General features: G+C 39.4%; 4 protein-coding genes across 5 annotated transcripts; 3 read left to right on the forward strand and 1 right to left on the reverse strand.

Moving 5' to 3' along the window:
* Positions 1–18,299: 18,299 nt before the first annotated feature.
* fam184ab (family with sequence similarity 184 member Ab) lies at positions 18,300–148,733 on the forward strand. Its single transcript, XM_054618767.1, is given in 23 exon segments — positions 18,300–18,454; positions 67,071–67,190; positions 68,858–69,016; positions 71,284–71,523; positions 71,775–71,858; positions 72,820–73,071; positions 77,534–77,669; positions 79,215–79,396; positions 82,925–83,110; positions 92,807–92,929; positions 95,412–95,573; positions 96,236–96,357; positions 104,058–104,208; positions 107,049–107,261; positions 116,537–116,690; positions 119,776–119,903; positions 126,751–126,935; positions 130,159–130,305; positions 140,714–140,831; positions 140,947–141,051; positions 142,399–142,531; positions 142,534–142,654; positions 148,652–148,733. Coding segments are annotated over 23 exon segments (3,387 nt in total). The 5' UTR covers positions 18,300–18,370.
* Positions 148,734–151,505: 2,772 nt separating this feature from the next.
* Positions 151,506–154,276, forward strand: ptrhd1 (peptidyl-tRNA hydrolase domain containing 1). The gene is made up of 2 exons (XM_054618878.1): positions 151,506–151,733; positions 152,944–154,276. The coding sequence occupies exons 1-2, from the start codon at positions 151,524–151,526 to the stop codon at positions 153,112–153,114; spliced, it is 381 nt and encodes a 126-aa protein (XP_054474853.1). The 5' UTR covers positions 151,506–151,523; the 3' UTR covers positions 153,115–154,276.
* A 4,139-nt stretch (positions 154,277–158,415) lies between these two features.
* On the forward strand, positions 158,416–203,592 carry ncoa1 (nuclear receptor coactivator 1). The gene is made up of 22 exons (XM_054618447.1): positions 158,416–159,101; positions 175,328–175,571; positions 185,812–185,917; positions 188,151–188,317; positions 188,782–188,888; positions 188,989–189,166; positions 190,855–191,034; positions 191,569–191,661; positions 192,057–192,197; positions 193,513–193,660; positions 193,752–194,733; positions 195,045–195,272; positions 195,607–195,955; positions 196,398–196,580; positions 196,900–197,020; positions 197,847–198,015; positions 198,530–198,850; positions 200,082–200,183; positions 201,189–201,618; positions 201,976–202,144; positions 202,284–202,473; positions 203,354–203,592. The coding sequence occupies exons 3-22, from the start codon at positions 185,829–185,831 to the stop codon at positions 203,534–203,536; spliced, it is 4,530 nt and encodes a 1,509-aa protein (XP_054474422.1). The 5' UTR covers positions 158,416–159,101; positions 175,328–175,571; positions 185,812–185,828; the 3' UTR covers positions 203,537–203,592.
* An 8,583-nt stretch (positions 203,593–212,175) lies between these two features.
* Positions 212,176–224,949, reverse strand: unc93a (unc-93 homolog A). Of its 2 annotated transcripts, XM_054618650.1 has the most exons (9): positions 224,868–224,949; positions 222,004–222,133; positions 220,579–220,760; positions 218,701–218,930; positions 216,539–216,664; positions 215,954–216,165; positions 214,749–214,884; positions 213,185–213,316; positions 212,176–212,958 (listed from the first exon to the last, which is right to left on the reverse strand). In XM_054618650.1, the coding sequence occupies exons 2-9, from the start codon at positions 222,091–222,093 to the stop codon at positions 212,666–212,668; spliced, it is 1,401 nt and encodes a 466-aa protein (XP_054474625.1). In that variant the 5' UTR covers positions 222,094–222,133; positions 224,868–224,949; the 3' UTR covers positions 212,176–212,665. The 2 variants fall into 2 exon arrangements, with proteins under 2 accessions (XP_054474625.1, XP_054474624.1); XM_054618649.1 differs by lacking the exon at positions 224,868–224,949 and having other exon boundaries at positions 222,004–222,236.
* Positions 224,950–248,880: the final 23,931 nt, after the last annotated feature.

The raw sequence follows: 248,880 nt of genomic DNA on the forward strand, positions 1-248,880 counted from the left end.
CACAGACTAGCTTTCAATGTGAGAGACTTGAGTTTGATAGTATGACTATTTCTACATACACTGTCTACATTTACATTTACTACAGAGACAATGTGAATGTTCGCCGTCAAAGTTTCTAAACTAATTGATTGACAGCTAGAGGAGATTCAAAGAGAGTGTTGGTTTGTTTCAGCACCATGGACAGAAACAGAAAGTTTAAACGTTTTAGACGTAAAGAGGAACTTTCCAAATGCATTGGTGTCTGTATTGTGAACTGGAGCCCAGTTATACACACTGTGACATGTCTTCTGCATGTCTGCATGACCTCACTTGTTGTCATGAATACAACAAAAACAAATATCTTGACCATGTAGACCATCTCACCAGATGTTTTACTGAACTGAGGACCCTCACAGTTGAGAATGAGAAATAACTTCTTTCTGCCGTAGCGTAAACATGTTTTAAATGTAACTGATAAGTTAACTGTTGAGTAAATTTATGTTGCGCTCTCAAAATGACAAATTGTTCCAGTGTCTCAGATTTGTTGAATTGATGGCATAATGTTTGAGGGAAACGTGTCAATAGCTGTGACAAAAACTATGAGTCAGCACAACAGCCGAGAGGCCTCAGGGGACTCGCTCGTCGTTTTTATTATTTCACTAATGATCCAAAGAGATGATGAACGATCTGTCGACTGTAGAGCTGCCAGGTGACACGCAGGGGAGTGTTTAGATCTATTTATGCATAAACAAAGCAGTGAAGAGCTCAGATTGAGCGTGAATCAGCACACGACTGGCTGGTAAGCAGGAAAGCACATCGTTGGACATGAAACCAATCGCTCAGAGAGGCAGTGGTGGAATCAAAGTACATTTAAGTTTATTTCTGGTACATTTAATGCAATGTTATACCCTACTTTTTTAATTTACCTCACAGATTACAATTCTTCATCCCTTCCTCTCCAGTGAAGAGCATTTATCTCCGGGTGTGTTCATTGTGAATTTTGGTGAAAAACTGAAGGATCAAGTTTTCCTTTATGTGTTGTGAGAAATCTCTTACTTCTTGAGCTAAATTAACCATTTGAAAATTCTCCTACTTTTTTACGCTTAATAAACTATTTAAAAATCCTTCTGAATCAGCTGGAAAATGCATCTTCACAAAGCTGACAACTGAGCTGTTCGTATAGAATATGCTGTAGATAAAACTACCCACAGAATATAAATGTATGTAAAGATATAGTATAGTAATGTCTACCTGAGTTTAGAATAAAGTCTCTCTGCACTCGCTCTGCACTGCTCTCATACAAAGGTTGTAGCTGATGACTGTGTCTTTGCAGAAGGATAGCGTCCACCCTTCGGTTTCCTACCTGAACACAGTAGGGTCTAACATTGCGTTCAGTCCTGGTTCTGGTTCTCTCGTGATTTCTTTGATTTTTTTCAGATTTTGCCGGAATCTGAAAAACCAATGACAAGTCTTGCGATTAACTGTATAGAAATAGCCAGTCTTCATGAAGACACATTATTATCTAATTGAGACTGTTTCATAACCAGTCAAAATGATCTGAATACTTATACCACCACTATGCAAAGCTAATAGAGACCCTTTTGTATTGATAGCTACACTAAGCAGCCACTTTATCAGATACACCTGCTGGTTTAATGCAAACATCTTCCTTGAGTCTCTTTGAACTACCCCAGTTTTTCCCTCCTCTCTCCTCCCGTCCTTTCATCTACCCGCAGAACAACAGAAGACTCGGATTATACTCTGTTTAAACAAGAAGAATAGAGCGGAGCTTTAAATAGTAAACAACTTTCATTCAGCAGCAGCCGATTACAGAACAGGAGGACGGAACCTCTGCTTCTGCGTTCCTGAAAATGTGTGTGTGTGTGTGTGTGTGTGTGTGTGTGTGTGTGTGTGTGTGTGTGTGTGTGTGTGTGTGTGTGTGTGTGTGTGTGTGTGTGTGTGTGTGTGTGTGTGTGTGTGTGTGTGTGTGTGTGTGTGTGTGTGTGAGTGTGAGAGAGAGAGAGAGTAAATGTGCTGAGCCACAATAACCCTTAAGGATGAAGGGTCTCTCTTGTGCTCATCTTTTATTGAACAACAGAGACAAGATAGACTGCAGGGTTTTTCCTCATATTTAGGATTTTTTTACTTCCTCGTTTTAATAAGCTCATTGAAAAAGTTATTTTACTTTCTTGTAAACAATTTGATGGGTGTTTTATGCAGCGTATTATTGTGCAGTGTATATGGACAATATGCATGCTGCATTTGCGTCTGAATTTAATCCTCTCACACATAAAATGGATGAAGTATTGTAACATGGTTGTATTCCCGGTGATATATAATCATAGAAAATGCTGTTGTTTCGATTTAGCTGCACTTTCCTCCCTCCACAGCCTCATTACTCTGCTGAATCCAAACCTGGGATCTATTTCCTTTTGAGCCTTTATCTGACATCTTCCCATCTATTCAGACTTCAAAGCCTCCATCACACTTAGCTGCAAGAAAAATCTAATAACTTTGTGTTTTTGCAAACCATCTCTTGTAGCATTTTAGAGGTGAAAGACAAAAGAAGGAAATGCAAAAGACTGACCGACAGAAAGAAAGACAAAGAATAGAAAGACAGAGAGAATACTTTTTAATATTTCAGGTCATGCAAAGATCAGTTGGGACGAGATGTTACCATGAAAACAAAGTTTCCCAAAACACAAGAACACACAGCAACAAACTCCAGTTGCAGCCAACAACAGACACGTCAGATTGATTTTAGAGAAAGGGATAAACCATCCAAAAACACCAGTATGATCTCTGAATATTAAAGATGCACAAGCGCAGAAAGGGATTCTGTGAAGTCACTGTTCAGGAGCCAGATACAGTTATGAACTAATAGGAATGAGTGGAAATGAATGCTCATATGGGATTATTCTTCAGTAGTTTTGAAAATTGCTTAACATATTCAAATCCCCATATTTGTAATTAAGTGCTTTTAGATTCTGTGCATAACATATCTGATTTCACACCTTCAAAGAAATCCACAGTTGCCTTGGCTTTTAAATCCCACATCAGTCTTACTACAGTGTGTGCAGTGTGCATGCGTTGCAGTGTGTTATGTATGTATTTTCAGATTATGATCCATTTCAGAGCTTATTCATTACATAACTGTCATTATTGTCTCCACTGTACAGCACTCTCAGCGACACACAGAGATTATAAAGCCTGATTATGTATATATGCATCTCAGTACGAGTGCATCAGTAAATTAAAATGCATGAACTTACATAGCAGCTGCGTGATTTACAGTCAGTTACCTCACATCAATTTATGAATATTTTAGAAATTCAGTGGCTAGAATTATTTATATATATATAATTATATTTTGACCATTTTGAGCTGAGGAGTAGCAGCACAATCATTATTACTGTCTATCTTATTGTTTAGTTTGCAACCATTACAAACAGCAGGTTAAATTCTATTGATGCAGATTATCTTTTCCTTTTGTTGTCCATTATTTCGACATAATATTATAACAGACATAACTTTACGTGTGTAAAGTTAAAAAACACTGTAAGAGTCATGGGTGTATGAATCAAACACGTTTTCAATCATGCAACAACTACTAATCCTTTCCTGATCTAATTATGCTGTTACTTTAATGTGATGAATAATCAGATGACCTTCCTTTGATGTTATAATGTCTTCCCGGATTGATCTAACACAAAGAGAATGACCTTCACACAAACACTCACACATTAGTGCTAATAAATGAAGGACAGATCAACAATCTTTAGCTTTTGTAGATACATTTGTCTGGAAACCTTCATGAGCAGCTGTTCTCCCATTTCACTCATACTGAATCGCAGACAGCACATAGGTACACGCATAAATAACAGCTTAGATGTTCCTTCTTAACCGTTGGACAGAGCCAGGCTAGCTGTTTCCCCCTGCTTACAGTCTCAATGCTAAGCTAAGCTCACCAGCTGCTGGCCTAAACCTACACATTTAGCATACAGACATGAGAGTGTGTATGCTAAATGAAGTAGGAAAATAGTATTTCCCAAGATGTTGCACTACAAGTATTAATATAAATGTAATCAACCAAACATTCCAGCAGTGTCAACTAAAGTAATGTACTTCCTAATCACAGTAATATTATCTAATGACCCGTTGTTTTTCTTGTTCATTAACGTGATGGTCTAGGAGGACAGGCCTCTGTCATAACACCAACGATCCCTCCTGGTAAATACGACAAATCAGCCAGTTCTCTCTTTGTTATTAGCTGAGAGACTTCTCAAGGTATCTGACAATCACACAGCACATCAATGTTTTATATCACTGAGGCAGTTTGATAGCTAAAGGACCAGTGTGTAGGATTAAGTGGTTGAGCTATGGGGCCCATTTTGTGCCTCAACGTCTTCTCGATTCTCCGGCTTGAGACCCCGAAAAAATATCTCAGCGCCCCATCTGGAAGAACTTCCCAGTTCCTAAGAAGCACCTTGATGAACGAGGAGCTATAAGCATAGGAAACACCGGGGTATCCTTTTGAGGAAGTCTTTTTGGCGTCTGTGACGTAAAAAAGAGGTTTGACATAGGTAATAATATTATAGTCCATTTCTGCTCCCAAAGTTCCCCTGAATGCTACACACCGGCCATTTAAGTAAATACAAACACAGTAAAAATGTTTGGCTTTGGTCCCTAACCAGTTCATACTTTAAAAAGGTTTGATTTTCTGATGCAGGGTAAGTCTTTGTTCATTCATTGTTCATTCATTGTCGCCTTTGATGGCCTTTTCATGTTTTGTAAGAAAAATGTGCTCTGAAGCAACAGAAAATATGCAGAAATATCCACTTCAATCAGATGCAGCCTTAGAACAATAGTCAATAATCTCATTGTGCTTTTTGAATTTTGATTTCTGTCTCCCAGTGATCATTGTCTAAGGACTAACTTATTGTCTATGTTTTCCTCTTCCTCACCTACTGGAGCTCATGCTGTTGGGTCTGAATCACCTCCAGTTCTATCCTGCACCAACACCTCACACTTATAAAAAAAACTGTTCCTGCAGTGACTCCACATTCGGACTGCAGCAGCTTCAGCAGGTACACGACAGTCATAAGGTCAGTGTCCATTAGGCACAGCACAGGCCGCTGCAGCTCAGCACTGTGCCCCAGTATATACAGTATACATAGGTGAACAAGTCTGCCGCTGCCTTTCACCAGTTCCCCTTATCTTCCTCCAGGTAAAACCCCTATATGTTGAAAGCTCCTCTAAATCCCTGAGTCCTCTCGGCATGTGTATCTGGCACTTTGGAGGCGTCATTGTCCTTATTATTCTGGTACTCTTCTTCTAATTGGTAAGTAAAAGAACAAAATGCTGATATTTTTTGACCGAGAAAGTGTTCAATGTGCAGATTCTTTAGTTTTTAAGATTTTCGTCTTAACATTTCCAACGAGGTATCCACAGAGTTCCAGATCTTGGTCAAGCACAAGACCACTGTTACACACTAACTCCAATGAGAACATTATTAAAATGTAAGTTTCTTTCAAAACGTTGAACTAATTCAGCTTTTTCTGTCACTAAATGGAAATGACAAGTTACATAAAAAATGTGAAATGTGAAAGATTCTACAATAATTTTATTTTATTTTCTCACTTCAGCTTTTCTGGCAGAAATACAAATTCAGCAAATTTCTACTAAAAAAAGATTCTTCATTTTTATTTATTCAGTTCATAATTTACTGGAAAGGTTGGACCCCAACTCACTCAATGTAGAAGGATATAATGTTCCACATCTTTAGACCTAATTGTGTTGTACTGATCCCCAACCACATCAGTAGATGGTATGATAACCCAGATCCCCTCCATTTCCTCCTCTAATATCCTGTCAGGAAAGCTGAGTCAAAGCACTTGACGCAGGTTCCTCAATAACAGAACACCATTTTCAGTAAATCTCAAAGTTACTGTCGCCTGGTTTTTCGCAGTCTTAATCAGATATTATCTTTATGGTGTCTTGTCCCAGTTAGGTCAAGCTTTTTCTATTTCAGAGTCCAACAGATGAAGTTCACAACGTAATTTACTCTTTCTCAGGCCAGCTAATCTCACGATCTTGGCTCAGCCTAAAGCATTTCTCCTTCCAACATTTGAAAGATGTTTGGTAGTATGGCAGTTCATTTTGTACACATTTTCTTTGCTGCTTTTGGTTTTTGTCAAGCTGTCATTTCCCATCGTCCATTTGGGAGTTCTAAAAATACTTGCCATTTGGCTACAGCATATAGGAGAAATAAGCCTTAAATAAGACTTTCTGCTCAATCTGTCCCAGACATAAATAACAACCAACACCCTTATGTTTAACCAGATTGGTTTAGGACAATAAGTAGAAGGTTGTTCTGCACTGGTTGCTTCTGCTTGCTCGACAGTTTTTCTCCCTAAATAAAGACAAACTAACTAAGAGATTGTCCTTTCATTATTAATCATGGGGCTGATAATTAGTATGAAAACACCATAGAAATTGTAAATAGGCACCCAAAAAACATTACACTGTAGTAACATGGAACTTGCAAGTTCTCTATGAAGTAAAAAGAAACACATAAATAGCATAAGAACTTGAGTTTTGCCTCTGCTCTTTAGTTGCATGTTAAATCAGTACAGGCGACACTTCTAAGCTGTGAATAATGAATGAACGCTACAGTCTCCTGCACTTTGCGAACAGTGAGGATGCAGAGAAAGAGAGAGTAGCTGTGGATTTACTCCAAAGCGTTCTCCATAAGTTGGCAGGGGAGCAGAGGGATGACAGCAGTGACACAGTGCCTTTGAATTCATTTCCATACACTCACACACACACACACACACACACACACACACACACACACACACACACACACACACACACACACACACACACACACACACACACACACACACACACACACACACACACACATTCACACAAGCACATAGCGGCTGAATCCCTTAACAGGCCATACATACATATGCATGCTTGTTTAGCATTCTGTGTTGTAGAAGGGACTGTCGGTGGACTTCCTCCTGGTACGCCACTGAAGAGAGGAAGAACAAAAGGATTGGAGTAAAACAGGTAGCACACAAAGGTCGCACTTCTCCCACTGTTATTAGTGAAAATGAATGTCTTATTTATTGATTATTTATAATTCTTTACACATTGTTTAGCATATTTTAATTTGACCATTAGGGATGTGATTGTGCAAGTAAATGATTAAATACCGCAAGATTTTGATAACAGTTGATTTTAATTGAATAGAACGCCTTTATTGTCCTTGTACAGAATACAGTGAAATTAAGAGCGCTTACCGCTACTCCAGATTAGTGCAATTAAAATACAGGGAAAACACCACAAAAGTAGACCATCTGTAGCAAAAAAATAAATAAACAACAGCCGGCAAAACAGGTTCCAAACTAATGAGTGAAATAAATGGCCACAGTGTCATTATGACAAGTTTATTTATTGCATTAAATGTCATTATTGCACTGAATTAAATGTAATTATTGCATTAGAATAAAAACAGCTGTTGCTAAAGGATACATGTAATCATTGCACTAAATCAAAAGTAACTATTGCCCTAGAAATACCAAAAATGTGATAAAGTATATCGATTTTAACTTTTTAGGTTTAGCAAAAATCTCATGAATTTATTATGGCATTGGAAAATTGTCTACATTTTACTTTATTTGCTCCAGTGGTATTCATTCTGTCGCCTGCTCTGTTTTATCTGCCACCTACAACCTCTCATGTCATTTAAGATGCAGCTAATCCCTTACTTACCTGATTAGCCCCGCCCACCTACTTACCTGTTTGCTATTTCCCTCACCAGTCTTGCAGTATATATACCGGCCCGTTTCCATGCACTTTGTCTTGACCAGATAGTCTGCATCTGCCCTAACTTTAGAGTGCTTAGAATAATCAGCACTCATTTTACTTAAGCTTTGTTTGTGATTTGTTGATTCAGGTTTCCTTCAATTAGCAACAAGCTAGCCATTATACTAGTTGTCTATGGCTAGGGTGAACATTCTTCCACCGTGTAAGAGGTGACCTCACCGTCAACAATTAAGCAGAATATCAGGACGTAACCTCCTGTTCTCACACACGGTTGATGCTTTCTAACGTGTTACAGCCGAGTTGGTGATGTATCAATCATTTTTCACTGGAGCTGCAGCTATGATCTGACTGATATGCTTTGTATCTAATGCTGCGTTTTTCTCTGTAAAACTCGCTCACACAAAAACCCTCTGCAAAGTTATAAAATGATGTTTCAATCTGATTGTTTGCCCTCCGGTGTTACCACTGTACGCTGTGTCTTTCAGTGAGCAAAGAGAGATTAGATTGTTGTGGTTATTATGTTGTCAACTTTATTACTTTTCGGGTGAGCCACCGGGCTCACCTAATTGGATTGTGGTAGTCAGTATTCCCTCTGCAAGAGGAAGCTTAGACCTCTAAAATATTCCAATTATTAGGCTTGAAGAAGTGAAGCCGAAAGTGTGCCTCAATGTTATATCCGCTAAAAATAGAAACACAGACGGATGACAAACAAGTGTGTGTGTGTGTGTTTGTGTGTGTGTGTGTGTGTTTGCAGTTACCGAATCAATCCCCAGTACACAATGGAAAACAATAGAGAGCAGTCCATCATGTTGCTGTACCAGATGCAATCCATATTCCCGTAGCTCAACCCCGTTTTCATTTTTCTCTAAAATACCAGTGCAATATTTTTTGCCCCAGTCATCCTTAATGTGTTTCATAAAAACAAACACAGCGTGCCGTCTACGCACACATCATATATCTTCATTAGCCTTGCTTTGCTCTGTCATGTTGCGATTAAAGAGCTGATCTCCAGAATCCATTCGGCTAAATCTGAGCCAGCATGTCCCTCTTCATTATTCATTAAGGGCAAGTTAAATGAGGCTCGACCCATTTACAAATCATCACAAACAGTAGTCACTCCTAACATATACGCTGGCATCACACACATAATCATAACTGATTGACAGCCAAAATATAGCATGCAAAGACCAAAGTAGAGGTGGGCATTATGACGTGTCTGCTGATGGAGATTGATTCAACTGAAGTAACTTATTATTTTTCCATTGCAGGCATATCAGTGTGCAGGATTGCTTTAAAGTAATATTTACCTTTCTTTCTTTTTTCTTTTTTTATCATTGTTATGTAATACATTGATTTGTCTGGGATTTAGTTATTCTGGATGAATAAACCTCCATGCACTGCTAAGTATGATAAAGGGGTATTTGTCCTACCTAAATAAGTGCAGCAAAGCTAACGAGAATGATGAAGATATCGGTGAAAATACACACACACACAGTCCTGAGAGCAGGTCTAATCAACCAAAATACGTGTTCGTGTTTAGTGTAGTTGTGCGGGTCCTTTAATTCACTAGAATAGCCAAAACCAACAATCCTATCTGATTACCTTTAACTATTACATTACATTACATTACAGTCATTTAGCAGACGCTTTTATCCAAAGCGACTTACAATCAGTAGTATATTACATATCATTCACCCATTCACACACTGATGACAGGCTACCATGCAAGGTGCCACCATCAGACTCTAACTAACATTCATGCAACATCCAGTCCACACCGATGGCAAGCCTTCGGGAGCAACTTGGGGTTAAGTGTCTTGCCCAAGGACACATCGACTGCCGAAGCCGGGTATCGAACCACCGACCCTCTGATTGGAGAACTACCTTGCTCTCCACTATGCCACAGCCGCCCTATAAACTATAAAACGTTTCTAAAGTGGATCTTTAGAATATGTACTATATCAGGATATAGATTGCAAGATTCATAGGCCACCACTAATTTGAAGAGAGAGCAGTAAAACCTTAACCCCAGTTCTTGCCTGACCATTTTGTGTAGTGAGGTGCTTTAGCAATGCTGCAAAATTACAAACGTCAATTTGTTTAATATACTTGTAACATAAAGCAAAAAAAAAATCGCTTAAACTAAAAGGTGAAATATAGTAAAAAACTAGCAAGCTCACATGAGGTGGCTGAAAAATGTCTCCATGAAAAACATTTTACAGTGCTATCAGTGGGTTAAACAGTCTATTTCAGAGCAGAACTGCATCCATAACACAAACTGTCAACACAAAGATAATAACCCATCACCATCCACAACCGTGTTAGTGCTTCCAAATATAACTCTCAAGCTGGGGTGAGCAGAAATCAAAGTCTATATTGGAATTCTCTCTGCTGCACGGGTAATTGAGCATGAGCTTCTCTGCATTGGTCACACAAACACACACCTTTACTGATACAGCTTCAATGCTTGGAGACGATCAAAAGTGAAACTGTCAAAAGTGACTACGAGTTCAGTTTTTGCACTGTGCAGACTCAATGCAGTGCATAAAAAATAGGTTTTGTAACTGTCTTTCAGCAGTTCAAATCTCAGACCTCAGAAGGATCTACCCCTCTTTCCTCTAACATTAATAATGGTGGAGAAATTTGACTGAGTAGCCTACATTTACTCAGGTACAGTACGTAAGAACAAGTTTGAGGTACTTGTACTTAAGTATTTTCATTTTATGCTATTTTCTACTTCCACTATGTTTTGGAGGCAAATACTGTACAGCTTACTCCATTACATTCATCACATGGCTTTGGTTACTTTGCAGATTCACATTATCACTATAAAATATAAATCAACTAATAAATAATGCCCTGGTCGTCAGCAGTATAAAAAGTAATTAAAGTTAAACCTGATGCGCCCTACTCTTCCTCTTGAAGGCAATACTGCTGCTAACGTTTCCCGAAAAAAACCTCCGTTTCCGTTCCATTTCCCTCCAAACAAACAGTGTAGCAGCTGCAGCTCCTGATTAACCCAGCTGCTGCAGGGTTTGCCTGACGCCCTCTTTCATGGTGCAGGACAGCGGACCTGTGGCTCTGGGGAAACGCTGATGCTCTCCATGTTTGTGTGTTCACTCCGGAATTATTTCAGGTGATTAACGCCAACTCAGAAGGAAAAAGGGAAGTTGTAGGTTTTAACATCCATCTCTGCTTTGGTCCAAACAGAATTAAGACCTATCAACAAGTGTTTCGGGAAAAAAAAATGACACAACTCCTGTGACAACTTGTGGAGTTATGTTGGCCAACAAATACATTATGTGGTTTAATATTTCTGTATTAATATGAAGATTAAAGGCCAATGTTGCTGATTTCTTCTTCTCTAGATTAATAGAGGCCACAGTCCTGCAGGTCCTTTATTTGGCTCAAACTTGTGTTATAATCATTTCAAATCAGTCAAATATATTGCATGCAGGTGTGGAACACTTCACCAGAGGTTACAACTACTAATATATATATATAGGATGCATCCCAAGTCTCTTAAATTGAGTATCCCTCACTTTGGTTTTTTTCCTTGCGTCTTAGTCCCTCTCACAAGGGATGCATGGAGAGAAGAAGAAAACATTGCTCAACAAGAAAATATGTTTTCAGGGAAATAGGAGGTCCTTTTCTCTGAAGCGTCTCGTGAACTGAAGTCTGTTTCTTATGATGGCGACAGCTGATCACAGCTGGATCAGCTGTAGAGACTATTAATAATGTTTGTCTGCACTCATATGCACTGTTCTAATACTAATAAAGGCACACCGTTATCATCACTGCCAAAGCAGCAGTGTTACTGTCTGTAGCCTGTTACCTGTTTATCTAACACCTGCACATTAATAACATACGGCATTCTGTATTTATCTGTAAGGATGTATTTATCTTTTTGTTGTTCGGACCTACAGTTACCATATATTTTAAACTAGATGGTGAATCAGAAAACAATAACTATAAAACTTAGGAGTGATACTCCTGAGTTTAATCTGCTATAAAACTCCAGCGATGTTGTCCGATCAGCTGCAGCTCCCAATCAATAACTGGCTCTGTGTGAAGCAAACTTCTGCGGAGGATCTCCATTGTCAGTTTATTGGCCTCACACTCAGCCTGCTGTGTAGCACCTGAAGGTGTACTCGCTTGTACCAGCTTTAGCAGCCTGCTGTGGAGCCACCTCGTGTGGAGCATCCCTCTGTGCAGCAGCCTGTTGGGGAACATCTTTGTGAGAAGCAACCTTCTGAGGAGGATCCTTTGGCGTAGAGGCCTGCTGGACAGAACCCTCAGGTGCACCAGCTTGCTTTTGAGCACCATCAGATGTTGCAGCCTGCTAAGAAACCAATCCTGCCTGTGAGAGGCTGAGGGAGTTATAAGCAGAGCGAGAAGTTTTAAGTGATTCAAACATTTTTCACCTATATGCCTGTGGATGTGCAGAAGGAACTGTGTAGAATAATGAATCAAACAGCGCTTTTGATGTGCACACACAGGGGTTCTGTTATTTTCCAACAGTAATGCTGGTTGCACAAAATGTAAACAGGTTCTCTGTAAATATACTTATTTTGTGCCCAAGAATTAACCAAAATATGGGAACGTTTGAATTAAAGTTAGGCCAGAAATTAATAAATCATGGGCTCAACTTGTTTAATTTGTCTCTCCATGGCCACTCTCCTTATATATTAGTGAGCATTCAGGGATGCCTTTTATCCATATTCTAACAAAATTCATCCTTGAGTTGGGACACCTAGTTATAAAGGACTTCGTCATACAGCAACTGACATGTTATGCTTACAAGCTACAAAAGACAAAACCAGTAAAGTCACCTTGTAGTGAGATTTTTACTAAAAGTAAGTGCAATTAGACCATCTTTGTTCATTACTTATCTCTCAGTAAATATACCTTGTTGCAGGTGACAGTACTTGTTATCGGTGATAGTCCAGACTTGATGTACAGGGTCAGTTACTGTAATAGGATTTTGTATCCAAAGGCAGGATTTAATAAATAAAGGGACATAGGGTTGGTATTCTGTTCCTGTCTCTGCGAGATGACCGAATTTGTTGAAAAGCATTGAAAGAGAGCCAAGGGTACGGCTCCCTCTGAGTGTATTTTAGTTTTATTGATTTACTGATATGAGGAGAGAGGAACAAATGTCCCCTGGCAGTCCACCTCAATGACATACGCATGAAGCCAAAGGAAAGTGGCATTCAGAGGGCCTGGGCTTACTAAATAATGGTTATTCTCACTATAATAACCTCAGTGTATCAACTGATATGGATAACATAAATTGGTGGAGTTTAATAGCCCAGCCCATTCGCCATTGGACTAAGCACTTTTGGGTATGTAAATATGTGTAATGCGCAATACACAGTCTCATATTACTTATATTATATGTGACAAAATGTGATCTTTTATTATTTCCAGGTAGTTAAAATAGGTTTGCCCAACAATGGCTCACATTCAGCATCTTTCATCGAATGATGCACCAGATTTGGCCTAACTATACACGGCTGTTCCCAGGGGCGGACACTGGCCAAAGGCTGGCAGAAGTTCAGCTAACTGGAGCTGAGTTTCACAAAGTCTGTACTCCCAAAATCTAACCAAATCTGTCAGCCATACATACAGTATGAGCCAGATCCGGGTCACATGTGGTCTTTTGGTGTAAGCACAAAGCTTTGTGTTCTGTGATCAATTCGACTTTGATGGCTACCACAAAGTGGAAGGCAAAGACCAAGCAAATGTATCTTCCTTGGAGGCTGTATCTTTGGGACATATGCTTATTTGCTTTCTTGCCAAAAGTTAGACAAAGAAGATAGACAATCACTCACAACAAATTGTCACAGCCAGTGTTCTAAATACGCCATTGTTTTTGAGGGAGCCCTATTTTTCAATGGGTCGGGGTTGGGAGGCTACACACGCACGGGTCCAACTGAAATTCGCTGTGAAGTATTTTGTTTCTCAAAATATCAAACTGTTTTCCCATGAGGCAATAATAATATTTAAACACACAGTAGAAGTAGAAGTATCCTTTAATAGTCTTGGACAAGTTGAAAGAAACCTTTTTGAGGCTCTAGGTGAAAAATCAGGGGATCAACAAAATTATTTCAGTTCTTCAGCTGGGGACCAATAAATAAAGACATCAGGGAACAGTTAGGAGGAGTCTTGTGTATAACGATAGTTTACAGCAGTATATCATCCTGATAGATAACATCCTGTCAGTCATCAGCTTTTGCTTCACTTTGTCCCTGAATGTTTTATACTCTTTATAGGCTGAGGTTTCGTACGATTTGGTGGTAAATGATTGTAGATGCAGGAGATCATCATCAGAGCTTATTGATGCCCCCTGCCCCTGCGGTGGGTAGATGCACATAAACCAACAACTGAGCCTGTGTGATAACCTTGTATGCTTTAATGAATAATCTTAGCACCTGAGACTCAATCCCTTTATTGAAAGACCTTGAGGCACTTTCATGTTTACCCTCATATTAAATGCGCTCTTTGAATACTTACAACTGCTTTCTCCAATAACTAGACTCATCAAATTTGTGCATCCGTTTGTGTCTGTGTGTAGCACACCTAATAAGTTTTCACTGTCCTCAACAGTTTAAAGACTTATTGAACCACAACAAGACAAAGACGAGACAAAAATGAATTTACCCATTGGCTTCAAGCTTCAGTGAACAACAGTGATTATGAAGTGTGTGTATACAGCGTTTGTGTGCTTGTACTTCTCCTCACATTGTGAATCTTTGAAAAACTGACCTTTACTGTTGCTACTTCTGTCAAGCTTATAGCACATATACAGTTCACAACAGGGCAGATGTATCACTCAAAAGCTTTAGTTATTTTTAAGCAGTGGGCTAAATTACATCCGTTGCTAGCAGATTGTATCAGCTATCGCTAGCTAGCTAATTAAGCCAACGTTCACTCCATTAGTTGATAGAAAACACTGTGCCAGGCTGACTTGTTTTTCAATTTTAAAATTAACATTATGCTCTTGGCAGCTGAATAAATTATCTTGCAATAAAAGAGTAAACCTGTTAAACGCTGGGTTAGGTTACTACTATTCTATAGGACTATTTTGGATAGCCACACATGCTAACACATGCAGCTTGCGTTAGAGCAACACATTCATAAGTCTTTCTTTACACTTTTATCCTGTGTTTTTGGTTCTGAAACGGCATAAACTAAAGAATAAAAAGATTATAATACACCCTGCATTGCCCAATTAGAGTTATCAATATATGGTTAGAAAATTACAATAGGGGTAGGCTTTTTTCACAAATAAGGCTGTGCAGTTTGCCTGGTAATCTCAGCTAATATCTGTGTAAATTCTACACTATAATTGTTCATTTGGATCTCGTAAGAAATCGACTATAGAATAAAACTTAATAGATAGAATACTCTACATGTGGTGTTTTTTTATTATTATTGGCAATTCGATTTGAAAGCCCATAGTCCCAAACTAATATTAATGGATGGAAGGATGTTTAATGTCCTTTTACACACATCTTGTCACACAAACATTGCAATCGACTTTTAATCTGATGATAATGATGACATGGTTATACTGTTAAAGCTGAATTATACTGCACAGGTTGTCTGTTTGTGAACTGTTTCTACATTATGATTGAATCCCAACAAATCAATGTACACGATCATGAATTTGCCACATTTAGAAACATTCATTGGTGAAATTCTAACAGATTTCTGTTAACAAACACAGACACACATGCAGTGAACACCCACAGTGATGCAAAAATCATGTGGAAGTATAAATAGAAACCATCTACACAAAACCATTTGCGTCATCCTTGTGATTATGGGTATGCGTGGTACTGCCTGCAGCTGTCATTCCCGTCGGTTTCATTTTTTTATTTCACTTCAATTTAGCTTTGATAGAGGAAGTGACGTCATTAAAATTCAACTTGGTGCCTTAACGTTCCATGGAAGAACCGTGTACTTCACATGACCTCCCTGCTGGGAGTTTATGTTCACATCTGCTGGTAAACAATATGAGAAAAGAAAATCTGTAAAGGATGTTTTTTTTTTTATTTTTTTTACAAACTTACTTTTATGTTGAAAGCACTAATAAAAGCCTGAACCTTCTATTTCTTTTTAGATATTTTTTAAAAATATTTTTAGGAAACCATTTCAACAATTGGTTGTCATGCTTTATCATCTCTTAACATAAAGTGACACAGTGAAAGTTAAAATTCATTTGAACAGCAGATAGTGAGCGAGGTTTTAATCTTTATGAAAACATGCAATTTCATGCAATCTGAGGAAAACAGCACCAGATTGGATCATATATCATCTTTCCTATATTACATGAAAGGACCCTGACCGCTGATTGCAGAAAAGTTAAGCAAAAACTTCAATTGCAGTTTTTTGCACAGATGTGAAAACATTCCTAAGTGGATGCGTGTATGTCACAGGCAAAAGTATAGTGGTGTCGAATGGTAATGGCTAGTTCAAGTCAGCCATGATACTTTTAGCCAAGGCACAAACAAAAAATGTAGAGCGCTTTAGGAGTCATTGTCCATTATGATGTATTTGTCTTTGTATAACAGATACCTAATGCTTTGTATCCAAATAATATGACACAGATATGTCATGTGCATACTTTTAGCTTAAGCGAATGCAAAATGTGTAGCTGTACTTTTGAGTTTGGTGCAAATGGATTTGGTCATTTGGACTATGAAGGATCATGCTTTATCAACATTGGTAACATTGACAATATTTCATGATTAAAACATTAGCCATTCTGAATATTAAAAAATATAATTAACAGTTTGAAAGCTGGTCTGTAATCGATGACAAAGATGCTCTATTACAATCAAATGTATGTACAATACTACCGGCATGGCACCAACATGAGTTCAGTGACCTAATGGACCTTGCTTTGTTTTTGATGAAACGGTCTATAGTAGTTTCCACTTCATCAGATACAATTTATTTATATATAGTCTACTTATTGTGAAGCTAAGGTTACTCAACTGTGAATATTGGTCATTTCAGATGAAGACATCTTACAGTAAATCCATGTTAAAATGAATCCATAGACAAACTACAATTGTCAAGGTGATAACCAGTATTGATTTAGGGGAATACATTTACAGCCAAATAGTTGCCCGTAAACTGAGCATGAGGAACAGCTTTCATTTTAAGAATTTTACCTATGATACTGGACAAAAACATCTTGTCAACATCACAGCACTTTTAGCTGTAAAAATCTAACTTCCCCTGGTTCATTTTTTACTACAACATGACAGCTGTGACATCTGTGACATCTCTAGAAAGGAAGGGAATAATAGAAAATGTATCTTTGAGAAGTCATTTAAATCCGTCAACTACTTCCTTGATAATTTACAAATTAATTTTAGACCATAACGTTTTCCTAATTGGTTATTCTTTGTGTTGGATGATTGTTTAATTTTTGATTTATTTTTAAGTTTGTTTATTGGGCTTTTCAACACAGATAATTATCCAGTGACTGATGAGCATGTGCACACACAATGAGAATAGTCTGTAACAGTTTAAGTCTCTGCAGAGTGACATTTTATGACAACACAGAAAAAATGGACATCATATTATCTTACTTCATGAGGTATTTTATTTTGAAGCAACGTCAGGTCATTTTGTCATCCCATGTGTGTGCACCTAAAACAACTATTCGCACGAGTTTAGTTTATTAAAAAAAGTGCGATTTAAATTTAAATAACGGTATTGCAAAACAACCACGTCATACACCCCTTGAACGTCACGTCTCGCTGCCACCACATTTAGCTGGATCTTTCGCGTATGCTCTCACGTCCCTTTATTACGAGTTTTCCGACCGCGCCTGAAGGCAGCGCTGCTCCCATCCTACGTGAATGCAGCATAAACTGTTGAGGTGATCCATGGCAACAGAGGAGCAGCAACCAACCGCTGAGCCAGTCCTACACACACACACACACACACACACACATACACACACATACCCACACATATACCCCCCCCCACACACACACGTACCTTCAATCTCTACACACTCTCTCCGTCAATGTAGCCGGAATGCACCGAAGAAGAAACACTCTTAACGGCTCCCGTTGAGAGACCCCGGCATCAAGGTGACCGACCGGGGAGCCTGCCAGCTGATCCCAGAACAGCTCGACATCAGCGGCCAGGTGACAGCCGACCGGACCGCTGAAAACGGACACATTTGTTTGGACCGGACACGATGGTTGAAGCTGAGGTTTCTGGAGCTTAAACACCACAACATCCCTCCTCCGCTGTGCTGCTATCCGGACACGAGCACAATGAAACCCGTGTCTGACAGTGTCCGCGCTAAACAGGCTTCATATAGTTAATTCATTCTGCCCCGCTGGTCGTGTGTCCCCCCCCCCCCCTGTCCCCGTCCCCGTCCCCGTGTAGTTTATCATCACAGCCCGGATCTCTCTTCAGCATCTGGAGCATCCTCGTGAAGATGGCGTCCGGGTCGGGTTGGCAGCAGTACTACTGCCCTGCCGGTCAGGGGAAATTCAGCTCGTCCACGGCCACCAGCATGTCCTTTCAGACCGGCGTCGCCATGGAATATACCCAAGACCTGCACCTGAAGATGAGCAAGAAAATAGCGCAGCTAACAAAGGTAGGGTGCGTTCGTATGAGGCCTACCCTCCACCCTCCACCCTCCTCCACCCTCCTCTCTCCCCCAGCAGAGAGCCGACCCCCCGGGTTAGACCCACCGTCCCTGTGAGCACCGGGCACCAGACCCCGGTTAAGATCTCACCTACTTACTCATTCATATCTTATTGGTGGATGTTTATAGCAGCTGTAACGATATTTTGATTCATTTTTTTTTTTAATTTCAAATGTGTTCATAAAACCCAAATAGCACTCGTTTTCTAGATAAGAACATTGGCACTTTGTAGATGGATTATCACTGCTAACTAAAACCTTTTTTTTTTTGTTTGTTTTTTTGGTGTATGGGAATACTAGGTGACTTGTGGATTTTCATTTAAATGTATGCTGCTTTGTATTTTGATTATACAACAAATCTGAATAGCTTGAGACAGGTGATGAAAGCATGCATTGGAGTGAAACAGCAGAGGAGCCTTTACCTGTGAAATCCCTCAACAGAGTTTGGAGAAGATGCCTGTTCCTACTAGAAAGGACAGGAGCTGCCTGAAGGTCTGTTCGGATGCTGCATCCATCAATATCGGGTCATTAGCCCCGACAACAATCAGATCAGTCATTAATCACCTGTAGCAGCACAGCCTGTGCTGACATTTTGTTTTACATGCCCATGTTAATGTTGTTCTGGGAGGGGAGGGGGTTTATAAATACTTATGCAGCTAAATATGGCACTTCCTCCAAACTTTGATCTTTCATGAAGACAAGCAGTACTTGGAAACGAGACACAAATTTCAAAGTAAGAAGCAGGCTTGCTGGTAACGTGGCATCTGATTGTCCCTCCTTATTTGCTTATTTAGAATATTGTGTTTTATGCCCTGTAGTCCCCTTGTTGTTTTTCCAGCGGGTATGTGTGTTGAATTAGAACTTCCCTGCCTTTCGATGTACGTTACTCTTAAATATGTAGTCACACAGCATGCAGTTCTATGGAAACGTGCACTGCTCATATATATAAGATTCAGGAGCTCATTAACAGGAATTATTTCAGTTAAACATTTGATTTGCTTTGACCCAGCTGACTATAGGATGTTATATATCCACACCGACTCGGCTTTCAAGGGCATTTCAGAAGTTGTTTTTTTTGTTGTAGCCCTGAGGAGCATTGCTTTCATCTCTCAATTGCCAAAATGACAGGGTTTAAACTTCTAACACAGAGCAGCACCCTCTCCACCACATTCACCTGGGGTCAAAGCATGTGTGTGGCTCCAGTGTGTCATTATCATCAAGCTGTAGGTCTAACGGGGCCTCACACATGTTTCCAGCCGGCTCATTGGAGCCGTTGGGCCTCGTCTTTGCTGCTGGAGGCTTTGACACCTCAGCTTGGTTATATACTCCAAGGATTTGCTGCTGAGACTGACATAAGATTTGTGCTCTGCATATATTTATCTTTGTTGCTGAGGTAGTGGAGGCTGAGAGAAAAAGAAAAAATCATACTTCAGCAGCCTCGCAGGCAAGCTGTGTGCCAAGCCTTAGTGCGGTGAGGGCTCTTCAAAGTCACATGGAGATGAAAAAGAAGCCTTTTCACCTTGTTAGCTAATTGTCCACATAATAACATCATGTTAACCTATTTCACAATAATCACTGAGGATATAACACACATTAGAATTTCTCATTAACTTTATTTTACCAGTAGGCACATTTTACATTTCTACCAACAGATTTTTGTACAGTCATGCACACATGCCTTGAACCCCTCCCATTATTTAGCTGTCCATAATCTAGAAATGTCTAAACTCTCACCAATTGTGTTATTGTTACTTCTAATAAGGCTAATCAAATGAACACTTTTTTTTGCAATCATTTTATGGTTGCTCTGCTTGAAATTTTATGATAAATAGTTGTCACTGAGGCTGAATTACATTTATTGTACGAGTTGAATCATAAGAACTTTTATCTTCACAGCTGGAAAAAAAAGGCATTATGGTAAACTGCATTAAAACATGTGAGCGGCACACTAGTTCTGGTTCATCTTTGGCAAACAACAGGCCTGTTGTCGATGTGTGTATTGGAAACAATACCATCTATAAATATGAAACATATCTCTGCTGCTGATTCAGAGTGTGAGTGCTTTGATCGTTACAGTATTTCTTCTAAGAAATAGTGCATATCAGTGATTTATTTTCCTCCACTAATAATCTACCTTTATTAAAAAAATCTAACAGCTGTCTAGTTATTTGTAGTAGTCGCTCTGATAATGATTCATAAATTATAATGGACAGATTGGACGACACTACAGTTTATAGCAAATCAAGTAAGCATTGGTTTGGTAACACAGCGGAAATTTGAAGATGCAGAGGTAACACAATACAGTTGGTTCAACAGCATACTAATTTAGTTAATTTTGTTTTGTTCAAGCCACATTTTATATGTAGATGTATTTTAATCTGCAAATTACCAAAAGGGCACAGAACAATGTCAAACAACAACACTGGAAAAAAAATGGTTACCAAAAAAAAAAACCATGCTTGTTTGGGGAAATATTATGCACAAAGCATTGCCTCATCAGCTGTGCTAAATATATGAATGCATCATCAATTCATTTCTTTCACATTTCAGGTCATTTCTTTGAGGCCAAACATGCGCCGCCGTTTTGTAAACCTCTGCCAAGGATTACTTGTATGACATTGCGAATTATAAAATATTCACGTTGAACGCATCGTCATGCAGTGTTGGGAAGCAGTGCAAAGAGTGTGAGATCTCCGTTCAGGACCAGTTTTAAGGGCATTTTCTGCGGTTGTGCAATTTGTTGGTCAATTGGATGGGTTCATCACAGATTACTGAGTTGCAATTTCACACAGTATATGTTTGATATTTGACTGTTGTATATCAAATAAATCATTGAGTAATTCCATTCAATGGAAAATAAGAATTTCAAGCAATAAAATTGCCTGTGAAAAGTCCACATTTCATCAGCTTTATTTAAAATGAAAATACAATTTAAACCTAGTTCGACTTGATACTAGCAGCTATAGGTTTCACCATATAAAACAATATGGTGTTTTGTCATGTGAGGTCGCATGATTCCAACAGGCATCATAACATGTTGTGTTAAGCCACAACAAAGCCTCAGAACGGGCCGATAGCATGCGGACCATCTGCTCACGCTGACCGCTGATCTCAGTGGGGCCAGAGCTGCATTCAGGAATAAATAGCAAACCTCAAGACCCCTCTGTGCAGCTCTCTGACACATTACCGGCTGACCGATTTCCAGCTTGCTGTGTCTGAAGATGACTCGAGAGTTGTGGGGCATCTGAATTTTTCATCTTTGACTGGCCTACTTTTATCCAGAGTGTCTTTTTATGTTTTTACTTTGAGCATTGTGATTGATTAAGATCAATCACAATGCTTTTTAAGTTTTGTCACTACTACATTCTGAATGTCTTGTTCCTTTCCCTCAAGGACGTACAGTAGGTTTGCACATGGACGGTGGAGATATGTCCCTACCAATATTTTGGGAGGACAGAATTCCTTGTTGAGAAATGGGCTGGTGTGATCACCATGACCTTAACCAGCTTTTTAGTTCATGACCTCGGCACACTGTCTCTCTGCATCAGAATGGTGTGAAACCGCTCGAGATTGACCGCAATCAATCAGACGGCCATCTGTAGGGGGGAGGTGACTGGAGGAGGCGGAGTTTGTGGTGCACCGCGGTGTCTCCAGTCAGGCCCAGTCGTGTTTGCTGCAACGATATACATATTTAAAACTATATGGTGATAACTATATGCTTAGTCTTAGAGGACATCATTGAAAATACTTGATGCTCTGTTGTTCCATTCTTAAATGTTATTTAACGTTATCCTGGATTTCTACAACATTTATAGTTGAGGTATATTATTTTCTGGAAATATTATGACTTTATTCTAGTAAAATTGGGATTTCATTCACGCAATATTACAACCTTTTTTCTTAAAATCTTACGACTAATTTCTCGAGTGAACACATATGCAGGATATGCTTTGAATGTGCAAAAAGTTTTGAACATGAGCGGAAATCTTGCTGAAACACCCATGACTCATTCATTTCTGGGTTCAAGCTTAATACATTCAGTAAAATGAATGTATCATTGAGGTTAATAGGTGTCACATGCTCATTCAAAGAGGGTAAAGACACAAAAGAGGAGGGGAGAGTAGATTATGTGTGTTGACCCATCAGAGATAACGGAAATGAAAATGAAAAAAGTTGATCTATAGGAGATAAATCAATAAATATTTGAAAGCAATACAGAATGTCTGAGAGCTTTACTGCATTATATACCCATTTATTATTATATTTTGAATTGTTACTTGGCACCTGGTCATCTGTATTTTCCTTGACACAAAAAAAAAAATTTCCACCATAAATTGAAGTAGAAAAAATCCCCAGAATGCAGGAAATTAAGTATTTATACCCCAAAGACCTCCCCGTTTTATATGTTCACACCAATATTATAAACCTAACACCTTACCTTTCCTCATTATATTTTTGGGCTTTGTGACTGACCCCTTCCTCTTCAAATCTTCAGATTTCTGATGATTATCTGCTATTTAGTAATGCACTGATACAAAAGTACAGTTCTCTGCTCAGCTGTCAGCTCAGCTTCGACTCAAACACTGGCTCTACACGCTTTTGCAGGGACTTCATGCTCTGTCAGTAAATCAGTCATTGATTGCTATTCTCCTGTGGCAATGAATTTCATGACTTGTGACGCAAGACTTGTTTGCTGCCACTGTCATTTAAGACTTCTTGCGGTAATTTATAATCCCACAAAGCTGCTTTCCAGCCCTTTGTGCGGTTCAGGCTCGGCAAGGATTTTGCTGTCATATTTTTTTGGGAAAGCCGTATTTCCTAAGTTATACCCTCTGATGGCTTTGCCTTTTTATTGTTGTGCCTCTGTCAAAACGAAAGCAATGTAGGGAGTTTTGCTGCTATGGCAACAAGTTTTATATAAATTATAATTCAGCGAAATGGCATGTAAGAAGTTGGCGGGGATTTTTTTTTTAAAGGAATAAACCTGATTTTGTAGCCTGTCCACAGTCAATTAGGACTGAAGCTTCTGGTTGTTGTCAGTGGGAGCGCTGGGAAACGGAGCGGGGGGCATGTCATTTTCCATCGTCAGGAGAATGCCTTTAAACAAATGTATTACTCTCCTTGGGTGTGCGTGTGTGTGCGTGTGTGTGTGTGTGTGTGTGTGTGTCTGTTTATGTGTGTGTGTGTGTGTGTGTGTGTGCAAGTGGGCATGTCATCAGCAATGCCCGACTGACTTCAGTGTCAAAGTGAGTCAGAAATAGCCCTCTGAGCTCTCCGTGTATTTCTGGACGAAGGAATTGGAAGAGACAGAGATAGTGAAATACTGTACTGTGTGTGTGTGTGTGTGTGTGTGTGTGTGTATGTGTGTGTGTGTGTTTACAGTGTTTGCAAGTCATATCCTGTAGTGCTGCAGCACCACAGCATCATACATAAACAATTCTACAAAACTGTATTCAAATGCTGACGGATACATTTGCAAAACTGCGCTTTTTTTTTTACCCACGCTATCATCTGCTAGCATCCTCCTGCCCGCTCCTCAACATTTCTGTATGTCAATTATTTTGTAATATTATGCAGAAGACACCTGGGATTCTGTTATACCAATATGTAGGTGTGCAAAAAATACTGTATGCTAGAGATGTTCAAAAAACTATTTTTCCCGTCCTGATACTGATTTGGATACCCCGAATGAAGTATTGACCGATACAAAGTACCGATCCAATACCAGTGCTTAAAATCAAAAATATATATTATTATTTTTTAACAGCTGTATACTACTAACCTTGTATAGATGTCATATGATTGCTACCATTGTTGTATGGCCTGGCTCAGGTTAAACCTTTTTGTAAAACATGAACAAACACATGCAGGGAATGAATGCCAGAGAACTTTCTTTTAATATGTAGTTGGATGATTGGAGAAATAGGATTGTTATCACAGAAATGTGAGTGTGTCTGTACCAGATCACTCTTAAGAAATGGCTGAAAATACTGCTGAAAACACACACAAATACGCTGTCATCGCTTGGCAGCAAAATTAAATCCAAGATGCCTGGTGTGTGTATGTGTGTGAGTGTGTGTCCGTTGATGCCATAATCCAGGGGTGGTAGTGCAGTGATCTGTGATCTGCTTGGGCAGGGTTAGACAGCAGATGGTCTGAGCAACATGACCCTGGTCTTGGGTATAGAGTACATGCTGATGCTGCTAATTCAAACCCAAAGCTACAGATGTTTAATTCAGATTTTTCTTTCTTTCAAATACACAATTTTACGACAAGCTATCAAAGAAAATTAAATATTAGAATATCCCAAAAAGTGTGATGTGAACTGTACTCCTGGCAGAGTAAAAAAACTACTACAATTGTAACTGTGGCTATTACTACCCTTATTATTATTAGTCCACATAATACATGCTGCTATTGCTACTATCACCTCTCCATCTGCTACAGTTGTTTCAACACAATAGTCTAAATTTAGATCACAAAGGGGAGCCTGGGTTATTAAAACCTTGATAATATCCCCTTAATTAAACAAAAAAATCTAACATATTCCCAAAACAGCGATTAGGAGCAGTTACTGTAAATTAGCTGTGGAGATGTTACTTCCTCTGTAAGGAGAATGACTTGATTTGGTTATCGTTCAGAGAATTCTTCGACCTAGCATATACTTTGTACGTGTGTGTGAGCGGTATCAAAGGTGCAGGGTGTGAGAGAGAGAGACGACCAAACATGGTGAGTGACGTCTCATTATGAGCTTTTACGTACCACAGAAAACAGGAAGTGCGAGGGATAGTGATGTCGCTGTCTCTTAGGCTTTTCTGGAGGTGACAAACTTGGAGAGATTGGCAATCACGGGAGCTGAAGGCCGTGAATTTCCACTTTGTAATCTCTAAATTTAGGAGAATGAAAACAGAGTAGATTGGTGTGTGTGTGTGTGTGTGTGTGTGTGTGTGTGTGTGTGTGTGTGTGTGTGTGTGTGTGTGTGTGTGTGTGTGTGTGTGTGTGTGTGTGTGTGTGTGTGTGTGTGTGTGTGTGTGTGTGTGTGCGCATTGCCGCCTGCTGCTGCTGCTCGGAGTAATGCGTACTAACCTCTACAGGATGCTCCTCTGCTGATTGTCACAATTCACCGTCTGATTTCATTAAGATACACCCACGCGCTCACACACACACACACACACACACACACACACACACACACACACACACACACACTTACACTTACACTTACACTTACACTGAAACACACAGACAGGGAGAGAGATGGGGGGGGGGGGGGGGGACACTCGCCTCAAGCATCATCCAGTACAAATAAAACACTGCCGACATGCCTGTTGACTGCACATGCATAGACGCATAAACAAACACACACACAGCTCACAGATGCACAAGTGTGTGTGGAGGACGATTTGATGAGTCATTCTTAAAGTTTGACCTTGAATGTCTCCTCAGCCTTTTCGGACAGCCAAAAGCCACACTGCTGCTGCTCTTCTCAGTCGGCAGATGCAGCAGCCAACCGTGTCGCAGCAACAGGCGGGACACAGAGCGAAGCCGGAGCAGGATTGGCTCTTTTATTTTTTATTTTTTTTATGCAGCTGATTTATCCGACATATATTTTGTGGTCTTTTTGTGAAAAGTCTCACGAGAGGAGTTCAGCGTCTTCCACCTCCAATATGTGATGGAGGCTTGTCTGCGAATGGAGCCGGGGTGTTTTTTATTATTGTTGTTATGAGATGTGTGACCTGAGAACTCATTCCAGAGTGGTGTGGTGGGATAGTACTCAACAGACTATAAAAGCTGCAATGATATCTGCCTCGCTGATTCACTGAATGACGACTGTGTATGTGAGGTTAGGGGATTTTTAGGGCATGACATTATTATCGTGACAAAATATGGAATGCTAGTGGCTTTAATTTCAAGTTATTGATATTGGCTTTCCATCGAATCTATCACGCTGTCAAATGTATTATTACTGCGTATCAAAACCTTGAACCTAGTATTGATAAGTAATGTATTTATTTTGTAGATGTTCATTTTCTATCTGTGTCTTTCAGCTTATTATGTTAACTGCATTAAATCAAAAATATTAGTGCAGAAAAGACTTCCCTGTTAAAGAACCCTCTGGTCACTGGAATGAAATAGCAGTTTATATAGTGTCAGACACACAGGAAGAGACTAAACGCTGATCTTATCATCATTTTTTTCCTCCAAAAAGAAACCCCTCAGGTGTTTCACACCTCTCTGCTCCTCTTTCCCAACTTCCTCTGTAACACCCCTGCTCTCTGTGTTCGTGGCTGTCCGACAGAGAGGAGGAATCTGTCTTAGCTTGCAGTGAGGTTTCAGCCTGTTCTAAGCTACGGCAAGAGAAACAAAAGCACTTAAAGAACAGGGTTTTTCCTTCACTTAAAGGAGCCAGTAATGGACCAGCAGTGTGTAACACATCATCACTTTGCCTCAAAATCGCCTGCAACAAGCCTCGCTCAGCACAGGATTGTTTAACGGAGGGGGCTTTTTAGGTGATGTAACAGTCCTTCTGGTGGCCATATTGAAAGGCAGTCGCTTGCGGGGCGACAGCAGCTGTGCAGGGCTGCGTTTTGTAGCTGCACAACACATCCACGTTGTTAGAGTTGGAACGGAAACAGTAGAGTGTCGGACCACTTCTGCTTTCTGCATGAGCGCTGCTTGTGAACAAGAAAAGGTTGTTTCATTATAAATCCATGCAACTGATTTTGGGCTAAAAAATGATATTGGTACAGTGTGTTTAGCATTGTATCAATGCTATTTGGATATATAGAGAGAGCATATATAGATGTGATATGGAGCAATTCTTTATTATTTATAAAGCTTGTGATACATTAATTGCTCATATCTTGGTGCCATATTTCTGATATATCTGCAAAACCTTTTAAAATATTCTGTTTCCTAACTCGTACAGATTCAAAAGCCTCTTTCAAGACATATTACTCACTGATTCACTTTGTCACACAATGCATTAGTAAGAAAGTGCTCTAGCCTCCTGCTTTCTGTAGTTAAATACATCAGGGGAATAAAAGAAAAGCCTCAATGTGGTAAAAGGAGAGAAACAGCAGGCATTTTTCACGTGGGTGCATTTAGTCTGCTGAAAAAAATCCATAATCAATCCATCATTAATGACAACTGTGGGCCACGTTTTCTCCCCTCCTCCACCATTTCATTTAACATCAAACTAATCAAACTCCTGCCTTCATTTATTCCTGTTTATTTCAGTCGAAGGAGCATGCCTTGATGTGCCTTAACCCACTATGTAGTAAACAGACACATACATCAGAAAATATGGTCTTAATGCATGTTCTTTTATTACATAAAATGGTGCCATATTGGTTTTTGAATACCCCAAAATAATATGCAGGTGTTACCCGGCAATACCTTCAAAGGTTAAATATGTGAATCAGCCGTCGAGAATCAATTTCGACTGAAAGCCCCTGCAAAGTCTAGACTTACCATCTTCACACCAGCCCACACATTTAACTAGAAAAAAAAAGAAGCTTTTTGGCAGACATTGTCAGTGGCGCACATCAGGATGTTGGAGTCGAAGGTCTGCTTCGACTTTCTTTCCTTAACTTGGCAGCAGTGTGAGTCTCCATGGCCACCAGGGACCCGTCTACTCACTGGGTTCTATTTTCTCCCTCTTGATGGGAGAGACACTTGCAGTTAGCCCTCTTTTTACCATCATCAAGAGTGTCATTCAGATGGGTTGACAAGACTCAAAGGGACAACTGTAGCTAGAGGCAATGGCTTCCACATTAGGCATCAGCTGAGCAAGGTGGAGCACTGTCATTCCATTTTTTGTTGTAAAAACAGTTTTATGCTGGATATTGAACGGACAGTGTTGCCTTTGCTGCGACAAACATAAAGCATTCTAAAGTAGTCTCATTTCTGGCTAACATTCACAGGCTTATTCACAAAGAATGGATTGCGGCCGCAGAAAGCACCAAGACTCGTCTCAAGTACCTAATCACAAAAGATACTGCTAATGATATTATAGCGCGAATACGGCCGTAAAGTTTTGCAGCTGTTGCCCTTTTTTCCCGAATAATTGATATAATCTAAGTGGCAGTGTTTAAATGTTGCTCTAGCTGGAGCCAAGAACACAATAGGCAGAACAATGGCAAAGAGAAAGAGTGGGGGAAAAAAGGACACATTTTTTTTGACAAAAAGTCAGAAGAATTCCTCACAACTTCAGGCAAGGAATTTAAACATGACGGTGATAAACCCCTATCTCCATGATCACTTAAATGACCAACTTTCTGAAGATGCTAATAATTTCACTGTAACTGCATGTGGCCGTTAGCGCTGATCTCTGTGAATCAGATTGTCCTTGCAATGTGGCTCATTTGCATAGAAAGGGGCCAATTTTGCGCCAAATGTCTGCATAATATAAATACTTTTAAAAAAATTGCACAGGAGCAACGAGAGGCTTTTTGCTTGGCATCGCAGTTAGGGGTGCATTTCACCCTCTGTCGTATTCGTGCAGGTTCTGCAGCTGCAAAAGCTGTGCAATCCTTCTGTGAATTCGCCCCTCTGTCTTTTGCTGAGTTGCGGTACTTTCCAATGAACAAAAGAGTGCAAGTAGTAAAATGTTGTGTGATAGAAGGTTCCACTGAATGTCAAAACATGTGCGGTTGTTAACGATTGGTATACGGATGCGTGGAACTGTTGAGCAACATATCGTCTCACAATCTCAGTCTTTGATTGACACATGCTTTCATTACATATGGGATGTATCATTTTTACCTGTGCTCTTCAAGGCTATCTATCTAACTATCCACTTTATGTCTTGATGAATTAGAATTGCAGAAAACGTCAGAATCCAACGTTCATGAATTCCTTTTTTCCAACCGGAGATCTGAAAGTTACTTGTGGATAGTCCGACCCAGTCTGAATTCAACCAGAGGATTATTTGGCCCGATTCAAAATGAGACTCAGGTGAACACCCCCCAAACAGGGAGCGACATCAAACACCGTCAGCATGATGATGCTCCACCGTTTAACAAGCAGCTGTGGTCGAAAAGAGCAACACGTTGTCTCTGCACTTGACGTATCAACACAGTTTTATTGTGACGATTATAATTAGATTCACTTGAGAAATATAGACACACAGGCCAGAGGCTGACAGAAATATAACAGGACCCTACCCTATTAGACTGAATATGATTTGGACAATTTATAGTCAAACTATAATTCCGATTGTACTTTAACCAAATGGCATTGATGCTGACTATTTTGCCTTTTTATGTCTTTCAGTTCTTTCTTGCCTTTTTCTTTCTTCTTTTTACCAAAGACCATTGCCAATCCTGGCTCTTTGTAGAATTGGCAGGCCCTGTTTACCCCTCTCTCTCCTTCACGTCCTCTCTCCATATCTCTGTTCATCTGTCTGTCCTTCCCTCTAGCTAAAGGACATCCAAACAACGGCAGGGCTCGCTACGACTTCACCCAGCCCTTGGTCCGTCTTTTCCATTAAGATAAGATGAAACTGATCCCTAAGGGGGATATTTGGGCCGTTATAACAGCAAACAGTGACAGGACACAACAAAGGCAAAATATAAATAGCTATAGGAGAATAACTGGATACTCGTATTTTAAAATATAGAGGATATTTTGCTTGGACTAAATATTATTCTTCCGACACATTTTAAAATGTTAGAAATTAAAAAGGGGCAATAGAAGAGTCCTACCCCCTCCACTTTATCTCCTGTTACCATGGAGACACAATGGTTTTTGCAATTCATTAGTCAAGGCATAATAATATAAAAATGTTATCTCGCTTATTTAACGTATATTTACTAATCTTCTTAAAAAGAAATAGTCCTCTCTCTGTGTACTATGATCAGAACTACGTTCATAGCATAACAGAGCGTAGAATGCCATAATTGACCAATCAGAAGTATTCAACAAAGCTGTGTAGTAAGAGTCTATAGAAGTTAGTTATTTGTAAAAAAAAAAACAATATATTTTTTATGCTAAAAATAATAATTAAATATTAAAATATTATTAAACAAAAAAAGCATGCCAGGCTGTTTTTAAATCCCAAAGTGTTGGGGGAAATCCCTGAACCTGATTTGACTCCATTAGATGGATGATAATGGAAACCGCATTACTGGGTTGATATAACTCACTGGAGTATTGCAGACCATTACCCAAGATATCTATTTATCCACACATCTCTCTGACCCGTCCTTACCCTGAGCGGCTGACTGCTTGACAACCCCACGACTCAGCACTCCTCCTTTTAGACCGATGGGTTCTCTGAGTGGTGGTTTATGTCCAATCAATAGGGCTCATTCTCCACAAATGCCTACCTTGCTTTCTCTGTGCCTCACAGTAAGTTAGATGATCCTTTAATTCAATTTTTGATCCTCGTTCTATCATTTATTGTTTGGTTTCTACTGCACGTTGGAGCATCCGAGGCAGTCCAGTCTGGCTAGGTGTCCAGTAAAGCATAAAATCTTAATGTCAGTCATCATTTTGAATAGCTGTAAAACCAGTAGAATTGCCGTAGTGGCTCACAAAATTAAAATGCTTGCCCAGAGCTTTTAAAAAACAGGCTTCCAACTTTGAGGTTTAAGCCCATTTATCTATAATTGTGCAGCCCCAGACTCTAATTTCATGTTAAAAACCAGCCTGTCTAATCAGCCTAATCAAATAGCAGGGCTGCAACAAAAGGAGAGCGTCCCAGCTTCAGTAACCGGGGAGCCGTAGATTCACCCTATTTGTCCAAATGAAATTATGGTGTTGATTTGGGCACCACGTCGCCCAGAGGAGCTGACGAACCAAAACCTGAATCGCACAGGGTAGAAAAAATTCTGCTGCCTCACCGCTCTCTGTGTTTTCAAATCACAAAACCTCTGCCTACAGCCCAATCAGCTATGCAGCTGCAGCCAGCTGTGCCATCCGTTGATTATTCTGATGTCAACTGATGTCAGAGGAACTTTGTTTTCGTTTGTTGTCTCGTTTATGGACTGCTTTAAAAACAGTGGTATTTGTGCCGAAGACATTAAGGATTACTAAGAAAAGTCATGACATTCTGAGGAAACATTACTAATGATGGCAAAATCTCATGCTGACATGAGACCAGCGCTGCGAGTTGGGATGATAAAGACACAACAGAAACCAATGGCAACTGATAGTATGTGAGCTGTTTTTTCTAACCAACACAAAAAAAAAAAGTCACGTTTTTGTCGGTTACTGTTGCTGGCCATTTAACCTCCTCTTCATTCCTTTTTATTTATTTCTATTAAAAATACCTATATAACATGCCAAGTATTTCTATTGAAAAAAGTATAAATTATAAAAAAAAACATACTTTTACATTCATCCACATCATAATATTATACCCTCCGATATCATAGGATTTTCTTTGCAATGTACTACTCCAAATTTCATGGTATACAGATAACTTCCATGATGCTACCAATAACGTTGTGCTCAGCTTGAAGGATAGCATACAGAGTTTGTATTCAAGAAATGGAAGTTCAGCAGAGTTCATAATCAGGAACGGAACCTGGGAAATGAAAGATAAACACCTTCACACAGCTCTCAGATTCAGTGAATTAATTTAATGAATGTGCAATAATTTTAAATCCAAAAGCAAACTATCTGCATCACACGGCCGTCGCTGAGTATAGCTTTTTTCATTTTTCTCCCCCATGCTGAAATCTTTGCTGGCGGTGGTTATTACACTTTGCTCAAAGCAGCTTCAGACTGAAAGTTCAATTTAATTACAAGCAGGCATCGCAGTGGAAAAGCTCTTGTTCTTTGCAAAAAGTCAGTCAATCAGTGCTCAGTAAGAATGTAAAGAACGAAGAGGATGGTTTGATAAGGTTTAAACACATCTTGGTTTTTAAGTGGCGTGAAGGGTGGACAGAGGAGGGTGGAAGAAAAGTAAGATGAAAGACGAGGCGACTCATCTGCAAGATGGTGTGGTTTTTCCAGGATGTAGCAGTGCACGCTTCATCGAGATCCAAGTGCACATTCATAAGTTCTGCTAGTTTTGTGCTTTCTTTATAGGTTTCGGTTATGCTAGCTTATCGGAAAACTGACGAGGCGTCCCATTGACCGTGAACGAGAAGCCGCAGGACTAAAGGTACCGCCCCCAGGTGAAATACCTTTTTTGGGGGAATCCTGAGAGACTACAGGGTTGTAAACAATATCAGCAGAATAAGATTAGACATATTTGATATATCGTTTCTTCTGGTAGAAAATGGATTCTCATAATCACCCACCAAAGAATATGTGTTTTCATGCACCAGCCGTCACGTAAAAAATCTAGATTGATACTTTTACCATCCAATACGGGAAATAAACGAAAGAATATATAAATAATATTAACAAGCATTGTTGACATTTTCTCGAATTTCATTTCGAAAATAATAGGTCAAACAACTCTAAACCTTTAGTTGCTGCAATTATATATTTACATTTTGATCTGAAGCCCCAAGGAAACATGGTTTAAGGGGGGGTGGTAAGTCAAACCAATCCATGTTGCTATCCAACATGGATTTGCCAAAATTCAGCTTGTGCCTCTGTGCGAGCCTTCTTGGTGTTAATACTGCTACCTTTTCAGTCTCCATAGTATGTGGACTCGCAGCTCATTACCTCTCCAGCAGAATGTTCGACTGGCTCATGTGAACAGCACTGCTTTTTTATTTTTTTTATTTTTAATCTGTGCACTTGTTTGTATGACAGCTCTGCCGGTAAGCTATGACATTCTGCCCTTGTCTTTTTTGGCATCCCATTAAAGAGACAAGCTCGCTCACCGTCTCGGCCTTTAGTTTTTTATTTCATTTTTTTTCATCCGTCTTTGCCATGATGGAGCGATTACGAACACACGCATACAAAATGGGCCAGTTCCCTCTCAGGCATGACGTTTTATGCACTGTTAAAGTAGGGTTCACTCATTCCCATTAAGTCTAAGATACAACAAATGATGAGATCACACGGACGCACACGGCCGCCCACGCACGTGAAAAAACAGAAAGGCTGCGGGCTACAAGTGCTACAGACACTGATGCCACCGCTAATGGAATTCAGTGTGCTGTGAGTGTGAGCAAAACAGAGAGGAAAAGACAGGGAGAGACAGACAGGGAGAGAGAGAGCCATGCTGATCCCAGAGGGGCCCTGTGCTATTCTTAACACCTTCTCCATAATGATCGTCCCATTCATACATCACATCTTGTGCCACGCAGACTCGTAACAGTCTTTCCTGTGATGATCGCTATAAACTAGCATCCATATTAGAAAATATCCAGAGTCAGAACAGAGGCGTAGCATTGTACCCGAGGTATGCTACGTGCATTTTAATTGAGGACATATGAGACAGAAGGCCCTGTAGTTGTAGAGAATGACCTTTACGTACGTAGCTGTGAGCTACAGCATGACTCAACAGAAAGTGATCACACCTTTTAAATGATTTTCACGCTCCAGCACACGACGTGGTGCCGGCAAAAGGACAAGGAAAAGGCTGTAAATGAGAAAACACAGTATGGGAGAGATCACCCACTGAACCAGTTAATTCTGGCTTCTGCCTCATCTCTGTGGCCTATGGTAGTGGTGCACTCTGTACTGTGTTCTTTATGGATGTGTTCCATATCATGTTTTACAATTAACCATAATGAGTATCAACGGGATGCATGAAAAAATCAACTGTACTGTAAAATTAATGTAGACAAAAAAATGTCTCCGTTAATAATTCTATTTAATACTGAATAGTTTCCAATTCCAATGTTTACAGTGCTATTTGCATCACAGTTTCTCTTGATATTGTACTTTTTCTGGTTAAATCAATGGAGAGATAGTTAGTGGAGACTAAAACAGGTAAGAATATCAGATTTTTTGTCTGTTGTGGGCCCGTGCACTTTTCAGCAAGTTAAACATTAGCAACATTGCCCAAAATGGCCAAATATTTCATAGAAATATTAAAGGAATAGCTACCCTGGTATGAAGTCAAAATACCCAACAGTTGACAAATGTACATCATCTCACCTTGACGTAATCACATTCAGTTAAGACGGGAAATGTTGACATTGTTAGTGTGCCAGAACAAGGGGATTCTTCTAACAAGCCTTGAAATGTTTGTGTATTGGACATCAAAGTCTTTCATGAAACCTGACCAGAACCCCTGGTAATCGAGCAGAGTCGTGAGATAATGTATGCATAACCGTAGCAATGGTGGACAGCGAGGGTCAATTAAAAAAATTGAGATACAGTTGTGATGGTCATACATTGCCACCAGTGTGAAGAGTCTAAGCAAAAAAAACAAAACAGAAACAGACTTAATTTATTTTATTCGCCAACTTGGACATCAAAGTCTTTCATGAGAATGGGCAGTGCACTTTGCCGTATGCTTTTACATTTTTTATATGTTTTATAAACTATATATTATCATGTATATTATACAAACCATCATTAAAAGTTTTTGGGTAAATTCTCAATTTGTGAAAAATGACTAAAATGCTCCAAATAGCCTCCAGAATTGTCCTCTATGGGACACTGAAATGTTAAGAGTGTATTTGTGTCTTAATAATACTGTTTGTAGTCCAATGTAACGACAATTAATTAGCAGCGCAGGTAACGTCAGATAATTAAAATCGGAATAAAAGTAAAAATAAAAGTCTATTAATTTGGTTCAAATAGACATGGCTTTATTGACATGAAAGGCAAAAAAAAGTTTTGTCAAAGCATCAATATGCAAAGGTAAAATGTGCTTCAGTCTTACTTTGCAAAGTAGAGTATGTGTGAGGAAAAGAAGCTTCCAGTACTGTGTTAAATGTTCCACTGCCGTCGTTCTACTGAGACAGCACATCCTGCACACACTTTTCAGGCAAGAGGGAGACATTAGGGACACAGAGAGGGACAGGGAGAGAAAGATTAAGACAGCATACAGATGAAATACGGCGAGGCATGAGTAAGCAGCCCAATCCAGACTCTATTTCACAGGAGACCGAATAGGCAGCAGGTGATGGAGTACGCCTCATCATTCTCCAGCTGTGGACATCCATCCACACACACAAACACCTAAACCCAGGCATCTGAGGCTGAGGTCAGATTAGATCAAGCTGTCTTTGCCAGAACCAACCAGCGTGTTTGTGTGCGTGTTTGTGTGCGCAGTGCTGGATGTATCTGAAACTGCTGCGTTGTGTTTAGCCTCTGGGCAGGGTCGGTGTCAGTCAGGGTTAGCCCATGCAGCAAGGGAGACAGCTGCAGAGAGATGGTCGACCGGACAAGCCAGCCACCACCTGGCAACACACACACACACCCACACACACACACACAAAAACAAAAACACAGAAAAAGAAAGATGGTGAAACAGGAACAAAGAGTCATTAACAGAGAGTGTCACGGAGAGTTTTGCCAACAACAGACAATGCTACTGTTCATCTCAAATTTAAATATTACTCTAGATGGTAGGGTAGGAGGTGAGGAGCTGAAGGGTGGGAGGATACAACTTAGAATGAGATCAGATCATTACTAATCTACTGTGGGCTGGGAATTGGCAATGCAAATTCTATTATTGCAAACAATTGGCGCAAGCAGCCTAGTGTCCCCAGGTATAACCTATTATACCAGTGTTTGCAGTCTGAGAGGAGGTGTTCCCAGAAATGAAGTGTGTGGAGGTTGAGTTGGTAGATGAGCATGTAGCGCGTCCAACTTTCATGTGGAAGACAATAGTTTGCTTCCATTCACAGACTTGCAACTATAGCGTTCACTGAGTGTTTAAGTTGCTTAGCCCTAACCTTACCACATTTTATTAACCATAACACCAATCTATTTGCCATAACCACCAATCTTTCCCTAACTATAGTTTTCTTTGTTAAAAAAATGTATAACAAAGAAAACTAAGTACTAAGTCTTTTTTAATGCACTGAACATTAGAAACATTGGAACTAAGTTTTTTCAAACATTTCAATGCCTCTGGCACCTTTCACCTTCTTAGAGGGGAGGCGATCAACAATTGTTGCCTTTGTCAATTAGTCCTCTTATCTTTTTGAATATTCAATTAATCAAATGCTTTTTTTTGGCTCACACATAAAATAAAGATATTTATCTAACAATCATACGTATGTGAGAAATAAAAGCAAATCATCACAATTGAGAAGCTTGAAATGGCTTAAAAGATTCATTATCAACAAAGTTGCTGATTCTTATTCTGTTGATCTATTGTTCGACTAATTGTTTGGCCTCTACTCCATTTATCTCTACAGTATTTGGAGGACAGCAAAAGATATCGCATGTTTTGATTTTTTTTACCCATGAGGCTTATCAATGTACATCTTGAAATACTGAAATTATTCATGGAATAGAAAATATGGTAAGATTTAAAAGAGACAAGACTTAACCGAAGTCCATCTGCAATAGGCGCAGATGTCTCTTAATTTGACAGGATAGATTCTGTTTCTGTTCATAAAAGAGTTAGCCCGCCGACATGAATGCTCTTCCAGAAGCTTCAGTCATTTAATTTTGGCAGGAAAATGGACAAGGCTAGTCACATTAAATACTGACTAAAGGAAGCTCACATCCCACAATGACGACAACCTTCGCAAACCTGCATTGGTCGAACAAATGGCCGCGCAGCAGACAAACGCACACACTGTGAGACGAGCTGAATAAGATCACATTATCACATCAGGCTGAGAGTGGATTAGAGAGAGCCAGAGATTGTAGCTCCGGGTCTGTGCTGCTGGTGACTCATCTGACCTGATTCTGAACAGCGGAGGCAGAGGCAGAGAATTTCAATGAACACACACATCTATCACCTACCTGGCTGTCACCCATATGTGGGATGCTGTGCTTTCACATATGCCTCGCTTTGTTAACACTGATTAACATTAAATCCAAAGCTCTTTTCTTGACTTCTTACTGTTTACATAATGCGGATCATAGCACTGTTAAATATAGCACTGGTTAACATGTTTAGCATAAGTAAATGTATTGGAAACTACATTCAGTGCAACAGTTCACAGCGGGGGTAGCTCGCTGCAAATGCAGAAGTGAGTATATAGCTACATAGTTTATGTCTGCTAGTTAGCTTGCTTTATCTCTTATCTGTAACTCTGATTTCCTCGTATAAGCTTTCTTTCTTTGTCTTTCTGAACAGCTGAAACATGTTCCTGAAGTCTATGCTATATATTTAAAGATGACCTCATATGTATTAAGGCTTGGGGTGTTTTTTTTCCGTGCCAGTAAATCGCAAGTTAATATATTTTTTTCGAAAGGTTGCATTTTTCATGAATACTTTCACATGGAACTCAAATATTATGCAATAAAATATCAACAGGTTGATCTTTCAGAGATTTCGCACCGTAAATCAAGGCATCGACCAATCGGTGTTGGGAACTGACATATTCAAAATGTTCATTCGGAAGTCATAAACAAGAAGGCAAAACTTTATTACTCCTTTAAACCTTGACGCTGGCAGAGCACATCTAGGCCACTCCTTCCGTTCTTACCTTTCACAATAAAAGCCCTAAACGTATACACTATGTAACTATTTACCAGAAGGAACTCAAATTTTCTCGGAGCATTTAGCTAAAAGGAAACTCAATCAAATATAGCTCACAGTAGCTTATGCTATACAACAGTTTACCTCAGACAGACTGTCAGACGCTGCTCTGGGTCAATAGGATCCTGTAAGTTGGTCCACTGCCTGCGCAAATCTATTTAAACCTTTTGTTAGCAGCCAGTACGAAAAGTTTTGTTGCAACATATTCGCAATCGAGAAGTATTCACATGCAAGTATTTTGCATTTTCATTATTTTCAATTTTGCACCCTTGGTGTGTAAAGACCTTCAATGTACTAGATGGTGGACTGGAACATAATTTAATCAACATTTTTTTTAGCATTCAACAACAATTCTCTTAGCCATTGGCACATGTGAAAGCCTCGAGGTAGCTGTATTAATGCCCTTTCAACCTGTTCCATGCACCACATGTCGTACCACTCTAATCTCATTACGTAGCTACAAAGACCAGGTTGTATCTTTAAAACAGTGGAAATGTGTTCGTTATATGTCATGCCTAATTTAGCAACTTAGCGAACTTATATCATTAACATTGTTTATTGGCCCAGACTAGTTCAAAGCTAATGGTGCACCAAGACCATTTGTATTAATTTACATCTTCACTGCTGGTGAAGAGGTGTGTAATTCAGGTAACTGCGATAACCAGCAATCAGCTCCTGCATTGTTCGTCTAAGTGTGGTTTCCTCAGTTGCCATGGCCACAGGTGAGATGTGGCTCTCTCTGTCCTTTCCGTTGCTGCCAGCTATCGCGGCAAACCAGCTGCTGTTGTATTTACATTGAAAACAGTGGAGGCGTACTGTCTGAAAGCACCCAATCCTGCCCAAGGACACTTGGAATGAATTAGTGGAAGCAAAATAGAGATTTTAAATGTGTTCTGTTGGATTGTCTCATTTTCCTACAAACATATATGCTTTTAGAATAGTATCAAAGACCAATATTTATCACATTAAAGCTTGAATCAGACCGAACTATGTGGTGTTCAATGTTAATATGTATATAGATACATACAATTTAAGAGTTACAGTGCTGGAAATCCATCTCTTTGTTTTGACTTAAGTTTAGTCATTGACCCAACTGCTAATAACCGGAACTTCCTCATCATAGTCATCGCAGTGGGCAGATTTTGGTTGCTTAGTAACGGCAGGCACAACCTTTCACCCAGTAGGCCAGTGTTCATGTCCTGTGTGAAACCAAAAGTCAACACTTACTTATTTTAAGATACGAACGAACAACGAACGAACAAAGTGAACTTACATTATGTAGGTTACAACACTGCAAGTCTAATAGTCTACTTAACTACGTAATAACCATACTTATTTTAACTCAAACCACAATCTCTTCCTTTCGAACAAGTTGTTGTCTGTGAATCCACAGAAGTTTGTTTTGAAAAGCCAATGTATGCATGTAACAAACATATATTGACACGTGCGAAAGTGATGCTAGAGATGTACCTAGAGCGTGATAGTTTGAAACGAAGGGTGGCTGACCAAGCTGCCACATTTGAAGAGTTGCGAATAAGAACATATTGGTATTAGGTATGTTATATAGCACTTTTTGTCCATCATTGAACAGTTTTTCTCAGTCTCACATTAGCTTTTGCTTTATTCGTTTTAATGAACACTAACATCCCAAGGACCACAGTCTGTAGAACAGCAAAAAACTGCAGTGCATTAAAGCACGAAGGCTGCTGTAGCTGAATGTTGATTATCAGCGGTGAGCTGATGGGTCCGTCTCCATTAATGGATAACAGTGGGAGGGGGAGCGGTGTACACGCAGGGGATCAAAACTCTGATGCAAATGATGTGTCTTTATTTCGGATACCATTCATGTACAGACTCATGTCTGGACTTAATGCATCATGTTTCTGGTCCAGAAAATGCAGGCTTTCTGTGACTGACTATAGCTTGTATTATATATTTAAGACTGCAGGAAATACATATGAATATGTTTATTTTTACCTGAAGTGTATCATTTCTCGATGACGACCGACGGGCCAAGACGGACAGAATTTCAATGAGCAATTATTTCTAATCAGTGGGAGCCTTAATTGTTATAATCTCTCCCGTCGGCTCAATCACCATCCGTCCACTGTGAGCCGCGTTCCCCCAGCTAGTTAGATGGAACCTGACTGCCAACCTGCCCGCCACGCTGCCTTAACTCAATCGCTGCTTTTAGTCCGTGCGTCAGCAGCTGAGGCCAAATTACAGGGTTTCAATTAAAAATATTTTCAGCCACTTATCTTTTTTTTTTTAAAAACTGTCACTTGTTCATTTGCACACAAAACACGCACACAGTCTCTCCATCACCTTTTTTCCGACCTCCTCTCTTTTTATAGAGGCAGCTGTGTCTAGTTACCATGGCAACCTTTGCAATAAGGCCTTGCCAATCAGACCTGTACGTTTGTGGTTAGTATGTGAGAGTGAAAGAGGGTTTTTAGTGTTTAAACCCCCCCCCAGTCCTCCCCTCTCCCCTCCATTCTCACCTGTCGATGCAGTGTGTAATTAGAGTCTACCCACTCACGTCTAAATATACTTCAATCCTCAACAGGCACCTGTGGAAACTTTAGCTACAGTAGTTTTAGGACAAAGCAATACGTTGCAGACTGCTCTTTCTTCCAACACTAAACTTCCTCCACGCTTCACGGCTGGTTGCTTGAGGGAACAGACACGAACTGACTTCTAATGCCATGAAGAAGAAAAAAAAATAAAACTAGGGAAAAACACCCGCAACAACTCTCGAGCTGCCACAACACTCAACCGGAGCTGACACGGAGCTGGAACAAGCCGCTGCTGTTTCCCTGCTGCTCATCTCTTCCTGCCCATAGCTGTCTACGCTGTTCAGTTTTGATTGATTGACCGGGTGATTGGATGCCAAGACAAATTTAACCCCCAAAAATTGAAATTGTTATATATATAATATTTCATACACTGCAGAATCATGTGTTTGACTGACGCAATTCCATATTTCAGTACATTATTTAACTTCAGCTGTGCTGTTTAAATGCTCTATGAGAGGTCAATGTTCCCTTTTAAGAAGCTTTCAAGGACGTCACTGCTCAATCTAATGGAAGCTAAATAATATCATGAAAACTGTACACCTGTTGAATGCTACAAAACAATATTAAGGTTAAAGGACAAATGAAAAGATTATGACTACAACACACATAGCCTGCAGCCAAAGGATCTTGGAATTGTATCGGAAAAGCTGTCATCTGATTCCATCATCAAATGACCCCTTGCTAAGTCCAGCCCCTTAAACACAGATTGGCCAATCATAGCTTAGCATCCGCCAGCTCCGACCAAGGTCTAACAAATCTGCGGCTCTACTCCAATGACTCCTATGCAATTTTTTTCGCTAGTTTTGTAGACTTGGAGCTTGTCATGGTCAAACTTTGTGTAATGGTGCTACTTGTTACCAAGAGAGTTTGGAAGGAGATACACGTTTCTACATTATAACACGTGGAGCAGAGTGTGTTAGCACATCATTAGCAAGAGTTGTTGATTGTTGTTGATACAAGCCATCCATTCCAGTTGGATAAAAAAGCCAAAGTTTCTTTTTTTTTTTTCAAACAATAACAAATCTCTAGTGTTCTTTAACTACCAGTTTTAAAATGGAAGAATATTATTAATGTCTTTGCAAAGCTTGCATTTTTCATCCTAGTATTCCTTTAAATAAACGTAATCCCTTGCCTAGGCTGCCTGAGTAGCTCCAGTGTTAACATTACATCACAAATGCACTTGTACTAGCTGGAGGGGATGCGCCGCTCGCCCTCAAGCTATCAAATGAAACCCAGTGCATTGCTGTATTTTAACGGCATGTATTGCCAACGGATGTATGAGCATTTTTGTGGTCCTGCCACTGTTGCTCATAATCAAAGTTGTGCAAATATTGCATCTTGCCCCGGTGGACAACATGAGACCCGCACGCATCTTTTTTTTTTTGTGTGTGGCTCTAGTCCCACGTGAAAATCAAAATTCAGGGAGCGTGCAGATCGGTGAGGAGATGATCTGTATCCACGCACCCCTACGTGGGTCTGCAGGAGAAAGAGATGCTCTCTGGGGCAGTTGGTCAGCTGTGTCTGTCGGTTCGCATTAAACATCAAACACACACTTACACACACACTCTCCTGCTTCTGAACCCTACATGGTGACAGCCCGCTGAGGGATTTGACATTTCGTGACCGCAATGCACAGTATGGCAACTTTTAATACTCTCGCACACACATAGGCACTTTTGCCTTTGAAGGGTCATCCAACAATAGTTAGAGCTTTAAAAAATGTGTAGCACCAGGAAGGTTGTTCTTCGAGGATCGACAGTCAACATCTATAAACCGTCGTTATATGAGTTTCTGCATGCATTCGGCTAATAGGCATGACACATTTCTCTCCGCTACAAAAGACATTGATATCAGTATTGATATCTGTCTTCTTGGCCCTGGTGTTATCGGCTTGAAGCCAAATCTTTTGGTGTGGCCCATCCCCAAGTTCACCATCATTGAATCTCTCCATGCTCCCAGTACTTGTCCCTGACATTTGTTATTAATGTTATTGTATCTCTTAATTCATTTAATTATTCGGTGTTTACAGCGACTACACTGACAGCTAGTCCCACTGAGATTAAAAATGTTTTAATCAATAGAAAAACCGTTCTAAGTTCTCATGCAGAGCATTGATGTCTGCCCGCAATGGTTGTGTTTATAATTCATCACAAACCAAGTGTAGTGGTGTTTTGTTTTCTGTGGTTTGAGCACCCATATATTCATTGGGAAGTTGGGTGTTAACGTTCTGTATAGTACTTGTCAATGGAAACCTGGCTGAGATTGCAGCGCTGGCACAATCATAATCACAGCATCAAAATGCAAATGCAAGTAAATTTGGTAAGTGCTTATTAAATGTGCCAAAGGCCACATGTTGAGTTTAGAAGCAGGAGCTTAATGGGGTCACAGTGTCAACAAAACAAAGGCAGCTTCTTATTAGTCTACCAATGCAGATTTTTTTTTATTAATGGGTAAACTCTCCGAGGGGAACTGGCTGCTTTAGATCTTAAATTACTTCATATTTGTATTTTCTTATCACAAGGAGCTGAGGTTGTTCTGCTTTCTGTGTTGCCACAAACCGCACATAATGATTTGCAGTTTTCTCCGTGAGCTCCTTTCACCTTTAGTCCAAATACAATACCCCTAACACTGCGACCGTCCCTGTCCAACCAACCGCGGCGGAAGAGAAAGAAGACTGTACGCTCGGTTGCACTCTGCTCAGTGGAAGAAAGATAATACCTTCTCATCAGTTTTATCTGGGCTTGGCTGTGGCACCTGTCGCCTCCTTCCAGGAGCCGTGGCATTTTTATCTGCCTGCCTGTAGAGGAGGAGGGATAAACTCTGAGATTAGGAGCCAGCTAAATTGTTAGCCACAGTGGTTTGAGATGTAGTGTCTCCTGTGCTGTGCCTGTACAGTATTTGTGCGGTGATTACATCCTCAAGGCTGCGATTCGCATAGCAGGAGTTTTCTTTTTTCCCGCTGAAACACAAAGTGCAGCTTGGAGCATTGCAATAAAAACCGAAATGGGCAAGGCTTCATTCTGCTGCTCGCTCTCATGCAGCTTTATTTATGCACCTGTTGTCTTTGCAGTGCTGTGTGAAAGGAATATATGTAGTGTTTTGCATCGTACTGTCTGGCCACTGCAGTCTGTTAAGCCGACGCCTGATATTGCTTCTCTGCCCTGTAGACGTCTGTTGTAGTCCAAAGCTGTAAAAAAAGAAAAAGCATAATTTAGCCACATCGTTGCACTGGGTGTCATGTTTTTTTTTCTTACAATAAAAATGGCCAATGTGGTTTAATCAGCCAAATACCATCTGGCTCCTGAAAATACTCACAAAGGCAACATATATGATAAATCCCCAGCTAAACATAGTCCCCAATAAAAGCACAGTTTACTCCCATATGAGAAATGTTTGCTAAAAACTACAGCCCCCAGCTTTTCTCTACATAATTTTGTTTAAATGTCAGCAAAAACAATTGCTCACACAAAAATGTGTATTTATGCATTAATGCTATTATTATTAGGCAATTAATCAAAACAATTTTGATGAGTGATTCATTGTTTTACCAATTTCCCCAGCAAAAAATACAAATATTTGGTTTTAGCTTCTGCAAGGAATATATATATATATATATAGATAGATATTTGTATAATTAACAATGTTATACCTTTCGGTTTTAAATACCTTGGGCCCTAATAGATGGGATGGTAACTTTTTTTATTTTTTTCCGACTTGAAGTAGAGATTAATCAATTGATAAATCCCCAAAAACTATCTACATAATAATCCATAATGGAAATATTCAGTAGTTGCAGCCCCTAAAACTCTAATAGAAAATGTATAACGTACAAAATTTTCAGTTCAGTCTACTTTTCCATCGTCTGTCTTGCACCATCTGCTTCAAAGGCAGACAGCAGAGGAAACATCATTAGCTGTGACTGTTGCACTGGAACACACACATTTACCGTATTCACACACACATGCACAACTTGGTGTGTGTGCTGTTGTCTTCAGAGTGAAACGTTCTCAGCTTCTGCCTGCGCACTGAACGCATGGGGCCACAGTTCCGCAATTAGCGGAGAAAAAACAGAAACACATTCTCCCTTTATAGATAAATAAATGAAGGCTGGAGCAGAGATCATTTGCTGTTCTGTGCACCTTATTAAACTGGGACTTTATGCGCTGCACCGAGCTGTTTGGTCCCGGCGCTCTTTCGCTGATATCTTTGACTGGAACAGAATAGGAATACAAAGAGATAACACTTGCTTCAAGCTATATTTCGATTCTTTCAGCGGGCTAATTAGACGTCTGTGAGGATCAAGGCGCAGACTGCTCCTGCAAAGCGAGCCAGGTTAGTCAGCTGTCCAGGTTGTTGGTATTTGGAGCTGATAGGCTGTCAGTTCGGCCTGTATCTTTCCTTCAAAGCCGCAATAATTGATCTTCTTGGAGCACTAGAGGGCAAGACAACCTGGAAAATGCACATCCTTGACATTTTATTGCCATATCTCATTCAGTTCTCATTGCTGAGGTGGTAGCAAACAACTGCCTACTTACACATTCAGCAGACACAAAGCAACATTAGCATTCACTTTGAGTCATGTGTCTGTCCAGTATTCACTCTCCGTGTCCAGTTTTGTTATCCATCAACACATGTCGGAGCTGGATTAAAAGGAAATAGCAGGATCAGAAATCGGAAATTTGTGGTTTCTAAAACAATTTAAAAGACTGAAAAAATATCTCACTTCTACTTTTTCTTTCCAAATCTTGCTTCTGAAATTCATAAAAAGCTTACAAAATCATATAGTTTTAGCAATGTACAGCGTGCGAGTGCTTATTGCTCTTTGATTAGAATTTGATTTGTTCCTAGCTATGATTTTGTTGCCGTTAAGCTGATTACATATTTAAAGCTGCATTAATCAATACTACTAAGATAATAATAAATTCTAGTTTTCTTTGAACCTGGTATATTTCCCATAAATTTGGCAATTGTGGGGGTATGGGTCGTGGTTACTTTCCACTCGCTACCTCCATTGTAAAGATTCTAGGAAATCAAGACTCACGCAAAACAAGGTATATCGGGGCCAGCTGCAAAAGCCTCTTATAGCTCCTCAAATACACATGAATTTGACATAAATCCTTACAAATACTCGTCTCAGAGTCTGATATGTAATATCAAAAGGTGTTGCTTATGGTGAAGAATCCACAGAGAACTACAAAGGCCCTCAGAGAGTGTAAAACCTCAGCTAAAGCCAAACGCTTTTGCAATGTTAATGAAGCAATACATTTTTTGTGTTTGCCCCATGATTAAGATACGCCCCGGAATTTTATTGGTTCTTCCTTGGCCCACCAAGTTTCATGAAATCGGGCCAGTAATTGTTCCATGATTCTGGTGACCAACCAGCAAACAAACAAAGCAGGCTGAAAACCTGTTTTTGTATGCAGCAGGCACTTGTTTCAGGGAAAAAGCTATGATAAAGTTTGCGACAAGTTGGTGAAGTTAGCATTCAGTAACTAAAAAGCCATGTTACAGTTGCTGTTAAATGTTAATGTTGTTCAGTGTCCACTGTGTTATGTAAAAAGCCAAATGTTTGCTATCACGTTAATATTGATAATGTGTCAGTGTTGTTTTCACTACTTACCTGTCAGCTTTAAAATCTCAAGGAACGCAGCTTTAAGAAGGATCTGTAATAGTATTTTTTTCTAGTGGCTTTATAAACCACATCGGTAGCTGATCATTTCAGTAGTCGCAGTGAGGCCGAATTCTTATCAACGAACTTCACCTTCAACCGAAATAGAACAAAGTGAACACATTGATGGAGACCGTTTCTAATTCTTCCAATCCTCACTGAAGCAGCACACGGTCGACCGCAGCATGCTGGGAAGACCGTGGGGGAAACATAAAAGGCTGACTCGCAAACCAATGAGATTACAGGCTAATCGTGCGTGTGTGTGTGTGTGTGTGTGTGTGTGTGTGTGTGTGCGTGTGTGTGTGTGTGTGTGGCGTGTGTGTGGGTTGGCCTGCGTGAGGGGAATCAGATACAGAGACGTCGGAAAAACTGGGCTAGAAAGAAAGTGAGATATGTCAGCACAACTCTCCACAGGCCTCCTCCCCTTCCTCCCTCCTCCTCCTCATCCTCCTCCATCCCGTTGCTACCCTGTCGGCTGCAACGTGGACCTCCCTAGAGCGTCACTTTTTCTCTTCAAAAAGCAAGAAAAGCTGTCTTCTTCCCTGCTCTTCTGATATCTGCTGAGACAGGAGGAATGGTGGGAGGGAGAGAAGGGAGGGAAGAAATTACTTTTGAGTTATTCTCAGTTGGTGTTATCTGAAACACTTCAGGGTAATGAGGCGCTATAGAGTGTGTGTGTGTGTGTGTGTTTGTGTGTGTGTCTGTGTGTGTTGAGAGACATAAAATACAGGGCGGTCCTCGATTTTAGCAATAGCCCTTTAAAGGCTTTAAATTCTAAAGCTACAGATTTGCGTGCTGTAAGAGGTTAAAGTTTTGGCTCTCATGCTGGGGGTTGAGCACCCTCAGAGTTACTGAAATACTTGCACCCTTAAGTGTGACGCAAACTACTTCAGTATAAGCCTCCGTCCTATTTTTCTGGCATCGACGCACCAATGTTGTTCCAAACCTTACCTTGCCGTACCGAGATGACATGCAAATTTTTGGCAGGTGTAGTGTTCAACATCATAGTTTAGCGTGGAAACATTTGCCAATTGACCCCTCGCTAATTGAGGTGAAAAAGTCAGATCAGTGCATGCATAATTTGGTCATAAAAGCAAAGTACTTCACAAATTAAGATGCTGACCAGATTATCACGTTAGAATAGATTAATAGATGAGCAAAGTGATTAAAATCAGTGGTTGTCCTGACTCCTTATCTCTATCAACCCAATAGTTAAGTCAAGTTTGTTTGTATTCAAAAACCACAAACGTGAACCTCATGATGGCGCAAGAGGAAATGTCAGAGGAAACGCTGAAGTCTTTAGGATTCATCCTCTGGGGAACACCATTGTTTCATGGAAATACATCAGATAGTTGTTGAGACATTTCAGTCAGGCACAAAGGTGTATGCATCAGTGCCAATTGAACCACAAAGCCTGAACGTAAACTCCCACATTGACACTCACACTTACCTGCCTGCTTCAAATCAATATCTCAGCTGTAAAACTTGGCATCTACAAACTACTAGATCTACTGCCAAACAGCAGAAACTGTCAAAGCCACTCAGTTCCACACTGTGTCTCTGTAAAAAGGGTTTTTAAATCTTACAAAACGCTAACACGGCCTCCATTTCATGACTATGCATGTTCAGTATTCACTATATGCCATCTGTTCTCTCTGCCCACCAAGTTTCACTTAGAACTCCTCCCGGTGTAGAGCCATTAAGCCGAGGCTGTGACCTCACTGATGAAATGTCATTGTGATCTATGAGGACCTACAGAGTCACCATCAGCCGGCATGCAGCTGTTTGACTGTTTCATTAATTTCAACTGATCAACTGGCTGAAAAAATACTATTTCTAGTGAGGTATTTAATGATCTTGTCTCTGCAGCCTTTTTGTATTAATTTAGTATTCTGTTGCGTTTCCTCCTGTTGCATATGTTTCCAAAAAGTATAGGATTATTTCCAGTATGAATAAGCTAAATCAAATAAAACAAGGTGCTCAACCACAAGACCTATAATAAATCAGTGCTTTAAGTAGCTTAACATTGCTTCCCCTCATTTGTCCTTTACTTGCTGAAGGTTAGCTTAAAAAAATATCTATATATACAGTACCAGTCAAAAGTTTGGACGCACCTTCTCATTCAACTACTTTGAAGAATCTAAAATATTAAACATATTCTGGTTTGTTGAGCATTTGTTTGTTTACCACATAATTCCACATGTGTTCCTTCATAGTTTGGATGTCTTCAATATTAATAAAAAATAAACATAAAGAAAAACCATTGAATGAGAAGGTGTGTACTGTATATCACAGAGGAATAAAAGCCATATTTCTGCCAGCCTGAGAGCAGTGAGCAGTGAGCTCGGCGTCCCATGTAAAACGAATACCTCGTAGAGCGCAGAGACAAAAAAAGAAGTGCTGCATATTTATAGGCTTGGCACATTTTCAATCAAGATAATAATGCCATTGTCCTTTTTTTTTCAATTTGTAGTTCGGCTCCACTGCTTCTTCTACTACGCTCACAGCTGCACTAGAACAAAACAAAACCATCACAACCCTATCACACCATTGAAAAGACACTGTGCCATTTCCTCTAATTGAGATGCCAGATTCAGCTCATTTTCCCAGTTTACATTCTAGTGTCAGGAACAAGCCTTGGAATAGTATTTTGCACATGATAAATCAATACTCACACTTCCCTTTACAGGACTAAACAGTGACAATTGCCAGTGTGCCATTGGCAACCACTTTGAGAAATTGGCAACCAATTCTTTGATTTTTACCATATAAGATATAGGGACAGTAATCATTAAGAAATGCACCCCAAAATAAGAAAATGTTAAATGTTTGTTGCATTTGTGATATTTAAATATTGCTGTGTGGGTCAGAAATAGAAACTTACATGGCCACAGGCATCTGTTTTAGAGACATTGGTGAAGAAACTCAGGATGTTTTACTGTGTCAACTTCACAAAAAATTGACAAGAATCCAGATGAACCGGAACCAAAAAAACAACAAAGTCTTGAGCTGGACGTAAAAGTTTTACTGCAAACAATGTACAACAATCACATGACATGTATGTCACATTAACTATATTAAGATGAAATAAAACATGACATGCATGCATGTAACATTTTCAATAATAAGCTGACCTATCATAGGCATAGTATTTTACGGTAATAATTCAAATTAGAAGGTGACCAAATATGGCAGCCATATTTTCAGTTTCGGCAACCAAAAGCCAATGCCTGGCTGCCAGCCTGGCAGACACTTTTTGAAGTTAGTTTCGAACACAATCATGCTGTGTGCAGTTTTCTGACTTCCACTTTCCAAGATTTCTTGCATGCCTTTAAAATTCAGGCGGAATTCAAATATTACCTCTACCTCTTCCAATTTTAGTACTGCCGCACTACAGAGCCATGTGTTTGGACCTATAGGGCATCCAGTTGATGACTTGGCAGAACACAAGGCACGTTGGATCACTTTGAAACGAGCAGATGCTTTTATGTAGGCAATGAGTACGACATGAAAGTGGGGATTTGTCTCCTTAAAATGCAAGGAGGGAGGTGCAGATTTCTCACAGCATTTCTCATCTGCAGAGCAAATGGATATTCAAAGAGCGTGTGCAGGAGTTTAATGTTTCTGTTTTCATGTGGATGTCAAGGACTGGAGGTCGAGAAGGACAGTGTTTACCGGAATCGTTGACTCGTCCATCTATAAACTTCATTATCTTTTATTGTGCAAAAGGCATCTGGCCACGCCTTGTTTTTCAGTGCCGATGCTGAGGTGGGAGTCTCATCATGACAACGTGTTTGAAACCATGACAGGACAACAGCAACTGTACATGTATACAACTGCATGTTGTCAATTTGCCACTTACGCTGTCAACTTGTCACAGCTTATTGTTACATTTATTTTACTGTGGTGAGCGATAGTCTATTTGGGATTTCACGCCTTATCTGCAAAGAACAATGAGCTTTTTAGAAGGAGTAGGTGTAGCTTATTGCTTTCTTTGTCACTATGTGTGCTGCTAGTTGCTCGTCACTCTTCTAACTGGACAAACACACATCTAAATCCATGCAGCTGATTTAAACTAACTCTCAAACATTTTTCTGTTCACTTTTTTCTGGTTGACAGTGGTTGAATAATTTTTCAAATAATTTACTTCAGTAAAAGTACTGATCCCGCACTGTGGAAATACTACCTTACTTAACTAAACATAATGTATTTAAGTACTATCAGTAACATTGACTAAAACTAATTTTACTAATAAAAGAAAGTATTCACAGGGCAACACACAATCAAACTTTTTATTCTTCAGTTTATCACAAACATTTATATTCGGAGACATTGGTTTTCACTGGCAAGGAAGCGGATGAAAATGTGTAATCTGAAATATAATTAAAGTGTCGGATAAATCTAGTGATGTAAAAAATACAACATTTGTCTCTGAGATGAAGTGGAGTAAAAGCAAAAAGTAGAGAGTAGAAATGGAGATACTTAAGTAAAGTAAAAGTGCCTTGAATTTCCACTTAAGTACAGTACTTGAGTAAATGTACTTAGTTACATTACACCAATGGATAGATTAGCATTTGCTTGGATCTGAATCATTATCATCAGATCACTTGAGACCAAATTTACCTTGCGGACGTCCGGCTCAATCAGGGCCACAAATCAAACACAGTGCTCAATTGAAAACTTCACTGCTCTTTATCGTCATTATCTAAAGCAAGCCCCACATTGTGCTGATTGGACGACTTCCAGCTGCCAGGTGTATAAGCAGTCATGGCTTTGCTTTAAGTAGAGTGACTGCTGTGTGATGTCAGTCAGAGAGCAGAAAAGCATTTATTTGTCGGAAGAATAAAGGTACAGAAATCCCTTTACAGCAACTATAAGTGAATAGATTTTACAGTGATGTGTGATTATGGGTAAAAATGTAAAAACAGCATGTTCTCAAAGGCTATCTTAGAAAAGCTTGCTCTTACTGAGAAATAAATCTGCAGCTCTGGACTGAGGTGTTACCTTTTCCTGTAACATGTTTTGTAACTTATTTTTCCCTCAAAGAGCGAAAGTTACACAACACAATATCATTTTGCAATATTTAATTTACTAGATCCCCAAACATGGTGAGAATCAGGGCAGGAGAGCCCTAAATCCTGGGGATTATTTTTCTGCTGTTGATCTTTGGGCTGAATACGCAGCGGTACATGGCATCCTGGCAAGACCGCGCAATTGCACAGAGACCAGTAAGACCTCCTCCGTCTGCTTCTCGGCATCTCGGATTCCCAAGGAAAATCCATTTGAGGTGTTCAGCCGGCTTTAGCTTAATCAAGAAAAAAACACGAGGGTGTGGTAGCACCTACATAAGACGTTGCTGTTTTCGGTGCATGTGGAGGGTGAACTCTTTGATGTGATGGTGGATGGAGGGCAGCAGGGGCACTAATGCTATAAATAAGGCAAAAGTGGTCCAAGATTCTCTCATCCTCTCCCCTCTCATCTTCTCAGAGTTGAGTGTGCATTTCTGTAGCGGTGCAACTGATGACAGAGACAAACTAGCTCCGGCTGAAAGAAACGCTTCCTCGCTTTCATTACGTGCGTTCTCGTGGCTCTCTCGTTGACTTTTTTAAATGTAAAAAAAAAAAGTAAGAAATTCACATAGCTATCCTCTAAATTTTAATTCAAGATGAAATAAAAAATGCCTTTTTACCCTTTCAGATCGCATCCCCAGTCATACTGTGCATCTATTTAACAATTAATGCAAGAAGAATTAAAAAATCTATTTCTTCATATTTTTTATATCAAAATTCTATTATCTTTTCCCCTGTAGAAACAAAATAAGATATGTGCTTACGTAATCTAGTTCCAACCGATTTCAACCAATAATATCATGACATCCATCTATCAAATAATCTGCAACGGGAGGGTCACAGTCCTCTGTAGCACCTTATTTAAATCCCTCTTGTAACCGTACACCACTCTAATAAAGCTCAAGACAGTTAAATTGCAAGTACACATGTAATCAATGCAATTACAGCTGCAAACATGCCACACGCTGTTTCTGAGAGTGATAAATGTGTTTATAAAGCGCCATGTGCTGCTGTTTATTTTTGTCTGACAGGCTGTGGGTTTGCTGGGAGATTACTGACCACAAGGACTAACTGCCCAGGCTAATGCCCATGCATCTATGTCACTAGCACAGAGCAATCCACTGCATTTGGTACCAAAATAAAAATGTAATTATTACTCTCACAGATCCCAGTCCTATGTCCACTGCAGTCTATCGAAAACCTCAGTGCAGCTCCAAAAAGCCACGTTTCAGCAGTCACTCACGCTGCCTTTGTGAGCCTTTCAAGCCTTTACTACAGTCTGCTTGTCCAGCGCAGGGTTGTGTTGTCTATAAATCAAAGGCACACATCTCTCCCTCTTTCTCTCTCTCTCTCTCTCAGAAAATCACACACACATTCACAAATCAGATCAGCTTTTTCTTCTCGAGCCATTTGGTGACAGCGGGGGGAGAGAGAGAGAGAGAGAGAGAGAGAGAGAGAGAGAGGGTGGTGGATGGATGGAGGGATAAATGATAAACTCTCTCCTCTTATTTAATCCTCTGTTCACACCCATCCCATCCTGCTTTCCTCTCATACGGAATTGACACACACAGAAAGTGTCAGTTGTGAAATCTCTCCGAACTAACCAGTGTCAAATAAATGGAACCGGCAGTAAAGAACCAGAAAGGTAAATTCACGAGGATGTCGCACATTCATCCCTCTTTGCGATACATTAATCAGACCTGATAAATGTTGTCAGCTACCCGCTGTGCAGCCGTATACTGGAGAGTACATGGTTGTCAGCTCTTGTATTGGTCTTCCAGTTTACAGTATGCTGTTTTGTTGTATTTGAATAAAATCAGCAAGTTTGAACCATTCTACTTGACGCTTTGGTAGCCAGCACAAACAGCTCAGTTTCAGTCCCACTGACATTTTGTCTTGAGTTTGGAACAGCTGTCTGGGTCGTGTTGAGTTACTGCTGATGAAAACCCTACATTTTCAAATTTTGCTGCTTCAAGATAAAAGCTTTTAAATTACGAAATAATGGGGGCGAATAAATTAAGCTTTGTTTGTAGCTATTCTTCGATATAATTATAAATTATTTCTTTACAGCCGCTCCTCTGACTATGAAATATATCTGATCACATTCCTATCAGGCAAGTTGCAATGAGGTATCAAGTATGGACACGCATATGTGGACACGCATATGTGGACACAGCTACGATCCGATCTGGCGCATTCTTTTTAACCATGGCTTTAGGGACTTTCACCCAAGAGACCGCGTTTTGTGTCCTGTGTGAAACCCAAAGTAAACGTAGTGGACGGAAGTACAGACATACTAACATAACAGACATACTAATTTTAGCCGCAACCACAATCTTTTAAAACCCAAACCTAACCAAGTAGTTTTGTTTCTTAAACTTGTCGCCAAAGTGATACCCAGGACCTAAAAAGGTGACGTCAAGGGGTCCTGACCAAGCATGGTACAAACTGATGATTTCTTAAATGATGAGAGCAGCCTCAGACTTTTCCTGATGTAATTGAACTGTGAGTCGATCCAGTCTGATCGGTCAGAAAAGATTGAGATGGAAGTGAGTCAGCAGATCAGATAGACGTATAACTGGATGGGAAATAAAGTTGGGTAACCAAGTTGACCCAGTGTCTGGCTGCAGGCCATCAGCTGAGTGTTTCATCTGTTTGATGCTGTTTCTGCTGGAAGAACAGCTGCAGATACGGAACAGCATAATGACAGATGTGCTGATGTCAAGAACTTTAAGAAGCAGAAACTTCTTTTGTTAACCAAAAGTTTTATGACGTGGTGGCTGTCTACACCCAACTACTGTCATGTTTTCTCAAGGGCATGGTAGAATTTATTATTTATTGTTATTCCCCTACAAACACAGTAAAATACAGACGGTAATGATCTACTCGTGGTCAAGTGAATCTCACCTCATGTCACAGCTTTAACTTATTACATGCGGCACATCCATCTCGTTGCAAACATTTTTGGACAGTGATGCTGATCGTGCATTTTTCATTTAAGTTGCCTCTCAGATCTGGGAAGGCAGAACAGAAAGGCAAGAAATAAAGCTGATAGTTTCCCAAGACATGAACGTAGATATTGGCTGATGCAAATGCCAACTTTATTTTAGAATTCTCACATTCTACAATATCTGTAAATGGCAGCTACAGTTTGTTTTAGGATAAGAAACGATTATGGCGAATAAATGATGGCTATTGTATGGTCAGGGTTAGGCAAACTAAAATGGTTGGTCATTGTCAGGGAACGAGCAATGTAAGGGTTAAAAAAGGTGCACATTAATTGCAGGTCAGTGACAGGACACAAACTCAATTAAAAACTCCATTCCAAGAGAAAGTGGGCTTTGTACAAATGCATCTTTTCTTTAAGTGCTGTCTCAGACAACAAAGGCTGAATGAAGATGTTGCTGGTAGTTGAAGGCAGCTGATAGTTTTCCAGCTACCTTCAATAGTAAACTTAATCCTTGGAGAGAAAGAGAGACAGAGTGGGATGAACACCTCATTCCACCTTAATAAAACCTGAGCAAAGAGCTGCTGTAGCCTGACACCGCAAAGACCTATGGGCAGATGAAAGTTGACAGAAGATGGGCTGTAATCAACTCAGGGTCTCCACAATCAACTCAGGGTCTCACACACACACACACACACACACACACACACACACACACATACACAGGCTCAGGGCAACTGACAGCACCCGGGGTGCATCCCAATTGTATTGTTGAGATCTGAAAGCTTTGTTCTTCTTTGGCTCTAAGACTCTCTTTCGTCATCTAACCTCACCTTTCCTATCTTGGATGACCACAACAGTCTGTACAACACCGGCATCACTGTTGACACCTCACAAAACCGCCTATCCTCCAATTTACCCTCACACTGGAACTGCTGTAGGCCAACACCCACTGGAAATGGTCTTTGACTTTGTGCCAATTTTGTGTGTGCTGCATAAAAACATAATTTTACATAATTTAAACTCTGCAATATTGCTTAAATGTCATTTTCCGTTATTTTAGTGTTATGCAACAGAAACATACTGTGTGTGTGTTTGTGTGTGTTTGTGTGTGTTTGTGTGTGTATGTGTGTGTGGTAAAGAGGCAGAAAGAACAATTAAATGCACTCAGAACTTACAGTAAACCAATGGCTCCAGATGGTGCTCATTATTCAATTAGAGACGTCTCTTAAGATTACATAATACGGAACCACATCACACACACACACACACACACACACACACACACACACACACACACACACACACACACACACACACACAACACACACACACACACACACACACACACACACACAACACAGGCCTTACAAGCCATATGCTTTTAGGTCACATGTGTACTAGTAGAAATGGCCAGAATAACTGGTTAAATATCCAGCCAGAGTGCAGAACAGCTTGGTAAACCAAAAATACTCCACTGGCTGAACTTTAGATTTTTGCCTAACATATGTTATGCCACCTGTGTTCAGTGTTTCTTCTATAGCATCATGCAGTGTGGCCCAGATTTCCTGCAAAAGCTGCCTTTTGATAAATCTCTGTCGGTTTCTTTTTGGAAGTGTTGGATTTTCCACCTAAGAACCTAGAGAAGATTTGTCTCCTAGGGTTGATGTCTTCTCCTGGCTCTACTGCTACTTGTGTGTTCCTTCCCTTAATGCAAATGCATGAAGTAGTAAAGAGGTGCACCTCGCTGTTTACATGCAGAATACCTCAAATTAAAGGAAAAACTGCACTGCCCAACCTTTGAGGCGAAAAAGATGCAGACGTCTCAGCTTATCTGGTCCTGCGTAAAATAAAAACATTCTGATTTAGTAATGCATCACTCTAAATTAAGCCAGTACAAGTAGCATTTGAAAACAGATGACTTGTGTTTGATTTGCTACTCGTGTCCCTGCTGTTTGCACAGGCCATAAAGAAGACAAGGCACTGAGTAAATAAACTGGAATATTATCTTCCCCATCACAACAAATATATTATTTAAAAGTAACATTTAAATTGGTTTAATAGGACTGCCTCTGTTCATATGATCTGATATTCTGCCTGATCTATGACAGGTCCTTTCATCTCCACTGCGGTGGGAAAACTGTGTGACAAAAATAGTTTTCGCTGCTAAATGTTTCAATAATAACTCTTCTAGATGTCTTTGTGTAAAAGGATTATAATTTAAAAGGTGTATATTACTTGCTAACAAAAGACTTTCACTTGCCAAATGTTGATGTCACAATGTCTGATTGCATTGGCACAATCACGCCTGACTTTTTTAGAACATCTCACTTTATTCTTGTAATATTGGGAGAATGTGCTAACCACAACATCCACTTTGAAAAACAACACCAAGAAAATGTTATGCACTATTATTTACTAGGAATACTGTGAGGCAGTTCACTTTCTGTTCCTGAGGCTCTTATGTTGTGGTGTCAATTTACAATTTACATTTTTTTTTTCTGGAGCCCTTATTCTATGCTTAACATTTTATTTGTAACATTATATATAAGTTAATATTCACAGGGGGTAGGCAAAGACCAAAGCCTGTGTCATTCAAATGTTATCGTCTCAAAAACAGTGGTGAGTGGCCTCTTGATTTATTCAGCAGCGTTCGAGAGCTTTGCAAGGCATTGGCATTAAAAGATTTCCCAAAAGCAGACCAAAAAGCATGTACAGTCTGCAGCCAGCCTCGCTTCATTTGGTTTTCTGCCCTCCTCAGTTGACAGAACAGACTCTAACGAGCAGGCCTGACTTAGTTTCCACAGGATTCCTCCTCATTTGAAATCTGATGCTCATGCAGTTTATTTGGTATGATGCTAAAAGAGCTGATCCACTGATCACACATCCTGAATTTAATTAATGCCAAACTTTTCGTTTTACTCATCGGCTCAACTGCACCACCACTTACACAGCTAGGGAACATCCCATAATTAGCTGACGGATTAAGGTGCACCTTACAGTTTAGCAGATCACAGCCACATATTATAATTAAAGTAATTAGGGCTCCTATCTGTCTCTCCGCTTCGTTAAATTCACTCCCAGTAAACGCACAATATTGAGGCTGTGGAAATGAGATGCCAGTCTGCCTCGGTGTGCATTTTTTACTTTGAAATATGAAACTTTGTGAGGGTGGTGGGGGAAGGTGCACAGATGATGCAGCACATTACAGATGAGAGGAAGCTAGATACCAATATTGGTTTTTATCTGCAAATTGCTGACGTTTATTCCCTTTAAAAGGGTTATCTGTCATGATGTTGCCAAAATAATGTTTATGGATACTGTAGCATAAATTGTGATATTGGGTCCTATCCATTCCATGTGTGCTAGATGAAACTAGACCAGACCCCAGATCCATTTCTCATGAAAGTGCAAGGACTTGGTATAAATATGATACCAGTACCAATACCAGTACCCTTAAAGTGATACTGATCCCAATAGCATACTATGTTCAATGCCTCTTTTCTATTTCATTTGATACCCATCATTTGAATAATGCAAAATGCCACCACCACAGTGATTATTTTTGTCAGAGAACACAGGCATTTAGTAAAGACATACTGTCCAACCATTTGGTGAAATCTCGGCACTCTGATGTACAAATCAAGGAGACACAATCATACGAATAGTCCTTTCTTCTTCTAGGTCTGGGTACCACTGATCAAATGCGGGTAGCGTTTAAATGGAAAAGATCCAGTACCGCTTGGTTATTTGAGTAGATGCCTTAATAGTAAAGAGTACCAGTACTACAACTGATAATGACCCCTACAGGGTCATTATCAGTTTTCTCAAAGATGTCAAATCCACGTATCGTTTCAAGTCTTTCGAATGGAATAATAATGAGAAAGGGCTGGAAAAGAGGAGCTACACAAACAAAAGATACAAGCTTCGGTGACGAGATGAACAATAAACGTATGACCATAAAGGGAGAGTAAACGCAGCACATCAGTATTGTCCAAGCACACCGAGATATGTCATTTTTAATACACTCACAGAGGACTTGTAAACATTACCTGATTTACAACAGGTTTGAGACCAGTTTGTGCTTCATGATATCTTGGTAACATGCATCCTTATCGGCCTTGTAGAACTAAGTTTTGACACAGAAGTTTAAAATGAAAAATATGAACTTAGTGCAACAGAGTAGAACAGATAATAAGAATCCATGAAACCAGGTTTTTCTGTTACCACATTCGTCGCTACTCAAAATTAGAAATTCAATTTCCAATTAGACAATGATTTAAAGCTAATGAGTATAAGAAGGTAGTGCTAATTGCCTGCTGATGTATTTCACTGCAGCTCAGGAGGTCTTTAACACTCATGTCTGATCACATTGTTCAGCCAAGTATTATTCAAAACCATTTTAGTGATCCAACATTGCGTCAAAGCACTAACTGGATTTAGAGGGATGTGAAGGACATACCTGATTAATCTAGCTCACAAATAATAATAAAATCTTTGGCAAAAATGTTTTAACCCTAAACACGTGTTTGTATTTAATAAGCTCTGAATTTTAGGAGACACCATTTATCCGCAAACGGACAACTATACTGTGACTGTACATCTCAACACAAGGTCAACTTACCAGCTATACCGAGCTTTCAACTACATCTCATGGTCTTCACCAGCAAGAGGAACTGGGTCAGGTGTCATCCGATAAGATTACAAGTTATTTATTCAGACAACATATGAATTCAATTGTTCAGTTTATTTCAATTTGCCAATGAAGACCATTAGATGAGGCTAGTAGTAAGTGGACCTTGAGTTGATGTTTTGTCATGCAAACTGAACTCACAAGAAAACAAACCTTTTTTTCCAACTTTCATAAACCAATTAATAAATAAGTAGAAGAATAAATAATGAGGAAAGGATTTCTTTAGTCAGGACCGTAGCTTTACATCCAGTGGGTGAATGAAGGGGTTAAGGCTCAATAGAGAGAAAATGGAGTGAGGAAAAGGGAGAAAACATGGCTGGCTTCCTATCAACAGAACAATAATTTGATATGCAGCAGCAATAATGAGGCTAATTGATCGCTAAACCAGTTTTCCACTAACTACCCTCTGCATCAGCTCCTTTTTTCCAACAGGGAGCCGCCGGTGAAATGACACGTCAATAGTTGTTGCAGCAATTATGTGCCGCATCTCCCCGTTGCTCTCCTTTCATGCGGTTAACAGCTTCATCCCCAAGAGGGCAGAAATCAATACGCTGCTAACACAAAGCAGTTGTTCTCATCTGCAAGGCTTTACTTCTGAAATCAGCCGACTCTTCTTTGCAACTTTCTTTGGACATGTGAAATTATCATTTTATAATGCGCTGCATGTCAGTATATTGTACTGACATGCAGCGCATTATAAAATGACCGACGGCAGCAATGAGTGACTGAAATACAGTTTGACAAATTTAAATTTTCTCAGGAAAATATCAATGCTCTATATAACTTTGTATGACATTTTGGGAAATACACATATTTGTTTTCTGGTATGAGAAGATCAATACCTCACTCATATCTCTCTGTTTTGTCAAATACTACAGCCTCCAGCCGGTTAGCTTAGCATAGCACAAGGTTTGGTAATAGGGCTAAAAGGTAACAAGAGGTAAACAACAATTCTGAATCTCAGTGATTAACATGTTTTATCTTTTGAAATAAATTCTTACACAAGTGTAAACTCACATTTTACATGCAATTGTGTGCTTGACTATTTCTTGGCTGGGACCAGTTACTTCCTGGAGTCTCTGCTGGTTGCCTGGAAACTGCTCAGAGCCAATGGCCTCATTTCTACACTACTATTTTTGTTTTAACAATCAAGATATAATGTGTTAATTAGTAACCCCGTGTGCTGGTTTGTGGATTATGTTGCTGTTGGACAGAGCGAGCTGTTTTCCTCGGTTTCTAGCCCTTATGCTAAGCTACTGAAAGCTAACTGGCTGGTAGTTGTTTTACATAAACCAGACTGGATTCAATCTTCTCTTGTAATGAGTTTCCCCAATACGTCTTTGTTATATATCCGGTGGAAGCCAATCTTCTGTCTACACTACAGTACTTGCAGTCAGCACTCAGTACATTCTTCATCACTCACACTGCACTCACAAGACAAAGCTCCACCGCCACAGAGTGGGAAATGACTACCGGCTAACGTTAGGGTAGCGAAAATGGTCGTCATTAGACATCGACATTATCATCAAAGTCTCATCAGTGGACGGAGAGACTCGAGCTGAGTGAGGAGTGTGCGTGTGTGTGCGTGTGTGTGTGCGTGTGTGTGTGTGTGTGTGTGTGTGTGTGTGTGTGTGTGTGTGTGTGCGCTCAGGCCTGCTAGAGTGAACTAAAAGGAGATTGCAGCCAGACAGAGTTCGTTAGGAGTCATTAGATCCTTCGCAGAAACAAGGCGGAACAACTTCAGAGCAACAGCATCTTTTATTTCTCTCTTTTGATCCTGTGTAAATCTGCAGTCTGGAGGAACAACATCAATCACTGCTTTCATTAATGCATCCAGCTTAAGTTTGTGTCTGTAATTTCGTGCACACACTTTTTGTGGATCTCTTTTTTGCAAAGTCCTGCAATTAGCTTTGTTAATGTCGCTTTCATCCTTCCAGTTCAAAGACGTAGGCAGCACATTGGAGTCCTAACAAACTACATTTGATTTAGTGTAACTTTTAGCAAAGATTAATGGATTTTTACTGATTACTTTCTTTGGTGGTGTTCATATTACTTACTCATGAAATACTTTGGTTTGCTTTCATCCCCAATTGCTGTAAATGTTTCTCAATGTATTAGGCTCTGCTGGATATCAGAAGTCAATAATAATTTCATAAATGCATGATTCTTTGGTGTTTTATTTTGAAGTGGCTTTGGATTGCAGGCCCACTGCTAACAAACAACTCCACATTTCCCTTCTCTGTGAGTACAGTAAAGCAACGTTACAATTTGCCCTCAGAGAGCCATTTAGCTACAGCATGAATCCACTTTGCTTTTCTGTTTTCAGATAGGTAGCAACCGCCGTATGAGTATGAGTTTAGCTCAGAGCAGCGACCTTTAGCTAGCTAGTGCGACACACAAACATGGACTCACATGCACTGAAAGACATGCACTGCCGGACTGGCTATGTAAACAAAGCATAAACAAGCTTGGATTACAACACTTTCAGAGGGAGAGTGACTTTAAGCTATTAGTGTTTTTTTGAGGAGTGTTGGTCATTATATTAGCCAACAATAGAAATGTAAAGAAGTATATGTTGAGCAATTCAATTTGATTGAGTCCTTTTAAATGTAATTTCCTTAATGCAGGTCAATTATTCAGTCAGTGCAGTAAGTATATCTTGTTTCGAATGAACATTAAATAGTTCTAAGTATTTTTCTAAATTAAGCACATTTTTGGCTGGATGCTGGTGCATGGACATGACTTATTCTTTCTGATTTATCCCATTTCTAGAAAATATATACAAAATACATTCTTTTGAAAACAGGTTGAATTAGTTTCCTTGATTTAAGAAAACAAGTTTGCAGTGAAATATATAAGTTGAGGCAGTTAGTCAATATATCTTATTTTGACTTATTTTTCTGTGTAGATAATGTATCCGTCAGTGTTTGTGGGTATATTTCAGACATCAACAATCGTTTGGTGTTTTTTTGACATTACAGTAACTGTTTGTTCATTGAACCTGTTTTCTGAAGTTTATTTTGACGTGCGAATGTCAAGAGTGCGAAGCGGAATATTCACGATTTGACACTTACTAACAAGTCCTGTATCCAAACAACAAAAAAGGTAAAAAAGAAGTTCACACGCCTGAATATATTTATACAGGTTATAAAGTTGGTCTGTACAGAGAGAATCACATAAAGCCAAGAAAGTGAGCAGAAGGAAGTTCTTTAAAAAAGAATCCAATTTTTTTTCAGCTTCTCCTCTGTTTGACAGCAGAGCCATATTTCATCCAGCAGCTAGCAGGGACTCACTCCCGGTGAAAGTCTTAGTTAGTTTCTCAGCTGTGACTTTCTTCCAGCTGACAGATGAAATTTGTGGCATTTCGCTGTCACCGTATCGATCCGCCTGCTATCACTGTCATTTATGCAAACTCCTCCAAGGACGTGAACCCGATCGACCCAAGGAGATGAGAAGAGGATCGCTCTCAGTCTGTCTCACAGTCTCCTTCTGTTTTTTCCTCACACATTCACGCCTCAGAACAATAGACACACACACACACACACACACACACACACACACCAAAAGGAAGTAAAAGGAATTGTGTGTGTTTAAAGCCCACATTGCAGTCTCTCTTAAACAATGAATACATCATTCATGTTCATCTGAATCACATGATCTTTTTTCGCAAAAGTCCATAAAATAAAACTAAATGGTACAGCAGAATAACAAAACAGGCTATAGTACTTTGGCTGCTTTAAGTGCATGCAAACAATGAATAAATAATTAAAATTCTTACTGCATGTGTACAGGTAATACTTAAAGTTGTATGTTGATGTAGAGGGTTCAAAATACACAACGAATAGAAAAAAAAACCAGGGTACTCAACCAATAGGAACAACCCGTCTTTCATCTGCATGGTAGCATTGTGATTCCAGTCTGTTCATAGCAGGCATCATTGGTTTTTACATCCCACGACTTTACTATTTGGGACAGTCTCTCACAATTTTCTTAAACCTATTTTCCAGCCTCAGCAAGCAGCTCTGACTAAACCATTGACAAAGTTAGCAACTAGCTGGTGAAGATAGTGGAGGATTAAGCCGTTTAAGAGACAACAATTTGCCTCAGGAGTTGGTAGAGACAAAGTTAAAGGAGAGTTATTTGATGTTGGTCATAAGGTGATAATATGTTAGTATTGTGTTTACCGCTTTGAAAAGAATCATGCATATTTAATACAAAATGATGCTTCACCATTAAGATATTTGTCTTACTATATGTAGAGTGATGGTTTCATTGTTGCAGCTTTCTGTCGTATACATTTGGAGAACTTCCTCTAAAATCAAGCCACACATCAGACCCACTTGTGCTATAGGAAGATCCAAAGAACTGTAACTGATCAGCTTGGGTGGTTTCCTAGATTTCTCCAGAACTAATAGTGCTTGTTGACAGTTTTTTTTAATTTCAGTAATGCTGAACAAATTTGTATTTTACAATCTAGCTTCCAAAAGGCTAACTTTCGACAACCCTGGCTGTGATTGTTGCTCATGTTCATGTGAACACAGTTACCTCTGGCTCTTAACAAGAGCACAGTCTGCCTGAGAGGATTAGTTAAAGCTAAGAAAGCATTGTACTGCTCACAAAGCCCCCAAAGTCAGGATGGCTAACTAGTAGTATACATGCTATATTTTGCAATATTTCCTCCAGGATTTTTTTCTTTATCTTTTAAACTATGGTTTATTTACCTTACTTGATTTCATTAACACGGTTAAATTTGAATATTGTGAATATTGACCCAAACTATTGTCTGATATCTGCCGTCCCAATTTAGAATAATATCAGCTTTTTGCATGTTGCCCGCTTCCAAGATCCAACATCTGCTAATCCCTCATGATGACAATGATGACAATATTGGCAGCCATTGTCTCTCAGGCGGTGATTGTCTTTTTCCTTGACACATACAATGACACACACACACACACACACACACACACACACACACACACACACACACACACACACACACACACACACACACACACACACTGCCTCCTCGTCGCTCTGACCATTTGTCAGGCAAATTACACTGATGAGTTACGAAACGGGTGTTTTGATTCATGAAGATCTTGACAGTCTCTGCTTGCGTATGTGTGTACATGTAAGTGCATGTACTGTGTGTGTGTGTGTGTGTGTGTGTGTGTGTGTGTGTGTGTGTGTGTGTGTGTGTGTGTGTGTGTGTGTGTGTGTGTGTGTGTGTGTGTGTGTGTGTGTGTGTGTGTGGTAATCAACAGACCCCACAGCATTATGATTAGTGCACGTCATCTGCAGAAGTGTGCCGCTGACACTCGGGATGTTATGGAGATTTCAGCTCCTCTAACCGTTACGTCTGCTCCATTCCCTTCTTAAGCTGATGAGAGACTGAGGGCACTGAATAATTTAGACGTGTTGAGGAAAAGATGCTTAATTTTGGAGTAAACTGAATTTTCTCAGCTTTATTTGGCTCGTTGCAGTTTGCCTCTGCTCTCAGACATTTCACTCCTCATTTGAAAAACTAGACGGCCCAAATGACGGGACAGATTGTAAAACTCAGTACATGAAGCTGCAGGAAATGTTTGTCTGCTTGTCCACAAATTTTTTTTCAAGACTGAAATATTCAAACTATTATTGGAAACATTTCGAGGATTTTTTTCATGTTCCCCACATGATAAATCAGAATTACATTGGTGATTCTCTGACCTTTTCTCTAGCGCCACCATCTGGTTAAAATGAGTGGTTTTGAGTGAAATGTCTCAGTTGCGCTTGAATAGATTGCCATTAAATTTAAATCCAAATGTTGCCCCCTTTTTTGATGAATAGCAATAACCTTGTTGATTCTTAAACATTTACTTTAGTCCTATCCTCAGGTCACAATTTGTATTTATTCCAATACCTTGGTTTTTGGCCAAATATATGCAGAATTAAGCCTCAGCTGTACTTTTCGTTCAGTGCAAAGTTTAGGCTGTATTAAGCATGGTAAACTATGATGGTGGACATAGTAAACATTATACCAGCTAAACATAACAAAAATCATTTTAGCATTGTCATTGTGAGCATGTTAGCATTCTAGGGTTAGCATTTAGCTCAAAGCACTGCTGTGCCTAAGTACAGCATTGCTTTTCAATGAGAAAAAGAACAACAACAAATCTAAAAGTCAAACTAACAGCCAACTGTTTTGTTACATATTAATGTGGAATGAAAATAACTAAGCAATAATAATGAATTGTTGCCCAAAGGAAGGTGAAGGAAGGGAAACAAATGTTTACAAAACATATATGCAAAACACATAAGCCTTGAAGTAAAAGTCAAATAATAAAAAGAAAAATGAATAATGTAAAGAAATACATTTAATATTCAGCATACAGGCAAAAAAGAGGACGATGATATAGTTACATTAAGAGGCCAGTGAAATCAAATATCATAGGGAATAATTCCCATGTCTAAGCACCTCTTGGTCATACTGTGTCTTTGGTTTCTTCTCTTACTGAGTAAAGCTCTTTGACTGTAGGCAGTAAGTGGGGGGAATAAAGAAATAGGAATTTAAAAAAACAAAAAAACAGCAGCACTTGTCAAATAAATCCTTTCATCTCCCGGCGAGGCATGGCAAGGCATAAAAAGTAGATGTCGTTGTCTCAAAGAAAGCTTTTGTCCTCCTTTTTCTCTCCCTGCTCTCCCTTTTCTAATTCTGTGGACGGACTTTGGTCCAGAGTAAACAAAGGCATTCCCACAGTTCAATGTGCTGAATTATTGACTTGGTTTTTCACATAGCTCTATTTCTCTCGGCAGGGAGAGAGAAGCATAGGGAAGAGTCACTCATGGTTTTGTGAAAATCATGTGAAAAATGTAAAACCCATTTCTTTCCCCCCTCTGTCTCTGCCTGTGAGCAGGGGATCACTGTGCTGTCAGATTATGCCTCTCTGGATGGCTGCATGTATTTTTGGGACGGATTTAAAGGTCAATCTCATGCACAACAGTTTGCTGGCGTTATTTTTATCCCCGGCAATACAAGGCATCGACCGATCTCTAATTTATAACTGTGGAGCAGCAAAGAGGCTTCTGAGCCAATACTGGAAACATCCAGGTTTTAACAGCATCTACTCTATGCAGCTGTGTACCAGCTAGCCTATATACCATAGCTCAATTACTTATCATACGGCAGTGGTTTGCATTTCTCGGCTAATTAGCTAATCTGAGCTGATTTGAAAAGGGAACAGAATTGTGATAAATGATTGAGACAACTTGTGAGTTTTTATGGTTTGCATCAAGAAATAATTGCCATTGGGCGACAACAATGAAACTACTAACACATTCTCACTCCCAACTTGTTAAATACTGTCGCTTGTTCAGTGGCCCTAATCTAGCATCGTTTTTGGACATGTCCGTTTCTGCCCATTTAATGCATTCAGTCTCTTTTTTCAAAATAAACTTCGAACTTAGTTTTTAGGTTTACTTACAAACCCAAAGTAATTTATTGGTTAAGACAATAAAAACTTCCTGGTCAGGTTCAGGAAAAGACATTGGTAAGGCATTGGTAAAATACAGTAGATATGCAACCAAACTATGGTGAAAAAGTCTATACTGACTTTGTTTCACACAGGATATGCACAGCAGTCCTGTGTTTGTTTGACCCATCCAACTTCTACTCTCTTAGTTGCTCTGACCGTTTTATAAAGGCAGATGGGTTTATATTTGAGTAAGTTTAAATCTCATTAGTGTAAGTACCCTAGAAGTATTTTTTTATGTATTAAAGTGCATATAATAAATCCTAACCCTAGCACCTACTATTGCACACAAGTAGAATTCATTATGATGGTTGTCTTTTTTATCCATCACAAAATACATTTAAAGATATTAAGTGTAAGCATTGATATCAACCTTCCTATCATCTTCATATTTTATTGTATTTCATTGTGTCATTTGTAGTCTCCACCTTTAAAGAACTTATCTTGAACACTGGTTGAACCCGAGCTGTGAGAGGTGCAGTTTGTCTCCCACCGGTTTTAGTGCCGTAATAACTCCTGATTATGAATATGTCAAACAGCTAATGGGTTTATCTCCTCTCTGTTGCAGGTTATCTATGCACTCAACACGAAAAACGACGAACACGAGGCGGCCATCGCCACTCTGAAGGAGGCCCACGAAGAGGAGGTGCAGCAGATTCTGTCGGAGACCAGAGAGAAGATACTACAGGTGTTTACATCAGATGTAATTAATGAAACACTGACGTCTTTCTTTTAAATGAAGTTGATGTTATACCATCTGTCCTTTGTTGATATTGACATGTCAGAAAAGTTAATGTACTCCATGTTTTTATACATGTTAAATTTTAGGGGGACACAGGATACCATAGGTTTTCTGAACATTTTGATAAAAAGGAAGCAAACTTATTAAGTTATCTTCGGTAAAAAGATAAAGTAATTGTGTGGATGCCAGCAGTGGGTGGAGCACAACTCAGATATTTTACTGAAGTAAAAGTAACTATACCACAGTGGAAAAGTAAGTGCTGCATTCAAAGTTTTTGTAAAGGTACAAAAGTATTATCATCAAAATATACTTGCAGTACCAAAAGTAAAAGTAATCGTTATGCAAAATGGCCCATTTCAGAGAAATGTATATTACTGTGATTATTATGATTATTATTATTATGACTATTATGATTATTATTATTATTAATAGTAGTAGGATTATGAGTATTATTATTATTGTTGTTATTGTTAATAATACTACTAATAATAATAATACTTGTGTTATTATCACTGTTGTATGATCATTGAAAGATTCATGTATCGTGTCACTTTAATGTTGCAGCTGGTGAAAGTGGAGCTAGTGACTAAATTTCATCAATACATGTAATAGAGTAAAAGTTAGAATATGTGCCTCTGAAATGTTGTAGAGTAGAAGTATAAAGTGACATAACAATAAATATATTTTCAAGTAAAGTACAAGTACATCAAAATTGTACTCAAGAACAGTACTGGAGTAAATGGAGTTACTTTCCACTGATGGGACTAATGAACATTAAGTAATGTGATCAACCACTGCTTCCTGGTGGGGAAAAGTACATACATATTACAGAATTAGAATGATTGACAACTTATTAATTATTGATAACTTTTGACTATTGATTCAGAACTTTAAGCCCAATTGGATTTAAACATCCAATTGGGCTCTTTAGAATTGCGGTCACATTCAGGTCAGTCAGTTAAGATGAGACAGTATCACTGTATATCTTACAGTCATCTTTAGCTCACTGAACTACAGTATTTCTCTGCACTGCAGCTGCACACTATCACATGGCAGCTGGAGAGCCCAGATCACATCCAAAATGAACTCATCAATATTTAATCCACTGAATATTAATTATTTAGGTCTATACTGTATGTCGTCTCTCCTTGTGGGAATTAGTTGCTTCCCTGACAGCAATGTGACTAACTTTGAACAGCTGAACACATATTTACAGACATTTACATGCTATACTGTTCCATAAAGTTTGCATCATATCATAATGAGCTAAATCAAAGCCAAATCTAAAGTCTATGCGCATCAGACAATCTAATTCAGAAATACATGTTTTATATTTACTCTCGCCCAGGAGACCATATTTTTATTATTATATATATTTTCTGTCATGTTTGTTAGTGTGGCTTATGTGTTAGCAGATTACATGAAACATTTTCAAAGATGTCACCAAAATCTGGTGGAGTTTTGAGGATTTTTTTCACATTGCAGTATTGAACATTTCCGCTATTTCCTCACAAACTACTGCATTTCAATTTGCACAATCGGGCACATGTATGCAATGATCTTATATGTGCTCTGGTGAGGATTTCAAATACTTTGCCTTGTTCAATCAACAGTACAAGAGCAAGATCAGCGATGAGATAGACCTGAAGAGGCGGATCCAGTCCCTGGAGGAGTCCATGGAGCTCCACGAGAGGATGAAGAGACAGGCGTTGGCAGAGTTTGAGAGCTACCGTCAGAGGGTGGAGGACATGCAGCTTTGCACTGAGGCTCAGGTAGACAGAGGAATGATGCAGAGTGTGTTTGTGGGTATGTGTGTGTGTGTGTTGAGAGGCAGCGGTGCCTGGCCTGATGCTGCAGGTAATTAGTGCTTATGTCTGTTTCTGTCTGCTGTTGTGAGGCTGAGGAGTTTCTCTTGTCTCTCAGCATCACCACAGTATGTTTGTCTGGATGTTTGACTTATTGCCTAGTAGTAATATGGATCAGAGCTCATTTTCACCATTTATTTCAAGTGTCTCGTATTCAGATCAAATCCAGGTGCTTAATTCAAAATGCAGAGCAATAATATAGCAGCAAACAACTGCTTGCTGTGTAAAGATATAGTGGAGTAATGTTTACCTGAGCAGAGGATGAAGTGAACACAGTGATTGAACTGATCAGGGATCAGATAAACGCTACATCAGCTCACTATAATGAAAAAAATAATAATTTCAGTGTAATTTCAGAGTGACCTCAACTGCCATATCACAGTGGGTATATCTTGTGAGTGGCTATTTCCACATCTCGCTTGCTGATGCATATGTAATATTTACCCCTCCGCATTGCAGTGCGGAGTGGTAAATATTACATATGCATCTTGGAAAGACAAATGCGAAGCATCTCCCAAGGTGGTTTTAATGACTGAATTCAATCCGCACACACTAGCCGTGTTTCCGTTTACATATTTTAATGGGCATTTTCAAGTATTGCATTAGAAAAGCTGTATGGGAACCGCAAATCTGCTAAACTTCAATTTTACTCTCCCTTGAGGTGGTTTTTACCTTTTGTCTAAAACGAGTTGATGCGCTAAATGAGATGTTGAAACACCTTTGCATATCAATTCTGACATAGTTGAAAATAAACAAATATGACTGATCAGCTCTTTCCACTGTCGGTGTCTTCTTGGATATATATTCATATGGTCTTTGTCTCCGGACGGCATGAAACATGGCCAATACTAACCGACATGATAAATTAATTAAAACTTGCCCAATTGAACAAATTCCTGAAGATCTCTCACTATTTTTCTTCTCGCTCATCCATAGCGATTTTTTAGTTTTTCTGATTTGCAGTCCCTACTATTTCCTCTCTTCTGTTTACGCGTAGCCTATACTGCCAACTTCTGACAAAACTACGCTGTAACCTACTTTATTCACTGCAAACCAGTTGATGGAAACAGTTCTAATTTCTTTTTTGCAACATTCGAAAAGTTTTCTTAATAAAAAAATTTGCCTGACTGGAAACAAGGGTATTATGTCTGGACTTATAAATATACATGTAAGCGATTGTGTATGACCTTTTCTCTGTGTGTGTGTGTGTGTGTGTGTGTGTGTGTGTGTGTGTGTGTGTGTGTGTGTGTGTGTGTGTGTGTGTGTGTGTGTGTGTGTGTGTGTGTGTGTGTGTGTGTGTGTGTGTGTGTGTGTGTGTGTAGAGTGAACATGGGAACAAATCGACAGGATGAATAGACAGAAGGATGACATTAACATATCGATTTATATACAGAGGGTAGAGGATGTTCAGCTCTTTGTTGAAGAACAATGGAAGGGATGGAAAAAACGACTGGATGACAGATTTTTAGTGACACTCAAAGAAAGCACATGCAAACACACTGAGGCTCATGCAAAGGTGTGTTCGTACTGGTGTTATCATAAGGGTGGTTACTGATACATGTCAGTTTGTTTGTCTGTAACTTCATTTATCAATAGTTCAGTTTCAGCATCAGATCAAATTCTCCCGTTACTTGATTCCAGAGCTGGTTGAGGGCTCTGCGTTTTTTCACCATTGGAATGAACCTTTTGAGCTTATGCTTTCAGGTACAAATTGCACCTAGTAGTTAGCTTGTGTCGCTGATTGTGTAATTATCTGCTCCCTTCATAAGTGAAATGCTAATTTCAGAGTGTGCAGGCAAATTAAATGAAAGGCGTGAATCTGTATATGTAAATCTGGCCCAAAGAGATGTTTATCATTTGCCTCGCCTGCTTCATGGAACTGTGAATGTAGAGACCACCCTCGAAGTCACTGGTATTAAATACGTTTTTTTGTTACATAAGTGGACACATATCTATAGAGCACTTACTGTTAAGATGTTGGGTTTCTGTTGAGTGCGTTTGCTGGTTTTTAGTTCCAATTTAGAGCAGCCAGACTGTCAAATTCCCCTCGATCCGCAACATCACCACCTGGCTCAGAGCTTTTTCAAAATTCTACCAACAGTGTAATACTTCTACAGAACCCATATTTCATCCCTCCTCTAAGCTCAGTCTTTTATTCCTGTCTCCTTTGGCAGCACACGCAGCGTGTGGTCTCCATGTCGCGGGAGGTGGAGGAGATGCGACGGTCCTTTGAGGAGAAGCTGCGTACGTTCAGCCAGGCCCAGACCCAGTTCGAGCAGGAGAAGAGGGCTGCTCTGGAGGAGCTGAAGGGCCAGCACAGGCAGGAGGTCCAGGAGCTCCTCCGCAGCCACCAGAGTCAGAACGCAAACTACAGTAAAGACCAGGAGAAACTGGGGCAGCTCCATAAAGCCGAGGTAAAACACTCACTGCTGCGAAAGTAGAGCAGATATGAAAAGGCAAAGCAACAAAGTAAATCACAGCAGGGACGACCAGAAGAAAGTGGGGCAGCTGGGATTACTACATCATTTTCTGTCAGTTAGCTGCTACATCTACTCATACGCTTACCTTATGTAATGGTCTGCAATTAACATTACCAAAAGGGGTTAAGGTAACAATTGAAAAAGGTAGTTTTATCTCTGTCTTTTATCATGTTGTGATGTTACAGGTGGATTCTCTGACGGAGCGGGTGGAGGAACTCAAACAGGACAAGAAGAGGCTGGTGGAGGAGTACGAGGCCAAACTCAGCAAGGTACTGTACATTGCTGCGGCCACTGTAGAGGTCATTTGATGCTTGCACACTGAAAACGTTGATGTTTTCTGGGGTGGAGTATTAGACTGTAATTACATCTATGAAGTGTTCTAAACAGGTATAGTTTATCAAGTAAATACATTTATGTGTAAACTAAAGAAATGAATGATGGTGGAGACTGTCTTGTTCAGTATCAGATGATAAAGCTCAACGAGTGCATCGGCAAATATGTTTTCCAATATATGGAGGGAGGAATGGTTATTTATTTTCTAGGCCACAAACATCAGGCTTCTATGCTCCTGTTTTCTGAATTTTTATCACATATAAATCCAAAAAATTACTGAAATTGAGTTTTGTTAAAGTTCTTTTGTTCATATATTAAAATAGTAATAACGGTTTGATTTACATAATTCTTTTGATATTTTATAGCACAACAAATTGTCCTTAGATCTGTTGAGTACATTGATTCTGTCCTGTATGTCTCATCCGGTATTACTCGAGCTGTTTTAGCATTACAATAAAGACGCTCTAAGGTGTCGCATAAAGTAAATCAAGCTCTGCCAAAGTAATGGTTAAAAAAAGAACCACATTTACATTTATTGGCACTATTATATTGACCTTGCTCAAAGGTTTTGATCTACAGATTTGTGTACAGCGAAAGCCACGATTTAATAACTGCATTTAAAAGCTATTCATTTCAATAAAAAAACCTCCTCACTGACAATGAACACTGTCAGCCAAGACATCTTGGCTTCAGCTTTCACTCGTGTTGATTATTTTCACATGAGATTGCATTTTGATGAGAAAGCTTTTCAAAGCGCCCAAAATGGTTTCCAATAACATTTCCAACTTTTCATAAAGAGAAAGGAGAGAAAATATTCATGTGAATAACGAAACTAAAGACCAGTTTTCATGCTGTAGGCTTAAGGATTAAGGTGGTTTTTTTCACGTCTGTTCCCAGGCTCAGGCTTTTTACGAACGCGAGCTGGAGGCCATGAAGAGAACCCAGCAGCTGACTGCCGACAACCTGTTGGCATGGAAACGCACTGAGGCCGAGCTGCGGCGCGAATTTCAGACTCAAGAGGCGGCGCTCCAGAAAACCCTGGGAAAACTGAGGACCGAGTTGGTCAGGGTGACGGATGAGGCTCGGGAAAACCGGGAGAAGTCCCACAGGCTTCAGGCGTCCCTTACCACGGCTGAGAGCAGCGTCAAGGTGAGTCTGAACCCAAAACACCTGATTCATGCACATCACCATCTTTAGAGTTACATGCTTTCACTTCAAGTGGATTATAAAGACTAGAGGGGACCGGGATGGTAAAACAGCACTAGAACATTCTGTAATTGAATCAAATAAAGTCTGTGATTGACCGTATTCTGATGCAGCTTTTATGGACAGCCTACAAAATGTGTCCTCTATAGTAGATGATAAATTGGGTATAATAAATAAAAACCTGTGTATGTGATAAAAATGAGATGAAATAGGTAACAGTTTTCATGGAAATTGTGGTGCTCAATTCACAGAATAAATTACATTAAAAGTGGATGTTCAACAGACTGTCTATTTCTGACATTAACATCCACGAGGAAACTATGAAAATGGCGAAAACGGGGTTGGCTTTCACCAGCTTCACTCTTTTCCGCTGATCGAATACGCAAATAAGCGTAACACACTGCACCAGCAAGTTTGTTAAATCTTTGTTCCGAAATCTTTGGCTGTTTTGATGCCATTTAGTATCTATTTGGGATATACTCAGCACTGAATGTCATTTGTTTACATTTAAAGCGTCTATAAAGGTTTTAAATTAAGCTGTGTATGTCTCTCAAAGTATTTTATGATGTAATCTATAAATATAATTTATAGATTACTTCTAGACCGCCTTTGTGTGTGGCAAAAAACATTTATTTTGAAAAAAGAAATGCGAGACAGCAAAAAAAAGTGATGAAATGTTTTCGAAAATCTAAATGCCAACAAATATGGATTGAAGCAGAACATTTGTTTGATTAAAACATTTTGTGAATCATTCCCTCTATCTCTTTATATTTTCCCAATAAATGTATACTTGTGAACTTTACAAAGCTCTGGATTATTATTGGAATTTTTTGGATCATACAGAAATACAGATGAATAGACATGCAAAAAAAAAAAACAATAGGTGGAGCACTCAAATGTTGATTAAGAATTTTAATGTCGACGTTATGAATGAAGCCTCAACACTTCAAACTATTTGCTACATCTCTCTATATTTAAGTGTGGTACCATGTGTGCATTTTTGCAATGTTCATTTTTTGTAGGGCAAAAATATCAATGCTGTGTTCATCCTTCTACTCCCTGAGTTCTGTAAGGCCTTTGGAAGTATATTGATGTTATCTCCACTGTTGAAAATGAAGTTGACATGTGCTCCAGGGGAATTGGTTAAGTCTTTTTTTTTTTGGTATGATATTCTGAGACTTTCACTGATTGCACAGAAGACGGGATGGGGTCCTCCCCTTCTCAGCGTTACTGAGAATATGATCAAGGTCAGCAGTGGTTGATGTGCCTGGGGTTAATCATTCCATTCGGTTTCAGAGCAATTAACTGTAACCCAGATAAAGAAACGACAACAGAGCAGAGAGCTTGAAACCAACTTCACTTGACAGCTCCTCTAGAATCTCTAATATGATTCAAGTTTAAGTCAAGGAAACAGATATCATAGGGTGGAAACAATTTGATCCTGTCTTTTTTAGTCTTTCATACAGTGCATAGCTTGATATCTTGTATTGTTATGAAGGTAATATCACACTTATCTACTAATAACAGCCTCAGTCTATGAACAAATCTCTTCATCTCCTGCTGTGAGAAAATAGATTTAAATTGAACGAGCTCACAGCAGAAGTTTAAATCTATGTTTTGATCTTGATAATACACATGTCATATCTCATTATTCCTCTTGCTTAAAATGTGTAATAATTTGGTTTATGAGGTAAAGGTAGCACTTTGCTCATGCAGTGTGACATTTTTAGACTCTGTGGAAAATTAAAATGATGCACCAAATGAAAATGTTCTGTAGTCTCAGGAGGCATAATTAATGTTCCGGCGTACTTCATGGGTAGAAATAGTAGCATCGAATATCGACTTAACACAGTCGAAGGCACTTGTAGTTGGTGTGAGGATGCTACAGGTTATTGCTTCGATGTTCTCTGTCATCCTCCTTTAGCTTATGATTTAGTGGGCAAATCTCCTGAGAAATGCAAGCAAATGATCGCTTGGTTTACCTGACGTAATTAATCGTAAACGGTTCACAAGCTGCTAAAGGAATATGCAGGCAAAAAAATGACAAATTATCCCCCAAGTGAAATACTCCACTGAAGCTATGTTAAATTACTACTGTCACTGTCTTTGGACTAAATACTTCACTCTCAGGTAAAGCCTTTATGGACTGGTTAAAGGAAGCTTTTAACAGGATAAAACAATAAACCATTGAAAGCAGAGATTTCAAGGCCTTTTATATTTAAATGTAAATGCAGGATTCAGCCATGTCCAATAAGGATGATTGACAGAAGTGAGGCTCTATGTGTGAGCATTTGTGTGGGATTTATTTTATTGTATATTTAATATGATGAGGGATGAATCAGAGGTAATGACTAAATACCAGCAACACTGAGATTCCTGTTTAAACCTGTTTAAATCAACAGAGAAACAATTGATTCAACTTTTGACATCTCCAGCGTCAGACATACACACACAAGTTTAGACACTGTTCTTGTAGGAAACTCCCGTTGAGAGGATATGTTCCCTAGCCATGGCTGAAAATAGATCTGAGAAAATGCACTTTCTATCCCTGTTTCAGCAAGATTTGCTAATAAGTGCAGTAACCAAGTGTCTGAGGAGGATATTACTTTATTACCTTGTAAAACAAAAATGTAAGTATATATTTGTGTTAAGATTTACATGTTCAATAGGAACAAATGGTCTTAGCATAATGCCAGACTTCACCTTCTACAGCCTTCTGAAGAAACTAGGGTTGAACAAAATATAAGCACTTTCCCTTAAAATGTCTTCTCAAATTGGTCCTCACAAAACAATTGTTACCCAAACTTTCCCTCTATCTACATCTAACCTCAATCTTAAAACCAAGTTTAAACCCTAAAACAGCCCTTTGAAGAAAAGGGGACCGCACAAAATTGTCCTCACTTTCCAAAAGGCCCCTATGCTCCAAAAAGTCTTCACTTTTTCTGTCCCTCGTGATATCTTAAGCTCACATTGTCCTCACATAGACAGACATACAAAAACACACAGACTCACATGGTTGTACACTGCACTTTTTAAGGACCCTTTATGACATAAGCTTATCTTATTTTTAATAAGAAGTCTTTACCCTCAATCAGTCCCTTTGTCCAGTCCAGTCCATTTTGTCCTTTCCGAAAGAAATTCTAAGGTCTAAAATGCCAATTGGACCTCACAAGGATGTACAAGATGGACAGAACACACACACACACACACACACACACACACACACACACACACACACACACACACACACACACACACACACACACACACACACACACACACACAAAATCATGTCTAGTTTGTGTGTGTCTTCTCAGTGGTTATTATCACACTGAGGTTTCTTTGTCTTCACCGTAGCAGCAGTAATTAAGTTTGAGGCAGGCCGTTTGATGGGATTGAAAGATGTGAAATTGCCCCTTATGAGTTCCTTCAGAGTGCTAAATCACACAGCTACTGTAGCGTGTGTGTTTGTGTGTGTATCTGTGCTTGTATGTGAGCATGTCAAATCCCTCCCTGATGTCTACTTCTTATTCATTGAGCAGCAGTCAGCATTTACAGGCTTGAACCTCAGTATTAGTAATATGCGACCAATATGCTTCATTCTGTGCAAACTAGCTGTTGCAGTCCAAGATGTCTGTAGACTCACTGTGGGCTTCAGATTATATATATCCACAACTGATGCAACATAATTATTATATAACATATAAATAATATTAAATTTGTTATAACTCTTTAAATTTCATTCTTCTGTCTCTCAAAGCCTCTATAACTGCGTCAAATATGGATGTATTTGACTTTTTTGTTTTACAAGTGATCAATCAAAATACACAATATCTATTCAGCTAAGGGCCCCTTACAAGACAGAGAATACGCTAACGACCCCCTCGTGTTTGTCCCTTGGAATGATTTAATGTAGCCTATTTTGTATTCAACAAAAAAGATGATTTCAAGGAATGAATCTGAAAAAATGTTCACAGACCCCCTGGCAAAGTGCCACGGACACCAGTTTTTCATATAGAACCAGACGGGGAATAATCAAAAGAAAACGATTTAATGAGATTGCAAATAAAAAAGGAACAAGAGTGTTATATTCATTATTAATAGAAAGCTTGATGAAGGATTTTTTTCAATGCCTGTGTTTTATTTTTCATTGCCAATACTTTAACTTTATACTCTAACTTTTCCAAATACAAGCTCTTTAATGCCAAAGTTTCTTTATTCAGTTCAGTTTTCCCCCCCCAATGCTTTCCCTTCCTCCATTATTTGTTCTGTTGATCATCAAGTAGATAAATCAAGCAGTTCACAATGGTCTAGTTTTCCGTGACTTAATTCTCGTCAGGTATGGCTGCCACTCTATGTATTAAATTAGTTTTGTTTCTTCTTTCTGTCTTTGATTCCTCTCCAGGACTTAAGCAAGCAGCTGGACGAAGTGACCCAGAACTCTGAAATTGTGGAGATCCGTCAGAAGGAAGCCGAGTGTGAACTAGAGGCAGCCAGAGACCGAGTTCAGCAGCAAGCAACTGAAATACTGCTCAAAGCCAGTAAGACCCTTCTCCTCTCTTATATGGACTCGCATTCATAATGCATACTTGCACCCACACTGCCCTCGGGACCCTTCACCCAGGGCCTTGTCGTGCTAACACATCAAACATATCCACTAACAACTCCTCTCAAGTTGTCTGTGGCATCATGGCCCGGAACACTTTAATGGCGTAACGCTGTCTATATCCAAGCCAACAGTATTATCAGTCCCTCAGAGGCAGAAGAAACCCTTCTCACATCAATTATGCCCAGTTTGAGGTGTGTATTTGTGTGCACGCATGTTGGGTAAATGGTTGCACGGTAGAATCTGATCTAATATCGGGTGATGTCTTTCCGTCAGTACTTTGTACAACAACATTGCATGAACATTACTGTCTGAAATGTTTGAGTGATAGCAGCAACTTAGTGCAAAAATATGCTCGGCCCATTAGCTTCTATGAGCTCCTCGTGCCCAATGAGAATGCTTTATCACTTTCCACTTGAGCTGTTTGCATGTGAGGCAGACAGATAAGATCGAGGTGGAGAATGTAACTATGACAGCATACTGTTCACATTGAAGTATATTCAAGCAACATGCATCACATGACAGATGGCCGACCGGTTTCAAGGCATCCCACCAGCAGCTCCGTAACATCCACGAAAACTTTGCAGCAAATTACCATTATCTGGATTAACTTGCCACATTTTTTAAATCTAAGCGGTTCTTTTCTAACCTGAAAACATATTATAACTTAATAAAGCGACGTATTAATTGGCTCAAAATCGGTTTTGTTGCAACATGTGACATACTAAGAAATGGTATGTCATGTGACATACTATGTGACATGTGACATTATAAGAAATTCTTGCTGATGTGGAAGACATCTTGCGTTTCTTGCATACACAAAATTCATATACTATACAGTTTGAATGCATTACATACTCCCGCCTTTGTGTGTGCTGAACTACAGCGAGTACAGTAGGTCAAAGGTGAATCGATCACAGCTTTGTACGTTAAGATTGTTGGTTAAGAATGTCGACATCATCTTCCAGCATAGCTTCATTCATTAAGAATAGTGAAAAATAGCCACAAAACATGGCAATGAGACTGACTCAGCTGTTGAGGTTGTTTTAAAGTCGATTTACAGAAATACCAACTTTTAAACCCTAAAATTTCTTTGATTGTCTTGAAAAACATAACAATACCTTCTCTTAGAAACCGCTGCCACAGCTCCTGAGAGGACTCAAAATTACATCGTCAGGAAAGTTACTACTACAAAATAAAAATACCACCGCCTCCGAAGCAAGAAACAGGCTAACATGAACAAAATGTCACTGTGAATGTATGAGGTTGAACAAAGTAGGACTTCAGGAATTTAACTCCAATGATAAAACTCATTGACAATCCAGGACTGTGTTGAAGTTTAAAATGTTGACACCACCAGTTTTTTTTAGCACGTGTTGAAATCATTAACAAAAACTGACCCCCAAGTATGACTATATGCAGATGACATGGCTTTACTCTTTGCATTCCGCTCACGTCTGTCGGCTCTGTCCCGTCATAGGTCAGATAAGCAGCCTTCAGGCCACCCAGATGACCCAGGAAGCAGCCATCAGGGACCTGGACAATGAGCGGAGCCGGCTGAAGGACAAAGTGCTGAGGATGGAAGAAGAGAGGGAGTCCCTGCAGAGCCAGAGCCAAGCCCTGGACGAGAGACAGAGACAACAGCTCCAGTCCCTGGAGAAGGTGTGTGGCTGATTTGTATTCACTATAGACTGAAATAAGACTGTGATGAATAAGCAATAAGCCATCAAGATGCTGTGACTGAAGTTTTGGTCGACTCTCCTCCAGACCCGATTTTTTTTTTATCTTTAAAATACAGTGAGTTAGTCCGCGCCTTTGCATACATACCAATTCAATTTATACCACATAGAAAATGCAAAGCAAGTGATTAGCATGCAAGATATTAGTCTCCACAAATTTTTGATGGTCCTGATTTCAGAGTCAGAGAAGCACAATTGCCACACTAAAGATGAGATTTGTTATTTCAAGTAGAAAGCTTGCGTTCTCTGTATTTCCATTTAGACCTGAACTCCTCATTAATCCCCCAAAGTCATCCTTTTTGAGAGAAAACAACCCAAAAGTAGAAGTATATTTGTTTGATCTATGAAGCAATTCTAGTACTTATTTGCCCCCAAACTGTGTTATCTATTCAATGTGATTTGGTATTTAGCTTTTTTCTTCTTTATTTAAGTTTTTTACAAAAATAATCCCTCAGTGTTCTCTGGTACTGTATGGAGGACAGAAATTGTGAAGGCACGGACATATAGTTGTGTACAATGCATCAAGACTCCTACTCTATTTCTGTCTTCCTGTCTTTCTCCACCTTGCTGACCCGAAAAGCTCCTTCCAGTTATCCTGTTGCAGAATAGCTCAAATAAATCTCACGTATGCAACAAATTTTTAAAGTTTAGGAGCAAAAGGGAGCCATAACAGACTTGCAATCATCCAACTGTTGAAAGTTTCAAACCTGTCGATCACTGCATTTATAAAACTTTGAACAACAAAAAAAAGTTGCTCCTCTTTTTAAAGGTCAGAGGATTTAAGGAACAGTGTAGTCAGCAGACCAACCACAGCAGACGGTAAATGTCAAGTGTTGCTGCTTCATGTGTGTTTTTTCCCATCCCTTTATCTCTGACATTTGTGCTGTGTAATCCTCTGGGAGCTGGCAGAGTTCTCCCACTGAGCGAGGCTGTTGTGAATATGAATGTCTTCCTCGGGATAAAAAAAGATCTCGCACCACTTATAAACTTTACGGCACCTTACTGTTATGGCACCAGCAACGTTCCCCAGTGCTCAACTGATAGCTGACACTAGTGGATTACTGGCAGTAATCTGGCTGTTGGTAAGAGTACTGTTGCTAGGGGCTTTTCTAACCTAACAAACATAAAATTCGAAGAAACTAATCCGGTAATATCAAAGTGTGTTTTCCAACTTCTTTACATTAAGCGACTTTTGTAATAATTGTTTGAAAATAAGGAACATTAGCAAGCTGGGAGGGAAATAACATTACAGGTAATGTTAGTGGTCTTACCTAATTATAGAGTGCTGTGAAAAAGTCATTAAATGAATGGAAGGCTTTTCTTTTTCTTTCCCTCTTCTTAACATTTTCTTTTACTCATTTGTTTTTTGTTTTTTCTATTTTGCCTTTTTTCATTGTCCTTTCTGTGCAAAAGGAAATTAAGCTCCCAAGATCTTTTCCTGCCCTGTTGTTCTTATTATCCCGCTCTGGTTTGTTTGGCCATATGACAACACAGTAGTTTTGCTCAGTTTGACCAGCTTGATGGACGTTTTTTGGTCGCTTTCCAAAACAGCCCTCTGGTTTGGAGCAATTAGTACAAACAAATATGATCCCTGGTGAGAAATTAAAGTTTTTTTTCATGTTGCCAATGTCTGCTGTTTTCAATAATCTTCCAGAAATGTTTTAAATGATTGCTACAGGGACAAATAGAATGTACATTAGGACAAATGAGGGAACACCGCGTTCTTATATGGCAGGCAGTTGTTGGTCGATGAGTCCCAATGATTACAACAAATGTAATTGTTAATGTGCCATATCAGGATGCAGCTGTAAAGAGCGTTAGCAAAAGACAAAGGAAATGATTGGCATACAAGATTCACCAGACCATGCCAGAGATTTAATCCAAAGTTAGTACATTTAGTGAGATGTCTCGAACGGATTCTAAGTAAAGATCCTTGGGCCAATCTTGATGCACACTCTAAAAGGAAACATTCTCATACCGAATTTCTTGGCTTACTTTAGGGGACTTTTACTCTCCCTAATGTCAGCTCAAGTAGTGAATATTACGGCTCCCATGTGGCTTTTTTGGCAGAGTTTGGCTAATTAAAATTTTGTTAAACCCTTGCAATGAAGAAACAGCTGCTTCCATGATTAAACCCAAAGTAAATGGGCCGCAGATTACATTTTTACTTTTGGTTTCTAAGGAACATCACTCTTTTCTGCGACCTTAGTTTGGTTCATGCAGAAACCAGAGTCCCAATGACGAACCCAGTGCATTGTTGCCGAGTACAGAAAGCATTTGTTCTTGCCTTTCTGTCTTTTACACAATATATATAGATCTCGGTTACAAATCAGCACAATTTCATTCTCCCTTTTCTGCTCCCTCTGAGCCACATCTCTTGGCTGTCATCCATTCCAATGTTTACCACGTTCCTCTGTTATGCCTCCAGTTTATCTGTGAGGCAGCTCTCTTCTGACCCAACTACCCCTCCTCTTACTTATCCACAAACCAGTCACTGGCACAGAACTCATCAGCATGCTCTTAATCATCCCAATTGACTGTTTAACTGTAACTATACAGAACAGGCCCGTCAAGCTTTGCTATTCCCTTTGCAGAGTCACAAACAGGCTGCAAACAATAGCACACTGAGCCAACTAGCTTACTACCTACCGTAGAAGAATAGCATCACCCCCAAGGCTTAGAGTAGGCAAATCATTAGCTAATTACATTAATTTATGAGCCCAGTTGTGGAAGAGTCAACATATTTCAGAGTTTAGGGAAGTTTACACTCCTTACACCCCCTTCAAGAACTGTTACCAGAGATGGAGTTACATTTGCCAAACACCTTGATAAGTTGCCCTTTCTGTAATTGATGTGAAACACACTATTTGAAAATATAAAGAGTTAAAGAAAAAAGAATGTCAAGTGCAACCGTTATTATCTCGACCGGCGTAGCAAAGGTAGCTAAAATGGCCATGGCTTAGTGAAAGGTCAGTTAACCGCATCGATCACGCCTGATGCTGAAGGCAACATTGGGAAAGCATAAAAAAAAAAAGAGCCAAGACATTTCGAATTAGAATGATGGTTGGGTTTTGGTGCTTTAGGAATAACAAATATGAATGCGAAGTAGAGAGGAATACAATTTCAGTTACAGATATAGACAGAACACAGGATTGATTCCGGGGCTGCCTCACGGAGTAAAAACTAACAATAAGGCTGAAAAATGCAGCATATGGGATAAATGTCAGCCCAAGCCCTTTGTGTGTGTGTGTGTGTGTGTGTGTGTGTGTGTGTGTGTGTGTGTGTGTGTGTGTGTGTGTGTGTGTGTGTGTGTGTGTGTGTGTGTGTGTGTGTGTGTGTGTGTGTGTGTGTGTGTGTGTGTGTGTGTATCATCCATCATAACGCTCACCTCTAAACAAACTTTTGAACCTGCTCAACATGTGCATGCATATTTATTTTCTGTCTTGGTCAGACCCTGCGTGAGGAGAAGTTGTCCCACGAGAAGGAGATGAACAACATACGAGGTCGATCCGAGGAGGAGGCCAGCCAGCTGAGGGAGAATCAGGGCCGAGCCCTGGAGGAGGTCGCCAAAAAACACAGAGTGACCCTGGAGAACGCTCTCAACAACGCTGAGAAGGAAAAGAACCGCATGCTGGCTGTGAGTACACACTTACGCGTATATTCATGGTCGCAGAGGCTAGACCGATTCACAGGGCAGACATCCGCCCTTCATGGAAAACCCTGTGTCAGTGTTGAACGCTAATGTGATTGAGGTGCTTCCGGCTGATGTTGACATTGATTAACCCTCCCTCATTCAAACTCACACATGCAATCAGAAATGGAAGAACACTACATAATCATACGTTCCACAGAGGGTGCATCAGATGGCGAGCTCGCCGGGCACAATGAACATTTTCAGAACGCCGTGTCTTTGTGTAATCAGCGTTTATTGCTCAAAGCCAGAGGAAAAACAAACAGCTGTATGGTTTAATTGATCCTACATCAAAGTGCTCGGGGCTCGTCTCATGCCATAAAGATGGTATCCTTGGAAAGCTTGTTTTTCCCCAGTGTGGTAGAAGTATCACTCTCCTTATGGAGACCTGAGGTGGATAGTAACAAAGTACATTAGTATTTCTGTAGGTAATGTGCTATGTTATCTGATTGTTGTAGTCAATTGTTAATTTTATATCAAATCATGTGATGTGCTCATTTAACATAATGTCTTGGTTTAGATTTAACTAACCATCAATATATAAAGTGGTTACTGTTCACTTCACCTCGACAACCTACAAATTTCTCAACATCTATCCTCGTACTGACACTTAGTACATTCATTTGGTAATTCGACCGTATTTAATCATTTAAATGTACTTGCTCAAGTAAGGGAGTACTTGAGCATTCATTTATTGCTACTTAAACTGAAAGAAAACATATGTCGTTTTGTTTTGGTCACCTGGGGAGAGCCTGAACTCAAACCCAGTGTAGGCAATTTATTTAGAAGCTTTTTTTATATATATGTTTAAACTCTCATAACATCCAAACAGCAAATCAAATCAAATGCTCTGACAAAAAGAATTATCTGTGTCTGTCACAGGAAAGTTATCAGACTAATTATTTTATTCAACCTGCATGAAATGATTGGATGGCCTACCTGCCTGTCTACCACTCTGCGAGAACTAACAATAGCTGTGTTGGTTGTTTTGTCATCATGGTAATGTTAGGTGTTCTCTTGTTTGAGAATGAGACATGAGGTAACTGGATACGGTTACTATGCCAACTATGTGTTTGTGATCTCCCATGGACTCGTCCTCCAGCAGTAGGCAGGAGGTGTTTGTCATTTGTTTTGGGGAAGTTGCTTTGGAGGGCAACCTGAAGGGAGGGGCTTTTTTCTTTGGTTGGACACTTTCAAAATCTTTCTAAAAGTTGCCCAACTTTTTCATATTTATATTCTTTCTAGTTGTTGTTGAGAAATAGTTTGTAACTGGTTGCCTATTTATACAACCAGCAAAACAATGAGCAACATTAGCTTTGATTTGGAGTGGTGTTTCTTGGATCTCGGGTAATGTAGGTAAAATATTTACTTGGAGTGAATTATTTTTTGCTTATGGAAACGGCCTTGGCGGAGGTCTCGGCCGCGAGTGCCATTCTAGCTCTGTATGGCTTCATCACCATGAGTGATTCCTGTAACAATACATGTTGTCTTTTGCTTAACATTAAGAATCTAAATACCTTTTTTCACTACTGGTTGAATACAAGTAGCTACACATTGATAAACCCCTTTTAATAAGTTCACAATTTCCACTATTCCTTTTGCCCAATATAAAATTGTAGAGTGGGATGTTCAGGAATGACTCAGTCAAAACACAAGCTGTCTCTCTCTCAGTCTCGGTGCATTTTGGACCCGTCGCCTGCCAAAAGATTTGGACCTGTCACACCACTTCAGTCTGTTGATGTTATACAATCTTTGTTAATGAATGAGTGGTGATTTTGGATAACAGACGCCCGTGGTGTCCGCATATGTTTTAGTTTGATCATCACTAAACCACTGACCATAGTCATCTTGTGTTTGTGTGGATGGATGGAGGTATATTGAACATTACACTGGCTAAAACTGTATATCCTCTACTGTTTGTTGTTGCTGCTCATTAAGTTGTTTAGAGAGGAAACAGCAGCTCTCACTTACCTCCCCACAGAAACTCTGCTAGCTGTTTGAGGGTATTTCAATGGTAAACCGGTCAAAAGCCTGCTTCTCTAACTTCTCAGCTAACTTCACATTGTTCACTGACTGTACCATCTGTTATGAGAACTTGAAAAAAACTAAAAACTATGAGCTCTCTTTGCCTTCAGACTCAAATTGAATTTTAAATCTCTCATGTGTCACTGAGGTTTAAAAATTGTTATGAATACCGATATGAAAACAAATAGTGAAGTCTAGGCATTGAAATACAGTTAATGTCCCCTATTTTTTTTTCTTAGATCACTTTTCCTCAGTGTGGAAAAAAAAACAGCAACGATTTCAGTTGGCAGGCTTGACTGTAAATGTTGATATGCAAAGAAATTGAGACCAACCTTTATGCTTTCTCTCTTTCTAAAACTAAGCTAGGTTGTAGTAATGAATATAAGCACAACAGAACAATATATCAGCTAAAAGTGATAACAATGCTAGAAAACTGGGTTACATTGGGTAACAACATAGATAAACGTCATTAGGGACAGTGACCATACTGTTTATCTAATATGGACAACATCACATTTATTTGCTGTAAATATAAGGAGGAGACTTAACTAAAAAACAATATAAATTCTATATAGTACTCAACTCTCTTTCTATGGTCCCAGAAAAGGAGTCAAGGAGAGCGAAAAATGAAAAATGAAATCCTATCACTGCGAACAGACAAACTGTGTGACGGAGGCCAACAAAACATATACAATTGTTATAAAATTTCTGAAAAACTCTCAGCATTATCGAAGTGTGTTGTGCTTATATGTGGGCTAATCTAAACACAACTATTTTGGCTTAAAGATGGGCAGCGACTCTGCTGTCCTGACGTCGGTGGGGAGTTCATTCCACCACTGAGGGGCCAGGACAGAAAAAAAGCTGTGACCGGGTGGATCGGCCGCAGGGACCTCTGAGCGACGGGGCAACCAGTCGCCCCGAGGCAGCAGAGCGAAGTGGTCGGGGCGGGGTGTAGGGCTTGACCAAGGCCTGGAGATAGGAAGGAGCTGTTCCTTTCAAGCATTTCCTGTGAAGGAATTTGCTTGAGCTTTCATTCGGTCTAGGTCAAAGCCTTTTTGCACTAACATGCTTTCATTGTTCATTTTCCTTAACGTTATTTGATAGAAAACTTTTTCTGGGACCAAAGAGAGCCCGGGGAGGTGAGTACTAAATACAATATATATAGTTTTTGGGTGACTTACTTCTTTAAGAGAGGTTTAACTTTGCTAAACTAGGAAGAAAGACAGTTTTAAGAGACCATTTTTTAAGGAACGTTGGATTTAATGGCCGGACCAACAGAATCTATTAAATTTCAAGGGACCCTATCGGTATTTCTAAAGAAGACATCATATGGACATAAGAAGTTATTTTGTAGATATTTTGCCTTTTGCTGCTCAAGATCTGAATGTGCTTAATACAACTATAGCAGGGATTGCTATAGCATCTGTTTTACCTTATGATTCAAAAGTAGCAATCATATCTAAAATATGTTGCTTTTAAAATATTGATCAGCTCTTCAGTGCAGAAAAAAGACGAGCCAGTGAAGCTGATGCTTATAATCACACATGCCTTCATCCTCTGATATCATCTCAACACGAGCAAAAACAGCGACGGTTTTCAAAGGTATGACTCAGTGAACAGGCAGCACCTTTAAAGAAACTGAATTAAGGTTTGGTATATGTAATCTCTCTGCACATGGTGTTATAAAAAAAACATCACACGTAACCATAGCAAGTGGAGGAACTCAGAGACCTGCAAAAAATTTGCAGTTTGATTAGGTTATCTATAGACATAAAAATATCAGAAGGGGTTATAACAATGACTAAGAAGCTGGCAAAAGGAGGAAAGGCAGCCTACTGACGTGGGAGCACATTTATATTTATCACTCATAAATGTCATCTAGAACACCTCTGAGCTCACATAACCTGGGCTGGTTTTTAATATGAGCAACCTGCCAGAGCTTGTGTCAGTGATAAAATATAACAAAAAAGATTAAAGAAAAAGACAAATAGTTTTCATTCAGAACTAATTTCTAAGTTGGGAGTTGTGGCAGCTGATGGGAGCCACATGTGGACTCTCTACTCAGCCTGCTGATGACTCACACAGGTGATAAAGTGCTCTGATGTGCTATTTTTGGATGTTGCTAAATCTGCTTCTCTTCCTTTTTTCACCTGCAAAGGCACACAGCTGCTTCAGTCTGCCGTTGTGAAGAAAACAGTAGAGTATGAATTAGATTTACACACTACCTACGCGTGTCAGGAAGTGTGGCAAAATGCACAGTAAAAAAGTGGGTTCATTTTCTGATCTTAGGAAATGTGTGGATATATTGGAACTTTTCTGTGCTGTAAGTATTTGCTGTAAGTACATTTTTTATAATTATATATGTTAATAAAGGCGAAAATGACGATGAGACTAATTAAATTGAGCTTCAAAATCTTTCAATCGTATCAGGAAATGAAGGCTTGGAATAGATGTGGGTGTTTTGACATTTAAATAGGTGCATGGCCCTGAGATTTTAATTTCACAGTCCTGCTTGTACTCAGAGAGACTCACTACACCTAAAACTGCAAGTGGAGATTATCAAGTGAGTTAAGTGCTCAAAATTAGGGCAAAATGATGGACTGATAAAACACATGAATGTGAGCTTTCGGCTCAGGCATGTTAATTTGGTAGTAAACTGCTACGAGTGAATGTGTGATTGTTTCTAAAAGTTCCAGAATAAATATTTCACTGCTACTTACTTAGCACAGTCGGTGCACACTTACAGGGCTTAAGCTCACACATATAATGTACACCTACTTCCGAGATGGCGCTTTTATATGGCTTGTCTACTGCATATTCTATGCTATATATGTTTACTCCTTGGGAAGAACATTAGAGTTTCTGTTTGGGAACCAGTGAGGTTTATTCCTTCTTTAGCTAAAGTGACGTCAGCAAAAGTTGCTTCAAGGAACTTCAGAGAAAACAGCTGATTCATATTATTATTTTGAGCTTTCAACATTTCAACAGTATTCCTTTAAAGGTGCTAAATTTTATTTTCTGAGCATTAATATAGTATTAAACGACTATTTGCAGTGTAAAGATAGAGTTGAGTAATGTGTTAACACATTTTGGTCGTTTTTTGCACTGTTAGCGCAGTTATCGCTGTTAGCACTGTTAACTGCAAGCTGGTGGCTCAGCCGTCGCCATGTTGAGAGCAGTTGAGAGGTGAAATGCTCCCAATCTCGTTTATAGCGCCTTTAACATGAACCACACAACCTAAAAAATGCACAAGGCCACCTGTGGAGATGCCAGAAACCCTTTCAAACTGTAATATATGAGTCAAATAACATAATATACAGTTGTTGGTACAGTTTCAGAGAGGTGTTGGTTCTACTATGTGGTGTTTTTGAGGCTGTAGCTCTTTGTGTTGGATTCGCATTTAACTTAATGTGCTTCTTAGCCAAGGGTTTTTCAACATTATATTTATTGCATTTTTATAGTTATATTCTATTGCATTACAAAAGATGGATTGTTATCTTCATTTTTATTTAACATTTTTCAATTTGTGCCTTTGGTTCGTTGGCTCCTTTCATTTTCAGTTGAGAAAAAATGCTTTGTGCTTTAATCAACATCGACATTGTCAACAAATGTCTCATTGATTTTTTTCGCTGCTGTTTGAAAATCACGTCATTGACTGCAGTTGCCTCGAACACACTCCCGACTCTCATTAATGAGAAGAAATGTTATAGAATCTCTTTTTTAATATATATGGCAAGTTGTTGGGATGTGGGGACGATTCTTTGAGCCCAAATCATAACTTTAGTCCTACTCCTATTGACCACACTGGCTTCAACAAAACAACCTCTGTCTGCTGCTCCTCACAAGACATACACTTGTCCCCTTTGTGCTTGGTGTTCAAATTACCAAGTACACTATTTCCAGTTTCATGAGGGCTCTTGTATCTGATGAGAGGCAGTGAAGTTTCCCCCCGAGGATTACAAACTGGGCCCTGGGACTCGTTTAATGAGCCTGAGGTCTACCTGGTCCGAACCAAATCCAATACCACTAATTTGCAGCCGAGGCTTGCAGCTCCGCCGGCCCGAAATAGCTTTGTGATGATGCCCTAATCTCCACGGGGTCCTTTATTCCAGTCACACACGGCCATGTGGCTGCAAGTGATCAAATATTCTCTTGCATCGAAGTTGCATAATGAGGACGTGTTTTAAATGCTATTCCACAGTCGACCCGATCAGAGCTGACGGCTACATTAAGAGAAGAGCGTTATGCATTTTCATAATTATCAGATATGCATTCCATAAGCAGACTCTCTGGCCTTGTGTGATTTCCAAGGCCTCTAATTTATATTAATTCCCCATTGTTCACTTCTGTTTGTGATAATGCTGCCAGCGTTGGGGCAGAAATGTCCACATTTAATGAGTTACAGGGAGGAGGCAGCATTCATTCTCTTCTCATTCACTCGCTCCGGTTTGATAAATATTTTCTGCAAAATCATGGTGGCAGACACATGAAAAGGAAATGCCTCTTCGTCCCTCCATTTGACTCTCGTTTCATCACGTCTAGTTAATCATCTTTTCTTTCATCACCTCTATTCTTTTCATCGCTTTAAATAACAATGAGAGTTGTCTGTGAGAAGGCTGCTGTTTGGATTTAAATGAATAGTCTGCAGCACCTCGGCATCGCCCTTCATATCGAGCGGCAAGGTATGACAGGAATCCTGATGTGTCGTATTAGATTCTTCCCCATCTGTTTTCTAAATTGACCAATGTCCTCGATATCATCAGACCATTAGAAATCACCTTATGTATCAATTGAGATTTCCACAAATTCAATATTTCTCTAAGTGACAAAAATAGTTTGTATTCATTGATTCGTTTTGTGATTCAGCCATTGTTCTATTTCATGGCTGCTATTTGGGTGTCAGATGTGATGCATTGAAATAATTTTTGTATTGGGAAGTACTAATACAGTGTCAGGGTCTCACTATAGTAGAGTTCCATCTGCAAACTCACCTTTTCTGGTGGTTTGAATGAGCACTGGTAGGCAATCTTGTAAGAAATGACCAAGGATTTAAAGCTGATGAAGACGTTTTGTAGCATTAATGTCATCCCAGTCCTTTAGGTGAACATAACAAAAATGTTTGGTTTGTCCAGTTCCAACATATTTTTATTTAGATAGTTATGTCGCACATTCCTTACATACTTATAGTGGATAAAGCAGGACAAAGGGTTTAAAGCTGCATTTATTAATATTTGTATATAAGAGCTTGTGCAATATGAGTGGTCCCTTGTAGTGATAAACCCAAAGATGATAATCACCCACCTCTAAAGTTCCCCTCACCTCTATGAAGCATTGTAGCATCTTTCAGCTCATTGTTTCAGTTTCATGGCCGATAACTTTACTGTTGTGGTTGAGTTTCACCGCTCTCATTAGCAGCGATGTCTGCTTTCAACAAAAAAAGCCCTCTGATAATCCAACGGTATGCTACATGCCATTTACCACACAACAGACAGGCAACGATAGCAACTAGCTTTTAACAAGCTAAAGAGACAGAGCTGAAAGGAGGAGAGACATTGGACCTCCAGTCATCAGCTGGATAGAGGCAAACTCAAAATGAATGCTAATGCTTCTCTGTTTCTGCCAAATTATCTGCTTACACATTAGCCATAACAAATGATTAAAGGGTAAGGATATTTCAATGTTGTATTTAAAGTTAGTTCTGCTGCCCTAAAGGGCCACAAATATATATTAATGCAGATTTAGGTACTATAAGTTACCATCATAGACTGTATATACGATGTGGGTGTAGTCACAGTGACATCCCCCATTAGTTTGTGCGCTGCTGTTTGAAGCCTTAAGTTCGGTACTTTGGCCTTTGACATTTTGTTTTTTTAACCGAAAGGGACCATATTTTGACTAGATGGTGGATTTGGTGAAGTGCCAGGTGTGGTGGAGCCTGGTATTGTTAGCAGCTAACTATTAATGAGACCATAATTGAATAAATGAACATTATGCTGTATTGAAGAAGACTGGAAACTAGTGATTGAGACCATAAACTCATGTTTACAATGTCAACTGAGTCAATAAATCATGTGGAAAAAAAGGGTCATTTTCTCATAGATCTCTATATAATTTGACTACTTTTTGCAAACAATGGAGTTGCCCCCTGCTGGCCTTTACAAATATGGCAAGCTTATGGCACATCTGCATTGGTTTCACTTTTCAGACGCTGAGGTTGCCCCTTGGTTACCATAGATCAGGGGCTGTAGGGATTATATCTACCCTAGCAAAATAGCTACCACCGCAGGTAAAACAAAGCATTGAGTTTGTAAATATCCATAGAAGAAACTACGCAACATGTAGAAATGGAAGAAAGTTTGAAGTTGGTTATCCTGATTTTTGCCTGAAACCCATTTCACCATTGGATTCACAAGCGAGTAATAGTCTCAAGGAAAGCCTCTGTGAGGACCTGTGGGAGAGAAAAGCTTTAGGCGAACAGCAGATCGGACAAATCTTGATGTAGCTTGAGACTTTATCGTAGCCTGGAGGTGGGCAGGTACTGGCCCCATTCTTTTGGTTTTTTTACGCTTGCATAAGGGTGTGGAAACTATTGCAAGCAAAAAAGAGAGCTGGTTGCTAGGGAAAAAATGGAGCGAAGTGTTGGAAAAAGTTGATATTTAAAAACTGGATAATTTTGAGGTCGACCTGGGATTCTTTGTACCGAATTATTGCAATTATTGTTTCACGGATGCATATTTGTGTCAGTCAGTATATGTTGTTACCAAGCTGAGCTACAACAGAGAAACTTCATCCAGTCTGCGGCTGATGAAATACAAGATGTCATTGCACATGGATTACTGTGATTTTTCACTCTTTCTTCCATTCAGATGAATTTCTGAGAAGGTCCATTCAATTTTAAGGAACGCAGTAGTCAATAAACAAAAGAATTTTTCACTTCATCCTCCTGTGTAACGGATAATGATGGCAAATTTCATTTGACATTACATCAATTTCCCTTGACTTTAATTGTCCTTGGAAAGCAGCAATCATTGCACGCTCTAACAGAAACAATTTCCCATTCATCAGAAGGCATATAAAGCTTTATTATGGTAAAATGCTAGAGCTATCTCTCTCTTTTCTCTGTCAAGGACAATTAAATAGTTTGACGTATTTTTAGAAAGTTTGAACGGATGAATACAGTGAATGTAATGGCAAACCAAGAGGACGGAGGGTGGCATGTTCTTGACCTGCACCACTAAGTCAACAGTACACATGTGGAAAATGTTCAGTTTTGTTCATAAGACGTTTTTCAGGCTCTGTCTGGGAATAAATCTTTTCAGTGTGTCAGCCTGAGCCTCCAACATCCACTTCCTGTTTTAAGCAACACTAAATTCTTTGTAGATGTTAAACACCAGGAATACTAATAAAATCCAATAAAAGCTGCACAACTTTACTGGTCGGTGACATAAATAGGCTCAAACAGCATTGTGTGAACTCATTTGGCAAGCATTAGAATGTAATAGATGTTCATTTATATGTATAAGTCCCACACTTAAGCTTTTAGTTCCGTGTTGATGCTGCTTTGCTTTTATCGTTAACATACCTTGACAGATGTGTGTTTCTGATTGGTTGTCACAGGAGCTGGAGCAGCAGTTTGAGAGGGAGCGCCTCTCGCTGGAAGAGCAGAAGACGACTCTCAGGCAGCAGCTGGACGAGCTGAGCGACGAGCTGAACTCCAAACTCACCGCGGCCAGTGAAGAGGTAGAACATCCAGAACTTTACATCTTACCTGACTTATTGTGCTGTGAAATAACTTGAAGGTTATCAACACTTGCATGTTTTAAATCATTTATGCTGTCTTTGTTTTCTTCCTAATCATCATCAATCTTTACACTGTGAGATACAGCAGTTTTTAAATAAAAAAATATAATATTGTTTTCATTTTAAATTTAATTTAGAATTTCTCCCCCATGTTGGCTTAAAAGTTGAGTTTCAAATTTAATCCTTGAAGAACCTTCACTACTCACCTAACTCCTTGTTGGTATTGTGACCTCCAAAAGTTAGATAAACTGGAGTCTGAATCCTTAATAAAGTGCATGACTAGAATAATAAATAAATGATAAACAGTATTTACCATTTGAGAGATGAATTAAACTGTGTTTTAATGTAATTTTACCATCTGAAAAATGAGGTGAGGGTCCCTTCAGAATGTGAAGCTCCCATCCTATATTAGGACACATCAAAATGACCCATGTGAGAAATATACTGTTGTTGAGTGGAAAACAAGAGAGACTTCTACACCGGATTCATCTTAAAACAATGTGACATTTATTGTAGGATAACAGGAGTATGTCGCCCAGCAGTTGAACGTGCACGGGCCTAGCAGTACTGAGAAGTTCAGCAACTAAAAGGCGCTTAAACAGAGTGCGCAGCATGTTATATAGACTTTATGAGTTGAATATGATAGGTCCCTAAGAATGGAAGGCGGCTCTTGGTTTAGACTTTCTGAGGGCCTTATCAGTTAGTCGAAACTGGGTTTCTGTTATCTGGTTTCGCTTGCAGCTAAGGCACATTCTTTCTGTATGTGTCTCTGTTCCTTTTCCATCGTACGATCAGGCACTAGAACGCCCTGTTCGGAGTATTTAACCTTCTAAGAGAACTCATAACATTTACCGCAATGTGCATGGTGATAGTGTGATGTGAAAGCATAAACAAAATATACTGTGTTTGATATTTGTATGTGTGCATTTATACATATGAATGTAATATTTACATGACACTGTGTAAACCCAATTGTAGCCCAAAAGTTATACATATTTAAGATCCTTATTCTAATTGGCTTTCTTATTATATTTGTGATAACAGATACCCTTTTAAACCAACAGCTTAAGTCTTTTTGACTGTACTTAAACAGCTCAGTCCAACTATATTGAGACATTTTATATAATAAAATTAAAAGTGATTAAGAATAAAGGCAGCTGTTCTACTGCTTAACAAATCATGCTACTTATCGTAAATATTATAATTTTGATGCAGCTTTTCAAAATACATTTGTTGGCTACTTATTCATTCATTTATACTGTTGGTTGTTTTTACTGAATTGTGTGTATATATATCATATTGTCATAAGGTATTTAAAAGAGGATTTATGTAACACTGACAGCTATCGCTTTAAATGGTTCAGGCAATCTAAATTCAAAATATTGGAGAGAGTTGTGCACCATCACCATACTCTAAGCCTGGTTGCCAGGTTGAGGACACTTTACCTACACAAGGGCAAGACAACTACATCATATTTTGCTTGGTCAAACAGCAAAGAAAAACACAACTTGAGACAAACATAATGATAACACAAGCCTTGTGCCAACTGTGTTGGGCGGATTGCTTAGAAAATAAAAAAATGTAAAATAACGTAAGCTAACAGATAACTTTTCTCTGTTAGCTAACAGAGAACTGTTTCTCTGTTAACAGAGAACTTTCTCTGTTAGCTGACAGAGAACTTTTTCTCTTTAACGTTAGCTACATTTTTCTGCTGTAGCTAACGTTGGCTACATCGTTTCACTGAAATATCTACCTAGCAATATAAAGCTAGCCAAATTTGACATTTCCCATTCATTGATTCAGTCATAAAACTGAATAAACTATTCTAAAATTGGTACATAGACGCTATTAGATGAAATAGAAAATAGCTAGCAGCTAGGAATTTGCATGATAGTTCATTAATTGAGTACTCTCATGCTCTATTTTGACGTCAATATTCGTTTTACGTAACATACTTGAGTAATGAAATTGGTACATTAAGTGAATTGGAGTAAAACTTGCAGCATGGTCTTAAACTCTTCCTTTTGTCATCTCTTCGGTGTGCCTGAAGCAGTTAGCATGTATTATCATGCAAGGAATTAGCGAGCACTACTCGGCATCACTTCACCGGCTGTGTGTCTCAAATACTCGCTGCCTTGATAACCCAGCTTTGTGCACTCTAAGTTTTAACATCGAGGTAAATTAAGAACTGATGGATTGCAAAACTATGTTGCTACGTTGGCGAAAAGTATATGGGCCTGGCTCATTTAAAAATCAGTAGTAGAAATGGTTATTGAATGCATTTTTGATGAAAATTCCACCTCGCTGAGCATAAAATGCTGATGTAGTTTCAAGGTTGCTGCAACACTGAGATACAGACTGAAGCGCAACCAAGAGTGTGAACATAGTGGATTCTCTCTGTGTGTTTCTCCTCTCCCTGCAGTTGATCCGGCTGCAGGAGGAGGTGCAGCAGGGGGAGCAGGACATCGGGAAAGCAGAGGGACAGATCTCCACACTGAAAGAGGCGCAGGACAAACTGCTGGAGGAGCTGGACGCCACCAGGGCCCGACTGAGGGAGACCAGCAACCTCCTGACTGCACTGCAGGTCAGCACAAAGAAACGCTGACACTGTTGTTTTTTTTCTGTACTTATGAGGACTCTAATGTAATTTACACTAACTCTCAAACCAGGTTTCAACTGTCAAACAGTCCTCTGGAGAACTGAGGAGGATTGAATACATTTAAATAAAAAAATCATCATGATTTGACTTATTTAGTCTATAGAATGTCAAAAATGGTGATAGCTCCCAGAGCTTTTTAAGTTTGACCCTGATATTTGAGCTGCTGTATGTAGCAATTGTCTTTTTTGTTTGATAAATGACAGTTAATCAGTTATCAAATGTATCTGATTTATATTTTGTTTATCAACGCTTCAATTCATGTTCAAATAATTTCAGTCCTACAATGTAGGTTTGGTGTTTGGGCAGAGTGGGTTTTTGAAGGACTTCGATGTCACCTGTTTTTGGATTGACACTGCCAATAGCAACATTTTGTTTTGACTGTTCGCAGAGTAACTCCAAAAGGCTTTAACCTTTTTTCACGCTACAGAAAATCCCAAAAGTTTTCAGAGTGGCCTAAAGAGCTGGATCCTTGTCAGGACGGAAAAAACCTCTGAGCAACGTTAAGAGTACACTGGAACACTAACCAAGTTCTCTCTGTCTGTCTGTCTGTCTGAGCTTGACCGACCGTCTGTCTGTCTATTTCACAGGGAGAGTTGGAGATCCAAAAGCGTCAGCATGAAGCCAAACTCATCACCACCAAAGAAGAAGAAAAACTTAAGATGGACAAGATGGCTCTGGAGCTGGAGCTGAAATGGACCGAAACACTCAGGTAGGGGTGTGTGTGTGTGTGTGTGTGTGTGTGTGTGTGTGTGTGTGTGTGTGTGTGTGTGTGTGTGTGTGTGTGTGTGTGTGTGTGTGTGTGTGTGTGTGTGTGTGTGTGTGTGTGTGTGTGTGTGTGTGTGTGTGTGTGTGCATGTGTGTATCTGACAGCCTTTGTGTTGCCTTTTAACAAAGAGAGACCATGAAAGAACGGATGGGAAATTGAAGTCTTTCTCTTTTTAGTTTCTCACACTTAATAGAACACACACACACACACACACACACACACACACACACACACACACACACACACACACACACACACACACACACACACACACACACACACACACACTTACAGGTCATCCAGCTCGCAGTATTGACCGTGACAGTACTATCCTTGGAGGGCTCTGCAGCTTCTCAAAGTCTGTTAACATCCACAGACCTTTTGAAATGTTATTGTTCAAAAACAAAGAATGAAATTGACTTTTTTTCTGAGGTGTGAACTAATGTTCTTTTCACACAGTAAAGTCTGCAGCCTGGAAATGACTCTATTAGAGTTCGTCTCAGCATTAAATTGTTTCCTGATGGTCAAAGCGTTTCCACTTCAATAAAGTTTTTGTCTTTTTTTCGTACTGAAGTGACTAGACAGTGCTTAATGCCCGGATATTGTTCCATCTCATTTATAATTTTAAAAAAGTGGTATGAACTTGTGGCTTTCAATCCCATGTGAATGAGTGGCCAGATTTATATAACAGCTATTCCTTTAGATACAGTAATTGGTGAAGATTGGGACATGTATGTAACCACTTCAATGGCTTAAACGGTTTTAAAAAACTGTACCAGGCTTGGTTCATGAAAATTAGAAAAAATGAAAAAAAAAACATGCTTTTTTTGCTAGAAACGGTGTCCCAGTTACTCCGGATAATCCCCAGAACACACTGTCAACTGTTTTCATGAGGGGCTATTTTTTTGGAGTTGAAAGTAGTTCCAATGAAAGCTGTTCACAGTGATGTCTTTGTATTATCCAGAGTAACTGGGGCACTGTGTGTTATGAGCACACTAACAAAATTGCAGTTGTGCACATTTTTTTGTGGGGTGACAGTGGACGGTCTCAACTATGTAAATAAAGATGATGAGACAATTGACCCTCGGGAACAGACAGGTACCTATTTGTAGTAGTTTTGCTACTAATGCCTAATTTCCACTGCATGTTACGGCTCGACTCAACTCAGTTTTGGAACAAGGTCCTTATCTCTTTTTTTTTTTTTACACTGCTGTTAGTACCCACTAAGTGTAGGAAGGATTCTTAGCTTATCACCATTGCGACGCCATGTGAAACTGACGGAACTGTATAATGCAAAAACACAAAAATGACATATAGCATTTTATATATAAAATAATATAAGATGTTGGCTGGGTGTAGCAGTATCAGCGTCTTTGTTAGCCGATAAGTAAGAAAAACGTATAGATATATCAAAAATATGAGATCATTTTCCTAATGGTGACTTCATATTATTAGATTTTAATTATACATGCACCTTATTTTACAAGTTCATATTTTAATCATAATTATCTTATCACCAAATTTAAGGAAAATAATATATATTTTGCAGTGGCTATGTGTTCTTGTTTTTTCTCATTATGTGCTTCTAACATTATTTTCTGGCGACTGTGTAGGGTTTTTATGTTATGACATTGACTTCATGACCCTCTCCTTTCCAAGTTTGAAGGAGAGAAAAGCACAACAAGAATAGAGGAGTAATATGTGTCAAGTTTTATGCCAAATTATGAAACAACTGATGTTAAAATACCAGGAAGCAGTTTAGGAACCTCGGGAATCATCACAACCTAAATCTGTCAGCAGCGTCTCTCCAGACAGTTGTTTTCCTTTTATATAACTCCCTAGAAGTATGAAAGTTTTTTTTTTTCCCCAACACAAACTTCCTCCTACTGGGGACAGACTTCACTTATCATGCAAATGTGGCTGATTTCACCTGCTGTATTCTTAATTTTTTCAAGCAGAAGGAAACGTCCAATATTTTAACAGTTTGGAAGTATGTTGAATTAAAAGTGACAAAGACCAAATACAAAAGACATTGACAATGATGGTGTGCCATTAATGACTAAAATTGGCTGCATCAAAGCCAGAATAGGGAATGTCTATACTGACTTTCTGTCCGCCGTGCTGACAAACTGACTGTGGCCAATTCAGTTAAATCACTTATAAATCTCAGTCATAATAAAGCCCCTTTCCCACTGGACAGAAAACTACTAACATCTGATTTTTAACTATTTTCTGGTGCAATGCTATATGAATTGCATTGAAGTGAATATGTAATTAATAAAATGACCGGAGATATTCACAATTATTATGATTGATTGACGTACAAAACATACAAATAATATGCTCTCCTCAAAGCCACCAGACTCCAGTCAGAAAACAGCAATTTTACAACACTGATTATCGAAACATGCTTCATTCAAACAAAATAAAACTCATCAAAGCCATCTTGGTGAGTCTTTACATTGCTCCAACAATCACCAACTCTGGTTTGGTCGAAATAAATCCTGAATTACCCGAGTTAGATGTGAAAAGAATCAGACGTTAAATGCGCTCCTCAAAGCTACAAGACTCCATTGACAGAAACATACATTTTTGCTACTTTTTGACCATTTTCTGGTGTGATGGTATGCGAGGCATTACAGCCACCAGACTTAAGTCAGAAAGCAGCAATTTTACGTCGCTGATCACCGAAAAAAAATGTATTCAGACTTGAGGGAAACAAAATAAAACAGCTCTGGTGTGAGAGTTTGAAAGAGAGACTGAATAAGTTACAGATATAGAAAAGAAGTAACCACCGCAACATATTCACTGTTTACCAGCCCTGTTTTCTGGTCTAACAATGGGAATTGTTAGATTTGAGCGTATTTTCGTATTAAAAAAAAAATGGGTTAAAGAGTGGATCCAGAAAGCAGAGGTCCACATACTGTGGACATAACAGTGTGCCATCGTACTCATAACGATCACTCTTCCCCTCCTCTTCGTCTCCTATTCATTAGCTTTCACTCACCTTCCTTTGTCTTTCTCCACACGGCTCTTAATTCTCAGGAGAACATCTATTCATTTGGTGGTTGTTGTGAGTACACTGTGGTTAGCGAGCCGTCTGAATTAAGGAGGCTGGCTTTTAATCCTCATTTCACAGTGGAAACAGACGGTTTCTCTGTGATAGCATAATCATGGAAAGAGCTCTCCGGATTACCAAATGAACAGAGGATGTTGAGCGGATCAGCCGACTAAGGCGGAGCCAGGACAATGCTAGTTTGTCCTGGTCATACAGAAGACCTTGTAGAGGCATACTGGAAAATGTGTGTCATCCCAAGCGCGGTGGACCTAGAAAAGGCGATGGCATTTGGTCCGTTTACCAGACTGAAATATCTCAGCAACTGTTGGAGGAATTGCCGTGAAATGGTGTACAGACACTCATAATCCCCAGAGGATGAAATGACCCCAATGATCCAACCTCCCCAGTAGCGCCGCACGCAGAGAGCTGAGTTTGTACAAGAAGCCTCCAGCAGTGGAGGGATGTTTGCGTTGGGGAATATGTGTCTAAACTCTGTGGCTCTGCCTATGATTTGACATTGACACAAGGTAAATATCAGAAGGACAACTAATATTTAATTACGCTCTTTATCACGTACAGTAGCTCTCATCCCGTCTGAGTGTTTGTGAAAAGCTTTTATTGGAGCAATGTAACTTTGAGCTAAGATTAACAGTTGAACACAGGACATCTCTTTTTTTAAAGTTGCACCAGGTTGCTGCAATACATCATTTCCTGGTCATTCTTTTATACAGCCGCTATCAATAACTCGTGAGACTGGAGTTAATCTGGAGGTTAGCAACAGCAGTACAAGTCCTTGGCTCCAGTATGTTTCTTTGATAAACAGATTTGCTGTGAAAATTTTAATATTAAAAAGATATAAGGGGAAATGAAAGGTTCGTCATTGACCTTGGATAAAGTCATTTTGAAAAATAATTCTAAGCACAAGGTCCACTCGCAGGAAATCTTGAGCCACATTGAGAAAAATATTCACTGAAGAACATGAATGGAAATAAAATGACTTCTAGTGATAAAGCACACATGCAGCAGCCACTGACTAACTCCTCAAAATCATTTTTGGCAGAAAAGAGCAGGTCAGATATACAGAGTTCTTTTTAAAGGGTAGAAGTATTACAACGGGGAAGCTGTGTGGGTTTTAACTGTAATATAATTTTAAATGACGCAGTTGTAGACAAATTATAACTTCTTATGGAATGTCTTTCTTACTTTATACAATACAGATGAAGCTAATGATAGGCTTATATTATCACAATTAAAGACAATTAAAGTGGTTTGCAGCAGAGTTTGGAGCAATCGGTATGAGATCCATTACCCCCAAGTGCCAGGACAACAAGTCTCTCAGAGTCTTGTTGTAGAATGAGGGTAAACTAGAACGTGAGAAGGTCAGGCAGTTCTTTGCGACGTCGGCAGTGATGCAGGCCTTTCATCGGACCGCTGTGATGAAGTAGGAACTGAGCTAGAAGGCAAAGCTCTCAGTTTACCTGTTCATCTACGTTCCAACCCATATCTGTGGTCATGAGTGGTAACCAAAAGAATGAGATCGCTGATACAAGCTGCCAAATGAGCTTCGTTCGTAGGTAGAGCCACTGCTCCTTCTTGTCAAAAGGGGCCTGTTGAAGTTGTTTGGGCATCTGATCAGGACCATCCTGGACACCTCCCTTTAGAGGTTTTCTAGGCACGCCCAACTGGTAAGAGGCCCTTGGGGAGACCCAGAACATGCTGGAAGGATTATATATCTAGTCTAGCTGGAGAGACTATACATCTAGTCTGGCCTGGGAACATCTTGAGGTTCCCCAGGAAGAGCTGGAGAGCGTTGCTGGGAAGGAGGACATGGAATACCCTGATCAGCCTGCTGCCTACGCAACTTGGCCTTGGCTAAGTGGAAAAGATAATGGCTGGATGGATGGAGGGTTGGTTGTGTATTTAGAGACATTTTTTTCTTGTATTTGTTGAAATTCTCATTACATCCAAACAGCAATCAATTAGTCAAAGCTCCTACAAAAAAAAAGAAGTTCCGGTCTTTGGCCGACCCAGGACTGTGATATGTATTATAATGGGACATAAATATGAAATGATTGATCTCTGCCTGTGCGCTCATTGCTCGTCACCAGATACTTCCACAAGCTGCTCGCTTAACAGATGTAAACAGTGACAATAACCATGTTTGTTGTTCACGTTCATTACAACAATTTTGGGGGAGTGGCTTTGGGAGGAGCCTGAAGGTATGGTCTGTCAGTGTTGTCAACCCAGCTGACTTTCTTACAAGATTCAGTGACTTTTGGAGCCAGTGCTGCAAGCTACTTTCATTGGAAAGGAGTTGGCAACACCGGGCTGGGTTATACAGTTGGATGTTTTTACGAAAGCTTTAGGTCCATATGCATAATCACACACACAAATACACACCTCAAGTGAGCTGGAGTGCGTTATATCTCAGAGCACAGGCAGCAGAATCCAGCCAATTATCCCACATTTTATCAGGATATATCTTCCATCTTTGACAGTTTGTTCATCCACCCCTTCCTTCCTTTACCTCTTTCCATCTGTTCTGATCTCTCTGCCTGCTATGCTATGGAACAACACTTATTAGATAGACCAGAGCTCTTTGAAGCCTAAGGCCTGTGTGCATGTGCGTGTGTGTATGTGTGTATGTGTGTGTGTGTGTGTGTGTGTGTGTGTGTGTGTGGGGAAAGTGTGCATCAACGTCTGTGACTGAATGCTTTATACAGAACGAGGACATGAATGATGACACGTGCTTCACGATGAACGTGACCGTCTCTTATGTTACTGCACCACTGTGTGTGTGTGTGTGTGTGTGTGTGTGTGTGTGCGTGTGCGTGTATGTGCGTCTGTGAAAGAGCCCGCCTTCAGTTTGACACTTTCTGGCTCTCAAAGTGACAAAAAAAAAGTGTTGCCTCGATACTTCATTTAACAGCTGCCATTTCAACTCCCACACAGCTATTATATGACACCACACACACACACACACACACACACACACACACACACACACACACACACACACACACACACACACACACACACACACACACACACACACGCAGAAAGCTGTTCGCAGCAGTGTTTCAGAGTAATGGTCGGTCGGTAGATGCAGTGTTGAGGTGTGATAAAGGACCATTTATTGTTCTCTTGAAGCAAATATGGAGCCCTCTGAAGCACCTTTTCCTTTGTTGCAAGGTTCTGGCAGTTTGTTTGAGTCTCTCTTTACGCCAGATATTGTCTATGTGCTTGCGACCTATCATAAAACATCATGTCAATGAAAACAAGTAACAACATGAGTGCAGAAGGTGCCTAAAAGAAAAACAACTTTGGGAGATCAGCTCGTTGACTATAAATCGTTATTACTTCGTGCAACAAATCATACCATAACATTTAGATTGATTTCTTGTCTTCCAGGAGGCCAAGGGTTTCAAAATCCACTTGCAGAGACTTGAAACCTACACCAAATACCTAATCCATCAATTTTTGATACATTTTAGAAGCTTTCGAAAAGTTTTCTGGAAATCAAATTAGCAACCTCAAAAAATGAAGCTTCAGTCAAATCCGTATCAAGCCCAGTTAGACAGACCATACGTTATTGCTGCACCAATACCTATATTGTATGAAGAATGGATCAGGGGACTGTAAGTAATAATAAACCCACAGAGAACTAGCAGCTAACTCTCTAGTTCACCTCAGCTCTGCAGTGTTTAAAGGGTCAATCTGCTCATGGTTTTGGTTTTGGTTCTTCAACTTTGATTCAGTCTCATAGCTGAATTTTTGGCAACAGCATGCAGCAAAAAAAGCTCTGATAAACCCACTGTACACTACTTGCTCAGCATCAAATGGTAGACAGACACAGTTAAGCGACTAGCTGGTGAACATCGTGGAGCATTTAGTAGCTAAAGAGTGTTTTCCTGCAAGCTGGTGGAAACTAAACCAGACCTTTAAAGGGACAGTGTGTAGGATTTAGGGGCTTCTAGCAGTGTGGTTGCAGATTGCAACAAACCGAATACCCCTCCACTCATTCCTCCCTTTGCAAGACTGCAGCAACGTGAGCTGAATAAGGCAAAACTGTGGTAACGCCGTTGGCCTCACTCAGATGCCACCCTTACCATAACAACCTCTCTTTAGGAGCAAAGGAAGGCAAGATGGCGGTAACCAAGTTTTACACTCAGAGGCTCATGTTACCACACAGTTTCACAAGCATGTCAGAGAACTACGGTGGCCTACAGGTACACATTCACACCCATTCATACACCCATGGCATAGATGTCGGAAGCAATTTCAGTTCAGTATGTTGCCCAAGGACACGACATATGGACTGGGGGAGCCGGGGATCTGCTGATCTTCCAATTGGAAGGCGACCTGTTCTTCCTCTCTTTCACTGCTCTTTCTTTAACAGACACTTGCTCAAACATGATTATTCTATCACACTGTTTTTTTGTTTATATTGATTATTCATGTGTAAAAGCACTGAACAGGCCTTTTGCTGGTTTTGTAGCAGTTTTGATGAATTACTCTCGATCACAGCATTAGCCAAGTGCCTTAAAAATGAATACGCATATCTGTGTGTTTTGCTCTGTTGTAGGCAGGAGTGTAAGAAGCTACGTGAGGAGCTGAGAGAGGACCACGAGGAGGACAAGGCCTCAGCGCTGAACCAGCTGGCACAAAGCAAGGAGCAGGAAATGAGCAGCGCCAGGGAGAGCTGGCAGAGGAAGGTGGAGGACCTTCTGGAACAGGTAGGACTACTGCCAATGGATCCGTGCATGGCAGTATGTTCATGTATGTTGTTGACCAGATTCCTTTAGGTTCTTATCAGGAATGACATTACACTATGATGAAGCATTTTCTGTATTTTATGCCCTTAAAAGTTAAAGTCTTTATAAAATTCTTAAAGGAACACACAATTTAATGTAAGAAAGCAAAACTTAAAGTCCAAAAAGAACCAGCAAAGAGAAATTATCAGTAGTTCTGGATGTAAAAAATAAGCAGTAGTGGAGGAATTCACTCAAGTGACTTCAACATGTTACTTAAGAAAAAGTATAGAATTACTTAGAGTACCAAAACATAAAGTATTCACTATGCAGAATAGCCCATCTCAGATGAATGTATACATCATTATTGGATAATAAAAGTGATGGATTAAGGTGTGCATCACTTTAATGTTGCAGCTGGTAAAGGTAATCTATAATAATACATCCTTATTTATAAGTTAATTTTTATGTTGTATAATTAAGCTTGAGTCTTCAAGGTAACTAATGTTATTGAATAAATGTAGTGATGTAAATTGCACAATATCTCCCTCTGATCCAGTGATGTATTAAATAGCATCAAATTTAAATACTATGCACATACCTCAAAATTGTACTTAATTAAGGTAATGTACTCAGTTACATTTCACCACTGAGGATAAGTTGAGGTGCTTTCATTGACTGGTTGAAGATGGTTTAATGTTCAACCCGTGCTGTGAATACCAGATACCTGCAGCTTGTAGTCGAATGTGTAATTATACCAGTAGTAAGGAAATCAATATGGAGGGAGGGAGAGGATGAGAAAGAGAGGGAGGGAGAGGATGAAAAAGGCAGGGATTGAGAGTATGAGAAAGGCAATAAAAGCAACCGCATCCCTCCAAAGCTCCTGTTGCCACCTGTAAGGCCGGACTGACTTATATCGGCCTCGCACCGGTGGACAAACCCACTCACACATTCATTGTTTGATGCCGCTGTGAATTCACCAGAGCGGGGCAGCTGCTGCTAATGATCGCCCGCTAATATTAATGAAGCGTGACTAAGCTCTCCTGTGGTCATCGAGGTACACACAGACACACATTTCTGCATGCCGCGCCGCTGCTTGTTGCCATTCTGTCCATCAGCGCCCATCCATTGATTAATGTGTCCGCTTCACGCATTGGCAATCAGCAGAACCAAATTTATTTACTCTGATGTAAAATCAGAGAGGCGGTCAGATTCTCTATAGTTTGCACCGATGCTGTTTGGAAATCAAATTATGTTTTCTAACGGCCAGTATATTACCAAATGTTATCTCTGTGCCTGTGATGCTCTATTGCCGGGGCAGCTATATTTTAAATAAAATATCATGTGACTTTTGCTCTCACTCAAGATGCTTCACTGTTTTCTAAATATAAAACTATATATCTCAATATAAGTTATATTGTCACAAAGTGATTTAGAAAATGGTACCTTATGTAATAATGAGGTATAAGGGGAATGTGTGCACAGGTCAATAGTACCTCTAGCTATGATTAAAAACAAAAGGTTTTGGTTTTATCAGGTAGAGTCACATACCTTCATTAGGGCCAAGGGCGAGTAAAATCAGAATTAATAGATACTTTTAAACAAACAAATAAAAAAATGTAAAAGTTGACATTGTTTACAGTGACAAACCCCAAGAGAGTTATCACCTTACCCACCAAAATGATAGATTTTTAGCAATTAGCTTGGGAACATGGAGAAACATTTACTCTCTTTCACATGACGCCCACTTTTCGCACCAATAGCAAGTCAACCTCCACACTTGAAACGTTTCACGGTTTTTCAAACAGAAAACATGATAATATAAGGTTCAGAATACAGCATATTTAACCACATGCTTGTGTTAATAAAGCTCTCCAACCCTATGACACAGCGTATGACTCATGTCTTAGTCATAATACCGTTTCCAATTTAGGACGCAGCTATTGAGTGCTGCATTTTTGGCTCACTGAGAATCTTTCTGTTTTGTGCGTGGTAATCCCCTGTGTGATGATCCGCAAGTCCATTCAAAAGATGATGAATTAATTCATACCAACTATGTTTTCAAAGTGTTGATGAATTAATTATTGAGGGTCCAGCTGGTCTCACCTGTCAGTTTTCTCCAGGGGATTTCAACAGTTGGTAAAGGGGACAAGGTTATTTTCCCTGGATAACTTTGAATCCTGCCAACAAGTGTTGCTGTTTCTAGACATGGGAGGATATTTCTGGGATCTTCACACAGCAGCAGCACATCATAGGTCGTCCAAAAATGCATGTAGTCCTCTATACTCTGAAGTTTCCTATTGAGCTTCTTTATCAAATAAGCTTTTTTTGCCATGTGGCACCACAGTTACATACAGTATTGCCAAAGCAATTTGTAGTTACTTTTTTTATTTCTACATTGGCCCAAATACTCATTATCATAAATCGTGGAGACAGACTAATTTGGTGAATCATGCTGCTTCCTCCAAACAATGAATTTCTAGAGCTACGTTCATTGCCCAACACCATTACCCAGAGTTCATTATGTACTGCAGTGAACTGCAAACAATTTATTCACAAAAAGTAAAAACTTTAATGCTCAAGGCTTCAAAGAATTACAACATCTTAATATGGAATCTTTGTTTAAGCCTGATTGATTGCCAGCCCTTTCTCTGTTATCTGCTGCAGAAAAGATGCTGCTCCCTAGAGACGGCCTAAACCTCCTTAAACTTCTGCTCTTCCTGCAATATCCATTCACTTTTTTGGGGGGGATGAATTTGTTCAACTGCCCCAGTAAAGGTCTCCCTCCCAGTCTTACGTTCAGTATTGTGTCTGATCCTCTCTAGATCTCCCTGTTGAAGCAGAGCCTGGAGATGCAGCTGTCCCAGTCGCAGTCGTCGCTGCAGCAGCTGCAGCACCAGTTCAGCCAGGAGAGAGAGCACCTGAGGATGCAGCTGGATGAGCTGCAGACGGAGCACCAGCGGCGGCAGCAGCGTCTGCAGGAGGTCCACTGCTGCTCTATGCAGGACATGGAGCACGCCAGGCAGAGGGACCTAAAGGTAGGAGGTTGCGAAACTGTCCGTCCATTTCACGGCGGTGTGTGGTAAGAAGAGGGGCGACTACCTTGATAGAATTATTATAATACTTATATTATATTATTATAACACGCTCTTTAGTGGAATATATAATTGCGTAATTACTGGGGAGATTAGATGCTTGGACAGACTCAGAAAAGATGGTGAATCTAAGTGTATCGGTACATTTGTTTGGTAATTAGAGCCGGGTTGTTTTTTTCCTCTTTTTTTATTTATTGCCTCATATTGACCCATATTTCTGGTTAGCGCTAGCTAGATCCCAGAACAGACTGGAGCGGAATCCCAATCCCAATGCTGTCCTCCAGCAGAGCGCTGCACACAAACTGTCCCTACTGTTGCACAGCAACGTAACTCATAAGAAATAACTTACGGCTCATATTAAACGCTGCCATTCTTACAGTACCAGTACAAATTAAATTGGCTATCGTACCGTTTGTAACGGCAGGGTATTGCGATGCCTTTCTAGTATCTTAGTACCAAGTAACACTTGGTGGGACATTGTGGTGCATAGCGCGGACTCAGAAGGGCAGCAGTGCCCTAGATAACTTCAGAACTGGGCAGAGTCAGCACCATGGACAGCAACTGGCTGCATACCTCAAACTTGGGCTAATTCAGCACCATGGACAGAATTTTGATGTATAACTAACTACATTTATCCAGGAACTTATTGTTTATTTAATAACAACACCTCCGTTATCCCTCAGTGTAGCTTATTTACCTCAAATAATCCTAATATAATGGCTGTAGAAATGTAAAGATGAGACCATGAAGCCAAACCTGCATTTTCAGCACACTGAAAACTCAAATCACTAAGTTCCCAAGTTTGTAAAGATATCCATTCTTCAAAACATAAGAATGATTAGAACCCATGAACTAAAAGCTGTAGTATTTATGTCATCTTCTCTGCCAGTTAGAGAAGCTCCTCAGGAGAAGCCATCCATGACATTTTTATCCAAAAGAGCTTTGTCGGAGTCAAGGTTAGACTGGCAGTGAGTCATCGCCATCATTGCTCACTCTCACTGACAGCAGACAGCTTCTATATCAAGTAGCTTCGCTGACAGCTCTGTGTTTCCTCTTTGTAATGTCAAAATATGCACACACAAACCAACACACGCACTCCTCAAGGTGCCAAGAATATGTTTTTCAACGCTAATCCTTCCATTTCACAGTCAAGGTCGATTTGGATGAGCTATACATTACAATCCCAAATCCCTTCTCTGACTTGGACGCTGTAATTGTATTAATGCTTTTGGCAGAATGGAGGTCAAGGAACGGCGTCCTTATGATGTGTTTTTGCAACTCCTTGAGTAGAAATGGGTCTGAGGACGAATGTGTGTGCGTGTATGTGTTTGTGTGTGTGGAGAAAAAATATCACCTCTGAGTCACACAGCGCTTGTGAAATCGGCAGTCTTCATTATTTTCCCGTAAAGCAAACTGACTGCTGTAACAAACATTCGCCTCCCCCTTATCCTCCTCTCCTCCAACACTTGTTTCTTCTCTGATGCAAACACACAAAACAGCTGGTGCCCACTCAATGTCACCACACTATTGACCACCTTTACTGTCAAACACTCTTCTTTCTTGGGTCACAGTCTTACTTAATAAGCAGGGGAGTAAAGTGTTAAAAGCTTTACTGAGGGCTTTTATGGTTGGAGGGGTGTTTGTATTTCAGTGCAGGGAGAGAAAACTCAATTATCCAGAGTGGAGGCATTAGATGGATGATTTGTGTGTGTGTTTGTGTGTGTGTGTGTGTGTGTGTGTGTGTGTGTGTGTGTGTGTGTGTGTGTGTGTGTGTGTGTGTTTGTGTTGTGTGTGTATTGGAAGTACGTTCAGATTGTCTTATCTGTTTTGTTATCTGTTCGCACACAGTGACATCCAGGGAGTAATAAAGTTGTTACAAATCCCTGCAACACAAACACATTCCCGAAACCAAATTTAGCTCTCTGGCTTCTTGCTACCAAAATGCTACAAATAGAAGCAGTGAGTGTGCAGAGAGCAATTGGCAGCCTATTGATTTGCTTATCAACTTTTGTTTTATCTATTGCTTCAGTTTCTTTTGCCTGCTAGCTGCCGGAGAGAGAATCATTTAACCCACTCTATGTATTAATACACAAAATAAGTAGTAAGTAATAGCAAGAATACACACAAAAAAAGAAATATACGGTATGTGATTGTAAAGCCACTGGTACAGTCACCTCTTTAGCGGGCTCCAGGGCTTGTTGTGTTTGCTTCAGTCTAAAATGACTCAGCAATCTGATGGATCATTAGATTTTCTACGGACATTCATGGTCCCCAGGTGATAAATTATATTGACTCTTTGTTGACCTTTTGAAAAAGTTCAATCTTTATTGTCCCACCAGAGAAAGTGTCTTGCATAGCATGTTATAACATAGCATGTTATTTTGTCTCCAAAGGCTCTTGTATAGTTTCTGATTTAAGTGTATCTCTGTACCTCTTATTTTTTTATTCATTTTTTTTATTTCTATATGTTTCTGTATTTATTTAATATAGATAGATAAAGGTTTATCTTATTGCATTCTGTAACAAATCATTATATCAAATCAAATGGAAAGAATCAATAAAATAAACACATATCAGTAAGAAAGAGTAACTCTCAATAGCAGTAATCACATTAACTGTTAACACTGCGTAAAATCTAAGTTTAATACAAATTGAAACAGATTTAAAAGAGGAATAACATAAGGCATAAACTCAAACTGAAGACGAGTGGATATCATTGCCATTACTGGTTGCTTGATGGCTTTTACCAGACTCTATTCTAAAATTGTATGATAGTGTTATTTGCTCCCCACCAATCATCCGACTGCTTACCATTATTAATATTTGTTGAATTGGTATATCATAATATTCTATCAATACAAAATAACACCACCACCTGGTCCCATTTCACTCCCTTGTGAATTATCTTGACATCTGTTTGATGGATTGGCACTTAATTTGGTACAAACATTCATGTCAAAATTTTAATATGTCTAATTGGCTTATGACCAAATGCCAGCAAAACTAATGGCTTTCCCATCAGCCTCAGCTGTACTTTGTGCTAAGAGCTAATTTGAAAATGTCAGCATGCTAACATGAAAACTAAGGTAGAAAACAATATAATTGATAAAAATCAGCATGTTGAACATTTTCGTTCTTTTGCGTATCATCACTTAGCTGATGTAGGCAGATTCACAGAGCCAGAGTCTTTACTACATCTTTATGAGGTAATAAAACCTAAATATTTATGCCCGAATTCTATAAATCGTCCATTAATATTGGCGGAATCTTAAGCACTACATGTCAAGCCAGAGCTTAGCTTTATATTCTTTTTTCTTATGATCTGTCTGAATTGTAAAGCCTACTTTAAAAATAAAATATATCAATAAAACTCACATTTTGGAATCCAGCCAGTGTGCAGACATTTCACACGGCCAGATGCTGAAACGGTTATATTTGCCTTTATGTCTAGCAGGCTCCACTAGTGTAAGGCTCTCTGATCTGGTCTGCCAGAGAAAGCATTGAGAACAATACAACAGCTCGAGTGCTGACTAAGACCAGAAGAAGAGAACATGTTACACCTGTTTCAAAGTCAATGTGTTGGCTGCGGGTTAGTTTAGGGATAAAGAGTTTACTCTTCTGGGATTTTAGATCTCCTGAATACATAGCTGATACTCTTTTAAGCTACATTCCTTTTAAGACACCTCAGTTCCTCCAACTCTGTCTTCAAGTTGTCCTCAGGGTCAGGATTAAGACCTGTGTTGAAGCAAATGGATTCGCCAGCCAGGGTACCCGAGAGCAACAGTCTCATTTCATGTCTATGCGTCTCACTCTTGCTCATCAGTACTACCCCCCTTTTAACTTAGTTAAATGGATTCATCCACCAGCAAAGTAACAAATATTGACCGTCCAGTAATGGAATGAAGATGGAATCACCAGGCCTCCAAACAGACAAACAGCACAGAGAGAAGACAGCAGGAGATCATTTTGTAATTATAGGACTCACTGCGATTAGGAGTAATTCATGTGCTCCCTTTAATTAAAGGAATAAAAAGGTATGTTCTTTTTACTGACCAACAGTACAAAAAGACCAATAATCAATACCAATGAATAGGTGAGGTTAGTGGCTTCCTCATACTGTGGTAAAACCTCACACTAGGGTTTCAACACACATCTACATCTATTTTTACGAACTCTTTGGACCTTAGCAGTCCTCTCAGTGTCCTCAGCTTCTGTTATGTGATGTGTTGATGAGTGAATCTGTGAGTGAGTGAGTGAGTGAGTGAGTGAGTGAGTGAGTGAGTGAGTGAGTGAGTGAGTGAGTGAGTGAGTGAGTGAGTGAGTGAGTGAGTGAGTGAGTGAATGCTGTATTGTTACAAGAGGGATTTAAGTTCGATTTTTAAGATTGATGAAAGTGCAGCTTAGCAATTACAGCAGCATACGGAGCTTTACTTGAGGATTTGATGTAACAGAATAAACCTCAACTACATTCTTCTGAAATGTAAACAAAGTTTTGGTCAACTGAAATCGAAATTTTCTACTAGGATGTTGCCCTGACAGCTACTACGTATCGCAAGCTAAAGGTCAACTGCAGTTTTATATAATGTAAGAGTTGCAAAATGCCCCAAATCACTTCTGATTGGATACATTTATGTTTGCACCCCAAAGGTCAGGACACTTTATAAACTTTGAGTAATAACTCAACAGTTCAAACAGGATCAGAACTGGGAATATGCAGTTTTTCATTTCAACAGTATATTCTTATTACAGTAAACAAGTGAGATTTTGACTTTGCTCATACAGCATAAAAAATGTGTCTTTCACAGGTACAAAATGCTGCAAGATTGTAAAGCAAAGTAATTATCACTAATTAACATTATGCAATCAAAATACAAATCAATCAATGGTAATCCAAAGTAACACGACAATAAAAAAAGCCAACAGTCCTTTTTCCATTATCTTTGCGCTTATTTGGCTAGTTCATCGGGGCAGCAAGCTTACCAGGATGTTCCAGATGACCCTCTCCCCAGCAAAACTTCCCAGCTCTTCCTGGGGAACCCAGAGGCATTCCAAAGCCAGATAATATATATAATCCTTCCAGCATGTTCTGGGTCTAGCCCAGGGCCTGTTACCAGTTGGACGATCCTAAAAAAACTCTAAAGGGAGGCGTCCAGGACGATCCTGATTATATGCCCAAACAACCTCAATTGGCCCCTTTCAATTGGAAGGAGCAGCTGCTCTACTCCGAGCTCTCTCAGTATGTCTGAGCTCCTCACCCTATCTCTAAGGCTGAGCCCAGCCACTCTTCAAAGGATGCAAATGCCGGCCACTTGTATTCGGAATCTCATTCCTTCTGTCACTACCCAAAGCTCATGATCATACGTGAGGGTTGGAACGTAGATGGACTAGTATCTATCAAGAGTTTTTGCCTTCCAACTTAGCTCCATCTTCACCACACATTACTGCTGACACCTCATCTCATGCTCCATTCTACCCTAACTCGTGAACAAGACCACGAGATACCTGAACTCACTCACTTCGTTGAGTGACTCACTCCCAACTTGGAGGGCACAACTCAACGCTTTCAGGCAGAGAACCATGGCCTCAGACTTGAATGTACTGACTCTCATCCCTACCGCTTCACTTTCCCAGCAAACTGCCTCAGTGTTTGCTGAAGGTCAAGGTCTGATTCAGCCAACAGAACCACATCATCTGCAAAAGGCAGATATGCAATTCTGAGATCCCCAAACCAGACCCCTAACTCCGGCTACGTTTTGAGATGAAAATCACAAACAGGATCGGTGAGGAGGGGACAACCTTGACAGAGGCCAACTACCACTGAAATAGTGTTTTACATTGTGCTGAGTATACAGACGCATCTCTCACTTTGGTAATACAAGGACAGGATGGCTCATAGTACCCCGGATTCCCATAGTACCGTCCCCAGGACTCCCCAGAGGACACAGTCATAAGCCCCTCTTCCTTCCCCGCCCGAGAGGTGACATTCCACGTCTCTAGAGCCAGTCTGCGATGCCAAGGGTCGGCACGCCTTGGTAGCCAACTTTGCCTGCCGCCCAGCTCACAATACATCTGACCCCAAAGCCTATCCCTGCGAGTGGTTTGGCCCCCAGGGCCGCGGCTCTTTGTAGATATTTCAGCTTGTGTCCGGCCGAGCCCCATGTGTCAAGACCAAGTCACCAGGTGCTTACCAGCAAGCTCTCCTCCCAGGTCTGGCTCCAGAAAGTGGCCCAGGCATCTCTTTTTTTATGTAGGGTCAACAAAAAAATTTATAAAAAAAGGCAAATTAAAAAACAAGTGCAGCACAACATCACTGACTTTGAAGACTGTGAAATAAACAGAAAGCTAAGGCAAAAGCAAAGGTTTAACTAGAAGGATGTACATTAAAGCAGAGTACACAATGGATTATTGGGTGAGGAAATGAGGCTGATGGATCGGTGTGTATTTACTATGCTGGGGAGCTGATTATAAGGGTTTACATGCAGGTGAATAGGTGGATGTGGAAGTCAGGAGGTGCTGAGGGGGAGAAACCACCTGGGACTACTGCAGGACAGGGAGAAGTGACTGGCAGACTGACAATAAAGTGAGAGAGAGGAGGCCTGCTATAATACTTGTTGGTATCAGTTTTAGCATAAACACAACTAAATACAGCGTGAACAACATTATTATCCACTCACCCACTAAGTCATTAATGAACTGTAACACTTTTGTTTCAAGTGTTACCACACAAACAGCAAGAGTGCCTCGTAAAACGCTAAGAATGATGTTCGCCACCTTGGAGCAAGGTTCATTTGAATATTCAGGGCTCTCTTGGTTCCAAGAATCATTTCCCTAAGGCATTATATGTTGGCGCATTAAAACGCCACAGATGTTGCCTTCAACCTTTTATGAATATCATTTTAGATGTTTCTTTTTGTTGGGTTCTAGTTATCATTTTTAAAATGGCATCTTAAGATTTTACTGACAAAGAAAGATGGGTTTAACTCGGTGTGAACAGCAGTTTTCTTGTCGTGTGCTTTCATGGCTGTATGTAATAATGAAAATGAAATCCCAACTCTCCGTCTGCAAAGGTATTTGTGACCTGTTATTGGAATTAGATTATATTTAAATGTTTTATCTGGATGTTATTTTAGACACAGGGGATTCTAGAGTACGAAGTTGGAAAAACTTATTTGAGGAGGTGGGAATAGAGGGCGATTTACATGATTTGAGTCATTATTTGTGTGGCACATAAATGTGCAGAATCCAATAGCAATACCTTTAGTAATTATAATTGACCAAAATGTTTTGTGTGTATGCACTGAAGTTAATAAAGCTAATGTTTATAGACAGAATAAAACAACAGTGCCAGACTTAGAAATAGACAGCGCAAAGAAACCTTTAAAGTGCACAAGAACTTAATATTGACTCCAGCAGTCGCGTCTGTAAATATCCATATATCATTCTGATTTCTGTATCTTTAAGTTGAAAGTATGGCAAAACTAAGAATTACTGTGATCAATTCTAAAAACTCTCACCATGTTTATAGTAAAAAAAGAAACTGACAGTTGATGGTCAAATAAACTGTTGGTTTCACATTAACTGCCAACAAGCCAGCTGAAAGCCAACTTTGTCCGATTGATGAGCTCACTCTAATAACACATTTCACACAACAAATGTCTGTTGAGTTGTTGATGGAGACGACAGAAGCATCGATGGTGAATGTGTTTCCCAAAAAGTGAAACCATATTTCCAATAAACACTTACTCAGGCACGTAATGTGGCTCCTGACAAATCAACAACAGCTCCTTCTGCCAGAGTAAACGTTTGACTGCCAGCAGTGTAATTTTAGTAGGTCTGTGTGTGTGTGTGTGTGTGTGTGTGTGTGTGTGTGTGTGTGTGTGTGTGTGTGTGTGTGTGTGTGTGTGTGTGTGTGTGTGTGTGTGTGTGTGTGTGTGTGTGTTGTGGCAGCCCTCCATTCAGGTTTGCTTATGTGTGATGCTAATATTGTGTATACAAGTGCTTGTCAGTTTTCTTTGCTAATATTCTAATATGTTTGTAAAATTCTTGTAATGAAGCAAACACACAATCAATAACAGCTGTATGAAGTTAAACTGAACACAATTTAATTATTCCCCTCATTTAAATAAAGAAACAATTAACATACTGAAAGAGCGCTATAGACTGCAGCTTCCTCCACAAATAGAATTATTAATGACCATGTGTACACACAGAAAACTTTTGTCAAGACTTTCCTGTCTTTTAGGTGCTACTGATACATAATTGTGATTGACACCTGTTCATAACACACCTACTTATCATGACATTCTTATTATTCAAGCCCCTTCCATTTATTCTGTGCCAGCAATTTTAGTCTCCCTTTGTATAACTTTTTTTAATTGCTAGTTGAATATATATATAATACTGTATATTAAACATATCACATCACCAGGAATGTATTATGTTTCTGCATCTATCAAGTTATTTTGAACTACAGTAAATACCAGTGTTATAAAAGTAAAGTTTCAGTCAATTCTTTTCAGGATTTTTAAAGGTGACCGTACCACAATTGTTTTTAAAATCTGTAACGTAGAAAATAGAAGCAATTGTCAATATTACAATACATTTTGTCAGTGAAGTGACTTTACTTTTTTATTTCTTAAAACTCTCCCATAGAGTGACTTTCAATTGATTTTCTTCACAGTCGAGGTCATTCTGCACAGTAATCCATTGGAACTGTCAGCAAACCTTTTAAATCTTTATGAGACTTCAAGTATGAGGGAGAATTGTCTTTTTTCTTTAATGCATTTTGACATTGGAGGTGATCTCATCTCTACTTTTCTCTTCTTGGCTGGTGTTTCGGTGCAATTTAAGTCAGTGTGATGATCGGCCAGTTTCTCCTTCAGCCCTTAAAGAGGATTTGAAATTATGATAAAATACTTCCCTTTCTCTCCCTGCCTCACTTTTCCATTTCTAATTTTATGTCTCTTTTACTTGGTTTCTCCCACTCCTTCATCTCCTTCTATGTCTTAAACTTTTCATCCATAAATTTTCCTCCTTTTCTCCCTCTCCTCATTATTTTTCTCCACCCTTCTTTTCCTCTATTCCCTCCTACTTTCTCCCCCTTTCCCTCCCACTCTCTGTTTTCCTTTATCCTGCTATTTTCCTGCACCTCTTTGTGTTCTTCTCTGTTATCCTCTCTCATCCCTCTCCTGTCCCCCCCCCCCTTATCTCTCCATCAGGAGTTGGAGGAGCGTCTCCGCCATCATCACCATGCAGAATTGCAGTCTCTCAGAGAGGCTCATCGCCAGAGCATCGAGACACTCAAACAGCAGTCGGAACAAGAGCTGCAAACACTCCGCTTTGAACTGGAGGACGAGGGCAAAGCCATGCTGGGTAAGGGCTTAGAGTGTGTGTGTGTGTGTGTGTGTGTGTGTGTGTGTGTGTGTGTGTGTGTGTGTGTGTGTGTGTGTGTGTGTGTGTGTGTGTGTGGTGTGTGGTGTGTGTGCGTGCATTAAGAAGATTTACCCTCCCATGACTCTTTGGAACATTTTTCCTTTTTCAACAAAATGTCTTATGAATACACAGATTTTACAGTGGAAAGTAAATACTGAAAAGTAAAACCTTTGTCCTTTCATGTAGTAAATAGGGATATAAGACTATTACTTTGAGATGTACAAGGACACATTTTTCTCTCCAAAACCAGTTGGAATTCATGAAAGTACAGAAAGTATCTGTCCTCATAACACAAAACATTTACAACAAGTGGCACCGGCATAAACTGTCAGGGTCAATTAACCAGCTATAAGTTGTAATGGAGGAAGTACTCAGATCATTTACCAAGTAATACCACAGAGTAGAAATACTCTGCTACAATTAAAAGTCCTGCATTTAAAGTGTGACTTAAATAAAATAACAAAAGTAGAGGCATCAAAATATACTGAAGGTATCCAAAGTAAAAGTAATTATTATGCAGAATGATCCAATAAAATCATCGATGCAGTATACCTCTTAAGGTGAAGCTCTGTATATTAGGTGTCTATCATGATGACCCTACACCTGCAGTGTGTTTACAGGAAATGGCGTCCTGCCTTGCCTATGTGGTCACAGGGAAATCAAATCAATTTAGGAAAATATGAGACACTTTTATGCATTTCCTGGAAAGTGATCAGGCTGAAATTGATGAGTGAAATTAAAACATAAACAGACATGCACCACTAAATGAGAGTAGACACGTCCACCATCTCCTTGGCATTACCGACTACCTGATGGACGGACCGCAGTTTGTCTAAACGGGCAGAGTTATGTCCATGCTGCAACATCAGGTTCTGAAAAGTGAAACCACTGTGGAAGTGCCTTAAACTTTCATTCTTGCATGACCATCCGGGGGCGACTCCTCTGGCACAAACAAATGGGTTACGTCACAGTGACTGTGCTGTCTCAGTCCAAAGATGTTCAATACACCATCTAGTTGTGCCACTTGCACATGTTTGAAGTGAAGGGTGGGAAGAGGCATACAGAGTGACAATGGACAATTTGGATAGTCATCTGCTTCTTAACGTGGCCAAGACCAGGGAGATGGTGATCGACTTCAGAAGGAAGAGGACAGCTTCACAAGCCCAGTGCATCCTGGGAGAGGAGGTTGACATTGACAACTGAACTGAATGTACTGAAGCTGTCTAGCTTCAGTACATTCAGTTCAGAGCAGACTCCACATCCTGAGGAAGGATGAGATCCTTCAACATGTGCCAGTGCACTGTACTGAGTCTGCTGCACCAACAGACTTAATTAACTCATTAAAAAAGCTGGCTCCGTTATTGGCCCCCTATTGAGTTGTGGTGGAGAAAAAGACACTGAACAAACAGTTTTCTGTTGAGGATAACCCTGACCACCTTCTCCACCACCTACTGCACGGACAGCAGATCTCTCTCTGTAACTGGTTCTAGACTAATTCAGCTTCACTGTCAGACGGACCGATACAGGAAACCTTTCCTGCCAAAAGCAATAACCCTTTACAACACTTCACCTCAGTCTAACAGAGAATACACAACTATATAGTTCCCGTCTAAACTTTTTTACCTCACTCTGTTTTGCTCACTCAAAGTTTCACACAGTTATTTTCTCACTATACCTCATTTAATTTTCTTTTTTAAACTACAACAAATTTATCCAATGTTTATATTTTATATTCTAGATGTATGATGTATATTTGGTATGTTTATATATATATATATATATATATATATATATATATATATATATATAAACATACCATATATATATACATATACATATTTACGTGTGTTCCAGGGCAAGGCCTGGATAATCTATCTATCTATTCAATTCAATTCAATTATTTTGTATAGCCCAGAATCACAAATTACAAATTTGCCTCAGAGGGCTTTACAATCTGTACACATGCGACATACTCAATCAATCTATCTATCTATCTATCTATCTATCTATCTATCTATCTATCTATCTATCTATCTATCTATCTATCTATCTATCTATCTATCTATCTATCTATCTATCTATCTATCTATCTATCTCTCTCTCTCTCTCTCTCTATCTATATTTATATTATTGCATTTATTTGTTCCTATTTCTTGCTGAATATTGTTGCAAAGAACGGAGGTAGTAAATTGTTCTTTCAATGGAAAAAATCAGTAAATATATATATTTCATTTTTTGTAAGTATTGATGCATTATTATGTGTATCACTTTCATGTTTTTATATGTACAATAATGTGATTTACGACAGTTAAAACAATGAGAGCATTGGCAGAAAGTCTAAGATAGACCAAGTAAGCTGGAAAGTGCAGAAAAATCTAAATCTTCACCCAGTTTTCAGTGCGAACACAGCAGTGCTGGTCAGTGATAAATGGTCTTCCATTAACCTTCATGTCATGGTCTGACACTAGAGAGCTGCTCCCATCTATCTCTCACTTCCCACATCCTGACGTCCTTTTATTAGCCTTTTTTTACTCTTTATCTCTCGCCCTTTCTCAATTTTCTTCATCCTCTCTGTGCGTGTGAATGTGTGTGTATCTTCATGTGTGCGTCTCGTGGGAGTGTAGGTTAATATAATGTGTTTTTATCATGTTTTTTTATTTTAAAAAAGAACTGCAGTGGTGAGCTTTCACTGCTGTATTGCTTCATTCTGACATTATAAATGTGTCTTACTTTCAAGTAGAAAGCTAATAACTGTGTGGGCTCCCTCTCTATATGCTTCTCTCAACCATTAGTCTGTTCGGAGTGAGGATTAAAGGCCACCTGGGCAAAGGTTCCCGAAGCACTCTGCTTTCCTTTGGAGAGTTAAAAAAAATGCTTTCTTTATTTATTTTGTAATAAAAATGCCTTTTCATCTAATGAGCACTTTTGTTGCAAGCAGACTAAAGGTCGGAGGAAGCTTTTTCAAAAAGCTTTAAAATCACTGGGTCTGACACAAGCTCTGTTTCCATTTGTGTGATTTACTCAGCCTCTCTGCGATCAGAGTTGAACCACATCCACGCATCAGCCATCGAACACCTGAGACAAACCCACCAACAGGAGTCAGCTGCTGCCAAGCTGGAGCTGGAGAAAACCCTGGAGAACAACCGGATACAGGTAGGAGACCAGTCTATCGTTGAAGCATCTGGATCATCTGTTGGGGTGAATTAATGAATACATAAATCAGATACAATAAACAAAGCTACTGTGATGAATGACATGTCAGATTTGAGATTGTGTGATTCAAATAAATGAATCACACAATCTGTGAGGCGTTCAGGTCCTCTCTTTCACACTTTTATTACCTCTGCGTTGTTTCCTGTTTGATGCAGTTTGAATCTCTGCCATCAATGATTAGAACAACTATACAAAGAGGTAATTACTGAATTCAAATACATTCAGTGGCTGTTGCTAAAAAAAAAAGGTAACCAAGAATAGCCTCAAAAATGAGGTTTGATTTAATTAAAGGTGATTCTGAAGGGATAAATTGATCAATAGAAAAGTAATCCTCTTTAGGTATTGGACTGTTAGACAAAACAAGCTATTTGAAACAAAAAATTGCTATCTTTAAAATTGGGATGGGTAGTCTTTACTATTTAGTGGAATTTAAAGACAAAACCATTAATATATTGATCACAAGTATATCAAGAGATTTAACTGACAGGAAAGTAGTTTAGATGTTTATATTTTTTAGGTTTCTTTATTTTGATTTTAATAATATACCTGTGCCAGCTGTCACACAGAAATTAGATAGCCAATGTGCCTCAAATACCACCTGCCGCAGGCTCACACACATACACACACACACACACACACACACACACACACACACACACACACACACACACACACACACACACACCACCCGCTAGCTATCCTCTTACCATCTTCTTGTAAATCTGACTAATTACCCCAAACACCATGAGTTCCCCTCTCATCGCGTTGTGATACAGATGTCCAAGCAGAAAAGCACAGCTGGTCATATTCAATACCCCCCATTTCCACACACACACACACACACACACACACACACACACACACACACACACACACACACGCCACCATCCGTCCCTCTCATCTTTAGTTGCCAAGGCAATCAAGGTCAATAAACGCTAATAGTCGAGTCTGAACTGCCTGTCAGTCATGAGTCTGCAGGAAAAACAGTGGAAACAGTTCATATTCAGTCGCCGCTGCAGCACACAAGCTTCTTTTTGATGCCAAAGTAGATTCACATTGTTTATTTTGGAATAAGTCAAAAATGCAATTGGCTGACTGTTTATGTGTGAACTAAATTTGCTTTAATTTTTAGTGCTGGCTCTTGGCTTTTTTTCTGATGCAAAAACATCTCAAATCCTGTCATACACATCAAAAATCAGCACAAGCTCTGGTACTTTAAATACTTCCTCCCTCTTTTTTTAAGATAACTTTTTGAGCATTTATAGCTTGTTTGGGCACAAAGTGGAATCAGACATAAAAAGTAATGGAAGGGAGAGAGAAGGGATGAGATGCAAAAAGGGGTTTGAATTGGAAACAATTTCTGTGTCTCTGGCAGGATAGATCACAGTATGGCCACCCTAATTTGAAAGAGGCTTTATCCTTTCTGTCCTTTCACCATCTGCTGTTATCTCCCTTTGCTTTAAAATAATCCAGCAGATTTCACGGCACAAACTGTGACCCACCAAGTGAATTTTCCTTTTTTGGGGGTAATATGCTGCATGTACAAATTCAGAGACAGACTCTCCGAGAGTTTGTGTTTACATTAATTCCATGTTTGCTGTGCCGGAGCCCTAATGGCACGTAAACCCAAACTTCCTGAGTTGAGTCATAAGAGCTCAGCAGCAAACAGTCCTCCCGCTGTGTTAAATGATGTTTTATACCTCCAATTACTTAACAGACATCAGACGGGGAGGAGGAGGTTGATGAAGTACAGGGTGTACACATTGTCACCCTTCTCGCCGGAGATACTTAACTTGTTTGATCTAACAGAGCTGTCTGATCAATTATCACATCATCAGCATCTCTCGACATCCAATACCTGTTCTGTTCTATTTCCATGATGTTGTTCGATCTTTGTTGTAGTTTTGAACTAAAAGTTATAATTTTTTCATCAATGTAAGTAAAGTTTCTTAGAAGTGCCGTCATTTCCTCTTGCGGCTCTTTCATCCCAATCCATTTTAATATTTCACATACTTTTCCTTTCCTCTTTTTTTTGCGTTAAATATGCAGTTTTGATAGGATCCAGTTGTTTAATAATAGGCTGATAGTGAAAAAGATACTTTACTTATCTCCAGTAATTTTAAAGCCTCTAAAAAAGTATTTCTCTCAAAGGCAAAGGTTTTGATTTCACAAAGAAATTGCAGTGCTTTCTGTAGTTTGACAAATAAAATATAAATATAAATGTAATACAATCCTCTGTGTAATTTGTGCACATACCCTTTAATTCATAAAACCATATTTAGTGTCATTGATAAAATACTTGAATACATGAAGTTGTTTTGCATCTTAACTGATTTGATTGATACTCTGTTCTATCATCCTTTTTATGAGAATATTCACTGTTAGTAAAAAAATATGACTCATTAATTACCTGAAATAATGCAGAGGAGGTGGAAGTGCTTGTGTCAGCTCTGAGTAGGGTCTGCTGCCTCCCTCTCAGCCTCAACAATCTCCAATGAGAAGGTAGAGTGGACTGTTAAGTAGCTTGAGAGGCAAAACCCAGGGCAAAAAAGTCCACAAAGTCCAGACCCACTTCAACTTCAACTAGTGAGGAGAACACTTGGAAAAGCAACGCACAAAATGTTTCATATGAACTAAAACTTCAACTTGTGAGAAGAGCACTTAGAAAATAAATAGGCAAATGTTGAATGTGAACTAACCAAAACTGCTCTAACTTTGACAGAAAATAGTGAGAATATACATTTTAAATTGGACCAAGGTCAAGCCGCAGGATTATTTAGTGCGTCGCAGTAGATCCTTTCTACTGTTGAGGCCACTGAACTTTCAATTTGTGATATAGATAAGTTTGTAGAATTTCTCCCATATTCTTTTATCTAATATTCATATCTGCAGAACACCTTTGAGCCACATGAGATGCAATGAATGTCGGCAATGTTCTGATAATTGTGACCTACTTAAAACACTGAATCAAAACTGGAAGGCTAGTGTACATTCTGTTTGTTTAAATAATCAAATGAAAGAGATATCCTGTTTACTGCATAAAACAAAGTTTTCAAATGTTTATCTCCTCAAAATGGCTTGTTTAATCAAGGTGATATAAGATAATGTGGAAATTGCATTAAAAATGGTCCGGAACATTAATTTACGCACAAATTCACTCTTCTCATGATTTATAGATGAGGCCTATTATGAATTGGGTCGCGATGGTTTGTTATTTTCGGAGAGTGGATCCCCAGAAAAAGAGTTTGGGAAATACTGGTTATTACAGTGCAACACTACCACTGTCCATTAAAACAAAGGATTACAATCACAATCTTAATGTCATAAAAAGCTTCACATTAATGTAAGTTACCTATATAATATTCTATCTGTCAGACTGGATGGATGATACCAACCAAGAAATGCCCACCCATCATATTTAATACATTTTTTCATTTTCAGTAAGGTTCAAGAGATTCGGCCGGCTAATGTCCTCGCCCGATGAATATTTAAAGAACGTATTTATTTTTCAAAGCCTTAAAAATAAGAAAATAAAGAGGGCGGCAGGCAAAATAGCCCCAAAAAAATGGTGCACATTTATTCCTTTATTTAACCAAGTTCTTTGGTGTGGAGGGGAAAGTAAGATTAGAAGGAGAGATGATGAAGAGTGAAAGACACTGTGAGAGATGAAGCAGACCTCCTTCCAGTCGGTCATCTGCAATAAATGTGAACAGCGATTTTGATAATTTGATTTGATTATACTTAAAAAATAAGTCACCATACAATACATACATGGAATCATCCTGAATTCCCTAAAATGCATTTTCCTTCTTCTTTGTTCCTTTATTTTATCTGTCGTTTTTTGTTTTTCTTCCCCTTCCTGTGAGTTTTTTGGGGTTTATTTGCCTTCGTGCCTCCTGTCTCTCTCTGTCTCTCTCTCTCTCTGTCTCTCTCTGTCTCTCTCTCTCCCTAATGAAGCCGGGAGTTTGACGAGATGGAGAGTGAAATGAGTAAATGAGTCATTAAAAAATTAATCTGCCCTGTCCCCATTGTGTTTAATTGCGCCGCTAGGTTTATGGACAGCACAAAAATCTGCCAATGACATTAAATTAAGATGTTAAGGGAGGACTCAGATGGAGACAGATAGTGAGGCAGGAGGTTGTGACCATGAGGCGATTATACAAGATTATGGCTTTTGGATGTATATGAACACAGCCCTCGGAATAAATTGTCATAAAGTAGGATGATTTTTTTTTTTTGCAAAGTGGAGAATCATTAGTGAACGATAACTTGATGATATATAATCTGATTCTGGTGGAGTTATGTGGCCCTCTTTAGGGAGTCATCAGATCATGTATTTGCCTCTTCATTCAAGTCTAATCACAATCAATCAATCAATTTTGCAAACAAGGCTGCCGCTGCTCCCCGTCATAAAGCGGTTTTAACACCCAACTTGGCCGCTTTGGGTGTTGATGGCTGATAGATCCTAATGACAAGATACAGCTGGTTTGAACTTTGTGATTTCATTTGAATATTATCAACAAAGTTCTGGCACAGCAACAAAAAAAAGAAAAATCTTAATTGCAGGTGCTTCGGATGAAAATCACTTTATTACCAGCAGTTCAGTCCTTAGACCTCCATCAGGTCAATATCAGACCAAAACATTGTTGATAAAATGAATAAAAGCAACCCACAATGTGCAGGATGCTGTGGTTGAATAATGTCTTATTTTTCTGGGAAAATAAGGAGGCACCTTTGGGTTTGACATTTTCATTGGAAATCTTATGTGTGGACCAGTACTGTTGTCTTAAAGCATAAGGGTGGTCTGTCGGTGGCCCAAGCCCCACTAGTCCCAGCTGATAAGATTTAAATCTTTAAGAAACAGTCACATATGTCTAGTTTCATCTTTGAAAGAATGCTCATTTATTTCCTAAATCCGTAACGTTGATCAACCATGTGAATAGATGATAATGGCCTTCTGAACCTACTAGCAGCCCGATAACCGCTGATGACGCCCATCGAGCGATGACAATCAAAGCGGGTGCTTACAGTCCAATGCTGCAGCAAATAACACACACTTAAATCAACCAGCACTGATATTTCAAGAATCTTAAGAAGCTTGTAAAACCATAATCTCAAACCAGGTTTAAGCAGTAGTGAGTCACATCAAATTTGTAATTTGTGATTCTGGGCTATACAAAATAAACTGATTTGATTTGATTTGATTTGATCCTCATTAAACTGGATTCATTGTTAAGTCAGGCAGGTTACGTGTTTGATTGATCCTACGCGTTGTTCATTCCCACCCTATTGAGAAAAATCACTTGTTCATTTTTCTCTCTTCACACATCACAGTGACATCTTGTGTCACCGTAGAGATCAGAAGAAAAGAGCAGCTCTGCGGGGGGTCGCGAGTAATTTGGGTAGTTGGTTTGCATGGACGTCATTCAGAGACTTTGAGACTGATGATAATTCAGGACTTAGAGATTCAGACCAGCACCTGCTTTAATGCTGGAGTTGATTGAAATTGGTTTTGTCATATTTGAGAATAAATAACACTCATTGTCAGTTTGACAGCATTTAACAGCCGGTGTGGCACTTTGACTCACTCGCTGTCGATTAATCATCTCATGTAATTATTGGCCTAGTTTGTGCTGTCAATAAGAAAAAAGTATATCCCTGATTAAATGTGTTTCAAACACTCTGCCCAAGAACGTTTTTAATTTTAGTTCCAGTTTATTACCTCTGCTAAGGAGTTCATGCTTTCGGTTTGGTTTGTTTGTCTTTTGTCAGTGGGATTAACAAACTACTGCCCCCATTTCTATCAAACTTGTTGAAAGGGTGTAACCCCTTCAATTCTATACAAGTCATGTTAAGGCTTTTTTTGTCGACCCACATTTACATAAATACAACATTTTATACAAAATACGGTTCAGTTACCAAGAAACCAAAAAAAACATTTTAAGAAGCTTCAGCTTTGACTTCAAGTATGTACAATGTTACCAAGACATCTGTATTCAGTGTCCATTGTTTCATCTATTTGGTTTATTATATTATATTTTTTGGTAGTTTTGTCTCATGAAAATGGTTTAAAAGGTTTAATATTCCTCACAATGTTTACGGCAATAATATGTAATACCATACACCAAATTTAACACAGTTAGACAAAACAAGCTTGTTGTTACTATGTTAAGACGTTGGACCGCTCTCAGTTCATGTAAAGGTGACATGACTTTGGTTTCAACTGATGGTTGCTATGAGGAAAAATGAAAAGGTAAATTGCTGTGTCCTTGAATTTTCCTTTATTAGTCAACAAGTAATTAGAAATCATTAGTGGACAAATAACACTGTTGGATATCAACTCATTAAACCATGAAAGGCTGAAAACTCACCTCTTCAAGAAGTACTACCCTGAGCCTTCCTCGTAGCACTTATTGCATTCGTATTAGTTGTTGCACTTACTGTATTCGTATCAGTTCGCTGCACTTATTGTATTCGTATTCGTTTACTGCACTTATCCTATTCGTAGTAGTTTGTAGCACTTATTGTATTCGTATTAGTTTGTTGCAATTATTGTTTTCGTAGTAAATTGCCTCTGCACTATACTTTTGCTCTGGTTTATGCTTTAAGATGCTTGTTTAAGAAAGGAGATGCACTTATGACTTCTGGTGACTAGTAGTTCTCTTGAATACCTATGTTGAATACACTTCCTGTAAGTCGCTTTGGATAAAAGCGTCTGCTAAATGACTGTAATGTAATGTAATGTAATGAAAATGAACACTTGTTTTTGTTTTCTTCTCCTTCCTAGGAGCGTGAGCTGTTGGGCCGGATCACTGAGCTGCAGGAGGAGGTCTCCAGGAGGAAGAACCACATCGCTCAGCTGGACCACCAGATCCACACACTCAACGAAAATATCAGCACTCTGACTAAAGAGCTGGAGCTAAAGGGCAAGGAGGTGCTCAAGATCCGCAGCGAAGCCAATCAGCAGATCAGGTATGACTCAGCACAATACTGACAATACGAAACAATAATGTAATGAAAACCTTCAAACTTGAGCTCATAGGCAAAGAAGACATTTTGATGATAAGACTAGATAGTGACACGCTTATTTCGTTTTTTTTATATGTCAAGTTGAAGTTATTGCAATTGAAAGCACAGATTGGTGTGAATAACCCTGGCGGTGTAGTGTGTTTATGTTCCATCATTTATATTAGAAAATTGACTTCTAACTCCTCATATCCTTTTTAAAAACCAGCACAAACTGACATCATCCTTTTTATCCTTGTCTGATACAAGATGCATCTTCTTTTCTGTGTGTCAGATGTAGTTTCTGAAATATTCATGGTAACACAGTTGGACTCAGTAATACTAGCCCATTGTGTAACCAATGCAGTTTATCTTAATACGCTGTAACCTGGCAACCAAGCTGCTGAACATTTTTCCCCATGAATTCAGAGTGGTGGTCCTTCAATTCCCTATTTTGCGCATGGATGAAATGGTGGTGTTTTTAAGCTCTAGCTCTATCATTAGTGCTTGGTGATGATCACTAGTCAATTTGTATGATGTATTTTGTAAGAGATCAACCGATTAATCGTTTTGGCTGAGTTTGAATTAGATATTTCAATGTAGACTGAGATCTGAGATCCCTTTTTTTAGAAAGTAATTCTCTACTCTAAAATATCCAAACACCTACAACGCATTATTCTTCATGGATTAGAAACAGCTGATTTTGCAGAAAGCAGACAAGTGGTATTCATGTCATATCTGACACGTTTTCAGTTTATTTCTCCTCTCAAAAGTTATGTCTTGACATATGACGCAATGCTATCAGCTTGTAGTTCACAATACAAGATTGGCCAATTAATCTGCTTTCTGCTTTTTCCTACTCCAAACTATTTTATATATATCGGCCTTTAAAAATCCACTATTGGCTGACCTTTAGTATTTTGTGGACTCTTTGAGTTTTAAGAACCATGTATTTTGATTTTGGTTCTGTTAAAGAAAGACTTCAACATTTTGGGAAATACTTGTATTCTCTCTCAGTCCGAAAATTAGATGAGAAGATTGATACCACTTTCGTGTTTGTACCTTAAGTACAGAGCTGGAGCTCAGAGACGTTTACCTTTAGCTTAGTATAAATACTGGAAGTGCTAGCTTTGCCTTATCTGAAGTAAAAAAAAAAAAAATCCCCTTACCAACACCTCTAATCGTGCGCCGCAGGCAAATTTTAGAGTTGACGAGATAGCATACAAAGTCAATGGAAAGACAAGGTTAGGCTCAAATTCACCTGGGATGCAGGAAAGGACACAAATCAAGAGAAGAATAGAGTGAAGCTTGAGGGAAGTAACAGAAAGAACTAGTGGGATCCATCTTCTCATCTAACTCTTGGAAAAAAAGTGAATAAGTCTATTTCCCAAAAGGCTGAACGATTATTTTGGGTGAATCAGTACAGAGTAGCATCATGAAGAACATTAATGGCACATTATCATTGACATTTCAGTTTTTTCAGTTTAAAATGCACAGAAATGCCAGTCCTCTAATCAGTCTCTCTCTCTCTCTCTCTCTCTCTCTCTCTCTCTCTCTCTCTCTCTCTCTCTCTTCTCTCTCATTGTTTTGTCTCCCCCCATCCCCCTCCCTCAACCGGTGTCAGGAGCAATTGATTAGTGTGAAGGTTATTTAGGGTAAAAGCAAAGTGGAATCTATAATCATGCAGTTCCCTGCAGCATGTTATGAATTTTTTAACTGCTGTGTGGCTAATGTGGCCTAGCTACTCATTAGAGTCAATCATAGAGTTATATGTTATATGTTTGCGTCTGTGTGTGTGTTTGAAGATTTTTCTACACATGTGTTTGTTTGATGACTGCTCCCATGGTGCTTCATTCTCTATGGTTACGTCATGCGTTGCTAGTCTTTATGTATATGCATTCTCTCTCTCTCTCTCTCTCTCTCTCTCTCTCTCTCTCTCTCTCTCTCTCTCTCTCTCTCTCTCTGCTGGCAGGCCAATGCACCGCACATTTCTCCCTCTGTTACGTAACTCCCCATCTGAATCCTGGTCACAGGGATAAAAATAGGCTGATAAATAAATAAATAAAGAGGACACGGGGAGATATAAGATGTGCAGCCCTCGGGGAGACTTGGCCCAGTCAGAGTGAGAGGCAGACAGACATCCTCCTTCATCCCTCACATCCCTTTTATCATTCTTTTTTTTTGTCCTGCTCATTTAATTATTATCATCTTTTATTCCCCATTCCCATCCTCCTCCTCTTTCTTCAGCTCCTCTCCTCCCAGAGCAAAACCCTCTACATGTGCAAACTGAACAATTTTGATAAGATGGAGGATTTGATAAACACTTTCTGTGCATATGTTTTACATTATGTTGTACATTAAGTGAATGTCAAACCGTATTTATGTTTGAGTGCATTTTCATATTATACACTTATTGTGTTCCGCTGGGGTTTTGTGCAAACTCAAAAAACATTGTATCTATTTTATAGTTATGTTCATAATACGTTTTCATGCAGTAACATTCTAGGAATTCCTTCTGTGTATCTGTCTCCCTTTTTTAATCACACCAATGTTTTCTCTGTTGAACAATCCATTATGTCCGTTTCTCCTGGGAGAGACGGACGGAGAGAGGAGAATCTGCAGGTCCTGATAAAGTGGAAATGTCACCCATTTAAAAAATGTCTGTTATTCCTGAGCCACCAAGGGAGATTTAATCAACATTTTGAACATGCTTTACTCTGTCCTAACGCTTGAATTGCGACTGTTACTGGAATGGCTTCATTCAAACTTCATGAAAAGGAAGGATTTTATTTGTTTTGTCTGTTTGTGGCATGACACATAAAAAAATGGGTCTTTATTTAATACATCTGCACGTAAAAGCAATTGTCACCAAAGTTTTTGTAGTGCGCAATGCTCCTCAGTTGAGTATTTCCATTTGTTGCTACTTTATATTTCACTAAATAAAATCTTTATACAGATTCATTAATCTGACAAATATAGTTACTAGTTGCTCAACAGAAAATATAATTTTATAAACCTGTAAATAAGTACATTAAACATGTTGCATTGCTGTACAGTTAATTAAACTAGCAGTGTATAGCTATTCAAAATTAGGTCCACCTTGATAAGCTACAACATTAAAAAAGTTAAGTGTTAAGGAACACTGAGTGACACTTAGAAACTCAACCGTCCGCTCTTCTCTTTTCTTCAGGGCTCATGAACAAGAGTTGACGAAGAGGCACGAGAGAGAGCTCGCCGAAATGAGCGCCGTCCACAGCAGAGAGACGCAGAACATGCTGTCAGACTTCAACAAAGCCCAGGAAGTGCTCAAAGACAAGATCTCCGCCCTCCAGATACTGTATGTACACACTGTAAACACACCGTGCTCTTGTGTGGTCTCCAGACAGCTATGCAACAACGGAGGCACAGAGGAATTACACTTCCGTAATTCTTAATTTGTGATTGCTGTGTGCGCAGGTCAACCTATCCGTCCTAGATAATGTAATTGAGTGTTGTCAGGTACCGAATGGAAGTTTAAAGCAACAGACAGGTTTTTCTCTGGGGAGAATAACAGATGATGCATTCACATCTGCCTGAACACTCCTGGTTTCCACAGATTTAACTCTTTTTATCTTCTAGTCGAGCAGATGATCAAATGTGGGAAAAGCTAGTTCATACTATAACACACTAGCAGCTGTTAGTCATATAGGAGCAGACGCATCCATGCAGACTATTTTCATTTTTGTATGCGTCATGGGAAGTTCAGTGGAAATCGGAGGTGGCTGCGATGAATTAAAATTCTTCCCAGCTAATCATATTGCTTGTGTCAAACGCTATAAACAGCTGCAGCAAACACGACGGTGCATGACGAAACTGGCTTACCATGAAAGGCAGCACCAGGAGATTTACCGTTGCACCCTCAATCTGTACCTGAGCCGCATTCTTCTGGAAACAATGTGTTTTTCATTTGCAGAACAAAGAAAATCAGAATAAAAGCTCAATTATCTCCATGAACTCGAAGGTTTAAGAAAGAGAAACACAAATTGCCTACGTTACCTACGTACCCAGTGCTCCCGAATTCATATTCATGTGTCGTAATGTGCATTTCTGCATGCTTTCACAGATGGTTCTGCAGTATTTGATTTAAAAAACTCCACACTAAGAGTAAAATAATCCAGTATGAGTTAGTTTCATACCCCCAATTTTCTAATGTATGCAGTCTGGATGTGCGTCAACATGGCTGCGTCACAACTGTAAAACTGTCCAGTCTGCCGGACATTTTGGTTTTCATATGGAGTGAGCAGAGCCTGATGTCTTAATCTGAACACTGTTGTAATTTGTTCAACTGTTCAGTCCAAACAATGGCATCAAGTTGCCTGTCGTACGGGTATCTTAACTAACGGATAAGTGCAAGTTGAAATTGAACTCACAGAGAAGATTCAGTGTGTCATCACCATTTAAGTAGACAAGCATAAAGCAGAACAATTTTTTTTTTTTTAAATTCATCAAGCATGAAATTTTTTTTTTGAAAATGCACCGAATTGAATTGTGGCTTTTGTCAGTGTTGTTGCCAAGATTTAAAAAATACTGAGGTCTACTAAAAAGTAGGTACCAGTGTCACTCAACACCTTTTTTGGCACTCTACCTTTTTGCTGAACCATCAAAAACAATAATTAATTTAACTGTTCAATAATGTAATAATGTCTCCCCAAATTTCATTTCAAAACAGCTGTCATTTGTAACATTGTCACTCTTCAAAGCCACGAGGCTCGATTGACAAATATAGTCATTTTACTTTGCAGAACATGGTAATGGCTTGTCTACCGCTGTCTCGACTGGTTAGTATGTTTGTGTTATTGTGTGATTTTCACATCCGTACAAACGTGGCGTCCACCGCAGAACATTGCTTAGCTTCTTTGCCGGTACCCCTGTGTGCTTCTCCAAACTGGGAGCGTTTCGACCACCATCTAAGTTACTGTATTATATATATGTATAAATGTAGCAACGTTACACGTCACTTGAGAATCTTTTTATAGAACGCCTTGGCAAAATAGCATTTTGACACTAAAACATACATACAGAATTTGAAAGTTTGGATTTGAATAGTACAGAACACCTATTGTAAGCTACAGAATGAGATATAAAAAAATAAATGGACAATTTGGGGGGTTTAAATGGCCCTTTAAACCCCCCAAATTGTCAGACATGACCTTGGTGTAATCAGTTGTAGCTACGGCTCTGGCTGAATCTGTTCTGCCGTGATGATTGGACTGGTTGGCGTGTCTGATTTGCTTCATTGCCACAGCTATGGAATAATAAGATCCCTTTTAAACCTTAACACTTGAGTAACAGAATTAATGTATATTCAGATGTTAATCGTTTTCTTTATATCGTGCATCATTTGTGCATGAATAGTATGTTATTATGGAAAATGCCAGGCGGGGATTATAATGTATTATTTCAGTCTTCCTGTAAAGGCTATTATCACTGGTTGGAAAATAGAACATCAGAATTGTTCACCTTTAAAAAAAACTCTGTCATGACCACATGTGCTGGTTTCCCCTCAGATGGTTGGCCAAATGTACTGTACAAAACATAGTACCTTCTGTCTACAGTCAAATATCGTGCAAGGTGTAGGTAGACCTTGCATGGATCAAAGATGACTTGTATACACATAAAATAAAGATCAATTACATGTAGCTCAGCAAGTAGTGATGAAATGTCTTTTCTTACTGAATATTAAGAGGGGGAATTCATATTATTAATGACATGCAGTGAGGATGTAGGAAAGAGTGTAGCAAATGCTGCAGTGAACCGATAGAGTGAAAGAATACGAGAGAAAGCTGTGGGGATGCAGCATGTTGAGGTTAAGAGAATGAGAAGAATAGTGTGTATGAGATGTGACATGGATGACTGCAGGTGAAGACAGAGAACCAAAGCAGAGGGTGGATGGAGAAAGAAAAAAAGAAAAGAGTTGAAAGGTAGACTTTGCCGGTGGGCAGTGGAGGATGTCAAGTCATGAGGGAAATGAACCAAACCTCAAGAGAAAACTGTACAGTTTCTGAGATAGACAGAGGACAACAGATATGAAACAGACTGAGATAAAGAAAGAAAAGCCATACGGAAAACTCTGTGGTGTGTGTGCGTGTGTGTGTTAGACGCAGGAGACGTGCAGCGAGCTAACAGCTTCTTCAGAGCTGACCTCCTTTTAGTTGTTGTCAGCTGAGAGCAAAGCGCCACCTGCTGGACTAAAGAGGATGTGCATCTAAATAGAGCATGCTTATTGGCCGTTATTACATCCACAAAGCAAATGCTACATCAAGACCCTTTGCTACTGCAAACACAGAAATGCACAAGATCTATTGATTAAGAGGGTGTCACGTACAATACAAGGAGAATAGAACAGATGCTGATACAATGAGTAGAGTTAAAAATAGAATCCACAAAATTTGACAGGAAAGGTCAAAAACCCATTGGCTTATGCAGCACACTTCTTCCTAAATAAACAATGTAACTAGAAAAATGCTCTCAGCAGAGTGCAGAGCTCTGCCATGTGTGCCTGCAATTAATGAATACAAACCACAATTGTCCCCCCGTCTGGACCGCAAGCGTATCAGACATGTTTTCCACTCACACAACAGATCTCTCATTTTAATATACGCAGCTGTCTGAACCGGCTCTGGACAGCTAAACTGCAGTTTACTTTGTAAAGCTTCATGTTCACTGTTTAAAGCGTTCTATGAAAAGAGAACTGTCAGTCCCGCCAAGTATTTAGTTCTGTTAGCCCCCGTCAGCTGTTCAGATCTGGTAGCCAAACAAACACGGTATGACTCTCACTGGCTGCTAACAGCTAGCTCTCTTCTTAAAGACATGAGAAGACGCGCTCCGTTGTAACAAGCCCTCAGTTCACTTTGTCATTTGCTAAGCGATAGTTATACATACATATATACATACATGCAAACATACTTATATTCATACAATCAAACCAAAGTCCCACCAAGACATGCAAATCAAAGGAGGAGTAATTTAAAATCCATAGCAGAAACAAGTGTGAAGCACTGCAACCATGATAGGAACAGCAGTTAGTCAGATTAGCCATGGACAGACAGGCAAAATCGGAGATAAACACAGCCATGCACACATACGAAAAACATAATCACCTGGCAGAGATAAAAATATATTAAATGAGGCCTGGTTTTAATTCTTAGTCAAGCTATAACTTACTAAAGATTTTTTTTTAACGTAACTCAGGGTCCACTAACTATCTTTTTTCCGAGGTTTCAACCTTATTTCATAGTCTTTAGAGGATGGAGATTGCGTAGTTAGATTGGAGACTGATGCGCTGATATTTTAATCTTTGTGGCCTTCTTGGTTTCATAACAATTTCAAGGACTTTGAGGATCTATCTACCATGCTGGGTTAAAGTTGAACATTTTTTATCCTTTTCTTATGGTTCTAGAGATGGCACTGCCAGTCAGTTGGTTAGTCAGTGCACCACTTTTGTCCAGACTGAAATATGTCAACAACTATTGGATGGATCGCCATGATATGTTATACAAACATTCATGGTCTCCAGGGGATAAAACTTTGAAGATCCCCTGACAGATATGGCTGGATTGCCATGAAATTCGGTTCAGACATTCGTGTCTCCCTCTGGACCAATTGTAATAACATTGTTGATCACTTCCCTTCTCATGTGGACCAATCATCGCGTTAAACATAGAAACTGTTCACTACTTTACAGTTTTTACAGTGAGTTATGTTTACAGACTAAACGTGTAGTGACATACTTTCTCTGTTGTTTTGACCAGTTTTCTGGAACAAGTGTACTTTAACAGTCAGCAGTTTTTACTTTCAGCCTGTTTCTTCATGTTACCCACAAAAGAGGCATTTCTGGGGCTGTCCCCAGAGATAATCCACCGTCTTCTGTCTAATTAACTGAAACACAGATCTGTCTTAACCACCGGCCCTGTCGCTTCCCTCTTAATTAATCACCGAGCTGACGACAGCCTCGTCCCTCTCTACAAATCACTCTCTCTAAACAGCCACTGAGAATGCTTCACCATTTCATGAATATTTGAATATTTTGTCCTGCATCTGTGCCTTTTTTTGGTGGACCTGTGGGAGTTAGAAAAGCATGTCTGTGTTTTACAGGTGGTGTCTGTTTGGGTTTTGGTCATCATGCCGACTACAGATACAGTTAGTAGTCACGTCATCACATCTGCAATAGTGTTTGTTAAAATCATACATCCGGACCCCTGAAACATAATTACAGTCAACCTGTTTAATGACAGTTCTGAAGTCAGCGTGTAAAGTATATTCTGCTGCAGGTAACCATCACAACAATGATTTTGCTCCCCGCTGCATAACCAGATACACATTCACAAGATGAAAAAAAGACTCTCTGGATGCCTAGCAACACTCAATACACCTATTTCTTCTCAAATGGAGCGGACAGAAAAGTCCAAGAGCCGAAATGCATCGTGACAAAGAAAGTGATGGATCAGTGTTGGAAATTTATGAAGCTTAATGTCGCACCGCACAAATCACACAGCCCTTTAAAGGATGTAGCTGTCTCTGGCATGTGTACCTTTACAGTCTTTAAACAGACTGTACATTATTGTTGAAGTTGTGTGTTATGGGACATAGAGTTTCAAAGCATTTTATTAACTTTTTTGTCCTTTATAATCTTATATGTATATAATCTTCTAATTGTCTTCCTTTGTCTTTCACCATTGTTTTCTATGATAATCATCCCCTTAATTGATCATGCATAATGAGTTTTCCTATTACAAGAAAACTAATTACTTGGCAGTGGACAGTTCCTCAACCATTATTATCCATTATTGATTATATCCGTACACCTCGGAGTGCATTATCACACTTAATCAAAGGAAAAATCTTTACACATAATTAATGATCGTTTAAAGTCACTTTAAGTCTTGATTAGGTTTGCATAACCACTGAAAGTTTCTTTACAGTAAGGTGGATAATGATTTATGTAATTCAAAAATCTAACATGCAGTACAGTAAGTTTGCTAATGCTAACTGCAGCAGAGGCAATGAGAGAAAATGACATAGCACGGTCCCGAAGGTAGTAAAGACAACTGTAGCCTTTTTCCAACACTTCCTCTTGACCATCAGTCATTGTCAGTTTGGGGTTTTATTAGGGTCCAGAGCAGTGGAGACTCCAAAATCATAATTGTATCAAGGACACCACCTTCACCAAAAAAATACTACTCCTAGAAAAAAACACATCTGGGTTAAGCTTTACTACTGACATCTTGAAGCTGAAGTGTCTGTTAACCATGCAGTGGATAGAAGCGGATTTCTCCCGCCCTGCAGGTTTTATTGGAGGGAATCGGTTTGATGGCTTGCATATAAGCCGAGCAACAGCAGGTGCATCTGTCCAAACCATTGAAATATCCTCCTCATGTGATCCTAAACAAAATACCCCAAAATATGACGAATGCCATGGGTGACACCAAACTCCCTGACACTCCAGCTGGGTGAGACAGAGGGTCTTCCTGCCCAGTGGAGGGTTGCTGATGCTGTGGCACTCAGGCGTAAAATAGCTGGACACCAAACGTTTGGCCTCAGTGTGCTCCTGCCCCGAGGAAATTTAGTTCAACCAGCCAGAATGAATATATATATCTATCTATATAGATAGATATATATATATAATATTTCGATCCGATCATGAACTCCGCTAGAAGAGATATTATTTCTCTTGGAGGAGTTGGCTTCAAAAATAGCTCTCTGGACGTGTTAGCCTCAGATCATGCTGTCAGATTCTCGGCCAAAGTCATTGTTAAGAACAATTACACTAAAACTTCAGTAGCACATCACTTACAGGTGCTTTGTTTCCGTTTTCCACTCTTGCAGTAGAATGTAACTCAAACCATACACACGAAAAATGACTAGCTTTAATTAGAATCTGCTTTATTTGCCAAGTATGTGTGCATTATAAGTCTGTTCTTTTCATTGCTCTCAATGTACTTCCATAGAAATAGACATACAGCTGAAACACGGACAACAAAAAGGTACAGGGGTTGTTGCACGTGGATTGTTCCTGACACTGTGTGACTGTTGTTCAGTGTTCATCAGACTGACGGCCAGTGGGAAGAGACTGTTCTTGTGTCCGGTTGTTTTAGCATACAGCGTTCTGTATTTTTGGACAAGTTGGAACAGTTTGTGTCCAGGCTGTGAATCGTCATGTATAAGTCCTGAATGGAAGGCAGGCAGGCACTAAAGCTTTACTAGTTATTTAAATCTGATATTGACAATGTATCAAATGAATTCAGTAATTATAATTTGAAATAAGTTGCTCGTGGTGACGAAGGCAAAGAGGATCATCAACCAACTGCATCTTTTAGCTCTGTTTTTTCGAGCCGTCTACTTTACTGTTTCGGTTCAGTGTTGGCTCATCCTTGTTTCCAGCTAATTTCAGCAAAGAGGCTCTCACAGAACTCACACTTAACTACCCAGCAACAAACAGCAGATTTACATTATAAGCAACTTGCTGGTGAACATAAACATTTACATATATTAAATTGATGTAAATAGGCAGCTCTACAATGCCAGAACAAGTGTGGTTTTAGCTTGTTTTGGAGCCTAAAAACATATAAATACAGCTTTAAAGGGTAATTATGATTTGCTAGAATAACAAACCTTGCTTTGTGTCTGCTGGACGTGTGAATAGAATGTTTGCTAACTGTTTCATTAAACCTTTATAAGTTGATGAAATGTCAAGATTACAGCATTTTCTGCTGCCACCCAAAAAACATTAATACTGCTTTAAGTAGTTTAATAATGGAAATGACTGTACACATAATTTAAGCTAACATGATCCCTCCATGCATAGCAGGTCTATCATAATTCAGCAAACTTAGGCTGTATAGCTACATTAAGAAAGAATAAGCCTCATGGGATGTTGAAGCAAAAAAATATATTATATCCCCTGCTTTTAAGGTTGTTCATGGTAACGTTTCTAAACTACGCAACATTTGAATTGCTGACCCTGTGCGACAGCGCCCCCCGTGGAAGAAGGCCTTACGTGCAACAGCCAAGTATTCAATGTCAATATAAAGCTGAGTGTCCATAAAGCATTTCCTATGGCAGAGAAGCGCTGGCAGGGCCTTTCTGAAAAGTTAAGAGACCAGAAGCACAAAAAACGCTGGGTGAGCCGCTTTTTAACTAGACAGCCGCACCCAAGAAAAGGCAAAAAAATAATTAGAATAATGAATGAGTACTGCTGGACATAGTTAGCTTTTAAAATATGGTTTTTTTTTTGTGACAATTGGAAGTGGATGAATACTTTTTTAAAGGTTTTTTCAGAGACCACCCAAAATGTTGCTGTTGAGGCTTTCAGATTGTCTCAACTGTCAATCAAGTGCTCTCGGACCCCCTGAGTCCCCTTCAGACCCCCTGAGATCCCCTGTATGTCGCACACTGAACTCTTGCCAAACACAGACACTGCCAGAGCCGCAAAAGAGATTCTGATGCTGGGGCTGCAGCAAAATGTCCGACAAACAGTAGCAACACGATGAATCGGCTATCAGAGCAGCACAGACGGACCAGCACAGCAGCAGACAGCTTATCTGATGAAAAGTGCAGATCATAATGTATCAGAACCACGGAGCAGTGCTCCAGTGGCAGCTTCTGTACAGTGCTGGACATTCCTTGGACGGACCGCAGTTTATCAGGCAGACAAGCTGCCACGATGCTCGACCTTTACGAATGTGCGACTTCACGCTGTGGGAGTAAATGTCACAGAGAAACCCCCCTGCGGCTTGGACTGTGGCAGTGTGGGAGGTGAAAGGCTCTTTAGCTCACTGTCACATAAGGAATTGGTAAAACCAGAAATAGGTTCACAGTTGGTTGAATAGGCAGAGAAACAGCTCTACAGCCTAACAAAAATTACTGTTTCATGCTTAATTTTCCAGTATTTTGTTTTACTGAAACTCCCGAAGCTATAGATGTAGTTTTTATTTGTCCTTAGTTTTACTCTTGTGTTTTTGGGTCTCTGAGGGTAACAAATAGCACCCTACAATTTATTCATTTTTACCACAACTAATATATTTTTTTAAATAATTATGAACAGGTATAGTGCTCAGTACACACTTAACAGGAAAACACTTACGTAACAAATTATAAGGTTGATGCAATGATGTGATTTAAAGAAGTGGGCAACTGATGACTTACATCTTTAGCTTGAGTATTAGTAACATTTAAAAGGCAAATTTCTGAAACTGAATAAACTTTTCAAAGTGCATAAGTTAAACTCTACGTGCAGCTGGAGTTAAATGGAGGCTTTCAAATGCCTTTTGAAAGAAATAATAAGAGTTATTTTCCAGCCAACGGTGTCACCTATGATTGGTTGTTTCTCGCTTCAGGAACAAGCTAATGCCCGTTCTGCTCAGCGATCTTTAGCATTTGTTGCGTTTGGGAAAATGTCACAGAGTATGAAATGAATCAGAGGTTTTACCCAAGTGATGATTTATCTGGGGAGCCGGTAAGAAAATAACAAAAATCCATTATAAAAAAAAAGTATTTTGAAAGTTCTCATAACTCTTTTCTCATAAAAAAAAAACCTCCGGAGGAACTGTGTCTTTTTCTGCTTGAATGTACAAACCCCTTTAATGTTTTTTGTAATGAGAGGAGAAAAGGGCAGGAAAGGGAAGAGACCGGGACAATTACTGTTTTATTGATCAAGAGCTAATGAAAAAGCAAAGACGGATCACTCGTCTTTTTACTCCCTGTAGTACATGCCTTTTATTCCCTTAACTCGTAAATGGTTACGTATCATTCAAACACACTGCAAAGTGCAAGATCTAACAAGTTCACCTTGTTCCCACCCTTTTTTGATGTGTAATTGATAGTTGATGTTGCATATTTTACACTGATGAGACTGCACACAGATCTTTGGTCTTTCCTCTGAGGAGGAAGTTGTGAGTATCTTCCATTTGCATTAGTGGTGAAAGAAGTGTTCACATCCTTTACTTAAGGAAAAGTACTAATACCACACTGAAAATACTCAAAATAAAGTCCTTCATTCAAAATCCTACTGCATTAAAAGTATGTGAGTTTTATAACCTAAATATATTAAAAGTATGAACAAGCAAAAGTACTCATTGTGCAGCAAAATGTTCCCTGGTAGTGTTTCACTAATATATATGATGTTTCTTGATTCATATTACTGCTGCATTCATGTGTGTGTTGCCTTTTACTGCTGTAGATGTTTCAGGTCCGTTATGAACTGTTGGCTAGTTTGTAGTGCAGTGTAGTTTGTCCTGTGAGAACCATTTATCTCTAAAAAGTCAACTTTTCATTTCAGCTTTGTGCCGATGCATTTTCAAGCTGATCCAAAAAGCTTTATAAATATTTTATTTAGCTTAAGAAGTTGGAGAAATTTTCACACATAAAGGAACACTCCGTCTTTCAGTTTTTTGCAGATTTGTAGCTAAAATTTTTATTGTCAGTGGGCAGAAAGCTGTATGAAATATTAAAATATTTAAAGTAAAGCTGTCAGATAAATTCAGTGTCGTTAAAAGTACAGTATTGCCATCTTAAATGTTGTAAAGTTGAACAAAATGGAATTACCCAGGTGAAGTACAAAGACCTCCAACGTGTACTTAAGTACACTACTTGAGTAAATGTACTTTGTCACGTCCCACCACTGTGATTGTGCTTAAATCAGACGTCCGAGCCTGCATGCTGTTCAATGAGTCTCTGGTGCTGAACATTTCTGTTTTTTTCTTTCCCAGGCTGGAAGGAACAGAGGACAAGTTCAGGAACAGGGAGAGCCGTCACGAGGATCTGCAGGTCATCGCTGAGCTGAAGGACATGGTGTCTGAGAGGGAATCTCTGGTCAAGAAACTGGTGGTGGGTAACTGCTGATGAGGTCATGTGAGCACTGTATACACTACAGGAGGAAGTGTGACCTCCTGATTCTTTTTAGCTTTCAGATACAGTAGCATAACGTAGTTTTATCCTCCAGGACGATAAGAAGTTCTACCAGCTGGAACTTGTCAACAGGGAGACCAACTTCAACAAAGTGTTCAACGCCAGTCCCAACGTAGGAGTCATCAACCCGCTCATTAAGGTAAGGCCCTGCCGTCCGGTAACACACCACACACACAGGGGCCCTCTCATGAGCCTGCTTTATCCGACAACGTGGCAAAGATGATATCTACTCCATCTCATTTCACATCCATCAGTGCTGATCGATCAGAAGGACAATCAGTACTGACGTTTTTTAACAAAAGGTAGTGTTGCATTGTGACTTAAAAATATTTTTTTATGCGCTGTAATGAATGAGACCAATTTGAGGAGACTGACGTTTTTTACTTGAGGGTTTTGACTGTGAGCAGGAAATCTGCTGCACCGTTTTATGACCACAAAAACTTTTAACAGCAAAAGAAACAATTATGACGTTCCGGTGAAAGTGTACAGCAAATGGCAGATGGTAAAAGGGTGATGGAAAAAAAATCTATTTTAACAAGTTTATTATTTTCCAGTGCAAACAAAGTCGCCAAGGACGGTGAAAAAAAGGACAGGAAGCAAAACGATTAATAGGAAATGTGGTGCTTTTCTTTTCAGCACCGCCAGTATGAAGAGGAGGCAAACAGTCGAGCCTCCCAAGGTCTCATTTCTTTACAGCACTTAAACTAAGGTGTCACAGTTCAAAAACGTGATCGAAAAGTCAATGCTCCGCCAAAATAAAACACCGGATTCACCAGATTTAACTTTTTTTGTTAGTTGAAGTGAAATGGAAGTGAAAAATTGTGTGTTCTTGCAGGATCCCATCGCTCATAATGAGAAAATGTGTTTTCAGGGCTTTTAATGCTCCCAGTGCTCCTGGAAAACACGATATCTCATTCCCAGCAGTATGTCTTGTGTTGAATGGTCCCCACTGCATGATCAATATATATAACTGTGTGACACCATCTCTCGGGTTCTATAACTTCCAGTACCTTTGTTCTTGTCACATGTATTTTTTTTCCCCCACATATTTGTATATGTGTATGTTCTGTGTTCACCGTTTTTCCACCCGATTCGATTGTTCTCCCTGACTTTTTTTTCCTCCAGCTCTCCTTTGCTTTCCAAGCCATTTGTTAGTGTGAGATGTTTTCTGCTTCGACACATCTCTCTTCATCCGAAACTTCCATTCTGCTCAGAGCAAATGCTGCTTTTTTAGGGCTGAGACTGAGCGATGCCAGTCTTCAGATTGATCCATTCGCTCTGCTTTAAATAGGATTGAGTTAGCACGCTGCTCTTCTTCCTGTCTTTCTCACCGGATGGACTGTTTCGACCTCCGGGGGCTCTCCCTGTACTCCATTTCCCCTCCATTCCTTCTTATCTTTCCTTATTATTTTCTTTCCAACTTCCCCTATGCTCCCTTTTTTTGACTCCCGTGCCCCTCCTTTTCTTTTTTTTTGTGTCTGTGTAGCAAAAGAAAAAGAATGAGAAAACAGCAGCCAGCCGATTCAGCAGCTCTCCTAATGTCAGGGCTCTGGAGGCAGCAGGTATGGGCGTGGGCGTGGCAGGTTCAGGAAGTGGGCAGCCCCCACAGGCCCCACCCCCGCCCCGGCCCAGCCCAGCCGCCTAGAGCCCATCCCCAACTCCCCCCTCCATCACCTTGAACTCAACTCCAACAAACCTCTTCCCCCGCCGACCCCTCCCACCGAACCCAAGAAATTCATGAGGTGAGACCTTTTCAGCCCCGACGGGCAGCAGCTGGTCAATCCACGCATCAATCATCCAATCACAGACCGCAGCTTAATTGGAAAATCCTGCTGTTTAAAGTGGTTAAAGCACTTTTAATGAGTTGACTCATAGCCTGAGTCAAACTTTGAATGTAGAAACTGTACTTTAAGGCCTAAGAAAAACCCACCAGGACTCTTGAAAAGAAACAGTGGGACAATGACTGGTGTTTTACATTTCCATCCTTTTCCTGCCAAGTCTGGCCTCCTCATAAAACATAAGGAGCATAAAACCATTTTCATCATGAGCTGCAGAGTGTAAAACAGGAGCTTTAAAAGCGCTCTAATGTTTTAACCAATCGCTAAATGCCAGCCCTTTAAGTTACTGTTGCTATGCCTGATTTCAGCTAGCGTTAGACAAACGCAGCTTCAATTTTGGCAGCTTAACTGACAACCGATGTCAGTGTTAGCGAGCTAACTAAGCTAACATTAGCACAATGAGTTTGTCAAAAACTTTTTCTTCCGCTGACTATTTACTGTTTGTTTTAAAACAAATCTGTAAAAAGGTCTTCAATATGCACTTGGTGGCTACTTCCATGACATTTTGCTAAAAGATTGAGGCTAATGCTAACATGTAATGTTGAAATAAGGAATTCCCATACAACTAATCTACAATCTCAATTACGTTTAGAAGGAAACGTGTATTCTCCCGGATTACGCTCTTAGTTTAAAATATGTGATTTAGGTTGTATATTGAAACCAAGCAAGACAGAAACGCAACAAAAATGCTAGGTTAGGTTTAGTAAAACATCATTGTCTGGCTTAAAATAAATATGATTAAGTAACGGACATGTATCAAAATAGGTCAGCCTATACTTGGACTTCTGCGGACTATGATTAGAAAACGTATTTGTAATATGTCAAAAACAAAAGTAATCCGGCAGAAAATAAGTTTCCCTCGACACATAAATGACAATGCTGTTTCTTTGTACGGGAGCGTAATTTAAAGGAGACCACTCTTTCATGGAAGTACGCCGGTTTGCTACTGTAGTTGGTAAGCTAGTTAGCATGCTAACAGTTGCATCTTACAGTAGAACAGATAAACACACTATTTAATGCGTTCTTTACACTTTTACTATTTTGGTTTTAAAAAGGGTAAAAAAAAAAAAAGACCAGCCTCCAAACTCTTAATATACGTATGGAGTATTCCTTCACGTACTTATCCTGTTTACGTTTCCTAAGCTATGATTGGATGATTGCGATTAAAGCAGGCTGCATTTTTTCCTGCAGCGCATTTACACTGAGAGACATAAGCAGCATCACAGTATTAAAAGTGATGAATATTTAGAAAGGACATAAACACAAGAGTCCCGACTGAAGCTTTAAAGAATGGCCTTGGAATGCAAAAGGGGCATGTTTTTATTTGATGTCCTTTTCTACGTGTCCGTCAGTCTGAACATGTTTACTGTGCGCATGCCAACAGGTTTATTTTTGTTCTGTTCAGGAAGTTATAAAACTTGCTGTTAGTATCTGTTGTGGCTTTTTGTTGTTCGTCATTAATTCTCTCATCTTCATCTAAATTTCAGCATGTTGCACACGCTGCACTTTGTTTCTCCTCAACTCGGAATGGGATTTTGTACAGAGTAAATAAAACTATTTTGCTATGTGAGTTTATAATGAAGAACATAATGTTTTCTGCTATCATGGACTGTCCCCTCTGTGTGTGGTGGTGTTTTATTTTGAAAACAGCTTTACTTCTCAGCTCTATGGTCCGATAAATGCTTCTCTTGTTTCCTGATGATGGCTGTGATTGGTCGCAGTGGTGTGAACTCATACGATGAAGAACTATGTAACATGCTTCTCACATGGATACATGCAGATTGCGTGTTGCATGCCAAGAAAATGTGTTTTTTTTTACAGGCGCTGGTATTTAGCTTTACAGCATGAGTGTGTGGTTGTGTGTGTGTGAGCATGTTTTGGCTGTTTCCAATCTATCTCGCTGCATGTTTAAGCCGCTGTTCATGTACAGAATGAGATGTGGTGGCTGCTTTGCGAAAGCTTTGGGACAAACCTGTTATTATAGAAAGGCAGCAACACACACACAAACACACACACACACAAAACGGAGCCAACCATGACAGTATCAGGTCAGATATTATAGATCTGCTTTGAAATGTTTTCAGACTCCATTAAACAATTCGTCTCTTCTCGCCCTCCACACTCTTTGTTCTTGACAAACACTTGCAGTTGACTCGGTCCCACTGCAACGCTGAGCAGCAATTTGTAAATCTGACCCCTTTAAATTGTTGGGTCCTACACGTATTTATATCTTAAAGAGACTTTTATCAGACAACAAACCTCCTCTAAGAGGACTTTTAACATGAATACAAAAACAGGATTCATCCAGTTGTTTCTGAATGCTAAGCAGAGGTGGGACCAAGGCTTTGCTTTGCAAGTAACACATGTTATGTCATGTGACTGGAGTGCACACCTCTGCTAAATAGTGATCCAAACAACGGTGAAATTAGTATGTAGAATAACTGGTGCCTTAGCGATAGATTTATAGATTGTTACCTCCTCTTACTGTGTTTGTTTGTGTTAGAAATTATGAAAAAGATGGGAAACACATTCATTTCACATGCAGAAGTCCATGTAGCTGTTTTGTTTTTTTGCCTGGGACATACACTAATATCCAAAAACTGTATCTAAAGCTCACTTTGGCCGACAATTAGTCCATTAGGACTAATAAGAGCATCACAATAGCTAGATGTGTAGAGGAAACAAATTGTAGGCTGACAGCACTGTGTATATCCCTTATATTGTGGAAAATGTGGTTTATCCCTGCAGACTCAGCATGGGGGGAGAAACACTAGTATTAAACACCTGTATGCTTCAGGGAATCAGGCCGAAACAAAAACATGAGGAATTCACTTTTTTCGTATCATTGTCTTGATCATCTGTGCGACTGTTGATATCAGCTGTAGAGGGTTTGTTATATGCTCCATTTTAACTCTAATATACACTATTTTAAGTGATACAAAGCCTCTGGAATTATCTTAATTTAAAAGTCAGCTTTAAAGTCCAACTGAAACATTCAATGTTTCTCAAATGTGGTTTTAATATTACTTTTTATTATTAAAAGCAAGGAAAAGGTCTTTGGGGAAACATCAGGGTTTCTGTCCCAGCCAACCTGAGGGGCGTGTCCGTGTTTGACTGACAGCAGGTGTTACACCGCAGGGACCAAGAGACAAACTTAGCCAACAAGTATGTTGTTGGTGGTGGTATTGAAGAGAAAGAGGACCACACCAGAATCTAACCAGCTGAAGTGACAATTGAGCACACGCTGCTTGATGTGCTGCAGCTGAGCAGCTAATGAGCCATCCAGCCAGCACACGGTGCGCTTTTCCCCGGAGAATGTTTGTCTGGTGGCTCGTTCAACAGGCTGAAGTGTTTGTAAGTCGAACAAGAAAGGAGACCTCGGCAGGAAAGCTATCTTAGGTTGTTTTAGCACGTGTGATACGTAGCAGGCTGCTGACTGGCCGTAGTGTGACCTCTGCCTATGACCGCTGACATCACTGCTTTGTGCGAGATTTGATTGGCTGTATCGAAAAATAAGGTCTCCATCTACGTAGACAGATACCGGAACAGTTTTCTGTCCAATCAATGCAAAACTGTAAATTTCTCCCTTTTGGTTTTAAATTGAAATTTTTCTCAAAGGAGAAACAAGACGTGTGATTTACAGAGATGTGAATCCTGTAGCAGAAAAAAAAGAACGCAGTTTAATTTCAGTTGGAATTTAATGCTGAATTGATATCACAAATAATAAGGCAATACATGGGTTTTATTTGTAGAGGATCGGTCAGGATGATACAAAAATAGCATACAGTTTCTTTTTAATGTTTTCTTTACTGATCCTGATGGGACTGTTGTGCCAGACAGACATATGTGATGATAGTAATCATCGCTCTCATCTTAACGCTTCCTCCTCACTGATTCATCACACCATCCTCTGCCAATCTCTTTTCATGTCCTCTCCATCACACTTCCTTCCCCGTGTCAGCCAATTCAACATCAAAACATCACTGCTCGCATTTAAATTCGCTCCCTCTCTCTTTTAAAATTTTTCATCCACCTAAAATGATATTCAAAAAACATATGATTTGATTGATGAATATTCGTTTTTACCACAGCTTTAATGCCCGCACACAGTAGATAACAAACATTTATGCCATTCCTAATGTGTAAACCTTTTTATTCCCTTTTCATTTTCTTTTCTTTTTTTTTTTTTTTTACTGTTGACATCTTGATATGTTATGCACTTGTTTGCACCTTAATATTTTTTTAATGAACATTTTGTCACAACCCAACCTTTCCCTCCAGGATCAATAAGGCTTATTTCATCTTAATCAAATACTGAGATTTGACCACTTCCCATCGTCTCTTACAACAATGTCAGCAGACGGTTGATCGTGATCACAAATGATCATGGAGGAAGATTTTACTATTGCTACTTTATATTGTTTAATATGGGGAACCTTGTATGCAGATGTATATAATATAATTAATATTGTATGAGGTTAAAACAGAACCCTCTTAGTCTGACTTGTGACATTGCACAGTATAAAAACAATTTACCATGCTGCACAAATACAAGGGAAGCCTTTTGGGAGTTAATTGACTCTTTCAAGCTTAAAAAACAACAACAACAAAAAGAATAAATGACACCCCCTCCCAAAAATTTAAATATTAGCCTGGGGTTATGGGACTGTTTGTTTAACAAGAAGCCAATTAAGAAAGCAGAAAGAGCTCCAATAGGTGTTTGTTTTGATAGATGCAAACACTCAGCCTAATTAGTTGGAACTTTGGGGAACAGCATGGTTCCCCCCGAAGACGTGAATCAGGAAGTTCCTACAGCTTCATATGTTCTTAAAGAAACCAACAATGATTGACATTTTCCTATACTGAACAAAATAATTTTAATTATTAATGAAGTCTGGTAGAGGTTGGGTATTTATACCGCATCACAGATACACACAGAGTCTCTTCTTCATGCTAAAATACTCTTTGTAAGCCCATCGGTGCTAAAGGTGGTGGCAGAAATATTTAGATCCTTTACTGAACTAAAAGTTCTAATACCACACTGGGGAAATACTGTAAGTAAAGGCCCTGCAGTGAAAATGTTACTTAATTGAAAGTATGAAAGTATAATCACAAAAATGTACTTAAAGTATTTCAAGTATAAAAATGTCCTCTTTGACAGTTATACTATCGTATAGTATACAATTGGAATATTGTCACTCAATGCATTCATGATTAAGCAGGATTTTGTCGTTGTAATTGGTTGAGGTATATCTTTTAACTAATAGTTCTTGTCATTATGGATTAATCTGCTGATTATTTGCGTATTTGTTTTGTAAACAATCAGAAAATAGTGAGAAATGTCGTCACAATTACCCAAAGTAACACCCTCCCAATGTCTGTTCGTCCACACAAACTGCCCAAACCTTAACATTATTACAAATAAATGTATCTATTGATTACTAAAAATAGGTTATTTTACACAATTAATACAAGTGCATAATATATACAATTAATTTGTAATATGGAACTGGGACACAGCTCTCCTGTTTCTCTCCTTGACTCTGGCACAATAGATCCTGACTGTGGCTCTCCTGCCCCCTTGTGTACAGAAAGGGGGATGACACCTTCATTTAAACCACCTTTAAGCCTCCAGATCAGTGTTATCTGATGGTTGTGTGGCTTTATGTATGTGCCAGGCTAAATCAAAACAGCAGAGCACTTCAATTATGTGTTAAATCACATGTATTCAGTAAAGATGGGGTCTAGTAAAGGACTGTAGCCAGTAATAGTAGAACAATGGACTGTGTCTTAAATGAAGGTTTTCTGGCTTTTTCCCTGACTTGTCTTTTCCTGTCTTTATTTATTTCTTTTTTTGTCGTGGTGATTTGATTTATCCTTTTTGCGCTCCCCGTCGTGAAGCCCTCCTGAAACGAAGGACTCCACCATCGACTCCCCGGACGCCCAGCGCCAGGAGTGGTTCGCTCAATACTTCTCCTTTTGATTGACCACAAACCTGCAAACACAAGGATTCAGCATGTCAACCAAACTTACAGAAAAGAAAAAAAAAGATGAAGACAAAAAAAAGAGAAAAAATGTTTAAAAAACTATTTGTTCTTTATTGTCATTGAGAGGGTTTTTGGGGGGATCAATTCACTTCGTGTTCAGTCAACTGAAGCTGTAATTCATGGTTTGAGGATGGCTTCTTTCTGAGAACTCGCTGGCGTTCATTTGGTGAAATTGTCAGGATTACCTGCTTCCTGCTGTTGGCTGAGGTGAAGCTGAATTGAACCCGAATCCCGACCGTCAAATGTCATCACTCTGATCTGATCTGATTTGATTGTTTGATTATCTCTGATTGTTTCACTGTGGACGAGTCTCTCTCTCTCTCTTAGTACAGTGACAATGATCATCAGTATGTTCGATGTTTATTTCATTTCTTTACTTCCTAACTTATTTTGCAGTTTCTTGGAACTAGGGAAAAAACGAGTGATGCATTTTCATGCTGCTAATTGTCATCGTTGGACTACAGTAAGAAATATATCTATATAAAGAAATATACGGTAGGTTATTGTGCTCTCTCTCTCTGTACATGGGCCCACTGCTTACAGCATCTTAGACTAGGAGCGCTGATCTAAGACCAGTTTGCCTCCTCATTTATGGTGAAATTTACATGGAACCTGATCCTAGATCAGTTACACTTATCTGACATGCTCCATGAATACAGGCTCTGATTTTAGGACGGCACCATCATGGCAAGTTTGTTACAGCTGCATAGCAGATTTTGGTAGAATATTAAAACTTGTTTGTATGGTTGTCTGTCTCAACACAGATATAATGATGTCTCACCAATTTTAAAAACAAAAATAGCATATTTTATATTTATATTATAATGTGTATGCTTAATAAATAATTATTGTGACATTTACTTGTGTATCGTTGTAATTTATTTGGGCGGATATGTGGTTTACATTTCATTTATGTTGGGGGGGATTTTAGAAGATTTAAGTTTATGAACATTAAATACATAATACATATATAACAGTTTATACATTTTACTATTACCGTACACCTGTCTACCAAAGTATTGTATTTTATTCCTTTATTTTAACCCCTCCTCTAGTCTATGTCTTTAAAGTATTGTTTGTCTTTGAAATGAATTAGATATTACTTTAGTTATTTTCTTTTTATAAATAACATTATGAACATTACTTGAGGAAATCTGAGAACTACAGAATCAATACCCAACCACTCCTTCACTGTAATTGCTGTGCATACATAACTTGAGCATTATATTATTAATATTAATATTAAGCTACAGCTTATTTGAGCTCTATCAAGCTCTACCAAGTTTGGTGCTGAACGAGTTTAAAATGTTCAATGCGTGGTCAGTTTAAATTATTTTTTTCACTATTTTCTCAGATCACTTGAGAATGTGTTAAAAAGATGACAAATAGGCGACTGGCAAAGTGTTTTAGATAAATAAAATCTAGCTGATGAAACCGGGAGAAGAGCCTGACATCAGTGAGATGGGTCTATCAGGGTTGAAATTTAATTTTCTGGTTAAATCCAATTAACTTGACTCTGCTCTAAGCAGGGGAGATTTACTTACAGAGCTGAGAGTGCAAATTTTCAGAAATGATGCCATAATGTTCACTCAAGAGTGACACAATATCTGTCAAATGTTTCGTATTTACTCTTTAAGTGTATAAATCTGAGTGCTCTGAAATCTTAACTCGCAGCTTATTAAGAAATTGGATTTCTGCTGTGCTCTCTCAATAGTTCTTTCATCAATAAACTTCCATACCTCTACCAACTGGGATGTTTTAAACAGACCTATAACTACTGTCAATTTGCAGTAACCCCTTTTACAAACTATCTAGTTAGTAAATCGTTCTCCAGGTTGATTGCAGTGATAGGGTTTCTCCCAGACGTCTAATATATATTTCCACAGTACTTGTCTTTACCACAGGTACGACATAAAACAAGCTATTTCACACTTTGATTATTATTCTAAGGCTTCAGATCTATTCTGCAGTGCTTGTGTTTGCAACTTTAAAACCATCAAAATATACTTTATACAAGGTGAGACGTTGAGGAAACATTGCGTATCCCCAAAATGCTGTTTTCATTATTGAATGTTGTGCTATGTGATATTTTATGCATCAGTGTTTCAGTCAGAAAAAAAAATAAAAATACTGAGCCAACTATTGAAAAGAAAAGATGATGAAACGCCGAGAAAATGTTTTTGCCGAAAAACAAAACAGAAGAGAAGCATGGAAGAAGGTGATGACGAAGAAGAAGAAGAAGAACCAGAAGGGGATGAGGAGGAGAGAAGAAAAAGATACAGCGACAACAATGGCAGAGTGTGCTTAAACCCAGCTGTTTAAAATAAATAAAAAAGTAAATTGGTTGTTTATGTCCTAATTGTGATCAACTAGTTTATATTTCAGTTGTTTCTCTAATAGTCTTTTTTTTTTATTTGGGAGAGGACATAATGGAAGCTGGAACAGGAATTGTTCCTTAATTTTCTTTAACGTTTTAACTGAATATATTACCATTATGTTATCTTTTGCTTTGGATTGAGATACTGTAGTTTATTTGCTGGTAGCACAACTAGACCGACTTGTAACCTTTGTTTTTTTAGCATGCAGTTCTTTAAACTTACCAGCAGGGGGCCATAACGTTTTAGTATCGTTTCATAATAAACGTCACCTCGGCTGAACCGGAAGCTAAACAAACCCAGCCTCTGAATCGGTTCCTGTTCATGCTTGGGTGTCAGAAAAAAACCAACATGGCGGCTACGGGAGCCGGGTCTCCTGGCCGGCTGGTCCAGTACGTGGTTGTCCGGTCGGATCTGGTCCACAAGCTGTCCTGGCCCCTGGGAGCCGTGATCACTCAGGCCTGTCATGCCGCTACCGCCGCCGTCCACCTCCACTACGGGGACCCGGACACGCAGCGGTACCTCTCCGAGCTGGACTCCATGCACAAGGTGGTGCTGGGGGTAAGCGCTGCTCTACGGCCGGACTCCATTCAAATATGTGTGACTTTAGTTAGTGCTGCGGTTATATGTAAGGGATAATGCCCGACGAGGTGTCCATTATCAGGAATTAATGGACGACGTGGAGGCGTGAACCCAGTCATCGAAGTTGTCATATTCTCCAAATAAATTAAAAGAAATGTTGAAATCACTCATTGTTACTTTGTTGCGGTGTTGCAATAAATTGTAAACGGCTTTGACTGCGGTCCCGTTGTTATGGTTACTAATTTTAGAGACGATACGCCAGCGCGCATTAATTGAGAACGGTAAACAGACAATTTGACGGAACTACTTGTCCAGGTGTCCGTATATCAGGAGTTAATGCACACCCTGCAGCCAATCAGAATCGAGTATTCCCGCAGACCGTGGTATAAAATATATATATATCACCATATATGTTTAAAAAAAATAAAAATGAAAGATTTAAACTTAATTGTATTATTCGGCGAAATAAAAAATTCTATAAATTCTATAAATCTATAAAAAACAAATGTAACCTGTTTGCGCACTGTGTAGCTCCGCTGACTCAGCTGGACTTCATAAGACCGTAAACAGCAGCGGTGAAGCGAGTTTAAGAGTCCTCAAGTTTACGAAATAAAAGTTCTGTGATCTGTTAGATGCGTGCCGAATTAAAAAAGTCACTCCTTTATGAATAACTCAAGGTATTAAATGGTTTTCTTGCTGGTATAAAAGTGAGCTAATGAGCAAAGCAATGATTAAATGACGGATCTTCGGATTGGAGTATGGTATTTCCTTGTATGGTATTTCTCCATACAGTTATCTCACTGTAATGTTAGAGCAACTAAATCCTAAATAATTTATGTTGAATATCGATTCTTATTTCGAGGTTGATATAACATATTGATATTCATTTCAAATATAATGTATTCATACTATTAATGATAATAAATCCCAGCCAAATAGGACAAAGTAGAATTTTACTGATGCAACTACTCATTAATTACTGGAGTTAAGAGAATTTGTAGATTTGCTATTTAATTCAGAGGTTTTAATATCCAACCTTATTTCCTCACATGCAGCACTGCAATGAAATGGGAGGTAGTGGGGATCTGGGGCCCAGTCTTGGATGTTCAATTTGTCTTTATTGCTTAGCTTTATAATACGTGTATGTAATGTAATGTAATGTAATGTGTCTTTGATTGTATTTCTCTAGGCTCCGGACGAGGCCGCCCTCTCCGGTCTGTCAGAGAGTCTCACACAGGCTGGTGTGGCCCACAAGCTGTGGATCGAACAACCAGAGAACATCCCCACCTGCTTGGCTCTGAAGCCGTGTCCAAAAGAGGCGGTCCAGCCGCTGCTGCGCAAGTTCAAACTCTTCAAATGAATGCCTTGAAAGACATTGGACAGCTATGAATTACCGTGCACGTCAGTGTTTAATTTCATCTTTTTTTTTTAAAAATGGAGAACATCTGAAAGTTGTTCTCTTCATCTCAGCGAATATAAACACCTGTAATGTCCAAGATTAAAGTCGGAAAATATGAAGTTCTTTTCTGGATTACTTTGTTCAGGTGGAAGGAAAAAGGCTATTAATGTAGTCAAAGTTGTGTAAAAACAACAGAGTAAACGTATCAAGAATGTTAAAAAAAGAAATAAAGCAGGACCATCTGTTATGGATGCATTTGACTTGTAGCCACAATTGCAGTTCTCGAGTGTTCTAGATAAGTCTGTAAGGGGAATCTGCAACTGCTTCAGATTTTCAGCACACTTTAACTGAATCCTGTCATACCATCTCAGTCCTTGTTATACAAAGGACCTGCACTAATAACAAGGTCAGAGAACCAGATATGAACAATTCATTTAGGAATATTCTATTGCAGTTGCAACATGATATTCTTACATGGGTAGCTTTATGTTTTACAGAGGATTACTCCATGTTAATACACAACACTATATACAGTGTAGTGTCACTATAATGCGTAATATTGCATTATAGTTATACATGCTTATTCAGAATCAAATCTGTAATATAGGTCATAAACTCTAATGCAACTCTGGAATACAGTCAGTACTGAATTGTTTTTTGACACGATTATGTGTCAAAACTATTATTACCATTTAAAAGTAAATGCATTGAGTCATTGATTATTACCAGAGAGGCCTGACATTCTCAAATGTACTTAAAACAGTGACCGGTGATCTATGAGAAGTGTGTTTTGAAAGCAACAAAAGGGTAATAAAAAGTAGTCTTTATCTTCTGTATGTATGAACAACAGGGGAACTGCACTCTTCATTCCTCTGTCTGTGGTAATTGATTATTTTTTAGCTGGTCTAAAAACAGCAGCTACCTTTTACCAAGAAATACTGTATTGTATATGTGTATATACAAAAACGTATTTATAAGGGAAGCACCGATATCGGGCCGATACTCAGTGACAATGGGGCCGATCTTTTCAATGAAATACTATGTTTATTTATTATTTACATTGTATATTGGAATTTTAATTCCTGTCAAAGTTTTGACTTATTTGTTGCTGCATTAAAAAGGTTGACGCTTCAAATTGTAATTCCTGTTTATTTTGTGGATTTTTTTTTTTTTTTAATAATTAACATTTAAGTAAATTTATTTATATTTATTTTTTACATTTGGTTTTTACTAAGTTAAAAAATGTATTTAAATCAAGCCTGATGTTGCCTAACACATAGAAGAATGATCCTTGTCACTTCAACACAGTGAAGCATACAGTTTAATAATTAAACACTGGTATCGGATCAGTACTTATCATGACTAAATAAACTAGTTAATACTCACTATTGATAACCTCTCTATAGTCCCAACACGGTGCAGCTGACCTGTCCCCGGTCTGACCTGGCAGTTTGTTAATAAACAGTTAATGTTACCTGAGTGTCTTCCCACTTTATGGTCTGAGTTTGTGGAAGATAAGAACTTTATTTAAGCAGGAAAAAAACATTCAGTATGAATCAATGAGCAAAATGCTCTTACATAAAACTGAATAAGGTGTCTGTATATTAGAGATTCAAGTGAAAGACAGCCAAGGCCCAGCAGATAATTGTGTCCTCTATGAAATACAGCAGCGGACGTGTTCCCAGAACTGCTCATCTGCTCGCTCCATATAGTGCAGCCGTTCGTGGTATTGTTGTCTTCATTTTTCTCCGTAAAAGGGTAAAACAATTATAGAATTGAAACACAAAATCTTCTTTAGATGTCTTTGCAAAAAGTGATATTTAGGGAAGTATAAGACAGAATAAACTTTATGTATATGTGTTTAAGCTATAAAAACTGTGCATACACTTATACACACTATAAAGACACATAAGCATTGCTGGTATCGGCCTTTTTCACAGCAGCCATGGTGAGAAGTAATTAAACACAAGTGTAATTAATAACATTAAGTAAGGCCCTGTTTCATTTAGATGAACCAGGGGGTCCTGGTGTTGTTTGTGCAGGCTCACTGGAATTAATCTGACACACTAAATAGAACCTGACCATTATTATCATATTTTATTTACACCTGTGTTTACCCTGCTTCGTCAAGATGGCTGCTGTGAAAAGGGCCATTTAGTTAGTCATGTGAAGAAACCTACGGAAGAAGGAACAAGCCACAGAGACATTTTGGAGTACTTTACCAACTGTTTATATTTCTGTCTGTCTGAGGACAGATTGTGTCACAGTAAGGGAGTCACAAACAGGAAAGATATAGTCAGGAAACTTTAAAGGCGTGTAGTTGAGATCATAACGAAGGCCGAGTTTGACTTCAAAGCGGCGTGGTCTGATTTGAGATTGCAGGTGGCATGAAAAATGTCTATTGCAATTTCTCCAATGTAATGTCTTCAAAATACTTTTTTGTCCAGCCCAACTGTTCAAAGATCTTAACTGAACTATCACATAAGACAACTGAAGACAAACACAGCAAATCCGAACAGTAGTCCTTTTCAATGCAGACATTGTGACTTGTCAGAGAATAGGAAGAACACAGGTGAAACTAATTTTGCACAACTTGCACAATACCAGCGCCCTGAGTTGGCCTCACCTGAGAAATGGAATGTGGTTGCTTTTAATGTCCTAAATCACACCCGTGCTTTTCCTATTATGACAAGCAAACATGTATGCTGGGGAAAAAAATGTCTATTGAAGAGCTTGACATGTTTGCTTGAAAAATGACTGAAACGATTGATCAATAATCAAAAATAGTTGCTGAGTAATTCTTTAATAATTTCAGGAGCAGCCAGTTAAAAATGCCTCCAAACAGAAATGTAAGTGAGGTTTCACAGATCCTCTCCAAAAAGGTCATGTTGCTCCTCTGCTGCTCCGTTTGGCACAAGCTTCACATTTCACATAAATAACAAATCTGGCATCTGTTTTTCAACAAGCATTTTCTGGTTGGGTGCAGTTTTATTGAAATGGCAGCAGGATTTATTCCCACTAACACTGCCCTCTCTTCACAGACCTCACTGTGTGATGGCTGACTGAGTTTATAGAAATTAATTTATCTTGATACCTAATTTAACTTCTTAAATGTTTTTGGGCTGATTTTTTTATTGTTTCACTGACGAGATACTGGGTATTTTCTGGAGTCCGTTTCCTTGTCATCTCGTCCGTGACACAATAACTGGGAATGAAGCCAACTGTGATTAGAGTGGCAGCAAATTAATTGGGGGTAATTTGGACACTGTGGATAAGCCTGCCATCATTCACATACTAAATCTGGGCAGTTACCTTTAAATGCGCCTGCATGCCATGTGTGACTCATCCTCATCTTCATCTTCATCACCACCCTTCTCAGGCATGCTTTAATGAGGTGCTGATCAACAATAATTACATTTGAAGGAATAATTAAAACCCAAACAAGCGATAATAAATCATAATCTCCATAGATCCAAATGCCTGTGTTCATGAGTCATAACCTTAGACTCTGAAGTAAGACTTCTCTAAAGGAATGTAAGTGACCAATCAACTTATTACACACAATGTAATTACTTCTCAGAGTATTTCCCAGAATACCTCCCAAAGACATGCCCACGCTCACGCTACTCACCTTCTCAAGTGTAATTTCTTCACAATGCTGGCAGTGCAATGTACATGAGAAGCAGACTTAACAGACTGGAGTTGTGCTACTGCAACAGCTTATACAGCTAAAGAGATGTACGAAATGTATACTTCATGTTTCCAGCTGCACAAGTATATAAGCGTAATGAACAGTAAACAGTAGAAAATGTGCCGTCTACAGTCTCTATACTCATGATTGAGCAAAGTCTCCAGAATCATACCAGGGGTGAGATTAAAGCTGCACAAATCAATATTTTATATTATTCAAATAACACTATATAAGTTATCTATTGCAATGATGACCTCATAGAGAATTATCACTGGTGTTGTAGTCTTTTTCAGCTCATAATTTGGATTTTAGGCCTTTCTTTTTGCTTCAGTCTTATCCTTCCCATCAAACTTTCATTGACATAGTTAACAAATACCTATTAAAAGGGAGATGAGGATGTTCGATCAGTGTTGATGGTAAATGTAGTCCTTTGAAGCGACACATTCCTCATTGCATGCTATATTGACCGATTAAAGCGGGAAAATCTGTTGTTCTTCCTGTATCCAGTGCCATCATTTGAGCTTTAAAGGGTAAAGTAATCGGATATCAAACCTCCATTCGTTAGCAACAGCTGTCTGGCAATAAATAAATAAATAAAAATAATCAATTCAGACTGTATTTATTAGTTGTTCATGCCAGATACAGTACAATAATATTGAATGCATAGTCTTTATATGGCTCCTTCACAAAGGACTGTACATCATGCCTCAGGACCTCTTTATTTTCTTATGATTAACGATTAACCATTTAGCCCTGACATTGTCAAAATTAAAAAAAAATTAAAACACAATTTCCCAGTTTGCTTATTGGGTCAAAGGCCATAGAACTTTTCAAATTAATTACGATATAATGCAGAAAAAAAATTAAATCTTCATAATTTGAACTCTAGATATGACTAACTATCTTAGAACAATGTCTCTATTTTTTTGTAATTTAAAGGAAAATACATACACAATTGCAGGAATAGAGTTAGTATTCCTGCAATTTCTGCAAATTTTCTCTTAAAAATCACATCAACTTTGACAGGGAAAAAAAAATAAAATCTGTCACACAAAACCACTGAAAATGATAAAATTGGCCTGTAAAACATTGAGGATTTTAACTGAAAAAACTCCCCACAGGTTGCATGAATTCCAAATTTCCCCCCAAAAAAACAGAAAAATCAGAGGACATACCATGTGTCAGCTCTAGTTTAAAACTGCATTCATGTCTTTTTTTTAAAAAAAAAATGTTTTCTGTTCTCTTAATTAACCGGCTCGTGTTCAATGCTGGTCTGATGAAGCCAAAGATCCTCTCCTAAACACACTGTACCCGCATGAGTGATGGAGCCACCGTGCATCAGACAGCATGCATCACTATGTACCAGACTCTATGCATTCTGCACAGTGCACCAACACACACGCACGCACGCCTACACACACACACAGCTGCAGGAGGCCTTCAGTTTGAACGGCGCATCACTAAACACGTGCGTGAGTCAATTCGCTCTCTTTAGCGTCACACACACACACACACACACACACACACAGCTTCTATATGATATCAATACGAACTGCTCGATAGCCATGACAACGAGGGCTTCACGCCATCAGCGCCAGCAGGAGCCTCAGCCCGCCGCCGCCGCCGTGAACGCGCCTCGACGTTCCGTGCGCACGAGCAGCCCTGTTTGTTTGTGTTGAGAGATTGGAAATGGCGGAGAGCAGAGACCGAAGCGATAACTTGGCTTTGCAAACGCGAGTGCGCCGTCATTGAAACGCGGATACCCCCCACGAGTGATCCACGGAGCCGCCGACGGTCTGCCGCCACCGATGGGACACGAGTCGGCCGCGGCGGAAGAGGGATTTGTGGAACAAGGTCCGATCTAGCGAGCTGCTTAGCCCGCTAAGCTAGCCGTGCTAGCAGCCTGGCGTTAGCTCGCCCCGAGTCGTGTGTTTGATTTCAGCTACGCAGGCTTGTTTGTCAACACAAGCTGACGTTAAATTGATAGCGAGCCAAGCTGACACGCAACTTTTTTCGCCCCGGTTTCCGAGCTGAACCCCGCCTGGGTTTGCAACATGGTCGCCTCGGCTCACCGCAAAATCAAACATCCGAAGTAACCGTGGATGAAATAAAACTAATAAAGACGTCTGACGCGAGTTAACCTGGTATGCTAAAGTTAGCCGACTGCACGGGGATTTAATCATCCAACGTGACAACTTCCACAGGACCTCGTGTGCGGGATCTTTATCCACACGTCGGGACGGACGACGAAAAGCAGGTAAGCGACCGGGGAACCTCCGCCGCCGCTCACGGTCAGTGCCCGACGCCGTGTCGTACCCACCGACCACGGTGCAGCGGAGGACATGCATGAGGGCCTCTCAAACGTCCCTGACTCATCGTCGGTGTGTCCACACAACGTCGCCACAAAGCACCGACACCATCTCTCTCCCCTTTGAGGTGACCGCATAACGCGTGCGGGGCTCGCGGGGACATAGTGCTCTTTCTCCGCCACCTGCATAGCGGCAGCACCGGGCTGCTGCTTATGTAAGGCGGCGCGGGCGGCCTCAAGGTGTCGTCGCAGTTCGTTTCGATTGACCCGCAACTTGTGTCCCGCACGCTAAAAAAAAACCTCAAAGGACATCTTGACCTCTTTGAATAAGACAAAAAGGCTCTTTGTCGTCGCAAACACAACTCGTGTGCAGTGTGGGGGGGGAAAGACACTTCAAAGGAGATCAGCAGCATGCAGGCGGAGAACATGATACCCTTTGTTTAATGGAAAAACATCACCTGGGCTGACCTCACTTTCTACACTCTCTATTGTCAGTGGTGGTATTTCGAAGTCCTGCGGCTATTGTTAAAGATGTTTAATCCTTAATCTAAGATCTTAAATCAAGCTGATTGTAAAAACTCATCTTCTAAACAGCAGCACACAATATTAATTGTAAACAGCCTCAACTTAGTGAATGCATCCTTAAAAAATACACTTTATTATTCTTTTTTTTTTAGTTTATTTCATTGTTATTGAACTGTACCATTTGGTAAAGAAAAGGTTTAAGATAAAGGCATTGTTTGGGTATTTAACAGTGTTGTATTAAGAAAAAAAAAAATAATCTTAAAGGGACAGTGTGTAGGATTTAATGGCATCTAGCGGTGTGGTTGCAGATTGCAACCAGCTGAATTCCCCTCAGCTCACTCCTCCCTTTCCAAAACGTTGGCAACGTGAATTGCCAAGTTCAAAACCGTGGTAACGCTGTTCGTCTCGCTCAGAGTCTGTCCTTCCTCACCATGATAACGCTACTTTAGGGGCAGTGAAATTCAGAGGGGCTGCTGGGTTTTTCCCAGTCTTGCACACAGTCTTGCACATTTCACAAGCGTATTGGAGAACTGCGGTGACCTTCAGGTAAAAGCTAGAGCACGATGTTTGGGCCACATGGGGGTGTAACACAGCGGACTCTGTGAAGAGGAACTTCTCCCTATGAAGGGCTCAGTCCGAGCCTAAGGAAACACAACTCTTTTTAGATTCAGGTTTTTGTACAATGAAAACATAGCTATGAATATTACATTCTAGTTCTGCAAATAGATTCTCTGAAATGCTACACCTTGGCACTTTTAAGAGGAGTGATGTAATGTATTGTGTGAGTGTCCGCGGTATCGGAGTGCGTATGACATCAGTGATGTAGAAGTTGTTGAACAGGAAACTTGATAATTAAAAGCAATAATAGTGATGCAAGATTTTGTAATAAAGGGCATTTGAGCATTAGTGTTGCTTTGAAATTTGGCCTTTGTGTGCCAGAAGTGACCGAGGATAACACAGAGAGGTTTCGGGTAAATGGTGGACACATATCGTACTTTTTGTTTTTTTGGTTTAACATATTTTATTGTAAAATTTCATATTTAGCTATTTTTAAATTATGTCTTTTGCTATTTTTTATTGTCGCCGCACCAATCAACAAGCCAAATTCCTTGTATGTGTAACATACTTTGCAATAAACAGTTTCTGATTCTGATATGCTGTATGTTAAGAGTTCTGTCTTTTATAACGTAAACAAAAATCTGATAATCAGGCAGCTTTTTCTATTTGCGTTCAGACTTGTGAATCTTGATGCAAGTAAGTGCAGAGCAACTGCAACAACAACAACTCAAAGCTATTTGACCTTATGTGAGGTTAAGTCAGGTCAGTTATATTTATAAAGGCAAATCTTTACTTTTCAGAATTATGTAAGGTTGGTTAATGCCCAGACACCAATGCTATCTCACCACAGTTTGATCAGTGGAAATTACCACACAATGATTTTAATATAAAAGTTAGTTTTGTGGGGTCTTAACTAACAGGAATCCTTTGAATCATATTGGATACAATTTTTTTTCTTTTTCTTTTTTTTTTTTTAATCTGCTGTTTTATTTTTTTAATCTAAATCTTTAAATTGAGTATATTACATCATGTGGCAACTGACTACTTTGTTTTGCTTGAGCACGCCCGATGATAGCAGGTAGTCTGTTTGTGTAGTATTGGTATTGCAGACCTTTCCGTGTTGAAGGTGAAAGCGTTGTAGCTGGGCCTCTTTAGGGTGAGATGGAGCCAAGATATGGGCCCGGATATAGAGTTCCTGGTAGGCCTCAGTTATTCAGTTCAAAGTTTGCAACTCTGCTGGCTCTCCTAGTACATTTTAACTGTAAACAACACAGCAAAACCACTGTAATAATGAATTCAATTGAAATTGTTTTATTGCTTCTTCAAACTTCAAATAAAAGACCCTGAGTTATTTACTTTGTCTTGCGGCATATAAGATGGATCAGACAATGCATGGAAAAACATACCTTTCAATGATGGATGAACTTTCTCTACACCCATAATTCAACTGTAATATGAAGAAGAGATGAGGATCCCGAACAAGATCTTGTCACGCAATGTAGTTACCTTCTTCTTCTTCTGATTAAAAAGATTGTTTGTGCATACTGATGAGGATGTGGAGATAGATGAGGGCGGATGTTGTTCCAGCTGGATGATTAGTATAGAATCCTATGTGGCTAGTATTGATTATAATACAAGCAATGGCAATTCCTTTATTAGCTCCACACACAGGAGCTGTTAAGGCGACCTAAGGATGAGCCACGTCTGAGGCAGATTGTTGGGATGCCTCCTTCCTAGCTAAGCTCTGTGTCTGTATGGAGAAGGAGCAGCCATTTTAGCACTCAGCACTGCTGCAGCCTGGCTGCCACTGTCACAGCATTCTACTGCTGGAGCTGTAGTACGTTTCCATGCTGTTTGTCGTCGTTTACCCCCACCCCCCACCCCACTCAAGGACACCTGCAACCAGCCTGTGTGAAATGTCACAGTGGTGTTTTTTACTGAGGGGTCAGAATACCCAGCAGATAGCGCTGAATGTTGTATGTGGTGGCAGATGGATCAGTTAGGCTCACCTGCCACACTGGCTGGCAACTTTATTTGTTTGGATGATAGCATAGGACTGTCTCAGTGTTTACAGTTTGTCAGTGTCTGGCAACTTGGTGTTTAGTGTTGTTGTAAGATCTAACTTTGCTAACAGCACAAAGTTTCATATTTAGCACCAAGATGTGAGACATAACCGGAATCACCTTCTCTGAATCAGCATCTTGCTCCATTGTTCTTTGGTCACTTGTCTTTATCTTTTAAGCATTGGGACATTTTTGTCTTCATCATGTTTCTAAATGAAATCATGCCGTATCTTGCTCCTTCTGTGAATAATGTCAAAACCTGGATTAGTCAATGTGCAGAGAGATGTTCGATAGAGGTGATGGAATTTCTCGTTTTCTAAGATGCAGACATAAAGTATTCTGCATCGATGCAGTGACGGGGGAAATAATCAGGAGTTTGGTTTCCTTTCAGCTTGGTGTGTTTGTTTACTGGGTTCTGCTGTCATTTACTGTCGCGCTTGTTTCTTTCAGAGATTTGCACAGACTCGTGCGCGGAGCTGAGATACGACACTTGACAGTCAGTTAGCTCGTTGCTGATGTTAGCTGCTCTGTTTCAACAATGTTTCAACAAAAACATGAGATATGAGGAAGTAAAAGAAAGTAACTCACTAATTAAAGCCCACTAGCATCTGCTATGTGACAAACCTTATTTTGGTAGATTACAGCACACTTGTAATACACAACAGAAGGATTCATGTGTTGTATATGTAATGTTGATGAACTTAGAGGGGGTCACACAGACAGTAGTTTTGAAGCTTTGAAGCCTTTTATGTTATAGACAGATTTTTGAAAACACTTTATAAATAAAAAGGGAGTTCAGATTTTCTGTCTGCTTGTAATAATTAATGAAAAAGTAGCCATGTGCCGTTATATAGGAAAAAAAAAAAAAGTATTTTGCACGGACCTTATAATGTCTGGCTCTGAAATCTTTGTAAACTGGAAATGGTTTATCACAGCTGCAGGCCTACAACCGCTCTGCACACAAACTTAAAGCAAAAGCATCCCGGAGCCTTTTTTCCTAAGACGGCAGCAGGACAGCACCGTATCCTGGTCGCTTTTTACGTCCCCATCCAAGCATGATGCTATATTAGCATTATCAAACATCAAATGTTTTTCTGTTGGGAGTAGCCACCTCAAAATTCATTTCCTAAATCTAACAGCCGGGAGGCTAATTTATTTCAACTTCTATTTGGATTGTCCCCAAAGTTTGTACAGACAGTTCTGATTCACAGACGATGGAACCTGATGACATTGGTGACACCCTCTCTTTTCCTCTGCCTGTGAGTCCCTCGGGTGTGTTTTGAAATTTGTCTAGTTAAATGTTATACATTGACATATTAACAATACTGAAAACTCTATTGCTGATGTAAAACAATTAACAGTAAAACTGTAATACCGCACAGTTAAAGTCCTGCAGTCAAATTTTTACTTCCAGTGAATTGCGAAAGAGAGGTATTATCAGTTCTATGTAATTATATGCCTTTAACGTCTGTTCAAGGTGGAACTTTCAATTCTATGGTGCTATAAAGTTTAATGAATAATAATGCATTATATTACATTTTTCAGTCAAATCTTTAACGTAACCTGTAACAGTTTCCTGTCAGGTAAATAAATTAGTAGCCTTGCTGAGGTCACAATAAAGCACAGTGTGAAGTAGTTTGTGTTAGTGTTTCATGAGGAAGCAGCAACACCAAGCATCGCCCGTTCTGAACAGGCTTGTTTTCAACTGTGTTCTGACCCTAAACTTTCCCCTTGCTGGCCCCTGTACACACTCTTTCCATGTGCTAGACAAAGTTAAGGAAAACACTCATTCTGCATGAAATAGACTTAGTGCTGGCTGCATTTCTGCTTTTGTATATGTATGTTTTTTAGAAGTCTGAGAGTGAGCATTTGGTGGGTGAAATGTAGTAATCACAAATCAGAATGTTTTCCAGTGTTTCAGTTCATTTTTGATTCAGGGTGCTCTGATCAGTGTTTTTGGGGCTGATCACTGGGAGCATTATGGGTGAATCAGTTCACCGTTCACGGGGTCTATTTGATGCCATTTCTCAGCACTGGTCAACAAACGATTCTACTTGTATCCTTTGTAACGTTTTATAACAGCGAACAAGCTATTTCGCTAAGTTCGCAGGGATAAAAAGATCATACAGAGAGCTCCGCGGCTCCAGAACCACCAATAGTCCCGTCACAGGAACACACTTTCAATTCAATTCAGCCGGCTTGCGAATCTGTCCGTGAGCTTTACAGCACCCCTCACCGGAACACACTGCCCTGTCTCCCTGCAGGGGAGGGACGGGGACTCCCTGCACCACCGTCCTCCGGGTGGACTGTCCTCAGTGCAAGGGCTCGTCGGCCATGTCTGCAAGTGTTTGTTTATGCTAGCTGTGTAGCTCTCAGAGCAAATTAAAGAGCAAGCGATAACAACAGGCAAGTAAATATTGAAAACATTTCAGTTCAGGATCAATGCATCAGCCGATCAAACTATTTAAGATAAATATCGGTTGTGAATGATGGGTGGCTGTTGATCCAGCACTCATCTTGGAGCCCTCGTTTCTGCAAAGCTGAAACAGACCCGCTCTTGGTACAGCCCGTGCATCGCCTCGACTCTCTAACACTGAGTCGATGTGAGGCGGCAGCACACGCACACTCACACTCACACACACATAGACATGCGCACTTCGGCTGCTGTAAGCGAGCAGAATGCGGCGAAGGAAGAGAATAGAGCGGCGCTTATTTGACTCCACGCTGCCTTCCCCCTGTCTCAGCGATGGCCTACATTAATGCCTGGAGCAATAAAAAGGCTTGTGCAGCAGACTGTGTGAATTCGTGAGGGTCGGGAGGAAGTGGAGGGAAAGGAGAAAGGTAAAGGCTGAAGAATGAGAGAAACAGAAAGACCGCATAAAGGAGGAAATGGATAGGGCAAGCGAGAAAACAGAGCAAGGAAAATGGTTGTTGTGGTATTGTGATTGAGTTAACAGTCAAGCCCCAAGTTTTCTGAACAAGGTCAGGCCACATTAAGAAGAGTGAAACAATAGTTTTGTCCTTCCTGTGTGGATTTGGTAGGTGTTGCCAGAAATATAGCTATGGGAAGCGATAAAGAGCAATAGAGAGAACTTTTCATGAGCTACATTATCCTCCGCTGATGTGACAGGATGTGTCTGTGCCCAGGGGACGTTGTCAAGTGAATTAGAGGAAGTTTAACAGTTGTGGGTATCTCACCTTTTAGATGTGAAGTGAGCAGTGTGTAATGAACATATGGTGGTGTGAATACATTTTGTGAAGTGGAGCTTAAAGGTGTTTATGTGCCTGGGTTTTAACTGGGTGGGTGTTGAGATACTTGCAAAGTTTCACAAAGTTCTTGCAGTGCAAATTGCAGTCAGCCACACTTAAAGTTATCTTGCATATTTGTTATTTGTGCAAGAATGCTTGAACTTGGCATCACGCTCACTTTTTTTGTTCTTGTGGTATCGCTTTTATTACTGAATCCCTAAAGTAGATGAAGGGCCCAAGGCCTCCAGTTTTCTTAAAGTGAAATTAAATGTGGCTTGCCCTTAAAGGCTTTTGTGTACAACATTGGGTACAAATGCCAGCATGTTTGTTTTTCCTTGAGGATGATGGGGATTGTGGTTCTAGTGAAGGAGATGAAGCCAGGAATACATTTTAGATGGTGTGATTCTAAACAAAGACAACATCTAATATCACAGAGAGAATGACAATCTTAAAGTGATAACCCTGGTAGCATTTTTTTCATTTCAGTAATAAGTGTATTTCAAATTCAACATTTAGATATATTTTTCTTTATATGAGCCACAAGTCATGCTATGTTGAAGTACTTTTTTCTTATCAAGACTATGTGAAGGACGCTGTACAGATGCTGCCATGATAAATCAGACTATAATATGATTATACTGCATTCTTACTTCCCCACATTACTTATCCACAGGTAATATTAGCAAATACAGCAATGTTACACATTGAAATTATGTTCTTTGTGTGTTGTTTTCCACATTGTTCAGCTTCAAAGAGTCTTGGTAGACCCTTGTGCATTCAGGGATTTCTGTTGAAGTAGCCTGAACTTGGGTCATCATTGCATCACAATGGGCTCATCTCCCCATGGTGGAAATACTCTTACAGATAAATTGGAAATACAACTTTATGCATAAAAGCTCAAATGAACATTAACTAGGGACAGATGACTGTGGGAAAAGTTTTGACAAGTGTCTGACTAGAGTCCTGCTCAAAGTGTTGAGGACCAGGCAAAATGCGGGCGCCTTTTTAGTCGCAATTATCCATGCTAGGGGTTGGGTTGCAGTTTCTATTTTCATATTGTCTATTTACATATTGTCCAATTGTGGACATGGTTATTTAAGATTGCTAATAGGCGATCCAATTGCCAGGTGGCAACAGTGTGGATCAGCATCTGAGAGGGCTTTAAATTAGTAGAACCTTTAAGCTTTTTACAAGCAATACAGGTCAAGTTCTGTGAATAAACATTAATAAAAGAGTGTGAACATTTCCTTAAAATATCTTATCATTTGATCGATTTAATTACAATGTCACCTCCATTCGAACAAAGGCTACCTTTTAATAGTCAGTCTGCCTATGCTTGGGGGGAGATTATCAAAGCATCGTGTTCTGTACATTATTATCTTATCCTCAATAAAACGGTCCGTCATATCCATAACTAAGCTTAATTTATAACGTTGACTTATATTGGTAAGGTTGGTACTTACAGAAGTTGTCCCTCACACTCACAGTGAGCCACCTTGTCTCTGTCCCAGTACAAAAGTAAAAATGTATTGGAAAAAAGATAGATATTATCATTTCTAGAATTCACTACAGGTTTTATCAAAATATTCAGCTTCACTCCATATTTGTTGGCGTTAAGCCATTAAAAATTTTTTTTCACTGTGTGTAAAACTTTCTTCCGCAGTGAGGCATGGACCTTTTATTATTGGGGTGGTCAAGTAGCAATCTAACAGCACCATAAAATTACATTTACATTACCACCATAAAACACAATTATATTTTCTCCATTTTTTTAGGGTGATAGATAACATCACTAAATATGACATAAGGCAATTAAAGCTTCTTTTAAAAAGCTATCAAAGCTTCCAGTGTGAAGAAAAAAAAAAGAATTGATTGTTGTCACCCGTCACTCGTGCTGATGAACAGGGCTCAGCAGGCAGACATGCTTTAGGATCCACAGTAAACTACAGTAAGAGCAAGATGAAGAAGACTGTCTACTGTGTACCAGCATGAGATACTTCAGTGCCGGTGAATACTCTGTGTAAGGGCTCCGTCTTGCTCAGGAGTCAGCGTGAAAGCAGCCTGATTTATTACACAGCAGAAAGGCTGCAAAGCTGTACACCAATTGCACCGGTGTTGTCTAGACTGTGGCTATCGATGGAGGGAAGCAAAGCACTAAGAGGAAAGGAAGTGGTTTTGTTTTGTTTGTAGTGTAATGCAGCGCAAATTACCACTGTTTGTGGGCTGGATATTCAAATGCTGGCTGAATGTTCGTGGCCATTTTACATACAACGGGGTTTTCACACCAGTATTCTGGCTGTTTACATCTCTTTTTAGTAGGTGTTGTTGCAGTCCATGATACGTTTCCACCCACTCATGGTGTTACAGACACAGCATCCTAGTACCAGTTATTGTACGCAGCAGAAACTCCTCCCTCATAAACACCTGTCTATATGCAGGTGTCTAAATCTCAAGGGTTTTCCCAGAAGTTTTTTTTTGTAGCCTAACACTAATTAGTAAAAACCACAGATACAAAGAGCTGCCAGAAAATGGGAGTACACAGGCTATTTAAATTGAATGTTTGTGACCCTTTCCGATGTCGTAATGCTTTTAAGATGCTGCAAACTCACATTGTGCAGTTGCTTTACAGGAAGAGCATGCATCTAAGATTTTTGGTTATGATTCTTACTGTTAAGAATCTGTTTTACTTGTCTGACATATTTTTCTCATGAACAGAAGCATAGAGGAGAGGTCTGCCTCAGGTCATGTTGTCCGTTTAGGAACAATAAAGATATTTTTTAGTAGAGCCCGACCAATATGGGATTTTAAGGGTGGGTGCCAATTCAAAGATCTGTTTTCATATTTAACCGGTCGGCCGGCCAATTTGGTACAAACAATCATGTTCCCAATAATATTCAATTCAATTCAGTTTATTTTGTATAGCCCAGAATCACAAATTACAAATTTGCCTCAGAGGGCTTTTACAATCTGTACACATTAACAGGGAGAAAAAAGGAAGAAACCTATGGGAGAACGACAGGGGAGGGATCCTTCTCCCAGGATGGACAGAATGCAATAGATGTCATGTGTACAGAATGAACAGCATAACAGAGATACAACACATTCAATGTATATGACATAAATGATTCATATAATAAGACTACTTATAATAACAGCAGGAATTATTATAGTAGAATTATAATTATGAAAATAAGGATAGTAATGTGATTAATAATAATAATCGAAGTAGCAGTGGGTGTCAGTCGGCTCACAGCAGGAGGCACGACTACGGTCCAGGTACCACAACGATTCATGGAAACCTGCAGAACGAGAAAGCAAAAGGGCTTCAGGGTGGAAGTAAAGCTAAAATGCTTAATGGTACAGGTAATAGTAATAGTAATGTGACTAGTAATAATAATGGTGGTAGCAGTCGGTGTCAGCAGGGCCGTAGCAGGATGCACGACCACGGTCCAGATACAGCCACGATTTATAGAAGCCTGCGAAGCGAGAAAGCACCAAAGACTCCAGGGTAGAAGCAAGTCAATAAGCGTAATAGTACAGGCAATAATAATAGTAATGTGACTAATAATGATAGTGGTAGTAGTAGTGGGTGTCAGCAGGGCCTCCGCAGGTGGCACGATGACAGTCCAAATATAACCCCGATTCCTGGGAACCTGCGAGACGAGAAAGCACAAGAACTCCGGGGAAGAAGCAAAATCAGTAATGTGCATAAATAGGAGATTAATAAAGAAGGAGGGAGAGAAGAGGAGAGAGGAGCTCAGCGTATCCTAGGTAGTCCCCCGGCTGTCTAGGCATATAGCAGCATATCTAGGGGCTGGACCAAGGCGAACCTGAACCAGCCCTAACTATAAGCGCTATCAAAAAGGAAGGTCTTAAGCCTGCTCTTGAAAGTGGTGAGTGTGTCTGCCCCCCGGACTGAAACTGGAACCTGGTTCCACAGAAGAGGAGCCTGATAACTGAAGGCTCTGGCTCCCATCCTACTTTTATATACTCTAGGAACCACAAGTAACCCTGTATTGATTGAGCGCAGCTTTCTAGTTGGGTAATATGGAACTATAAGTTCCTTAAGATAAGACGCCGCCTGGCCAGTTAGAGCTTTGTAGGTAAGTAAAATAATTTTAAATTCTATTCTTGATTTAACAGGGAGCCAGTGCAGAGAAGCTAATACTGGAGTAATATGATCTCTTTTCTTAGTTTTTGTTAGAACACGTGCTGCAGCATTCTGGGTCTGGAGCAGCCTGACAATAAGGAGTTACAGTAATCTAGTCTAGAGGTAACAAATGCATGTACTAGTTTTTCTGCATCACTTTGAGACAGGATTTGCCTGATTTTCGCAATGTTACGTAAATGAAAAAAGGCTGTCCTTGAGATCTGTTTTATATAAGAGTTAAAAGACAGATCCTGATCAAAGATAACTCCAAGGTTCTTAACGGTAGTATATAAATTGTAATATTGTAATTGTGATTCTTTTCCTTAAGTGCAACCACCCGTTAAAGAGTTAACTTGTCCAATACTTAGGTTTATGACCAAATACCTCCCAACAGCCTCAGCTGTCCGTGGAGTTTAGTGCCAATTAGTAGGCCTGTTGAACAACAATGACATTATTGATTTATTGTTTGATGTTCGGACAGGATCTTTATCATAATTACTTACCTTGATATTGCCGGTTGTGTTTACTTGCGTGCTTGTTTACATGAGAATCTCACACGATGTCAGAACACAGCATCGTTTTCACTACCTTTTGAAATTTTGGGACATTGTGAATTTTTGTTAACAGAGCGTGATAGTACATTTTAATAATTATTTTGGTTGTGTGGCTTTATTTTAGTAATTTTGACATTCCTTCTCCAGATGCTGAGGGTATACTTGCATTATAATGCTATGATATTATCATATCAGTGGTGTTGTAATGACAAAAATATATTTTTACGCCAATTATCTCTGGGACAATATGTGGTCCAACAGAAGTATTGCTACAGCCCCACCAATTACCAAATGTTAGCTTGCTAGAACACTAAACTAAGCTGGTAACAGTTCCTTCTTAAAGAGCTACTCGCCTGGCTGTAGATTCATACTCTTTTCCTGATGATTGAGGTTTAACTTATTTTGCTGATGATTTTAGTCACGTCCTTCCATCAGTTATTCCATCTCCTTCTATAAACCCTCTGGCTGTGTATATTTATTTACTGTACAATACTTTTTTCTGCTTAATAAGAGCTGAAGTATTTTGCACATGGGTAAAGAGAGTGTTTTAAAATGAACAGAAGTGTATTTAAATATTGTAGGGTAAGTAGCACTGTGTTGTTACTTTTATGTCATACTGGAATCTTAAGTATTTATATGTAGGCTATAGCGAAGAGGCTAAATCAGCCTAACTTCCCCTCTGATAATATCTATAGAAATGTCCATCCAGATTGCCTTATTCCTCCGTCCCACCTTCTGGTTCTCCTTCCCTATCGTCCCATTTAGCTTTAATCCAGGTCACTGAGGCGTGGTTTACACCAGCCTGCCAGCACCACAAGTTTATTTGGCTGCACCTGACTAGTAAATATGTGTTAAGGAAAAACTGGTTTGGTGACAACGCTAAAGATGACTGGAGTGTGTACACAAAGGGAATCATGTCACTGACTGCACACAGGAAAGCACCATATTTTGTAAACTAAGGACGAGGAGAGATACTGTGTTTACCTGTTCTGCAAGGGTCTGATTACTCTTAAACCCCAATTTCTCAGCCGTTGGTGAGTCATTTCTCTGTTTGTTTTTTTCCCCCCCACCATATTCTTGAACCTTGATTTTAAGAGCCTAAAGACATGATGCTATTTAATTTTTTATTGATTTGAGCATTTTAACCCAATGGGAGAATCAATTTTTTTCCTAAAATCTGTGCATTAGTTTGACATTTCTGTTATAGTTTCAGTCTTCATTTGTATTTAATTATTATTTAAGTATTTATATATGCAGACATTATCTTAGAAACCATGTGGCATGTTATTGACCTAGTCTGTCCCGCAGATATCTTTGTTTTCTCATCTGCATGGCTAATTACAACATTGGCTGTCTCTTATCCTGTCGTTCTGTGTTCAGATTGTTTGATGGAGGTGCAACAGACTTTTTATACGTCAACAGTGTCGGCTCTCTAGGGTTCTGTTGTCAGGCATGCAGGGATGAGGAGTTATGAGGTCTAGAATATCTTGAGTTAAGATAAAGAGGATGTCACACTCTCGTGTTTGTTCAATATTTTATTACAAACAAAACAATGACACGCCATTATAATACATTTCACCAGTGCAAATCCTGATACTAGACTAGCATTTTTTATTAGTGATGACATTGCAATATTGATTATTGTCTCAATGAATGGCTAATTGTTTTGTCTTTTAAGATGTGAGAAAATAGTAAAAAATGCTTTTCATAATTTTCAGATACATATTGCTTGTCTAACCAAGACAGTCCAAAAATCCCAAAATATTCAGTTCACTATTATATATGAAAAAGAAAATAATAAAATCCTGCTATTATAGAAGCTGGAACCTGCAAACTGTTTGGCATTTCCGTTTGAAAAACTACAGAAATTATAAATTGATGATCGATTTTTTTCAACATAATTTCATAAACCTTCTCAAACAATATAATTAAAATCAGCACTATTCTAAAATGAATGTCAGTGTGTGAACGTCTCCTATTAAAATTGCTAACTGATAAGACGGTTACACAAAGAAGAAGAATCAAATAATTTCCCCACAGTAAATTATACAGATTCTAACCTGGAAAAATGAACACAGAAACCAATTGATACTCTAAAAACTCTGAGTTTAGGTTTCAGAAAGTATAGAAGTGAGGCAGAAAAATTGTCCTAACTAGTGAGGTAAAGAGTACTGAGTGCACTTACTGTACTGCCTAGTACACCCACTCCCTCAGGAGTTTTACCTTTTTAGAAACGTGTCAGTGATGGAAACCCCACCAGCTATGGCTAAAAAAGTCAAGTTGATGTACTTAAAATGCATCTCTCATGGACAGAAGACTATGCATAGGGCTGTAATTATTGTGCCGTACAGCCAGCAATTAGTCGGAATTATCCATGACGCAATTGAGGCTCTCGCGTTCAAAGAATGTCGCCTTAAGTGGAGCAGCATTTCAAGAAGCTGGAGGTGGATTAACATGTCATTTGCAACCAATTTTTTTTTGTGTAAGAGCATTAGAAAAGATATCAGGTTTTTGGATTTACACAGATTGTCTAGGTTGTTTCAGGGAAAAACGTCAATACAAGTCGACCTAAGGACATCACAGATACCTGTTGTGGTTGAGTTAAGAAAATCTTCGTCCCTCCCAGTTTAACTAGAAGTCTATTCTACGGCCAAAGACGATCAGCAAACCAAATGCAATGGTTCTCCTTGAGACAGTTCTTCCATACAGATGTTAATCACGTGAATGTAAACAGTCACTGATGTGCTTCTGCAGCTCTCTTTTAATACGCTAGCCATCAGTAGATGACGGCAAGTATTTAACATGCAGTGGGTTATATGTTGTGAACGAAAAACTGATCAATCAGGTTTTCTTATGGGTGTAAATGTTGACATGGTTTCAGTGTTGCACAATAACGTGCGAGACCAGAAATTTGTTGGGAGGGCTTTAAACATATGATGCACTGACTCTGCAAGTGATGTAAGAAGAAGAAAAAAAGGAGCTGACCTCCAATATTTGGACCCTCTCTTTGACCTTCTTCCGGCTTATAACGCGCGCTTGTGTAAGCCGGTTGACCTTTCCACATCTGCACCCATTTGTCACGTAGTCCTTGTACTTATTTACAAGCATTGATATAGATGAGGCGTAATGACTGTCGCACTGTTCCAAAACAAGCCGGTCTCAGTCGGGCCACCGAAGCCAAGACCGTGGCTGGACAACACATGTTGAAGGACGGATGGAGCTACGTCTCAAAATTAGACATATCAAGGGCTGTGTGGAACGCAGGATGTTCACCGTCTTTGACAAAATTGTACGGATGAATACTTCGCAATATCGAAGGAAATAGTTTGTCAGTTATTTGAAGCATATGCAGGTTTACTATATACTGTTCTAAATGCACCACCTTCTCCTTGATCTTACTGCAGAACCGAAACAAATGCACGTGTCTTTGCATCATTTAGCTCAAATCTGATAAGATCCTCTTTATCCTTTTAACATGCCAATATCACACGAAGACTTGTTACATTCAAAGAGGTTGCTTGAGCAGCGGTCAAGGTCAAGAAGAGGCGGAGGGGAAGTGAAGGCGTTCACTATTATAATCAATGTTTGTACAGATGTATATCTGGAATACACATGTCGGCAGGCTCTTGTCAGTCTGCACTCAACATCTGGAGTGAGTCCCATCCCTATCATCCTTATCTGATACTTGTAAAGCGATGGCCAATGGAATTTCAGCATTGCATGCCAATTCTTATCGGAATCCTCTTGAGTGTTTCTGGGAGTTTTATCTGCTATTTTGGGTTTATTAAAATAGTATATCAGTTGTTCACCCCTTGTAACTTCAAACGCTTGGAGTAAACTTTGTATTTCTCACGTCCCGAGATAGGTCTTGATGAATTGAAGTAAATGAGGGGCCGTGTTTAACAAAAGCAAAATCATATTAAAACATCCGTTGGCAAACTTTTACAAAACTCCAATTCTCATATTTCCAGTTCTATGCTCACTACTTGCCAAACACCCTATTATTTAAAGCACTTCCTCATAAAGATCTGAGACAGTTTACTGGTATGTTGTTGGTTGGGTGTCGCCCAACTCCAGGTGGACAACACTGCTTGATTGATTAAATCTACAAGAGGGACAGACGTCAACTACTAGAAAGCCTCTGATGTGTTCTCGTGTTGTGTTTGTCGGCGAGGGGCTATGATTATGAGAGGTGAAGCCACGGAGGTTGGAGGAACAGTGTGTAGATTTTGCTGTCTTCAGTCTGTCCCTACCTGCTGGGCGGCTAACTAACCAGCTGTCTGCGGATATCAGGCCCATGTCTCGCCAAGAAACATCAGGAGCAGATGAATCAGTGTGCAGACTTTTCTACTCTGTGTGTGCTGGAACTGATTATTAGAGTGGATGTCTGTGCCCTTATTAGTTGAAGCGTCTAGCAATGACAAGCTGTCTAAAGCTGTGTGGGATGCTTTTGAATATTTGTAAAGATGACAGCCTCCAGGCAGGTGGTGCAGATCTTCATTATTGCAAGCCCAAAAATTACTGCATTATGCAGGGGGAAAAAAATGTATTACAATTTTGAACTGACCCAAATAACTAGAGATATGTGGTCTGTCTTTGTTTGAGGGTGTACAACAAAACATTTCATAAAAATGTGCTTTAGGTGAGCTGGCACAATGAGCAAGTTAGGATTCAGATATCTTGTCCTTTTAATATAATCTTCTGATATTTATTTTTTATCATATTTATAAAAACGGTGATTAAGGGACAGATTTTTGCGATAACTTTGACGACTGAAGGAACAGCATCACTTCAAGTTAAGTGTTTCCCCTCTGGAAAGATGGTCTTTTCATAAAACATGGACGTCTATGCAGTAGAAAGACACTATATCCTTATTGAAATGCTACAAGAGTAGAGAGAAGGGCTGTGGTGGTCCGTTTTGCAACAACAACCGAAGAATGCGCTGAGCTCGCTGCAGCGCCATGATTGTTGTGATGATCCACTTTTACGACGAATGAACTCTTTATACATTATCAAACAAAAAATGTGCTGCATGGCATACTAACATTATTCTCTTTTCTCTGTTTTTTCCTTTAGTCAGAGGCCAACCGGCTTCTCCCTCCACCTGAGATGTTGCCATGTGACTGAGCGGCCGTGGAGCCATAAGCCCCACCACCACCACTGCTCCATCATCTCCGCTCCAAGCTGTTTGCCCAGCGCTGAGATCTCGTCCCCCCCTCCCAACCCCAGTCTCCCCTTCCTCCCTTTATCTTTGCTCTGAGCCCTGGACAAGGCCAACCACATCCAACCACATGACTCACCCACTGGAGCCCTAGATCAAGTAAGTAAAGAACTGCTGCAATATGTCTCACTCCTAAGCCAGGGGTGAATACATTGTCGCGTCTCACAGCCGAGCGTGTACTTTGGGTCCTTGTCTTTTTTCACTGAATATTCCTAAAATACTATTATCGTGTTATGTACTTCATCGACTAAAAACACATTTATTATTATCGTGGTGTGAGTGCTGAGCTTCTCACTGAGGCTTAAGGCCATGCTTGTAGGATGGCGGTGGTGGAGGTGAACAGAGGTCAATATTTAGTATTCAGAGAAGTGAAGCAAGACAATAGTGCTGGTTCATTTTGCTGTATTGAGTCAAAGATAAGCCATAGATTTCATGTGCACACATGTTCGGCGTGTGCCTGGATGTGTTCCAGTGTTACTAATGGGGCTGCAACTAATGATTGTTTTGATCTATTATTATTATTATTATTGATTAAGATAACGGAATAACGGAATTGGTACTGGAAAGTAAAAAATGGTATCACTAGATGAAATGTCCTAAGACTGCTTATTCATTTAAATGGTGTAAATACAGCGTGAGTTTTGCATTTGAAAGGACTAGTTTTATGGAATTTTTGTGTTTTACTGTTGGTCATTACTAATTATGGACACCAACACTAAACACTAAAGACCTGCGGCTAGAGGGTTTATATGTTTTTTTTATTCAGTACTCAAAGCAGAGTGCATAATTGGCTGCACTTGAAACTGTCTCATCAAAGACCTAATGGTATATCAGTTTAATTTTGAAGAGGACCTGTTAATTCAAGATAAAATTGATAGTTCAGAGAGATAATACCTCTCTCTCTCTCTCTCTATGCATTATCCCCCTGTGCTGTGCACTCTGAGACTCGAGGCCCCCAAACTGCATGGCTCTGAACATCCCAGCATGTCTGACTCAGCCTCCCGTAGCGTTTCACGGGTTGAAATGAGGACACTCACACCCACACTCACACTTTAAATCACACAGACCCCAGAAAGAGTTCAATAAATGATGAATATTCATGTGTGAATTATCAGTCTGGCAGCGAATGTGTTTTTCGATTGAAAATGCTCCGTGAAAAATGAGGTGAGCAATGACAAACACAGGCGCAGAGGAAAGCAGATACGCCTATCTAAACAGATGACTTCATACAGTCATGTTATTTGAAAAAAAATATTCATATTATACTGATATATTTATAGATTTTGTTTCTATTTCTGGGATTAAGAGGATATGTTTTTTTGTGTTCCCAGAAGGCAGACAAGTGACAATTCCCCTTTTATGGAGTAATGTAAATACTTATTCATTTGGGTTATACATAATGCATTATTTATGAAGGATAATTTCCTCTCTATATTATAATAGATCTCACTTTTCTGCTCCCATTGTTTCACAGATGAGAAAAGTGAGTATGGGCAGCAGTCCTTTGGCCATATATTCTATACACTAAGGAGTCTGGCTAAGTGTGGTGGTATGTTTGAAGTTTTGTGCCATCCAAGGTTATTTCTTACTCCTGGTAAACATCCTGGATCTGGGTGTACACAGATGGTGGGAAACAATGGACTGGGACTTGACAGGGTTTTCAGTGGAGAAGCAGTGACTCTTAAACCACAACACCACCGTTATCCAATATAGAGATGATTGTTACCGTGCCTACACTTTTCATTTCAATTAAACTTTTGTGATCAAAGCACCTATTCGGAATTCAGCAGTGTCTGCATATTTGTGTCCACATTTTGATGCGACCTGCCTGATCAGTTAGTAATCGGATATATTTTGTGGTCAAACGAGCAGCTGTATAACGTTGGATTAACGCATTTTATTTCCTATAAATTCTTCACTGTGAAAGTCCCGATATTTTTGCAGCTTACTCTTCCTCCCTGCAGTATCAGTAGCAATGTTTAATCGAAGAATAGCCGCCCAACAAAGCTCCACTAATTCCCAGATGAACACATTTTTCACTATAAAAGCCCCCCGTTGTTTTGTTATTCAAAAGCTTTTATTTTGAGGAAGCAAAATAAGTAAATGTTGGGTTTTCACCAGCAGTATCTTAAGAGGACTCAGGCAGCGGGTCTCAGCTGTGCACCTGGGGGGGGCGATGGCGATGATGGAGGCCAATGTTTGATAAATTGTCCAGATTGTGCCCACATGCTGTCCACTGTGCTCACTACACCACACTATGCGAGCTAGGCCACCTCGGCATGTGGTCTGGCTGATCGGATCGCAGTGCCAGCAAGATCCCAGTTAATGCGTCCTGGCATGATGGAATGACAGAAGTCGCATTGAAAAGACAACTGTAACCACAGCGTTTGTGTAGAGCAGTTAAAATTTTTCAATCGTCAGAAAAATAATAAGGAAGAATTATTGATTACTAATATATCATTTAAAAAAAAAAAATGCAAGAAAATCTAAAGGTTTTCTAGCTTTATATGTGTGAATGATCACTGGTTTTCTTAATAATCTGTTACAGTAGATTGAATGTAGTTCAGTACAGAAAGATGGTTGTATAAAACAAGACATTTTGTAGGTGACACCTTGGACTCCCATTTAACTTGTATGGATCATTGTACTCTTTTATATGTTTTTTTCAATCAGAAAGGCCAAATATTTGCACGTTCCAACCTTCCAAACCTGAAAACATGCTGCTTCCTTACATTTGAAAAATGTAATTGAGCATCTCTGGGTTTTACAAAAACATTTGAAGATGTCAACTCATGCTATTGCAAATTGTGTTTGGCATATTCCATAATTTTCTGACGTAAGATACACTTAGACACACTAAGTGATAATTGATACAACAGTTGCAGCCCTAATTGTGTTTGGAACGTTCCACTATTTTCTGACGGGACTAATGGATTAGTCAAGTAAATATCTGATTAATTTACAATGACGGTGTATCTTGAAACCCTAATCACGTTTGCTTTTGTCTTTGTCATTGTTTTCATGTGCAGACTTTCAAATGAGTCTACTCTGTTTTAATTAATGCACAACAAAAACAAGTCAAGGTGAGACCGATGTAGAAGCATTAAAGTGATTGACAGCGGTTTGAAACACTGTCGATGATGTTAGTGGTGGGAGAAAGTTTCCAGGCATAACAAAATATTCCAGGTTAGATTTTGTGGTTATATAATTTGGTTTAATTGATGTGTTTTGATTGAATGTTGTTTGCTTGGTTGTGTTGCTAGCCAGATCTCTATTTGGGAGCACCCTTTTCCTGAATAAATGTGCATACAGCAGTGTGGGATTTTTTTTAGCAGAAACAGTTGCAACTGTATGTTCCAGTAGTGTTGGAGTTTTCTTTTTCTTCTGGCAAAATGCACAGAAGTGGAAAATGTAACCCTATCTCTGCTGTCCTGATTTCTCAACGCAACAATGTGCATTCAGTTAAATTATTTATAACGGAGGCTGCATTTTAACTTAAGTTGTTCGCTATTGAAACACTAGCAACAGCAGAGAAAACCCTCTTCAAATGCAATTGGATTAATTTGGTTTGGATAAATTTAGTTAATGCATACAGTCTCTATTATGTTTTAGAAAGTAACATTTTAACATTCTCTAAAATGACCCTAATGAACCTGCATAAAACTAAAGGCCATGCCATTTTTATCAATGTCATATTAAGGGTTGCTCAAGTTATCAAATTTTATAGAAACTTCATCGAAATTGCAGTACGAACTAATGGAACAAATCAAGGGAGGCGCAATATTTGTCAAAGATACTATGTGAGGTCAGAAGGTGCGGGAGGCTGACCTGGTGGTCTACATGTGTGTGGATTAGATTCATTTTTGCTCAGGCCGGCATGTGTGAAGATGTGACTGACTTCATAACTCCTGCAAAGTGTTTTTACTTTTCTATTATTGTAAAGACATCCCACGGAGGTCTCACAGTGAAGACCGTCTGCTGCCTTCGCATTAAGACACATTTGTGTTTTTCATTTATACGTATTTCATGTGAAGCAGGAATGCCATGAACATTAGCTTACCACAGCAAAGGAATAGCGCAGAATAAGAAACAGCCGGGCTTTTCACAGTGACAGTGTTGTGTGAGAGACTGCCGGCAGATGGTCACATAGACAGTACGCCAAATTATTCACAGACTGCAGGGAATGAATGAATGTAGCTGGAAGCATAAACACATTTACCTTTTAACCCTGACGGTTCACATCCTGTTTTTTTTTTTTTCAGCAGCTCATTATCACAGTCTAGAGATGAGCAAAGTTAGGTCAGGTTAAACCGAAACTCCAGTACCTTCAACCCATGACAATAACATTTAGTATGCAGTATATGGTGAAACAGTACATTTGTGTACCTTGAAAACTAAGTAAATGTTAGAAAATATTTTTGGGAGCATTACTCAAGCACTCCTCTGAGAACTCTTCAAGAAACTAAGATATGATGCAGCAGGAGTCTTGATGACGGTTATTAATGCAGTGTTAGCTGCGTCAATTAAATAGTCTTTTCCGGTTTTAAGAATTTTGAGGCGTGAATCCTTTTAAATAACAATGAAGCCTGGCCAGTAACACATACAAAAAATAAAGAAATATCAATTCTAAAGATAAAAATACACAACAAGAACAAATTTAAAGCCGATAAAATACTTAAGACAACACCAAATGGTAAAAGTAAGTCTTGAGGGATGATTTTAAAAGAGGTAAGCTATTCTAAAGGATTGGAGCTCTTACAGCAAATGCCCTGTCACCCTTGGTCTTCCGCCCTGACTGGGCCTTATCATTGGACCTGGGGCTTCGGGCTGCTGTGTAATGGTTTAGAAGCTCAGCCAGGTATAAGTGCAGAACCACACAAAAATCAAGATTAAAACACATTTCTTGGATGCATTTACAGAGATCAGATAGCTGCCTGATCCAATCAAAGACACACAAAGTGGCTACTCTAAGTGTAAGCGGGGCGCAAGGGCAGCCAAACTGTTGCATCACCGTAAATACAATCAATCTTATCAATATTTTACTGGAAAACATTATGCAACACATTCCACAGCAGGATGAAACAAAAAAGTTCCTCACAAATTTAGAAACGCATGAAGAAAAAAGGCTGGGGACATGGAATCCAAGTGGGCCATGTTAAGATCCTCCATTGTGGAAGCTGCTGCTAGAAGTTGTGGTCGGAAGGCGATCGGTGCCTGTCGTGGCGGCAATCCGAGAACCTGCTGGTGGACACCAGCGGTGAAGGAGGCCGTCAAGCTGAAGAAGGAGGCCTTTCGGGCTTGGCTGGCCCAGGGGTCTCCTGAATCAGCAGGCAGGTACCGGTTGGCCAGAAGGGCTGCAGCTGCGGCAGTTGCTGAGGCAAAAACCCAGGTGTGGGAGGAGTTTGGGGAGGCCATGGAGAAGGACTTTCGAATAGCCTCAAGGAAGTTCTGGCAAACCCTGAGACGACTCAGAAAGGGGAAGCAGGGCTTTTCTCAGGCTGTGCTCAGCAGGGGGGGAGAACTGCAGACCTGGACTGGGGATATTGTCGAGCGGTGGAAAGAACACTTTGAGGAACTCCTGAACCCGACCAACACGTCCTCTGTGGAAGAGGCAGAGTCTGAAGACTCAGGGGAAGACTCGTCCATATGCCTGGCGGAGGTCGTTGAGGTAGTTTAAAAGCTCTTCAGCGGCAAAGCGCCAGGAGTGGATGAGATTCGACCGGAGATGCTAAAGGCTCTGGACATTGTTGGGCTGTCTTGGTTGACACGTCTCTTCACTGTTGCGTGGAAGTCGGGTGCAGTGCCTGTGGAATGGCAGACCGGGGTGGTGGTTCCCATTTTCAAAAGGGGGACCGGAGAGTGTGCTCCAATTATAGGGGCATCACACTGCTCAGCCTCCCCGGGAAAGTTTACTCCAGGGTGCTGGAAAGGAGGCTCCGTCCGATTGTCGAACCGGAGGAGCAATGCGGATTCTGGCCGTGGAACAGTGGACCAGCTCTTTACCCTTGCAGGTCTGTTGGAGGGGGCATGGGAGTTTGCTCATCCAGTCTACATGTGTTTTGTCCTGTGGGGGGTACTGCGGGAATATGGGGTACCTGGCTCGTTACTACGAGCCATTCGGTCCTTGTATGACCAAAGTGAGAGCTGTGTCCGAATACTCGGCACAAAGTCGAGCTTGTTCCCAGTGCGTGTTGGCCTCCGCCAGGGCTGCCCATTGTCACCAATCCTGTTTTCATGGACAGGATTTCAAGGCGCAGCCGGGGGGAGGAGAGTTTCCGGTTTGGGGACCTCAGAATCACATCTCTGCTTTTTGCAGATGATGTGGTTCTGTTGGCTTCTTCAGAACGTGACCTTCAGAACGTACTGGGGCGGTTCACAGCCGAGTGCGAAGCGGTCGGGATGAGAGTCAGTACCTCCAAGTCTGAGGCCATGGTTCTCTTCCGGAAAATGGTGGATTGCACCCTCTGGGTTGGGAGTGAGTCACTGCCCCAAGCGAGGGAGTTCAAGTATCTCGGGATCTTATTCACGAGTGAGGGTAAAATGGAGCGGGAGATGGACAGGCGGTTCGGTGCAGCGTCAGCAGTGATGCAGGCGTTGTACCGGACCGTTTTGGTGAAGAAGGAGCTGAGCCGTAAGGCAAAGCTCTCGATTTACCAGTCCATCTACCTTCCAACCCTCACCTATGGTCATGAGCTTTGGGTAGTGACCGAAAGAATGAGATCGCGAATACAAGCGGCCGAAATGAGCTTCCTTCGTAGGGTGGCTGGGCTCAGCCTTAGAGATAGGGTGAGGAGCTCAGACATCCGGAGGGAGCTCGGAGTAGAGCCGCTGCTCCTTCGCGTTGAAAGGGGCCAGCTGAGGTGGTTCAGGCATCTGATCAGGATGCCCCCTGGACGCCTCCCTTTAGAGGTTTTCCAGGCACGTCCAACTGGTAAGAGGCCCCGGGGTGTACCCAGAACACGCTGGAGGGATTACATATCTCGTCTGGCCTGGGAATGCCTCTGGGGTTCCCCAGGAGTAGCTGGAAAATGTTGCTGGGAGAAGGACGTCTGGAGGACCCTCCTTAGCTTGCTGACCCGGCCCCGGATAAGCGGATAAAATGGATGGATGGATGGATGAAGAAAAAAAATCAGTCAGCTGACAATCAAATCTAAAATTAAAAAATAGGTCCCATTTTTGATATCTCTTAAAATAATTCATATTTTTATGCTGATACTATAGTAATATACTGTAGTGTATTATATATCGGGAGGGTGCCCGCTGACTTTACGAGCATTGGTCAAACAATGTGTTGCTTCATGGGGATCGTCCTGCACTACTCCAACTGTATCCATGCAGTAGACTGCAGTTAAAGTTCACCCCATCGTGTATGGTCTTCATACTGCCTATTTCAAGAATGGCATTGTTGCGATGTAGAAACAAATCTGGCTACCATCAAGCATAATAACTTGATCATAAACACTTACCATGTGGGAGGAACGCAGCTAGAGCGTGTTCATGTGTTTGATTTTATAAATAGAATAAAGGGTCAAAGTGCAGCAGTTGGTGTTGCCCGTTGCGTCGTGAAACACACTGCTATATGATATTCTCTCTTCCATCAATAAAATGTACCTGTGCTGATGCACAGGCTTTATTTAGACTTATCGACATCATAAATGAACAGGGCTATGATGAAATGGACATTCTGGAAATATCTAACCTCTCTCCTCTGCTCGCAACTGCTGTCACCTCACCCTTTTTTTTCTACTATTTTCTAAAAGCGCAAAAACAGCAGAGCGGCTGTCACAAGAACATGCTTTTACTCAGCAAAGTCGTGTTTCGAAAGGAATATTGTTTTGCTATTAGTGAGAAGAAACCTTGAATAGCGCTTGAATAACAAGCGCTATTCAAGGTTCTACTGAAGTATTGCTAAATTGTGGCTCGTTTGTGTTATTCTTGCCACTGGTTTGATGCAAATGTTGCTGAATATTACTTTATTTCCTGCTGCAACTGACTAAAGCACTTCAATGGGTAAACACAGGCCGGAAAATCCACACACAGACAGTAAAACCTGTTCTTGTAATAATTACCCATGTACTTCACAGTTTCAGCTGTTATTTAAGTAAATGCTGAACTCAGTTTCTCAGAAACTAGGCTAATTTGTATTTCAACTGCTGTGGAGTTGTGCTCTTATTTCTCAATGTGACGGCTGGATCCTTTTATGTGCTGCGTGCAGCATAAGGAGGGTAGGGAGGGAGAGAGGGGTGATTTGAGGTGAAATGTAAACGAGGCTAGTCAGGAGAGATTAGCGTCTTGTGAGCAGTGTGGCCCTGCGGCAGCACCCGACACCGTGACAATGGCTGCTTGTTTTTTGCGGTGAACCCATGAATTTAAAACGCTTTATGTGTGTGTCTGCAGTTTATTTAGATACAGCAAGGATGTGGTTTTACAGATTAAGAGACTTGAGTTCATCTTGATGTGTGCAGTTCTAAAGACTAAATGTAAGGCTTTCAGATCTATTAAGCTCACGGAAGATCTTTTAGAAACCTGATTTTTTTTTTTGTCAACAACAGGCTATTTATAAAATAATAAACCCCGCCTGTCTCTGCAGTTTGCTTAACATGCCAGCAAAATCACATCCTTTACTGCTTTTTGCTGATTTGTCTGTGTATATGGATTAATAGAGTGGTCTTAAATTCATTTTTTTGTACCATTAAAAGGGTTTTAACTTAAATATGTGGCCTAATGGATCATGCAAGAACCCTGTTAACTCTCCCTCTTTACACAATGTGCTTCATCAAATGTTGCAGCGTTGCCTGTTGCCATGGTTACCCTCGTGATGCAGCGAGAGACGTGCAGGCGGTAGACTTTGCAGATAAAGAACAGGCACGAGTCCATTAAAGGAGACTGAAGAGGAATTTCAGGAACATAAAAGAGACAATATTACGGAGGCTTGTTTAACAAAAAAATGGCTTTAGAGGCGAATCAGTACCAGCAGTCAGGTTTGTTGCAGAGCTGCAATGGAATTTACCATATGTTACTTTTTGAATCCCTTTTGTGTTCATCTAAATACCATGCAACATTTTAATGTTATTTATATGGCTGTTCCGAAAGTCATCTTTTTACATTCCAAGTGTCTATTGAGGTTCTCAAATGAAGCTTCAAATGTCTGTCGACATATTTTCCAATGTCACCACCCAAAAAAAGGAGAATTTCTTTTTTGTGTTATTGTACTTATATATATGGGATGTATGGTTCTGTTAAATTGCTGCTAGACCACCTTGTTACTATAGGTGTGTGTTGAAAGCAAACAGTTTTTTGAGTGCAATGAAAATGTGGTTGAAGCACAAATAACTGAAGCAGAATATTTAGAATAACTGAAGCAGAATATTGAGGTGGTTCGGGCATCTGGCAAGGATGCCCACTCAGTTAGATAAAAACATAATGCGAATATCCTTTTTTTTTCCTCCATTATATTTTTTTCTTTGAGACTTTACAGTGCTCCGGAGTTATTGGAAATATTTGGGTCGTAGCCAGAAACAGTTCAGCCACCACTGAAATCTAAGATCTACAGATAGTGTAATACTGATATTATGTGTGTAGACTCTTTATCTGCAACTGTGCTGAAATAACAGGTTTATGCACGATAAAGCGACATGGCAAAAACACGTTATGCCACAAGCTTCAAACTATTCGGTACAGCCACAATAAAGGATATAAGTTAAGCCTGTCTATTACTACAGATGGAGTTACTGTTAAGTTTGCATTTGATATACCTCTTCAAATGAACAGAAGCTTATATTTCTTTGAACAGCCTTTTTGTGCGTTAATCTGCTTCACATTTAAAAAAAATACACACATTTTCATCAATTCTGACATTACTGTTTTATTCTTTTACTGAAAAATATGTGGATTTCTATGAAAGTGTACACTGTAGGCTTATATTTGTGTCTTTCATATAGATATTTTGAAGTTGTGCTCCATGTGCAACTGTTTACAACCCTAAGAAAGAAAGGCAGTGTTATCTTTTGCTTTTCAGTTTTTGCTCCACTGAACTGTGAACACAAACCAAAGTTCATATGACCTGTCAATTTTGTGAACGTCACCACGGACATTATACCATATAATAAAATGCAGTTGTAATTTCTGTGCGGCATTAACAGTTGTTATGTCGGTGATTTCATCAACGTATTCAAAGAAAAGTGTCCCTTGAGTTTGTTGGGAGTAGCGACGGTTTCAGTAGACACTTTAGAACCGTGTGTGGAAAACTGGAGTATTGCTTGTTATAATTAAATTTGAAAAGTTGCACAACTTCTGTTTATTACCTTTCCCTGCTTTACCATGTGTTCTTCCTCTACAGGTCAGTTAAAGCTGAAAATGAGTGCAGTAGGGGAAAACCCCCTGGACCCTGCCACGCCAGAGTCACGCAAGAGGAAGGGCTCACCATGTGACACATCAGGGCAAAGGTTAGGAACCAGCCACATACTGTATCTTGTTAGTGACTGTATACTACAACATTACATCACCAGGCAAAAAGCAGTAATGAAAAAAGTACTGAGAGTCTCTACAAACAAACTTGCATGCATACACAACCCAAATTCAAAAAGAGAACAAAAATAAAAAGTACTGTTTACTGTACAGTACTCAGCTACTCCGCTAAATCACCTGCTGCCAGTCTGCTGCTAGCTACCTTAACACTAATAACTGTTACACTAATTAGCTTTTTATCTTTATTTTTTTGCGTACATTTTTGGTCAGGTCTTTTCTTAAAGTTTGAATTCAACATTATACTGTATTGTTTCAATGAAATTTAACAAATGTAACTGTGACACATAAAGGACACCTATTATTAATTCCTATACTAATTATGGGAAATTCATTAATCATTTATAAAAACAATCAATAATCATTGCAAAGTAGATTTTACCACAAATAAGGGAATATTCATATCATTTTTTTTTTGTTTTGTTGAAATACAATCAATATAACTACAGTCCGCTCAGATGATTTTTCTTTTTTAAGACAATAGAGCTGAACAGATAAAAAAAGTTGTCTATTGGTCATCAGACAGAATACGAATTGGTAAAGTTGTTTGTCTTTCAAAACATTCCCTTGTTTTACCTCCTCAAATGTGAGGATTTACTGTTTTTCATATAATTGTAATTGCTAATTTCCTTTGTACTGGTCAGATAAAATTAAAACATTTGAAGGAATCACCTTGGGCTTTAGGAAACTGTTTGAAACTGTAATTTTCACAATTTTAGGGACCAGATGAACTATCTATTAATGGACAACATGATCAGCAGAATAATTGATAATGAAAAGAAACATGTGACCTGTGAATGTCAAAGATCATAATACATTAGTTACCCAAACATTATTAGATAATATAATGTGGTGGACCGAGTTATGGAAAATGTCACAGGGGACATTTTTCTGCACTGAGTACTACAATTATTTTAATACAACATTTTTAGTACTTTTACTTTAGTTAAGGATCTGAATGCTTCCTACACCAATCAGGGTGATGACATGAGAAGAAGAAAAATAAGGTCCTCAGGATCTATAAAAGGCAAATGCAGAGTTTAGACCATGATTTAGGGTTAAAGTCTTAGGTTAGGGTCAGGTTTAAGGTGGGTCATGTAGTGGTAAAGAATGAATGTAGTCAGTGTGTACTGTGTGTGTGAGTCTATAGGGCCCAGTAGCTGATGTAAGCTGCTGTAATAGCCCAGCTAGAATTTCTACAGCAGCTACACTCAGCCACTGACCTGCGCATTCACACAGCAGCGTTCCTCCCCCTCCTCACCCCTCCCTCCCTTGGTCACCACGCCTGTGTGTTCTGGCCGGCCAATGCACTGACCTACTTTTTCTGTTGTCGTCCCACAAACTCACATACTCACATATACACACACATTCTTTCATGTTTACCACATACCTTGCTGTAACTCGTTGGTTTGAAAGTATACTATTGAATCTGGAGAATAAGGTTTAGGTTGTGCATAGACTGTTAGGACGCTCAACTTAAAGGCAGATTTAAGTTGCCATATTTCTTTGTTTACATGTCACAGGCAGCCAGTTGAATCACAGGCAGCCAGTTGAAAAACCACAGCACTTACAAAGCACATTGAGATGTAACTTAAACATTTCCCAACTGTTAAACTGATAATGGAAACCACCTGTTGTTTGATAAAACATGATCTGTTGTGATCAGAAGTTCAAATGTTTAATCTTTGGACTAATTTCAGTTGACCATGTTAAGATGGACTTAAACAGAAGTATCAGGACGTCAAGTAGAGATCAGGGCGGCATCTAATTGTTTTCTCAATTAATATTGTTACACATTTTTAGAATGTTAATAATCAGCAAAATAATAATCACAAGTCCTCAGAGCTAGAGCTTGAGAGGTAAATCTGCTGTTTTTAGCATATTGCAGATGTATCAGTATACATGTACAAGTTGGCCAATAAATAACAAAAAATGTAAGACGAAAATTCAGAAACAGTGTCTCCATAACATTTTTATAGATTGTTACCAGAAAACACCGGAAAGTTTATGGGTACATTATCTTATCTTAACAAAACATACATTTTAAGGATCCTGATCACATGATTGTTACAGCTCTGCGCTGGGGACAACCCGAGTTTGCGGTTTGTCAGTCCGTCCGTCCCAGTCAAGTGAACATGAAATCTTTCTGTGCAGTGTGGAGAAGCGGAGACGGGAGCTGGAGTGCCGCTACATCGAGGAGCTGGCTGAGCTGCTGTCATCCAACATGGGCGACATTGCCAGTCTCAGTGTCAAGCCCGACAAGTGCCACATCCTCAAGAGTACGGTGGACCAAATCCAGCAGTTGAAACGGCGTAAGCAGGGTGAGGTGACACACACACACATAGGTGGATTGATTTGCGAAAGGCTTAACAAAATATTCTGCTTTGAAGACGTGTACTGTGCTATAAAGATATTTTTTCTCCGATAGATATTTTTTGTCTGCAGTTTATACAAAATATTTTATTACACTCTAACTGAAGTATTTTTTAGATTTTTGACAAAATAAATGAAAAATATTTCACCTATGTCGGATAATATTTTATCAAAATTCTCATATTCATGTTTTAAAAGTTACATTTCCATTGAAAATTGAAGTTCTGACAAAAGACTGAATGTGAGGTTGGCTTGGGGTCCAGGTCTTAAAGTCTCTAGAAGTGTTAAATCACTTATAGTTGTATGTACAAACATGTTGTGAATGACATATCCCCTTGGAATTTAGTGCAATATATTGCAGGAACTTTCTGTTTGTTCAGATTTCTGATTTGTCTTGGTTTACCCCTGACAGAGAAAGCAGCTCTTCTGTCTCCAGATGATGAGGTGCAGAAGAGCGACATCTCCTCCAGTAGCCAGGGGCTGGTGGAGAAAGAGGCGCTGGGTCCCATGCTGCTTGAGGTGAACAACAATCACACACAATCACGCATTTCCTCACCACCACCACTGCTGGGATTTTTTAACTGATTTTCTTTTTACTCCTCTTCCTCTCCTCATTCAGGCCCTTGATGGGTTCTTCTTCGTCGTCAACCGGGAGGGCCGCATTGTCTTTGTTTCGGAGAACGTGACGAGTTACCTCGGATACGGCCAGGGGGAGCTGATGACCTCCAGTGTCTACAGCATTCTCCATGTGGGAGACCACAATGAATTTGTTCGCAATCTGCTGCCCAAAAGCCTGGGTGAGTGAGCTGGGACTGTGGGTTTTAACTCAGTATGAATGCATCTGCTGTCTAACACTTTATATCCTAGGTTAAAGACAAAACAAGTTTTTGGGGGGTGTTTTAAGATATTTAGTAATTGCATTTTCAGTATCTTCAAATTTGACATTTTCAATGCCGATAAAACCCATTAGGGATCAGTATTGGCAGCAAAATCAGAACACAGTCCTTGATACGGATAATAACTTTGGCTTATTGATGGAAAATACTGTAGCTAAAGCACATTTGAAGAGCCATGAAGTAAGGCGTTGTGATGAACTATGGACAGTTTGAATTAATTCAGATTTAAGTGCTCTTCACAAAGCTGCAAAATGTACTAGAGGACCGAAGTAACGGTCAGAGTCGAGAGTATGTGTGGGTGAGTTTTTAGGAGCGAGGGAAGAGTGAAACACTGTCTTTCTTCCCTGTGATAATGTTACATTTTTAGCCACAACCTTGAGAAGAGCTCATAATGAAAATGGAGGGGGCCTGAGTGGGGTCGTGTAAGGAGATAAAGGAGTGCAGTAGGCAACAAGGTTGCAACAAGGTTATGTTCGTGTAATCCCATTTAATGTTGTGTAAGTAACTGCAGCTCCTCTTTCTTCTTGGAAAGGGAGATCTTTAAAACAAACTCTAATAGAGAAACAAGTTACAAATGACAGTTAGGCGGCCTCAGTGACACAAACGGATAACTCTTACAGGAGGGTCCTTCAGTACATCTGGGTGTGAGTTTGGGGAACTTTAACGGCGCTAAAGATAGATTTTAATGGGCAAAATGAGGAAAATACAGTTTTCAAAATATTGTGTGTAACATCTGCAAATCTGTTGCGTTCAGTTTGAGTGGTTACTCATTCACTGGCAGTGACTGGCATCTTCCAGCAAAAAAGCAACAAGAGATTTAGTAGGATCTGTGTTGGACTTGTCTCACAACAAAATAAAAAAACTGCTTTACAGTGCAACAGGTGCACGTTTCACAAAAGCCATTCGTGAGCATTATTCAGCAACACATTTCACAGTTTATTTACCATGTATTTGCGAGTCCTAGAGATTTGCAAGCTTGTGCATGAATTGCAAGTATACCGTTTAATTAAAATAGTGCTATGTTCGAAAACGAGTGCAGGGGGAGATTATCTCATGTTCCGAATTTTGTGAAACGGACCTCAGGACTCAAAAAAGATTCTAGTGCAAACAGATTATTGATAGCGAAAAAGGAATGTCCAACAGGTTTATTTTTTAAAATCAAGGGAAAGAAAAACGTGTTATAAAACTTAACACGGGTACATCAAGATATCACATTAAATAGTGTATTGTGTGTTTAAAAACTTCTGTATACTTCCTCATAAAACATTTACAAACCTTGTATTTAAGTTTGGCGCCTGAGTTCATGTTTACTAACACGTAGTCTTCTTCTTCCCTGGCTTCGCTTGTGCACTTCTACATTTGTTGGCGCAATACCGCCAACAGTAAGTCAGTAGAATAGTGTGAAACCAATGGCAGCAATGTGTATTGCATCACTCTAAAATAAACGGTGTACAGCTAATAAGAACATAATCCACAAGTACTTTGAAAAATATCCCTATATGAGGGATATATTTATTTTAGTGTTGATTGCAACAGTAAATTGTTCTCATGGATTCTAAACTCTTGTGTTCATTGTCCTCTCTGTCCAGTAAACGGCGTGCCGTGGCCACAGGAACCTGGACGAAGGAACAGCCACACCTTTAACTGTCGCATGCTGAAGAGGCCGCCGGACGAGCTGGATTCAGAAAATCCGGAGGCCCGGCAGCAATATGAGATCATGCAGTGTTTCACCGTGTCCCAACCACGAACCATGCAGGAGGAGGGAGAAGGTACACAAACACACAATGAGTAAACACAGTATGCAGGCGCTCAGTCTTAAGATTGTACAGTTATTCAAACCAATATCAATATAGAGAACATAAGCAAGGGAAACTGATAATAATATGATATCTTTATTCTGCTATCTTGTTTCACCGTTTTCTTTGAAAAGGCCTTTTTTTTCTTTTTTTTTAAACCAAAATGATCAGATCAGATTTTTGAGTTTTGACAGGTTGTCATACATGTTTACCACCTGTGTGTATCTGAGAGGGATATTATAAAAAATGTACATTTAGTATTTTGTGTAAATTAGAGGGTTGAGGGAAGCTTTGATCATGTGGTATCATGCATGGTTAACTTATAGGGAAAGTTCTTGTGTTTTGAAGTGGGGTTGTATGAGGTACTTATCCATAGTCTTCCTTTTTACCCGTTGTGTTTTCTTCCTTTTTTGTTTGTGGCATAGAGTACCAGAGACAAACAAACACACACACGCACTCACGAACACACACACAAACCTCACCACTTGTGTCTTTTCTTTTCCTCAGACCTGCAGAGCTGCCTGATCTGTATTGCCTGTCGGATACCTCGCGCCCAGCCTTTCAGCACTGAGTCTTTCATCACGAAGCAGGACCCCACAGGTAAAGATTCAAGGATCATTTATTGTCATTATGCAAAACAGGGTTGCACAACGAACTGTAGTTGTAGCCCATTTACTACACAAGAAAACATGACAAAACAAAAACAGGAGTGCATTCCTGTAGTACATTTTTTGAACTTGCAACACGAAGGAGGCAAACGGCAGCAACAAAACAATTATCTGAGCTCTAGATGTTGAAATCTGTGTAGACCAACAGTGTAGACTGACCGTGTGTGTGTGTGTGTATGTGTGTGTGTGTGTGTGTGTGTGTGTGTGTGTGTGTGTGTGTGTGTGTGTGTGTGTGTGTGTGTGTGTGTGTGTGTGTGTGTGTGTGTGTGTGTGTGTGTGTGTGTGTGTGTGTGTGTGTGTGTGTGTGTGTGCGGTGCTCTCCTCCAGGGAAGATCATCTCTATAGAAACCAGTGCTTTGCGGGCGACAGGCCGGCCTGGCTGGGAGGACCTGGTCAGGAAGTGCATTTACGCCTTCTTTCAGACGCAGGGCAAAGAGCCCTCCCACGCCAAGAAGCTGCTGCATGAGGGTGAGTAGACACTATTGATTGTTCAGCCTCACTCCTAGAAATCATTGACACGCTCGCTGCCAGCTTTATCATGGTTACCAGAGTTTCAGCAACTACAGTGGAAACAGCTTATAGTGATCACATCGGTCGTGGTCAAATTGATCACGATAAGCGGATGATTATTATAACTGATTTTGTTCTTGTTGTCTCACAGTGATTACCATCTTAACTGAGATTTTTATATTTATGACATTAATACAAAATTATGAAATGACAGCTTCACATCCAATTCAATTCAGTTCAGTTTATTTTGTATAGCCCAGAATCACAAATTACAAATTTGCCTCAGAGGGCTTTACAATCTGTACACATGCGACATCCTCTGTCCTTCCTCACATCGGCACAGGAAAAACTCCCCTAAAAAACCCCTTTAACAGGGAGAAAAAAGGAAGAAACCTATGGGAGAGCGACAGAGGAGGGATCCTTCTCCCAGGATGGACAGAATGCAATAGATGTCATGTGTACAGAATGAACAGCATAACAGAGATACAACACATCCATCACTAAGGGCTCGCATTAAGTGAGGCTTTGCTGGGTTTTTCCATTCTCTATGTCACTGCAGCGGGAGCGGTGCATGCAGATGAATGGCGCCCTTTGCAGGGGCTCCACACTCACCTTGTGAGCGGCATGGAGGGTGATGGACTCTGTTCATCTGCATGTGCTGCCTGCGCCGTGCCGCGGCAGCAGAGATCCAGTTGAGGATCAGCATAGCTTCTTTCTGGGGGCCTTACATGACAAGGCATTATAAATCCACTTGATTAGGGCAGCTACAACCACAGCTGTTTCACCGTGCACATACGCTTTTTATTGAAAGAAAATCCCCTCCTTTTTCCTGCGTGATTTCAATGTGCAGGCATCACAAGCCTCAGGTAGCCAGCTGGGAAGCGGAGGGGTTACAGTGAGACAAAGTATCATGGGAGAAAGTCAAAACAAAAACAGAACAAACATTTTATTAACATAAGCTTCACATAGATTTAAAATGTTTCCCTGTATATATGTTTGAAAAGAGCAAAAATGAACACTGTAAGAGGACTACTTGATTTTTATAGGCAAACTAGATAAACTGCATTTTTATAGGAATGATTCTATCCCAAGATTTTGGTCCATATAAGCGGTTTCCACCGTACTTCCAAACCATTCTAATATAATTTATGTCAAATGTGGCTCAAGTGATCCCAACCAAAGTTAACACAAACAAGAGATGAGCCCAAAGTCTAAACCGTGTGCTTTCCTCTTTCTCTTCTCCTGTGTGTCCATGTGTTGTTATCCCCATCAGTGATGACCCACGGCACCGCCATCAGCCCGTTGTACCATTTCATGTTAAGTGATGGCACCCCGCTCAGCGCTCAGACCCGCTGCAAGTTCTGCTGCCCACCCAACCCTGACGTTCAGCCCTTCATTATGGGCATTCACACTATTGACAGGTATGGTCCTTTTGGTAGCAGAATTTTGGAGCCCCTTTTCCTCCACCACATGTTCTACTCAGGTCACATTTATCTTTTTCTTTTCTTCCAGGGAACACAACACTGCTAGCTCTCAGGAAAACACTAACCCCAGCCTTCCACCGACCCTTGGCAGTCTTGCCCAGGCTCCCTCCCGCTCCCCTTCCCTTCCTCCCGGCAGCAACTGGACCCAAGGCTCAGGCCTCTCCACCTCGGGCCTTCACCCCAACAACACCAACACCTCCCCCCACGGACAAAATCCAGCCACACCCACAGGCTACCTGACACCCAATCGGACCTGTACCCAGCAGGTCAACAGCCCCTCCCCCTTGAGCAGCCCACTCACAGCCACCCCTACCTCTTTTATGTCACCCAGGATGCAACGAGCCAGTCCTGGGTCAGGTGGCAGCCCTCGGGTACCTGGGAACCCCTTCTCTCCTTCCACACCAGGCCTCCACTCCCCAGCCGGGGAACTGAGTAGTGGAGGCAGCCTCAACAGGCAGCAGTCTGGTGGTGATGGTGGTAGCGGCGCCAGCGGTGGGTCAACGGGGTCCTTCTCCCTGTCCTCTCCTGTCCTTCAGAGACAAGCCAGTACACCCACCGATCCCTCTACTCGGCCGCCATCTGCAAAACCGCCAGAGGGAGGAGAAGGAGGGGGAGAGGACTCTGCTAAAGTACCTCTTCCTTCTGCCTCACAGCTGGGTAACCCCAGACTCAATCAGCTCCTGGAAAGCAATGGGACAGGAGTTGAGTCCAACAACAACAGAATCCACTGCACCTCATCACCTCATCCTCCAAACCCTCATCCTGCCCCTCAGTGCCCTGCCGCTCACAGTACTCTGACACAGCGGCATAAGATCCTGCACCGGCTGCTCCAGGACACCAGTCCCAGCGATGCCTCGAACACCACCGAGGAAGGACTAAACAAAAACGACGTTGAGATCAAGAGGGAGCCGCCTGCTAGTCCGGCTCTGACCGCAGCACCTCCAAAGTCCAGCTCCAGAGAGCCACAGGACCATCAACTACTCCGATTTCTCCTGGACACAGACGAAAAGGTGACTATTGTTTATTCCCTTTGCGTTTCTTGATTATTTTAATTTCATTTGTATGTATTAGGGAGTCTTTTTTTTTTTTGTCTGTTTTAAAAAAATACACAATCGAAACAAAAAATTGTGAAAATCTCTTCATGGCACGTTACTAAAATTCATTTTGTTAGTCTTGATCTATGTAAGTGAAGTATCTATTATTGACTTAATAAATAATACATCTCCATTGTTCTGCCCAGTAAAATTTCATATTATTTGTCCTCATGAGTCATCATGATGCCATGAAAACTACTAACAGGAAAAGCAATTTGTTTTCATAGGACTTGGGGGACCTGCCACCTCCATCTGCTCTCAGCCTGCAGACAGTGAGGGTAAAAGTGGAGAAGAGAGCCAGCGTGGATGGAGTGGCCTGTGCTGGCTCCACCGTTGCAGCAGGAGGTTCGTCCAAACCTGCGGGAGTGTGCACCAGCTCAGCATGCGTCAGCCCAAAATCCAGCCCCGTCGGAGAGAACCGCCGAGACAGTCGCAGGGACAGCCGAGACTCCACGGTACCGTTGTTGTCGATGTCGTTGTGATCAGTAATAACTCGAACTAGGCCAGAGAATGTACTTAATACACACCAACATGACAAACAATTGACCTGTGACAGCAGTGTAATGTTAATTAAGCTAGGTTAAACATGCATTCAGCAGACTTACACTGTGTGGGCCCCTGTCAACAGCCAGCAACTGTCTCGGCCTGTCTCCCTGTCACTGATTGTCTGCCACCCATCATTATTTAATTCTTTATCATTTAACGCCATTCATTCTTCCATCCTGTCTTTTTCCTCATCACTTTTCCTCTTCATTTGTTTTCGCTCTGCTCCCCATTTCCCGCCCTCAGACGTCCGGTGGCCCTGTTGACATGGACCCTCTCACCCAGCTGCTGCCTGGCCTGAGAGGCCCAAGTGGGGCCAAACAGAGCAGCGAGGATTCAACGACCGCTGGAGGAGGCCCACAACTCCACTCTCCGGCCTCCCAGCCCCCAGCTCAACTCCAGTCCCCCCAGTCACAGCTCCAGTCCCCCCTGTCCCAGCCCCAGTCCCTTTCCCAGTTGCAATCTCCGTCGCCCCAGCTCCACTCCCCTTCTCCCCAGCTCAAACTGCAGTCCCCCACTCAGCTCCAGCCTGGCGAGACCAGCACTTCTCGCAACGTAAATGTGAAGAGAGAGCCTCCTGGTACTCCTAATAGAGGTAACGTTACAACTTAGCAGGAAGGGGGAGGGAGGTCATGCAGAAGAATAATAATAATAAACTACCTACATATTACCTATGGAAATGGAAAAGAAGACTTTCAGAGCCATGGATAAGGGAAAATAATCAGAAGAGTTTTAAGTTTTATTCTGCAAATGCAAAAAGAAAATCCTCCTCTTTTTTCTTATATTTAGTTGTAGTAGTATCAAGTATATTTGTATGACCCAGAAACCTTCCTATATTTAGTCATTCATTTATTTACCTACACATAGTAAGTCTGTGTGCCCCCTAGTTGCTACTGCAACAGACCATACATACCATAACCAAAATAGTTCAACAGTGCAGAATGTCATAACGTTGGAGTCTGTGTATCAATATATAACAATAAAGGATTTTTTATCTGTTTTACCTAATTTTCTATGTGCATGCGTTTGTTTTCCAGGAATCAGTGATGGCGGCGCACCCTCCGGCTGCAGCCTCCAGAGTCAGTCAACCTTTGATTTCTGCAGCCCCCCTACTCCAAGCCAGACCCAGAACCAGGGCCAGGGAGAGTCCTTCCAGACCCCCAAAGACAGCAGCCTCTTCCCAGAGGCAGAAGTTAACAACCCTTTCAGTTCAAGCACTGGTATGCAAGAAAACATAATACACACACACATAACAGGTTGCAGTTAGTCATTTTTCAGAAAAATGATGTCTCTGGTAGAAATTTGATACTAAATCTTCTGTAGCAGTAAAGCATTGTTAAGCTGACCTCTATCTAGGTTTCAATGCTCCTACATAAATTACCATACTTAACATCACCATTGGGTGTGGTTAGACTGTGTTCTGTTACATATATAACCCCACATGTGATATAACGTATAAAAAACACTGTTCATGAATTAAATTAATAATAAAAGAATTCTAAGGTGTTAATTGCAATCAAACTGTTAAAATCTGTTTAGGCCTATCCAAGATGGATGTGGGAGACTCTCAGTTCCAGCCTCTGTCTCTGTCTCTGTCTGACACCTTGTCCTTTGATGGTCTTGGAACACCTTTACAAGCTCCCTTGGCATCACCACAAGAGTAAGCATTACTGTACTTACCACAACCCATCTTTTGTCATTTACAGGGCTTTACCGGATGTTATTTTTACATGTAAAGCTTCTGTTGAGGTTTTCAAGCGAAGCTTTGAATGCTTGTCGTCGTAGTTATACAAAGGTAATTTATGGTTCTCCTAGATTGCAGCTAGACCGCTGCGGTGATACATGGACAGGCCTCCCTTTGTGTGCGGCAAGCAGGGGGAAAAAGTTTTTGGACCACAGTGAAATTTTTTTTTTTTTTTTTTTTTTTTTAAAGGTTGATGCCAACTAATATGGTTTGAAGAAAAATATTACTTAGGATAAAACCAGAATGTGAATTTAAAAAAAAAAAAGGAATCAAACGAGTCAGAAACAATCCCATGCAGTAGTGATGCACTGGTCAGGGTTTTGTAATTACTGCACCCACCAGACCATTTATGAGAGCCAATCTGCAAAAGTGTGCGGTACTCGACCACCCAAACGAACCAACAGACTGCCAAGTATATGTGTTATATTAGCACAATTGTTTCTTTACGTTGTTAATGACTTACTCGTAACGCTGCTGTGTCACTTTCTAAAACAACCACCCGCCGAACCTGTGATATTTTCCACCACTGGAAGTTTAATTCTGGTTCTATTAGTGCAGCCTAAATATTTGGTTACACTAACAGTTTAGTCTTAAATCTATAGCAACTTTGCAGAAATACCAGGTTTAAACACAATGTATGCAAAAGAAAAACTGGGCAGCATTCAAGTGCTGATTTAGAATTTGAATGCATCACTCCAGTGTGGTGCAGGTGATAATGTACAATGTTTCTCTGTGTGAGCAGGCAGTGTGTGCCCTGTACGCTGGATGAAGTGCTGGGCCCTCCGACCACACCCGAGGGCCGGAACGATGAGAAAGCTCTGTTAGAGCAGCTCGTCTCCTTCCTCAGTGGGACTGATGAGAGTGAACTGGCTGAGCTGGATAAGGCCCTGGGTATTGACAAACTGGTGCAGGCAAGTGTGTGATTTAAAGATTTTGATACTTGAGAGAGCTGGGCAACAGATTTTCATGAGGTATATAGAGTGTAGTGAGCATTAGCGCAGTTAGGAAGGGGCACTTCATATAACATTTTAAGATCTGTGAATCATCATTTAGCTGCTTTTGGCAAAAACACTGCTGGACTGCTTTCAAGTAAAACAGAAATTTAACACAACTTTACTCCAGTTCTGCTGTCCTGACCACATACTTCCAATTTTATTTTGGCTTCAGATTACAGCCTGTTCAGAATGTATATATCGGCTGTTATACAGGGCTGAAACTTAAACAATAGAGTTGCCATGGAGGGAGAGGGCAGTAGGGCCGTCTGTAAATCTCTTTTACATAGAACCAATAGATCTTTTTTTACAAAACAATAATTCAGCATGCTGATTGTAGCAAACGGTTGTTTTTCTATTGTTGGCATATTACATTTATATTAAAGAAACAAATTATTAATACCTTGTCCTATTTTTATCTGCCACTTCCCAGGGTGGCTGTTTTGACCTATTGCCACAAACCTTCCCAACACAGCAATCCACTGCCACCCCAGGTTCCATGGACCCTAAACTTCCCACGTACCCGTCGCAATTTACACCAACCCCACAAGCTCAGTTTACTCCAGAGCTGGCCGCGGTGGTGGGGCAACAGGGTCTTGGGTTTGGAGCCCCCCGGGGGGCTTTCCCCGGCGGGACGACAGGCATAGGGCTGAGGCCGGGCATGCCGCGACCGCAGGGGATTGGCACTCAACTCAGACTGCCACCCAACCAACTGAGGCTGCAGCTGCAGCAGAGGCTACAGGGCCCACAGCAGGTGAGGACATGGAGGTGGTGGTTCGTCTCGTTTAGTTTTTCATTCGGACTTTATTCCATTCGGGATGTAAGATGTTGCTGCTTGAGTTGCTTTTGCAACATACTTTCTTTAATGTGTACAGTCATGTCTTATAAGGTGTACTTTGTTCACATTTGATTCAAGGGCTGCTAACAAAACTATAATATCAAATCTATTAAAAAAAATTGAGAAAGGGAGACGTTGTTTTTAAAACTTTCTTTGCTCTCAGTGCTTTTGTATACCACAACCGCTTTACTCATGATTAGAGATGAAACAATCAATAGGCAGCTGATCTGGTTGACAATGACCGTAAATGTGTTCAAGCACTACTCAGTAAAACTGAGTATTGGAAGAAATTTTAACTATTAATTATAACTCTTATTATAATGAGTTAAAATGTAATCTTGTAAATTGTAGTTTTTGGCAAGAAACTTGAATAAATGCAGTTGTTTGAAGGACACTTTTTCACAGCAATTTAAAATAGATACTAGGGAGAGAATGTTGACCTGTTTAACTCCCCTACACTACCTCTAGCTTATAATACATGATTAAAACTACTTATGTCACGATTTTCTTTTTTTATCAAAACAAGTATTTAAATAAAAGTACAATCGTTTATTTCCTATTCATTTGAATTGTGTAATTTTATGCAAATTGCTTCTATAGTTGGTAAGGTAAAATGGTAACGTTTAGAATTGTTTTTTATTTACATTGAATATTGAAACAATTGAATAGGTCGGTGGTGAAAAAAGTTAGTCTGGAGCTGTTCTTATAAAGAAAATCAAATCGGCAGATCAGGCTTCAATGAAGCAAGAAAATTACAAATCGGTGCATCACTACTCAATTACTCCTGGCTGTGAATGACAAATACTAAGATGTAATGAATAGCAGGAAGTATTGACTTGAAGCTTTTTGTGTTAGCCTGAATCCTCATATATCATAATAATTCATCTGATTTCATTTTCTCAATATTGATTGCAGTGCTCTTAAAAGAGCTCTCCACTTCCTTTTTCTCCATCATCACTTATATTCAACTCATCTCCCTCACTGTCTTCTTTTTCTATTTCCATTTTTTTGGTTGATGATCTCATTTTTTCATCTGTCTTATTACATCCTGCCCTCTCTTCACTTTATGAACATCCCCTCCTTGCTCATCCTTCCTCACCTGTCTGACCCCTGCTTAATGTTCTGTTTCTCTGTCCCTTCGTCTCAGCTCCAGAACAGGATGGCGGGCATGAATTTGTTTCCTGGAGGAGCCCAGCATGTGAACCTAGGGCTCCGTCAGGGGGTTCAACAACCTCAAATGCCCTCACAGGTGAGTCACAGTGGAAGCAACTGAATCTCGGCTCAGCCTTTTTTTCTATAGAGCAGGAAGGACTACCAAAATAATTTGTCTACGTAGATTAAATTTCTGCTAGAATTAATATTTCTTTATTCACAACTGATCAAATAACTATGTGCAGGGAGATAATTATCAGCTCTATGGAGAATTTCATCATCTCTTCAATGGTTATTTTTGTTTTATTGCCTGGTTCACCACTTTCATTTGCGTCGTTTCCATCAGCAGATTGCAGTTGTTTTTAGTAAAAAAGAAACTTTAAGTTAGCGACTAACTGGAGAACAAAGTGGAGCATTTAGTAGCTAAAAAGGCAGATATTTACCTCAGGAGTAAATGAATGAATAGTGACTATTTATGACTCAATATTCATCATGTGGCCAGAAACACGACTCCAGATAAATGCAAATTTTGGTTCGGATACACCAGATGTGCAGCGAAGTTGAGCTCCATACCAACTGAAAGAATAAAAATATGTCAACTTTGTGTTTACATCTTGTTACGCTGCCCCAAGAGGGCAAAAATCTGTCAATGCATTTTCAGTTAGAGAAGTGTGTAGCTTTATTTAAAGACTGCAAGTATGCAACTAAATTCAGTAATGGGTTGGATTATTGTGTTTCAGTGTAGATTAATACAACAATTATAATAATAAAATAAAATTGGTTATTGTTTTTCTACTGTAAATGTCCAACCTTAAATATAATCTCTTATTAAAGCTAAGACTTTTTATTAGGGCAAAATTACATTTTTATTTTGCTTTCTTGTTACATCATTCCTCTTAACTGTTGTTTCTGAATTAGTGTTACATTAGCCTTAAGGTAGCTTAATAAACTCTCAGAAGCCTAAATTTGTCTTTCTCATTCCTGTAGGTACTGTTCTCTGTGTACAAATGACCTCTTGAATAACGAGGAGTCATGGATATTTACTTAAAAAAATAGGGGAACAATTTCTCTGTAACATGCTCTTCTACATCATTTTTCACAGCAGCCTCCGCTGAATGCCCAGATGCTGGCCCAGCGGCAGAGGGAACTCTTCAGCATCCAGCACCGCCAGCGCCAGCTTTTCCAGCAGAAGGTCATGCTGATGAGACAGAACATGGCAGGTGCTCCGACCGGAGCTGCGGGGCCCACCGGAACAGCCAGAGTCCCAAAAGGTCCACCATCAACACCTCAACAACAACAACAACAACAACAGCAGCAGTTCAACTTCCCACCAGGGTACAATCCTTTGACGGGAAAATCCCCTACCTCAACGAGTCACTTCAGCCCCATGACCGGGGGCCCTCTGGACAGCAAACTGCCCGTCAGAGTCCCCCTGAATAACCAGGCGCTGATGGCCGGCGTGCAGGGCCAGTTCAGCAGCACCGTGAGCTCTACACTGCCGCAGGGCCTGTTTCAGCAGTTCGGAGGGTCTGGTGAGTTCAAGGAAACGTGCTGAGACCAGACCAGACTGACGCTACACAGATACTAGAAAGATATCGCAAAAACACTGATGTTTAAAAGGGTACTATACCCCATTTTATTAGTACCAGTACTTAAAGATGACAGTGTAAGAGCAGTGTTTATGAGTTGGGTCAAAATGCTCAATAATGCTTAGAGCAAAAAGTAGAACATTATAAGAAGTACTTATCCAATGACCAGTTACAAGCACAGCTAAAAATAAAAAATCTGAAAAATTGCCAGGTGTGTCTTCATATTTTTTTTCAAAGTAAATAAAAAAAAGTTTAAACTATGTAACTGACCTAACTTTTGTTGCTTTTCCTCTTTTAAAGCTATCGCCCAGCAAGACCCATCTTTCCCTGCTGACATGAGCCCGACAAGCCCATTGTTGTCACCTCAAAACACCACCTCCCAGAGTCCTTTGCTTCAACAAGCCCCACCCCCTGGCTACCAGTCACCAGAAATGAAGAGCTGGCAACAGACCGGCATGGGAAGCAACAGGTAAGGAAGTGTACACGGCTGAAACGTCTACATCGGGTTAAAATCACCTGTTTATTGCATTGATATATTTACATGAGACACTTCTGCGTGTTCCTCATTCTAATGTGCTGTCTTCTCTCATCATTTCTGCACACTGCAGCCTGTTCAGTCAGTCAGGACAGAGTGCAGGACAGGCTTTTGGCCAGCAGGGGGTTTACAACAACATGAGCATCACCGTCTCCATGGCCGGGGGCTCGGGTGGTGTCGGCTCATTATCTCCCATGGGGCAGCCGGTTGGCATGAGCAACAGTAACCTCAGCAACGTCGGTTCGGTGTGTAGCGACCAGCAGGTTAGTGACTTCCAAGCTCCAGGACTTTATTGTCCTGATGGGTTGCTGTCTCGTATTTCTTTTCCATCCAACGACCTGACTTTGTGGTGCGTTTTAAGTCAAATATAATTTCACTTTAAATAAGTTTGTTTTTATTATATCCTTCTACCTCGACATACAGCCTATTGTAAGTGATGTCACTATGGTGTTGCTTGTTTGTTCTAAATCCAAGGAAAGAAAATCATGCGTTATGTGCGCTGTTTAGCTTTAGATGTAGATGGTTGAAGTTACTTTTCTGTTTCTCTCAATGTGGCTTAGGTTTTTTTTTCTTCTTCAAACCTCAATTTCATATTCAACAGCAAAAATACTAGAGCTCAACCAATACAACAGCACGGCCTATTTTATCAGCATATGACAGATATGTTAGTGTATACTGTGTATATATCAGAAGATGAGTCAATTTCAGAACAGAAATTTAAGATTTTAACAGGGCTCGGTATCGGACCAAATAACCGAGTACTAAGTAGTATCGAAACTTCTCCAGTCAGACGATACCTTCAACTGATCTTTTTTTGTCCAGATATAGAATAACACGACTATTTGTATTGTTCTGCTTGCAGCCAATAACCATGACAATCTCAGATTTAATGCAACGTGTGATTGGCCCACTACCGCAGCGACTATGACCTATAAAGTCTGTAGTGTGGTGAAGTCGAGCGCAGAATATTTTGACTTTTTAGAATGTTTGGCTATACTGAACAAGTATTTGCTGATTCTTTCATATGGATATTGGTATCAACCCCCAAAATCTGTGATCTGTCGGGCTCTTATGAAGACAAGGCTCTAAATCATTGAATTTTTCATTTCTGTCCCTGCATCATTGTTGCTTCTGGTCCTGTAGGTGCAGCAGGTTCAGGTGTTCGCGGACGTCCAGTGCACGGTGAACCTGGTCGGTGGGGAATCCTACCTGAACCAGGGCTCCATCGGAGCAGCAGCCTCCCAGAAGGGCCCCGGCGTGCCGCAGGGCCCCCAGAACAACCAGGCCCAGCAGAAGAGCCTCCTCCAGCAGCTGCTCACGGAGTGACCCCCCACGGCCCCTTCAGCTCTCCTGTTCTCCACCTCTACTTCTCACTTCTACGCCTCCTCCACGGAGGTCAGTGCACCAGACCCCATTGCTGTCTCTGTCTCACCTTTTTCGGATGGATGGATGGATGTTTGGACCACCACACGAGTAGGCGCGGAGCGGTTTGGCTCGTCAGTGGAGTTTCAAGGCCAAAACCGCTGCTGCGCGCAGGGGATCGGGGCTGGTTGTTCTACCGCCCAGTACTTAAAAAAAAAAAAAAAAAAAAAAACACTCAAGTCAGAAGGAGCAGCAGTGTATTTAAACCTGCCTGTCTAATCTGTCTGACAACCTGTCTGTCTGCCTCAGCCTATTTAAAGGCAGTGTTGTCTTGCTGCTCATTCCTCGGTGACCTACTTCCTGCTTCCTGACCCAAGAAAACAACTGCGACATCATTGTAGATTTGCCAAGTTGTCGTCACTGTCAAATCAGGGCCGGCCTCCTTTTTGTTTTGTTTTGTTTTGTTCTTGTTTTTTTCCTGATGGGACGGTTTCTGTCAGGCCGTCGTCGCAGCAGCGAGCAGTGCATCTTGGGAGCATGAGTTGCAGCGTACAGCTGAGCTCATCATTTTAAGTGTGGGGGTATCCCACACAGCAGCACCTCTGGCTTTTTTTATTTTTATTATTTTGTTTGTTTGTTTGTTTTGTCGTTTTCCTCTACCTGTTTCTCAGCGATGTGGGAATGTTAAGGTTTCAGACCTCTGTGGCATTGTGGGATAGAAGCTCAGTATCAGCTGGTTCTGTGACTGTCTCTCTCTATCAGCTACGGTGCCTGGTGGAAGTTTGAGCTTTTCCCAAGCTCAGCTTCTTCTACATATTATTCTATTAACGTCTTCTGTTTTTTTTTTTTTTTGGGTTGAATTGTTTGTTTAAATAAATCTTCTGCTCTCACCGTCATCATCATCATCATCATCTTCTTCTTCTTCAAGATCATCAGAACAAGCTTTGACAACAGACAGAATGGATTGGATTGATGGATGGATGGATGGATGTATGGAAGACAGACGGGATGCTGCTCAGTTTGGAACTTGCGTGTCTTTCTCCCCCACCGGGAGGAGGTTTTATTTGTATTTTTTTTTTTTTCAAAGTATAAGAAAAAGAGACTGTTATGATTATTTAACTGTCTGTCCGTCACATTTTACCCCTCACCTCAGCAGCTGTGAATACAGAGCCCCGTTGGGTTCTCTCTCTCTCTTTCGCTCTCTCTCTCTCTCTGTCTTTCATGCTATTTCTCTCGGCCTATCAGTGTTGTTTGCCATGTGCACCATGCAGACGGGTAGTATTGTACAGTACAGAAGGACAAGACTTGGGGATGAGCTCACTCTCTTCTCTTGTAACTGCTTTCCTCTAAAAAAGAAAACAAAGTGTAATTACTCAGAACAGCAGGACTCATGTATAATGTGATTGGATCCAGGTTTTAAAATTTAAATTTTTACATCCTAATAACGTCAGTTCATGGGAGATTATTATTTCCGGCGTCATGATATTGTAATACCGCTACATGTTGCAGTGGAGGAGGCAGGTATACCATCTTCTGAAATGTGGAAAGACATTTTTAAAGCAATTGATTATGAAATATAACTAGGATCTATGCTCATCCTTCAGCATCCCATTCTGCGCTACAAGAAGCCACGCTACTTTCCTAAGGGAAGGGGAGAAAATAAAAGGTTTGATCGCTTTGCTTTTTCTTGTGGCCTCCAGAGAGCTATTTAGCCGTCTTCTCTTGCTTTCCCCTCTTTTTTTAAATTCTTATGTATGTACAATACTGTCAAAAAAATGTGTCAGACAGTACATGTGTTTTTAACCATTGTATTTAAAAAGGAAAAGCATAATGATACCTTAAACCGTGTTTTTTCGCTGTGACGACGGGACCTCTGGTGATGCCAACGGTACCGAGCCTGCATCAACATTTGGTCCAAATGTAACTACGGGTCCCGTAGTCACAGCAACAAAAAAAAACACGCTTTTCAAAAATGTTCCTATATAATGACATCTACGTAGAGGCTTTAAGGGATAGAAGTTCCTAACAAATATGTGATGGTTGATTCCTTTAAAAGCTGTCGTGACGAAACGGGATGGGTTGAGTCGCAAAAAAACGTTCTCCTGCAAACCTGTTTAATGAGTGTTCTTTATTTTTTTTGGGGGGGGGAGGATTCGACCCATCCTCTCCCTCTACCTTCCCTGATGAAGACTTCACTCCACTGGCTAAACACACAAACAGTTTTCTGTCGACTACTGTTGCTCAGTCGGACACTGTCTCTCTCAGCGATAACAGACCTCTGTTAGCAAACAAAGATGTTCTACTCAGAGCACACACTTTTATCGGGAAGTCAGAAAAAGGACAAACCCTGCCGAGACGTTAGCTCTTAACATTGTTAACATGACTAAATTAATGTAAAGTTACACATATGATCTGAATATCATGCAAAAGAACTGTCTGACAAACTATACCAGAAGTTTTTGGTGATAAGGTCTGAAGTCACAGAGGAGTATTTTCATCAGGGAACATTTAGTTTGATGTTTCCTGATTGAACTACTCTGGTAGTTCAACCTTTCTCTTGGTTCATTGTTTCTCTCGTTTTTTATCTTTCTTGTGTCTTAGAAACTTGGAGACAGTAGTTTTTTTGGGGGGGGGGTTGCACGCAGCTCAGACCTCACAGTCAGATTTTAGGACATTACATCAACCTCTTCTGTAAATGTCAACTACCTAACTCATCGCCTCGCATTAGGTCAACATCATTACAGCCTGATGCTACTTCAGTAGAATAGGGCTTTCCTGTGTTCTTTGTTTTTTTTTCTTCTTTTTTAACAGAGATACTGCACCGTATGGAGCAGGTTTAGAGGGATAGTATGCAAGCTGAAACATTCCACCCACCAACTCCTCTGACGTTGTATGATGTGAGAACCACTTTGTGCTCAGCTGAAAAGCTCTGTTGTGTGTATTTGGACATGTGCAGATCTCCGGCACTGTGTATCCAAACAGAGGCCATCTTTAATCTTTTCTTATTATGATAAGTCCTAAATGGAGGAAACTCTGCCTCCTAGACTCCTTTCTGAGATGGCTTTTTTTTTTTTTTTTTTTTTTTCTAGTTTTCTGTGTGTGTATTTATTAGAAACCATCAGTAGAGCACCTTTATATTACCTCATTATTGTTTTATCAGGCAGGAGTTCTGTCTGATCATCTTTCCTTTCGACCATGTTTTCACACTGTGAGCAGCTTGTTTGATCAGACAAGTCATGTACATTTTTTATGCTTCAATGACTTTTATTCAACAATGCTGCCTATCAAGCACTTCTTAAATTAAAAATGAAATAAGAGAAAAATAGCTAAAGATTAACATTATTGATTAATCTGGCGGTTCTTTTTGGGATTGATCAATTGTTTAGTCGGTAAAATGTTTGAAAACGGTTATTGTCACAGTACCCACAGCCCAAAGGGTCTTAACACCCTTTATTTTGTTTGACCAGCAGTACAAAACCAAAATATGTTAAATCTAAAGTATATTAAACATAAGAAAGAATCAAATCCTTACACTGTAGAAGCTGGAACCAGTGGATGTTTGTCCTTATTCCTTTGTAGATAAAGAATTAAAATAAAATTATTCTGGAGGGCTGACAATTCCAGATTTCCATCACCGGATCATTTTAAGATTTGTGTTGCTCTTAAATTAGATTCAACGCACCAGTTATTGTGAAGTGAGTCTCGGATAAAAACTCCCTCTCTACCTCCAAACTGAGACTTTTCATTTCCACACTTGCCGTTGTGAATAGCCCCAAAAAAGAACAGCAGAGGGCAGTAATACCGTACTGAACTGAATCCTACCTGCATTTTACTTTATAAAAGTCATTTTTAGGTTGAGAACGCCGTCGATTTCTTTATTGTTCCAAACTAAATTCTACTATGAGACTATGACGCTTTTTTTTTAATTTATTTTTTTACATTTCAAGCACTTAGATTTATGTCCATTCAGCACTTACTAGGCAGCGCTGTTAATAAAGAAAGATAAAAGCTCATCCGCCGGGGGAAAGAGGAAGCTCAGAAATTAAATTTGCAGTTAGTGACGAGCTTCTTGAGTAACATAACCCCTCCATGTTTGCCTCCATGGTTCTTTAACAGAACATTTCCTGATCGTGTTTCTCACAGTGTGAACTCACCGGTCAGACACTCCTGTGCCGGTTTGGCCAATGTAAAATACTCAGAAGAGACAGAAGCTGCACAAAGTGGAAGAATGTATTTTTTATTTTATTTTTTGGAAGGAATCTGCCAGTTTCTGCCTCAACTTGTCTGATGATTTCACTCAAACAGTATTGATACCCCCCCCCCCTCTTCCTTTTCACTTTTCTGTGTGGAATAGGCATTCCTATGGAAACGGTTTCCTCTACAAACCCTGTTTACTGCAGGAACAGCAACTGTCAGCTTATCAAAAACATGCCAAATACAACCTATGTAATCTTTTTTTATTATGGTTTTTTATGGAACAGCCATTCAGTGGAAAACAATCCCTCCTTCCTCACTACAATTAACAGGTACAAGGTTATTTTATAACATTGGTTTCAAGATGTTAACATAATGTATATAACAGAGAAATGTGAATATGTATTTGTTCGGAATCAACAAAAAAGTAGTGCTCCGAGTTTGTGGTAAAAAAAAAAAAAAAGAAAAATAAGACGAAAAAACAAGAAAAAAAACTACTCGCCTCCGTCATGTTTTTATGTTCTGTTTTGATTTTCTACTTTTTTTTCTTTTTTTTCTGATGATGTATGTATGTATATGACTATCAGTGAGTGCGTATGTATGTGTGTAAGTGACTAATACTGTATATCCGGTGTTCTCTAAGATGGAAAGGTGGAAGATGTCCTGGTTTGATTCTTTTTCTTCTTTTTACTCTTTAGACCCTGCACAGTACCTGTGGGTGTTTCAGATAACTCTGCCAGAGAATGGTTTAGCGACTGCTGAATGTGATTTTACTGAGAGAGAGAGAGAGAGAGCAGTGTGGACTGGCTTTTTTTTTTTTTTTTTTGTACGGGTTAATTTAAAAAAGAAAAGAAAAGAAAAAAAGGCCATATTATTTAATTTTCTCTGTTGTCAAAAGTTAAAGCAGATCTGGGAGAGTGGAGCCTTGGTTTTATGGAGAAGCATTGCCTGGTTGTTGTTGTTGTATATGAGTGGGCTTTTTTATTTTTACTTTCTAACTGTCTGACTGATGTAGCCTCTTTTTTTTTTTTTTTTTTTTTTTTGCATTTTGTCAATAGTAAATGACCAAAGCTTCGAGGTGTTTGATGGATTATCATATGCAAACCTCATCATCACTGGACAAGACATAATGTAGCGGCCGTTTTTTTTTTTTTCCCGTGGATTTGTCACACAGCGACATTCTGCTGCTGTTTGTTTTTTGCGCGTTCGTCTTTCCTCGCTCGTTACGTTCTCGACACAATCTGTCTTTCAGAGTGAACGGAAGTCAGGTCACTTTGGAGACGTCTCCACTTTGCCGATGAGGTCTTTTTTTTTTGTGCCTGAAGTGCTATCACTCGTTTACAGGAAGTAAAAACAAACAAACATTGCAACCGATAGCTATGCACCTTACTGAAACAAGCATTTCCTACCGTTGACTTGGGTATGTAGAATTAACACTGGAGCGACACTAAATCATTAATTTCATAGGCAAAGTATTTCTAGTTACTTTACACCAATGATTTAAGAAAAGCCCCTTCAGTTAGTCTAGTGAATTTAGTTGATATCTGATAACCTCTCTCAGCTTTTTAATCTCATTTTTGGAAAAATAAAAAAGGTATTTTTTCTTTTTCCATTAATACTTTATACCAAACTTAAGGTGCCTCGTGTATATATTTTCTGCAGTGAAGATTGCTCCTTTGCTGTTTAACAATAATAAAAGTTGTTAACCAGGGTTTTTTTAAACCTTTTTTTCACCTTTATAAAAAATAAAAGTTTACTGTATTATAAATGACTTTTTTACACACGTAGATTAATCAAATTGTTCCAGGAATTTGCAAATACAATCTAATTTTTGCACTTTATATATCAGATTTACTCAGAGTGAAAAGGCCATCACAAACTGTCTCCATCAGATCAGTATTGTATTTGGAGATAGAATAAGTCCCCCTGAATGTACCAAGAAATTTATTAAAAGCTCAGGTTCTTCATTAAGAACTTGACTGTAGTGGATACCCATTTGTCCAAACGACGACTAAAAAAAATTGTACACACCTTCTACCTTCTTTGTAACGTCTCTCTGTCTTTCTCTGTCTACACCAACCGATCCTCAGTATAAATACTATGCCAATCTTCTTCAGGTGACGCCCCCCGCCCTCCTCCTCCCCTTCCCTCTCTGCGCTGTCAGCTGACATCTGGCGAACTGTTATTAAAAAAAAACTCCAGCTTGAACTCTCAGAACATTCCTGCTCCGCACACACACAGTTTCAGCAGCCGTCAAACGCTCAGCTCCATAGCTGCTGCCGCCGCCGTTCCACATTCACGTTTTCCGCATCTTTGAAACATGTTTTTCCTTAAACCAAGGTGGACACTCGCTTCTTATTCGTAAAAAAAAAAAAATAAAGTCTGGTTGTGTGAGACTTAACCTCTGCTATCTAGCAAACTATTGTGCACTGACTTAAATGACAACACACACCAACTGTGTTGCTTGTCTTCTCTGTTGTTGCTTGTCTTGTCACGCTTCTGTGCTGCCTGATGTGGAATATATGTGCTGGTGATACCAGGATCGGGCCAATGCCTGGTGCGGGTTATCATGTTTGGTGTCATGGAAATTTAAAAAAAAATGTAATGCATGAAATGTATTCCATAAATGAAAGGAGGATACAGTTTTATCAGCTCTTTTTTTTTTTTGTGAATTGTAGTCAACATTATGAAGCATCCTCGCTTCTCATTCGTCCAAACTGGTATTTGTGTACCGCTAAGACTCCCCATAGTCCTTTAAATATCCCACTCATTCCTATTGCAGGTGTTCAAAACTGTTCTCTACTCTATGTGAACAGCATCCGTTAAGTATTGGGACTGAGGTTGGATATGGTTCTGTACAAGAAGGCTTGTTATTAACTCACCACTTTGTGTTGTTTTTTGGGGGGATGGTAATGCTTTCTCTGGAGAATTTGAGAAAAAAATGACCAAGGTTCCACTTTCTCCCTTGTACAGATTAATATAAATAAATATATATATATATATATATATATATATATATAAATATATATTATACATTTTACTCATTTTTGTCCAGTTTTTGTATATTACACTCATGTAAAGTTTGTTTTTAAAAGAGGCATCGGAGCAGCTATTACAAGACAATATGAGTGACAATGTTCATCTGGGAGAATTTTATGCATGTTATATTTTCTCTTTTTCTCTCTCTCTGTCTCTTTTAATACCCCCTCAACTCTCCCTCTGTTCAGGTGTGTAACGTGAAATATAAAAGAAATCTACCTTTTCTTTGGAATGTTGTAGACAATCAGTCTCAGGCCGGGTCCAGTCCCTGCAGGGAGTGAGAGCCCTGCAGGCTGACAGACAAACAAAAAAATCACTTTTTGTTTGACATTTCAGAAACTCTTTTTATTTGCATCTACTGGAAGTCTAAATTTGGAGGTTTGTTCATTCATATGTTCGTGGCTGCTCAAGTTTACACACACACAGACACACACACTTCTCTACTACACTCAAAACACAAACACCTCGTGCATTTGATCCCTCTGCTTTTTTTTTTTTTTTTTTTTTTTTTTTTCAAGGTGAGGATGCCAACCTTGAGGAAATGATGCTTTGACTAACAAATCTATAACATCTATGAATGTGGGAATGCAACACATTGCAATAAAAGCACCATTTGAAATGCAGCATGTTGTCCCTGTATGTCCTTTATTACCCTGACATTATTTTTTTTTGAAAAGGAAGTTTTGTTTACCTCGGCAAGTTTGCAAATGATGGTAATGTTTATAATGTACTGAATGAATCACTGGTTTAATGCAAAGAAATGACTACAAGTCCAGATACTTATCAAACACTCATTACCTGAGGCATTACAGTGACAACAGGACAATAATGTGAAAAGTATTTAAAAAAAACAAAATGACACATTATTAGTGCTGTCGGGAAAGAAATCATCACAAAAACATCCATAATTCTCTATATGATTGAAAATAAGAAATGTTATAAAATGTGGGGAATGTTTATGTCAAACCGCCACAGTGGTGAAATGAAAGAAAGTACATTTACTTGAGTGCTATACTAAATTATAAGGTTCTTGTACTTAACTTGAATATTTCCACTTAATGCTACTTTATACTTCTACTCCACTACATCTCTCATTTAGTTCCTACTTTCTTTGCAGATTTAGATTATTCATACTAAATACAAATCAACTAATAAATTCTGATGTATTATTATGGATCAGACTACCCAGCAGTATATCATTTTTTTAAGATCAGCTCCACCTTTACCAACTTCAGGATTAAAGTGATGAACACATTAATGTATCAATAATTAAACATCCATCGAACCCTTATCCAGGGCCTGGTCGTGGTTGCTGCAGGCTCAGCTTGTCCCTCCAGATGTTTTCCAGCTCCTCTTGGGGAACCCAGAAGGGCCTAGTTTTAAAGTCCCTCCAGTGTGTTCTGGGTCAACCGAGGGGTCTCTTATCAGTTGGAGGTGCCCGGAAAACCTCTAAAGGGAGGCGTCCAGGAGCGTCTGATTAAGCGAACCAAACCACATCATCTGCAAAGAGCAGAGAATTTGGAGGTCCCTAAATTGGACACTCTCCTCCATGATGTGGTGCAAGTACTGTCTGTTTAACAAAGCATCTAAAGCATTATATTGCATTTTGACACAGAGCTTAAAATACATTTATTTAGCATTTTTTAACTCTTCAAATTTACAGTATATCATTTTCAGTAAGTAGAGTAATATTTATAAAGATGTGAAACAATACTGCTTTGTAGCCATAGGAAAAGTGTTAGTTTGATAATTGCACAAATACAGATACAACAGCCCTGACAAGACAATTGCAAGATTTAAGCATCTGTATTAGGCACCAGACCAGGATTTAAAACCAAGAAAAAAACAAAACATTAGACTCTACATTGCTGTCTGGTAAACAATCTTGCTTTCCTTTCTTTGAAGGATGTCCTTCCTGTCTCTTATGTAGCTCCCCTCCTCAATGGGCAGGGTGGGTTGCTTGTGTTCGTGGTACTCCACTATGGGGTAAGTGATGACGGTCAGCAGCAGAACTGCCAGCAGGATGTACAGTTTATACTCCAGACATATGAAGGTGCTGTAAGCGAAGGCGATAACAAAACCGAGTGACTCCCACATACGGTAGTTGGCGAATGCGGCCTCTTTGGCCCGGGGGAAGAGGACACCGTAAAGAGCTGCGGAACAGAAAGCAGAGGGATTAACGCGGATAAAACTGCAACATGTGTTTTATGTGTGATTATTCAAATATAAATAGGAAAGTGTAGAAAGAACAAACTAAATACCAACGATTTTGCTCCACAAATGGTGAGGCTAAAGGGCAGCTAAACAATTGACACAAGTGAAAAAGGGTTTATCCTCTGGGGAGAATGAATGTGCTCCAGACTAATCCTAGTTTCTCACCGTTGGTCTGAGTTTGCCAGATTGCGTCTGCCATACCCCACAGAGCAGGAAACACAAAGAAGACAGGCATATCGTCAGGATGCGGCCTCCAGAACAAGAGAGCTATGATGCAGGCGAAGTTGGCCGCTGCAGCTGAAAATGGACGGATATGAGTCAGCAGTTCGTTCACATCAGGTTTTTTACAGAGTACATGTATTGTTTAGTCTCTATTTATTGTATGATCATCTGTTTAAAACAGTGGTGGAATGTATGTACATTTACTTAAGTACTATACTTAAAGACAAATTCAAGGTACATTTTATGCTACTTCATACTTCTACTCCACTACAAAAATATTGTACATTTTACTCCACTACAGCTTTAGTTACTTTCAGATTGCAGTTTGGCATCCCCTTCCTCCATGCATCCATGTTTCTAATAAACTGAAGGATGTTCCTTTATGTGTAGAAAAAAGTTTTCAACTTCTCAAACTAAATAAACGCATTAAAAAGCCTACTGGATCTGCCAGAAAATGCATTGTCACAAACCTGAAAACAAAAGTGGACTTTTTAGAAATTATAACAGAACAGCGAAGCTATAGGAGGATCTTGTAGAATATGATGCTTTGCTGTGGATTAAACTTACCTATAGTATATAAAGGAAGTAAGCGTAATTATTTACGGTGGTAAAATGTAACATACACATCAATGGATTAATGGAATAATAATCCCAAAAAATCATACGTGATATTAAAACAATGACAGGGAAACTGTAATGCATAAGGAAAACTTTTACTTTCACAATTTAAGTACATTTTAGTGATATATGTATATTTTCTTTTTACAAAAATGTTTTCACTAGTTTTGGTGTCATTGTTCTGGCATTTGGTTGGAGTGTTTCCAGCTTTATTTTGAGAAGTTTTCACCTCATGTGTTATGTTTGGTTTAACTTTCTGCCTTTGTGTGTTTTCCCGCCTTTATGATTTACCTGTCCCTCCTTCCCTAGTGTATTTAGTATTTATGTGTTCCCTTGTCCAAGAGAAGAGATTAGTTGCTGGCATATATTGAGGTTTCCTTTGAACCATAGCAGAGGAGTTCTTAAGTCCCTTGGTCTTGCTCGAAAGGGATCCCATCTTCATGGTCCTCTTCCACTAGGGTCCTGTCTCCATGTCCGTCCTCCAATGTGGTCCTGTCCCTGTTGCCGACCTAAGATGTATCAACCAACGCTGTCCTGCCTCCGTTCACCAGTCGCTCTGGTGGATGTCCTACCATCGTCCACCAGAGCGACTCCGTTTGTCTGGTCGTCCTCTAGAGAGATTGCTTCGTCGCCGTCGGCCTCCTGCTTGACCTCCAGATAGCTCCTGCTCATCGGCTCTTTGGCCTCCCGGGCCGTCCTCCTGAGCAGCTCCACCCTTCAGCCATAGCGAATCTTACTGAGGTTTCTGTGATGCTCCTCTGCCCTGCCCCTAGACCATCGGTCATGGTCTCATGCTCCACCCCAGTCCAGCCCCAGTCACCAAATATGTGTGAGGATGACAAAGTGAATACTTTCTGAGACAAATAATCTTGTATAAAAGAGATTTTACCTATGAAGAAGAGTGCAGCTCTCCCGGTGTACCGAGCGAGTCTCCCAAACAGAAAGGAGCAAAGAGAGTTGCTGGCTCCAAAGCACATCATCACATAGCCAACATAATGGATCCCCAAAGCACATGTTACATAGTTCTGCAAAGAAACACAACATGGATTTACAAAGCTAGCTATTATATATATAATATGTCATATATAATTAAATACCTCACAGATATCCAGGTGGTACATTTTTTGAAAAAGTGAAGCTACAAACTGATGCCCGGCACTTGCCCGCTGCATGATGGGCTTGAGGCTCTGGAAATCAAAGCTGAGCTGCTCTAAACTTTTTTCAGTGGTAAAACGTCAACCAATCATATGTTTTTGTTTTTACCCTGCTGCATTCCGTCAAAATGTATTGCCCTTCGTCAGTTCCCAGTGCATTACTACAACAATGACCACTTGTGCAACACTTCCAAAGGCGATAATGTAGCTGGGCATGCTGGTGATATTCATATGTTCAGAACAATATCCTAAAACATGGCTAAAAAGCCTTTTCTTTCAATGTTAGTACAATCTGTTTATATCTGTTGCCTGCCACCAGTTTTTGATTGGTTGCCAAACTTCAAGTGGGTAGGCTTACCTCATATGAGCCTGTCAGAGAAAAAATGCAAACAGAATAGAAAGCAAGAGAGTTGTTGTAATTCAGATAATAGCATGACCTTTTAGAAGTTTGTTTAAAAGGGGGTCTTTACCGATCTTACACACAAATCTGTTTACAGATTTTGTGGGAGTACTACTGCACATGCCTCAAGTGTTGTTACTTGAGTCGGCGTCTGCTGGAGTGGAATATTGCATGTTTGAAAATGAAAATAAAAATTTCTGGGATGTGGAGATGGAAAGTAGTGAGCTTACCCGACCTCTGGAGCTCGCTCCTCGTTTACTTAAAGCCAGAGGCTACGTTAGTTGCTACCAGCATTACAAATTCTAAGCAAACTGTACGTGGTCGGTTAGAATTGTGGGTAATGTAAGAACCAGATTTTGACAAGGAAGAGTTAAAAAAAGGATTAAGAAATATGAGAGTACAGCAGAGTTTTTGTAGCAATTTGGTAGCAAAATCAAAGTAGCAATTCTTCACCATAAAAGGGTGAATGTCTCAGGATTGTTCACCAAAACATTGGGCGACAGCAAGTGCCTACTGATCCATGTGTGGAGATCTCCTGACCTTGGTGTACTCCCCAGAGAGGAAGCTCTGCTCAAAGCCGCTGTACATGGTGAGAGGGATGAGAGTCAAAAGCCTCCAGTCCTTCAGCAGTCTGAACGTAGCCAGGAAGGTGTGGCAGAACGGCTCCCGGTTCCCACGGAACTGGCTGGACTGCTCACTGTCAATGTTGTCCAGAAACACCGCCACAATGAGCATGGCCAGCACACCCACGCCTGCCACACAACAAAGGGCGGATAACACTGACCGTTAGAGGGCTGTAACAGTATAATATCCCTGTGCTAACATGGTCTGAGAGGGTGCTACTTATATCCCTTAATTAGTGTTAAGGAATAACTCAAGGTATTTTAATAATGATAATAATGATAATTTTACCACTTTTTCTGTTAAAGCTGTTGTACAAATAATATGTTTAAGGCTCAATATTTGGTTTTGGTTGGAAGGACAAAACAATAAGACCACACATTGCTCCTTAAGGTAAAATTCATTATATAAGGAAGTTAAAAAAACGTCTTTGTTGTTTGCTGTTATAGAAGAACATTCTTGTTAAGTCTTTCATTGTGATTCCAAAGTGAAAACTTGCCTTACCAATGTAACATCCGACGAGTGTCCACACCAGTTTCTGAGCAGGTCTGGTGGTCGTGCCGTTGACGCTGATGTTGAGGCCGCAGTCAGCCGCTCCACAAGTCAGCAGCTGCTCCTCTGGGATGTTAGCTGTCAGAATAACAAAGAAACAGAAACAATGCATTTCACTTAAATAAATACTCTTCACCAAGAGAATAAAGAAAGGAGCTGGAGCCAAATAGAAATCTTGTTTTTTTTAATGGTGGAAATGCTTTTGGTACTAACATGGTATCATTAAATATTTAAATTTTGTTGTCAATGTGTATTGTTGTTAAAAAAAAGGGCACATTTAAGTGAAAAAACACTGATAATAAATAAGATATATCATAGACACTGTGGAGTCAAAGGTCCATTTTTAACATTTACTAATTCTCAATACTTTTGTTAATTAAGAAAATACTTCTTTTTTTTTAAAGTTACACTTGCATTTGAATATTGTGCCCCAAACCAGCAAGGAAATGGAGATGTAATAAAAAGAAATAAAAAGCAGCGTTGGGTTTCTTCTTCCAAGAAATGCACCTTAACTAGTGCCTGTCATCATTTAAACTGATAAGCTGTAGAGCGTTAACACCAATAAAACGAATAAAACGAGATACAGTATGGCACACACCCTCTCTTATTGTCCTAAAAAATGTAACCCATAAAAAAGTCTGTAAGCCAGCAGTTAGACCACTGATGGGTTTGTGCATAACAGCTACAGTACACACAGGATACAAGTACATTTACTCACGTCCTGTACTTGACTGTACGCTTTTGAGGTAATTGTACTTTACTTGAGTGTTTCCATTTTCTGCGACTTTTACTCCAGTTCATTTGTTTGGTGACTTCAGTTACTTGACAGATTAATAATGCAAAATATAATTAAGAAATAAATTAAGAGGTATTATTTTAGATTAATATTATATTTCTACACTGTGAAATGTTTACTTTTACTTCAGCAAATAACAGGGTTCTTCCATCAGTGGTAGCTGCTTTTGACTTCAAATGTGTTAATTTAGAAAAAAAATATTTTACTGCATTTCATTAAACTTGTTTTTATGTAAGACAATGTATTTCCAAATGAAACAGGTGTGAACCAATAGTCTGTTAGTTATGGGCAGTTTGATTTGACAGGACAGGCAGGAAGATGGAACTTTTGACATGTTTGTGACTCTTTGTGACTATTGGTCAGGCTTTGTGGTTACGCCCACTGGAGCAGCACCAATGAAGATGGACCAGGAAGTAGTAGTAGCTATCCAGGAAGTTCAGTGTGCATTTCAGGGAATGAAGGCACCATTAAGTTTTATGAATATTCAGTTGAGGCCGCCATGACGGAGAAATTCAAGCATGTGTTTCCTGTTTTGGTGCAACCACCAGCCAACTCCAGTGGACTCAAAGGTCAGAGTTCACCATTGTTCCACTCTGACCATGTTGGTGTACATGGCCAGCCAATGAGAACTCCTTTGTTAAGAGTGTGATAGATATTTATTATTAACCGTGACTAAAAAAAAGTATTTCAGGGCAGAAAGAAGTTCAGCAGAAGATTGAGACTGTGAATGTGACTTAAAAATCACAGGTAATGTTTCATGTAGCAAATATCACATTACTCTAGGCTCATATTAAAAGATAAAATCCGGTGGTGGAAAAAGTATGCACATGCTTTACTGAAGTAGAAACATAGTGTAAAAATACTTCATAAGAAGTACTGAATTCCAAAAGGTTACTTGAGTAAAGGACAAAAGTATTAGCATAAAAATGTACTATATAGTTTTAGAGTCTTTCAGCTTGTTTTGGTTTTCCAGTTGTTTTAGTTTGCTATCAGTAAAATGTACTTAAAGTATCAAAAAAGGCTAATGCAGTTTTGTAATATTACAGAATATTATGGTTATCTGATTTTATTACATATCCCTCTAAAGTTAAGTGGAGAAGAAGTATAAAGAAGCATACAATTAAGCACAGTACTTGAGTAAATCAGTACATAAGTATTTGATTTCATCACATCAGTATGCTTTGGTCAGTGCTTGTCGAGATTACTTAAATATTAAGACATACTTATTGTGCGTATTAAAGCATGTGGGTTTATTTTGACATTTCTCATTAATCACAAACATCTCCTCTACAGGATTCAGCTCCAGAGGTCTTCCTACCTATATTGGTGTCCTGTCCAAAGATGAGTGACGACATGAGGTTTCCCCACACGGCAGACGACTGGAAGATGAAAAAGAAGATGCCAAAGTATTGGTTGATGATGTCAGATCCCTTCTTGCCGTCCCTGGCGGCCTGAGTGTTCCCGCAGATGGTCAGGTAGCTGCATTTAGCCGACCACAAGGGAGAGCCGCCCAAACCCAGGATCACCGAGGTGGGGATCAGAGTGTACCTGTATATGAGAGAGCGGAGGGGAATTCATTTTGTAAAACTTTTGTTAACACTTTGGAGGTTTTACTGCAGAATAAAACAAACAAACAGCAGCATGATCTGATGTGTGTTGTTATACGAGCACTTTGCAGTAGTTCTAGTAGTAGCGGAAGTAATATAAGCATCTGTTAACAGAGGCATCAGCGGTACAGCAGTTGTAGAAACAATTAGTCAAGTAATTGATCGTGAACAATTTTGATAAGTGCTTTGAATCATCTCAGTCATACATAATGTAAAAATGTGCTATTTTTAGCTCCTTGTGTTCTCTTTTCGTATTTCACCAGCGTATACTTAATATCTTTGGGGTTTGAAAGGCTGTTTGGACAAAACAAGCAATTTGAATATGTTGCAGTGGGCTTTGTGGAAAAGTGAAACAATTTGCTCTTCATTTAATGGAATCATTATAAAACTGATCATTGTTGCGTTATTTGATGCCAAAAAATAATCATAAATACAACACCGATTTGCACAAAAAACTATGAGGATGTTAAAACATTTGATTGAAAAGTTTACCTTTTTTAGGGAGTGTAGTTTTCTGTTATAGCTCAACAAAGTCAACTGAAAATCTGGCCTGATCAAATCAAAGCATAGGAGATATTTCAGTGCCCTATAGCTGGAGGTACTTTTATTTTCTTGAGAATTTATAATGCTATTTTAACTTCTTCTCCACTCCATCTCAAGGTAAATATTGCTACGACTACATTTTTCCAACAGATGAGGTTCATTTTCTGAATACATTTTTGAATCCCCTTCCTGTCCAGTGAGAACCATGTATATCCAGATATGTTGATGTTGAATGTCTTTCCTTTATGTATTTAGAAAATTCACGAATTTAGAAATATCAAGCTTAATAAACTATTTGAAAGCCTTTTAGATCAGCTGGAAAATGAATCGTCACAAAGCTGAGACAGAGTTGTTTTTCTTTTTAAGAGATTCCTGGTTCACACAGGACAGCGACGCTACAAACATATGATGATCCTATAGACTATGATGCAATGCTGTAGCTTAAAGTCCCCAACAGTTTAAAAAAATGACCCGAAACATTTACAGCTGTACAATGCAATACACACACTAATGCAGCAATAGTATAAATCCAGAAACATCTTATGTAATAGTAAAAAATTGACTACAATTTGATTGCATTGTGAGTACTTTACTTTTAATAGTTTATTATAGTATATTGCTTTGCTGACAATACTTACTTACTTTTACCTGAATTACTTTAACTTCAAGTGGAGTATTTTCACAGTGTGATATTATTTTTTTACTAAAGTTAATTATCTTAATATGTCTTCCACCACTTCACAAGGCCCTAACAATAAACCAAAGCCTGCATGATGTAGAAGTGCAACTCTTCACCCTGCTTTTGTAAACACAGAAGTAATAAAGGGATCCCTTTAAGTAGTTCAGTATTTTCACATTTAAGTTAAACTGATATAAATTGTATAAGTATTAAATGTTGTCTTATTTGATTACATTACAGTCTTTGAAAGGATAGTTTTGCTTACGAACAGGAACAAAACAACAAAAAAATGCAAGAAACATAATAGAATAAAGAGTGATAATTAATCTAACAGCCTGAGGATTTCATCGATTGACTGATTGATTACCATCCAGGGTAGAGGTTTCCAAAGGAGTAGGAGACATAGCACGCCATGCCCGCCACAATGGTCCATTTACAGCCCAGGTTTTTGATCATGATGGGAGGCAGGAACATGGAGGAGATGATGATGGAGCCGTAGATGACGCTCAGAGACACCACGCCCATCCCCTGCTCTGCATTCAGACTGCTCTGCACACACAGAGACGGGACTCTCCATCAGAGGACAACGGGTCTCATGAAAGAGCAGTTTCTGATTCTTATTCAAAACTTTGGCTTTCTGCCTTGCATGAGGCCCGATGTTCATGATGACAGTTCTGTTGAAAAGACTATTACTACATCGATGACCAGAGGGAAAGCAGCATCATTTTGAAGCGTATATACACTGATGGAAATACACTGACTTAAGTGGATTAATATCGCAGTAAGATGTTCATCTCACGGAACCGAAACTGACCAATGTTTACAAAATTCTGTAAAAGTGGCGGATTTAGGACATTTAATGAGCTAGATGTATCTGGTGATCCCTCCATCTGTACATAGATCAATATACAGATTCAATTAAAAGGTCTGATTCAGTAAAAGCACAGAATAAAACAATTTAAGAAAATGCAATTAAATATATTTTTGTATTTATATTATTATTATTATTATTCAAATTTTAAAAGGAATTTAACCAAAAATGAAAAAAGATTATGTTATGGACTTTTGTGGGTCTCTTGAAACAACATTAACCCTGTAAATCATGCACAAAGGAATCATTTATTATTATTATTATTAATAGTAGTAGTAGTATTGTTGTTGTTGTTGTTGTTGTTGTTGTTTTTATTATCATTATTATTGTTATTATTACTCTTATTATTATTGTTATTATTCATATTCATATATCCATCCCTCCGTTAATCAACCTAGCAATATTTCACTTAAAGCTTCATCATACTTTAATGAGGTATTGCATTTCAAATGAAAACTGAAATTGTAAGCACATTAATGGTTCAAACAAACATTCTAACATCATGAAATGATACGGAGTCCGGAAACTAACAATAAAACTTTTTATAATAATCCATTATTTCTCATTTTAAGGGAACATTAAACATATGCTTACCTATAATAATATAATTAAGCAGGATTTTAATGTATTCAGTCATTTGTAAATTAATGGAATTGATAAGTAAGATTAACAACCCATTATTTCTCATATAAAGGGGACATTCGAAGATTCTTTGTCCCTTCCACAGATTAATACTTAAAAAAACCATTGACATTAGTAATGCTGTAAGTGTAGATGATGCACAGAAGGTGTATCTTCATGACTCAACTCATGAATGGATCCCTTCAAGTCCCCCAGATACTCACTCCTACATTGTGGTATGTTTAATAAACAATAAATCAGAAGTCTTCTATATGATAAATAATAAACTATTCCACTTACCTGTAGACTCTGCAGGCCTCCATAAGCCGTGAACAGAGACAGAAACCCGAGAGAGACCACCAACACATTCTTGAAGTTACGGCTGATCATGGCTGCCTCTCAAAAACGAACAACTCCAAAGATTCTCTTCCTTTAAAGAAGAAAATAAAAATATTATTATTATTATTATCAGGATTAATGGCTTCATACAGCAGCTGCATGAAGTCGAGTCAGAAGCAGCTCTCCCTGCTGACAATGATTGTGTCTGTAATAGTCACACACACTGGAAATAGCGGACAAAGTCCAGCTCTCTCTCACACACACACACACACACACACACACACACACACACACACACACACACACACACACACACACACACACACACACACGAAGGGACATAATTCTATCATATTTGAGGCTGCACACCTCCCTGTTTTTTAATCATGCTGCTGCCTTCTGTTAATATGTTTTATTCTTTTCTGTTTCATTCACCCAAAGTACCTACAGTACAAACACTAGATCACAGCACTCAATAGATATTATTTGTTTATCTTTTATATTTGTTTTGACCATAAACACACTTTTTTCTTCTTCAGTCCATCTGCTTCACTCTTCCTTCGTCTTACTTCTTTCTGGTTTAGATGTGGTCAGTGGTAGTTAAGATAAGTGGTGGTGGTGGTGGCTGATGCTTAGTTTAATATATATAAACATGCATTATCATTCCTCTAATCAAATGTTTTGTATGAAAAGTTTTGGCCAAGTAACTACAGCTGGCAAATTAAAGCTGTGGAGTCAAAAGCACAATATTCCTCTCTGAATTGTATTACGTGACATGAAAGGAAAATACTTAATAAAGTTCAAGTACTTTAAGTGTTTGTTTAAGTAAATGCACTTCCTTAGTTTGAGCAGTGAATCACAGCTCTGGTTCTTACAGGAACAGTGGCACACAGAGCAAAGGTTTATTGCAAGTTACATCTGGTCCTTTTTTTTTTACAACGGCCCCACCTCATCGTTTTTTACAACATGATAGCTTGTTGTTTGAAAAATATGACAAAAACACTGCAGTCACATGGCAGTTACATGGAGTTTGAATGTGAGCAATCCAAGATAACAGCTCAATAATTTGTGAAGAGCATTTGTCATTGAGAGTCATAATCCGCAATAATCATAAAATGATAGATACTATGACGATGACGTGTTTCACACCTTGACTTTGGAGCTGGTTACATTGGGAATCTTGATTAGCGTTTTTTATAGTTTATGTGAAATAATTGGGAAGGACTATAAAAAAATGGGACCTGCCCTGTGGTTTTATACTGATTGTCAGCATGATACCGGTGTTGATTTTTCAGTTTTTCTGAAAAGTGGGCCGAGCTCATAAATTGTTGACTTTTTTAGAGATACACTATTCTCACTGGACAGTGAAGTTACAAACACACACTTGGCACAAATGAAAATGAACAGTTGGTTGCAATGTGCAGCTTCAGGCTCTGGGGTTTGACGCATGCTTTGTGTTACTGGAGCTGTGATGTTGGAGGGTTACAGCAGATAGAAATGGATGGATGTAGCCTGCTCAGGTGCAGTACTTTTTGGGTACGCTTGAAAAGATTGCTGAAAATATACTATAGAACATTTTTTAAATTATGACTTATTGGTTTAGGGTCTTTTATAAAAGATATTTTTAGTAACTGCAGAAAGCCAATCGCTCAATAACCGAGCCCGAGATCAAGACAGTTCCAAGTCCAACAACTTCAAAAAAGTTATCTCAAGACCGGACGGTTTGAAGTGCAATCTGTCTCAAATGTTTGATTATAAGAATTTGATTAAATAGAACACTTCTGATCCAATTTGTGTTTACAAGTTCCTCTACTGTAGAGATAGAAGAATGTCTCAGGGAATACTCTCCAATATAAGAAGTATATACAGGACATCATAGTGGCTCTTTCATTGGCAGTCAATTCACAGATTAAACAAGGATTTTTAGAAATTGTGAAATAGAAAGTGTGTTCCTGATCCAAATATAAATATTTGTTCAGCCTACAAATATTTATCCGACCAACAGTGGGAGCCAGAGTCCACAAATAAAAGCCTCCAAACATGGACAGATCCAGTGATACTGTAGATATCCTAAAACACATTTCACCTATAGAGTGAAAACTTTGAATATGACAGTTCAACACAAATACAAATACATATACACATATATTAATACTGTATGTTTTGATGTGCTTGTACTGTACTTAAGTATTTCTTTACTTTAAACTTCTTTTCCACTACTTTTTAGATGGAAATATTGTTCTTTTTACTGCATTAAATGTAACAAACAAGTAGTTACTTTGCAGATTCATATTTTAAACATATACAGCGATATATACCTCTGTTGAAGACTATATAAAGTATATAAAGTAGTTAAAATTAGCTCAACCTCAACACATCAATAATAATGATCCAATAATACTTTTGAGGAGTACTTTAACTCTTGATGGTTTACTGTAAATACATTGGTTTCTGATAATACTTCTGTACTTTAACTTAAGTTTAAAGAGAATACTCTGATTGCAGGGGTATATTAACATTGTTTTATTGCTATAAAACGATGTGAGAACACACCACTGTCAATTGTAAAATTCTGCATATAACAGCTTCACAACTGAAAACCAGATGAAGCCAAAAACTTAAAGATAACAGAACAGTTGATGTCATTATGTTGAAGAAAGCTCTTAGAGAACTTTGAAAGTGTTGAAACTCTGCAGCTTCCCTACCGTCATCCTGCAAGAATCCCTATTAATATTCTACGTTGAGAAATATTCTGCTATACGGTGAAGAGTATGTCCCATCTTTTATCAACATCGGGAAAGATGTCCTTTATTTCTATTTCTTACCATCTGCCTTCCATCACAACGCTCCGCAGCTCCCCTCCCTTATGGTTTCTATCTCTGTCTCCCACACTGTTTACTGTCTTTTCACTCTTTACTTCTCATGTTGTGTCATGCTGTGGGTGGAACTCCTTCCTGCTGCTGGCTTCTAAACCTGGCACACATGAAGCAGTCTTTCCAGTTAGGTACTTTCTGTCAGCTACGTATAAAAGCCAACGTGGCCACTATAAAATACAAAAAAGCGATTGTGAAGACAGTGTTTGTCACCAGCGACACACTCAGAATTGCAATGTGGGAGTTGAGGGACAACATCAGAGCGGACAAATCACATTTTGCTGATAGAAGTGATTTTTCAAGAGAAATAAGGAACATTTAACCCTTATTTTACCCTTAAAATGTTCCTTTAAGTAGGTTTAACCATAAAGTAAAATTTGTTTGATATACTTGACATTTTGGGGAATGCACTGAATCATTTTTCAGCAGATGAGAAGATTAATACCACTCTTATATCCATTTGTTAAATATAATGCTACAGCCATTGGCCAGTTAGCTTAGCTCAGCACACAGACAGGGAAAACAGCTAGCCTTGCTCTGTTAGAACGATCTGCCTACCAGCTCACTTATTAACATCTTGTGTGTTTGATCAGCGTATCCACATACAATTGTTCATTTATCTCCCCAATAGTTATTTTGTTATTATAAGAGATGCACCAATCCAACTTTTTCACTCCCGATACGGATACCTGAGCTTTAGGTATCAGTCGATATGGAGTGCTGATCCTATACCAGTGTCTGGAAACATTCTTTAATGTGTAAGGCAACGTCAGGCTTGACTTAAACATCTCTTCTCTAACTTTGGAATATAAATTTGTAACAAATAAACACATAGACATAGTATGTACTGACTTGGTATGTAGCTATCTGAGTCAGTATTGGATCGATATCCGATATAGGTAATGGTATTGTATTTTTGTAATTTTTTGTGCGTTTTCCTATGAATTTCTAGCAATACAAGCTATCAGAGTGCCTGTGCAAGCCCTTAAAATGGTTTGGGCAACAAAAAATAAACCTAGAAAACTTAAATTGAGATAAGTACAGAAGTGGCATTTCTTAAGTTATGTAACCAATAAGTCAACGTTGACTTCTGGTTTCACAGGGGACATTAACAGCGGCCTTCTGGGTGAAAGTCTAGTGTTTTTATCAACCAAAGCCTGTCATTCTAAGGACATAGTGATATATTGTCAATGCAAAACCTCACACATCCACCTCTGCAGTCATAGGATCGTCCCTGTGAAAACATTAATACACTGACAAACAGAGAGGACAGAGCAAAAACAGCTCAAAGACATGATGTTCTATGTGAGTATGCCACATTCCTTTTAACTTACGACACAACAACAGACATCAGCTGAACAGTCATGCAGAGAACCAGGCGTCTCATTGGTTGGTTTGATTTTAAAAACAATAGCTGGTTTATTGGCATAATGTCCAAAACATGGACCTACGGGGAGTAGGAGCTAACCTTATTCTACATTCACACACACACACACACACACACACACACACACACACACACACACACACACACACACACACACACACACACACACACACACACACACACACACACACACACACACACACACACACACACACACACTTCCAGACCTTGAGGTAGAGAATTACAGGTATTAGAGCAGCAGACAGACAGGTATGTCTGCTCTGCTTCAGATATGAGCTGAAAGCTCTGTGAGCCGACCGGCTTAGGGCACTTTAAAAATACAAAATATTTTTTGTGTGTCTGAGAAAGAGGGAGAGAGGGAGAGAGAGTTACACAGCAATGAAAGAAAGGTGCAGCTTCAGTCATTAACTTTAACATGTTTTTTTCAGCAGTTAGAGCTCAAGAAATTAATGTTTTTTCATCATCGTCATGTAAATTAAACTGTGACTTTGTTCAAATTCAACAGCTTCACTATTATTCACCATATAAAGCTCATGTGTTCACGCTGAAAGGTGGATTCACTCACCATGAGCAACAATGTTTCTGATCGGTTTCATTTGCTGTTAATACAGAGAGCCATTAATATTTAGTATTAGGCTGGTAAACTGTATGAAAGATCTTTTTCTTTTTTTTTGGCAGCCTTTTAGTTCAAATATGGCTACGAAATATATCCACCTCTGAAACCCAATGAAATGAAGGTGAATTTAATTACATACTTCTGTTTTTTAGTATTTGTTTCAATCTGTTTCTTAATATTTCCTGTTTTAACATGCGTACTAATCACAGATTGAATCATTTTTTTAATTAAATCCCCCCGTCTACACTCCCAGATCGTCTAGATAAAATATAATTTAGAAAAATGATAAATTATACACAGCTAGATCAAAGATAGATAGAGAGGGAGAACAACAACAAACAACAACATATAAGTACTCTCTTTCTATTATACAAATTGGGCCTCAAGTCTAGAGGTATATTGCTGCTAATACTTTATTTGCAATTTTTTTAAATGTATAGGTATTTGCTAGACCGCAGCAAAGTGGACACAGCTCTATAAACACAAAAGTCTTTCACTGACTTACCGAGTGAGTGAGGAAGTTACACCATTGGTCGGTCGACAGATGGAGTTACCTCATTGGCCGTTGTTCTTTCAAATTGAATCGGCATGATCGGTTCTCAAATTCTTCCTTTGATTCTTTAACGGGGCAGTCCTGAGCAGTCCTCAATTATTTGACTCAAACTTTACTTAACCCTGTCATGTGATTTGCTTTGAGCAACTGGGACAACTACAAAAAAATATACATGGACATTTATACCCAGGAATTTAGATTATAGACACCACTGTCCCTGTGACAATTTGACCACAGTTGACCTCACATAGTCCAGCCATAAACTAGTCTTTTTAATGATGAGATTGTACTTGTACTGGAGTATTTTTTTTCCTTGTGGTATTGCTGGTGAAGGACCTGAATACTTCATCCATCTCTGACCAACAGGCTGTTAGGATCACTGCCCATCTCAGGCAGGAAACAATGAAAAAAGCCCATCTAATTAAACCACATTTTAAAATGTGGATTTTTTTTTGTTGTTGCTACAATAGCCTTTATGGATAGCAATGTTGGTAGGTCCACCACTTTGGCTCACAATGAAATATCTCATATTTGTTTTTTTACAGACATTTATGTTCCCCAGATGATGTATTCTTTTCTCTATCAGAAGAGTAATCTAGCTCCCGTGTCAATCAAACCTGGTGTTTATTATGATTTTTCTTTTGTCTTTCTGCAGGTGGAGCTCTTCTCTCAGTCTGACTGGTCTGCTGAGGAAGCGCTCACTGCTCATGACAGTTCTTTAGTTTGTTGTGAATAAACTGTAAATGTGACCTAGATGCACAGTATATACACTGGATTTATGTGAAATCTCTCTGTGTTGCAGCTCGCAGATAAAGATTATCATAACAGATATTTATCTGTACAAAGATACGCAGATTTTGCAAAAACAACGTTTTTGAGGATTTCCTCTTTCTTTTGATGGTGATCTGATAAGTGCCTCCATAAAGGCTAGTGAGTGCTGTGAAGGGAGAATTCATTGCTCTAGATTTGAGCTGGGTCACACTCTCTAATCCCAGACCCCTACCTGTCTGAATCCTACAGAGTCATGGGAAGAAAAAAAACTCTCACACGCACTCACTTTCTTCCTCTCTTTTTCTCACCCAACCCTCCAGCTCTCTCCCTCTAAATCCCTCCTGGAATCTCAGACCTGTGTGTGAACCAGACTGCTATCTGGCTGATATGAGTTTTTAAAGACTGAGACCGATACTGATCCTTCTGGATTGCAGATGCCGACAGGCCTCCGTGTCTTTAAATCAGACTACTTTTATGACAAATAAGTTGAAAATATCCAGTTTTCCTTTTTGACTTAACTTCTTGTCAGTGCAGAAATATTTTAGGAACAAAGATCTTGGACCGCAAACCTCCATAAATAACAGAAAAGAGTACTAATATTTGTCATAATTTAAAGAAATATATATTACTAATTTCAATGTGTGTTAACAGGGGAGGAGCCCACACACAAGACATCTGATTTTTAACAAACACAGTATTAATCACATACATTCTTCTAAGTCATAAGTAATAAAGTGATCCAGCCGACTAGACAGACAAAAATGTTCAACAGTCACTGGTTGAACCATGGCTCCTAAGTAACATTTAGTGGCAGCTGTAGGATCTACAGCAAGATTAGTATTAGTTCCTTAACATAACTGTAATAAAACAATGACCCCCCCAACAACAAACATGAACTAACTCGCTCATATAACTGTTAGCTATTTTGCATTGTAGGTATCTTAAACAAAATTAAAACATTGAAATAATACTGAATAAACACAATTATTTTAATAAATTATTAAAAAACTGGCTGACTTTTTGTGATTCAGGGTTTATCTGTAAAGACACAAAATATAGATTTGCTCAGAAGGGAAGTGTAGTTTTACCGCTTAAGGCATTCTCTCAGGGAGACATGTGCCAAACATGACCTGGTGTTTCTAACTAATGCTGCCAGCATAAAAGAGATAGTCTATTTTATCACATCATGTTCAAAAGTGCATTCCTTGCAAAGAGGAGAATAGAGAAATGCCAGAGGGGAAGACAAAGGTGAGAGTGGAAGGAGGACGTGGGAAAAGGAAACCAGCAGAGGAACAGACAGTTCAGACGTCACCAATTTCCTTCCCACTGCAACAATGGAATAGAAATAAGTAAAGTGAGCAGAGATTATAATCACAGAAACAATACGCTTATTTACTAGACGTCATTCAATCTTGGATTACCTAAATTTAAATTCAACGTTTACAGGCAAATCGAAGTACAAAAAATATATATATTAAACGTATTTTCAATGTCAAATTGCTTTGTTGGATGGGATGGAATTAACGTCGCTGTTACAGAGTTAGCGTAGATTTGATGTAGTTTATTTGAGATAAGGAACAGTGCAAATTAATAAATACACACGGTAATAAATCGACATTGCAAACAAGCAGGACATATTGATAGCAGCAGCAGAAAGAGAGTTTAGTGCTGAGTAGTGTATGTGTTTTAAAGATATATTGCTTGGACTTCCAGGTAAAACTCACCCATAGACCATCTGATGTCCTTTCTGTGTCTCAATAATGGAAATCATCCACTACTTATCAAAACTGAGTGTTTTGTTGGTATTTGTATGAAATAAGTGAGATACATTTAGTCAGCTGTTATTGGTGAAGGTAGGTGTATTTTGAGCATCTTGCAAAGTGTTTGTGCTAAGCTAAGCTAAGCTAAACTAAGCTAAGCTAAGTTAAGCTAATTTACCCCCTAGCTCTGACTGCTTACTTTAAATGGAGATTCTCAACATGGTTTCAATAATCTTATGTAAATCTACTGTTGCAGTGTGCTTTGGAGAATGAGAGGGTTGCCTCTTGTGTGACTGGTTGTTTGCTCTGACTGCTGTTTGTGCACATGTGCTGAACAGTAATTATGGATTTGCTCCAGTCATTACTACCCCCCTCTGATCTGATGTTCCGGTTTGATTAATTAAATACTTGATCAATAACACACTGGGTGTTAATGTAAAAACACTTAGATAGAGGTCCACACAAGTACATATCAAGGTTATATTTTTATTTTAACAGTAGTAAGCAGATTTAAGCAGATGTTTACAAACCTACTTGTAAATTTGTAGTGTAAGACTTATTTAAAGAAACTGAATGCTGGCATAAACAACAATCTTTACAAAAATATCATCATGGGTTGAAGATGTTTGCTAACCATGCAGCAGCTGCCTCCAGCTTAGTAACCACAGCAGGCAGAGACTGCAGCTTTTTGCTTTTAGCAGCTGGTATTTGTGGAGAGATTCACTTTTAGCTTGCAGCCTTTTTTTTTGTTTAGGTGTCAGCCTCTGCCAGCCGCGGTGACACGTGTGGGGTATTTGAGCAGTGGGCCGGTCATTAGCGGTAACAGTATTTTCTGCAGCTTAACCAGAGATGAGCTCATCTTCTGTTGCTGCTGTTCTCCTCACTGAAACGCAGACATTTCTCAGTGTGTGTCTCTCCATGTCTGTAATGTGTACTTTTATGTCTTTGGGTGTTTTTACATTTTTAGTCATTTAAATTTGACTTCAGTTTTGACTGAAATATTGCATTACATGTAAGGCAGCAGTTAGGGTTATTTTATTTTTACCATCACTATGAGTCTGTCAATTATTTTAGAAAAGCAGATTTATCCTCTCTAAATAGTCAGAAAACATTTTTAAAAAATCAATTAACATTTCCCAAAGCTGACTGTTAAATCTTTAAATTGCTTGTTTTGTTTCTATATATGTATGTATATATTAACAGTTACATTTAATTGACATGAAGCAAATTATCATGTTTTCAGAAGCTGTGGATGAGAAAATGTTTGGCATTTTTCTTGAAAAAGGATTTCAGTCAAAATTGGCATCAGATAAATATACGTCAATTAACTAATCAATTATTTTTTTCAGCCGACAATACTTAGGATTGATGTCAGCTAGCATTGATGTAAATCCAACTGCAGCCTTGTTGTTTTTGTCACCACGTTTCTATTCAGTCAGCTCATTAGCTTTCCTCACTACTTAATAACTACATCTTTGTTATTAATTTTGTTTTTTTCTCTTTAGGGTCAGCTAAAACAATGCTAATAGCCAACATTCACTCTCCTTTTAACTCTATGTTGTTAAGTCACCCCACACATTTAAATATCTCTTTAAATGCTAAATGCTCCACACACTATCCCCAGATAGTTGCTAACTTTGTCTGCCTTTAAGTGCTGTAGCTTTACAAGACTGTAGTATGCTAGTTCAGTAAAATATATGAGTACTTTTTTCCTGCTGAGGAAGAAAATAACCACTGAGCACAATCATTTTAGTCGTTGCAGTCTTCTACGTCGTAGTGGATGATGTCCTGATAGAACAACAAGCATGTCAGAGCTGTACAATGTTCTCTGAGACACTTTGGACACCGTGACTGTTGTTATCTCTCTCACCATGATCAATTAAATCTGAGAGAGTGACATAAATAGTCTGAATCCAGCATAACAATGTCATACTTTCTTTTACTTTTTTCCAGCACAATATAGTTGTGTATTGGAAATGTATTTTTAAAAAAGCCTACTTCTGCTTCAGACGGATGTTGTTTTTTTGTCCCAAGCAGCATTTATTTGTGTATGCGTCTTGTTTGTACCAGGCCACATGTTGGAAACAGGCTTAGTATTTTACACTAGTTACAGCCGGGAGTAACGCCCAAAACATCCATTGTGACTGAGTTTGTGTGTGTGTGTGTGTGTGTGTGTGTGTGTGTGTGTGTGTTGTGTGTGTGTGTGTGTGTGTGTGTGTGTGTGTGTGTGTGTGTGTGTGTGTTTGTGAGAGACACCAGACAATCCATTGTTATGTGTTTGCTGACATGGTGCATCATCCCGCTCGCTACTGTTGCCTTCCCAGCAGCACAATGAACAGGCAATGCAGAGATGCTGAGCCCGACACTCCACGGCTTTATTTAGCTGAATGACACACACGCACACGCACACACACACACACACACACACACACACACACACACACACACACACACACACACACACACACACACACACAGACACACAAAAGACAGGAATAGGGACAGAGAGAAATGTGTGAGTTTGCATCTCAAAAGGAGTTCAGTAAAGCAAATCAGTTTCTTCAGCCATGGCAATTAACATGAAATAGTACTTTTACATAAATACTTTAAGCATATGTTAACTTTATTTAAAATCTGATTTGAAATTTTAGATTTGATTAAAAATTGCTTAATATTCTTGTGCAATGAACGTTACTGTAAAAGCCAGATTTAGAAAATGAGCATGCTTCATTATTTCATAGTTGATGGAGTCAATGCGGCTTACAGAACATTACAGTAGATCTGGTCTATACATGTTCTTTTCAAAATACATAGTATGTAGTTATTGTATTGTGCACATAATGTCAAGAGTTGGATGTGTGCTTTAAAGGCTGTTCCCATTATCCAACCATCTCTTTTATCATCTTGTAAAAACAAGCAGGTGGTATGTGAGCTATTCCCCATTTCTTTTGCTAATTTGCTAATTAGCACTGAGCAAGGCTATCAAGGGAGACACTTCAGGCAAAACTGGAGCTGCGATGTTTGAAGGTTAGAGCGGATGTCTATAGAAATAAACGGATGGTGTCTGCTCAGGTGCTCAGAATTGTTTTGGGGACGAAAAATGTAACTAGATATTTGTTTCGTATTTATTACATAGGTTAATTTGAGCAATTTTCTTAAAAAACTGTATTCACCAAGTCTCCTCTGTCACCCCAAGTAAATCGACTAACAACTTGCAGATTATTTAAAGACAGGGTCCACATTGCTCATATATTTTTTTTCGTATAAAATATATTCTGACCCAACGACGACTGCAGACACCGTGGTGAAACGAATCATGATCTATGATTGTGCACTGACTACTGAGCCTTACGGCCATTGCAGACCAGACTTTACTGCAAATGTGTTGTACCCCAATAATATGTTGCAGTATTCAGATGTGATGTCACTGTTTAGCCACCTTGGCACTAAGCGGAAACTATAGCTGAGGCTGAGGACATATAGAAATTTTGACCTCATACTGAAGCTAAAACGTGTGGTCAGAAAAGTTATAAAAATTGATCCTGAGGGGAAGATGAAGGGGTGTACCAAATGTCATGGCAATATGTCCAATATTTCTTAAAACCTTTCCCTGGATCTGGAGGAAAAATTAAGAGGATCAACAAAATTAAGAGGGCATCTAACAGTTGTTGAGATGTTTAACCAAAGTGGAACGTGGACTGTCTGTATTCTTTAAAACCATCTTCCTATGTTGGAATTAATTTGGTTCAAATAGACAACTTCTTGTTTATTCTTTCAAGTGATTTTGCATATGTTGCACTTCATCCCTACCAATTACCATATCCTTAATATATTGAATATGATGTTGGTACTCCATATCAGAATCAAAATCAGAAATGTTTTTTTTGCCGAATAGGTTTGGCCTACCAGCTTCAGAAGTGCATTTATAAAAAGCTGAGAAGCTTTTAAAAGAAAGAGAAGGGAGTTTTAATTACCAACTCAATAACAAGTTGACATGATCTTGGGTTGATAAATCTGATTCTTAACTTTTATTTTCCTCCGTTTCTGATACGACCTCTGATAATCAAAAGCACATGTCATGCGAGGCTCAAAGAACATGCAGTACAACGAATGTGTTAAGTCAATAGAAACTATTATCAAAGTTTAGTGAAAGAAGATCATCTCCTTGCTCAGCGCTGTATGTATGTGAGGGGAAGATATGTGAGAGAGAGAGAGTGTGATGATGAGAAAGGAAAGCTCCTTCAGAAGAAGAAAAAAAAACTTCCATGAATTATTCAACTCTCCTTTTGTCCGCTCTCCATTTATCTCTCAATCCTCTCTTTTTCTGCTCTCTTCCCTGAGCTGCTAGAGAGTCTGACAGCTTTATTGTAACTGCTGGGAGCTCCTTAGTATGTGTGTGTATGTGTGTGTGTGTGTGTGTGTGTGTGTGTGTGTGTGTGTGTGTGTGTGTGTGTGTGTGTGTGTGTGTGTGTGTGTGTGTGTGTGTGTGTGTGTGTGTTGTGTTTTATTCTCAAGTTTGTGTGAAGCTCAGGGCGTTTTGCGATGTGTGTGTATACTGTGAAATAGTGCAGTGGTGCATTGTGTCTCTCCCACTCAAACTACACACACATTAGGACACACACATACGCCACTTAAAATAGCCTGGTAATTAGACAGGCAAATTACAGTGCTTTCTGCCTGCATGTAGCTGAGGACTGTGGGAAACGTAGGCAGCTTAAGTGTTTCCTTTTATTGCAGGGATGGCAGAGCACCAGGAGTTTTTTTTGTCTTTTTATTTCTAAAGGCAGGGAAAAGAAAAGGAGGCAGGATAAGTGTGACTATCAGTGGATTCAAGGTGCATCCCGATTTTGGTAAGGAGCAGAGAAGTGGAGGAAAAACTTGCTGATTAATTGCTTCTTTAAAAAGAAAGAATTGGTGTTGATGCAGCCACAGAAACAGGAGGCATCGTGGGCGCAGAGGGAAACATTTCTGGGAGATTAGTAAACAGAATTTGAAAATGAAAAGACACACAGAAAAACAAATGTCTTGCTTTCAGTGATTTACTGGTAAAGTAGAAAGCATTAAGAGAGTGCACGTATCTCTGCTCAGCCATCTAAATACAATAGGTTATTAAGGTGTGGGGTTTTTCTGTATTTTTAAAATCTGCATCTGGAACTCAATCTGAATAAAAATACACGCATAATCATGTTTACTGGCTTATTGTGTTGATTTTTGGCGAATGTTTAAATCCTGTCTGGAAATAAATAGGATTTGTGCAAAGTTCGATGTGATTCGTTAGTTGTTACAATTTTGATTTACCTTTTTGCTGAACCATATATAGACGAAATTGCATTAGATGTGCCAGGACTACTCTGGTTGCAATTGGGAAACAGTTGACGTACCAATTTCCCCCGTAAGGTCCATTAATAGCTTTCCTGAGCTGTCAATTGCAAGTTCTGATTCCAAGGATAAATTAATAAAATCATCCTGAAATTTGATGTTGCAAATTTGCTGAAGATGGTGCATAAACTGAAAATGTAGGAGGAGTGTTGGAAAAATGAAACCTAGCAAAAAGACAGGCTCTTCACCTTCACAATTCAGGTTCTATGAGGCAAAATGTAGTGTTTAATAATTGTGCAACATGGTGGTGCCCATTCATTGGACCATGGCCTACATTTCTTTCAAATTTTGTGAAATCTAACAAGCAAACGAAGCGCATGTTGTCATAGATGATGTTTGTTTTAGACAATCATAAATGTGTCCACAGAAGTCCAGGAGGTTAGGTTGGATAGATGGGTCAAACATATTTTGGGTGAATGATATGATCGCTGTTGCTTGTTCCCTGACTGGTAATGTAAAATAAAAGACAATCAACATTCACTTATTTTTATTAACATCTGCATCATAAAATAATTTTTATTAACATCTGCATCATAAAATAATGTAAAAGTAGTAATTTTAAGCCAAACCAATTACTACATTTTTCGTTTTTTTTAATAACCTAACCAAGTACTTTTTGTTCCAATATACAAAGTTAACCACGTGTTTAAAACTGTTTAAAACTGCAACCGTAATCCAGAAAGAAATATGTTTCCCTCAAAACGTTATTGTGGTTGCAGTTTAGTTGTACGGGAAGGTAATATTGTAGGAAACAGGGTTGCCAAAGGGCACAGACATGTAAAGCCTCCCCTTTTCTTAATTATAATTAAGATATGCTTTATTTGATATGTTGGAAAAGTAAGAAAAACAATATTAACAATAATATTCTTAAGAGAAAAGTTAATTACAGTCATGACAAACAGAGTCTCTGGCCCTTGGCCCCTCAGTCTGCTAGACCAGTGTAGTTATCCATCCAGGCATCACCTGGTAGAGATAATAAACAGGCAAATAAACGCATGTCATGTTCACTGTAAGTACTCGGCTATTCAAGTACAATATTGATGAGAGTAATTGCAATGTCGTTCTTCCCAAGCTGCACCAACAAGATGTCTTCTAAATTGAAATTGAGTCAGCAAACACAGAACAGGTTTAGACTAGTGTTGCTTTCATTGTATTTTAGTTCAGCATGTGTTAATTACCTCGACGAACGGGATGCCAAATTGCTCTGAATCCCATTGTTCTCAGTAACTAGCCAATCAGCTGATTCTGCACAAACTGGTCTCTGTTGCTTACTCTCTCTCTCTTTCTCTCTCTCTCTCACACACACACACACACACACACACACACACACACACACACACACAAAGTCACACAGGTAAGCTGAGTCCATGCAGACAGGTGTAGCAGCATTCACACTCTGTGACCTGTTTGTAGTTTTGATATCCAAAACTGGTCAAACTGGCAGTGCAACCCCTCTGTCTCATGTCACCTCTATTACACAAACACAGTGTTTGACTCAGTCAGCTGGATCAACAGCTATTTACAGTGGAAGCATGCGTTGCCTTTGGCTCTCAGAGAGGTGACTCAAATACCTGTAATTTCGGTCAAAACAGTACTACACAAACACAGCATAAGACAGTAGCTCAATATCTAAAGAGTTTGGAGGGTGGTGTCATTTCTTAAGTATCAGAAAAAACTAAAACACAAGAACGAAAGTGTAAAGAATGATTAAACAGGGTGTTTGATCTAGCATTCAAACGTTAGCAAGTCCGGCTAACTAGCTTGCTACATACAGTAGTAACAACACCTAGTAGCATACTAACAAAGCCAAGAAGTGAACTGTATTCTGTTGGGTTGCAGATAAGGTTACAAAAGAAATACCCGTTGATGATGCCAGATGCTACTAACACTTCACCCTTCAGTTTATCACAAAAACTCAAAATTAACACATCTGGACATATGTGGTTTTCGCTGGACAGGAAGGAGATGAACAATTTTAATTCTAGTGAACCTGCATGATTTAGTCTGATTTTGCGAGGAATCTCCCCCAGTGGTGCCAATGACACCCATTGAGATGTACTATATAGAAGTAGACAGTCTTCTAGCTGATGGACTTATTTACCTATGTAGGTCATATAGAGGCATCAGTATTACATTGGGGCTGTTTTATGTCCATACTCTTAGAAATCAATAACAGGACAGCAGGGCATTAGTTACTTCAAGTGTGAAGGTCTCGGTCTCTGACGCTCTCTTGCTCTCTCTCTCATTGTGTGTGTGTGTGTGTGTGTGCTTGTGTGTGTGTGCGTGTGTGTTGACTCCATGACTGGCTTAATAGATCTGGTTCTATAGGGTCCTTTGTGTGATTCTGACACAGTCTGCTGGTGACAAAAGCTGACTTAATGGACTGGTGCTGAGTGGTAGAGGCTGACACATACACAGACACACACACAAACACACATACACACACCCACATACTAACTGTATATATATCTAGCAATTACAAAAAGTTACTATTTCAAGCATAACCTTTTTTAAATGTAGTTTAACTGTACTGTTAAGTAAAATATGAATAACAACACATACTAAAATGACTTGCTTTTAAAACACCTTCTCCATTATGAACAACAGAGCTGATATGCACACTGTCAGGAAACACGGTCACTCCACTGTACATGTATACAGTTCATTAAAATAACTCCACACAAAATGTCAACTATCTGTGAACATCAGCATCAGTGCTAGTGTCTGAACATGTGTGGAAGTAGCAGCGCTTTAATGATTGTGGGAACCGTTGCCGCTGTCACTGTTGCCATGGTCCATTCAATAAATTGACCTTTACAACCAAACAAGGCCTTTGAGTTGTGTGCCCTGTGTTATCCCTGTTTCCCTCTTAAATGTTAATGAGCTGTGTGCTCTGGGTGGTCTGCTTATTGATTTAACAGAGAAATTACATTTGTTAACTATATTATGAATATATATAGCAGGGGTAGACAAATTTAGCCTGATGTTAGCACATGGTAGCTAAACCAATGGCAACAAAGAGAGTTTTTTGGAAATGTTGAAGAGCCCTCTCATCCAAATGCCATATGACCTCTCTCGCTCGTTTTCCCCATCCACGAAGACCCGCCCTACTCTGCCTCTGATTGGCTAGTACTTGTTGGATGGTGGCAGAATTTGTTAAGTTTATTTTTGATGATGATGAATAAGATTGGGGGAAGGTTGGTAGATTCATGATTTCAACTTAGATGTGGTAGATTTCAAGGACGGCAGCCCTGCTATGAACGTTGCATATATGGATGGAATAAAATTACAGATCCATAGGATATTTAAATGAACCTAAATGTTAATGTAGCACGATGATTAACAAGACATTTCTATCAAAAAGGTTTGCGGACCCCTGACATACAGCATTTATTTATGGTTTTCGTCAGAGTTTACTTGCCGTTCTGCTTTTAACAAGGTGAAGGAGAACACCACACATATTTATTTAGAAACACTTTTTTGACCTCGGCCTGGCTGGACAACATCACTCCAGCTACACAACATGCAGGCTTAGAGCCAGACACCAGAGACCAGAGACCAGTGACCAGAGACTAGAGACTAGAGACCAGAGACCAGAGACCAGAGACCAGAAACCAGAAACCAGAGATCAGAGACCAGAGGAAGGGCTGCAGTTGGCTGCTGGCTGAATGATAGCTGCACCTGGTTCAAATAAGGACTTTCCAAATGGCTGCTGGTCAGGGAATAACGGCATTCTGGAGAAAAACACAAGAACTGTCTGACACGCCTTGCTGTCTTTCCATCTGTCTGGCAAAGGCAGTCCAGTGTTTGTGTATTGACTACTTGTGAGTACAATGAAATACGACAAATACTCCAGAGTGAGAATGAGTTGTTAACATCTCAGCTGGCTGTGCTTTTTGTTGCTCTTAAACTCTGACAACATGTTATAAGATGTAAAGTAATACAAGTGGTTGAACGTAACCAAGTACATTTACTCAAGTACTTACTGAAATACAAATTTGAAGTACTTGTACTTTACATGAGTCTTTTCTTTTCGTGCCACGTTCCCCCATTTATTGTACTTTTTACTGCACTTTATTTGACAGCTTTAGTCAGTCACTTTTTGTTTATAAATTAAACTAGCCAACAGTATATACAGCTAAAACTGTTAGTAGACTAATCAATAATTAATTGGCAACTATTTTGTAATTGTTTAAGCTGTTTTCACATTAAAAAAATATGGTTCCAGCTTAACAAATGTGCAGATTTGATGCTTTTACTTTCAATTCATTTAATTAATACTACTTACATAATGTCCGCTACACTTGTATATTGTGAAGCTAAAGATTGCCTTCAGTTCTTCTGTCATTTACTGTCAGTGAACTGGACATCCATAGGGCCATAAAGAGACTTTATTTGACTTTGACCAATATATGGAAATAAGCTGGACAACTGGCAATGTCCTCCTTTGTTTACCAGTCCTGCTTACCAGTTAACACCACCAGGATGTAAAAATGCATTTTTGTCATACTGATATAACATTAAAAAACAAAAACAATGCAAAGTGTGAGCATATTCTTTGGAAATTCTTGCTTTGTTAGTTTACAGCTGTGGCTCAGTCGTTCCACCTTAACTTTCTCTCTTAATTCCCTCTTTCCCTTTTTCTTTCCTTCATTCCTGTCCAGGTAACCTTAAGCTAAACATTTTACATTTTTCAAAAGTCACCCTTTATTTTTAGTAATAAAGATACTACAGTTTTACGTCAACTTAATAATGAGAACGTAACATAAAAAAAATTAAAAGCTTTATTAGCCAAAAAAAACAGTTTGTGTTTTATCAAAATACAAACTACGCTATGATATGTTATGTATTTTCACAAATTTCAGTTTTGTTTTTCATTCAGGTTCATCCTGTTACTTGATGTTGATGAGATGTTGACGAGTTTCACTCCACAGTCAGACAACTAAATTTTCCTCCCAATTGTCTTCAAAACAGATGCCTGTGCGAACGCAAGTTAAAGCATCAATACGTTGTCTGGTTCCTGTTCTGATAGTAACAGCAATATTCAAAGCTCACTAATGCAACAAATATTTAAAATGTAATTATTTCAGTGGGACATGTTTCGCTATTTACTGTCCATATTTTCACTCTTCCAGTTTCCAAAAATGGTTGCCAATAGCAACGTGGAAACTGTTAACTTTTGAGCCCTGTATTGCCATATATTCTTTCTTTAAAGTTTATTTGGACATGTCTGTCAAAAGAATAGGTCAGTAAGACTGGACAGCATGTTTCTTTTACGTGTCTATTCTATTTTATTCTGTTCTATTCTATTCTATTTTATTCTGTTCTATTCTATTCTATTCTATTCAGCATGAGACTGGATGTTACAAGCAGATCCATTAACTTCCACTCTGTTGAACAACCAATTAAACAGCAACAGAGTGAAATTGGAACGTCTTCGTTTAGTCTCACTGCACTGAGCATCTGCAATCCACCGAGACTTATTAAGTTTCTGTTGCATTGATGCAAAGCAGCAGCAACATGCTTGAAAACGAGGAGATGTGAGAGCGAAGACACAAACAGTAGAGAAAAGTAAGGGAGGAGGTGCCGACCCGCAGAGAGGAGCTGAGTTTCACAGATGTTTGTGGAGCTCTAGTTGGGCAGAGAGTCCGCTGACAGGCGTCTGGAAAAGGCATCAGCGGCTTTGGTGGAGTATTCTTTTTCTCAACGTGGTTTCTTAAAACAGCTGCAGGGCTGTTTCGGGGTTGACGCATGTTAACATTATAACTGGGTTGGAATAATCTGGTGAGCACGTACTCTTATTATGAAAAACAAACATGATGAAGATGGCAGGTTAGTAAAGAAGAACATCTTATAGTATTTCACATTGGCCTTCATGATTCAGAAGCCTGGGTGATGTGGGACCAGTTTTGGCATTGAACATCAACTGTTCCCTGCCTTCCAATGTTTCAATTAATTCCAAAATCCGGTGTTGTCTGATTTCAAATGTGAAATAGAAATTGTGTTATCGCCTGATCATACAAAAGGTTTTTCTAGCACCACGAATGAAGCCAAATTTCCTACCAAAAACTAAGTTCCAACACATAGGCCTATGTATTACAAGTGTATGAATGAACATGATTATTAGTAGAATTATATAGTAAAACACAAACAGCTAGGGAAATCCACGTCGTCTGGGACTTCCACTGTGTTTAATGACTAATAGATGTTCAGTCAACAGGACAGATCAACAGATGCTGCAAAGCCCCTGCAGCACATCAGCATACTGTACACACAGCAGCTCTACTATCCGTGCAGAACACATGCGGTTTAAAAGGCACAGTATGGGTCTGTGAGTTATGCAGTATACAATTATATAAGCTACATCTGCTCATTAAGCCTGTAACGTCCTAATTTATTAACTGTATTTCAGTAGCTACGGACAAATTATGTACGTTATTCCCAGAAACTGCATTGTGTTTGGTGAAAGCGCTTTTAAAGTTTTTATACCCATATCTTGGCGTTGAGCCACAGAGACAATTCCTACTAGATTAATTTATTAGCATGCAATAATTTAAAACAGGATTAAGGACTATTTGAGTGATTAATGTACTTGTCCTGAGACTGAATGACAAATTCCTTGGACGATGCCATTTGCTGCTGTCGTCTTTTTTATGAGATTTCGTGGTATTGTTTTTATGTTGTCCCTAACTTTTAGCTGTTTTTTTGTTGTGCTTCTTTGAAATTTTTCTTCCATCTTGGCTGTGACCCTTTTGTAAATGACATTCAAAATGTCAATGCGATTATTTTATAAATAAATAAAGGTAAAAATAACATTCAATTTAAATTTAAATGTTGAGGCAGTGTTGGCACCACAATTAATTACACGATTTTGAATATTTTTGTACATGTTATAAATATATGTATAAACATAGGTGCATGAAGTAAGTAAATAAGATCCTCTCAACCTACTGATGGGAGATTATACACATAATGTTGTGCTATATTAGCATTTTTTTTAAATTACATTTTATTTCAGTCATTTTTTTTGTATCACTGGTCTCATTTTAGAAACTTGGCTTGTTAAATGCTATATAATGTTGATTCTTGACTTGGGAGAGTTAAATAATAGTATCACATGGACGATGATGCCATAAATACAGATCAGAAAAGTTAATGTTTGTCTGTGAGGTATTCAGCTAATCAAGAGGACTTCCTTATCAAGCTACAAAGCCAGTAGAAGTTATTCAAGCAGCTCATTAGGACAATCCCAGACATGGTTCCCCAATTCAACTTGTGTTATGAAGTGAGGCATGAATACGAAATTTAAAAGAAGAAGAAAAGAAGAGCATGAGAATTCCAATTCCACCTGAAGTAAACCATTAAAACAAACTACATTGTGCTCTTCGATAATAATTATATGAGGTGAACTGGATGAGCTCTATTTAAAGTAAATCATTTAGGCTTAACAACATGTGATTAAGTTTCTTAGTGAGAACAACGATGGCTGGCTTGTCTTATTAACAAAAGAAGCTAATGTGTCACAGTTAACAGTGCAGCATATTTATCACATGGGAATGAGGGGAATGTCAGAGGACAAAACATAAAACAACGAGCCACGGTGCTTAGCATGTATGTGTGTGTGATTTTCACAAACGTATGCATGTAAGTCTGCATGCAGACGCCAGCCTGATCATTTGCATGTTTGCGTTGTTCCATGTTGGCGAAGTTCATCTATTGATTTGATTCCTCGAGAGGGATCACCACGAGGACTGCTGAGTCAGAGGAAAGACAGACTAGTGTAGACACAACATACAGTAGATCAATGATTTTACCTTGATAATATTTGTTTTGTTAGTTTTTTAATTTAAAAAAATCCCGCACAGTTTGCATATGCGTTTATATATTGTATGTAAACATTGGTATACTTGGTAAACTGTAGTATACTAGAAATATTCAGATCCTGTACTGAAAAACAGTACTAATACACCACAGTGAAATACTTCACTAAAGGTCCTCTTTTCAAAACCTTACCAAAGTAAAAGCATGGAAGTATTATCAGCAACATTTACTGAGCATATGAAAAGCAAAAGTATTCATTGTGCAGTAAAATTTTCCTGTCAGTGTTTTAGTATAATGTATGATTTTTCTGCATTCATATTATAAGGTGTATATTGCATTTTATTGCAGTAGATGTTTAAAGTTGTGCAAATTTGAACTCTGTTATATACTGTTGGCTAATTAAATCTACAGCAAAGGATTATATTTTGATAGAACATCATGTGTGTTGTGTCGCTACAAGAAACACCTAGCTCTGAAAAGTCAACTTTTCATGAGCTCAGAAAAACAGCTCTGTTTTTAGTTTTGTGATGATGCATTCTCCAGCTGATCCAAGAAGCTTTTTAAATAGTTTATTTAGCTTTAAGTAAGAACCTTGAAGATTTTGATTTAAATAAATGTCTGTTAAATCAATATCTCTGAATGGGCTAAAACATTGGTGATTGAGTCTATGCAACCCAGTCACCAGGAATTTTTTTGACATTGTACATTTCTGTAAACCATGGATACGTTGAATGTAGATGTTTTTGCAAACTGTGACGTAGTATATTGAGTGACTATTATTGAAAATGACATGGTATAAAAATGGATGGGTCAAAGAAAGACAGGACTCTCACACGGGAGACTAAACATTGACTTTATGATTTTTTTGTTATATTATTATCCTTGCTATGTAATGTTGCGTAAGAAAGTTTGCTGAGAGCGGGGTTTAATTATGCTAGTTGCATGTGATATCTTAACTCAAACCATGACTTTTTTCTAACCTTAACCAACTAGTTGTGTTGCCTAAACTTAACAAATTGTTTCACAACGTTAACCACGTGGCATTGTGCATTTCTGAAAGCATGATACGATGCTGATATAAAGTATATTTTTGAAACATATTTTTTGTTTAGAAACATTGACGTGGTTGGCAGAAACACACAAAGCAAACACTTTTTCTGGCAACCTGGTTGCCCAGTGATGAAAGCCCTTTCATCTACGGCATTGCAGGGCTTTGGCACCATTCCTGGGAAAAACCACAAGTAATTCACACTGATACCGGGGAAGAGAGATCCAAAACACACCTGCAATTACCACTTAATGCCATCGATGCAGCCAAAGGGAACAACACAGAGATCTTCTAGATTTTAACTTTAAAGTCAAGATCAGTCAGATATATTGTTCACCTATTCAACAATGTATGCAACAAATAAAAATACTCAAATGACTGAAGTTTAAGATGCTCTTACTTCTGTTTCACTGGGACGACCCTGATCAATTAGAAAGACGTGTTACACATCACATTGGTGCTTATGCTGACAGCAGACTTCAGAGTATTTGTGTCACATCACCTTTTATAGAAATGAGCAGATTACAGTTCATAAACCAGGAGAGCGACTGTACACTGTGTTTTTTCTGTTATAAGAACGTACAGTCATTTTGTTCACACCTTTAAATTCATACAATACTCTCTCCGCCTCTGCATGTATCCTGTACGGCCACATTTGGCACTACAGCAGATGTTTCCTGTTGCACTGTGTAGGAGAAATACATGTTTTTCTTGGAATATGACCAACAGATGGTGAGAGCAGAGCAGGAAAAAAAGAAAGGTGTGTTGAGAGATAACACAGTGAATCATGCTGCCATGCTGAGAGAAGGGTGCATTTTTTAGCTGCCTGTCTGATCACATGTCTTTGTTACTGAAGATATAAATGGATCACATACTCACTTACAGGAGACTTCACAGAGCTGAGACTGTGAGTGTAAATGTGAGTTTCGGGAATTTGTTTTGAGTAGTGGAGGGATAAGAACTTAAATGCTTATTTATTGTACCTTTTACTGCTACTTTAGTATTATAGAGAGGAAAATATGACTCTTTCAGCCATATTCAGAACCTTCTTTTTCCTGTCTGAAGATTTATGACGTAAAAGATTGACTTTCTGCTTTCTTATCTTTCCAAGAAGCACAGTCTTCTCATGATAACCTGGGTTTGTATATATCCTCACTTCCCTTAGGAATCAGTGGGATAAAGATTATGTCAGGTTTGCTGGTTGTTAAAAGAACGAAGGTCTGATGAGGTGAAATTTCAGTCTGAATTTTTGGAGTATTAACTGTGTTTTTGTGGTTGAGATTAACAGTTGGTGAGAGCAGGTGGTGACCTTGAGCCGCAGGTCAAATACACACTCAATCCTTCATAAAATGAGGTTTCATATAAGGTCACATTGGGCCTTATTCTCTCCCTCCACGTATCCTCTTCATGCCCTCATCTCCATACCTTTTCAATCTTTTCCTCAGCCTTTCTGATGAGTTGTTTTATATCTCTACTTTGCTTCTACTTCATCTTGATCCATCCATGTTTATTATCTGGATCTCTTGACCAAACAGTACCTTAAATGCCTGCTCCACGGGCATAGTATAGATTTTATGATTAAAAAAGGTGACCATCCACCATGACGATAATAAATTGAACACCCTTAAAATGACACCGCAAGCACGGATGATGATAAATTATGGTGAGTGGCCAGAGACTGAGCAGCACTCCTGCTCATGAACACATGATAAAATACAAAGTGCGGATGTTGGGTCTTACTCTGCTCCGCTCAATGACATAAATAAGAATTCAATGTCGAGTCTCTTTGTTGCATTCCATGAAAGATTGAAGCAGTAGACAATCAGAATTATGCACAAAGCTAGCAAAGTTCCAAAGCCAATGCGAGTGGCCATATGAGGCCGTACAGAGGTTGCCGTGGATTCTCAGGATATCACGAGAACACACGTAAATCCATCTTGTCTTGCTTCAAGTAAAGGGTTTGTGGCAATGGTGGCTGCTAAATAGGTTAGCGTAAATGCTGCAATAGCATTGATCATTTCAGAACTGGAGAATACTTCATAATTAAAAGAAGAGCTAAGAACAACACTGCAGACTTTTCTCGATGGGAAAGATGTTTTTGCTCTTCTCCCAACCTGCTAAGGCAAGAGTTTGATTTACAGATGGTTCATTCAATCAACTGCCAAGTATTTTTCTGTGAAATTGCCTGCCCTTTTCCAAACAGTCTCCAATGCCAGCTTCTCAGATGGTCATGTGTAACAAATCAGTTGGCGTGTCAGGGTAGTCCAGTGGTGCTTTGAGCAAAATGCAAAACGTTAGCATGCTAACATGCTGTTAAGAGGCTATAATGTTTACCAAGTTCACCATCTTAGTTTAGTCAATTAGCATGCTAACGTTCGCCAATAGGCATGACACAGGGGAGGTTGATGGCTGTGAGTTTCACAGGTATTTGGTCATAAATCTAAATCTTGTAGGCATTTAAATATTTAACTGATGATGGCACTATATGAAAGGTAAAAATAACCAAAGTAAATTACATCCTCTGGGGACCATGAATGTACCAAAGTTCATGATTATCTATCCAGTAGTTGTTGACATTTTGCTCAAAATCACAAATGCCCACAAATGATGGCGCAAGAGGAAAAATCAGAGGATCTTCAAAAGCAAAGATATTTCAGTCTGGACCAAAGTGGTTAATGGGCCATTGATAGTTGCTCACATGGGTAAATATTAGCTGCATGGTTAAATACCATATACCTTTTCTCTTTTGGGTGAATGACCCTTTAAGGTGCATTCAGACTCAAACCCCTGTCAGAGTATTTAGTCCTCACTTTACTGCAGGTTGGGTTGCGAATTATTGAGATCTTTTGAACAAATAATTTTCCTCCACATATTTTCAGCCTAACAAACTGCTTTTAGCTCTCATGGCTGCTTCCTCGTCTTGATGAGTTCACTCCACAGCCAACTTCCTCTTTTCCAATCGCATTGTTTTTGTTCCATGTAGGTACGCTTGTACTAAAACTGAGGCTCATGAGCATATTGTACTATCTTTGTGATTAAGGGCCGAACCGCTGCCTTAGAAGTCCATTATCAAATGTTTGCTTGCGTTGAAGGCTCTTACTGTTTTGTCTTTAGACTTTGTTCGCGTCAATACAATCTTTTTGTAGATTTGCTTGAAACTGTTACTGTAAGTAAGATAAGGAGTTGACTGCATTGGATTCCTAAATGTTATCATCATATATTTTAAAAACTAACAGATAAGAGAGGGTTGTTGTGGTCAGAGGAGACAAAATAATTGATAAGAAGCTTATTCAGCAGGGCGAGGACATCAAACCAGTATGTGATTCTCATCTCCAAGTGTGTGAAATTCAAAGAACCAGATGATGTAAACATTGGCTGATTATGAGAACTTGACTTATCCAGTTACCAGTGATGACCAGGACATGAAAATGTCTAAATGCATGTGCAAGCACAATCAGTGCTACTGCTGTATATGAGCTTTCTGAGGGTTTGTGTGTGTGGTGACGGAAGCAGTAAAAACATCACAGATACAGGAAGTGGCAGGGCTATCTGGTGAAGTTGGTTTCCTCTTGTGGTTTCTCGCTTCTGCTATGATGTCAAACGAGTTCAGCGACAACTCTCACATCTTCTCCCCACTGGTATAGTGAAAGTACAAATAGAGCAAGGCAAAAATACTCCATTAGTAGTAGCCCTGCATTCAAAGTCTAATTAATGTACACGTGCAGAAGTATACAAAAAGTACTTAATGGATTAAAAGTGTTTGTTCTGATATACTATTATGTGATATTTATAGATTATTACATATAAAGATAAATCTAAGGGGTCGTGAGAAGTTTAAAGTGGCAGGAAGGAAGAGAAAACAAAACATACACATTTTTCTCAATCTTTCTCAAATATTTAGAGAGCCTTACCTATTTGGGACTTAATCTTGTGGAATCACACATTTTCTGATCTAAGAATTCCACTTAAACTGAACGGTTGTCTTATTTCACATTTTGTGGGTTGGTAGCCACTTCAGATGCCCAAATGTATGTGAACAAGCACTGCAAGTGAGTTTTTCATGGTATGTCCCCTTTAAATGGAACCATCTAAAAAGTTTAGGGGGAAAATATTTTTAACAATGTATTGTATCAAGATTATCATACGTTTTTATCTTAATCTGAGAATCTTAATCTGTAAAATTTGTTAACTACAACTGTCAGATAAATTAAGTGGAGTCAAACGTAAAATCATATTTTCCTCTGAAAAGTTGAAGAGACATATAAAGCAGCCAGTAAATTACTTTCCACCACTGTGTATCTCATAAAAAATTCCTTTTACATAATTTTTTTTTAGGAGATTAGATTCTGCAACAAGCATGTGTAAGATATTCGCTGAATTTTAAGGTTAATTACTAAGTATTTAAGTTTATTTGTTGTTGTTATGGTTTTACAAAAAAAGAAATAAAAAAAAGAAGTTTCTAAGCAACTGTTAGATCAGCTTCTATCAACTTCTGATAAAAGCTTATTTTTGAGTCATTACTCACACATGACGTCAGCGCATGAATTCATCCATTTACACCAACACCCACAAATTCAGTCCAGTGACTAATATGTTTATAAGAAGCCGA

This window comes from Anoplopoma fimbria, chromosome 18 (genome assembly GCF_027596085.1).
Source record: "Anoplopoma fimbria isolate UVic2021 breed Golden Eagle Sablefish chromosome 18, Afim_UVic_2022, whole genome shotgun sequence".
Lineage (NCBI taxonomy): Eukaryota > Metazoa > Chordata > Actinopteri > Perciformes > Anoplopomatidae > Anoplopoma > Anoplopoma fimbria.

What these genes read in the sequence shown, in the direction of transcription:
- ptrhd1 (XM_054618878.1), top strand. Translation starts at nt 151,524, where the DNA reads ATGGCGGCTACGGGAGCCGGGTCTCCTGGCCGGCTGGTCCAGTACGTG. An exon ending in TGCACAAGGTGGTGCTGGGG is followed by an intron (nt 151,734 to 152,943) that starts GTAAGCGCTGCT and finishes GTATTTCTCTAG; the next exon opens with GCTCCGGACGAGGCCGCCCT.
- ncoa1 (XM_054618447.1), top strand. Translation starts at nt 185,829, where the DNA reads ATGAGTGCAGTAGGGGAAAACCCCCTGGACCCTGCCACGCCAGAGTCA. An exon ending in TGGGTCCCATGCTGCTTGAG is followed by an intron (nt 188,889 to 188,988) that starts GTGAACAACAAT and finishes CTCCTCATTCAG; the next exon opens with GCCCTTGATGGGTTCTTCTT. An exon ending in AACCTCAAATGCCCTCACAG is followed by an intron (nt 200,184 to 201,188) that starts GTGAGTCACAGT and finishes CATTTTTCACAG; the next exon opens with CAGCCTCCGCTGAATGCCCA.
- unc93a (XM_054618650.1), bottom strand. Translation starts at nt 222,093, where the DNA reads ATGATCAGCCGTAACTTCAAGAATGTGTTGGTGGTCTCTCTCGGGTTT. An exon ending in ACTCGTCGGATGTTACATTG is followed by an intron (nt 216,166 to 216,538) that starts GTAAGGCAAGTT and finishes GTTGTGTGGCAG; the next exon opens with GCGTGGGTGTGCTGGCCATG. An exon ending in AGCTGCACTCTTCTTCATAG is followed by an intron (nt 213,317 to 214,748) that starts GTAAAATCTCTT and finishes GTCCATTTTCAG; the next exon opens with CTGCAGCGGCCAACTTCGCC.